A 284,597-nucleotide genomic window follows, 5' to 3' on the forward strand; every position below is an offset into this window, starting at 1 on the left:
GATCATCTGGTCTCCAAAAAACATGGGATAAAGAGGATTTCCAGAGCACTCTTCTAGATGAGAAGGGGGTGCAGGTAAGGAGTATTCTTATGGGTCTTTTATACTTTCTTTGAATCCTCTAAAGTTGCTAAAGAAACAAAGGGCTACAACTTCACCCCACAGTGAATTTCAGAATAAGTCATATAAAACCAAATAAAACAATTGTACTTACAATGAGTTAAATACTCAAATATTAATATTGTGCATGTTGTTTAAAAAAAACCCAAACTGATTTAAAGCACAGAGCTGCCACTGGTCAGAGATAGAGTGGCATCGCATTGTTCCCAGAAATATGAAATATAAAAACAATAATAATTCGCTGTTCTTTTTGAACAACATGCTAGACAGTAGGTTTTCAGGTTTTGGGATCCAGGTTCTAAAAAAGGTGATGAGGTTGTGATATAGATATGCTCCACGATGTTCCATTTAACATTACCAGTTATGAATATTGTGTAAAAGCTATCATCTAAAATGCACACTTACACATTTTAGAGGGATGTACTATTTGAGGTTCTGGTCTCCTGGTTTGCACATTTTTGCAATAAACCATAAATTACCCCATGGCTCTAAGTTTGATCTTGAAGTATGGATATGCCAATCTGCTCTTTTCTTCTTATCTATACCTAATCCACAAATGGGTCTGTTAAGGATGTGGCAACGAATTTCAGCTCTTTGCTTAGCAGAGGTTATGGATCCCAGGTGCTTTGCTGCATTTCTGTGAAGGTTCAGAATATGCTTCCTGCTCATACGCTGCAGGTGAATTAATGCTTGTTAGGTGGAAAGCCCAAGAGATAAAGAGAGAAGATAGCTAAATTCTTATAACAATTTTCTGGTTGAATTTCCAACAGGCAGCAAATAAGGTGCTAGACATAAGACAGGAATAAAAATAGTGGGGTTCTACAGCATTAGTAAAATATTCTATTCATCACAGCTGAAGGGCAAAATGGTAATAATGTCTCCAAACTGAGTAAAATTGGAGATTATAATAAGTGCATCAGGAGCCCACTTTGCTACTGTCTCATTAATGCAAGACAATGCTCTATGAAAACTGGGAGAGAAAGCTGCTTTCTTATGTTATTTTGGACCCACTATGAGGAATTACTCATTAACTGAGAGTGGTATTACAGAACAGAGGTATTTTGTGACACAAATTTATCTGTTTCGTAAGAGTAGGGATTTGATGAAAGCCTGTTGCCTTCCAAAGAAGTTATTCCATTTTGCATCACTTGAAGATTTATTCCCCCCTTTCTATGCTATTTTTTTTACAAGAGTTATTCGCTATTGTCCATTTGTGCAGCTGTTACTCGTCCCACCCTCCATGCAATTACCTTTGCACAGCTGTAATCTTCAGCTCAGGCAAAGGAAGAGCCAGGTTTCTCTTTTGCTAAGTCTGGATTCTGTGATGGTGACAGACCGAGTACCACATTGCCCCACAGACAGAACAATTGAAGCAGAAAATTGATTCTTTCAGGGGCAAAATCTTTCCTCTGTGCTTTGGCAATGTCTGTTCTTCCTTACATATCTGGTCTTGAATGGCAAGATGACACAGGAAGATAAAGAGATGTGTGCAAGTACAGAGCAGGCAGCCTTCTCACCTAGGTTGGAGTTAGGTGCACCACAGTGTGAAGTAGGGACAAGCCTTTCTTGTCAATATGTATATCAAACCTGGGAGGAAGGGCCTTTGTCTTTTGGTCACAGACATGTCCCAAATTGTATTAGAAAGCTTTGCCTTACAAAGCTTGCTGAAGCCCAGCTGACTCACCTAAAATATCGGGTGCTATATATTGGACTGTGACTGATAGTTGCAGAAAGTGAACTGGCACAAAATTAGGAGGATTAAGCATTCCTAAAACTGGCATTAACTCCGCTATGAACTCAACTTCTGTTTGAGTTGGCCTAATAATTTTGTGTTGTCTTTATCTTACTTGCCTTGGCTGCAGGAAAAGATTGTTCTGCAGATAAAACTGTACACATGGCTTTACTTTCGTATTATATACATAGGGTTGAAAAGTTGTGCACACATTTTTACATTGATGCTAATAGATGCTTCCTGCATATACTTTGAGAAGATGCATACTTCATGTGACAGAAGCAGTGAGAGGCTGAGGTCCAGGCACTGAGGCTGGCTTTAATCCAATAGAAATGTGTGAGGAGAATCCACTTTGTGTATTAGGAATAAGCAATGGAATGTTAACACCAGGCGTGGGAAGAAATAGGACTCATGCCAACTAAGCACATAAAAAGCTTTCTGCACTTAAGTGGAACTGGAGTTCCTGTTGTTGAGCAACATTTCTTTGACCCTTGAAATACCAAAACTAATATGCCCATTTCGAAATCAGCAATTTTCTGAAAGAACTACACTGACTTGCAGCTAATGATCAATTCTTCTGTCCAAATAAACATCAAATTCTTCCTTTTTCCTAATTTTCATCAAATTTTCTATCCTTTTTTTCCCACTTCATATCAGAATTGCTTTCTATGAGTCAGCCAGTTTATAACCATTATGAATATCCACAGCCTCCGTGATATATACAGAAAATTAGTCTTTTGCAAAGCAGAGGACAGCTCACAAAAGATTTTTTCTCAATAATGTACTTTAATATTCAGCCTCTAAACCACCTTTGGAGTTTGAAAGCTAGGAAATACTATATCTAAGAATTGTTCAGGGTCAAACTCTGCAGTCAGTCACTACAATGTAAAAAGTATATGCAGATGACCTCTCTTAGACTGACACAGTCCAGATCTCATCAGCTTCCTTATTGTCATAATATTTCATTCTCTCCCGAAGAACTGCTCTGCCATATAATGCACAATGCTTCCAGCTGGCTTGAATGAGCTGTATGTACAATGCCTGCTGCTGATTTGTTTCCACAGCCTTTTTCCTTTTTCCTTCATGGGCAATGAAGTCAAGGAATTTGCAGTGTCTTTCCTGAGCATTTTATAAAGACATAATACAGTGTCACAGGTACAGTAACCAAGAAAAAAAAATTGCGTGCATGCTTGTATTATATTGCCTACAACAGCTTACAGAATGATCAGTTCTCTCCATTTCCTCTCACTACCTCCTCCCCCATCTCTTCATTAAGTCAGTGAGCTTCTTGTGACCCTTCCCACCCTTTTGCTGTGAATAAATGGAAAACCTCTTCAAAAGCCTGGTACTGACAGATTCTGCTTTCTCAACCACTAATGTGCATGTAACCTGCTGGGCAATGTTTTGTAGAAATAACGATGAAATATTCATGGGAACATGATGGCAACAAATAAATGGAGCAAAGAGAGACTACAAAGCAAGACAAGAGGTCATTTATCACATTATTGTAAGCCAAAAAATAAAATAACAATGCAGTCTTCCAAACCCTGCTGGGTGAAGCATGAGCTTTCAGTTAGGCCTATCAATACCAGATTCCTTTCTATTGCCATAGCAAATCAATCTGCTGGCCTCTGCTTGCTCCTTAGTATGACAGCTACCACTGTAAAATCTCCTGGGTATACGAAAAATGGTACACTTTGAGCTATAGACAAGTCTCTGTCTAGGTAAGGCTGAATATGCAGAATGACTCATAGTTCAACACCAGCATGAATGACATATTGTTATGGAAATGACCCAGAAATCAGTGTAACCATCATGCATCTTTGGCAAGTTCTGAAAGGAGTAGAGGGGCTAGTTTCAGAAAGGCAATTAAAAGTTCATGTCCCCATAATTCTTTCAGTTTTAGGCAAGCAAAAAAATTGTCAATGGGTTATTTTTTTTCTGGAAATTGCTAAAACTTCACTGTTGCCAGAGAATAAAGTAGGACTCCAATTTTTAAGTAGTGATTTCTGCTCACACCAGGTAGATTCAAAGCACTAAGCAATCAAGATGGTAACACTTTTACAATGGCTTTGCAGAGGTGTAAATGAATCTAAGCAAAGACTGTGGCACCTGACGTGCAGACAGCAGTTAGCTGCAAGAACATGAGCGCAAGTTGCCCTTGTCTTCACTACTACAAAGTTGCAGTGTTTTGATCATGGATTTGATTCATCTCATTTCTTATCTAAAATGATAAAATGTCTTAGTAAAGCAAAGACTGAAAACTCCATTTACAGATTAACCAGACCTGTGCTTATCTGAAACCTTCACCTACACTTTAAAAAGCAATGGTCTATTGTTTCCTGTTTCACAGAATCATAGAGTCTTTCCCCAGAGCAGCAGCATGAGACAGGGGTGCCATGAGGCCACTCATACACCACTTGTATGGAGCAGGAGCTCAGCTCTGGGCTTGAAGCCTCCACGGGTGGAGACCCCAGGGTCCTCAGGGCAGTTCCTCCAGGGCTTGGCTGTTATTCTTAGAAAGCAAAAGGAGATTCTTATATACAGCCAGGCACTGCCGTAAAGACCTTGTCTGTGTACCCATCTCATTGATCCCCTTCCTAGGCACTGAGGTGCTGCTAGGTGCCCTGAAGCACTATCTGCTCTCAGTTGAACCAACCCCAGTTCCACAGCCTTGGTGTTACCTGCAAACCTGATCAGAGAGCCTTTCACTACCTCCTCAGTTCACCAATAGAGACAGTAATTAGGATAGCCCCTGAGCAGACCTTGCAGGACCCCACAGTGCACCAGCTTCCAGGCAGATATGGCCCAGTGGTCACCACCTCTGAGCTTGACCACCCAACCAGGTATTTACACATCTTGTGGAACACCCACTCAGACTCTAAAACCTAGCACGGATTTGAGGATGTTGTGGGAGACCATTGTAAGCCTCGCTGAAATCAAAGTAAATGATATCCACCGCTCTCCACTTGTCCACAAATCTGACCATTTTGTCGCACAAGGTAACCAGCTAGTTCAAGCATGAGCTAAGTTTGTGCATGTAATCCCTGACTCAATCTTCATCCACTTGCTGGTTGTTATCCTCCTCCTTGAATCATATCTCTAGGGAGTCCATCAGCAAAGACTGAGGCAGAGAGCATGGAGTACCTCGGTCTTATCTGTGCCTCTTTTCATGTAAACTGCCTGCCTTATTCAGCCCACTTTTTCCTCCTTTAGCCTTTCACTGCTGATGCAGTGGCATGGTTTAGAAAATTGAATTTTGATATTAATTTTGTACAAGACAGAGAAGAAATGACTGCTACAAAAATAAAGAATGACAATTTCATTGTTATTTTCCTACAATGACAGGTTTTGATTATAGTAAGAGTCCATCACACATTTACGTCATGCAATTACTATAGAAGTGTCCCTTCAAACTGTTATTTAATGAACAAAGAATCTCTTTTCCTATAGAGAAATTATTTCTGCAGATTTAAAGTTCATTTCATCGGAATCAGCTTTTCTATTTCCATTCTTTTCTCCTTATTTCCATTCCATCCAGCAGTTTTATCATATCATAGCTTTCTTTCAATTGAGATCCCTGGAGGTACTTTACCAGGAGATTGCCGTACTTAGACTTGATGTTCCTAGGAAAGCACATCAATGTAACATTTCTGAAAGGCCAAGTTGTTTCCCGTTGTCCCTTAGGAGACAATATCACTTCGTGCTATCGTTGTTTAAATGTACCAAGAGCTTTTTGGCACCGTGCCTGGACAGAGCTGTCAAGATTGTAAATTCAAGTTATAACCCAAGGAGCGTTCACAATTTTATCTTATCCTGAGCTGCCTAACATCAAAAGAAATACTGAGAATGCAACCAGTCTTCTGCATCCTTGAAATGTGCAGCTGTAGAATTCTCTAATTTAAAGCAGTCAAAAGTAGAGCAGTTGTTCTTGGGAAGGTTATAAATGAAATAGTTGTCCTTGCAGTTGCTGTTGTGAGCCAAGGTAAGTCTACATGGTAAGAATTTGTGTAAGAGGAGCTGCTCTAAGAGGCAGAAATGCAAGTGTGTGCGTAAAGGACATACTCTGACAAGGGACACTGCAGCACTCAGGTCCTGTCATTCCTTGTCTTCAAACATCAGTGGACTGAAGCCGTATGTACATATCAATGATATCTGTAGTCCATACTCATGGACATGGAACGGACATAGACATGTGGAAAACCGAGCCCAAAGCTCTTGAAACTTTAGCCATCCCTCCAAAGTTTCAGTCCATGATTTGATCTTTTTCATGGAAAGAAAACATGATTCACTTTTCTAGTGGCCATGTTTGGATGCTGCCACCTTGGACAGATGTTTTGGGGTGTATAATTTACTGTGCATTGTTCCTCATAAAAATCCATTCTTTTAATTGTAATTTTCACATCCCAAGAGCTTAAGTATACAGTAATTGAAAATCATCCCAAAAGTAAATAAAAGTGTGGAGTAGGACTGATCACTGAATAAAAATTCCATTCTGTGGCATACACAGTTTTGATAGGGGAATTTTGTTCACTGGTGGAAAGAGTCCATTCAGAATCTTCTTTATAAACACAGAAATCTGCTAAAATGCAGTATTTTTAAATCAGATTTTTGGCGGTTCCAATTCAAGCATATCTTTGGCTGGGATACGGGCCAAACTTGGAACAAGCCTTCATTTTTCATGTCAGATGGCTCAGAATGAGATAGACGAGGAATGTAAATACATTTCCCATATTTCATATTTGCACTCTTACTGCAATGCTGTTGAGAGGCAATATCTCCTGGTTTTTTTTTCCTTCCTTGTCTTAACATGAAATGGTGTTCATCAGTGAAATATAACTTGGTCATAAACATACTACCTAACTCTTCTACTCCCTGTGTATTATAACATGCAAAATATACATATTTATAGCTGGAACCAAAATAACATTTTGTGTATGTGGTTTTTGGAAATGTTTCTTGGCAAATGCACAGGCGTATAAGCTGAAACATTTCTCACAAGTTCCACCTTTTCAAAAGCTGTACATATATGTGCGCCAGTTGCTACAGTGCAGAGGTTATTTCAGATTTCCTCAAAGGCGTGATGTGAACAAAACCATTGACACCTCTCTCACCCCTCCAGTGAGCACAATGGGATTGATTCTCTGTAGGACATTTTAGAAGAACAGTCCCAGCACCAACATTCACTGGAGAAGATAAAGATGCATCAGAAGGTTTGCAGTGGCTTCAACTCCTGCATTAAACCCCACTGCTCACTGTTTTGCAACAAACTGGGAATTCATGGCTATGGAGTACAGCACCAAGAGTTCTACTTACCCTGCAGCCCCATAGAAGGCTAATACGTAGCTGTGCAGAGCTGATGTACGTCTGTTTTCCCCATCTGCAGTCTGTACAAGAGATTTCCTAAGGCTATAAGGTCTCCCCAGAGCCTTTTCTTCTCTAGGCTAAACAATCCCAACCCTCTCAGCCTGTCTTCATAGAAGAGGTCTCCTCTGGGTCCGCTCCAGGAGGTCCGTGTCTTTCCCGTCCTGAGGACTCCACTGCTGGATGCAGTAGCCCAAGTGGAGTTACCTGAGCAGAGTTGAGGGACAGCATTACCTTCTTCAGACTGCTGCCAATGCTTCTTTTCATGCATCCCAGGGTACAGTTGGCTTTCTCGACTGCAAGTGCAGTGTTGGCTCATGAGCAGTTTTGATGCTGACGTTTACTTCATACCGATTAGGCTTTAGAGTAAATCATGTACTATGACAAGTAAGGATAATTCATTCCTTTCAGAAAACCTGTTCAAGAAGCTGACTTTCAGTCTGTGATCTGCAAAACCTTTAAGGCCCACAGATTATACCTAATGTATCTGAAAAAAAATAATTAATAGAAGCAAGCTGTTGACTGTTGTCTTGAATTCGGTACACAGTTGTCTACATCTCAAATCTTCATGTATCTTAAGGGCCAACAAACTGAAGAAGAAGGAAAACCACTGCTTTTACAATCCTGACTATGTTCAGTAAAGAAGACTTCTGACTAAAGAAGCCACACTTGCCTTACACCACTTGAACTTCCCTTTAGTTGGAGGACCTTTCACACTGTGAGTACCTGTTTTGCTAACCTCAAGCAGAACACACATGATACTTTAGCCTCAAAAGACTGAAGAAAACTTCCTCCAAAGGGTACATGGACCTATCACAGCTGGACTGCCTTGTAAGAAACTGTAGTGGATCTGGACCCGGGAGAGACCTCAGCAGGACAACGACTATTTATGGCCTTAGCAACTTCTCTGTGACCCTATCTCACATTAGCCACTGGTGGACTGATGATAAGTTTCGTAGGATTGTAGAACGGTTTGGGTTGGAAGGGACCTTAAAGATCATTCAGTTGCAACCTCACTGCCAGGGTCAGGGACAACTTCCACTAGATGAGGTTGCTCAAAGCCTCACCCAACGTGCCTTCGAACACCTCCAGGGATTGGGCAACCACAACTTCTCTGGGCAACCTGTTCCAGTGCCTCACCACCCACACAGTAAAAAAATACTTCTCAATATCTAATCTAAATCTCACTCTGGCAGCTTAAAACCACTACCCCTCATGCTATTAGGACACTGCCTGATAAAAAAACCCTTCCCAGCTTTTCTGTACACCTCTTTTAAGTACTGGAAGGCCACTATAAGTTCTCCTCGGAGACTCCTCTCCTCAAGGCTAAACAAGACCAGCTCTTTCAGCCTGTCCTCTTACAGGAGATCCTTCAGTCCTCTGATGATTGTCATGGCCCTCCTCTGGACTCACTCTAACAGATCCAACAGATCTAACACATTCTTCCTGTGCTGACGTCAGAACTGAATGCAGTATTCCAGGTAGGGTGTCATGAGAGTAGAACAGGGATCGAATCACCTCCTTTGGCCTACTGGTCACATTTCTTTAGATGCAGTGCAGGATATAGTTGAATTTTGGGGCTGCAAGTGCACATTGGAGCCATATACTCTCATATCATAGCCCACCTTTGACATTTTCCCTCTCCTTGCACTGACTTTAGAGCAAATACACAGAGACTGAAGTCCTAATTTGGGTACCTCAACACCTTCCCCAGCGTTCCAAGTAATGGATCCAAGCAATGATCTGATCCATGCCCCAGAACTGCAGCTGTACTGACTAGCTCCTGCCCATGGCATAGGTACATGTTTTGAGGAAAGGGGAAATTACTAACTGACAAGGATCTGCATCATGTGTTGCACTTACTGTGCATGCACTTTCACTGTTCATGCTCTGCTGACACTGGAAATTCAGCATTGTTCATCTTACAGCCAGGCAGCTTACATGGGGGCTGACCAGAAAGCAAACCAAAGCCTTGCCCCTGTCTTCATCAGACTTTCCGCTGGGGTCTTTCACTGCTCTGTTTGTGCTCCTGAACCAAATTGTCATACAGCACCTTTCAGGCCAGAAAGAATGTTTTCTTGCAGTACCATATTCTCTGGAGGAACAAGATTTATAATGAAAGCACTGACACTGACCCTTAACTAAAACATTGCTTTAGATGCTGCTACTGCTCTGCTTTAACAAGTCTCCTATCAGCTTCACAGCAATAAAGAAGAAAAAGCCAAGTCTCATGGAGCTGTCAGGGAGCATTTCAGTTATATTCTGCACATATTATTTTTACTCAACCTATCTTTGCCAAATTTTAAAGGCTATTTCACATCCTCTCTGAATTTGTCTGCTGTTATCATGCCATTATAACTTCACTTGCTCCTTGTGCTACACAAGCCATTAGATTTATGTCATCATTAATTTGCCTCTGTGCATACAGATCAGAGGCTGACTTATAGCTTTAAAACAATTTCTGATCATCAGCACATGGGCCAATTTCATTAGAAAATCAAATCACAAAGAAGTTTAGCCTTTCCCTCTGTCCCAGGTAACTCCTCTTCACGCCTATATGTGTATTAACTTTGAACAGCTCTGAGAGGCCAGGCATTGAAATGGTCTCACCTTCCCCGCTTCTGCAGTGGGCTTTGCTATTTCATTAATCTGAAAAGGAAAGAACTGTGCAGATCTAGGCAAATTATCCCTGGTCAGGATCTCAAGGCTCAAGTCTATGATTCAACACACTGCCTGTGCCTGTCCATTATGCAGCACAAGTAAAGCATGATAGAGAAGGCAGACTTTGAAAGCTCTGAATGTTTCAAGTGTCTCCTGCCAGCCGGCCCTCATTGTTGATCCATCATTTCACAGATGAAGCACTGCAGAGAGCTGTCGGTATTGCTGTCACTATGATGAATGAGGCCACTAGCTACAACTTTCTCAAATAATATATTGAGCCCATCTATTGTCAGCATTTATAACACCTCTCTCCCAAGGCATTCTGGAGCAGCTACCACTTTACCAGTTGCTTCGTTTATTTGAACCTGCTGGAGGGGTTCTTAGAGTAAACACTTTATGATTAGAAATACAGGGAGCGGCTCATAGATAATAAAGTAGACATAACCATTTGCAGTCAGCTGGCTACGTAGAAAGACACTTAGAGTTCACATGCTCAGCCATTTTAGCCACTGCAAACTATATTTTAATTATTTTAACCAGTAAGCACATCTTTCATCATAAAACATATTAATCGTAAAATTATATGCATAGCCAGGTTTTCTAAATTCCCTCACCATTATAGAATCTGATTCTATGATTTGATAAATTATTGCCTTCACAGTAGGACAGACTTAAAGTCTTTGCACTAATGTATCACCCACTACTTCTCTACGTCATTTTTCTATGTCTATATCGAAGAATATTTAGTAAGGTGGAAGAGCTAACGATCCCATCTGAAAGCAAGGGAGTTCCTAAGCTGAAAAAAATTGCATGCCTGAAGTTTCATGTATGTTTACCCTGTTCCTATTTCCCACCACCACACCTGGATTTGTTCACTACTAAAGACAGAACACTGGCTTAGATACATCTTTGGTACAGTTTACCACAATCATTCTTACAGTTTTCACAGCAAAGAAATTTATCTGTGCCCTTGCACACTTAGAAACTATTTTGTGAGGTAAATGTGTACATATATACAGCTTTATAGTGTTATCAGCTGACACGCAGTGATGCACTGATTATCTCATGAGGATGGCTGAAATATTGAGGAGTTTTGAGTTTATGTGAACAGGTATTTTTTTGCAGTCAAAGCCTTATAAAATTAACTTCTGTATATGTTGATCCTTGAATCTTCATTGCAAAATATTTTATTCTGGTAATCACAGTAAGCACATATTTATTGCTCCTGTTTAAAAATAGCTAGCTTCAGAAAAAAAAAAAAAACTAAAATCATTTACTAATACAATTACAACTGCAGAATGAGATTTTGTTGCATAATCCTAGGAGATCAATGGCAGATCTCAGGTCCCTTGACTCTACTGTAATGATCTCCCACAGCTGCCTTCAAATGCAGCTGTTAATCACCAAGTACAAAATGTTAAGTGATGTATTTTGTCTTTACTGTGGCTAAATGGAGGCAGAAAAAGAGAAATCTGCTCAACAGAAGGCTTGATTTTCCAGTTCTGTGTATAATACGACAAAAATAGCAGTAGCCAGACTTCATTACTGCTTACATTTGCTTCTTGAAGGGAGATCCATAAATCTTCTTCTCCTCTGAATCACAGTGCCAAGTAACTTGTTGGAAAATTTTTGTGAGTCTGGAGAGGAGACAAGGGAGTGACTGTTATCTAACTCACCCCTCCTCGGGCAATTCTTTAAGCCACCACTTCCTGCTTTACTTCAGACTTCACCTGTGTCTTGGCCAAGGGGAATCAAATCATCCAGCTGGAAGCAGGAACATGTATGGAGCCATCCTTCATGTAGAAAGGAAAAGAAAAACAGAACAGTTTGATCTTCTGAAGGATATGAAAAGGACCTTTGACAAAATACAGCTGAAAATCTATAAATTTAGTGTGTCCATATATGAGGGCTGTTCTGTTCAGGCTTGGAGCATTGTCATTTTGTTTCAGTTTACTGTAATCCACCTGACCCTGGTAAGAAGGTGGAAGACACACTGCCTATCCTCCTACCTGTATAACTGCTGCTGACAACTGAGGGTCACATCATCTTAAGCAGCTCTAGCATGATCTACCAGAACTTCTCCAGAGGCATCTCTAGGACAATGAATTAAGCCTTTTCAAAATGCTGAGAAAAATCTTACAGTGCAGGCAAAGAAGCACTAATGATGAATACCTGCCATGCAGCTGAAACGAGGCCCCAGAATAAATGCCACGGAAGGTGCTCTAAGGAAATAACAAAAGCAAATTAGTGCTGCGTATGTTTTTTATGTTTTTTTGCAAATCTGCAGTACCTACAGTGCGTTACGCTGATACCTGAGCAGCAACAGCATCTGTCCTCGATAACTCCTTTTGAGGTAGGAAAGGAAACTTACCCAGTTTCAAGACTCGGACAGATTACAGCTGAGACTGATCTACTCAAATGACACTTTATAAATCCCTTAAGATCACCATGACACCATAATCAGGATCTCCTCACCATGCACAGACTTCACCATTTTGAGAAACCAACTTTTCCTAACCAGGGGAAAAAATATCCTTCTTTGGAAGCAGGCTGTTCTTCCTCTGACCCCATAGTCGATGTGTCTTTGTTCTGGAGCTCAATATGTGCACATCAGGTTCCTATGGCTAAATGGGATGAAAAAACAGAGGCTAGTCCAAAGTCACATATCCATACAGGATATCAGAGTAAAGAGCAGTTGTGCAGCATGAACACTGTTGTTCCCCCCCAACAAACATTCTGCCAGTGCTGCAAAATAAAACCTACAGCAGAGGGATGCAGTATCTCTCCCCACAGATAGAAGATTAACTTCTCTCCAAGAAACATTCAACTAATTTTCCAGGCACAGATGTTTTAAATACCACCATACCTTTTTAAATGCTCTGAGCCTCGCGATTACCCTACGTACCTCATCCAACTGTTGCATTTGTAAACATTTTTGCCTGCTCTTGGCAGACAGCTTGGGGTTTCCTTTTCAAGCTTATGGTGTCATCACCTCAATGCAGTTTGAAAAGTATTAGCACCACTATAGCCCTTGAATAAGACTAAGATTTTTTAGGATGCTGTTTCTTATATAGATCCCAAGGAAACAACATTTGCAGCCCTTCCTTGAGTCCATTCACATGAATGTCAGCATGTTCCCTGCCCCAGTGTTCTTTGGCAGGAGCAGTCTGGGTACTCTGTCCTCCTTCATCCCTTGACACATTGCCAATAGATCTGCTGGATATTCTGTGCTCTTTAAGGGAGCATTTTTTACTATTTTACTCCTCTTAAGATTACTCTTTACTTTTTCTCCCAACAGTTTGCCTGCCTTCCACGGGCACTTTCACAAGCTTGCACCGATTGCTCTGCTAGATGTGGAAACTCCTCCAGAGTTACTACAAGATCGCCATCATCTTGTATGGAAAGCTTTAAATGAAAACTCCAGGAGGAAACCTCTTTTGCATTTTGCTGATGGAACTTCAAAATAAAAGGTTGCTCTTCTGGTCCACTGAAAGCTCTGTGTAAGCGTCTCCAATTGTCATTCTCTGAGACTTTCCAGTCTTCAGTGGCACAGTGACTAACTTAAGTATATTAGACAAAAGTAATGACAAACCTATACACAACAATAATTTTTCCTCTCCCCTTTCTCATCAAAGAGGAGTTTCTTGGTTACTGCCTAAAGCAAGGAGAGCTGACACTTCCTTCAGCACTCCGCATATGCAGAGTTTCACTGAAGTTTATTTCTAGTTGATGTATTTCTTTTAATACTGCCATTCTTCAGTACATGCAACAAAAACTCTTGTAGAGAAAGCACCAGAAGACTGTAAAACAATCCTGCTTCAGGCACACACTCTTCTCACAAGAAGAAAAAGCCACATAAGTGTTGCTTTTCCTCAGCACGCTGCTAACTCCATCTGCCTGTTGCTACTTCCCACTGACTTATAAAATGACGTGATTGCACAGGGTAGCGTTCGCTAAGGCAGGTTGCATCACAAGTACATCTATCTCCCAACGCCTGCATCATATGCCTGGAATGTCTTATGCATCCCAGTTAATGACCCATCCCAGCCTCACAACTGCAATTATTGTGAAGCATTCAGGAGCAACAAATAAATATGTCTTTGACTGGTATCTATACCATACTTTATATTTGCTTTTGACTGTCTGCCTCTCAAAGGACTTGTGAAAGAGGTGAATAAGGATGCATAAAATATTGTTGCAAGAGTAGATTGTGCTTTGCATTTCAAGGAGTATGTCCACATAAGATCTATCTTCTTGTCACAGGGATTATGCAGTTTAAGAGCAGTTTCTGTCTTATAAGAGAAAGAATATCATGTGGATTCTTACAGAATGATCTAGACAGCAGGTCCTTTGTACCCATATCAGCCCTGTCCCCATCAAAATAACTCCTGTCATGTTGCTAATACTGTCATTTCTGCATAGGACTAGGTATCTGTTACTTCAGAGGAAATCAGTAAGGCCTAAAGACATGCAGTTACTGATGCTAATGTCAGCTTGAGAGAGTATAGGTACTACGATGCAATCCAGCCAAGTTGTTTTGCTCTGATGGAAGGTAATGCGCACTGTCTACTGCTTAGGTTCAGATTCAAATTCCAGTGAAAGGTGTTAAAGAGGGATCTAACACTAGAAAGCAGAAATCATCTTTTCTCTTTGTCGGGACAAGGACAAAACTAGCCAGAAGACGCAGGACTCTGAAGGAGCTTCTGAAACCAACAAAGCACCACCTTGCCCTCAGTAATGTCCTGCATTTCTGTACAAAGGGATCACTCACCTGACCTGAAGAAAGGATAGATGTGTAGCAACTACTTGCTTGATGCTTTAGATCACTTTGATCCTCCTTATACACAATTGAGCCAACCTGAAAGATCTTTAATTAGACAGTCTGCTGTAGTCATTTGCTTGAGCAAATGAAAGATTAGCCAACAGTCAGCAACAGTCTGAGTAGTCAACTGAATAAATATGTTAGTATATTTCCCTTGATGCTTTAGGCCTGGACAAAGGTCAGAGCGGTAATGAGAAGGAAAGGGTAGCTGGGATCTACAGAGCCAGATGCCATTGTGCTTTAACAAATGAAATGAAAATGCACAGGATCCAGGCTCTTTTGAGAGAAAAAAAGTACAAAATTTCCTGTTGCTGCCTGCATCAGAAACAATGGAATTTCTCCATACTGAAAGTGATCTACTACCAAAGTACTTACTTACACATTAGCAGTAGTGCGTTAGCGTGTGTACATGTGCCTATGCACGGCAGTATACATACATGCATCTGTATGGATATATGCTTATAGATCAGTCACACAACCAAGTATCTGTATTTCTCTGTGTGATGTTAACAGAAATGTGACAAACACTTGAATTGTGTCATGATAGAATTATTCCTACCCATTGTACAACCCATTGGACTGAGGCTGAATGAGAAGAAGGGAAGAGAACAGAGAAATGAAAAGAGGAAAAGAAAAACTGACATAACAATACTTCATCACAGTCCTGAAGCTACCAGAGGACAGAGACATCCCTTAGAAAGTATCTCATGAAGGATAAGGATAATGGAAAACTGGTACTCCTTACAACAGAGTGCAAGTCAGTGTCACCTAAAATGGTACAACGCATTCAGTGGTTCTACCTTCCCTCAGGCAAGAACAGCAAGGAGCTGGGCTTCAGGGACTGACTCTCAGAGTAGCATAAGACTGATGGCAGCTGAGAAGATCACCAAGAGCATAGAGAGTTAGAGGTGTACAGGTGGAAATGAGAAGGCAGGTTGCCAATCCTTGAAGAAGCATCCTGGCAAACAAGTCCCAGTCTGGTGTTAATGGTTCAGCTCCTGGGTGCATGAAAGTATGTGAGCAAGTCCTGAATAAGAAATGCCCTGTAGCAGGTAAGCATGATGGCAGCCGCTGCTGGACTAAGTGCATGTTTAGTTCACAGGCACAGTGGCTATTTAAGCTATTCCTCCCTCCTGTCCCACATCATCATTACAAATTAAATTCCTGGCCCTGAAACTGCAATACTAAAAGCCTCTGTTTTGCAATGTTATTCCGAAGAAGAAACAGAGAAATGGGTCATGACATCTTCAGCTGCAGAGCTAATCCATCACAATGCACCACAGTTCCTACAAATTACTGCCCCAGGCAGATAATGCCAGGCATTTCCAGTCATCCCCAGACGCCTATGTGTCAATGTTTTGTAACCTACACATGCTGGACCACCACAGCTGCTCCACTGAGTGATCTTGCAATATTGATGGATGCTGAGTTTTGACCCAGATCATTGAATGTGTTTAATAGAGAGGTATTGCCACTGAAATTATTCTCTTCTCTTCCTTTCCTCTAAATTCCCAATTCAAAGGTCAGAAGTAAAATCAAGCTCTACCTAAGCTGCCTGGTTTTCTCATTTTTGGGAGAGATAGCTGTACTTTTGCCTGACAGCACAGCTGAAATATTCTGTCCTGTGCCAATAGAAAGGGTGGTTCTGCACATTAGCAAGCAGAACACAAGTGAAATGACTCTCAAATCTTTCCCACGGAAGCCCATAAGTTCTGATAGGGTACACATCACCTCTTTCCGTCCCCAAACCTAGGATCTGGATTTTACCTGAAATATGAGGGTAGTATACTGTTCAGGTATTTTATTAAATAATTAATAATAAATATAAATTAGATAATAAATAAATAAATTAGTTAATAAATAAATAAATTATAAATTACAATAAATATATATTAGTATTAGTATAAATACTAATTCTTAATTTAGTCTTTAAGAAAGCCACAAATGCACAGAAAATAGCCAACCTATACTACCACACTTGGTACTGTGTTACACATTGTAATGTCTTTCATGGGCTGAAGATAACCATATTTTCAAGTTCTGCCAGATAACACTTTGGAGTTATTTAAAACAAAACAAGCTCATTCCAATTGCTTGTTGGAGGGGGGCATATACAGTTGATGTTGTATATACTTATGGTCACATATGAGCTATGGATAGTTTAAGAGCCCAGCCCATGGAGTTTCTAAATCTGCAGCAATCTTCCACCCAACTCCAGCACATGGAGTGGAAACTTCACTTTGTTGATGACTTTTCCCTCTTTAGAAGCCATGTAACTTACTACTACTGAATTTACCCCATCTTCTATGGTATTTTTTAGCCTCCCTTCCACATTACTTGCCCTTGGCATTGTTAACAATTCGTATTCTTACTGATATTTTGCTCACTCAATGATTTTAAGATTGAAAGGACTGTTAAATTGTCTGAGCCGATCTCCTACATGACCCAGCCTGTAAAATCTCACCCAGGTTCTTTTGCAACGGGCCCAGTGACACACATCTAGCTGAAGCATTGTCCAGCAAGCACCATGTCATAATCTGAGGAATTCACTACAGGTTTTTCTGACACTATCCTTTGGGTGCCAGTATTTTAGAACACAAAAGGAAGACTTGCTTCTGTTTAGCTCTTTCCTACCTCCACTTTCTGTCAGCATTTTCTGATTTTTCTCCATCATTTTTGCATATTTGTAGTTTACACTTAATCTTTCTTATATGCAACTATGTGTAGTTCAGTACAACAGAAAAACATAAGTATTTCTGCCTGTACTGAAAATTCAAGAAAGAGGACTCATTATGATGAAGACACGGCATTCTGTAGTACCCTGTAGTTAGACAGATCATTCTCATACACTCTACTGGGCAACAGGATATCAAAACATCAGTCCTTTTACAAAAAAAATATAAGAGGAGGGAATGAGAGTAAAGTTTGAGCCAAGCAGGCACTCACTCAACCCCATGAACAATATTGATGAGTATGGTTGAACAAGAATGACCAGATTTCCAAATCAAATCATTTATTTCCATTGACAAAGACAGCAGGATTTCCAGGTATTCTAATTCAACACAGTACTGTAACCTCCAGGAAAAAAAAATTTCACCTGCTAATTCCTGATGGCACATTGATGAAATCTATCCTCTCATTCCTTCCTCCTCAGGCATTTTTTTATTATTTTAAGGTGTTTAAAAAATACTTTTAACAAAGACATCTGAAATAGGATACATAGGCAGAAACCACCATCTGAAAAATATGGGGAAAGAACATACCATCCCTACAGGAATGAGGGTCAGGGTTACGGCGAATATATTGAGCAAGATTCCATGCACTTCTGTAGGAAAGCAAGCATCATATAAGTATTTAGAAACAGGGCTACAGTCAAGATAACATGCGAACGCACCCTTGTCCCCTGGCAGTCTGTGTCCAGTGTTGCATCACAAGATTTGAATAGATCAATTTGAAAAGACCCAGAGGATCAGTGAGATTAACCCTGTGAGGATGCGGAGAATGAACTGAGAGTAGTTTCACCTACAGGGGAGGGACTTACTGGTCTTACAGGGCAAAGAACAATTGCAGAATAAAAAGGAATAGTCTGTTTTACATTTCCAGAAAATAGAACAAAAAGTAACATTGTTAAGTTAAAGAAAGCAAGAGCCTGGTAATACATTAGTGTAAATGCTGCTGAGGATGAAGATGGAAAAGCATTGTCACAGATAGTCTGAGGAAGACACATATCTGCATCACTGGAGGTTTTTAATAGGCTAGACAAACAATTACCAGGAATGGCAAGGGTGCAGTTAGTCCTGGCTTGGGCAGAGGGATGGATTGATGACACCTTTAGTCTTTCTCAGCTCTCCTCTATGCATTATTGGAATCAAAAAAGCTCATAAGGAAGAGACATTCGGGTCAACTGCCCTTACTCAGCCCAGCGAGTTTCTGAAGAAGTTTGCTTGGATTTTCCAAGTCTGAAATACATTTTTTTTTGCATGTATAGCAAAAATCCTTTATACAGATATTTATAAAGATTTCACATCACAGCAAATTACTGCTATAAATGCAAAGACAAATATGTGGAGAAAGATTATAACATAGCCTCAAGGTATCATCTGGAATCCTATCTGCTTAGCTTGTTGACAAAATATGAGCTACTCTAAACTGTCAGTGAAATGTCTTAACATCTTACCTGCAAATTAAGCTATGTTCTTTCTATTTGGAATACCATTGCTATTTTTTTTTTTTGATAGTTCATTGGGCAAACCACTACAGCTGTCTTTCTGCTGTGTCACTATTCCTACAGAAAATTTAAAAAATTAGTGGAAAGTTGCAAGGATTTCTGAAAAGGAAGATGGACAGAAGACAAAAAACATGCAAAATTAGATATTATTACTTAGAAAACACACAAGGAGTGAGAACAAGCTCATTACAAGTGGCCAAGCTTGTTTCTTCCAAGACATAGACTGTGAAAATTTGTATAGCTCCACTGCAAGTTGCAGTGTTGACACACAGCATCTGAAAATCTATCCCCCTGGTTTTACCTGGAGTTATCAAAGAAATGCAATTAGCCTATTGTTGGTAAATAGAAGTCATTGTACCATGTCACATCTCAGATAGCCACTCCTAAAAATGTTTCATCAGTTTTAATTTTTGTCCACACATTGTCCTGAAAACAGTTAAGATAGCATTCATTTCTGTCCTCAATCCCAGACCATGTACTAGTCCCAGTTTCCAAACAAGTTGCTAGCAGTTTCATGGCTTCAAGTTGTGCCTTCGCTTGTTACTTGACATTCATTTGCATGAACATATACAAGATGACAGGAACATGCAAAATATGTCAAGATGCATATAATTCATTTAATGTTGAGCATACAGGCTAAACAAACATAGCTAAAGATGGATACATATCATCATCATTGAGCAGATGTAAGAAAGAAGCTCCTTCTCCAAAGACAACTATTACCTGCAAGAGCACTGACTGTTAAATTATCCCAGTATATACTCACAAGAAACAAATAACACAATATTAAAAAAAAAAAAAAATCATTCCTAATTAGCTATTCTTAAAGAAATGGAGACATTTCTAATACTCAAATTCTAAGTACCAGTGTTCACTTAAAGGAATTCTTGGAGGAAGGAAAACACTCCTCCTTTCTGATTTCTGGCAATGGCTTATAGCAGAAAGCTGCATATGAAAGGATTCGTGTTTTAATAGGGCATTTATTGTTCCCCAGAAGGGCTTAGGCATTGAATAGAAAATCAAATTAAACCCAGGTATGTTACCAAAGTAACCTAATTAACACAATTTATTTCACATGCCAGAAAACAAGTAAGATCTCAGGTGTTCCTGTTCTGCGATTAACAGTTTAATTTAACCTGCATATTTTTATATAAATCACCCATGTTAGAATACTCTAAAAGTAAAGATAGATGGAATTTGTATGCTCTGATCTCTTGTGGTTTTGTTAGAATCTCTAAATAGCTCGGTTTTCACACCCCATCTTCTATTACCAGTACATAAACCCATTTTCATTTTTATGGTAGATGTTAAAATGTTTCTAAACTGTATATTTGCTTGGACTTGTCATGCATGAAACAATAGTGCTCTCTTCTGGACTGAGGTAATGTTGCACTTACTGCAAAGTACCAACTGCTGAACAGAATTCTCATTAATGTTTACAGAGCTCTTAGATTTATGTCATAATTAAACAATCTTACAGTAACAAGAGAAGTCTTGAGGCCTTTCCACAAAGAAGTCATAAAGAAAGAGAGGTGAAGAAATCAATGTAATATTGGATTGTGGGTTTTTGCATTCGATTTCAGCTAAAGGCATTGATAGCAGCAATAGCTGTAAGTAAGGATCTGTTTCAATAGAGAAACACGAATTCTCTAGAATGCACTACCTCACAAACTCTCAGTGTTTAAAAAATTTTTTTACAAATCACTGAATTGAAAGGAGGAGTTAATTTTAAATAAGTGCTTAATTCAAGTTCTTGTGCTTTTGGACCTGAGTATGGATTACATAACCAACAACCAGCTACAGACTAGATTAGAAATAACCACCCACTGAGATAAGACCTGCTAGACAAGGAAGTAAGGCAGAAAAAATCCCAAGACTCCAAATTCACAAAACAAAATGGGTCATCAGAGACAACAGTCCTCACCTCCACTTTGAGCAAAGCATTAGGAAACAAATTTGTAAGGGAGAACAAGCATCTGAAAATAACTTTTGTTCCCTCCCATGTTCCAGAATTCTGCTTGCAAAAAGCAGCCCAGAGAGTAAAGTATACAGTATGGAAGAGCTGAAACATCTGAGGAACCTGCTGAAAATGAATGGCAACTACAGAGTAAATCTTCCAAACAGATGGTACTGAAATAACTTCTGGAGTAACACATGCATTGGATTTCACACAGCAAGCTTTGCAGATTCTTGCCTTGGCTGGCAAAGAGGTCTCCTTGTGCCCTGAGAAAAGCAAATGGTGAGGCATGAGAGGTGCTTCCTTGGCTGTCATGCAGCTTTGTATCAGCCTGCTTTTCTCTGAGGGGGCCACTCAGGGACAGGCTCTGTGGCAGGGGGCTGCCTGAGTGGACAAGCCAAGCAGCAAGACCCCAGGAGAGAGGCTGGCCAGAAGTCCATGGGTACTGGTTGGGGTGGCCCCTAAGGAGGAGAGACCTTTCCACCCACAGTGGGGCAGGGTCTCCAGTGGGGCCCAGGAGGTGAAGGGGCTTTACACCCTAAACAGCCCTTTGTCCCATAAGCAGTAGGCAGTCAGAGGGCTTCAGGGTTCACAAATCTGTAGGCTGGACTCATGAACTGTTCCATTTGATGCTGGGTCCCTCACCAGCACCAACAGCAAGCCAGCAACGAATTGTGGGACTTTGTCAAACACTGCTCCTCTGCCGATGGTCGATGGTCGTGCTGCCCTAGTGATGTCAGGAGCAGTGAAGAGCTGCTGCAGCAAGAGCAGCATCCCCTTCACCTGGATGGGGACCCCATGTATACCCACGCCATTCTTTCTCCATCTTCTTTTTCTCCTCCTTCTTTCCTTTCCCCTTCTATTTCTCATTGTCCTTTTTCCACACCGCAGCCCACCCTTGCCTGCTATTGAGGCAGGCATAACCTCCTGCCTGCTCTGACCTGGTGTCTTTGGTTTGAACAAGGTACATGGACTGTGCACCCCCAGAAAAACATCCTCGAACCTCCTCATGTGGCATGCAAGAGGGGTATGTAGCAGCTCAGAAAGCCTCTCTGGTGGCTCCAGCCAGCACATGTTACCCCTAAGGATGCTGCACAGCACTCTTTTCCTATGATAGGTTCAAGAGGAAGTGTCTGGCCTGGGGGACACAAGAGAGAGCAATGGGGTGCTGTCAGTGCCCAGCAGCAGTCCCTGTGCCCCATGCATGCAGCAGTGCCATTTACATAGCCTGGAGAGCCACCTTCCTCCTGTGCTGTGTGACCAGCTTCATTTCCTCGTAGTAGTGCCGTATAGCAGGGTGGATGCTAGGTGCTGTGCGAGAGTGCAGGGCTCGTGCCTCTCCCTGCTGGGGAGCAGCAGGGACAGAACCGTGCACTATCCTGCCTGTGGCTGTGAGGAGCTGCAGTCTGGCAGGGACCACGGTGGCTACAGCATCGCGCCATTCCATCCTGAATCTGGCAGTCATCTGCCAATCCCTTTCTGATTGCAGCTGGGATGCACAAGGGATGGGCACGAGACATGAGTCTGTGGGTACCAAGAAGGCACCATGTGGACTCCTCTGCTGACATTACTCAGGGTTTCTTGTGATCCCTCACGCTGCCCTGGTGTCTTTTGGAGGCTTCTGCCTCCAAACTAACATGCCGCTCCACACAGACAGCAAGCCGGTACACAACCACAACTCCTCCTTCTCCTCCTGATTTCATGGCCCTGCCCATGGTCACTCCTTACCCATGGCCCGGGGAGGCTGTGCCTCCTACCTGTTCCAGCCAGGTGCCTTTGGTTTGCACCAGGTAGGTGGACTGTGCACCCTACAGCATGATGCTCTCAAGCCTCAGATGCAGTAGGGGTAGTAGATGTCAGCCTCCCTGGCAGCTCCAGTCCATCACCTCTCACCTGCTCCGTGCCAAGCCTCACCTGTCTTTACAGTAAGCAAAGCCCACTTCTGTCTCAGTTCACCTGCCTTCTGCAGTACCTTGACAGTCAGTGCCTACCCTTGGCCCAGCACCGGAGTGTGGCACCCAGGCTGCACCATTCATGCCTCATCACACTCCCTCATCTCTACCTGGGGCCCCGGGCCTCAAGAGGCTCTGGGCAGGACATGATGGCTGTGTCCCTGCACTTCCCACGCATGTCCATGCAGAGGATAAGGGTCAGCTACTGCCGAGCTCACTGCAGGAAAGGGCCTGTATTTGGACTACTGCAAGCATTACACTCAACCAAAATATCTCTATACAGAGATTGCTCAAAGCAGCCCGCTAGGAGAGCATCTTCTCTTTGGAATAAATGTGCCCCATTGTAAGCAAAGAGTGAGACTCTGTGGAGGTTCACACAGACCCGAAGATGGCCAAAGCTGTAAATCGAGATCCTGCTCTACAGCCTATAATCTAGCAAATGAGACATGACAATATCAGAGAGTTTTACTTAAGACTTTGTGAACACCAAATGTTCACAGTGTACTGGAAATCTTGCCCAGAGCCCAGGCAGACCTGTCCTTCTAGCTAGGCAGGCAGAAAAGACAAATACACTTGTCTTCCGTTTTTCTGCATGCTCAATTGGTTTAATAATTGGCTAAATAAAAACAGAGTGAGCTTTACCAGGGAACTGAGCAGGAGCCAACCTTTTCTGCTCTCAGTTCTAAAAAGATACTGCTCCAAGAGATACATAGTCCCAAAATTAGTAACCCAATGCTTGTTGTTGGGATATGTGATAAAAAGCTCATCTCCACACACACAAAGGAGCCTAAGGCTACAATGCCCTGTGAGAAGAATACCTTCTGTAGCAACATGGTTACTTTTAGCTAGCTGAAGGAAGAGGGTTCAATAGTTGGGATGCTGCCCTGGCTCCTTTCTTCTCTTGAGTTAAAATGAATAGCCAAACACATATGCCGCAGATGGCTTCCAACAGGGAGAAAAGCAGATGTTTTAATTGAGTGTGTCTTTGTAAGTTCTTTGTATGCAAGGATGTTAGACACCTGTTCCATCACTGTTAAGATGAACCAGTCTAGATGCAATTATTTTGCTTCTTTCCAGTGAGCAGTGGAATTGAACCTCAGCTTTTATTCCTCTGGTATTGTTGGCACATCCACTGACTACATACGATTTTCATAACGGCTTTGCTTTGGGTTTTTTTGGGCCTGTCTTCCTCACTTCCAGAAACTCACAAAACTGTCCCTAGAATCACGACATCCCTCTGCCCACAAGGACCAAGGCAAACAGCACTGTCTGTGTGTAGGTATGAACTGCTATGATTCACTTCCACGGCCTTAAAGCCAACTAAATCCCTTTTCACTACTGTTCTCAGATGAAAGGCAGCATTCTCATCTGCTCCTTATTTTTTTCAGGGTGCTTGACTTCCTTCAAATGGAGCTCTGTAGTAGCTTGAGAAGGACTGCACTTCTGACTTCACCACCACCAAAAGCAAGTGTGAGCTTATGAGTAGCTGCGGAATCATAGAATCATACAATTTGGGTTGGAAGGGACGTTAAAGCCCATCCAGTTCCAACCCCCCTGTCATGGGCAGGGACAATTCCCACCACACCAGGCTGCCCAAGGCCACATCCAACCTGTCCCTGAACACCTTGAGGGATGGGGCAGCCACAGCTTCCCTGGGTGACCTATGCCAGTGCCTCACCGCCATCATCAGGAAGAAATTCTTCCTAATGCCTAGTCTAAATCTGCCATTTGTAGCCATTCCCACTCATCCTACCACTACCTGCCTCTATAAAAAAGTCCCTCCCCAGCTTTCTTGTACACCCACTTCAGGTACTGGAAGGCCATTAATTGTCTCCCCATCAAAGATTATGGCTACAGAAAATGCTGTAGGACACTTCAGATCAGAATGATCTCACTGCACAAGATTGACGGAGATCACTGCCTCGTGTTGCTTCCAGGATGCTTGCTTTGTAAAACTCAAAAATGAGTCTTAGAGAGTTTTAATTGCCAGCATTTATAGCATCAGCACTGAGGCTTTGTTCCAGTGGCCCCAGCAGCTGGCAGTTGCCCTGCTACCAGTGATGGATGCCTGCCAGCCCAGGGCCAACAAAAGTGACTTGTTGCTTCTCCCTACAGGGTGAGCAGCAAGAGTGCCAGCTTCATGCTCACTTCTACTCACAGCTCCTTGAGTACACTCTGAGCTGGAAATGAAATGGAACTATTGTGTAGGTTTGATTGAGGTTTATTTTCCACTTGGCAGATGGCCTTTATGAGAGAAAGCAGACAGGGATGGGTTGAAAAGCTAAGGAGCTAGAAGGACTTAGTTCATTGTAAATGTAAACCAAAACCATATTAGGAAAATCATAGCTCACTGCAGCTCCAGCTGTTCACTTTGAAAACCCTAAAAGCTGATAATGAAGAAGCCAGCTAGCAGAAGTGTACTGATAAGGGAGATTAGAATGCAAGCCGCAGCAAGAAAGCTGGCTGCATCTTGTTCAGTGGCTTGCAAATCAACCAGAATGGGACTGCACCTGCACGTAACTCAGGTTCAGGGACAGTTCACGAAGAAGATGAAGGTTTCTTCATCCCTAAGACCCCTACCCACGACCACCAGGAGGCACTGTGCAAGAGCAAGCTCAAAGAGATCCATTATAATATGAAGAGGGATAGGTGATGAATATGTATTAGACGATTACGTGTACCTCTATCTGTACACTGTAAGTAGCCACCTGTTGAACTATAGGGTGTGCAAGTTTGGGCAGAGTTATCTCCCTTGCACCCAGTGATGTTAATAAACATACCTGCTTTATAACTCATTTCTGGGTTATAGGGTTTGATTCTGCAGAACAGCCTGGACTACAGAGGATGAAGATGTGATGCATTGCAGGTCTAAATGCAGAACACTGCAGGGCTGTGTTTTGCTTTTTTTTTTTTTTTTTTTTTAATTTTTCTTTTGTGGTCCATCAGCTACAACTCCAGAACAGTTAAGGTGCTGAAAGCTATTTCTCTGCTTTCCACCCCAATCTGCCCGCTGCTGCCTTTTCCTAAGCTTTGCTCAGAACAGTGAGCCTCTGTCCACAAGTTACAAGACAGAGTGGTCAGGAGGTCACAGTGGTAGATCGCACAGCTGGTGCACAAAGTTCCCAGCACAGACTTTCTCCAGCAATTTTCACCTTTGGGGTTTTTTTTGTAACACTGGCCTGAAGTATGTTTTATCAAACAAAAGTTACATCCTGAATGCAGCCAGGAACTCTTCTATGCCCAAAGCTGTCCTTGATGAACAAAACCATAGAGTCTTAGGAGACTCAGAGGAGACAGTGATGCACTCATGAGGGTCAGGGAAGAATACAATGTTATAAAGAAAGCCGAACTTATCTCAATGGATAAATGACCAGGGGGTGGGTTTTGGTTTAGATTAATTGCCACATCAGTTGAGTGATCAGTAGGGTTGTGCAAGGTAATCAAAATGTGTGAATGTCTTCCTGAGCCAGCCAGATCAGCATGGGGCTCAGATCAACATAAAGTATGAAAACTGAGCAATCAACGAAACAAACTGAAGAAAGCTACAGGCTTGAACTGGCTTCTACCCATGCTTTTCTTCCCAGTGACTGGACATAAACAACACAATGATGATGAGCATATAACAGATAGAGACTGGTAATGAGAGACTTCACTTGTATTGTGATCCACCTAGAAGTAGCAGCTGTTATATTGTGCTTGTACTGTGATTGCTGCTTCACTCTGTTTAATGAAAATCCCATTTAACATCAAAAGGTCTTTTAGTTAGTAAATTTGGTAATAATACATTAAACCTTCCCAATGGGGAATATCTAAAACAGCCTGGTCAGAGTGTATTGCACAAAAGAAACACTAGGACTGTGAGCATGGTCAGGAAACACCTCATCACATAGTATGTTTCTCCAGGAGGGACTCGGTTTACTCAAGACAACATAGGCAGCAGTATAACACAGAACATTTTGAAATGGCCATCTCTTTGTAGCGTCAAGGGCAGAAGGGAAAGACAATAAGAAAACAGGCCCATGTGCATAAGACTGTGTACAACCTGCCTACTAATTAAGGCCACAACTTCACGCAAGTAAAAGAGACAGCAGGTGATACTCCATTCCAACCTTGATTCAATGTAATTTTTAATCGCTTCAACAATAACTACGAATGAACAACCTTGCATGTATCAAAAAGTAAACTCTAAATATATTTATTATTCAATTACATTTGCTTTTCATTGCACAAATTTGGTTTTTATCCCCATGTTTTACAGTTTTTTACAAAGCTTTTAGGAGTTTTAGAAACTATTACAATGATCACTTAAGTCTATGTAGGCACAGTTCATTAACATGTAACTCCATTTCCTCCACTTTTTTCCTCTGTGTGAGAGACTTATGGTTGTATTTAAGCTCCAAATTGAAATACATTTCACAGTCTATGCTTTTACGAGCATACTGTCTAAAAAAGAAGTTTTGATTAAATAGACTCGCCTTATCAAACATTGCCAGCAAAGCCTAATGAAAGCAACTTCTTTTCCAGAAGTGGAGAAATCAACAAAACCCTAAGATAAGAACCATGGTGGCCAATCATTTTCTATACTAGCCAGTCACAGGATAACAAACAGTCCTCAAGAGGATTTTAAAATCCCCTGGAAAAAATTACTTTAACATGGAAATAATTTAAATAATTTATTCTGTATTAAAAATAAGCAAAAAAAAAAAAGTCCTACAAATAAAACACATATGGTGACAAGGAAAGTGTCATATCCCCTGGATTGCTGAGGCTATGTGAAGTTCTCCCCCTTCAGAAAAATGGTAGCTTGAAAACCAGAGTGTCATATCTCTGGAGCCACCCACTATGAAAATGGCTTTAAAGTTTGAAGCTGTCAGGCCTGTTTGACATGGCAGAAAAAACATGAGCTTCTTGATTTCTTATGTAGCTCTTCTCTTTGGTGAGAAAGCCTGACCACTTCTGGTTGAAGACCCATGTATTTGGATTAAAGCTCTGTATCTGGGGTGAGCTGCTTTAGCATGTAACTGCATACTTCAGAGTGTTACCAGGGCAAAGGAAAGTCCATTCTAGAGCATCTGAAATGAGCTGAAGATTGTTTCAACAACTCTGTTATTAATATATTACTTTTTACATAGAGAGCAGTGTAAATAATAAGATTTAGATTAGACATTAGGAAGAAATTCTTCACGATGAGGGTGGTGAGGCACTGGAACAGGTTGCCCAGGGAAGTTGTGGATGCTCCTTCCCTGGAAGTGTTCAAGGCCAGGTTGGACGGGGCTTTGAGCAGCCTGATCTGGTGGGAAGTGATCTGCCCATGGCAGGGGGCTGGAATTGGATGGACTTTAGGGTCCCTTCCAACCCAAATCATTCCATGATTCTATGAAATAAGTGGCTGATGTTAAAGGACCTCTTGAAGGACATGACCAACTTCCCCTTCTCTGTAATGCTGTAGAAAGAAGTAACAATATTTGAATGAAATATTTTTGAAAGCTGGGTGAAGTCTTTGCAGTAGAGTAAAAGGGATGCCAAAGTCTGTGTGTGATTCTCATATAGGAGTATTTAGTGCCCACGAGTTTCCTGCTGGCTATTGCTTTGGGAGATAACCAGAGGGGCATCTCACTTGAGCACAGGCAGTACACAGCTTTTAGTCCCCTTGCTAAGGAGTCCTGTTTGCAGGAATTTCTGACTACACAGGCTTTTTTATTTCCCCCCCTCTATTTCTTTTAGACTTCAAGGAACTAGCAGGGCATAGTAGTCATTTCCACATGTGTCACAAGAGAGGTGCACAATTACATGTTAAATAGTGGCTACTTACTCTGCTTAGGTTTAAGATACATTTGGGGGAAAGAAGAATATTGCCCCCCCCAGTGTTGCTGCTATGCTCTGACCCCAGGGCAACTGACAACGGTGCTCTCTTGTCCCACACCACAGAAACAAAAGACAGGAGATCCCCAGGCACCAACAAGGCAGGCAGGTCTGTGCACTCCATCAGTGCTACCACTGGCCTGGCTCGGCACATTGAAGGCAGCCTGTGTAAAAGCTGGTCAGAGATGAAACCAAGAATGGGACCTGCATCCTGCTCAAGCCCTAAGCAAAGGGCTGGGGAAGGCAGTGAGCTAGAGAGCTGGTGCAGAAGGGCACAGATAAGTGTGGCTGCAGGGCCTCGGGAGGTGGGGCAGCCCTGAAGGATCCAGGGGACTTCCCACAGCTAGAAAGAGGGATTCCGCAGCTGTAGGTGGTTGCTGGCATGGGACAAGATACTGGCACCTGGGAACTAAGAAAGCAGCAGCTGTGGGCACAAGGACAAGCAATATTCCAGCAACCAGGGAGGGGCTGTTCATGACTGGCCATGGTCCTAATATCTTCCTGTGGTTGACACCACACTTCTAGCACTGCTGCTGGAAGGTCTGCAGTGGGTTGGGAGTCCAATGCCACTATTGTCTTTTTAATCCCTCTCAGCAAACACCCCGCTGTCAACACTGTGCAGCTTTAAATGTTGTCCTTGTTCATCTGATGAGCACCACAGGACCACGGCCCCCAGGTGACTGTGGCTGGTCTTTGGCAGAAGGAGAGAAAGAAGGCCACTGACTCAAAGGATCCAGAGACCTCTGCTGCACCTGTAGCTTCTCTGGTGGGAACCAGCCCACATCACTGCTCCTTTAAAGTAGGACGACAAAACACCAACTCTTCTTTACCCACCACAAAAGTGCTAGTCCTTGGCAGTCCCATTGTAGCCTCCCACTCAGAGAGAGACACAGCACCAGGTCACGGCAGCCACAGCTTTGCCTAGCCAATCCAGATGCAGGGCTAAGCCATGAGGCGAGAGTGGCGTGTGAGGATCACTTTGGAGCTAGAGGTGCCTCTGAAGCTCAGCTGCACACTGGTTTCCCAGCGCAGGAGGACAGCGGCCACAGGAACCACACTGCTTGGTCCAGGATGGGAAAAGAAGCTGTCAGCTGCCTTCACTCTCACATCCTAATGTCACATGGAGGGACAGCAAAACAGGTTGTTGCTAGAGGTTAACAGGTGGCTTCTCCAGGACCAAAAGAGCAAGATTTTTTTAAAAGTCTTTCACTAGCAATAATGCATGAGCTTCTGACCAGTGAGCAGGCAAGCAAGGGGAGCCTGAAGAAGTGCAGCAAGTCCATCAATAACTGTCTCGTGACGATTAGGGAAATGTGACCACCACAAACCAGGAAAGTCCATGCTGCCTGAAGCATCTTTTTTTTTTACCCAGCAAAACCCTAGTAGGAGTTATCCTCAGGAACTGGAGTCTGCTCCAGTGGCCAGGGGTGCAAAGAGCTTCAGGCCAACACCCTCAATAACAGCCTGTTTCCATGCAGGTGTTTCTGAGCTGTAGCTCCAGCTGTTTAATTTGGATATCTCTCTGGTTTACAATCTCACGTAGTCTACGGATTTCTTCCTGTTGCCGGTAAAACATCTGCAAAAGCTATAAGAAAAGTCATATTTTACTTCCTTTGCACTAAGAAAACACAGATTTAACCTGTCAAGTGCCAGCAGTCCTGTCACACTACTTCTGAAAGAGACAGTATCTAATAAGGCGGCCTTCAACCAGCAGACCAGACAGCAGCAGTGCTCCTGATGTCCACTAGCTTAGGCTATGAGTGCAGGTGTTTCTCAGCACCATTTAGTAATGCTGTATCTGTTTAATTCAATGGCAAAAATTAGAAAACATAACTTTCTTGCTTCTAGAACCTCAGGGCACCAGCTCAGAAACGGGTAGAAGAATACCCTTTTTCACACCACAGGTAAATTCAGCTGTGGGAATTTCTGCCCCACTAAGCTGCAGGTGCTAGAATCTTGCAGAGCCAAAAAGAGGACCTAAGTACAGCTATGGGAAGGAGATCTTTCCAAGGTTCCTAAAAGCAAAAAAACTGCACCCCTGAGCTGCCAGCGATGGGGGGCTTGAAAATCACCACAAGAAATCTACCATTGTACAAGCTTTGGTTACAGTAAAAGGAGGGCATTGGCCATGCCTGAATTCAGATCATGGAGCTGCCAGGACTTTTTCTGCGGCCATTCCCAGAAGCAGGCTGCAACCAACGGCCAGCCTCAATGGCACTGAACTACCACGTCATCCCCCAGCAGCGAGGTGCCGAGGCAGGGCAAATCTAGCTCCTTTCCCATGTCAAGGCCCACAAAATGGTTAGGCACTTAAGACTACATGGATGAGCCATGGACTTAGTGAGCACTCCTTCCTTCACCCACTCCTTCCACAGGCATTCGTGCTGTATCACCAGGCAAATCTTATAGAGGATCACCCTGCATAAACTCCTTGTCTTCTCCAGAACCTGGAAGTCACAAGGACCTCCTTGTCCCCAGCCAGCCACCAGGCAAGCCTTTGTCACAAGAATGCTTAAGCAGGAAAATCAAATGATCCCTCCTTTCCAGACCCCCTCAGCTGTGGTGCTACTGGGCCACATTTCCACTCTGAGTGTGTCAGCGAGGGCATGCAGAGCTTCTGCCTCCATAAGGAATGAAGAGCTCATCCTTTCCCACGTCTGCAAAATAAAGTCTCCCTGGATTCTGTCACCTTGCGAACAGCATTCTTTTGCCAGCTTACTCTGGGCTGACCCCCACAGACCTAACTCTTCACCCCAAACATTCACACCTCATTTTCAGTTTTTGGTGGTGGACACTCAAACACGTCAAAGCCATTGGAGAGGCGCACTTGCTCATTTTCTGGCATTTTCTCCTCCACTTTCAACTGTTTTCTGCTGTCTTCGATCTTGCTTGGCTTCTGCATGTCCTCTGGTGGCATCTTTCTTCCCTGACCTTGGTGCTGGCTCAGGTCGGCAGTTTTCATGAGTGGCTCTGGCTCAAAAAACTGTGGTAAGGAATTCTCAGCTCCAGAGCCTGGTCTCAAGGATACCAAGATAGGCCCTACGGAGGGAGGCAGGTCATGTGTTAGCACCCACAAACCACACTCAGGCATCAGCTGTAAGCAATTCATTCAAACAATCTGCAGGGATAAATATTGACTGGAGTGACTTCCAAAGCTCACAGCAATGAATATTTTAGCAACTAAATTATTTTAGCTCAGAGTAATATTTGTTATGTCTCTCCTTCATCGTTCCTCTTTCTCCAGCATTCAACAGGCCAGAGTGCCAAGCAGCTCACCCAAGCCTTGGGGAGCTGAAGGGCTCGGGAGCTACCCATGTGCTGACCTTTATTAACTCCTTTCAGCCACTCTAGTGCTGTCAGTGCTGGCTGGGTTCCTGTGGTCAAAGGGTAGATGTCTTCCTGGTATGACTCCGACTGCAAACAAACAAAAGCCCAGAGTCACTACGTGAGTGAAGGGACAACACTGGACTGTGATGGAAAAGAAGTTTGTTCCATCTCAGCACAGGGACTGTCACCAGCACTCACCAGCATGGACATACAATCTTGTCATCTGCCCTGAGCATCTCTCCACCTCACCCCAACTCATAAGAACTGCATCTGAAAGGCTACTTTAATTCCTGACAGTAAGGTCTTTACACATCCAGACAACAGAGTAGGTGAGGCTGGTGGCACAGGCTAGCCCAGCTCTCTCAAACTCAGTATTCCTGAGGACGAAGAAAGAAGTGGATACATAGGATTAACACAAGTCTTAAATCATCAGCTGATCATCAGCTGACAGAAATTGGCCAATTGGTCTACCTGATGCTGGAGGAACATGTCTGATTGCTAGCTGCAATGAGCATGAGCTCTGCTGTGTCTCTGAATTCAAGGCACTCATGAATTCAAATGGTCCCGGAATAACAAGGCACAGCGCTGACGTTTCCCACATACCTTTGGTCACATGGGAGCTACCTTGGTTAGCTACAGATTCATCACCTCAGCACTGCTGCTGGAAGGTCTGCAGTGGGTTGGGAGTCCAATGCCATTATTGTCTTTTTAATCCCTCTCAGCAAACACCCCGCTGTCAACACTGTGCAGCTTTAAATGTTGTCCTTGTTCATCTGATGAGCACCACAGGACCACGACCCCTGGTGACTACATCATTCTCTACCCACACCATCTCTGATCCTCACTTCTATATCACTCTCAGGGCAATGGGTCATGTCTTACATGCTGCAGAACAGCTGTCTGTAATACAACTGCACCTGCTAGGTAGTGATCTGGGAACCCATCATTCCCTCTTTCCCTGGGTAATGTTCCCTCCCTCCCTCCCTTCCTTCCTTCCTTCCTTCCCTTCCCCCCTTCCTCAAGGTTTTCATATCACCCAGTATCACCTCCAATCCCTCTCTCTCTTTCGTCATTATGTCAAACAGATGCCACTCATCAAGGAAATTTTATAGACACGTAGTTGAGCTGTCAGAGAGGCCTCTTGTTGCACCCAGGCAGAGCAGATCAGTGAGCATATCTTGGAAAGTTAGTCACTACACAGAGATCTGTCTCTGGAGTTGCCCAGCCAGGAGTTGTTGTCATGGATGCTGCACAACAGACCAGCTTTGTCTCTCAGACCAGGAGAGAGACAATCCTGTGTTCTACCTACACTCCTGACCCCAAACTGTTATTTGTTCCAGAAATGAAAATGATCTGAGGTTAACTTACTCGTCGAGGCACAATCATGGAGATGGGCTCAATCAGGCTTTTAGTTGGGATGAGTTTGTAGAAACGGAAAATCTCACAAGCTGACACTTCAAGGCCTCTCTTTGGCATCATTCCTGGTGGAACAGTATGAAATAAATAGGGTATAAGTCTCTCTGGGAAAGTTAATGTCATCCACCTCAGAAAAAGGGTCACCAAGTAAACAAAGGAAGTCATGGCATCAGCTTCACACTAGGGTGGTCTCAAATCTGCACCCATAACTAGCTCAATGGCACAAGTCACAAGACTAAATATTTTTTTTTTCTGTCAGAATACAGAGTTATACACAGGGTCTATGGTTTTCATGCTAAGCCTTCTGTTCTTATTCGTTCTGATGAGCTGCAAACACAATAACCACAACTGAGCAGAACTGCTGATGCCATGGGATTTGACTACCATGATCAAAAGAAAGGGATTTCAGGACACCTGAACACCACCAGAATGGTTATGAGTCAGGCTGAAAGCCCCTGCATCCCAGTATTCTCCCCACAACACTGTCCCAGAGCAGAATGGAGTATGAGAAAGGTGTGAACATCTACTCTGTCAGACAGCACCATCTGTGTTTCAGGAACTGGCTAAGTCACACAAGGTCTCTAAGTACCTGGCAATCTCAGCGGATTTCCCTCCCATAAGCTTGTGCAGTTCAAAGCCAATAACTACGTAAATTCCCTTCACCAAAAAGATTGCTCTCCCTGTAGACCTTACTTCATGGTGTCCTACAGGAGGTTTGGTTTCTACTAATATCAAATTACTTCATCAAACAGTAGGTTCTACGTGTAGGACTGTTGCTCTTTACATTATACATTCATCTAATTGTGAATCTAAACTCCACTCCTCTGCACTGTGTTTTGTTTTGGCAATACTGGAAAAGAAATTTTTGTGCAATGAAGTTAGTAGTATGTTTGATCAGCAGATCAGATCAGGTTAGGGAAGTAGACTTGATACACTCAGGCCTTAAAAGGCCACTTGTACACTTAAAAGGAACATGGAACAATTTTTAAATAGACTATGACAACATAAAATCAGGGTACTGTACTTTGGAAGGATTATAAAAGTTAAATAATGGAAAGATCTTCCAGCTGAATTTTAAATAATTTATTCCTTTCAATAACGGTTTTGTGAAGGAGACCTGCGGGCACAAAATCCAGTGCTGCTAAATAGATGTACCAAAGTCCTGGAAGAACAGGAGTGTCCACAGGCAGTGTGAAGGGGTGTGAAAGTGTGGAAGTATTAAAATGTGAAGCACCCCTTACCAGAGAAATCCCAAAGTGGAAACAACGTTAACAGAATTCAATGTCCAAAATCCTGGAGCAAATTCAGAGAGGGCAATGAACATTCTCCACCTTTACATCCACACTATCCTTCCTTCCACCTTGACCAGATGTGAGAAAGGATGCAGTAGTGACTGGGCTTCCCAGTCCATGTTCCGCTGGTCAGAAGAGACCCCTCCAAGCTGTAACCCTGTGATACCACCTGTGATATGCAGGTGAGATGGGCTAAATTGACTGCTGTGCATCTGTAAACCTGGGTAAAGACTGGACTCTGATCCACTCTCTTTTCTAAATGATACTTTGGATAGTTCTGGACTCTCACAGCCCCTAAAACAAAGCAGCCACTGTCCTTTTGTAATGGTAGACATACACTGCTACTCACCAACTCCCTTCTGTGGTAACTGAGAACGATATTCCATCAGGTAGTTTAGGTATGGTTTCTCAGGACTTATTTCATAGTACCGTATGTTTCCATCACCCTAAAGACAAAGAAAATGACCATAAGCCAGGCTCTGCTGTTCAGCATGAGGATCCCTAAAGAATGCCTGGCCTCAGAAGTCATGCAGTGTCAAGACTGAACCAAGTATTTACTCCCAAATTCCATGTGGGAAGGCTAGGGCTCTACAGTATTCCTCCTCACAGTAAATGCGGTGTGTCTGCAGTGGAAAGTGTGGCCAGATATTGCAGCACCCTCAGGCCCCAAACCTATCAGCCCATATTCTTAGGTTAATATGCTCTTGGGGCATCTCTGACTTCAGTCTGACAGGCTGGGACAAGAAACAGACAGGCCAGCATCTGGTGACATGGAAAACACTTACCTTTCCCACAACATAGAGCATATGGGTGTCTGAGTCGTAGAAGGGAAACAGGAGTCCTGAGGAGCCATCCAGATCCTCCTCCAGTAAAGGCACAGAAAGGTCATTCTGGACAGGACGTGGGAAAAACAGACAGCTGCAATCACCCATCAGCCACCTCAAGCCAGGGACTCCTAACCTGAACTCAGCCGGCAGCAGTACGTGAGGGCCATGCACAGACCTTTTCAAAGCTCTGTGGATGGAAAACAGGTACTGTATCCCTGGCCCTTGACTGAGTGCAGCACCTCAGGACATCAGTTCCTACTACTAGAACATCCAAGGTACCTGATGACATTTCAGGAGCAGGTAGGATAAGAAACACTGCCTCCCCTGGTGAGGTGGAGAGACCTTCAGGGCATGCCTGCATCCCACACTGAATTACTCCTGTTCCCTCACTACCCCTAGGCAAGGCAATACCTCCACAACAGTGCATCACCCACCAAATGAACAGTCTGCATCAGCCACGCAGTCTCCTTACTGCACAGTGGGAAGGTGTCCACTGCAAGGTCAAAAGCTCCCATTGGCATTTTGCAGGTAAGCAATGTAGGAGGACATTGTACACCATACGCAAAGCTGGCACGTCTTATACAAATCTATCCCTGCACTGATGAAGGGAGTAACGTCAGGAGGACCAACAGGGCAGAGTATGGCACCCCATAGCTACCATAGCGGCTATTGTTACATAAATATGTATTTAGCACAGAGTTAATACATAGCTTGTCCTGCAGAACTGTCCGGCTGCAGGCTCCAGAATGCCAGAGCTTGATTAGACGCAATGATGACCTGGGTGGATGCCGACCTCAGAAAGATGCCTGTTGGGCAGGTCCTGTGCCAAAGCCTGTGCCCAAGAGACTGCACATACCTCTCCCCACAGGCCTTCCCATCATGGTCCCAAACTAATGTGGCCAGATCCTTCAGCAGCTCCAAAGGCAGTGAAACCCTAATGTGAAATCCATGGTGTGTAAGAGCACTGCTCAGCTTTGTGGAAAGGTTTCAGAAAGCAGGATAGCACGTTTCAGAATGCAGGACAACCTCTCACATGTGCAAAGAAACCATGTCCAGACATAGCCAGATGGCAAATCATAGACTAAGTCTAGTGTCTTTGTCTGGTACAAAGGGTGATAAAACAAGAAAGAAGCAGAAGAATGGGCTGCAAGGTGGTTGACACAGAAGGACAAAGTGAGATGCTGACAAAGAAAAAGCATCTCACTGCATATGAAAGAGGTAGAGGAGAGCAGAGTTTGTAAGGCCAGCACCATCATGATAGGAGATCACGTCTTGGAAGTGACTAATAAGTGCTACCTCAACACTCTACTGTCAGGAATCATCAGAAGCGAAAAACATCCCACATCTTTTTTCTCCATTGAGGGCTTCACCTGAGTAGGCTGTGTCTAGAGATAATTTATCTTTCCATTACCAGTAACAATTCACTGGTAAGAGTAGCAAGAGCTGCTTTTAAGTCAGAGCTCTCGTGTCCATCCAAAGGGTTTCTGAATTATCTCTTCCTGTAGTAGGCACAGCATCCTCTGCATTGGCAGATTTCTGTGCCAAAAGCTTTGAGATCTTCTACAACGACTCACACTTAGTCAACAGTGTCATAGCCGTAAGACCTATTACTCATTAACAACTTGACAGATCACTTCTGAATTGCTGCTATAAACCAATTCTTGGGTATTTGGCAGATGAAAAGAAGTAAAAGTTACAGGGAAAGAGATAAAACTGAAGCTGGCGTGGTAAAGATTGCTGGTCAACTCACTTGATCCCACAATGCAATTTGCCTATTATTCCACCGAGATGTTCCAGTAGAGAACAGCTTTTTCATGTTTCCAAGGAACAAGACTTTATTGACTTTGTGAGACTTGTAGCTGGCTTCCTGTAGGAAAAGAAAGGACATTGCATGAATGAGAGACAGCACCTGTTGCATAGGTACATTTCATGTTACATGAGACCTTTGGTTCAGTCACATCTGAAAGATCTGCTCAGCCTGGCTGAACTACAGTGAGCTGGATGTAATACAGATCTGAGAAAGGTGACCCAAACACTCCAGGATCATTCCCAAAAGCCCAGTCAATCTCTCTAACCATTGATTCACATATTCGCAAGAGGGCAATCCCTATCAGTTGTAGGTAGGACTTTCTGTGTACACAAATGTGTGCAAATACTTACGAAATGCAGTCAGCTTCACCTGGCCAACAGATATTAAGCACAGGCAGCACTAACAAGCCTGGCAGTGGCATACATATACACTTGCATCCACCTCTCTGCCTTATGTCTACAAGCCCTCTTAAGGTATCCCACAAAGGACTGCAGGAGGGAGCTGTGAAAACAGTGCACTTCAAGAAGGGTTTCAGGGCACAAACAGTATAGTAGCAAGATGCAGAAACCCTTTTCAACAATGACAGAAAGCATTCCAAGAAAAGGAGGAGGCAACAGCGCTATCTGGTGTCTTGGGCAATGTGGGTCACAGATGCATCCTCTCTAATGGCAATGAGTGTACCCAGAAGAGGAAACACTCCAAGGGGTAAGATCAGCTGCACCACAAACCTCTGAACACAACCTACTTGCAGGACTGTTCCTGCACGAGGGTCTAGCAGACGTATCTTTCTGTCCCTGCAGGCTGTGGCAAGGAGACTGCCATCTGTGTTGAATGACATGGAGAGGACTACATCTTTATGAGCATCAAAGGTCTTCACCGGCTTTGAGATAACAGCATCCTTGATGTCAAGATTCCAGATCATTATCTGAGGTAAAAGAGGAAAAAAAAAAATCAGCCGTTTGCTTCTTGATCACTTGGGGAGTTTGTGTCCATATTCATTTCTTCCTCTTCTCTGCATGTATAGGTCTTACTATCATAAGCATTTGTTCTCCTGTATTTAAAATAATTCCTGGCACTTACAGCAATATATCAGCAACACAGTGTCTGCTCAGAATGTCCAATATTCTAATTTCCTTTGGAACCACATTTTATACACAAAAATGACCACCAGCATCAGTGCAGATATTTGCACTAGCACAAACAAGTGCATGGCTTTTCATATTGTATCCAATCCAGTAAAGGAGAAGGGCAGAGTAGACTGAAGTTCATTAGAAGACTGGAAAATCAGAAAGCCTTTTTGAAACTTGTAGCAATGTCTTTTTGCCTTGGAATTCACCAAGGAATTTGCCCCTGAAGACTTCTGCACTCTTTAGTATTGTATTATATTATAGCTTAAAATTAAAACACCTTGCAAAGAGGGTGTGTCTGCAGAAAAACTCCACTGAGAACAGACCCACCTTGTAGTCATAGCCCGAGCTGAAGAGGATGTTGTTAGCAGTGGGGTGCCATTCAATGAGGCCCACTCTTCGAGTATGCCCAAGAAGTTCCTTTGTCGGACTGGTAAGGTTTTTTGTCAGCAAGTGCTTGGGGATGTCCCATATTTTAACCTGAATGGCACAGGATGGGTCTTTATGAGATTCTTGAGTAAGGAGTTAATTTCAAACTTACCAATAGATATTATTCCTTCCATATTATTATTCCTTAGATAATGAATACGAATGCTTCTGGCTTTATTGTATGCCAATTTTTAAAATAGTACAATTACTTTTCTGTTGGCCTGAAGACTTCTCTTTGCCCTCTATCTCTAGCCATCTGTTCTATCACTTTGTTTTAACTTGGCAATCCAACCTTTATACCTGGCCAAGCTCTCAGCACAATTACAAAAAGTTATTCTCAAGGGGAAGAAGTAAACCACTGATGTTGCAGACCTTGCTTCCTAACAAACTTTGAGCAAGAACAGGCAAATATGAAATAAACTTCAGCAGACTCCCAGAAGGTGTTATAGCAGTGATTGATCCAAGCAGTCATCCACTCAACACCACTGGTAAAAGAACTGAGAACCACCTTGGTCAGCTGATGTACATTTGTCCTACAGAAAACTGCACCAGTGCTGAATGCTTTGCAAATGGCATAACCATTTGTCAAACCACATAGAATTCTACGAGGATGGCCACACAACAGATGCATTGATCAGACAGACTCGGCAGCACTGCACTGAAGTAACCAGACACCAGGAGCATATTGTCTCACAACAAGTCTACCTGTAGCCCCAGGTTCTTCCAGAAGGATGCTGCAAGGAAACAAAAATCCTTTGTCCTCCTAGGGTAGAAGAAGACAGTTGAGGAAACCTGCAAAAGGGGCTGAACCTATGCAGGTAAAATGAGAGAATCTTTCTCACACTAACCCTAGAAGCACAAGTATTTAGCATGCTAATAGATGATTAACCGTTTGTCTCAAAAAAATTACTATGCTTGTCATGTTTTTTCTCCTACTTAGCCTGAAGCAAAAGGGAAATACTCTTTGAAGCAAATAGTTTAAGGAAATTAGCCATAGCTGACTGAGTCTCCTACTGTTTGGCTGGTGAAGGTCATAAGCTGGGAAAAATCATAAGCACACTTCTCAATATTGTTTATGCCACTGGTATCAAGACCATCAGAAACAACTGTGGGGTCCAGTAACTTCTACAGTGGTGACAGAAAGCATCACACTCTACAGCTTCAACAGTGATCACTAAAGGTATGGAGCTGAGAGAACAGGAGAGGGAAAAATAGGTTGTGTTTGTGCTGAGAACTGCCTAGAATGAACCATTCACTCTCCATGCTATGAAATGGTTGGTAGTAAAAGCAGAGAATAGCCCCTAGATGGACTCTTAGGCTGCATTAAATGGCAGAAATTGACAGTACTTAGTGTACAAAAGAAGCAGGTCTTGGAGTCAGATCTGTCAGGCCAAGCAGGAACAATCCACGAGCTGTTTACCGTGCTGCATCTTGAAGAAAACTTGAACAAGCAAAGTAAAATGCATAGAGCTGCCCACGTAACCACAGGGGAGAAAATCTTCAGCAAGCTCAATTTATGCATGCCTGATGATCTGCCAAAAGAAACAGAACTGGCAAGAGTATTAGCCCTCTCCCTGTAGTGCTCAAACTCTCAGCCCTTGGACACTTGCATTGGCTTTAGTCCTAAGCCTGACTGGAGGAGCAGTGGGACTGGGATGGGCACAGGGTGTTCATAGGGACCATCCCCTCCCATGCACAGAAGTACATGCTTCAGATACACACCACCAAAAATAGCTGTGGTACCACTAAGGCAAGATCCAGAAAGGCTGGTAAATGGCCAAGAAACCTCTGAGGAAGGTGGGTCATGGGAAATTGCCACCATCTTCACAGACTCGTGGCCTTACTCAAAAGTTTCAGGGAGACCCAGCCCCGTAAAAGCAATCAGATGCATCCTTGCACACGAGTCAGAACAGTGGCTTATGCTAATACTGAGAAATGGCAGAGGACACCAGGCCTTTAACAGCAGACTGTAAGGAAGGCTTTGACTGCAATGTCCTGACCAGTGGAAGTGGTGGATATCTCTGGAACCCTAAAAACTTTCTCAGACTTCTCTCAGGACAGAGAAAGTGCTGCTGTGGAGACGCTCCAACAGTATGTCCAATATGGGCATTCCAGTACAGGCCAGGACAAGTAACATAGATGTTGACGCCAGGGACTGAGTGCAAGAGCAGCCACTGAAATGAGGAAGGGATGGGAGAACTGCCAGTCTGAGGAAGGGCCGAGGGCGCAGCAAATCTGAGGAGAGCTGGAAAGAAAATAATTTGTTCAGTCTGAAGGCAACAAGGCAAAGGTGAGCTCTTCTGGCTGCCCTTCAACTACACTGCAGGATAGCAGGGAGAAGATGGAGCCCAACTCACTGGAGGTGCACAAGGAGATCACCAAATGCAATGGACACAAATGGTAATATGGGCACTCCCTGGATATCAGAAGAGCCCTACAACCCCTGGAAGAAGGGCCCAGTAAGCCCACAGGATCTGTAGCCTTGGAGATCTTCCCAACTCATCTGGACAAGGCTTTGAGCAGGGCTTGGACTAAGTGACCTCCACAAGTCTAGCTAACAGGTACCAGGAAAGACAGTCACACTAAAAACCATAGTCTGCTGTCCTCACTGCTTAGTGGAGAGTGCAGAGGTGTCCCTACACTGTGTCACTGTGCGGGGGACCCCTGAGATCCCATTTCCTGGTGTCAGGATGATAAATGAAGGGTAGTACCAAAAAAGAAAGTTCAGCCACAAGCAGCAAGTCTTCTTAGGACAACTTCTGGTGCTCAGACCAGTGACAAGCTCAGTGTTTCCATTCTTCAGCCAGGAGAATAATCCAGTGCCAAGTTTCAGTAGGAAATTGGAAAAGAAAACTGACAGACAGCAGCCCTTTTGCATAGACTCTGGGGTCCTGGTGGACAATAGAATAAACACGACTCAGTAGCATGTCCTGGCAGGTGTGAAAGCTAGCAATATTCTGGTCTGGAACAACAGGAAGATAGCCACTCGATCAAACAAAGTTATTTTCCCCTCTAACCAGCAATCATTAAACAACAGCTGGAATACTGCATCCAGTTTTGCACCTCCCAGTGCAAGAAAGGTACTGAGAACTTCAGTGAGTCCAATGTGGGCCACCAGGGTGCTCAGGAGGCTGCAGCACTTGCCCTGTAAGCAAAGCTGAGGGAGATGGGATTGGTCAGCCTGGAAAAGAGACAGCTTCAGGGTGAACTCATAGAAACCTTCTATTCTTACAACACTACTGAGAAAACAGAGCCAGGCTCTGTCTTGAAGTACACAGTGGAAGGATGGATACAGCACTGGGGAGCACAGCAGTTAGTCAGATGTCCTCACGATGGCAGACCCAAACATCACACTTTTGACAGGACACAAAAAGCAACCTTTCAGTGGGTAGATATGTAATAAACTTGAATGAACCTAAAATGAATCTTTCAATCCTAATAACTAGTCTGCACCTACACTAAAGTAAAATATGTGACTGCATCGTAATTATACTAACTTCAGCCAAACCACTTGTTGCCTAAAACTCAAACCTGATGTGAGGCATTTGATATTTTTTTATAGGTTTGCATTTGCAAACCTGAGCCAGCAATGCGCGCTCACAGCCCAGAAGGCCAACCGCATCCTGGAGTGCATCAAAAGAAGCGTGGTCTGCAGGGCAAGGGAAGTGATTCTGCCCCTCTATTTCTCTCTTGTGACACCTCATCTGGAGTACTCTGTCCAGTTCTGGAATCCTCAATGTAAGAAGGATATGGAGCTGTTGGAACATGTCCAGAGGAGGGCTACAAAGATGATCAGAGGGCTGGAGCACCTTCCCTACGAGGACAGACTGAGAGAGTTGGACTTGTTCAGCCTAGAGAAGAGAAGGCTCAGAGGAGAACTTATAGTGACCTTCCAGTACCTGAGGGGGCCTACAGGAAAGCTGGAGAGGGGCTATTCAGAAAGGCCTGTGGGGATAGGACCAGGGGGAATGGGTATAAACTGGAGAAGGGCAGATTTAGACTAGACATTAGGAAGAATTTCTTCACTATGGGAGTGGTGAGGCACTGGCCCAAGTTGCGCAGAGAAGCTGTGGCTGCCCCATCCCTGGAGGTGTTCAAGGCCAGGTTGGATGGGGCCTTGGGCAGCCTGGTCTAGTGGGACGTCCCTGCCTATAGCAGGGGTGTTGGAACTGGGTGATCTTTAAGGTCCCTTCCAACCCTGACTATTTCACGATTCTATGAATCTATGATTCTATCTCCAGAGTCTTTCTGTGGTTTCAGTATGAAAATGCTCATTTCATTTTTGCTTTGTGCAGAATAATATGATGCAGATTCCTTAGCTACCCTATAACTGAATCAGCTTGACTTTACAGAGTAACTGAGTGCAGGAACAAGCTCAAACTTGCTCTTCAGGGAATTAATCTGAAATAGCTGTTCCAGATTACATTGTGTTGAAGCTTTTATTCTAAAGTAAATTAAGAGTTTCACCGTGATTAAACTTGAATAGTCATTCCATTTTAAATTCATATTCTGTCTTTCTCATGCAAACACCCCCAAAAAGATGCAAGCCCCCACAAAACTGATCTTCCTCCTCACACTGGTTTTGGTACACCATCTGGAAGGGATCACACAGGCCTAATCTCAAAAGAAAGATGGGAATCTTACTGCTACCTGACTTTTTTATAAGTATATATATGCTTTTACATCTCACCCATGGAACTTCTGGTTTCTTTTATTTCTTTACCCAAAAAGCGTACAATTCCAATAGTAAGAGTATAGGCTGGTAAACTTACTGTGGCATCTTCTGAACATGAAGCTATTACAAAGTCATTGAATGGGTTCCACTTGATGTCGAGAACATTCCCTTTGTGGCCACATATTTTGGGATGATTTGGGTTGAGTTTGCCTGTCTGGAAAAAACAAACATGATCAAACCTAAGAAATGGAACTACGGGACAACTTTAAAGAAGATCCAAGCCAGCTTCTGCAAGAAATCTCTTTCTGCTTGTTATGCTCCAAATGCCCTAGGTTCTCTCCATCTGTTGAGAATGGGGTTTTGCTGTCACTGCAAGGCGAGTCTTAATGATACTATCAAAAAGAAAAGAAAGAACTCCTTAGGCCTTCCTAGGTACACAGTGCTATCAAGAAATCTGATATACCTACAGCAATCAGGACCGCTGGATTTAGAAGACAGTATTTATTTCAGACATTAGAATATGGCAAATACTAATAATTAGTTGAACCTTCCACATTTTAAAAAGATCAGGGAGGCGAGGAGGGGAACAGAATCTCTTTCAGAAGACATTTGTAATAAGCAAGAAAAACATAGTTTACTGTTTAGCCTTACCAGCTAGCATTTCTTTTAATTTTTTAAATAAAAAGACATTTGTAACACAAATTATAAATGCAGTTTTTCTTTCAACAAGCCATCCGTTTCTCTCTGATGGCATTCAAATCTAGCCACTCATTGGATTCAGTCAGCATTCTGGACTCTCTGAAATGCCATATTTGGGCAGCATGTTCACTGATAAAAATCAAGCAAGTGCACCAAGTTGTATTGAGGGCTTTGCGCCACATGGGGGCCATGTTTCATCAAGATAAACCCCTACAGCAGGCACATCCTGTGCTGTGAAGCCAGTATATTTAATATGAGCTAGGAAGGATGCTGGGAATTTATTAATACTGGAGCAGTGCTTGCTTCTCTATGTCAAGAGCAGAAGGACAGGGAGCTCCAAGGAACCACTTTTCATGCCGTCTGGGACATCTGTTTAAAAGTAAAGGTCAATCCCCTATGGAGAGAGACATGGTGGCAAGCTCGTGATGCTCACTTACCTTTTTACTTTTATTCCAACCGGAATAATTGTAAATCTAATTGAATGCAAATGTGTGCTCTCCTGGAAAACAGACACTTCTGTTGGGGTAGTCCCTGCACGTTTCTAGAGACTGGCCTTAACAGTATGCAGCAGAGGGGAATTAGTTCTACCCCTAGCCTGGATGTGGCTAGAATGTAATTTTCCTGGCCTTTAAAACCTTTATAGTTCTGAATGCAGAACAGGACATAATGTCTAGCTTCACTGGAAAGTTTGTCACACAGACTGGGACTAACCTGCTTTAAACTCAACATCCAGAGCGCTTTGAAATGTAAAAGACTGTGCTTTTTTAGAGTACAGTCTAAAACAATTCCCTTTTATAACAGCAACAATACAAAGTGACTCGGAAGGCAGAAAAGAAATAAAAGGCCTTTAATAAGCAGCTTTCCCCCACCCACGGTGTCCTCTTGCAGGCTTCAGGACTTGGTTTCAAGCTAGCAACTCAATGGGCTGGGCAGCCAGCTCTACAGGGAACCCTTGACCCCTATGGGAACCCCATCCCTTCCCAGAGCTGGCTGCCTGCACCCCACTCCATTTGGGAGACTCCCAGGCTGCCCTGAGCCTGCTCTGCCTGCTCCATCCCGCAAGGCTCTCCTACCTCCATGTACCCAGCAGGCTCAAAGGGCCCTGGAAAAGCAGCTTTTGCCGTCCCGGACACCAGTCCAACCTGTCCCAATGTAACCCTACAGCCTTGGGACGGAGCAGGACTGTTGGTCCCAGACACACATCTGCATGTGGAAGTAAACCTCTTAAAGTCTGTGGGAAATTTCATTTCACGGATCAAATACTATTTTGGTATCTAGATGTGTTGTCATTCATGCAGAGGCACCAGACTTTTACAGTTATTTGCAGAGCCTGAAATTACTTTGCAGAGTAATTTTTCAACTATTTGCTTTCTATACTCACAATATTTTTTAAAAGACAAAGTAAGAGTTCCTCAACAAAAACCTCTTCTAGAGGGACAGCTGTTAAAACTCTCACAGCAGATTTGTACAGGGTAGATCAGTGTGAAATGGATCAACCCCACTTCTCAGGTGTTCTCCAAAGGGTAGTAACACACCTTGTCATCACATCAAGACATGGTGCTCACACACAGTATCGGTTAGGTAAGGCCTGAGGGGTCACCACAGGTTTCATTTTGAAGTTCTTGCCTTCCCAGAGAGAAGGGAACAGCATTTGTGTATAGGAGGTCTACATAACCTCAGATGGTCTCCCTTTTACATCTGGTAGTGTGACTGGAGACTACAAAGACTTGGACACAAATATCTCCCTGTCTCTCAGGACTTTGTTCTCATTTTGTTGTCTCTTTGCTTTACGCGGCAAAGTAAGAGACAGATGCAGTCTCAACCAAGTCTCGTCGTTGGAGAAGTAAAAAGGCAGGCCTTTGTCTTTCAAAGGAAGGCCGCAAAATAGCCCTCTGAGTCAAGATCCTTCCTTGGCATGAGGTGCATGCACTTCCCAACACATCTGTGTCAGACACCAACATACAACCAGTTCACATCGAGGAAAATCAGCTCATCTCCCAATTACAGTCACTGAGCCCATGTCTTCTCAGACTTCCAAGATCTACAAAGGCATTCAGCCTGTTCTAGGCACCAGGCAGCCCCGGTGGCCACAGCCACATCCCACCCTGGCAGGATGTGTTGCTGCTCTACCCAGCTGGCTTCAATGACACATCTTTATGAGAACCCAAGTGACACATACTACAACCATTCTCCAAGTGGTAGTAAACATTCAACTAATTCCTCTTCAGGTTGAATCAAAGGCAGGTCTTAAAGGAAGGCAAAGAGTATGTAGGGCAAAGAGCTCTTTGCCTAAATAACCCCTGCTGCTCCCAAGCCTTCCTCACCCCTAGGCTCTCAGAGAGGCAGAATGGTGCAGAAGACAAGAAGTGGTATTTATTCAAAGAGACATGAGAGAACCTGGTGTCTGTGACTCAGCAGGAGATGAACACAACAAACAAGCAAGGAGGCATGGTTAAACGGAGTGAGGTTGAGCCTGCATTCAAGCACATCCTGAAGTAAGCAGCCCGTCTAGTAGCACATGCACAATAAATTCAAAAAAGCGTTGGAGGACCAAGAGCAGCTGCCCAAGCAGGTTGGTCATCCTTTCCATAAAGTGCAGCCCTCCGTATCCTGGCTACCACCTCCTGCTTTGGCTAAAAATGACATCCTGGCTCTTGGGCTTTTCCTCCACACTATGGCATGCTTGGGATGTGACTGGTCCCTGTGAATCCAGTAAAAAGTAATCATGGATCAGCTGTCCATCATGAGAAGGCAATAGTGTCCTTAGCACATGTCTCCAGACCTGGCTGCCTTTGGTGCCCTGGCAGCTAGGGGGACAAGCCAATAGCCCAGTACGCTGTCCACCACGGGTCACCACCACAGGAGGAGGTGGCAGCCACAAATACCACCACCAGGAGGACAAGTGGAAAGCTGCTGCTCTTTACCAGGTGGAATCATTGAGCCGACAAGGTAGGGTGCCCTCCTGGACCTGCTGTTTGTGAACAGAGAAGGCCTTGTGGGGGATGCGACAATTGGAGGATGCCTGGGACAAAGCAATCATGAGATGATAGGGTTTTCAGTTCTAGGTGAGATGAAGAAGGGGATTAGCAAAACAGTCACGTTAAACTTCCAGAGGGCAGACTTTGGACTGTTCAGAAGGCTGGTTGGCAAAGTCCCATGGGAGACAGCCCTTAAGGGCAAGGGAGCCCACAAGGGCTGGGCGCTCTTGAAAAATGAAATCCTAGCAGCTCAGGAGCAAACCATCCCCATGTTCCGGAAAAGGAGCCGGTGGAGGAAAAAACCAGCTTGGTTGAGTAGAGAGATCTCGAGAGGCATCAAAAAGAAGAGGTATGTCTATGAGCTTCGGAAGAAGGGACAGGCGTGGACTACAGGAAGGAAGTGAGATCGTGCAGGGAAAAAATCACAAGGGCTAAGGCCCAACTAGAAATCAGACTGGCCAAGTCTGTGAAAGATAATAAAAAAATCTTTCTACAAATACATTAGCAAGAAAAGGAGGACTAGGAAGAATATTCAGTCCCTATTGGATGCAGAAGGAACAACAGTGACAAGGGATGAAGACAAGGTTGAGGTACTTAATGCCTTCTTTGCCTCAGTCTTTTATAGTAAGGGAAGTTGTTCCCCCTGTGTACAAACCCAGGAGTTAGAGGAGCAGAATGAGGCTCCCATGATCCAAGAGGAGGTGGTTAGAGACTTGCTTGCCCAGCTAGACAAGTCTATGGGGCCGGATGGGATCCACCCAAGAGTATTAAAGGAGCTGGCAGATGTCCCTTCCAAAGCCCTTTTCATCATCTTCCAGCGGTCCTGGCTGACTGGGGAAGTTCCACTGGACTGGAGGCTGGCTAATGTTGTGCCCGTCTACAAGGAGAGTTGCAGGGAGCATCCAGGGAACTACAGGCCTGTCAGCCTGACCTCAGTGTTGGGGAAAGTCATGGAACAGGTGAACTTGAGTGCTATCATGAAGCACATGCAAGAGAACCGGGTGATCAGGCCCAGTCAACACAGGTTCATGAAAGGCAGGTCTTGCCAATCTAACCTGATAGCCTTCTGTAGCAAAGTGACTCAACTACTGGATGAGGGATAGGCTGTAGATGTAGTCTTTTTGGACTTCAGTAAAGCCTTTGACACAGTTTCTCACAGCATTCTGCTTCAGAAACTGTCAGCCTCTGGCCTGGACAGGTGCACACTCTCCTGGGTTGAAAACTGGTTGGATGGCCGGGCCCAGAGAGTGGTGGTAAATGGAGTTAACTCCAGCTGGAGGCCAGTTACAAGTGGGGTTCCCCAGTGCTCAGTACTGGGTCCAGCTCTGTTCAATGCATTTATCAATGACCTGGATGAAGGCATTGAGTGCACCCTTAGCAAGTTTGCAGATGACACTCAGCTGGGTGGAAGCGTGGATCTGCTGGAGGGTAGAAAGGCTCTGCAAAGGGATCTGAACAGGCTGGACTGCTGGGCTGAGGCCAATGGCATGAGGTTTAACAAGGCCAAATGCCGGGTCCTGCATTTGGGGCATAACAACCCTATGCAGTGCTACAGACTAGAAGTCTAGCTAGAAAGCTGCCTGGAGGAGGGGGTGTTGGTTGACAGCCAACTGAACATAAGCCAATGGCATCTTGGCTTGTATCAGAAAAGGCGTGACCAGCAGGTCCAGGGAGGTTATTCTCGTTCTGTACTCAGCACTGGTGAGACCGCACCTTGAGTACTGAGTTCAGTTCTGGGCCCCTCACCACAAGAAGGATGTTGAGGCTCTGGGGTGTGTCCAGAGAAGAGCAACAAAACTGGTGAGGGGGCTGGAGAACAAATCTTATAAGGAGCAGCTGAGAGAGCTGGGGTTGTTTAGCCTGGAGAAGAGGAGGCTGAGGAGAGACCTTATTGCTCTCTACAACTACCTGAAAGGAGGTTGTGAAGAGGAGGGAGCTGGCCTCTTCTCCCAAGTGACAGGGGACAGGACAAGGGGGAATGGCCTCAAGCTCCGCCAGGGTAGGTTCAGGCTGGACACCAGGAAAAAGTTTTCACGGAAAGGGTCATTGGGCACTGGAATAGGCTGCCCAGGGAGGTGGTCAAGTCACCTTCCCTGGAGGTGTTTAAGGGATGGGTGGACAAGTTGCTGAGGGGCATGGTTTAGGGAGTGTTAGGAATGGTTGGACTCTGTGACCCTGTAGGTCCCTTCCAACCTGGTGATTCTATGATTCTATGATCAATTTGGAAATGTATAATGAAAAAAAGTAACTGGTAACACAGACCTCAAACTCAGGAAAGCCCTTCTGTGGGTGGCTGAGGCCACTCTTCCCCCTCCAGCACTGGAAGAAGTATTTGGAGAACAGCTGTAAGAAGACAGTACAGGACCTTTCCCTCATCGACCACCAAAGGCCAACCCTCAAGGCACCTCTGTCTGAAGAAATACACTTTGTAAACCAACTCCTCTCCAAAACCCCATCCTGTTTTGAACCCAGGCTCATTCTTCCAGGCTCGTCATCATCCAGTGTAGTAAGCTCCGCATCTGAACTTGAGAAGCATTCACATTGGCTGCCAACAGTCTGCTCCCTGGTCTCCAGGACCCCCTATAACATGCAAATCAAGAGGAATTACACCTTGCACTTCTTCCTCACCCTCTTCAGAGTTCTATGTATCTCACTCTTTTTGTCTTTTTTCCCAGACTGATTGAGGCCTACCCCACAAAGTCTTCCCCACATGAAAGCAATTTCATATTTTCATGGACATACTTTAATTATTCTTTTCAGTATCCTCTAGTTCCACCATGCCTTTAACTTCTGCAAGCAGCATTTCAGATCTGGGTGGAGTATCTGAGCAGGTGTTAAGAATGCAAGAATTGCTACTAAAGACTAGCCAGGCTGAGAAGAGGACAGAAGACAGGAAAATTAATAGTTAACAGTGCATGCACCTTCAGGTCATTTTGCCAACACTTTGAGAGCTGAGTCCCACACCATGTCCCACAGTTACCAGCTGCCTGCTTATAGATGCAGCTCTGTGATAAAGTTCTTCAGCCTCAACAGATCATAGCTGAGGAAGCAGAAGTGACTCAGTCAAGAAAAACATGGTAGTGGTTAATTTTAGAAGGACTGTCTCTGAACAGCACCAGGACTGAGGGAGCTGAGTAAAGAAAGTCTAGAAGGGGCAGGAACTGTGCTAGGTTCTTCAAGCACAGCACTTCACTTTCATCCTTAGCAAATATGTATCAAAAAGGTGGCATTGCAATAACACCATCAATTAACTTTTAATTAAAGACTGAACTGTTGCCTTTCATCTGTTCTGCCCTGATTCCAGAGAGCTCATAATCTTACATTGAAGTTAATCCACATTAGTGCATGCCTTATTTTTCTGAAGCAATAAACATCAGATAGACAGATTCTCTCTGTCATCAGATCCCTAAGTCATCAAAACCCATAAAACCATTTGCTGCTGAAAGGGAAGTTTTTCCAGCATCAGTGCTTGAAGCTTAAGAGCTTCATTGCCTGATGACCATGTCTCCATTCTTTCACAAAAGAGAAGGTAGAGTAGAACATACCATATTATCCTTTTGGTCACAGCTGAAGCCATACCACTAAAGCACCTTTCACTTTTTACCCTCTGTATCTATTAAGTGCTTTTTTATTTGCAGTTGTTCCCAGGAGATAAACATCTGAACAGCACAGTTCCTGCTGATTATACAAGAAAGGTAAATGAAATACGAAACAAAAGAAAGAAAAACCCACAAGCAGCAACACAAAACATATAAGGACACACACCACAGGAATCACCTGCCAGGACAGTTTCCATCATTTTGGAATTCTGGCCAACAGTATTAACTGAATATCCTCTGTGAGATCTAGCTCGCTAGAAAGCCCAGCTCTCCTCCAGCACCTTGACATGCTTGCAAAAGCCAGCTCACCTCGGCAGAGCTCACCTGGTTGATGGGAATGACGAGGAAGGTCCCCCCACCTGCACATTCAGTCACCACCGCAATGAAGTGGGGATTCACAGCGCAGAAATGGTTGTCATGGACATTGCGTGTAATGGGCACGCAGTCATAGCACTTCTCCTTGCTGGCAGCTTTGCCATACACATGGCGGAACTTGGAGCTACGGTACTGTGGTTGCCACGACATCTGCAAGGGGAGAAACACAATCCCTCATCACACAAGGACCAGCTATCCCAGCAAGGTTTGCAGACTCCCACTCCTCTCCTCACCATAGGCTCATCCTCCTCATTTGGTCTCCTTGCATTAACCCTCAGCCACCGAGCGGCAGGTGCATTTTCCTCTGCTGGTCTTTGCCCCTTTGACATGGCCTGTCTCTGCACTCATTGCATATCTCTGATGGAGAGAGGAAGGTGCAGAGGAGAAAAGAGAGCTCTCTATCACCAGCCAGCTGGGCAGTGCATGCACTAGCATCTCTATTGCTGAGGCAAGGCCACATGGCAGCAAGTTTAAGAGGAGTTGAATCCTAGTAGCACAGAGGTCAGGAAGCATGTGAAAGATACACCCGCAGTGAGGAAAGTCTGAATGATGTCAAGCAAACAAGCCAATCTGGATCCATGCTTCCTTTAGCCCTCACGTGGTATAGGACCAAAAACAAGTCTAAATTTTGCTCACATGAAAGGAGAATGAAAGAAGCTTTACAGATCATAGGAGTAGTTATAGTCACCTGTTGGGTTTTTTCCCACTGACAGTGGTGTCCTGCATATCTGGTTTATAACCGCACCACAGCCTTCTGACAGACAGTATTCTAAATGGTGTTTAAATTAGATACGTAAAGCGGGCTAAACACCAGAATCCCTTCCCACAGAGAGCAGTGAAACTTAATTGAACTGACACAACTGATTTCAAACAGAAAACTACCAGTGTTGCACAAAAAAGACAATTCAGACCATTAACTCCTGCTCTTTCCACTAAAACTAGGCAGTAAAAGGCACCTGGTGGGGATGGTGAGAAGATCCTCCTGTCCAAAGAAAAAGAAATGCAGATAGGCAACAAGGTTATAGGTGAAAGAGAGCCTCATACAGTCTGCTGAGTGTATGGGCAAAGACTAGGAGAGGACTTGGTTCTGCCCCATATCTATCTATTTAACATGCACTTGGTAAATGGTATTATCAGTGATGCTGGATCAACAATACTCCAGTTTGAGAGTGGAATCTACCCAAGCAGCTTTTGATTTATATCAAGACTTAGACCGCTCACTCATGTGGGAAAGCATTTGAAAGGAAGCATGTACTCAATGGCAGGAAGCCAAGTGCATCACCACCTGACAAGCAGGAGTCTAAGCAATTCTAAATCAAAATGTCCTTGTTGCTGGTACAGTATTGCATCCTTCTGGGATGACTATTAAATGCCAGGAACTTGTATTGCTTGATTCCTGGACAGTCAAACCGGAGCTTTACAAGCACCCATCAACACAAAGAGCCGCAAATCTCGCATCTCACATCACACTGTAAGATCTGGGCTGTGAATAGTTAAGACACAAGTCCTGTCCCACTCCTTTTCTCCTCCCAGTCTACTGGAACAGCTCAGAGTGTCTCCACCTTGGACAAATACACATGCTTGTAAATAGTCACTCGTGGCAGATTAATGATTGCTTTCAATCGTTTTCATTGCTCACTTTTTCCTTGGGATGTTCTACATAAATTAACCCTGTGTTTGTCCATATTCTTACATATTCTGTCCATAGGTGCAAAGAATCTCTCATACAGTAAGGGCTACCTGTCTCAAATACAATCAGAGAAATGCGAGCTACTTGAAAAAGAAAGGAGCAGCCCTAGGAAGCCAATCTTGGAAGAATGTTAACAGCAAATAAGGAATAAAGGAATAAATTTGCAAATAAGCAAATAAGGAATGAAATGGCTAAGGTTGGACCATGCTCAGGAAAGACAGCTCTCTCCCATTTCCATTTATAGGATTAAGGTTCAGCTGCCACCAGGATGGACTTCATAACACCTATAATTCAGACAGCAGGGCAAGGTGTGAGTGGGAATATCATAAAATTGTCAAAAACAATCTCAGAGGAACAGTGCCCCTCTTGACATGATTGCAGCCACAGCAGAAAGCTCATCATTAAAAGAAATAAATCCTGGATAAAGTATGGCAAAAAAAGCCTGAACAGGTGCAGCAGCAGCAGACTGCACCTGGTATAGTGGGAGATGCTGATCCCAAATAAAGCAGACTCACAAACATTAGGAAAAACTAGTTTGAAAGCAGTGTGAAGGAGTGTTCTGCATTAGAGATTGCTCAAGTGGCGGTAAGTTTCCATGGCTGGAAATGTTTTCATAACTTGATTAGATAAAGCCATATCTTCCTTGATTAATGTTCATAACAGTCCTGCTCTGAACAGGAGACTAAACTGGAGAAAACCAAAGACATGGTGCCACCAATTCATACCAAAACCTTATGATTTATGACTGAAAAACCTCACGTCCTTATTAAGTAAATAAGCCCCTGCGTATACAGCCTGTCTGCTACAAGCCATGGAGCAAACAAGATGTGATTCTTCAGCAAGAGACAGTTTCCAGATGGCTCTTAATGAGAACAGTAGGGCCAGAGCTTTGACAGATCTCAGCTGTTGAACAGTGCAAGCTATAGCATCTACAAGAAGATTCTTACAGAGGAAAGTTGTAACCATTCCTAGAAGTTCTCCATTAGAGCTCTCAACACACCAGATGCTGTGTCATGCATAAGTGCAGGCGCAACACCAAATGCATAGCTGGGTGTATAGGTACTAAAAGGACTACAGAGATACTTATTCCCTAGGCAGGTCCCCAGTGTGGTCTACCTTCATGCAGCTTGCCCAGATCTAAACTTCACTGCTGTCAGGACAATATAGGAACCAGCCACAGAACACTAGTAGCCCTTTTCCATTAGCAGTCTTGGCCCAGCCTCTTTGCTTAGCTGCTATGCTTGCCTGGTAGGGCAGAAGGGGCTTCAGCCTACAACTACAAGTGTCTTCCTACATTTTTTTTAGCAGCAGGTTTTCCGGTCACCACTTCACCTCCTCCATCTACCTTCCTGGAAAGAAGGGCTTGGTTTATTCATTTATTATCTGGTACTCCAACCATCTCAACCACCCTCTACTCCTTTTTCTGCTAGACACAATGGAGTATTTGTTCCTAGGAAGGACAATATGACTGCATGTCATGTCCAGTCTCAAGGGCTGAAGGTGGAGTAGGGAAACTGGCCAGAGGGAAGAGAGGTATCTCTACTCCTTCTTCTTAATAAGAAGAGTAGAAAGCACCACAGTGAAGAAAGGGCTCAGCAAAAAACGCTTGTGGCCAGGCAAGGAAAAGAAGCATGGTTTTTATAGCATCTCCCATACAGGGCTCAGAGAAACTATTCTGGTGCAGCTGGCAAAGAACTGGGTTTGCCTCCTTACACAGGTGTCGGAGAAGGCAGCTCCGCAAATGCTGTGTGGGAGACAAGGGTCTCCTCAACTTACAAGTGCAAGGAGGTGTCAGTTTCTGATATGTCTTCTGCTCCCAGAAGGAGCTGTGGTGTGGCCTGAAGTGCCAGGACAAGTCTGCAATGCAAAAGTGCCAGATGCCACTTCCAAGCACAGCTGCCATGAGACACATGGAGAGCTGAAAAGCAGCCCAGAGAAGCTGGAAAGAGCTGGGCTGGCCAATGCACTTCTCTGCAGGGGTGTAGTTGAGCAGCTCCAATCATGTTGTTTTGGAAGAACAATGTAGTGTTATCTGCTGCACTCACAGAACATAAACAGCTTCTTTTAGTAGTGATCAGAGATGATCACTTGGGCCATCAGTAGCATCTTCACCACTCACTCTTGGAGGCAAGCCCACCCTGAATCCTCTCCCATCTTGAGTGAGTTCTGCAGTGGAGCAGCCCCCACTTTATCCATAAGGGCCTTTATGCTCCCAGATGAGCCCCATGCTCCACTTCAGTTAATTTCATAGTATCATCATAGTATCATCATAGCATCCATAGATTGGAAGGGACCTTAAAGATTATCTAGTTCCAAACCCCCTGCCATGGACAGGGACATCCCAATAGATCAGGCTGCCCAAGGCCCCATCCAACCTTGCCTTGAACACTTCCAGGGGTGGGGCGTCTACAGCTTCCCTGGGCAACCAGTGCCAGTGCCTCACCACTCTCATAGTGACAAAATTCTTCCTAATGTCTAGTCTAAATCTCAGATCAAACTACTGCTAAGATGGTCCTTATGGCATTCAGGCCCCTAAGACATGTGGAAAGTCCAAGGCAAGAAAGACTTGAACGCAGTTTATCCCAACATTAGCAAGATTTTTCACGCAGTGTCCCATAGCAGCCTTATAGACAAATAAATAAAGTACAGAGTAGGTAAGCAGACACTAAGGTAGACTGTAAACTGGCTGAACTCCTGGGCCGAAAGTTTTGTGATTAGCAGAGCAAAGTCCAGCTGGAGGCCAGTCTCCAGTGATGTGCCTCAAAACTGGATTCTGGGGTCAAGGCTGCTTAACATTTTCACTAACGATCTGGATGATGAAGTAGAGTATACCCTCAGCAAGTTCACAGATTACACAAAACTGGGAGGAGTGACTGATACACTAGAGCATTGTGCTGCCAGAGGGACCTCAACAGCCTGGCCCACAGGAACCCCTGTCTGGAAAGCAGTTTTGCAGAAAGCAACCTGTGGGTTCAGGTAGACAACAAGCTGACCATGAACCACAGTGATATGCCCTTGAAGCAAAGAAAGTTAATGGCCTCCTGGGCTTCCTTTGGGAAGAGTGTTGCCAGCAGGTTGAGGGAAGTGATCTTTTCCCTCTAATTGGCACCGATGAGACACAACTGGAGTGCTGGGCTCCCCGGTACAAAAGAGACATCGATATACTGGTCCAGTCAAGTTGCATGAAGATAATAAAGGAACTGTGAATATCCCTTGTAGGAGAAGAAGTTGAGAGAGCTGGGACTGAATGTTCATTTGGAGAACGGTAGGCTCTAGAGGATCTTATCAATATGTAATAGCTTAGGAGGCAAAGTAAAGAAGACAGAGCCAGAGTCTTCTCAGTGGTGCCCAGTAACAAGACAAGGAGCAACGACCACAACATGAAATACAGAAAACTCCATTTAAAGACAAGGAAACACTTTTTTTTCCCCCATGAGACCAATCAAACACTACCAACACATGTTGCCAAAAATAGGTGGTGGAGTCTCCATCCTCAGAGATATTTAAAACCTGACCAGACAGGGTCCAGGGAAACCTGCTGTGGTTGACCCTGCTTCAAGCAGAAGGGTTGGACTACATGATCTCAAGGGATCACTTCCAACCTCAACTATTCTATGATTCTAGGGCCTCTAGATCTCAGCCATGTTCATCTTGCACTGCCCTAAAAATGCCACTGGCAACACACCAAAACGCACACCGATACGATGTTGACTTTAAACCAAATAAACCTGAAGTTTGTCTTTCAGGCTCAGCTCTCCCATCTGTTCCTCTGATGGGAAGTGATGACAGCACACCTCTTCCGCATTCCATGAAAACTGTTGTATGGAGGGGCAAACATTTTCAAAACTGTGCAAAAACAACTGGTGTAAGGCACAGGAACAAGAAAGTGAAGGGAAATACATCAATATTTTGTCAACAGGACAGGACTGCTTTTTCAGTGGAAAAACTTGCACCTCGAATACTGTGTTCGGTTCTGGGGCCCTCGCTACAAGAAGGATGTTGAGGCTCTGGAGCGTGTCCAACAAGATTTTGTTCTGAAGCTGCCAAGAGGTCCTGCAGTAGGATAGAAAGATCCCTGCAAGTACTCCTCAGATGTCTTCTTGCCAAGCTGCAGCAGGCAATCAGCAAAAGCTTTTTCAGACTGGACAGTGTTTCCTAGACAGCTTCTGCCCATCAAGATGTGCTGCCCTAGCACTGGGAGCACTATCATCTCTGAAAAGAATGCACAGTGCTCTATATGAAACAGAGTAAAATGCATCCATTCACTTCCTCATTCCTCACTGCTGGCACAAACAGCAGAAGCAGCTGCTCTGACTCTCTAAGCAGATCAACGCAACTGCAAGAGATATAGCAAGGACAAATAGTTTTAAATTATTCCCTGAATCCTCTCATAACAGGCATTTCTGTGTGATTGGCTTTGAGCTGGTAGGAGGAGGACACAGTGCAGACTGCCCTGAGAGACAGATCTGATCATGTGAACAGCCTCAAATACAGAGTAAAGGAACCTTCATACAAACTGGTCTCAGAATAAAAAGATTCTCATCTCTTGTCCAAGGTCCAGAATACAGCATGAGGTGGCAAAGAAAGTGAGATCATGGCTGAAATTTCTCTCACCTGCTAAGAACATGGGTCTTGCTAGAATCAAAGCTCTCTGACTGTGAAAACTGCCTATTCCAGGCCCTTGCAAGTCATAGGGATTCAGACAACTGGCCCAGCGTAATGGAGCTTTGAGGGTAAGCAGAGAAACCTCTGGAGATATACTTAATGTGCAGCGTATAGCACAGGCTTCATTGAAAAATGAACCTGCAACTAGCCCTACTTTTTCTGGGTGTGCACAAGTTAAGTCACAAATGCAGTGAACACAATCAGCGACGGCTTATGCAAAGAAGACCAGAAGGGCATTGACATAGAATTGATCTGTAAGTTCCCTGCTTGCAAGACCTTTTGTTCCACATTTCTAAGATACAGTCATATTGTCCTTGGCTCAGCAGCTAGGTCTGATATTATAAGATAAAACAGTAAAGCAGTAGCAGTTCTCAGCCCAGCACTCAGAATGGGTGGGACCCCTCCTCCTTGCACCTGAAAAGGTGCCCAGAAAACCACTGGGGTACTTTGATACCCTCAAGCACAGCCTACTCAGCTCTTCTGTACTTACCAGACACGACTGTGGAAATGCTTATGTGACCTCTAAAGAACAGACATTAAAAGATGGAGAATCCAGGTCTACTATCATGCAGCAGCACTAAAGGTACTTTGCTCTCCTTTAGTCGTGACTCTTTTAGGAGGTTGTTTATGAAAAGTAAGCTTTTCATGACTCTTCCATGAAACTAGACTGCATACTGTGATACCAGGTCAGCCTTAATAGTATAAAAGCTCAAGACACTGGCAGCAATTTATTCTGCCTTTTATCATCTTCAATATCCTTGGCATTGGCAGTGCTAGGAGCTGGAGGGTATATACACCGGGAAATTATTTTCCTTATACCCTGAAGAAGGCCTGAAGGAAGATTGATCGGCACCTACCTTGTCTCCTGGAAATACTAGCTCTTGGGTGTATCTCTACACACTGTTACAAGCTGATCTCTCCAGCACACACCCCTGTTATTTTTATGTTCTGGCTCTCTCAGTATCATCCATGAGCTGCTTCCTCTTACTCAAAGAGCAGAAAATTAACCACAGGGCAGGTGGATTAAAAATTAACAGAGAACAGAGAAATCACATAGTATTGTGATTTCACGTGCAGTAAGGCTGCTACGTCCAGAGTGTGGCAGGGCTACAGCTGCTCATACTGGCTGCACTAAGTCCCTCAGCAGGGCACCCAGTATCTCCATTTTAAGCAATTTTCATTTGCAGTACTCAATGTCAGAACCGAAATTCTTAATATCCAGGGCAAAACAGCTGAATCGGACATAGCTACTGCAGAATAATCTGTTTCATTACAGTACCAAGAGTTGTGCTGCAAGCAAAATTGTTTAACAATAGCCATTATTCCTGCCATTAACATGTTAGAGTACCTCCTTTTGAAGGTATCGCTGTTAAGGATCACTATTAAGAATGGTATAATGGTAATGGTTTATTTCATTTGTTTGATGAAGTATTTGAGTTGAGGGAGCTGGGGTTGTTTAGTCTGGAGAAAGGAGACTGATGGGAGACCTAATCGATTTCTATAACCACATAGAAAGAGGTTGTAGCAAGGTGGCGGTTGGTCTCTTCTTCCTGGTAGCTAGTGACAGGACAAGGGGAAATAGCCTCAAGATGTTCCAGAGGAGATTTAGGTTAGATATTAGGAGGAATTTATTTACTGAAAGGGTTGAGCATTGGAACAGGCTGCCCAGGGAGGTGGTTGAATCACCACCCCTGGAGGTCTTTAAAGGATGAGTAGATGTCGTACCTGGGGACATGGTCTAGTGGTAGACTTAGCAGGGCTGGACCGATGGTTTGACTCTATGATCTTAAAGGTCTTCTCCAACCAAAACCATTCTGTGACTTTGTCATACTGCCGTCATGAAAACAAGCAGGCCCTGTTTCCCTGGGATTACCCACAACTGTATGGGACTGCAAAAGGAAGAGACCATCCCATCCAGATAGAGAGCTGAAGAGAATGGTGAGCAAAAAGGCTGGGACCTTCAGAAGAAGGTATCATATGACCTCATGAAAAAGGAAGGAAACTGAAACACAAAAGCATTCAAAGTGGCACAAAACAGCACCTGAAGAACTCAAAAGAGTTGAACAAGAAACTTCTCTTGGCTAGGCCATCTGGAGCTTCTTCAGGGAAGATGTCTAAGGTCTCTAGCTACAGAAAGTTTTTCAACCTAATCAGGATGGAAAACAACTCCCTGTTTGCAGAGAGCTGGCTCTCCACGATAGAGCTACCCTCAAACCATCCCAGTGCCCATCTCCTGTGGTATCAGGCTCCAGACATGAACTAATCCCCTTGCTCTGTAGAAGAACAAAAATACTGAAGGTCGAAAGCTGCAGCTGGGAAGGAACTGAGGGAGGGAGTATGTGAAACAAAACTGAGCTGAAGATGTGAAAGAGAAATAGGATAAGCTAATCAGGAACTTGCAAGCAACAATCCTATTAAGATAACAATATGATTTAATTGTTATTGTTTCTTTTTACTTCAACTGTATATAAGAAAAGAGAAGTCAGGAGAAGGTGTGCTACTTTTGTCAAATTCCCAACTAGCACCCATCTCGGCACAAACATGAAATAAACAAATAACTGGACTCTGTGTGTGGATCAGCTCTTTGCACATCAGATGAAGAACCCAGGTTCGGGACAACATCTCCACCTTTGTGCACAGCCTATCCTGGGGGGCAGTACCCTGCATGAATCCACTTACCATGCATCCTTCAACACCCAAGTCCTTGTCCCCTTCCATCCCCACACCAACACATATCAACATTTCACTGACTCAAGGCTGTAGAGAGAGGAGGCTTACTGCTGACCTCAGTGATAGAAATGAGCGTCATACTCCGCCAGCTATAAGATCACCTTTTTCCAAAGTCTTTTTTACAAGTTTCATCCAAACTAATCCTGTACAAGCACAACATTGCTGCCTGTAAAACATCATATTAGACAAAGGCTCTCTCAAAAGACTGTATTACAATTCTTATATGAAAGCAGAGCACATAAAGGCTGCATGGATTACAGAAGCAGCACTCAACTCAGCCAGTACAGAACTTATAGGCTGAATAACAGTTTGTAAGCTCTAACAAAAAGCTCTCCAACTTTGCCTGCCTTCAGGTAAGCAAGACAAGAGCAGACTGCCCGTCTTTACCCCGATCTCAGGACTAATGCAGTGATCAAAGGAGAGCCAGCACCTCCTGAAGGGACAGACTTGCATTCTCTTCCTATCCAAACACACTCTGAGATGCTCACACTCCTCTGAATACCCCATATACCTGGCCTGAGAACCTTCCTGTTCATCATGCACAATGTGGATGGTACACACCCCTCACCAATCACTTTCTGTTTTCTTTTGCTGCTTACCTCTGAGTAGGGTACAAATACCTGCCAAACAATTAATAAAGGTTATGTTTAATTCACAATTCCCCAGTTTAATAGAAGAAGCCTCCCTTCTAAGTGAGGCCTGTGTTCTGCGTGGCCTGTATTGTAATCCTGCATGAAAGCGGCCCTGGCATCAGGAGGCACAGGCTGAAGTCCAGCCTTATCTCTGAAGACCTCACCCCAGTCCTGTGGAAAGCACATAACATGACAATCTTCCAAAATACTCTTAAGTACTGTTTTATCTTGTTCATAAGCAAATTTCCAAATTCTGCCTATACCTCATCTGCCACTCTGAAAAGCACTTTAGATGTTCAGGTGATCTAGCCTAGCAAGTTGGGCTGTCTTCCTCCCCTGTCCTTACAGGCAGGAATCAAGAGAATCTGCAGTTCTGAAGGACTTCACTGAGATCCCAGTCTCTGAAAGTTAGCAATAATTTGAAAAGCAGAGGAACCAGCAGAAAAAATAAATTTACCCTTCATTCCTTCTGTTGCATGCAAGGTCAAAAAGAGATAAAAAGGGATGAAAAGAAGGAATGTGAATGCTATTAAGGGAGATTTTAAAAGTTACAATGAACATTTCAATCTGAAATGCCATGAAAACTTTTAATTTTCCTTTTAATTTTCTCTTTTGGCGTGCTAAACTTGTATCGCATAACTAATACCTATTCCCTTTCAACCTCATCATTTTTAGGTGATGTTTCTATGGCCAAAAAACCCATAGGGCAGCCTTGCTAGTCTCTTGAGAGCACTGTTTGCAAGTATCCAAGGAAAGCACCACAAGAGATTCGAACTTCAAACTCCATGCAAATAAGCAGACTGAAACTGGCCCAAGGCTCTAAGGAAGACACACATACACTTGTCAGACCGTGAAATAAAATCTTTATGTGTACTCAGCTCCAAGTAATAAAACGAAACAAAAGCAAGAATTGCTGGTCTTCTGGAAATCTGCCTAGGTCCACGATTTTCTCCAGCCCCTTCTCTTCTACTGTCTTCAGCTCAGTGTCATTCATCTCCTCCTTCTCCTCGCCCACTAAATCCTCTCTCCTCCCCTCCCTGTCCTTATCTTCCACACAACTGATTCTCTCACAAGTCACCCCTTCCCATCCAAAAATGAATAATGTAACTTGCTGCCAAAAAGACAGGAAGAGTCACTCTGGAAGACTCGAAAAGACCTTTCAGCTATCTTGCCTCTGACAATGACAATTAGATAATGCTTAGAGAAAGATGACAAGTGCAAGATGTACATGAAGTCAGCTTAAATACTGTCCTACACTGAACACCAAGTTGCATGTGGGAAGTAGGAGAGAGATTCCCATTCCCACTACCTCAGGACTTGTAGAAAGGAAGCAGTTAAATGCATCGTTTTAAGTAAGGCAATTAATATATCATGAAATACTGCTGGTTTCCTGCCTGAAAGCTATCTACGTGCACTGCAGATTTCATTACATGACTCCATATGGGTCAGACTGTACAAGAGAGCTTCATAAAAAGTACTCCCCCCGTCCTCATTCTGCTGTGCCCACAATCAATTTATGTTGAAGCAGGAAGATACCTGCTGCCTGCTCCTAAACCAAGCTTGTGCAATCTTTACGGAGACAAATGGTCTTGACTTCTCCACTTTACAGAGACTGCTGACTCCTCTTCTGATCAGGGAGAGGCATGCTTCTTGCTGAATCTCAGCAGAGGAACAGCTGTGGAGCACCTTCTGCTCTTACCTAGCCAGCATGAGGGACCAGCTGGGGAGCAGTGCAGTACACACACTGGGTTAGCAAGGCAAATATTCTTTACACCTCTTGCAGAAGACATCTGGCTCCTGGATGCGGTACACCATTAAGAGTGACATTCAAGCACATTTCACTGGGAAGTGCCTGCCCTTGGCAGCTGACTAATGAACTAAGCCAAATAAGTCCCAAGTCCACCCAGCTAGACTGGGACTGTTTTGGCAAAGACAAGCACATCACATCATTATACTTACTCTGAATAATACTACCAATGACTCTCTCACAGGGCAAAGATCTCTACCCTTGAGACCCAGTACTGCAAGCCGTGGCTCCAGTACACCCTGCCACTGCAGTTAAACAAAAGCATTCAGAGTGAATTCGACACTTCCTGATGGCCTTAAAACTTCCAACGTCACACAGCTACACATGCATTTCTCACCCCTTCTTCTTGCCTTATGCAGAGAAAAGGCTGTTGGCTACAACCGTAACAGAAGCACAGTGATCACAAAACAAGCAAGTAACAAGAAAGGTATCTGCTTGTTGTGCTAGTCTGCAGGTGCTACTTTCTAGCTGTAAGCAACCTATGTTGGGTTTCAATTTCCAATCCCATGGGTTCTTGTTTGCCACCAGCTTTCATCGCAATGAACAGGGCTTCATTAGGAAAGAGCAGACTGGGCAAACATGTCCATTCTAAATCAAGCATTGCAATAAGATACAGTTTTCTGCAAGAAGCACACACTTATTCCAGGAGGGTTTTGGACGATGGGACAGATTGTCTTATTCTAACGTGGACTAAACTCAGGCATGAGCAGTCAGCCTGTTGGTGCACAGTCTGGTCAAGCCATCATTTGCTCCACCCCAAACAAATACTATTCCTGGGTGATTTCACCAGACAAGTCAGTTCTTCACACCTCACCCTGTTGTCACCCTCTTTCCTCTTTCATCAGAAACAGCAGTAAGGGAACATTTTATCACAGGTGTTAGTTAGCAATCTTCGTTCAGCATAAAGCCACTCCCAGCAACACATCGGTATGGCTGCAGCTTTCTCCAGTCGTGACTTGCAACACCTCAGGAGAGAGACCCCGGCCATCTCCAGGTGCCCTGAACAACCCCCTTTAGGTTGACCTAGCCCTGGAGACTTCTTACGGCTCTCCACAAATGGGCTGCAGAACCAGTAGAGTAGGGAGCACTTTCAGAGATACTCCCATCTCTTGCCCCTTGAGAGGGCTCACTAGCAGCTGGAGGTAAGTCTACTGGGTTGTGCTTGTGAGTCGATTAATAAAAGGGTCACTAATGATATAATAAACACTAATGATATCATAAAAACCAAATCCTATGTACCACCAGGCAGATGGAGAAGCAGTTACTGGTTTGTAGCCTGCAAAAAAACTAGAGGAGACCTTTCAAAACACCAAGGGAATTAATGCATTGGTCGACTGTTAAGAGCAGGTAGAGGCTTTGCCAAGACACTCCTTTGCTCCATTCATTTTGGAACCATCCTATCATATCCTATTAGCAGTTCTTTCTTCCCATGATAAAGTTCTCTGTCACAAAGGCAAACGTTCCTCTCTCCTGTTCTCTACTGCTCAGTGATACCTCATTTATACCAAGCTCTTCCCAGAAGACTGTACATCAATAAATTAAAGCCAAACCCCCATACAGTCAACCAAACCTTGTGCTGAGAGGGTCATGCTGTCCTTTCTCATTTTAAGCACTTCTTGTCTTGAGGTGTGAAAGGTTTTGGTAAGGCTGTATGTAATACACTACTGTCACTTTGGTAGTGCTAATAACTGATCACGGAGCTGACCATTTAACAGACGATTCTGTCCTCAGCAACCACCAAGAGCATTCAGAGGTACTGCCCAGGCCATCTTCTAGTCCTCTGGCAGGAGGCTGCTCATTGGTGCACCAGAAAGCAGCAGTTGTTGTAACAGAACTCTAGCATTTCAGCTCCTTTCTTAAAGGAAATATGAAGTTTTTCCTTTATCCAGAGAATGCAGAAAGCCCAAACATTAACTGCCACTCTGTTTTGGCTCAGGAAGTACCCACAAGCACAAATGAGGAAGGTTGTTGCCAAGGAGTGACAGAAGAATGAAGAAAACAGAAAGGCGGTCCTAAGTTTAGGCAGATGTAGTATAAAACAGTGCAACTAAGGGGATGAGGAACAATTTCTAAATGGTATAAAAGCTACTAAACTCTTTCTTAAACACAATCAGAGCAGGATTTTCAAGGTTCACCTCCCCCAAGTTCATAACAGTCCATCCCAAAATAGAAAAGACAAGCAAAGGCAGCATGAGATCAGCATGGATGAACATCCTCATAAAACTCAATAATAAAAAGGATACAGACAGGAGATGGAAGCAGGAACAAGTATCCTGGGAGGAATATAGATACATTGTCCAAAGATGCAGTGCTGATCCTAGGAAAGCTAAAGCCTACCTGGCATTCAATCTGGCAAGCAATGTACCAGTACATCAGCAGCAAAAGGATGGCTAGGGAAAATGCAGGCCTGCTGAGGAATGAGGACCTGGTGAGAAATGATATCAGAAAAGCTCAAGAATTGAATGCCTTCTTCACCTCAGTCTTTGCTGCTAAGACCAGATATCTGGTCTGCAGATATGTCTGCAGATATCATGGGCCCCTGAGATCTGTGGAAAGTCCATGGCAAGGAAGACTTACTCTTGGTGGAGGAGGATCAGGTCAGAGAATACTTAAACAGACCAGACATGCACAAGATCCTGATAGGATGCGCCCATAGGAGTTGAGGAAGCTCAGGGTAGTTCTTGGTGTTCTCTGAAAAGCCATGGCAATTGAGGAGTGTTCCTGACAACTGGAAGAAAGCAAATGTCACTCTTATCTTCAAAAAGGACATGAGGAACCACACTTCAGCCTGAGCTTGACCAGGCTGTTAAACATAAGAATAATTTCTTTTACTGTGAGGGTGATCAGACACTGGCACAGGTCACTGAGAGCGACTGTGGAGTCTCCATCCTTACAGATGCTCAGAACCCAACCAGACAACGTCCCCACTAACCTGCTGTAACCTGGTTGGACCTGACAGGTGGCCTAGCTCATGTCCAGAGGTGCCTCTACCCTCATATCCCTGTGAAATCTGCACAGTGATGTCTAGGAAGAGCATCCCAAGTAGAAACGGTGAAAGCCGCCCAGACACTTTCTGTGTGCATTCAGCATGCAGCAGATGGGAGAAGTTTCTGTTACGCAACACTGCCTGCCAGTGACTTGTCCATGCTCACGGGAAGGAAAAGAGGCAACAACTCTACCAGCTGACTTAAGCCAACAAAAATAGCTGGACTACAGTGTGCACTGTCTCATTTAAATCCAATCATATGAGGAAAGCAAGAAAGCACCGTTAGAAAGTTCTCAGGGAAGTCTGGGGAAAGGAAAATGACATCAAAGACGTAAAAAAGAGAACAAAGTTAGCAAACACACAGATAAAAGTTAGATAGTCAGCACAGGTACCCTTGCCAGGTCTTACAAGCCACAATGCATTAACAAAAGCCAAAACCTCTCTGACACCGTGTATTCAGTTTCCAGTACTAGTATGGTTCCTCACCGCAGTGATAAGGCAGTCTGAGGTTAGCAAGAAGGTCCTCAAATGGATGTGGGAAAAATGAGAAATATCTCCTTTTTGAATGCTGCAGGCTTAAATTTGAAATAGACTTTCACCACTCTACTTATATGCCTCCATGTATCCCAGGAGGATAAATTTGTGTAACACGAGCAGATCATCACAGGTCTTGGGAGTCCATCTTTTTCCTATTCTTCTTGTTCGTTTCTTTACATCAAGGATCTTTTTCTAAAATTCTCAAGTAAAGGACAGACAATCTCAGCACCCAGCTGCCTTTATGATTACAAAGCTCTTCCCTGCTTTCAAAATTAAATACCCTTTTGTGCAATACCTATCCCTTGCTTCTTATCTTATTTAGCCAGGACCCAAGAAAACGACCATTCCCTTCTTCCTGTGGCAAGATTTCCTCTGCACTTCACATATGGTTTTCCAGTATTCTCTGTTTTTTACCCTATTGTCTTTCTGTCAGCTATGTTCTCTCAACAGCTGATGAATTTGTCCTCCTCCATTCCACTGTCTTTGGTTGATCTGTATTTTTGAAAAGCAGTTGCACCTAAAACTCGCATACATTCCTTTTACTAATATGGATGAATACATCCATCCTTTACGATTTACCAGGTGCTCTCCTGTTCATAATTATCCTTTTCTTGCTACAGCATGTCATTTGATTGTACTCAGGCTGGAATGAACTGCAGCCCTGGACACTTCTACAGAACTGCACTTGGTCTGATGGTCCTGCATCATCTGAGTCACTCATTACTCAAGACCTGAATCACTCACTACTGAACCGGATCCCGATTTTCCCGTGCCATTTCTCCAGCTCATCAGTGCAAATTCAAACCAGAAACTAGTCCTTCCGCAGGCTTCCTGTTCCTCCATGTTTTCTGTTTCTTATTTATTCTTTTATCCTAATTAATAACAAAAATACCAAAGAGCATCAGATGGTAGGAAGAACCCTGCAAAACTCTTCTCAATAAATCCTGCAATTCTGATAATTAACTGTCACATAAGCTGTCCCATATAGTTCCCCCACCAGATTTACAGGTATCTTACCGTAGAAAGGTAGAAACATGTATCTAGTGTATAATACCTTATCTATAAGTCCTTGTGTGGGATAGCTCAGAACATTTTTCGGAAGTCAAAATAAATGACATCTTCTGTTTCTCTACATCCACCAGGCTCACCACCCTTTGAAAGAGGAAATTAGAATGTGTTGATCTGATTAGGTTTGCCACGTTCATTCTGCCTCTTTCACCCCATTATTTCTCCCATGTCTTCTGCTTTTTCTTTTTGTTCTGATATTTTCCTTATGAAGAGGCTCAAGCTTTCCTCTGACTGGAGCTCAGGAATCTCTTCTGCCCGCTGCAAAGTCCTCCAAGACAATCAGCTAATTGCTCAGAGTTAATTTCAGACAGTTCTGCATGTGTGCTGCAGCCCACACTGAATGGGGTCCCCACATATCTGCCAGGAGCACTGCCTAGCCCAAATTCATCCCTTCTTGCTGTTGAAGAGGAATTTAGCCAGGTTTGGGAAGGGATCTGCATTTGTCCCTCCAGTAAGCCAATATGGTTGGAAGCTGTGAGCCCTGCCAGCCACAACTGTGCTGCTGTGGTGATCACAGGGCATCCCAAGCCTGCTAGGTGGCAACTCACTGGGTAAGCAACCAGTACCCCAGCACCTACTGGAGTCCAGGGACTGGATTGCATGCAGGCCAGAAAACTGCTGTTATTCCAAACAGAGGAGCAGATTCTTTGGGATCTCCAAGCTTTTGTTCTCATGGGGCTTCATGGGGCTTCATGGGGCTTTTTTCCAAAATGCAAGAAAAACTTACACTCCAGGTCCAGCACACAAAATATCTGTGTCATCAGCAGGTCTCTCATGTAAAGTCTTATACACAGCAGGAAGATAGCTTCTGTCCCACATATGACTGGACATCTGGAGCAACACTCAAATTCAAAACCAATGACCCTGGACACCTCCTCTCACAGCACACCTCAGGTTGCATAAAATCTTACTGTGGAAATTCAGGTCCCCAGCGCTGTGTGTCCTGGCAGCTCTCTGAATGAAAGGCTCTCACCTCCCTCCCCGCACTGGGTTTTGCTGAGCACACCAATAAATGCCGCTGTGCAGACATGCTTATCTACAGGCAAGACAGAGATGAAGGGCATCTTCACCTTTTACCCTGTGAGAAGCACTCCTTTTGGATTAATTTCTACGTGTCAAGGTGGACCAGCAACACCGGTGTGATTTTGTTAATATAATTACAGGCCTTAGCTTACCACATCTGGTGGTATTGCCATACAAATAGGCCTGGAAAGCCCTGTGGTAGTAAAAAGACAAGTAAAGGTGTCTGTGCTTTGCAGTACATGGAAAGCAACAGCTCTAGAAATCCAGAAAGCAATAACAACTCACACCTTGCAGCTCAGCAAAGAACATTATCAATCCCATTTTCTTCTCTTCTTCTGTTTATTCTAGTTATAGCTCTTTAATTTCAAAACAGAAATTTTCTTTTCCTGCAAAGGAAAGGGGCAGGGTATAACTCCCAGAGAACACCTTCTTATGAAAAACTACACATTTCTGCCAATTTGATTGCTTTTGCAAGTCATCTATCATCCACCTTTTAGGTCTGGTGTATCTGACTGTTGCCCTTTGCAAGTCATTTCCCTGCACCCAGCAGCGCAGCCAGAGTATGGGCATATGCACATACAAGCAATGCCATATGGCCCTGCTGATTTGTGCTGGGCATTTCACTTGCCCCGGTGCATAGATTTGCCACAGCCCTGTTATAGGTTGGCATGCTGGCTCTAACCCTCACGTAGACAACATTTTTCACTGATTTGAGGTTCTCAAGTTTACATTTTTTAATTTGTAAACTTTTACATTGGAAAAGAAAAAAAACCCACCCACATGCTTCCGTCCTCAAAGTTTCAAAATACTAGATGAATGCGTCCTCAAAAAGGCAACCCTAAATGCAAACAGAAGAATATCAGTGTTATCTACAGTTCGCAAGACACACACATGTGAAACAGTCTCCTGCCTTTTACAGATGTTTTATCACGGTATGTCTTGAGCCACTGCTTCAAGATAAAACCAGACCCCTTGCAACTTGGTCACCTGCCATCAGTAAGCACAGATCATGCCATTTCTGGTCCAGCTTCTCTCAAACTTACCACACCAAATGGTTTGTGAGCCTTGGACTTTAAGCTGGGCTCCCCTCCAAGCCGTGGACTCTCTCTTAGGTACGTCTGCAAGAGAGTAGATCACACACCCCCATACACACCTTGCTGTCCAAATTCCACTTCTGCAGTGTAATAACACTAACAAGGAGAAATTATCAGTAACAAATTCCTTTGAATCCAAAGTCAACAAGACAACATGATTATGCAGCAAACCAGAGCTTTAAATACCATCTGTATGTGTCATCTCAAACAATACTACAAGCTCAGAGGCTACAGACTTATTGTTACGAGAATAATGAACAGTCCAGATAGAATGCAGTGCTTTTCACCTCTTGATAAACAGCTTATTTCCACTTAACACTGGGCAAACAGAGGCAGTTGCCTCTTCCACAACTCCAGGCTGAGCTTTAAGGATGTTGCCTTGGTGGTAAGGGTTGTCAGTTCAGAGGCCCCACACGCACAACCTGACCACTGGGTCATGGCCTTGACCATGTCACTTGGCAGCCAGTTGCTAAAAGACATTGAAGGGATCTACAGAGAGAGACTTGTTCCCAGGCTGGCTTTTTATGCATTTGGAACACAAATTACTGCAACTACAGGCAGTGGCCACAAATGGGCAACGAAGTTTGCCTTGCTGAATCCAGCAATGTCTTCTCCCCACTAGATGTGGTGCAAGCAAGAAAAAAAATTCCCATCTTTGACTCCAGGGCTTGCAGTATAATTTAAAGCTATTTCTGCAAGAAATACACATTGCCAGCCGCCAGCAGCTCAGAAGGTGATCTCTAAGGGCTTAGGCAGTCCAGGCACAAGTACGTATGATGCAATTGTGCCTCTTCCCACAAAAAGAGGGCTCCATATCTCAGAACACAGCATCCCAAACCCTACCTGATATCCTCCCACCATGGCCAGCACACAGAAACACAGGAACTTCCTGCAGCCCTGCTGCCGGTGGTGGATGCCCCAGCATCTACATTCAACATTAGGAAACTTCATGGGTAATACTACTGAATATGTATTAATGGAGAATCCAGTGTGGGGCAGTTATTGCATACGCTCAGTCAGTTTTCAGACCGCGTTGGCATGCATACCACACCTCAGACACTTGAGCCTCATCCGGGAAGCAGTTTAAGTTGGTGCCACAAGAAAAGTGAGTTACCAGTGAAGTCTCACAAACAGGACTAGTCCAGCAAGCAGTTTTGAATAATGCATTAAAAAAAAAAATGAATAATGCATTAAAAAAAAAAAAAAGCTGTGAATAGTTTGTAAACAAGAAAAGAGAACCATTAGCTGAGTGATCTAACACTCCTCGATTTGCTTTATCAATCTCAGTATTCAGGAAAAAGCTTAGGAGCAGTCCAGGCTCTCCAGTGAATCAACAAAACCACACAAAGGACTGTACCACTTCTCAAAGCCTTCAGGCTGTACATTAGCTTTTAGCTAAGGTATCTACCACATGAATAATGCAGCACGTCTTCCCAAGCATCTGTACTCCAATCAGTCCAAAGCAGCAAATAAAAACCTTTCAGCAGGCTTTTCTATCAGGCAGCAGGACCTTTTTAGAGCTGCTCAGGGGCACATCCATGGAAAAATAACCCTACCTGCTACTAGAGCTGGAAGCCTTTTACATCAGCTGTCTAAGAACGAGCCTTTTAAATCAGCCATCCTTCAATGGCATTTAATTTTATCAATTGTCTGCCTTTGTTTTTTATTCTTAAAGGATCCACATCCACCATTACACAGCACAGATTAAGAGAGCTCAGAGTAAGATTTCAGTCAACCTTCAGAAAAAGCACATGCTACCCTCTAAAAGCAGCATCTCACTTGCAGGCTGCTTCCCAAGAGGGTCAAGCTAACCCCACCAGCCCCACAGCACATAAGCCACATCTCTCTTCTCCGCTGTAAAGCAGCCTTATAGTCATACCACCCTTCTCCAGTGCTGGGGGCACAGGCAATAAGCCTTCACCAAACCAAGCCTCAGTCATAAGGCTCAAACCTCTCTATTTTCAGAGGCAAAATAGGTGATGGAAGTGGTGCTTTGTCCATGTCTCTAGCACCAGCTTGAGTATCAGTCCTCTACAGAAGCACAAAGGTCCTTTCTCCTTGGCAGCCCACCGGGAGCTGTGGGAATTGCTTCTGTCACCTCATTTCAGCATTATGGAGGGACAGGGCCTGTTCAACATGACTAAAACAATATAGGTGACCAATGGATGATTTGCATTGCATTGCTGTATGTACTGTTTAATCTGTAACTTCTCACATTGCTATTATCAGTAGAATAGTGTTGTGCTATTCCTAACACACAGAATGTGAGAAAATGTATCATGGTATTATCAGTAGAACTGGGCAGTGCCACCTTATTTGTAGCTTCTCTAGCATACACAGGATGAGAAAAAGACCATCAACACCCAGGCTGACCAATCAGCATGAGCATGAACACTGTGTGAAAGAAGAACTATGTAGGAATGCTACACCTCGACAAGCCCCTTAGTTCAAAGATAAGCGATATCCCGCTACCTTCTTATCTCCTTTCTTGAGCAGTGGCCAAAGTTCCAAGGGGGAGGGGAGGGGATGACAATGACTGGCTGAGACTATGGATTCTGTGGGTTTAGAATTATGTAAGTTGTCATTTTAACAATATAAAAGCTGGACCTTCTTGCAGTGACTTTAGAGACCTAACCTACAAGTGGGGGCACTGTGTTGGACCTTCCAATTGTCTGGGAAGGCTCTCCAAATCCTGGGTGCAAAATGGGCTCCCCAGTGACTGCGGATCTGTATGATAATAACAGGGCAACTGGTGATGTATCTTCTTAATTACTATATTTATTCTCTTGTAGCAATGATCAGACACATTGCCTTTAAAGTTGCTGATGTTATCTTGTTGTTAATCACTACTAATCATTTGCTACCTTTCTTGTTTTAATAAGTTAAGTAAAATTTGATCTCACATAGTATTCCAAAGTTTGGGCTTTTTATGTTGATTGCACTCTGTGCTTAGCACTCTGTGGTAAAAGCACAACCTCCAGGCTGCTGGCTACCTGAAGGAGGACTTGCTACTGGTGCAGATGGATTAGGATCTGCAGAGGTGGTGTGGGACAAAATGACAACAGCAAGCAAGATCTCAAAGAGGCAGTATTCTAGAGATGTATTATCAGGAAATCTGGCTCTAAATAACACTTCAAAATATTTGCAGATCTCCAGCATGGCAAAGATACTTAACTATAATGCTCTGGAAAGCTCGTTGTGAAAAAAACACCTCTGCCTCTAGTATAAACATTGCACAAACACAGAGGACACGAAGTAGGGGGTGAATGAGTCACTCAAGATGGAAATTAGTTGACTTCCTCATCTGCAAAATAGCAAGGCCCAAATCTTTCTCTGAGCAAGCACATAGGCATCATCTTGCTTGGACCACAAGCAGAAGGAGTTTCCAGAACTTTTGCCTCCCCCAAATATCCACTTCTGCCAGGGAAGTCATTGCATAGAGACCTGGCCTATAATGAACAGCAGAGCTCCAGCAGCCCACTGCAGCCCTACACCCCACAACTGTCATCACCAGCTGGTACCACATTGTCTCAGAGCAGGTTTCTAGTGTGAGATCCCAAAGCAGCCCACCAAGGACCAAGATGGGAGGAAATGTCAATCTGCTTGAGGGTAGAGAGGCTCTGTAAAGTAATCTGAACAGGCTGGATCATAGTATCATAGACGGGCTGAGACCAATGGGATGAGGTTTAACAAGGCCAAGTAGTGAGTCCTGCACTTGGGACAAAAACCCCATGTAGCGCTACAGCAGCTTGGCTGGAAAGCCGTCTGGCAGAAAAGGACCTGGGGGTGCTGGTTGACAGCCAAATGAACATGAGCCCGCAGTGTGCCCAGGTGGCCAAGAAGGCCAATAGCATCTTGGCTTGTATCAGAAACAGTGTGGTCAGCAGGACCAGGGAAGTGATTGTGGCCCTGTACTCAGCAGTAGTGAGGCTGCACCTCGAATCCTGTGTTCAGCTTTGAGGTCCTGGAGCATGTCCAGAGAAGGGCAACAAAGCTGGCGAAGGGGATGGAGAACAAGTCTTATGAGGAGTAGCTGAGGGAGCTGGGGTTGTTTAGCCTGGAGAAAAGGAGGCTGAGGGGAGACCTTTTCGCTCTCTACAAGTCTCTACAAGCAGGTTGTAGTGAGGTGGGTGTTGGTCTCTTCTCCCAAGTGACAAGCGATAGGACAAGAGGAAGTGGCCTCAAGTTGCACCAGGGGAGTCTCAGACTGGACATTAGGAAAAACTTCACTCAAAGGGTTATTGGGCACTGGAACAGCTGCCCAGGAAGGTATTTAGAAGACAGGTAGATGAAGTGCTTAGGGATATGATTTAGTAGTGGACAGGTACGGTTGGACTTGATGATCTCAAAGGTCTTTTCCACCTAGTGATTCTATGATTCTCATATACCAAAGCCCCAGACTTTGCAAAATGCACATTGTGCAAATTTTGTTCATGTTAGAAGACATACCAAGGTTGGTTGTGAACTTCAAAATAATTTTAAGCACCTATGTCCATGGGTAGGTTAGGGCTGTCAGGATTGAAACAAGAGCACTTTTCACAAAGCAAAGGTGAGACAGCAAAATTCCAGAGGTCATCCTGGATGAGCTTTCTGACTGCATTTGTGTTTAGTCAAAGGTGAAACCACAATGCACTCCCTGAGGCAGGCAGCAACACCCACCCAACAAAGTCCATCATAAAAACTCCCTAATAGTGACACTTGCTCATGATATTGTCATAACCCCACCACCTGGTATTACTCCACAGCTCTGCTTTTCAGTCACGCTGGCAGAGCAGGGAGATGGAGCATATCTGCCTCAAAAAATAGCTCAGCCAGGGTATTTTTAACTGAGTCATCCCAGGACAGCCAGTAGCAATGACCAAGAGCAAGGAAGAAAGCAAAGAGAAAAACAAGCACAGACCACTGCCTCAGGCAGCTCCCAAGAGGCTCAGATTCTCCTATCATCTGAGCTGACAAGGAGCCTAAGATCCTATTTTGGGTAGTATCTCCCAGAACATTGTAGGGAAGCTGCATTATGAAGTACCGGCTGAATTATCACCCATTCTTTATTTTATTACTGGAGTCGCTTCCAAGCTTGGTGCTGAATGTATACTTGAGCATCCTCTGGGAAATGTGGGAGAAGCAAAAAGAAATTACAAGAATAAAGGATACAGAATCACAGGAAAAAAATAAGCCAGAAAGCACTCCTGTATGTCCTGAGTCCTATCCTCAGACCCCAGCAATGCTTCCTACAAAAGCCGGCCATGTTGTTTGGACAGCTAAATTTGGAAGACTAACAAGGATGGAGATCCCATAGTCTCCTTGGGAAACCTGACTGCCTACAGTCTCGTAGAGAAGCCCAGTCTGCAAACGGCATGCAGGACTTGCAAAGTTATGCAGATGACTCCGGCCAAATTTCCTGGCCATCACGACCCTTGCAGCCCTCACTTAAGAGCTGTTGTCTTGTCATTTGGACCTAGACTGCACCACTGCAGGGAGCTGCTGCAAAACAGGGGCAGAAGTTGACATTTATCTTTACTGAAGTTCATGAAGGGCTGTTTTTCCCCTTGTGAGAGGTATAAAGCAGGCGACAAGCCTCCAGGTTGCTTAGGAAGACAATAGGCTGGGAAGTGCCCATGGAGGGTCTGTTGCCCAACCTTGGACTTCCCTGCAGTGCCTAGACAAGCATCGCTTTTCTTATGAGCAACTGAAGTTATTTACTCTGACACAAGAGAGCCTGATGCAGCTGTGGTACCATCACTGTCACCCAGCTACCAGTGGTGCCTGGAGCTCCACTTCCTGAAGTTTCACACCTCTCACTCAGACACAGGGAGTGAAACACCTCCTTGCTACACACGATTTCCCCTAGGCAGCAGAAGACGCTTCATGAATATTTTTAAGCCAACATCAACTAGAAATCAAGATGAAGAGCATGACCCACCCTCCAATGAGTCTGAAGAAACTTATGCTCTGTCAGTGTAAAGTCAGTTTGTGCATCCCAAGAGGGACAGAGGAATCCTCCGGGGACGATCCCACACTCGGTGGCCACACAATTGTGGCCACACAATTTTATGGTAGTTCTTCTTCCCCTTTTACCATGTGTCCTGTGTCTGCTTCATGTAGTACTCCTGCCCTACAAGCTCTGACAGAAAGGAAGATGCTGTGCTGAGGACATAAATAGCTTCAGTCAACAAGTCCTTTAAAAAACACAGTAGTGGGTCAGGGGAGTGTGAAAGGCTGGCAAAACCCAAAGTAAGTCCAAAACTCAACTCAGTTTCATTAGGCTTATTAGAGCTCCCAGGAGGGGTAGGAGGCAGTATGACTGTAACATGATGGGGCCACCCAAGCCTCTTGGAGGGCAAGCCCCTCCTTCCTCTGGTTCACCTCCAGCTTTCCAAGATAACCTGTGTACTCCAGCAGAAAGATAAACCCAACCTGCCTGCATTCTCCAGAGACAATACTCTCTTTCACTCTGCTAGTTACCTGGGCAGCAAAGAAAATATTATGGCTTATCAACTTCCTTGTGAGTACTAATGTGCTTTTGAATTCAATGAGAGGGCAAATTCCACCTTAGAGAGCTTTTCCACCCTGGCAAGATCCTGCTCTGTTACGAAAGTAAAGCAAATACAACAATCCCGGTTCAAAGAACAATAAAAAATTGGAAACCTCCCCTGCCACCTCCCCTTGCAAAAACTCATTATAAAAAAGAAGTGGTGAAATGCACAAACTTTAAGAGATGTTGCCACATTCTTTGTCAGAAAGGCAGCCTTGAAAAACTCATCATCTGACGCTCTGCCACTTAGCAGTTTCTCCTGAAACCAGAACACTGTGCTTTCACTCTCCTGTTTCACAGGCAGAAGCTTCCTGCTAGTCAAGGCAAGCTGGCTTCTGAGTTTCAGGAACAAAAGTTTATCTCCCCATTGAAAAGATGCAGCTGGGTGTTAGTAGCCTTCCATGTTGTTTGGGAAGACAGGGATGCTCGGTCCCACTGCTCTTCATCATGAGGTGTAAGCACACCTGCAGACATCTGGCAGATGCGGTACCTCTGCTAAAGGCTACCGTACAGAGGGCTTTCCTTGCAGCAAAGCTGAGCATCATTAGTTTGGGGGATCTGACCACCTTCAGAGAATCCCAAGACCTTGGTTAGTTGCCCACAGAAGCCCAAGTGGGGTCCTTTGGGCTAGCGAGCATTCTTACCGAACTACTTCTACCTAGCTGAGGAGTTGTGGCTGCCACCAGGACACAGATAGATAAGGAAACCTGAAGTGTCCAGCAGGACAGCGTGGTAGTGGAAATATGCCAACTGCAGTTGTTTCTCTTGAGTTCTGCGAAGGTTTGGAGGCTACAAACTTTGCTTGAATATCTGAAGATACAGCTCTTACCTCTAATGTGATCTAATGTAACCACATTCCCCATGACTGAAGGTTTGTGGTCTAACTAGCCCACAGGCTAGAATGCTTGCAGGATGTGATGAGATTCCGGCCAGCGAGACCAAGGCTGGCCTTAGAAACTCATCTCCAAATTTACCCAGGAAAAATGAGTCTGATCAACCAGGTGAAAGTGGAAACTGCTACAGAGCTAGGGTGCTAACCAGGCTCTGACTGTCTGAGCAGGAAAGCACAAGCACAGAAGCAAAGACGCAGGCAAGAGAACCTCACCATGGTGGTCTCCAGTTCAGCCTCATAGTGAACCTGTCCATAGCTCTAAATTGAGGGAGAATGTAGAGCCTTCAAAATCCGCAAGGATGAAGGCCTCCACCTGCATGGTTCCAGGGCTGCACTGCCCTCCTGGGGATGCAGTTTTCTCTTAACACCTGACCTACTTCCCTCCAGATGCAGCTTGCATCCTTTTCTCCTTGTTATACTATCTGTCACTGCCAAGAATCTGGCTCTGTGACTGCCCTTCCAAGAGCTGCATCCCACTGTTAGTAACTCTTTACAGCAGCAAAAGACACAGGTACCTACTACCATGGACTAGAAAAACACTGGCTGTGGGTTTCCCAGGGATGAGCCAGGAGCAAAGGGAGACAGTTCTTGTCCTTCTGGAAGAAACAACAGCAGGACTTTGTTTTTTGAAAGATGGAGGGCAGCATCAGAGGTCTTTGAAGCCCATAGCTGCAGAGGTCTTCCACCTCCCTTGAAGCATGCGAGAAACATTTAGGAGCCCACAGAGAAGAGAATTGTGGGGAACTCTCCCACACCTATACAGCACTTGCGGAATTGTTTTGTGATTCCAGTTGAGGCTTTTCTCTTTGAGTGGCTGATTAAATTAGAATTGGCATCTCTCTGTTCTTCAGAAAACTCCTAACACACTTTTGAACTTCCTAGCAGCAGGCCCCATTTATCTGATGCATGAAAAGCCAGCAAGGGAGTGTGGCAAATGCAGGTATTACAGACACACCAGCCAATGCTACTTTCTGCAGCATCACAAGTTTTAAAATTGATTCACTGTTTAGAGCAGACATAGCACGTTCAGTTTTTATATATTAGTCTATCTTTGACTAATGCGAACTAAGTGGGAGGACTACTCATGCCTTCCCTGCCAGGGAAATTAGACTCTGTGTCTGTTCATTCACCCGCCGGACTTCAGAAATGCACAATCTCTGGAAAACCATTGGAATCAATCTGAAGTAAATCCATCAGTGCAGGTGCAGAAGTAGCATTTGGTTCAAACTGGGAGCATGCTTTTGAAACAAATCTCCTGTTGCCACCATTTACTGCACTCCAGTTTGCATTCCAAAGCCATCCTGGAGCACGTAGACAGGATTCCCTCCAGATGAAACTAAAATCATTCCAGGATCAGAACCCAGGGCACTCCATCTGCTAATGGGACCAGCTACATCAAATTAAAACTTCCAAAACACCTGTGAATATGAAGTCCGAGTACCACCCATTTCACTCCACAGGTCTACTCCTCTTGCACTACGGATGTGGCTACAGTTAACAGAGAGATGAGTTCAATCGCTGAACAGACAGGTTTCCACAGACATTCCTCTCTGACCTTCAGCCTTGCCTGTCTTCAGACAGCCTATTTTATTTACCTCCTCTCCTTCAAGTATCTCTCTCTCATACCGGTTTTGGGTGTTCCTCCATCTCTGATCATTTCTTTTAGCATCATTGCTGTCCTCTGTTACCAGTCCGCCTCTTCACACCTCCCTATCTGTCACAAAGATCAGCCTCTCCTCCCATGTAGTAGTTTATTTTCTACATACTTCATTCCTGCCAGCATCTTTGCCAAGCTCCTCCAGTATGAGTTTTGATCATCTTCCAGCTCTGCCCCTCGGCATCACCCATCTCACCAACCCTTCCACCTGAGGACCACTTCCAGCAGAACCTCCATGTCCCAACTGAGCACCCCACTATGGGCTCCCTCTACCACCACTACTTTCCATGCCAGCCTCTTTCCTCAGCACAGCTGACATCCATGTTGACAAGCTGATCTTTACTCTGCCTTTGAATCAGCCGTGGGCATCTATGCCTCAGGAACTTCTTCAGGCAAAAAGCTTATCTGTCTGTTTAGACAGCCCTAATGGATTTTCCACCTGCCAATTCATCTAATGGCTTTTCTTGAACCACATCACCAACACCCTATGTCAATGAGTTCCACTGTTTATCTACATCCTGTAGTCTCTGGGCAGTGATAAACAGAAGAACATCACATCCTGTCTGAATTCTTCATCCCATCATTCTACCATATGTCGAAGGCCACCTATCATATCCCTTTTCAGGCACACCTTTTCCAAGATGAAATTTTCTGCCTCCTCTTCTGCACTACCAGGTCCTCCATGAGCAGAAAGCCAGCACTGCATGAAGAATTCAAGACACAGCTGCACTGTAAATGTATCCAGACAGTATTTGATCTTTTCACAGCATCAGTGGAAAGGAAAAAAAAAAAAAACTAAAAGGAAAGGAAAAAAATGAAAGGTAGTACAGCCCTTGAAGTCTGGCTGTGAATTAAAGTGGCATTTGGACATGTGACATAATGCTGGCTAAGCAGCCTGGAGACAAGATTTCCCTGCTTTAGGCAGCAAAAATAAAGACTATGTGTGTGAAGAAGAGTGAGAAGAAAAGCACTGAATGGGACACACTGGGACACACTGCACCTGACTGAATATGCAGTTTTCTGTGGATATTTTATATGCATTCATGAAATTTCATCTGCATCTAGGGCTTTTCAGTACCAGCAAAAGTCTTCAGGCTCCAGGAAACTTCTGCAGATTGCTCTGAGCCAGCGGAGTCAACATCATTCTCCCAGCTCTTGCTCAGCCAGAGATGACAGCACAGCAAGTGGCAACAGTCCCACAGACGGGTCCTCCAGCAGGCTTAAGGACAGCATGTGAGCACTACTGCTGCCCTACGTGACACCTTAGGTGCCCCACAATGCCAGCGAACCCTAGGGACAGGGAGGTCTCAAAATAAAGAAACTCAATGAAAGAATTCAAAACAAAGGTCTGAATTTCCTGGGGAAGACATACCTTTCTGTATGAATTCAACACACTCGCAGATTTCCAGACTTATAGACTAGGACACCATGCCATCATCTGCGTGTACTACTGGTGGACAGTGGTACCATTTGCAGCAGAACCCCACAGCAGCAAAAGATGTGTGAAACCCTTCTAGTGCCACATATGATGTCTGTGCCATTAATCTGCCAAACCGCTACAACTGAGGTTCACTGCAACACAGGTAGAAATAAGAGTATAAACACTGCTATATTTTTTGTGGGTATAAGGCACAAGCTGTCATGAAGCCACAGAAAAGTTCATGTAGCAAGTCATACTGTCAGGGAAGAAAGAATGGGTAAGACACTGGAAAGTTCTTCTGAAATACATACAAAACTGTACACTAGTTAATGACTGGTTTCACTGGTTTCTCAAAATTGAAAGAAAGAGACAGTAATTGTCACTTCAGTTTGCTCTTTATACATCAAACAGATCTATTCTCAATTAAGCTTATGAAGTCCTGTTCCACTAACAGCCCACAAAGGGCTGGGCACCAAAACCAAGGAGATTCCCCGATATAAAAGCAAGATGAGCCTTATTAAAATGTTTTTTGAAACCTCAAGGATGAAGACAATATACTTAAGGACAAATGTCAATATTTTGCCTCCATCCAGTAGATGGATCCATAAAGCAGACACGTGTGCTGCAGCAGAAAGTTAGGGATCCTCATCGCTCATCCAAGTTCATTATTCAACATGAGTGTTGGAAAAGAAGTATAGGAGATACAGACCTAGGCAGAATTTCCAAGTGGACTTGAGCTATGGGTTTCCTAGGTTTAACTTCTTAGTACTTTGGTTCCTAATACCACTATGAGGCTTTCATTTCTACTATCATCACAGATTAACAGTTAAATTTAGCCTGGAAGGGGCCTCTGAGGGTTGGTAGTGTGAACTCCTGGTCAAAGCAGGGTCAGCCCCTAAGTCAGACCAGGTTTCTCAAGGCCTTGCCCACACGAATTCTGAAAACCTCCAAAGCAGAGGTACAACAGACGAGCAAACCGTCCTGCTAAGTCCCTGTCTGGCTAATAACTGTGACCTCAGTCAGTCAATGCACACCAGCTGCAGAGGCAAATACCAGTCCTACACAGTGCTCTGTCTCTATGAGGACGTCACCTATCCTTCCCTCTCCAGATCTCCAGCCACCACAGTGTTTATCACCACTGACAGTCAGTGTCTAAAGCAGCTCAGAGAACTCCAGCCTTCAAATTGTCATCTCTCCAACAAACATAAAACAAAACTCAGATAATAAAGTTAGCTGTTGTGTTGGGAAATAAGAATACCACCTTGGGGCCCTAAAGACAAAGCCCAGCAGAAGATACTGAGAGCCTGCAGAGAGGCATGAATGCTCTCCGTCAAGGAGAGATGGGATACTTCAGGGGTGACAAGGTAGGGAAAGAAATCTCTGCAGGATGCCAGGTAGCTGTTGCTGTTAGGCTAATGGCAGGCTGAGAGATGTCACCTTCTTCCAGAGAGCACCACTGTCTGCACAGCATCACATTATTTAGAAGAATATCCTGTTCAAATGTCTAGCAATATATCATCTTCGGAAGCTCTTCTCAGGATTCCTCCTCTTTGCTGCTAAAAACACAACTGCCTTAGTTTTTTGCCAAATAATAACTCCTGCTTCCACCCACTAACTCGGGTTCTAGTTTCTCAGTCAGATTGAAGAATACTTTATCAGTAAGACACAAGAGGCTTCTGATCTTTTCAGCTCCACAGGAATCCACCATAACACAACCTGGACACCAAGAAAGACAAAAGTGTCAACTTCCCACTTGAGCTTTTACTCATAAAGTCTTAGGTGGTGGTTGGGTTTTTCTGCTCTATGACTTGGTTTGCCTGGCAAAGTGCATCACACCCAAGGCTATTGCACAGGGTTTAATGTATGGCAGGGGGGGCAAAAGCCTCAAATAGGTGCAAAGGGCCATAAAGTCAAGTCCTTAAATCACTATTAAGCCTTTAAATGAGTGTCATTATTTTTAAAATTGTGAGACACCAAACTCCTATTGATTTCTATGGAAGCTGTTGGATGCCAGGCTATCATTAGCAAAATCAATCTTTACAATTAAGACTTCAGGCATCAGTTACTGACATCAAGACCTTTGTAAATTCAAAGAGAAGCATGAGTCATAGGCAGGAGTGGTCAGAAGAGGAACTCTGATCCTCCCTGATTGCAAGGAAAAGAGCCTGTATCTGTAGGAGGACATGAATATCATGAGAGCAGGAACTTGGAGCAATGCTATTCTGATTTTATTTTTGTTCTTCTGTGTGTGTATTTTGGTATTCAAATTAAATTAGAGAAAATGGCAGGGAAAAATTATGTGAGCCAATTACATTTAAGTAGATGTTAGCAAGACAATCTTTGACTTCTTCTATTTGTCTGTTGCAATTAAAGAGTTGTCTGCCTTCTCTGTGCCTATTAGCCTGCAATTTTATTCCAGCACAGGCTTCTTTTAGGGGCCCGATAAAGTGAAAGAAACCAGAGGATGACAAGGAAGATTGGTCCTCTCTGGTAGTGTTCCCATTACTAGACAGTGTTCCCAGTAACATCAATGTGAGGATCCTTAGACAGGAGCACAGCTACTGTGACAGTGGTTCAGGCAAAATGGTAGCTACACTTTTCTAAGGTTTCATGCTTTCTAATTTTCAAGATTTGTATATTCTTGCTCAGAACAAACACTGTGAAACACTGTTTTAAATAACCATTTTTTAAAAACCTCACATGTGACCATGTGGAAGCTGGCTGAGAACTGAATGGCACTGGCAGAGCTGAACTTCCAACAGCCTCGAAAGCAAAACTCCACAGATACCTGATGCAAGAAGAACTACTGTGCTACAGAGGCTGAGGTTTTGAAGTTTTCATCAATTTCAGTAATGAAAAACCCATCACTGCATTCAAGGCAGACTGCCAATGTGACAATGATACTGGGTGGCATTCAGAGGCAGCACAACTTCAGGGGTCCTTTTGGCAGATAGGCAAATGTGCTACGTGTACACTTAGTGTTCTGGCTAAATGAGACCCAGGTGAGGATGAAATAGGACAGAGAGCTTTGGAAGATATTTGCCACTCCCAGTTCTGAGTTTTCACATGATCTCATTCACCCGCTGCATCAGTCCATAGCCCAGGCTAGGTGCAGGGCAATGTCTGAGAAAAAGGCACTGATCTGCTGAACACTACCCACGCACCTTGCCTGTGGTTCCCAGAAAACCTGGGGTGGGATCCAGAGCTTTCTAACTCTCTTAAGGAGGCTTTCAGAAGCACCCTGCAAGAAGAGTTTAAATAATGGTATCTCTAGAGTGAGGATTGCTTAATTTCCACCCTCAGGAGTAGGCCCAGTTCTTGCCTTGGCTCCTGCCTGCACCTGTTTTTCTGACTGTCCTGCTCTAGGTGCAAGCTGGAGCCACGAGGCTTTACTTTATTTGTATTTGCTTTACTCTTGTAACATTGACCTGGAGACCTTTTCCCAGACACCTTCCCCTGGAAGAAGCTCACCACCAGCATTGCCTCCCCTCCTGTTTAAGCGCAGCTCCAAGAACTGCAGGAGAAAAACAAGACAGGTTGGCTTCTCCTGCTTTCCTGGAAGCTATCTAATCAGTTTCCAAGGACTTTGTCTCAACCTCAGTGATAACAATATCACAAATGCTGGGAGTTTCTGCTGCTTTTATCTTTGTTATCATTTTCTTCATTGACTTTGTCCCACAGAGGGAGACAGGCAGTGCAGAGTAATCAGTGCAGAAGAACTTTCCGCAGGTAGGAATGTCCATGTTTCGTGACACAGAGATAAAAGAGCACGGAGACTCACCAGACTGGAAGGAAACCTTTGCAAAAGCTAGAGGCCAGAAGGATGCTCAGAAGACAGAGAGAGAGAAAGAGTAAATTTGGGGCACTGCTCTTGAAAATGTGAAACCATGTGAAATAGAGCAAAGAGCCAGGTCAACAGGGGAAGAGAGAACAGGGCTTGTAACTGCACACTACCATTGGTCCTGCCACGGGCAGTAGCATGTCTCCAAGCTTTAGAAAGGGCTCTGCTTGGCTGAAGGTCAGAACGTCCTATTTGTGAATTTGAAAATGTTTTGGAAATAGTAAGCATCAGCATTACCCTAATAGAGCCCTGCAGGGTGTATTTTCAAAACGGAAAATTGCTGGGAAGCCTGTAATACCACAGAGGGGAAATCCCTGGAAACACTAGGCCAGTCTGGCTTTTACTTGCAAGCCAGTACAACCCTGTGAGTGTTAAACTCTTCAGCCCATACAGGCTCCTGGATGATCTAAAGGTCTTTCCTGTTCCTCCTGCAGAGAGGCAGAAGGCATGTCAGTGTAATTGCTGTGTGCTGCAGGCTGCTTGCCTCAGTCAACTCTCTGCAGCCAGAGCAGCTTAACGTACACTTAAGGGAAGCCAGGCAATGACTACATGTAAAACACCTCATCGTACTATCACTCTAGTGTCTTTTTGCCATGGCAGCAAGATATCAGACCGTCTGCAGTCCTGTTGAGCATCAAGATGAGGCCAGCCCTGGCTGTTTCAGAGAGCAGCTTCTGTCCAGCCTCACCAGGGATGGGTTCATTGGTCCCTTTGGGTCTGAGCAGGAGGTTTACCAGCAAGTTCCTCAGCAGCCACCCCGACATCAGCCCACAGGCCAGCTGTAATATTGGCTACTATTTTATTGTCACAAAAGACCGCTATTTATTTCCCGCAGGTGGGAATACTCAGATAAGGTGATGGGGTACTTTTTTGCTGAAGCAAACATTCAAGCAAACTTTCTTAGAGAAGGTTTATTTTGTTTTTCCTAGGTCTATGGCAGATCTATGAAGATGACAGGATTTGACTTGTTGCTATGGCCTAGTGGTTTGAATTAATTTCAAATACCTTTCATGATGGAGCTATAGCTGTCTCAAATAATGCTAATTCACCAAACAACATCACCATCAGATGAAAACACTCGTCTTTGCATTGTCTCCGAGAAGCAACCAGCTCCCCCTTATCCCACCTCCGAAACCTTTGCTCTAGAGTTTCCTGAAATGTTCCCACCTGCATGAACTCCATCAGCCACTCCCTATCTCTAATCAAGCCAGGAGAGATCTGAGTTCTCCAAAGAGGGCATAGCCAGTGGGAGAACAAAGGGAACAGCAGGGCTACACAGGCTGCTCCTTTGTTAACCCACCGGGAAGCCTGCACTGGGAAGCTTAAAAGGCAACCAACACCCAACCTCCCTGCAAGAGTTCTCCAAATTCTCTGCAGAAATCACATCCCTTGAGCACGGGAGGCCAGAAGAGGTTAAGCCTATCCAAGCAAACTTCCTTTGCAGCAAATACTGTGCCTTCTTAAGAGGTGTAAGCGAACAGGGAGATCAGTAACAGCTAGGATGCTGCAGGGCTGTTTTTCCACACTCCAGAGCAAGGCAAGGAGGGCACCACTCCCTGCAGGGCGAACAATGGATGTTCCGCAAGACACTGCACAGAGCTGGCCTCCCCAGGCCACCAGGGACTTGTTTGCAAAGCGTTGTCATCATTACATATCCCTTTGCACAGCCTGCCTTTGCCCCTGCCAGAGCTGCAGCGTCAAAGCCAGACCCATGGGCGAAAGCCGTACCCCAAAGCGGCGCTGCCTGAAAGTGAGACCCCTGCAAGGGCAACCGGCACCAGAAAACCCCGCTGCCCGTGAGCGCGGCCCAGACAGATGTCGTTTTACACGGCTGTCATCGTGCTTTGTGCAAGATGGGACCTGCCCTGACAAGAAGCCCCCCAAACGCCCACAAGCCCAGCAGAAAGTGGCCAAACGTGACACACAGGGCCACAGATGCAGCTTTCCTTCCTCTGTACCATAAGCAAAGTTACACAAATGCCCACACCGTACCACCCGTTGCAGGAGGGGTTGGCAGGGAGAGGACTACCTTCCCCGAGCAGGTGGGATGATGCTGGCTCCCACCTGCTCCAAGTCGGGGAGGAGAGATGATGCTCCGCCACCGCATCCCCCGCCCCGGGCCGGCTCCCACGCTTCTCCCCGAGGTTCCCCCCTGCAGTCACCTGCAAGGAGCAGCCCTGGGCAGGGCGAGAACGCCGCCCCGGGCAGGCGCGACCACGCCGGGGGATGCTCGAGCGGCACCGAGCAGCCTCCGCATCCCGCGGTGCCTCCGCACAAAGCGGGGTGGGGCCGGCGGGAGCTGCGGCTGCACGGGTACGGCAGGACTCCCCCCTCCCCGCTGTACTGGGCTGCAGCAGGTGCCCCTGACCACCACACACCCCGATCCCCATCCCCGTACCTCTGCGGGAGCCGCGCACCGGAGCCGCGCCGAGCCGCGCCGGAGCCGCCCGCCCGCGGTCCCCGCCCCGGGGAGGTGCCGGCGGCGATCGGGGCTGCCACCGCCCCCGCTGCCGCAGCAGAGCCCGCACGGCTCCGGAGAGGCACCGCGGGCAGGGGCGGCGGGGGGCGTGGAGGGCGGAGAGGAGTGGGTGTTGGTGTCTTCTCCTAAGGGAGAGGCGGTAGAGTGAGAGGGGACGGCCTCGAGCTGCGTCAGGGGAAGATTAGATTGAACATTGGGAAAAAAATCTTCACCGAAAGAGTTATCGAGCACTGGAACAGCTGACTGCCCAGGGAGGTGGTGGAGTCGCCATCCCTGGAGGTGTTAAAAAGGCAGGTAGATGAGGTGGTTGGGGAAATGGTTGGGGGTGCTGGTCCAGTGACCTTTTCAGTGAAGAGTTTTTTCCTGTTGATTAATCTGAATCTCCCCTGGCACAACTTGAGGCCATTCCATCTTGTCCTATCACCTGTTACTTGGGAGAAGAGACCAACAGCCAGCTCACTACAACCTCCTTTCAGGTAGTTGTAGACATTGATTAGGTCTACCCTCAGCTTCCTCTTCTCTAGGCTAAACAACTCCACATTCCTCAGGCACTCGTCGTAAGACTTATTCTCCAGCCCTGTCACCAGTTTTGTTGCTCTTCTCTGGACACACTCCAGGACCTCAAAGTCTTTCTTGTAAAGAGGGGCCCAAAACTGAACACAGTATTTGAGATGCAGCCTCACCAATACTGAGTACACAGGCACAATCACTTCCCTGGTCTTGCTGGCCACAGTGTTTCTGATACAGGCCAAGATCCTATCAGCATCTTGCCCACCTGGACACAAATGGCCAGCCACCTGGGCACCTTATTTAGTAGCCTTTGGATGGCTCAGCAGTCCCTGGCAGATGAAGAGACACTGGCCCACATGGACCCAAATCTGCAGGGCCTTCACAGATGGCAAATGGCTCTAGAAAGCTTCTCATGCCAGCAAAGCTTAGACTTAGATGTTTAGCTTAGCTGGAACCTAATAGACATCCCTACCCAAGTGGATGCAATACTGGACCTGATGGTGACCAATGTAAGTGAGCTCATCAGTGACGTCAAGATCAGAGGCAGCCTTAAATCACACATTGGTGGAGTTCACAGTCCTGAGGGATATGGGATAGGTGAGGAATGTGGTCAGGACCCTAAATTTCAGGAAAGCAAACTTTCAGTTCTTTGAAGATTTAATCAGTAGGACCCCGCTGGGAAATTGTCCTCAGGAACACAGTAGCAGAGCAGAGATAGGAAATCTTTAATGATGCTTTCCGTAGGCCACAATAGTTCTCAGTCACCAGAAATCAGGCAGGGAAGAGAAGAGACCAATGTAGCTGAGTCAAGACCTCATGGTCAAACTAAAGAGCAAGACAGGACTGCAGAGGCCATGAAAGCAGGGATAGGAATCCTGGGAAGAGTATAGGGACGCTGACCAGTTGTACAGGGATAGGGTCAGGAAGACCAAGGCGCAGCTGAGGCTTCACTTGGCAAGGGATGCAAAGAATAACAAGGGCTTCTAGAGATATGTCAGCTAGAGAAGGAAAGCATACCCTCGTGATAAACAAGAATGGAGACCTCGTATCAACAGGCAAGAAAAAGGCTGAGGTAGTCAACAACTTTTTTGCCTCACTGCCTCACTTTTTTTGCCTTCACTGGCAACCACTCTCCTTATCCTTCCCGAGCCAATGGACAACAAGATGGGGACCAGGGGGTTAAAGTCCTTCCCACTGTAAGGGAAAATCAGGTTCGTGAGCACTGAAGGAACCTAAACATATGTTAAGTCTATGGGACCCGATGAGATGCATCCCAGAGTACTGATGAAATTACCCAATGCAGTTGTGAAGCCATTCCCCATGACGTTTGAAAAGTCATGGAAGTCAGGAGAAATCCCTGGTAACTGGAAGAAGGGCAACATTATGCCCATCTTTAAAAAACATAGAAAAAATGATCTTGGGAACTACGGACCTGTCAGCCTCACCTCTGTGCCTGGGAAAACCATAGAACAGGTCCTCCTAAAAGCTATGCTAAAGCCCGTGGAGGACAGGGAAGTGATTAGAGACGGTCAGCATGGCTTCAGCACCAGGGGCAAGTTCTGCCTGACCAACCTAGTGGCTTTCTATGATGGAGGGATCCCATCAGTGGACAAGGGAAAAGCAATAGATGTAATCTATCTGGACTTCTGTAAAGCATTTGACACAGTCTCCCACAACATCCTTCCCTCTACATTGGAGGGATATGGATTTGATGGGTGGACTATTTGATGGATAAGGAAATGATTGGATAGTTACATCCAGAGGGCTCAATGGCTCAATGTCCAAATGGAGATTGATGACAAGCAATGTCTCTCAGGTGTATGTACTGGGACCGGTACTATTTAATATTTTCATCAACAATATAGAGAGCTCGATCGAGTGCACCCTCGCTAAGTTTGCAGATGACGCCAAGCTGAGTGGTGCAGTTGAGACACCAGAAGTCTGAGGTATCATCCAGAGGGATTTGGACAAGCTGGAGAAGTGGGCCTGAGTGAACCTCATGAGGCTGAACAAGGCCAAGTGCAAAGTCCTACATCTGGGTTGGGGCAATCCTCAGTTTCAATACAGGTGGAGGGATAGTGTGACTGAGAGCAGCCCTGTGGAGAAGTACTTGGGGGTACTGATGGACAAAATGCAGGACATGAGCTGGCAACGTGTGCTTGCAGCCCAAAAGGCCAACTATATCCTGAATGCCATCAAAAGAAGCATGGCCAGTAGGTCAAGGGAGGTCATTCTGCCACTCTACTTAGCTCTAGTGGGACCTCACTTGGAGTACTGTGTCCAGCTCTGGGGCCCTCACCACAGGAAGAATGTGGAGCTGTTGGAGCAGGTCCAGAGGAGGGCCCCAAAGATGATCCAAGGGCTGGAGCCTCCTACAAGGACAGTCTAAGAGTTGGGGTTGTCCAGCCTGGAGAAGAGAAGGCTGCAGCCTTCCAGTACTTAAAGAAGGCCTGCAGGAAAGATGGGGAGGGCCTGTTTTAGCAAGGCCTTTTGTAACAGGACAAGGACTCATGGTTTTAAACTAAGGGAGGGTAGATTTAGACTGGATATAAGGAAGGAATTTTTTGCAATGAGGGTGGTGAAACACTGGAACAGGTTATCCATGGAGGTAGTGGAGGCCCCATCCCTGGATGGTTGGATGGGGCTCTGAACAGCCTGATCTAGTTAAAGATGTCCCTGCTGCCTAAGGAGTGTTGTACTAGATGGCCTGTAAAGGTCCCTTCCAACCCAAAACATTCTATGATTCTATAGCTTGGTAGCACCACAAGCCCACCTGGTACCCTGGATGAACGCTTCCTTTCACACACACTGTGCTCCAGCCCTGATTGAGCTGTGCAAGATTGAGTGTAGGACTAATGACAGAACAAAGATGCTTTGTTAGAGGTTATTGGTGGGAAACATTTCTCCTGCCTACAGCCCTGTCCACTGTAAGCATCTAGCTATGCTAGCTGTGCCCAAATGCTGTTCCTCACAGCTGTTTTAGGTGCTGACAAAGTGAATGGTTTTGCTATCCATTCCCCTTTGCAGTCTAAGACTGGGCGGCTGGGAGTGGTGTCTGTACTGGGGTGTCCTTGATGACCTGAAGGAACTCTGCTCTCTGTCTTCTTCCCTTGGACTTCTCAACTGTACATCCAACAGCAAGGGCCTGGCTAGGCAACTGCTGCTGGCAGCCTGTGCCCATGGAGACGACTTGTGGGAAAAAGGACTCACATACAGCACTTGTTCTGCTGTGTAAAGGTCCTCCAGCAGTCTCAAAGAAAACACTGTTGTTAGTGCTTTGTGTTGAGGTCCATCAGCAGAAGCTGGAGCAACATGCCCTGTAACTCTCTGCCATCCCATATCCTTAACTGCCAGAAATACAGCCAGAGGCAGGCTGATGTAACCCTTGGACATCTCTTCTCAGCCTGCGCGAATTAATGAAAAATGGAAAGCTACCATCACAGACAGTAGAATTCATTATGGAAGGCAGCCTGACAACAATGTAGTCAACTACTGCTGGCCCACTGCTAGCCACATGCAGCACATCAGCCTGTGGCAAGACGCTGGGAAGAGCAGAGCCAGCACCTGTTTTGGCTGCTCTGGGTTTCGGGAGCTACATCGATTCAGCTGCATTCATGGTGTCTGTGCAGCTACAGCATAAAGCACTTCTCACCTAGCAGGGGAAAGCTTCCAGGGAGCAGGGTCCTGCCTTGCAGGGAGCATCTGTGGAAGTGGATGAGATGAGGTAGAAGGAAAATAGCTTTCTGTTTTGTGATATACCTTGCAACCCTAGGAAAGGCATGACTGGTTTGCAGATACAATATCCTCCAGCAGATTTAGCTCAAGGCCATGTAATACCAGCACACAGCCCAGTGATCTATCTAGACTTCTGTAAAGCCTTTGACACGGTCCCCCACAACATCCTTCTCTCTAAGTTGGAGAGATGTGGATTTGATGGGTGGATGGAACTAGATGATCTTTAAGGTCCCTTCCAACCCTAACTATTTTATGATTCTATATCTGCACCAAAAAGGAGGTGTTGCAGCAAGAGCTGTTCCCTGCTTCATCACAGCGTGCTGAGGACAAGGGCCTGACATGGCCATGATAGGTCTGGATGAAGCCATACAGATGAAGCCATATGGAGGAAGTCGCTAATTAGTTATACCCAATTAGCCTGATATTTAACAAGAATTTCCCTTGTTCCCACCTCTCCTGCTGTAGCTATTTCCAGCCCTGCAAAGTTCAAGATCACTGACTGTGCCACATGTATGGGGGTAGGCAGGGTGGAAGCTGATTCCTGGCAATATCCACCAGCTTCAACGATGGATTTAAAACACCATGGCGATGGCAGTTTCAAAACTGAAAGTGTTTTCAGCGTCTGTGGCATCAGCAGTTCCCTTCAATATGCAAGAGATTTTATCATGCTGAAAATTGTTAAATTATCAGAAGATGAAGCAAAATATCCATTGGTTTTAATTTCCTTTTGGAACTTTTCCTCCTTGCAAAATGCTGCTATAAACAATACCTTTGTACTAACAGAATCACTTTATTAAAAAAATAAATAAAGGTATTATTTTCAGCAGGGGGCAGTGATATTGGGCTGAGTACATTTTTTTTCCCAAGAGACTTTGGAATTTAATTTTACTTACCTTAGATATTGCCTCAAGTCTCAAAACTTCCTAACAGTTTGACACCAGAATGTGCCAAAGCGGTTCTGTATTTAAACCAGAGCAGACACTGATCCACCATCTGGAATCTCAAAGCGATACTTTGCACCTGGCTGGAAGCCATCAGATAATAACAAGATGAGATGGGGACTTTGTCTCAATGGTAGCTCTGGGAGACGAACACAAGCAGAACACAGGAATGACCACAAAACCACAAATAAAATGAAAATAATAACTTTACTTCCATTTCCTCACGATCCAAGGCACTCAAGAACAGCACCCTAACAGAGGAAATGCAAGCAGGAACGATGGAGCTTTGTCCTTTCCAAAAAGTATGAACCCCAAAACTACTGCTTTGCCTGTATTTTATCAGGGAAGAGATTTTCCCACCATATTTTGATCTTTCCCACAGCAAGGCAATAATCTCAAGCCTGTTTTCTGGGACAGCCTAGAATTTATCAGAGGTCTCTGTTACCTAAATACAAAAGGTTCTACTTGTCAAGCACACAGGACCAGGCAATGATTAGCACGACTAAGGTGTTTTTCTACATCCCAACTCAAGGTCACTTGAGTGTGTTTTACAATTTCTCCTTGCCAATCTTCCGTTATATTCTCACAGTAGCGGACCGTGTTCCTAAAGCAAGGATCTAGCAGCAGCAGGACGGGAAACTGTCACCCCAAATGTGTTTACCATGGTTAGTGATCTCTCCTCTTCCACTAACTAACCTAGTGTGGTGTTTTCCTCTCTGGAGAGTTCCCGAGGCTAAGCAGGAATTGCACAGAGGTATTTTCACGATTTAGCAACTCAGTGCAGCCTGCACCCTCTCACTGAGCTCCGGGAAAGGAGTTAAATAACCTCCTGCAGTGACAGGACCTGATCAACAGGCCTGAAAATATATGTGTGACCCGTGGATGATTCATATTGCTTGTCTATGTGCACTGTTCCATCTGCAACTTTCCATATCACTATCATCAATAGAGTTGTACTGTGCTATTTCTAATATACGAGTGTGAGAAAGTGTTTAATTATCAGTAGAATTGTGCTGTGTGAAAGAGAGGAGCTGGGTAGGAATGTTGTGTTTCTACAGTCCCTTAGCTTAAAGGTAAGAAATATCCAGCTGCTTCCTCTCCTCCCTTCCCCTCCCTTCCCCTCCTCTCCTCCACATTCTAGAAGGAGGGAGCGGCAGTAAGCAGCTGGGGACAGTCTCTGCTTTTTGGGGTAATGTGATTTGTTTGTTACATGGTATAAAGGCTAAGCCCCTTGCAGGGAGGGTGGGGAGACATCAGTCATGGGTGGACGCACCACATGATTTCCCAATTGCCTTTCTCCAAATCCTCATTGCAAAAAAAGAAAGCCCTCAGGCCCCCAGTAACTGCAGATCTGGATGATGTTAAGGCAATTGGTGACGTATTTCTCTTATGGTAATGATTAGGCACATTGCCTTTACAAGCTGTTACTGTTAACTTGTGATCAATCACTACTAATCATTTGTCGTCTTTTCTCATTGCAATAAATTGAGTAAAAACTTTATTTCAGCGAGTTTGGGCCTTTATGGTGGTATTTTTTCTAAGGATTCCTCAGTATTACAGCATTTGGGACTCTTATGATGATATATGTTTCTAAGAGTTCATGATTTCACAGAGTATTTGAGAGTTTGGGGGCTTTTATGATGATTTTGCTAAAAGCCCCCTCTATGGCAAAACACATCTGAGGGCGTTAAATTATGCCAGCTCCACTGCTTTGGCCCTGGCCTGGGGAAGTGGTTTGTCTTCTTGTACCTGGCAGAGCTAATGTTCTGTAAAGGAGTTCTTAGCACTGAGAGAAGCCCCAGCTTTGGCTCAGGCCACTGAAGGGGAGCTCTTAAATGGGAAGAGGGACAGCCCCAGGTCTTCTGTATGTGACATGGCAGGACGTTGTCCAGCCTGCAAGCTGGAAGAGAAACTCAGCACTGTAGCTCCTGCTACACGGTGTTATTGCTTCCTTCTCACAGGCAGTGCCTTGTCTTTTAGAGCTCTCTTTCACCCTGGATGAGAAGCTTAAGCTTGGGATAAACATTAACCTAATATATGAGTAGAAACAACCTCCCCAGGAGTGCCTCTTTCCGGGGCAGCGTGCCAAGATACAGAAACAGATCAAGTGTCTTTGCTGTGCACTAGCACTTTCGCATGCAAAGCCATAGCTGCAACATGTAGAGTTAATTGTGGTTCAGATCAAAGACCCTTCCATCTGTACACACAGAGTCAAAAAGGGGCAAAGAAGGGAAGCCTCCTGGCCTCCATGTGTTTGAAGCTTAGAGACTTACTGAGCCAGAAGTGGCTTTTTGTGTGTTTGGCCACCCTCACCAATTTGTCCTCTCAAAACCATATAAACACTTGGTGGTCACAAAGTTCTGCAACAAAGTGATCTACAGATTAATTGCACATTCATCAAGGAGCAGTATGAGATCCTTTTTAGGGTTGTAGCTGGTATACTGAGGCTTAGTTTAATGCAGAAACAAAAGGCTTAATTTAACAAGTAATGTGATGCATGCAGCAAAGCTCAGCAAAGATTGACTCCGGGTGGAAAGACATCTGTTTTATCCACAGGTGCCAGCACAGGCAGAGGGAGCTACTGGGCTGCGCAACCAGGCCACATTGTTTTCCAATCAGTTGACGATGGCAGCACAAATTATCCTCATGAACTTCATGCAGCAGTAACCTCTGTTCAAAAGATCCTCAGCACTGACTGATACTCACTGCAGGTCTTGCAGAGGCCCACAGGACTTACATATGGCTAAGCTAACCTCTGTGCCAAGCTGGCATCTTCTGACATGAGTACAGTGCTGTTCAGTTGTCCTAAAGTCTGTGGAGCAGAAGGAGAATAGAGTCGGCCCCATGAGAATATGCTAGCTTGGCTCCAAGGCACAGGTCTGCACGGACCTTGCAGATATTTCTGCATCCACCGCATTTTAGTAGAGAATGGCCACAACTGACTGGTTGGCGGTATGACCAGAGGTAATGGCCCTTACACACATAGAAAAATATTAAGAGCTGGTGAAGACACAACAGAAGAGAAACTTCTAACAACTCTGAGATGTCCTTCCCTTCTGAGTTCAATTAAAAATTATTCTCAGAATTTCTCATCAGGGACAACAGCTCAGTCCTTACGTCTTCTTCAGAAAAGTTTATTTTTTAATGGGTCATTATAAACTGCATAGACCAATGTTTATTTACATACTGTAGACGTACATGGTTTTGTCTAGTAATGCAAGTTTCAATTCCCTTTTTTAAAAAAATAAGGGCAGGATGGAAGAAAAGATTTTTAAGTTGTTGCAAAAGGCTCTAAAAAATACAATTGTAAGTATACCTCTAATTTCCATAGTCTTGATTTAGAAGATAAGGGCTTCTGAAATTCTGTAACAGTAGCAAAAATCTGTATTTGTGTGCACCCATTCACAAAATATTATGAGTAAATTATATTAGCAATATCATCTGCAAAGAAAAAGTTGCCTTTTGGGCTTCTCTAGACAAGTGGTATAATTTTAAAACCAGTGCATTTTTTTGAGATATTGCAGTAACATTGCAGTAACATTTTCCTCTCATCCCACACTTGCAATGTGTGCAACTGTCAGTGACATTCAGTGCATCTACCTCACTCTTGCCCATCGATCTACTCTTACCAAAACCTCATTTCCACTTTGATTACTTCCATACTGGGCGGCTGTGTGCAGCTCTCTCCAAACTCAGACTTCTGTAATTCTTTGAAACTGGCTGTTTTGTCCAGTTGTGCTTGACACGGACAACATGTCTCAGGTGAACAGAGGCTGCTGCTGTTCCCACTAGAGTCTCTCATCTTGGCTATGGCTCACCTGCCTGAGGACAGTATGGGATACAAATGCTTCTTTTCCCTTCCTCTGCAAGTGCTGACAGCTTTATACCACCAGAGGCTTAAAGGAGGCATCATCCACTGAATGGGCTTGGGCTCAAGGTCAGTTTAAAAATGTTGAGCAGAGCTTCCATTTCAGCAGGGTCTGCTGCATGCTGTTAGCGCCAGCACTGCAGGCACACCTGCAATAAAGCACCAGCCAACAGGAAAGTGGGGTAGCAGGGTCTGGCACCATGTTAGGCAAAATAAGCTGTATGACTACTCCTTGGTTTGTGGAAGACTGAGCTGCACAGACAGGGCATTCAGCCCAGGGGATGAGCAAGCCTGGGAGGCAGCGGAGAAGGCTATCAAACTCCATTCTCAGAGGCAGGGCTTCTCCTTGGTTCAGGGGAAATCAATTTTTTTCTAAAGAATGTCAAGCTCCAGTGTGCCATATTCCATGAATAAAACACCTTCAATGTTGGACACTCCTACAGAAAAGACCTTCTCCCTCCCATTATGAATGGGAGTCACAGACAGGGATATCAACATTGAAATTCAGCACAGGGGGTAGCATAACTGTGAGGCAGAGAGAGATGACCACACACTTATCCTGGCCACCTTGTGCTCCTATGAACTTCCACAGGTACAAAAATAAACTGTAGAGGCAACTCTGCTCTCCCACAACCCCTTTCACTTGTCCCAGTCCAAGTCCCTGGGAAAGTGTCCTCCAGCTCCCATGACTTCTTCAGGCCCAACACTCATCTGAAGACAGCAACGTTAAAACAGGAACTGCAACGTTAACAACATTCTTTCCTGGCAGGCTAGCCACCAAAGGCACTGTGCATTCAAAGACCAAGTTTCCTTCCTGACCAGTTCAGAAGCCTTAGGTACCAATGAGGGGGTGTCTCAGTTCATTATTTTCAGTGATGTATGTAAAAATCTCTTTCAAGCTATCAGAAAAAGTAGAAAACATCTGCCATGGTACCACAACTGATTATTTCATAAGGACCTTCACCTGTAGACCTGAACTGCACAGGACAGGGCAGTGGCTGAATTGGAAGAAGTACAGAAGAGGATAGAACACGTTGGACACCTTCCAACCCATTACAAAGTCTAGCTTGGTCCCTAAATGGTCCTATACCTACAGCCTTGCTTCCTGGGGTAGATGACGTCGTGCTGTGACCACTTTTCCCACTCTACTCCATCTCCTCCTGACAAGCCTTCTGCAAGGTGGGAAGGAAGCGATGAAGAATTCTGGTTTTGTTAAATCTCTTCTTCCTCTTCACTAACAGCCTCCTTCAGGTCCTGAGGCCCCTGCTCTGCTCTTTCCTTAACATAGGCTGCCTTGATCCGTTCCAGCTCGTGCAGCTCTCTCTCCAGTTCTTCCCTGTGCATTGATCGCCGGTTCCTTAGCAGTTTCAGGGGGAAGGGGTTTAAGTCATTGAAGGCAATGGTCATCAGCTTCCTATGATGAAAATACAGATATAGTGAACTGATTCGCTGGCTGTTAACAAATACACCAAGTGCATTCTGGGGCAGGCAAAGTGCAGGACCTTAGACTTCAGCTCAGAAGCCATCAAGCAGCAGAGTCTTAAAGGAATCACAGACAAGTCCCAGCTGCTGCAAAAAAGGAGTCTGGCCTAGACTTTGTGGCTTGCTCTGCTGTAGCATGACTTTGCTTGAGCCCAAAAGACTTTAAATAACATTATGAAGGGAAAGTCAGAGACAAACTGACCCATGTCCCATAGACCTGCCAATGTGCAAGCATCTCTCAAAAGACTGGCCATAACTCTTTTTAGGCTGACCTAACAGGCAAGCAAGTACAAACCCATGATAGAAGGTTGTCTGCACCCTACAGTCCTACCTGCCATCCATGATCATTCTTGTGAAAAAGCGTAGGTACTGGTAGATCTCCACACCATCATGAATTCTTAGAATTTCCTCCTCATTGTATTTAAAAATTGCAAGAGCATAGCGGAAAATCACCTGAAGGATTGAAAGGCATTTGAGTTGACAGAGTCTTTTGCAGCTGAGGGACAAGACCCTCCTTGCATAAAGCAGGTGAGGCACACAGCACTGCAGTACAGGCTGGACACTGGGCTTCTCCTACTCTTAATAGGCTGCATTAGGACACGTTTAAAGAAACACAGAATTAATCCCAATAGAATGACACTCTGTAATCTAATTTGCAAGTCCAGAGCACACCAGGTCCTCCAAAAGGACCCCACAGGGATTTGGCAAAGATTCTCCAGTTCTCCCTATCACAGGGGCAATAAAAGACTGATGTTTTTGGATACTAACTCTCTGCTGCTCTTCTGCTCCCTGAGCCTCTCACACTCTCGGCTGTGACTGGGTCATAGAGCAGAAGGCACCATGGCCTGTCAGATTGCTGTTTCATAGCAGGGATACCTGCTGTAAAGTGCCAGGGATACTGTGTACTGTACCAGGGACTAAGTCTGCCTACCAGCAGCGAGTACCCAGACAACACAAAGGCTGGGACGCATCAAGGCACCCCACTAAACAGGCAGGATAGGGTTCAGCCTGCATCTTTTTGACACATGGGTATGTCCATCATGTCACAGAGGCAGTACAGATGGAAGGAAGGGCTGAGCTGAGAGTTGCACCTTAGTTCCCTCGTACAAGAAGGCATCCCAAACTCGCAGAAGAATGTCGCTGACCAGGCTGTCCACAAAGGCCACCAGAAACCAATTGAAGGTGATGAGTGAGACATCAATCCTATACTGCTCAAAATGAGCCATGAGGCGAGGCAGCTTCTCTGACAGGAAATCTTTGAAGACTCTCTGATCTACCTAAAGTTGACAAAAAAGAATACAATGAAGTCCTAGTCAAGAGCAGTCCTGGTGTTGGAAAGGAACAGTGCAACAGCACAGTGCTGTAGTAATCACTGCTGCTGCCTTCTAGCCTAACCATACACTAATAAGAGCAGAGCACCCTTTGTCTCCCAGTCCTTCAAGATTACTGATTAGTGTAGTTGCATGCTAGACCCAGTGCAAGGTGAGGAGTTGAATGAGTGCCAAGATACAAACAGAGATACATAGCCCTCCCACTCAGAGGATGGTGTTTTTTCCCAGCCCCAAAGTCAAGAGGAAAAATCGTGCCACATCATTCCGTATCAGTCCTCCTGGGATTTTCTGTGATGTCATTATCATCCAATTTAATGACAGGGACTAAAACCTGCCCAAGTCTGAATGACTGCACATGGTCCAAGACAATAAACACCTAGAATCCCTCTGACTTCACAAGCAGGACCTGATATTCTTACTTAACTTCTCCATGTTGTCTGAGTACTATCTGTGCTCTGTTTCTGGTTGCTTGCGCTGAGATAGAAATGCAGCTGCCGAGATCTTTGACCCAGGTTTATAAACCTTCATATAGGAGGCTTCATCTCAGGGAAGCCATGGTTTTGTGAGGGGAAGCAATGAGGAACGAGATCATGGTTAGGTCTTCCCCTGTGCCATATCATACTACTCCCATAGAGTCAGCTTACTTAGCTGTGGCACTGTGTTACAAACCAGATGACATGATATGCTTGGTCTTAAAAATCTTCAAGACATAAACCTTAAGTTCTCCAGTGAACTCAGACCTTTCACTTTATCAAACCAACCCACATGGCATCACCTTAGACTGTCCTCTTTATGTGGGTCTTGGCTAGACTTTCAAAGACCAAACACGAGGTCAGGAAGTCTTTCTAAAAAAGGTTCCCTCGGGTGAGAGTCTTTCCTCACCAAATGCAGGGGAGCCTCTGTATCTTCAGCCTGCCATGTCTTCCCTGTCAATCACTATTTGTCAAGTATTGAGCACTGCTTATTAAATCTCACAGCAAATACTACCTGCTCCAGACAGACATTTTGCTATCTGCACAGCAATTTGGCTGCTTCCCCAGTCTGTGGGTTAGCCTCTCCACCAGCATATCACTGTCCCAGCAAACATCAGTAAACCTATTCAGTGGCACAATCAGTCACTCTTAGCTACTGATGCTTTTAGCCTCATCTATCATGGGCCCACAGATAAAAACCTCTTCTCTCTGAAAAGACCACACACGATAAAGGCCTCAAGTTCACTGCCAGCTTACCAGACTGGACACTGCTGGATGAAGGTGGTATGGGCACACAATTACTATTCCACTGAACTATGTGGAATTTTTCTTGGCTCTGTGTCTGCTGGGGAGGATGTAGTATATCTGACACAAGAAAATGCATCTTGAAAACCTTGAAATCCAGTGACTTCGAACTAGGGCAATAAGTTATTCACAGAACATTTTGCATGAAATGGCCAGGGGGATCTTATCTGCCAGAAACCATAAAGCCAGAACTAACACTATTTGATCATGAACAGAGGCAAATACAGAGAATGTCAGTATTTTCATCTATCTGCACATGGTACTCCAAAGGTAGGATGCATTTTTCAAAGGAACAACTGAAGGGCTGCAGAATGGTACCTTCTTTATACCTAGGTCTACACATCGGAGCTTGCTGCTTCACCTCTCCTAGGCCTCCTTAAAATAAATAACTGTGCAATCAATAAGCACTTTCCTTCCAACTGATCTGACCTTCAAGTTATCACCCAGGTGTGCTGCACAGTTTCCTAGTGCTGTGGATCAATTCTGCTGCTCCTGTGTGTGTAGCAACTTCATACTCTCAAGCCTACAACACCCCTGCAATGGAACGGATTGCAAGGTGGTACCACTGTCCTGAGAGAAATCAAACACAGTGCAAGCTGACTGCATGATTTTAAATCTTTACAGTAAATCACTGTTCAAGCAGATATGTTCTAGCAGATATAATGGTGCCCAGCTCACCTGTGATGTTATCAATGTGTCACTGTAGTACTCTGCTGGCATTAGGTTCTCCACAATATGGACTAAGCACCAGAAAGCACTTTCCTCATCTTCCAGGACGAGGAGGGCAACAGCTGCCAATCTGTGATAGACAAGACATGGTGAGGCATGGAGGGGAGACATACACCTGTGGAGGACCTAAAAAATCCAAGGTTCCTCTTGGCATCTTTCTAGGATCATGAGCGTCCAGAGAGGAAAATATCTTTCTAAAGACCATCCAAAGAACAAGAATAGCTTACACAGTCTTTCCTCATGTGAAAAGTCTAACCAGAAATTCTCTTCTTGCAGCTAGCACCCAGTGCCTCTCTGATTTGGTAGCATACTTCTAAGAAGTCTGGTTTTATCTTTCCTATAGCCTTCTTTGGAAAGTGAAAGAAGCTTTTAGGGGTCTTGAACCTTCCCTTCTCCAGAGAGAATAAACCCAGTTTACTCAGCCTTTCCTCATGTCACCTGTTACAACTCCCTCACATCTAACACTACCCAACATTTCCTCCAACCCTTCTCAGCAAAAAGGGGAATCACCACAGTGAGCACATTAAAACTTAGAAATTCAGCCCAAGCCTCGTGCTGTTATTCTGGGATTGCCTCGCTCTACGTCCTATAGTTGCTCCTTCCTCTTCTGTAACTATGGTGATGCCAAACTAGCTCATCCTGCTGCTTGCTTGATCTCAGCAACAACACTGGGTGAAAAAAGACAACACATGCAGAATTCTGCAGGAAAACACGTAGAGCCAAGACAGAACTCTAAGTGGCAAGAGCCTGGGGTTGCTTGAATCCGCGCCTAGACTATGTGTTTACATCTTCTCAGCAGTAGCATACCAGGCTCCTCACCTGTTCAGTCCCTGGCAGTAACCAATGGCTGGGTTATGCCAGGAGAATGCTAGCAGCACCCTCCGGAGCTTGGGAATGAGCTGGGAGGTTGGAGAGGAAAAATATTTGTTGTTGGTCAGTGTGCGGGGCAGGTCGAGCTCTATCTGCCGGCAGGCAGGATGCTCAGTGCTCTTGCTCTGCCGTAAAAGCCACTGGTAGTGGTCAGGCACATGGCTGCAGTGTCGGCTGACAATCCACCTCCAGACCCGTTGCCGATGCTCCACTGGAATGCCATTTCGGATCAGGCTCTTCAGCTCTGCAGAAGGGCTCAGCTCTCCAATGCTGTTCCACCTGTCACGGAGGGGTTTCTCCACTACTTCCTGGCTCCGCAGGTTGTTGGACTTTATTTCCAGGGCTTGAATTTTAGCCAGAAGTTTCCAGTCTTCAACTTCATAGTCAGGTACGGTCATAAATCCATACTCATCATACTCACTGAAGGGACACAAGGCAGAGGTTAGTTCAAAGGACAGTGGTGGTACTTGTGTCAAGGGCCATTCACTGCTTGGGGCAATGCCAGCTACAGCCTGTTGCCAGATTCCTGTCATCCGTGCCAAAGCACAGGTACCCCTCCCTTACTTCTCTGGCAGCTGCATGTGAAGGCCTGCCATGCTCACTGTGTCAGAGTCTTGAAGACAAATGAGAGCCTGCAGCAATGCCATACACACACAAACTCAGCTGCAACTTGGCTCTGAGCTACAGACCAACCTCATCAGAAATCTCTCATCTTGTCCCCTGCCCAAAGGAAGCATATTAGCTCAATCTGTATACCTTGTCCCTACCATGTCCTAGTGCAGAGACAGTTCTCTAGGAAGGGACTGCAAAGCCTTTGGGGCACCAGACCAACAAAGAGAGATCCACTGTGCCTTCTGATGTCTACCTGTACAAAGTGCAAATCACCTACTGATCAGAAAACACTAGGAGTGCTGACAGTACAGCTCACTGAGGGTATGTGTATCATCGGTCTACAGGCTGGGATACTTGTAAGGTATCATTACATTCTTGACAGACAGTCCAGGCCTCACTTTGGGGTCTTATCTCCAAGCCCACCTGCAGAACCTGCAACTCTGACGAACGAGAAGAAATGGAAACTGTGACAGAATTGGAGCATTAACAGGGCAAGAAGGCATAAACGCAGACACAAGGACCCTAGCAGCACAGGTGGCAAGGCTCTCTGGATGTCTCTATTCCAGCTTCCTCTTCACTGCAGGATTGTCCTCAGCACTAGAACAGGCCAATAGTGATTTTTTATGGCCGGGACTAGAAAACAGCAAAAGGTAGAGATCCTCCACCTCCCAGGTGCCCCCATGTCCTACAGGAGTTTATCCTGACGTCCAATGTTTATCTCCCAGGCATACAATGGCTGTTACCACGTGCCGTACTGTTTGCCACTGCCAAGAAAGATTTCTGCATCATCTTTAATTTCCCCTTTCTACAATGATATGCTGCTATCCGATACTTGCGGCCTCCACACCACCAAATTAAACCAGCCTCCTCAGCCTCTGCTCCTAGGTCACAGCTCCAAGTCCCAGATACAGAAACCACTCAGGATCTTTCTTGCCTGCACATTCTTCTCCACTGCCAGACTCCTACAAGCGTGTAAATATCCCCATGCTCTTGACTCTTACCTTACAGGGTTCAGGTTAAAACTTTCTTCTACTTCTTCCTTCACATCCCACTGAAGTGCTTCCTGGATGAGGCTCCTCACCAACTCTACATGGGAGCTGGGCAGGCCAGGCACAGTCTCCTGCAGCTTCCGCAAGACTGTCAGGTATTTGCTCTCCATCTGGCAGTTTCGTGCTTGCAGGCAGGCACACTGATGGGGAAACAAGGGGAATGAGCTGGCTGTTTGATAGTTCTTCTTACATTGCCACTGCTCCTACTGGCCTGGTCTGCACATAAAGTGAAGATTCCTAAACAGAGCCCCAGAAAAGAAATCCAGCAGTTTTCTACAGTCAGTGGAATTGCAGCCATGAATGAATCAACATGGGCTATGAACAAGCACAAGCTGCACTACCTAGCATGCAACAGAAGTTACTTATTGAGCGGTACTCCTACTACAGTATCACTTGCTTTAGCTACTGCATTGCATGAGTGGATGGCCATAACCTAGCCAGCTTGGCTCAGGGCAAAACCTAAGACCTGCTACCACAGCTGAGCATTCTGCAGGCTTTTTCCCCGTGCCTCAAACAAGTTATCTACCCCACGTTGAGCTGTGTCTTGACAAAATACACCGCTCCTGGGACTGAGCTATGACCGTACCAGTAGCACCACAGACAAGGTGACCACACACCACCCAGCAAACCAAGTCCCATAGCACTGGTACACAACATTTCTCAAGAACAGGAATCCCAACTGAGTTCAAACAGCACAATAGTCCTTACCACCACCATAAACTTGGGCAAAGGAGAAAAAAGGAATGAGGACTGTTATCCACATTCCACAAGTGGGGAACTGAGGCCACACAGGTTACAAGGCTCAGCCAGTGTCTCACAAGAAGCTCAATGAAGGCTCCTGCTCAGTGAGAAGCAGCAGTCAAAAACAAAACCAACACAGAAACCACAGAGAGAATTAGGCTGCACATAGAGGGGACGGAAAGGAGTGTGGGATGCTGTTGTACTACTACTCTAAGCAGCATTTTGCCTCGTATTGAGCATGTTGGGCTCGTTACTTCCTTTCTGAAGGTTACAGCAGTTTCAGGATCAGAGAAGGGCAGTAAGTTAGGAGACAGGCAAGGTTCCGAAGGGCTAGAAAGCAAACAGATGTAAGAATAACAGTAACACTTAAGAATCCACTTTTTGCCCTGTTCCGGAATACAAGACTGTGGAGATGTACCTTAGAACGCAGGGAAATAAAACGCAGGGAAAAGCCACAGAATAAATGCCAGCACACGCCACCAGTGCATGCTTACAGGGATAGAAATATCCCTACAGGGATAGAGCTTAAGAAAACATAAGAACTCTGATTTAGCTGCAGGACCCAAGAGTACTGCCACCTGGCAGTGCCAAGCCTGGTAGTGAAATCAAGACTAGATGCAGCCAGCTCTCAGGAAATTTTTTTTATTCCCTACACACAGTATTGCTTTTTATTTACATCCAAACCCATAGCTGAAATGTGGAAATGTAGGTTAAGTTTCAGCATTGTTAAGACTGAGATTTGCAGGTATTTTACTTTTATTGAAGAATAGAAATTATCCTATATAATTTGGGAACAGCACAAAGCAGAAAAAAAAGATCACACTAAAAATACACATTGAGAAGAAAGCTTATTCCTGGTGTGTTTTGGACCAAAATCTATTCCAGTACAGAGTTTGGAAACAAGTTAGTAACAATCCTCACCAATGAAAAAAAAAAGTAATTTTGCTTTACCTTCATTAGAAGGGCTTTTTCATTCTCAGCAACACTTGTCCAAAGTCGAGTAACCTGGTGGATCTCTGAGTTGAGAAACTGATTCTGGGTTTTGTATGCATCAATATCATCCTGCCAAGAAGCAAAACAGTCACACAAGGAGAGTTCCTGGGAATCCCTTCCCACCTCAGGGACCTCAGATTTGGATTGTGTTAAGGACAAGAAAACGTGTCAACAATTTTGTGTTCTGGGAAGAACACAATGTGGACAAATATTTCACACAAAGGAAGTCAAGGCGCAACATTAAGCAGGAGTGTCATGCATAGACAAGACACTTGAAAATGTTAAGCACACCACATGTACATGCTTAAAAAACACAGAAACATCTGGGTGATGTAAAGCTACAGAAGTACCTAAATAAGATGAAGAATGTTTTGTTCTATTTTATTAAAAAACTGAAATAAACCTCAGCCCCATAGCTGACAAACAAAAAAACTCTCACACAAGGCAGTAAGTAGTAAGTGACTCTTTCAGACATTCCCACCCTGCACTAACTGGTCACTATAACTGTGCATATAGCAGCATTCAGCAGGCTGGATTTGAAAGAACCGGAACGTATTCAGAAACTTTTTGTTAGTGGGGAGCAGAGGAACAAAGCTATGAAGGCAGGAAGTCAGACTGCAGACAACAGAAAAGTGAAGAGGCAAGCACTGAACAGTGATGCAAAGTCAAACAGAGCAGGATCCAGGTTGAAGCTATAACTGACTCAGATGGTTTTGAGCACCCTGTTGTTATCAGGCAAGCTCCTTTCAGCTTGCCTCTGCTTTGGAGACAGACAGAGCAACTAGCAAAAGCATATTCTGTGCTCCCCACAAAGAACATCCTTTCATTGAAACAGAGGGCACAGAAATGGGATCTCCCAAATGACCTGTGTCTCACACACCTTCAGGTGCTCAATCTCCTCCTGCTGCTTATACAATGTCTCTGCAGTGATAGTGTTGGCTTCTTGCGGGGGGTCAGAGAGCTCTCGGGCCATCTGCTCTGTCAAGGCCATGATGACTTGCTGTTTGGCGTGATTCTTCTCCATCAGAAGCTGCACATGCTCCTTGAGTTCCTGGATGTGACCGTCTCTCAGAGTTAGCATCTGCTCCAGTTCCTTCTTTTCTTGCTCAAGAGCTTCCAGTCGACCAGTGAGATCTGCAATTTGTCTCACTTTGTGGCGCACCAGCTCCAGCCTGTCCTTATCTTCTGCTGCAGTGAGATACATGCTAGATACTCGCTTCTCCTGCTGAGCTGCCTCCAGAGCTTTGTGGAGAAGTTTAACCAGCTCCTGGAAACAGAATGAAAAGCCATTACATGACAGTGCTGCCCAGGACACTGGCAGTACGGACAGCACAGACTTGACCAGCAATGAGTAAATAGTGAAAAGTCCTCAGGATCTTAAAATTTACTCCTTTCAGATGCAAAATTGACTGCAGGAATCTTGACATTAGTACTTCCCCAGCAGAGGAGCTCTGCCTTCAGAGCTTAGCCTGAAAGGTCTCAGCAGCAGGCAACAGATGACTTGACTTTAAATGGACTGCTAACAGAGAAGCTCCTGCTCACACTGTTTGAATTCTGGCTTTCTACAGTTATCCTTTTTGGGAGTTCCAGCAGAGACCAGAGAAGCTGGAGACTTGGTCAACAGTGTGGTAAAATAGGAGAGAGGCAAATAATGCAGTCTGCATCTGTCTGTGCTACTACAGAAACTGCTGTATCCTTTTTAACCTTCCAACTGTCAGAGTCCTCCTTCCATCCCACATGAAGGCATAAAAGCATGCCCCAGCAACATGCTGTTGACTCAGGCTCTGCTATCTAAGCCATTTAAGGAGGTAAATCAAGGATGCAACTGATTGCCCACCATAGGACCCAGCTCTCCTGCCACTTCTGCTAGAAGAGCTACCAGCTGAACCTGGCATTTCTCTATGCTTTTGAAGTATTAACAACTCCATTCAGGATAGACAGTCCTTGAAGTGAACCATGCACTTACTTCTGCAGTCAAATCATCTCTTAATGGTGTATCACTGTTCAAAAAGAATGACCTGCTGTTAACAACGTGACTCAGCCTGGTGGTTCCTGCCATGGGACTTGCTCAGGACTGTCCTTCACACATTTACAGAGCAATACAGATATGCCAGCAGGAGCACGCCTGGATTTGTTTTATCTCCCTTTTCCAGTTCATCTGCTAGCTGCACTTCCTAGCAATGGCTGAAGGTCTGCCCATTCTTCATTGTAGCTGGGCACAGTCAGGCACATACGAAGTGGTAACACAAGGAGCTTCAAGTGGTCCCCAGTGAGTGCCTGGTGAGCATTTTTCAGCCTAACACCAAGGTATAAAGGAGTCTCTGTGACCAGTCTCAGGACCCTGCCTTTAGAAGCAGTGCACGCTTCACCACACTCACCTTCTGTGACTTGACTTCCTCTGTGAGTGTCAGGACCTGTTCCTGTAGGACACTCACTTTATCCATTGGGTTCCTCTCCCTGGACAGTTCGTCAAGCAAGCCTGGGAAGCCACTGTTCTTCCACCTGGCTTTCCTAACCCAGTTCAGCCTGGTCTCCATCCTTCCATTCTCTGGGATCCCCTCCTTAACTGAAGGGAAACAAGGTTATTTTACACAGAACTGGGTTGCTACTATGGATTCCTGAGTCTTGCTATGGGGGACACACAACAGCTCAGCAGAGAAAACTGACACACAAGACAAGAAAAATTGGCCTGCTGGGACCCACACGGTTGAAGCACAGTCAGGATCATTCACAGGAACCTTGAGAATACACAAAGCTGCGATACTCTTACATAGCAAAACGCAAGTTGCCATCATCAAGAGGTGACTTCACAAGCATGCAGTGGAGCTGCTGAGCTTAGCCTGTGACATGCAGCAATTTAACTTCTACCTCAAAGAAATACCAGTATGGGCTGGCACCATGGATGGTATTTCTGCCTTTGCAGATGGCTCCAGAGGTGGGAGATGGACAGATGCAGCCTGAAGCAGAGCCAAAAGAGTCAGTTGACATATCCCTTCCCCTCTTGAAGCTGCTGAAGAGGGCTGCTGCTTTTTCTGAGTCGTGGAGTGGAGAGGGGCCAGACAGAGGTCTGGTGGCCAGTCCACATCAGCATCCTTATCAAAGCCCACCTGTGCAGCAAGGATGAGTCGGGGAGAATGAGCCATTATGTGTCTGCCACTCGTTTGCCTATCAGGATGACTAAACTGGCGCCTGGTCATCCCCTCCCTTATCTGATTTACATCATAGATTTCAGAACAAAGACTCAGAGGTGAGCCTCAAAAAAAAAAAAAAGAAGTATTAATAAGATTTGTGAAACGAGATCTACATATGTTGTACTTGGGTGATTTAGAGTATTAGTTTTTGTGATGGAAACATCCTTATCTATGACCCTGGATTTTCTGGATTCCTACACGGTTGGTCGGGATTAAGCAATCCACTGTGTCCCATACCATCAGGCGCCATTGACCAAAGTAAAGGTTATGGGCCGACTGGCACCCGAGATATTATCACTCCAGAATGTTCTACAAGAGAATGAGAGGAGCAATCCTTAATCGGAGCCCCTCTCAGCTGGTCTGAAATCCCCCACTGACGTCAACAATCTACGAACACCGAACACCAGAGCGTTTGCAGAACATCTAAAGACTTTATCATTGAACTCTGTACAGGTCGTATGGTCCCTCATAAATCCTTATAGGATGCTAATATTGGTTAGACTTAAGCTTAATATTCTTGACTTAGAATTGTAACATTATAGGTAATAAACTAAATGTTTAAATACAGTTCTGGGTCCTACTCTGTCTCCCTCAGGGTGTGACATCAGTCTTAGGACAACAACCAGGAAGGGACTTGAAACAATGTGCCAGTTTTCATATCCCATGAAGACTTGCCACCCTTTCCCTCCCTTTTGCACTGTCTGACACCCTGCTAGAAGGCATCATACTCAGATCAGCTCACACAGTTCAGTAACAAGCACCTGCACACCCTGCCTCCATTTCTGCCTCTTGCTCCTCCTCTGGGATGTCAGGATGTTCCTGGAATTCACTGAAGCTAAAGATGTTCCCACCGTCCCCGCAGAGCTGCTTGGAGCCACAGATGTTGTAGACAGTGTTTCTGAAACAAGAAGAGATCAAGACAGCTCAGTGAACAGGAGAAGTCATGTTCACTACAGTCAGTGCATATTCAAACTATACAACACCTTACTCCTCATCATATCCCAGCCCTCCTCCCAGAACATACCTCCTCACACGCTGATAAAATTGTCCACTGCACCAGTGTATCTGAGGGGAGCAAGGCTGGTGTAAACCAGAAAGATGGCACAAAATCAGTAGCAGCACAGCAATGTAAATCAGCCAGAGAACTTCAACCATGTGCTTGAGCTACATACATAAACAACAAGCTGGACAGAGAGATCAAAGGTAACAACAGACCAACTGCATCCCTCCCTTTCCTCTCTCCCTTCCTCTGCTCCTCCCTCTTCCTTCCCTCTCTGTCCCTCCCTTTCCTTAGCTCACTGCAGAAATCCCTAGGTGCCAATAACAGCTCAGCTATCTACAGCACAGCCAAAACTGCCACAATGATCACACCTGAAGCAGCCACAGGGCCTGTGCTCTGAACCGTGTTTAATAACCTTGGCACAACAAACTCAATAGACTTTGCTGCAGTAAAGATATTCAGGAATAAAATTGCAATCAGAACCATTTTGTTACAGCTGCTGCTATAAGATATGGCCAGAAACACTACGAGATGATTTTACAGCATCATGCAGAACCACAAATGCACAAGTATTTTCTGTAAAACCTATACAGGAAAGTGAGACAGTTGCCTATCTCTATGCAGCTCTTTTCCCTTCCTCTCTTATGCTGTCCATTAGCTGAAAGAAAACAAGTCCCTTGCATTGAGGCCTACAAAAGACTCAGTGTCAGCTACTTCCTAGCTATAAATGAAGTTGGCATCTAAATATTGTTCTCCTTTTGCCTTATTACTGTAAGGCTCCTCAGCAGAAGACTGACATTTCTGACCTCAGGGAACATGTTGCAACATAAGATCAGCAGAATTCCACTCCCTACAGTCTGCAGGTGGCACTCATCCCATGCATCTTTCCTACTTTTCTCTGCCTCATGCTCTACTTTGTTTTCCCTCTGAGAGAGCAGCAGCTCGAGGGTCTGATGGACTTAGCTGAAATCAGCCACATTACACTCATGAAGACCCAGCGTGATAACGACAGCACCTGAAGAAACATTCACAGAAACAGGGGAACAAAACAATTTGAAGACTTAAAGAGGCAGTTGTTACTCAAGCTAACAAAAGCAGGGCTGGAGAAGGAAAAGGAGATACGATCAAATTATTTTTAATTAAAGTGAGAATTAATAGCTGGCAAAATAGTTAGCTGACTCTGAGCCTCTTTGGTCCCATGGGGGATCTTTCTTCCTATTGGCATTAGATTCTAGCCAACAGCAGCAGGGGTAAAAAACTGTAGACAACATCCCCACCGAAAACATCTGGCAGGTGGCCAGCTACCTACCACACACCTGTGGCCACTCCTATTTTTGGTTATATGTAAATCAGTGATTAGGGCAGACTTCAGGAGATATTGAAGGGTGTTCTCTTCATGCTACTGTATCTGCCCAAGACTTGTAACCCATAGCCCTGACAGAGCTACACATTGCAGCTGAAAGTAGCAGGACCACTGCAGTGGGAAAATTCACATACTTGAAACTCAGTAAGGAGTAGCAAGCTGTGCAGCATCAGGCCACAGTATAGGCTCAAGCATCTTTCAATTGGGAGTTCCTGCTTTAGAGAAAACACTACATTCGAGGTCCTCTGAACCCCTGGAAAGTGCTAATGAGCTTCTATCACTAGCCTACAGGGTACAGATCAACTTCCCTGTCTGCCCTTCCAAAAGTGATGTGCAGATGCATTGTAGCAGCCAAGCAAACCACTACCTACACTGAAGAAACCTTAAGGAAGCCCTAGGTTTGCCACTAGGATCTTTGCTAAGAGAGCTAGATGCTAGGAAACGAACAGGGGGATGTGAAGGCACCTCTGGCAGGAAGCTTTCTTTTGCCTGAAATATCCTTCAAAAAACTGCGTTATGGTTCTTCCACCTAGGCAAGAGTCCCACTTCCCCAGAACAAGTGACAGGTAAGGAAGGAACAAAGTGACGGGCCAGTACACCAATCGCACTGCAGCTCTCCTCTCACACTTACTGTATCTCTGTCCAAGGGTGCTTAAGGGAGATATTCTGCAAAGCAGTAGATGTTTGGGGTGCAGGCAAGGATGCTGCCTTTAAGCCCACTGCTTCTGTTGGTGTTTTCACCGGTGGCAGGAAGTCTTCATCGTCAATAACATCTATATAAAAACAAACCAGGACACAGAAACAAGCAAAGCAAAATAGAATTCCATTGGACTTTGGCTCCTTCATATAACTTGAAAGCCACATTTTATTACAGGCATATATTTCATGTTCAACTGTCCAGGTAGAACAAAGACAGCAGAGAAAGTTTCATTAGGTTTAGGTCAAATTACAGAAGGCTCCATGTGCAAATAGTCATCTATTCAAGGACAATCAAGTGACTTAAACAATTTCTATATGAGAATGACTAGCCCTAAACAATCAAACTTTAACTACCTAAAGGAATAAGGAAGGGAGCTGTTGCTGTTCTTTTTCCCCTATCTCAAGCAGTGTTTGATAGTTTTAATGTGCACATACCAGTCCACAAACACAGCTTGTTACCAAATTATTGCCTGCTGTAGTAAAATGCCAAGGTACCCAGAACCTATCACAGCTGACACTTACTAGGGATGGGTTTACCTGTTTCAAACAAAATGTGCATCCAGTCACAATCAGGCGGACACCCTGCTTGTGCCCTCCCCTGACCCATTGGCCTATGCACACCCACTGCCAGGAATTCACATCTTTCTTCCCACCACTGCTGAAAAAAATCCTTGTTTGCTCTAAATTTCTCAGGCCTTGCAAGAGGAAGGGGTATACCAAATGCGCACACTTTACACTTGTGAGAAAAATCAAGAGTGAATTCATGATCATAGGATACCTGAGTATCTCTAACCACATGCTGTGGATTAGGAGGCAGCCCATTCACATTCATCCATAACCAAACACCAACCAAGCATTGATAGTTGGCACTTGCCTTTAAAAACCTGGCCAAAATCTCTGCCCATTTATAGGTGAGAAGCACCATTCATCACTGGGAGGCTGAAAGCAGAAGAAAGTCTGACACGCGCAACACCTACTTGTTTTGCCAGCCAGAGGTTCATTCACAAGCTGGGAGCTGCCCACAGGAAATCTGCTTTGAGTGTTGCAAAATTCCCAACGTCTTATTTGTAACTGCTGCAGCCAGTACATCATTGCCTGTTTGCTGATTGCCTAACATAACACAAAACAGGAAGGGGGACGAAAATAATCTCATCAACACGAGTCACATCCTGAAGGGCTGACCACCAGTTCGCTGCCCAAGTCAGCAGAAATAAAGGCCATCTGTGTTAAGCCACCTTACAGGAAATGGAGGCACAGTTTGCAAGGACAATAAAAGCAGTTTATGTCCAAATGACAAGAGTCTAGGCTGGGAGGACTAAAGTGAAAGTCAAGCTAAGAGGTATCTTAGTAGACATGTGTCTGTCCTGATTGGGAATGTTTCATAACAGCCCCCAGAAGATACTGCCCCTTACCTTCAGAGTAAAAACTCTGCTTGGTGTTCTGATTTCAAAAACCCCTTCCCCATTTTCCACCTTGCAGTCAAAGCTGGCACTAGAGAGGTCTATAGACCCCAACGGGTTGACATCCTGTGCAGTTCTGTAGTAGAGCAAATGACATTTGTTTTCATCGTAAAAGAACCAGCGAGACTTCCAGGTCTTGATTGGCCCCTTGATACCCAGTTTATTTAAATATCCACAGAGTTTTTTTCTGGATGTTTCTCTGCTGGGTTTCAGCTGTGTGTTTTCTGGTTCTCCAGAAGAGGAAAGCATGTCTTTCTCTTTTGCTGAGGCTCCATTGCTGCTGTTATTGCCTGCATTTGGTTCCACCAAATTGCCTGGAGTGGCAACAGAACAAGCTCCACTTTCTGGTCCTTTTTTCATTTCTTTCAGGAAATATATTAGAATCTGATTGAAGGAAATTCTCTAGGTAAATAGGTAGCAGCAGTTCCCAACTAGATCATCATTGTTTTAGAACCTGCAGCAAATGAAAAAAAAAGAGGAATAAGCTCAGGTCTCACACGTGACAGAAAAAACAATCTCTAGCCCTCAAACTGCCCAACTAACATCTTCAACTACTAGTTTTGGTCATTGGTCCCTGCCTCCCTTGGGTCAGATGATCTGTATGTATCTGCTTTCTTCCTTTTCCATTCCTAAATGTGCCTCAACTAGCAGACAAGTAGTACCACAATCTCAAGTGAAAACTAAGTACATTCTGGGGGCATACCAAACCAACAGCAACGCTGAGGGGGGTTGAAGCCAGAGGCAACAATGTTAAGTAACAGCTGCAGAAAACATGGCAAGATAACAAAATGGGGTGTGGTGAGGGGGGAAAATACTTGAGCCAAGAGATTCCAGGTAAGTGTATCCTAGCATTTCCACTGAACGTTCAGCTAATATTTTAAACCATAGTGTCTCAATAAAAATCCAGCTTTATGCAGCATCCTTATAAACAATCTGTGTCAGCTGCGTATTGCTGTTAAAAAGCCTGTATGCCATGTGTTATGTCTCCACCCAGTAAGCCTCACGTGATGGATGATGCACCAGAGAAAGTAATTCTGTGATCCTTGCAAAAGAGACGTTGTCGCAGTGGCCAAAGTAACATACTGGTTTTCCAAGAGGAATGCAATGTGCAAGAGAAAAAACAGAAAAATAAGGCTGGAAGGGATCTGCAGAGAACGCTAGTACAACTTCCCTCTCAGAGAAGAAGCCAACCTCTAAGCTGTAGCCAGTCCACATCCAGACAAATTTTGATCGTATGCAAAGATGGCAATTCTGCCACTCTTTCGGGAATGTTTTCAAATACCTAACCATATGGCAGGTGTGACTTTTTGCTCAGAGTGGCAGACACCCATGGCCCTTGCACAAAGAAAGCTCACAGCACTCCAGAAAAACACCTATAAATAATTTCTTGCATTTTTTTCTTAAGTAAAAACATGGTTTAAAGATCAATAAATGAAAAAAGTACCAGAGACTTCAGTTCAGACAGTAACATATGCAGAGCAACTATCTAAGCAAAGAAATCATTGCAGTGTTAAGTTAGTGTGAATCCAACTGCAGGTGTGAAACTAGTGAACATGACAGCCAGCTGTGTGACAAGTGGTGAATGGAGATTAATCAGTGGAGCACACAGAGATGTCGCCCGAGCTCACACTCTTAGGAATGACTTATCCTCATTACCGAAAGAACTCTTACCTATCCTAGCACTGGCTAAGCCCCATCATGTTTATTACTGCCCTCTCTTGTTCTCACATTAGAAAACATGTCTAAAAAAGACAACTATAATGTTCACTCTCGGAAAACTACTGAACTTCTTTTAGTTCACTCCCAGCACCATGGATCCTGCTGCTGAACACATTCACTAATGCCAGGAAGAAGGAACCTTCATGAGGTGCTGCCTCAGTTAAGCTTCCGAAATATGCTAAAGCTTCACTTCTAAGCTAATATTGCCTGGTACGAAGGAACAATCACAGAAGGAAGAAGCAGCCTCAGTTCTTCCCAATAGACATTGGGTCTTTTATGGTAGTACCAGCATAAGGACCTCCCGTACCTTACTTCTGCCTCTTGCCAGCACGATGGTCAAAGGTTTCACGTTTTTTATAGAATCAAGTAAGCATTTTGGGCTAGAGCACCAAGTTATAAGGAGTCACATCAGATCTCTATCACAAACCATTCTAGAGGAGAAGAACTCACCTCCTTAAGAGAAGCAGAGAGATGCCCCTGGAAGTCACAGTCTGCTGACTTAGAGCTACTGTCGCAGGCACAGCCAGGGAGGTAACCACAGCCTGCAAAACAAACCCAACAGCAACAGAAGAGGAGATTCTGCCTCGAGTTTCCTTTAGCTGCAAGCAGCTCTGACAGTGACTCATGGATGAAAAGAGAAGATCGGGGTGCATCCCGCACAGACCTTCGCTGTGAGCAGCAAAGCAGCCTCCCCCAGCCCAGCTGCACCCCCCCAGGGCACAATCGAAGCCTGCCGGCGCCTGGCACGGGGGTGAGAGGCGGGGATGGACCCTGGCAGCGCTCGCAGCGGGGCGGGGGGGCCCGGCTCCTCGTGCCGGGGATGGGGAGGTGCGGGACTGCCGCTTCCTGCCCGTCCGGGGCGGGGACGGGGCAGCGGCAGCGGGACTGACAGCAAGAGGTCGTTTACAGCCGGGTATCGGGGAAAAAGCGACTCACCGGGGTGACGCGGCAAGCAGCAAGCGAGGGGACCGGGTCATGTGCAGGAGGGGCGAGCTCCGAGCCCGCAAACCGCGGGGTGCAGCCCCGCACTGCGAGGCAGGGCACCGCACCCCGGCGGTGAAGAAATCTCACAGGGCGAGAACGGTGTGACTTGGTGCCACACCGGAGGGGAGGCGGGTAGGGTCGAGCTGAGCCAAAGGCTCTCTAATGACATCTAAAGGAGCCTCAAAAATAAGTACTGCAGAGAAGCAGGGTGTCAGAGACTGCCCTAACCCAGCAGGAAATCGGGGTGTCAGAGACTGCCCTAACCTAGCAGGGAAATGGGCTGTCAGTGGCTGCCCTAACCCAGCAGAAAACTGGGGGGTCAGCGACTGCCCTACCCCAGTAGCAGGGAATCGGGGTGTCAGACTGCCCTAACCCAGCAGGGAAACAGAGTGTCAGAGGCTGCCCTAAGCCAGCAGGAAATCAGGGTGTCAGAGACTGCCCTAAACCAGTGGGGAACTGGGGTGTCAGAGACTGCCCTAACCCAGCAGCAGGGAAACAGGGTGTCAGAGACTACCCTAACCTAGCAGGGAACCTGGGTGGGGTCAGTAACTGCCCTAACCCAGCAGCAGAGAACCTGGTTGTCAAAGACCACCCTAACCCAGCAATGTCAGTCCTTGGGGACAGGGCACACTGCATAGCCAGGCTCACGTGGTCTCTGGCAGCTGCCTTTCCTCCTGTCAGACCTTGCTGGATTTGGAAGGTGCTGGTCCGGCCTGGGAAGATACTTCTCGCATCCCTGTCCTCAGGATAAGGAGTCTGTATGGCTGTGACTTTCTCTGCATGCAGCAATATCTGAGCCTTTATGGTATGGCTTATTTCTGTTGATTCAAGAAACCTCTCTCTGACTCAGTCACCTTTACAGTTCTGCAACTGGCTTTAACCAAGTTTAGTGCCTGAGCAGCAAGAAGCAGAACCATCAGATGCCCAGTGGCCTATCCTTCCACTGGAGGTAAGCTCCCAAACTGCTGCACCCATAAAGCTGATTACAGCATTCTAAGTATTTCCATAGCCCGAGCCCCTTTGCCCCAAATTCAGCTTACATTGTGCCTGCCCATTAGACTGGATCAGCACTGACTGCGTCTTGCCCCCACTAAGGAAAAGGGGGAAAAGTGTGGAGGTCATACCTCTGGTTGAATGAAGTCCTCCGCTCTGAAACCTGAGCTGCTTTCTCCTCCCACATCAGACCCAGCTTGGAGGGAGAGGCCCAAGTGTGGTAAAAAGGGTGGAATTGGGGCAGCAGGAGCCTCTCTATGTGTAGGCTGCCCTGGAATCACATTGAAAGCCTCATCCGGAGACTTTGCATAGCTGCAAAATAACCAGCCTGCTGCCTGTGTTACCTTAAAGCCCAGTACAAGCACATACAACCACACTAGGAAATGAGGTGGTGAAAAGCCAAAGCCCTGCTCTTGTTGCCCAAACCACCACTGCACGTGGTTCCCTGATCCCAAAGAGGCACAGGAGAGTCACCATGGACTCTGCTGCTCCACGAGGGGGACAGCCCTGCACCACAGTGGGCCAGAAGAGAGGTTTGGTAAGAGCTCAGTGAAAGCCCCAGACAACATGGCACTACCTGTACCAAGCACGAGCATCCTTGACAGCTTGGCCACGGGCCACAGCATTCTGCACCCATAGGCCCCCCCAGCCCATGCTAGGAAGGTTCTAGTGCCTCCAGGAGCCCTTGGGTATGGATTGCTGAGAGGTCATGGTGTGGAAAGGGAGGTGGTGGCAGCCAGACCCCAGGGGCTGAGGTCGTGCTCCTGTGTGACAAGTGCAGCACACCTGCTCCCCGTGCCCCTTGTGCCCTCTGCGCCCCCTGCATCCCTTGTTCCCCTGCAGTGCCACACCTGTGCACTCTGTGCCCCCTGCTCCCTCTGCAACCCCTGCACCTCCTGCTCCCTTTGTGCCCCTTGTCCCCTTTGCTCCCTCTGCCCACCTTGTGCCCCTTACCCCCCCCACTCCCTCTGCCCCCCCGCCCCTCCTGCTCCCTCTTTACCCCCTGCACCCTCTGCTCCTCCGGCCCGTTCCCTCTGCACTCCCTGCGCCTCCTACTCCCTTTGCGACTCCTGCTCCCCCTGCACCCTGTACTCCCTCTGCGCCCCGTCCCCTCTGCTTCCCGTTCCCTCTGCACCCCTTGCTTGCTTGCTTGCTCCCTCCCTCCCTCTCTCTGCTCGTCCTGCTCTCCCTGCCCCCTCTACTCCCCCTATCCCCTGTTTTCCCCCTTCTCCCTCTGTGCCCACTGCCCCATGCACTCCCCCCCGTCCCCTCTGCCTCACCTGCGCCTGCGCCGCGCAGCGCGCGTCCCCGTCCCCCCCTCCCCCCACCACGCTCCCGCCGCCCCCCGCTGAGCAGCGCGCGTGCGCCGCGGGAAGATGGCGGCGCGGTGAAGGAGAGCCATGAGGAACTTGCGGCTGCTGCGCACTGGCGGGCGCCGCTCCGCCGGCTCCCCGGGCACCCCGCAGTGTTTGTGCCTCGGTGCCGAGCCCGGCAAAGTCCTCGCGGCCTCCGAGCGCGGGCTGGTGGAGCTGAGCCCCGGCGGGGACTCGGTGAGAGCGGCCGGGGCGGGGAGCGTTCGGGCTTCGGGAGCGCGTGTGCCGGCTCTGGGGCCTCACGCTGCCCTACCAGGAGCAGCTGCTCTGGTACAAAGCGGGGTTTCTCTGTTTACGCTGAAGTAGAGTGAAGTTCTCATCCGGGTAACTGTGGTTTTGAAAGTTAGAATGTTTCTCCGATAGCACTGGAGTTTCCGTGGCAGGTTTTCTTTCAAAGTGTTTTCCCAGGCAGTGTTCATCCCTTGGAGACGGTACCTTTTGTGCTCAGTGCGGTCTGTGCTGAGCAGGTGTGTCTGCTGGAACCTCCTCTGTTCGCAGCCTTTCCCCATCTCAAAGGCAAGGTCAGCCAGAGCTGGAGCCAGCGCCGAATCGGCAAGGGATTTGACTGTTGTGAAGCTCATAATGACATTGAAATCAGTCCTTGGAAAGGAGTAGAATGGGCATAAGATTTCTGGGTAAATTCATACATCTGCATGTAAGTGGGAAATACACGCTATCCCCAGCTGTTGTCTCGCTGCACAGGATCGACGGAGATCGCTGCCTCATGTTGCCCAGCCCTGATAAAGCGTGCTTGCTTTCTGAAACTCCAAGACCGTCTTAGAATTTATTTGCTGACATTTTTAGTATCAGCTGCTCCCTGTCACCACTTGCTGCTGTCGCATGGTGCCTAGAAGGCTGGCTTTGAGGCTGCAGGGTGATCTTTGTGGCTGGAGTGGTTTGCTGCCCTTTTAGAATACCAAGCCTGCTTCTGAGAGGCTAATTGTGTTTGATGGGTCATTCCTTTGGTTTAATTTTAAATGTAGAACCACCGAATGGTTTGGGTTGGAAGGAGTCTTAAAGGTCATCCAGTTTCAACACCCCTGCCATGGGCAGGGACACCTCCCAGTCATTCCAGTTACTCAAAGCCTCATCCAGCCTGGCCTTGAACACCTACAGGGATGGGGCATCCATGACTTCTCTGGGAAGCCTGTTTGAGTGCTTCACTGCCCTCACAGTAAAACATTTTGTCCTAATATATAATCTAAATCTTCCCTCTTTCTTCTTGAAACCATTACTCCTTATCCTGTCGCTGCATTCCCTGATAAAGCATCATCCAGTGAACAGCTACATCACGGACACAACTCCTGTAACAGAAGGAAGTAGCCTAATGTATTGTGAAGAGTACATGAGAATGCTTTTGAAATCATGCTCTAGGGGAAAAAACCCACAAACATATTGCTAAAGACAAAAAATGTTATTAAGCCATGCATTCCTGTTAGAGCTAGGTTGCAGTGAGACCCACAGTGCACTTCTCTGGAGACCCACAGTGCAACTGTGAGGCATCTAATTCCTTTATTATGTTCTGTTCTGAAGTTAGCTGACAGAAGAGATCTTGGGCTTACCTGGGGTATCATTTTTAAAGAAAAGTATTTTCTGAAAATCTCCATTGTGGTCTGTTTGTGAAGGCTATCAACTAAATTTTAGAATCAAAATAATTTTTTGAAGCCTCTCTGAAGATGCTAGATCTGTCAGCTTCCTTTTCTGTTTTTTGTTGGGTTTTTTGGGGGGAGGAGGGACTGTTTCACGTCTTCAGTTTTGTGTGGTTTTTTGCCTGATGACTGGATCTGTAGTAAAACATTCATGCAATTAAACTAGAGAGAACTATTTTAGGTAAAACTTCCTTGTTTTGCTGTAGTTGAATGTACATCCGAATGGATTTTCTTAGAAATTTTTTTATGCTGCATCATTAAAGTCTGACTGACCCCTTAAAAGCACTGGGATACTTTAGGCAGCTACCCATTCACCTCTTAATGTTGACTCTATATGGAGAAGTTTGAAAAGGGGGTTGAGGGATGATTAGCAAGAGAAATGGAAAGTTGTAGTATTGCCATTTATAATTTTCTTCCTTATGTGAGTTTTCTCATTGTCAGTCTGGCACTCTTAACATAAAAAGTGTCTTCAGTTTCCTGTGGATAAGTGAAGATACTTGCACATTAGCTGTGTTCTGCTGCCCTTCACATACTCTCTTCTGCTGTGTAATACCTTGTGTATTAGCAGCAGAATGAAATATGCCTATGGATGTTAATCTGTCATTTCTGCAAAAATTCCAGTGAGGTGATGTGTAATTAATGACCTCTATGTCCAGGTGAGAAGAGAAGTTTCCTTGACTGCGGAGGGTTTCATGCCTGAAGATGGAAGTGGCTGCATCGTGGGTATTGAAGATCTTCTGGAGCAGGAGTGTGTGTGTGTTGCTACAGCAGCTGGAGACATCCTACTGTGCAATCTCAACACAGAGCAGGTAACGTGGCAGGAAAGACACAACAGTACTTAGAGATTTCAAAGGAAAGGATAGCACTATTTTAGTTTCTTCAGAGGGCAAGTGTGTGTTTATTACATACTGAGCTGTGGTTAATCTCCCATTTCTAGGCAGATGAGCTGGTTTTTGTGGGAGCCTTGAGCAGCATTAAGAGACAGGGTGTGCAATCCATAAAAGAAGAGAAATTGACACAGTGGCTTGCCTCTCTGCAGCCCTAGTCCTGTATGTTTGCACAGAGGACTGTTACACACCCAGCAGCATGGGATCCACTGTAACAGCCTTCCAGAAATAGGATGTTGCTGAGACTAGGTATGGAATAAAATAATCCGTTCATAGTTCACTGTGTAGCTACCTTCTATTATTATCAGTCAGTACAAAACATCCTGCTGACATGACTTAACTGAAGAGAGGAGAAAGGGGTGTGTGTTGTGATTTGAAGAACATTTGGGATAAAAAAGCCCCTAGAAAACACTAAAGCCAAAATATCTTAGCTGAGTAGGTATGGCAAGAACTGAGATACTGGCTTTCTGTTCCAACCTCAATGTCAAATTTGTACAATCTTCACTTAAACACCACAGCAGCACCCTCTGAAATCTGCATGAGCTCCCACAATACCAGCCCAACAGGGCAGGTCTAAGTAGGCATGCGATGACAGTAGTCTGTCTGGGTTAGCTGCCAGATTGGGGTTATCTGCAGCTGTTTTGGTTGTTTGGATTTGATTTGCAGATACCACTTAAATCAACTATCTGAAAAATGTGTCATGTAGTGTGACTTAAGACATCATAAGGGAACAAAGATTAACAAAAGATGTGATATGTGACTTTTCTTGCACTGATATATGGGTTAGAATTGAGAGTTTACTTCAGATCTTTTGTTTCAAGGTGCTTTGGCTTACTTTCTCAGTTTTAAAGTTGTGTTCTTTTGATGCGGTCTGGGAACCAAGAAAAAAGTCTTGAAGGTTGCTATGCTCGTTCTGAAACCTTTTGCATGTGGATGATGGTTACTCTGCCCACAGTTACCCAGTCCCACTTCGTTTACCTGAAAAGATTTTGATACCCAGGCTTAATTCCTTGAGTGGCATCATCCTGCTTCTTATCACAATTGTTCTGTTCCATGCCTCTTGCAAATCAGGGTAATAGCACATGACAGAAGTTCTCTGCCTGCTGCTATCACTTATATACTCATGATGGCCTAGTGAAACTGGACAAGTTTTTCATAAACTTTGAAGTTAGTGCATCTATATACAACTGTCAAGTTCAGTGTGCACAAACTGATAGGAGTTTTAATGGATATCATGTCCCTTAACTGCTTGTTGGAATTCTCTTTGTAAGAGCCATTACATCTGTGTTTCCTGACTTCAGAAGGTTTACCAAGGTAACCACATACGTGATTAGGCAATATTAATATTAACACTATACTTGCTGACATAAGACTGACATGTGCAGAATAAAGCTTTTATTAAAACTGTGTATGGTAGGAAATGCTGATTTCTAGATTATCTGGGCTGTCATACATAAGCATTCTGGAACCATCTTTGGTTATAAAGATTTCTTTTGTTGCATTGAGCACAAAGGGTATAGTCAGGCTTATGACCTTTCTAAGTGGGAGAGGATTTTGCTGTCTTGGTTTCAAGCTGGGATGGTGCTGCACTGGTGTTTCTGCATTCTGTGATCCTGTTTTTGTCTTGCAGGTGGAATGTGTTGGAAGTGTGGACAGTGGACTGAGTACCATGAGCTGGAGTCCAGACCAAGAGCTCGTTTTGCTTGCAACAGGTATCAACAACAGCCTGTAAGCTTTCTTCTGTAGGAGTGAAACTCACTATGGACAAAATAAAAAACACCGTTAAGTTTAAGATAAAGGAAGGAAAGTACAAAGTTATTTAATTGGACATAAAACTTAAAGAGAGAAAAATCTCACTAGATCCTGTATATGAAATTTCATTTCACGATCTTTAGTGATCCAGTCAGAAGCTTTTTAGGCCCAAAATGCTGAGTTTTATAGAACAGTAATTAGTCTTTCACATCTTCCAAGGAATTATATTTGATCTTGCCACTGAAACATAAAGACTGCTACTTTATATCCCATGTGATTTCGTAGTAAAAAGTCTGCTTCTTGTCCTTTGGTAGAAAGTGTGTGAGTCATAGGCTCAACTTAGCTATAGATGTTTAGCACTTAAAAAAAGAAGTCAACCTCTAGCTAAACAGAATCACAGAATTCTTGAGACTGAAACAGAGCTCTGGAGATCACCTGTTCCAACACCCTTGCTCAGAACAAGTTACCTGGAGAAAGTTGCTGGGAACCATGCCCAGTCAGGTGTTTAGCTACCTCTGAGGACAGAGACTTTACACCCTCTATACACCCTGTTCCTGTTTGTGACCACTTTTGTAAAAAATAATTTTCCTATGTTTTAATAGAATTTGCTGTATTTTAATTTGTGGTCGTTGCCTCCTGTGCTGTCACTTGGACCCACTAACAGTCTGACTCTGTCTTCTTTATTGTACCCTACCTCCCACATAAGATATTTATACACGGATGAGATTCCCCCAGAGCCTTGTCTCCAGAGCAGTCTGACTGCTCTCAGCGTCCCCCATGTGACAGATTCTCCAAGCCCTTAATCATCTGTGTGACCCTTTGCAGGACTTGTTCCAATATGTCCTTGTGTGTCTTGTTACTGGGGACCCTAAAACTGGAGCTAGCATTGCACGTGTCTGAGCAGCACTGAGTAAGGGAGAAGGATCACCTCTCTGAGCCTGGTGGCAACGTTCCTAATGCAGCCCAGGATGCTGTTGGCTGCCTATACAGCAGGGACATATTATTGGTTCATGTTGAGCTTGGTGTCCCATAGGAAACACAGGTCACTTTTCTGCCAGCCCGCTCTCCAGCCGCTTAGCTCCCAGGCTGTCCTAGTACCTGAGATTATTATTTTCCAGGTGCAGGATGTGGCTTTTTCCCCTGTTGAGCTTTGTTAGGTTCTTGACAGCCCATCTTGCCTACATGCCAAGGTCCCTGTGCATAGCAGCACAACCTTCTGTTGTCCAGATTTGTGGCATCTGCACTCTTGATGAGGGTGCCATCCTCCAGATCGCTAATGAAGGTATTAAACTTTGGCCCTAGTGTCCAAGGATACACCACTGCTGATGCACCTCAAGCTGGACCTTTTGCCACTGATAGCAAGTTTTTGAGCTTGGCAGTTTGGCTGGCTTTCAGTCCGCTTTGTTGTCCTTTTATCTATTCCATCTTTAATGAGTGTGTGTGTGATGATGCTGTGGGAGACAGTGTCAAATACCTTATTAGAGTAAAGATAAATGACATCCACTTGTCATGGTATCCAAATGATATCCAAAAGTTAGTTGTCATTGTAGAAGGCTATCAGAGAGGTCGGGTATGATTTCCCTTTCATAAATCCATGTCAACTGCTTCCAATTAGCTTGTCCTTCATATCTCAAGAGAAAATGTTTAAGGATGCCACAAACTTTGAAGGTTAAAAGAACTTTTTAAGGTTAGGACAGAAAGCATGTTTTTAGAGAGAGAGGCTTGAAAGTGTTCTGTTCCAGCTTGAGATTTTCTGCTTTGAAGGATGTATTCGCTTTAGCATCATATTACCGTTAGAAATATTTCTGTGTTCAAGCCCATGACAAAACAACAGGACAATGCAGGAGAACATTGAGGTTTTTATTTGCTTGAGATACCATTACCGATACTGTATTTGGTGTCTGCCTTGCAGGTCAGCAAACACTCATCATGATGACAAGGGATTTTGAACCAATTACTGAGAAGCAAATCCACCAAGATGAGTTTGGTGAAGGTGAGAGGTGCCCTGAAATTAATTTGTTCAAACTGATGCCGTTGGTGTGTTGTAAGCATGTAGAAACTATGGAAATGGAGCTAAACACTTACTGGGCCCCAGGAGACATATTATACTGTAGTGCTGCTGGGTAGCTGAAGGGGTATGGAGATTTTTTACTTGTCAGCGTAAATTCAAGTAAGTTCTCTGTGCTAGAGGACCTTCTGGGCTATGTAAATTTCCTGCAGGTTTTTAGAATTAACTTGGATAGAAAGTGTGAGTGGCTTGGACCTGTGGTTGTGTTTAACACACTATGCAGAACAGAGCTATAAATCTTCCGCTACAATGATTATTTCTTCTTCAGGAAAGTTTGTTGCTCTTGGCTGGGGTAAAAAGGAGACACAGTTCCATGGATCAGAGGGAAAACAGGCAGCGCATCACAAACAGACGGTATTATACTGGTTCTCTGACTAAATGCTATCTAGATAGCCCGTGCTATCTCTCGGAAGACGTATATGGAGAGTTTCTGTTGTTCCTGTGGTGCCAGTTTCCCACTGCCTTTCTGTTAGTTGTCTTCATATGGCTCTTCTGTTTGTTTCTGTTTTTATATGAAATCCAGCACTTTTATCCTCCTCCTAATTCAAGACAGCAGCTGGATGTATTTAGGACTGTTCATGCAGAGCTCAAAACAAGATTTGCAAGCACTAGTGCTTGCAGTGATAACACCACCCTTAAATCAGCATGACAGATTTTGCTGAATGTATGCTGTATACTAAAGTGCTTATATGACAAAGACAAGTAGTGTGCAGTTTGGGTGAGAGGCACAGAAACAACAGTAGTTTGAGCTCCCAGAAGGCAAGAGTAGAAGGGTTTGGGCTACTTGGCAGCACCAGTTGTATGAGGCAACTCTATGTGCCTGCACGTTTTAGCTCTTTGCTCCTTTAGCACTTCCTTGTTTTGAGTCTGGTTTTCTCTACTTTTTATTCAGTAAAAGGTCACACAGCTAAAAACACTCCACTGCTGGATTTTTCTTCTTGTGTTTAAGTTTCAAAACTAAAACTGTCCTACTGAAACCTGGCAGGCTGTTGTGCAGAGAGGTGAAATGTGGCCTGTTCCAGCTTCACTGTTAGGAGGGGCAGGATGAGGCTTGGCTGTATCTGAGAAAAATATGCCTAGCCTGACAAAGTTAAACCTTTGAACAGCTGACTCCTCATTCGTATTCTGTTGAGACTATTTTTTTCCCATGTTGTTCTGCAAAGAAGCTGTTTGTCTCAAAGAACGCTGCTTCTCATCTCAGCTTCTGTCTGGCATACGGGCTGCCTGGATGGCATGCCTTTCTCCTTCCAGGGGTTTGTGCCTCCAGGCACCAGTCATGAGCAAACCCTGGCTCACCCCTGTGTCTAGCTTATGCACAGCTGGTCTATAAGCAGAGACAATGGTGGGCAGGGAGGATGGTGTGTGATCATGTGAATAGACAATCATATGCACGTGCAGAAGGAGCAGAATCTACAGACAGCTTTAATTCTACTATTTAGTAGGATAACATTCTGAGTAATAAATTCTTAACTTTGCAGACTTAAGGTATCTTAATAGATTGATTTCATTCCAAGGCTTTTCAAAGATCTGGCTTAGCAATGCAGTCTGTTTGGACAAAGATAGCAGTTGCCTTTGCAAGGTTTGATGCAACTTTCTTTTGTGTGACTTCAGGAAGTGTCACCTACTTCAGCCTGGGATGACGGCAGGCCTCGGGTGACCTGGAGAGGAGATGGGCAGTTTGTTGCAGTGAGTGCTGTCTGTCCAGAGACAGGTATGGGACCAAAATTCTGTGAAATAACCAACATGTGTAAGAGGCTTCTTGAGCAGAAACTAGGCAAGGCAAGAACTGCCTGGTGTTTGTGTTATCTTTGACACTTAGAGCAAGGGTGAACTGAGGTAGATAATTGCTCTTTTCTCTGTTTTGATGTTCTCTGAGGCATTTTATATCCATAATCTTTTGAACCCCTTCTTTACAGTTTGGTTTTCAGTCCAGTGAGAAGCCAGGTGAGGTTGTTACTGAGTAGTTACTATCTGAACTTCTTTTGTCAGTGTTAAATCACCACCCAAGCTCTAAGCAACCTCCCATGGGCTCCCAGTGCCAAAGGGATGAATCTGTTTAGGTCACCATAGCCACTGACCCTCCTCATATTAGCATTTTGGCCTTGCACACTTTTCCGTAGGTTTTGTCTGGAAGCCGAGGAGGTGATGAGCACATAGATTTCTTGTAAGAAATGTCTTCCGGTAAATATTACTGAGCAGTTTAGTTGTGTTGGTCAACATATTGAACTGCTCCAAACTGCACTGTTCTTCCACTAGTTTGGGTTTTGACCTTCAGTATTTCAGATTAGAGAGGATCTTGTATTTATAGGAAGATTTTAACATTTCTGTGGCAAAAGTTGGAGAGGGAAATGACTATGACTGAGCTAGATCAGACTGAAATTCCTACTCATTTACTTTAGAATCACTCAGTCACTATGGGAGAACTGCCTGAGTCAGAATAAGTTCTTATCCCTTAAGGTGTACAAGAGAAATATCTTTTTTATTCATGTTCATCAAAATTTGCTCTCCTACCTTCATAAAATTAGAAAAGTCTCTTCCCAGTGCTTTCTTACGCTTTTGTCTTGTTTCTGTCTCCACCTGTAGGTGCTCGGAAGGTCCGAGTATGGGACAGAGAGCTTGTGCTGCAGTCAACGAGTGAGCCTATCTCAGGATTAGAACAAGCACTGTCCTGGAAGTGAGTAGCAAAGCAGTCTTCATGCTGGCAGCTGTCTGTGGTTTGTTACTGCCTGGTCACAGTCTTTGATCAGCATCAATTCAGTTTCTCTTCTTGTTTGTTTATTTTTCCCCAAACTTGAAGAAAGCTTGCTTCTGATCTAACATGAGCAAGTGTAGCCCTTTAAACCCTGAAAAGCCTAATACTTTCTTCACATATAGAAAGAAGGGATAGTTTCTCTACAGTCTCAATATCGAGTGTTTTTGGACGTCACTGTATAAGTAGGAATATTATCAGTTCCTTTGCCAATGCTGACATTACTTACATGAGGATGTCATGAGCCCTGGAAAATGTATGTGATGCACCTATGGCTATGTCTGGACAGTGGTGAGGAAAACATATCCTCTGCTGCCATTTTCTTCCTGTCTTTGGAGAAAATGCAAGATGATTGGTATTAAAATAACAGGTAGTGTTTATGTAAGCAACTACTCTTCATTTGGCTCTTTCTTAAGGCCATCTGGAAACCTGATAGCTTCCACACAAGAAAAACCCAACAGACATGATGTGGTTTTCTTGGAGAAGAATGGACTACTTCATGGGGAATTCACACTCCCATTCCAGAAAGGGCAAGTCAAAGTAAGTGCTATGTCCAGGCTTCTTTGATTAGAGTGCAATGGAGAGGAGGACTACATCTTTTCTAAATTCTAGGAGAAGATGCAATGCCCTCTGGAGACCCAGAGTACAGAAACCAAGTACAAGGGGATTGTAGCCCAGTGGTGCTTCTGCCCTCTGTATGCTTTCTAGCAGGCAAATGCTTAAAAAATGCTGCTCAGTATGGCCGTTGTTGCAAGAGTGAGGCGAAATACTTGTGTTATCCCAAATAAGAGAATTGAGAAGCTACTGCAAGAGTGTTACTTCAACTGCTGCCTCTGGATGCTTAGAAGTCTTTTGGCAGATGCTTCTTTAGTCCAAGGAAAGCAAAAAACAATGCTGTCATGTTACTGTCTATATTGTCTCTTCAGCTGTCGGGATCTTTGCCATACATGAGGCCTATGTTAGTGTCATAACCCATGCACTTTACATGGTTGAAAATAAGGAGCAACTCATGGTCTTGCATGCCAGTTTGGAGCATACCTAACTGACGCAGAAGCAACAATATCAGTATGAGCCATTTTTGTTTCTGCAGGTTAATGAACTGCTTTGGAATGTGGATTCTACGATCCTAGCTATATGGCTGGAAGACTTGAAGGTGGAAAGCTCCAACCCAAACAGTTATGGTGAGAGGACTGTGTGAAGTGCTGACTCTTAGTCTTGCCTGCAAATGTGATTAGCAGTGGGTATTCTTCTGCAAGTCAGGAGACACTGGGGAAATTTACCTTAAGCTTTGAGAACCCTGCGCCCTGTGAAGAACTGGTAGTTCAGCGTAAGTTCAAAGCGTCTTCCAGGTTGCTGTAACTGGAAGTGGTGTTAATGGAGGACTAATGGTGTGAGCCCTTCCTATAATATGGGTGTCTTCTCACAAGAGGACCTCAGAGAGTTTTGGGATTGACTCTTTTGCATGCAGTCTGCTGTTTTCTTGTGCTGGATGTTGTTAAGCCCGTGGGCTGAAGACTAGAACTGTTATTTTCATTGCACTTAACCCACCCCTAGAAGAGGTGGTGAGGAGGGTTTGAGATGGGTCTCAAGTAGTAGTCTCTAGTAACCATTTGTTTTTCTATAGTTCAGCTGTGGACCACAGGGAATTATCACTGGTACCTGAAGCAAAGTCTACATTTTGGTAGCTTGAAGGAAAATCAGTTGGTGTCGCTCCTGTGGGACCGAGAGAACCCATATAGACTGCATGTACTCTGCAAGGGTTGGCATTACCTTTCCTATGACTGGCATTGGACAACAGACCATGGAATGGGGGAGAATAGCAAGCATATGGCAAATGTGGCTGTCATAGATGGAGGTAAGCAGTGGGACTGCTTTGCAACTTCAGTGTCAGAAGAGGTGGAGTAGTCTTTTGGGTGGGGGCTGGATTGGATCACCCTAATTCTTCTGTTAGATGCTGTTTTAATAAAGCTGTTAATGAGAGGGACGTGAAATTGATGGACATTTCAGAGGTGTTTTGTTTCATTTAGCTGGTATGGGCTCAGGAACTTTATTTTCCTGCAACGTTGTTCCAACTTTTAGCAGAGAACCTACCTAACAAGATCCTCACTACGGTTTAGACTGAGTTACAGCTTATTTCTTTTTTCTCTTCTGTTCTCTTCCACAGATAAAGTGCTTGTCACAGCGTTTCAGCATGCTGTGGTGCCTCCACCCATGTGTACCTATGAGCTCCAGCTGAAACACCCAGTTAATCAGGTTGCATTTCACACAGATCCCAAACATAGTGGAGACATGGCCATCCTAGACTCTGATTACAAGATCTCTGTTTACAGATATGGTGAGAGACTGTTGCACTGTCTTGTTAAAGGAAACTCTTTGTCCCTTGAGAGCAATACTCTAGTGGACTAGTATGGTGATCGTCTTTCAAGAAGGCTTTAGTAGTCAAGAGTGAGATGTATCTGGTTCAACTGCAGGTTCAAGCTCAATTCTCTTATCTCCAGTGGTCTGGGTGGCACAGGAGCATTTTGGTGGTGCATTGGTTTTGTGAGAAGGCAGTATTCAGCACTTGGCTATGTGCTTATGCAAGTAAATATTCCCCGGCATACCATTGGCTTGAGTAGAGTGCAGCTAGTGGTATCTTGTGTAATTTGTTCTGTTGGCATGTTACTGACTGGCACTGGAAATGCTTCAGAATAACTGCCTAGGGTCTTCTGAGGCACCTAGCATTTCTCAAAGCAGTCCTATATAGGGCGTAATATTTAGTGTGCTGTGAGACAAGAGGCTGTTTCTTTTGTACTGTGGTATTACGAGGTAGCTGTGTTCCTCAGAGTAAGTGTTAACGAGGATTAGGTGTTGACTGTACCTGCAAGGATGGTGTTTTCAGTCTTTTATAATAGTTTCCTGTAGCATTTACTTTTGGGTAAAAATGGAAGATGGAAGAGGCTCTGTTGGCAGGATCTCTAAACTTGCTTTGTTCCGTGTTTGATAGGACAGAGCACGATGATTGACCCCACTGTCAGATTTGGAGCTGTGGGTGGAAGTGGATTTAAAGCAGCTGTGGAAACACCATTCCTGGATAAAACGTACAGGTAATATAAAACTATTACAAGTGTAGTAGGGTGAATAGGATGGTTCTTGGGTGGATGTTTATTAGAGGTTACTCCTGGCTACTTGTCTCAAGATTTTTAAGAAGCTGTCAGGTAACATGGTTCCATTGTGCTGGCACCATGACTGCAACTAGTGCTAAGGATTGAGCAACACAGTGGGCACTTTATCCTGAGAAGTGCCTTTGACTGAGGTCTTGATTCCAATAGGTGCAGTGACTGTCAGTGACAACACTGCGATAGCCTTTCCTGTGCCTGGTGCTTTTGGCATTGTGGATCTGCACTTTGTGCTCCTTCTCCCAGAACAAAAGGAGTGGCTGCACGATGCCTGAGCCCATGAACATGGCACACCGAGCAACAGAGCTGTTTATATGTCGGGGACAATGGTGAAAGGACACAGTTGGCGTGGGAGCAGTACTGCCTTGAGAATACAAATGGGGCTCCCTGGGTCTCGTCCCTCATCTCCAGCACAGCCGGCAGGATTCATGCTTTGGTTGATTGTGTGTTTGTGCACTGAAGCCCTCCTCTCCATGCTGTGTGTCCGAACAGGCAGGGTGTGCCTAGAAAAGACCTTTGCCTCTTCAGTGAAGTGGCCTACTGAAATGAGGTTCTATTTGCTTCCCAATTTCTCTTATTTTGTGACAGAGTTGATGTGGGCAGTGACAGCAATGAAGCGGTGAATCCTCTGGGGCTCCGATTTCTCACCTGGCTGCCAGATGACAGCTTCCTAGTGGTTGGTCAGGGTCAGCATGCTGCTCAGTCTGTCCTTCACCATCTGACTGCAGGCCCTCACGTGACTGGAGCTGAAGAAGAGTGCTTGAATATACGGTACTAGACATCTGTCAGTTGTGGGTGAAGTCTAAGAGCACTCTGGGACAGCACCAAGAAGGAATTAAGTTTCTCAGTAGACATAAAGCCTGGAGGCTATGGTTTGGGAAATTTGGCTCTCTTCATGCAGGAGAACCAAACAGCTCGTGAAACTACCTGCTGCTCAGGGCTTGTGTGTAGTCCTAATGCCCACAACCAGCCTGACAAGGGGGCATGTGTTAGCATGCCTGTGTCAGTACAAGACAGCTCTGTACTTTTGTCTGAATTCCACGCTCTTGGAGGGACTAAATTCCTCCATTCTACCTTTTGCCCGCCATTATCAAGATACAGAGGGGACTGGTAACAGTTAGTAGTCCTGTCCTCCTCCTCTTCACATGCTGGACTTCGTGGGTTGTGTTGAACCAAGACCAGATCACAAAAGGAGGCCTGCTGTGATACAGAAATCTGCTTCCCAGAGGGTTCCTGAGAATTGTGTTCTGCAGCAGTCACAGCAAAGACAGGCTGATTTGCATATGAACTGCAGATTAGAACAAAGGAAGTATGGGCTCTGCAGAGTGCTGTAATGCATGCAGACACTAGTACAGTTAGGCAAATGCCTTTTGGCTGGTTTTGCTGGTGCTCTGTGGTGCCGCTGTCAGCTGACACAGGCGTGAAAAGACTGCAGAAGGTCATTACATGAAAAAGGCATCTGTCCATGGTTGGAGATGCGCATCCTTCTGTCTGTCCACAAGAAATGCAGGGCATAGGTCTTACATGCGTCTCCTATGACTGATGTTCTGTGTCTTTCTCCAGGTTGTCTGTGCCTGTAGAAGGAGAAATTATCAGCCTGTGCTGCAGCCCTGTGACCAGAACTGTAGCTCTGCAGCTGGCTGATAGACAGATCCTGAAATATTTCTGGGGTAAGCTGGGCCCTGTTGAAGTACAGGGTCAGAGGTGTAGTTACTAGAGATTTCTTAAAAGCTTTAATGAGGTAATTTGACTTCCAGGAACATGGGTGACTTGCTGGTAGTTGGTCCTGTCTTTTGTGCCCACTTTGCTCCCAGAATGGGCCAAAAGTAGTGATTTGTTTCAGAAAGTGATTAATGTCGTTGAGAATGACAGTTGACACTTTATGATTTGAAAAGTAATTGACTTTTTTAGTGATTTCAGAAGTACTCACTGACTGGCACCTTCTTAGTACTTTTCTCTTGTTCCACAGTGAAATAAAGGTGCTGCTAAGCCCCTAGAAGTTACAGCTTTCTTGTCTGCTGTGTCCTGGACTTTTGTGTCAGCGTTCCTTCTCTCTATCAGATAGTGTAGCTTATTCCCAGCTCTAATTTTCTTGAGATATGTGTCATTTGGTTATAATGTCTAAATCTTTAATTGGCTGGAAAACAGTTTGATCTTCTTTTGCTCTTTAGAGGCTTCTACTCCAGTCCTTAAGCCCTGGCGGACTAGCACTGGCTCTGCTGTTCAGTTCCCCTACCCTTGCGTGCAGACTTCTGTTACAAGGATCAGTGGTGAAGTAAGTACAAGTAAGACTATGAGCAGGTTGAGCTCCCTACTCAGTTGTTCTGTGTGTCAGATGTGCACTATGATCTTCTGCCCAGTGTCCAATGATACTTCTTAACAGCTTTCTTCATAAGGTCCTATGCAGAGCTGACAGTGTATCTTTTGTTGTCTTTTAGAGCATTTCTGTTGGCTTGCAGTTAAGAGCCAATTTTACAATGAACTGAAGAGTGAGAAATTTCAGATTTAAAATTTCCAGCAGTCACTGCCCTGCTCTGTTTGAAAACAGCATTTTACTTTGTTTTATCTGAACTTGTCCTGTTAGTAACTATGACTACATTGAGTTACAGCAAATCTCTTACCATGGATGTTTCCCATTTGTGATGGTTTCTTGGTAGTTTCAACAGCTTAAGGAACAACCAGCTATTTTGCTGGTAATTTCAGGGATTCTTTCCCTTATTGTGCATCCAGGTGAATGATGTACAGAGTTGCTTTGTTTTGCTCTGTACTAGTACTTTTCCTCTGGTATTTTGGTTCAAAACCTGCTGAATAAAAGAACTCAATTATGTGGTGTGGTTTCTGCTTCTGTTTTGTTACTGTGATTTCTGTTACAACATATACCAATCTGGGTTTTCAGCCAGAAGTATTTAAAGACTCTTAATTCTGTACTTCCTGGCATAGAGGTTGCAAGACTTCCTGCCAGATTCTCTAAGTAATTCGCATGAGTACTTGCTACCTAACTGTAAGGTATTTCAATCCAGTGCTAGCCACTATTGTGAAACACTGGAGACTGTGACACTGTTAGTTTATACATGTCATTGTTTTTATTTACAGGAGGTGATCTTGGGCCTCACAGATCGATGCCGGTTTTTTGCTGACAGTACTGAGGTACCAAAGTTTTTGCCCCTCACTGCATCCCTTCTTCCTCTGCCAAAGACAGCTTTCCAGTTCTACTCTATGCAGCAATAAATTTCATTTTTCTGCAGGTCGCTTCCAACATCACCTCGTTTGCAATATGCAATGAGTTTTTATTGGTGACAACCAACTCCCATACCTGTCAGTGCTTTTGCTTGAAAAACATATCAGTGAAAAGTAAGTGCCAGTTCATGGCTGTTGTCTTGTAGTTACAGGGTATCTCCATTTTTCAGATCCAAACCTGCCATATTTGGGTCACTCAGAGCAACAACTTAAGAGACAGAGAAAGAGAGCTGCTTTCAAAAATCTGTCAAAGAGTGAGGGGCATAGGGAACTGACTTTATATCAGTTCAGAATATCCTTCAGAATATCCTATCAGTATATCCTTCAGAACTGAAGGAGCTTTCATGCTCCTTCCAGGTAGCAGGATTTGTCCTGTAGTTGTTTGTCCTTTCACTGTTTGCAGGCGGTTTTAGTCCTGCATTCTCTTCATCCCCTCCACATTAAAAAAAAAGTAAGGGTTGTGTGCTGTTTGAGGGTGTGTGGTAGAGAAGGGGAAAAAGTGTCTGATGGTATCTGACTGTGCAAGGTGTGAGGACTGTGGGAAAGACAGGATGACAACTTACTGGTTTTGTACATCTTTCAGTGCTCCTCATCTGGTCTGTTGAGCTTTGTGACCCTCTTGTATAGAGGACATGTACAGCAGTGCTTAGTACTAAGGGGTCCTTTTCCTGTCTGGAACCACTGAAGATCACTAGTGTATTGTTGACTCAGTTGGTCCAGTATGACCTTGCAGGGCCACACAGGAAAGCCTGACTGGAGCACTGCTGCAGTGTGCTATGTGTGCCGATAAATCTGCTGTCTTCAGCCCTTCAGGCTTGCCTGAGCAGTGCTGCTGCACCCAACAGTGAGAGTCTGCGCAAGGTGGAGCGAGGTTCACGTATCGTCACCGTGGTGCCCCAGGACACAAAGGTTGTGCTGCAGGTCAGTACTCTGCCTGTGTCTGCTGAGGTCTGCTATTGGAGGGCATAGAGGGGCCCTTTTGGCGGGCAGCCAGCAGAGTGTGCAGTGCTACATAGTGACAGCACAGGGCCTCACAAGTCTTTAGCTGCCTGTATGGATGCAGAGGAACTTTGAGCATGCCTGTGAGAGTTAGGTACAGCACAGGCATCCAAGTATGTACGGAAGCGGGAAGGGCTATTGAAATTTCTAATGGCTGAGGTAGTGTAGTGGTACATGTAGTGGCCTCTCACTGTGATTCTGAGACTTGGTACTTGCTGTATTTGCTAACAGCACTCCATTAGCCTTGGCAGTGAATTTGTGTGAAGAGTTCACTCTTCAGAAGCAACAGACATTCACAGAATGAAGAATGTCATTTGAAAGGCATCTCTGGAGATGTGTAGGCCGACATCCTCTTCAGAGCAGGGCTAACTTGAAAGCTTGGTGAGGTTACCCTGGAACTTGCCTGGCTGAGTGGAGTCCAGCTTCCTGAGGGAGGAATGTTTGTGATCTGAGAGAATATTCAGAGAATTTTCCCTAGTCATTGAAATTGCATGTCCTTTGAAGTGAATAAACAGGCCCATGCACCTGCAAGTAGCAGGGAGGCCTAGAAAGCTGTCCAGTCCTCACTTTACCTTCAATGTAGGCAGAGTAACTACAAATAAATAATGATGTGGGTCTTATGTTACAGATGCCAAGAGGAAATCTGGAGACTGTTCACCACCGAGCTCTGGTTCTTGCCCAGATTCGGAAGTGGCTAGACAGGTAAATGTTGCAGGTGTATTCTGGTCTTCCCTCACTGAGTCTGAGCTGTTAGAGGCTGGCTGGTCTGGTTTTGGTTGTGCTGGAAAAGGGGGGAAGGCTAAACTCAAAGGAATTGATTTTGTTGTTGGCAATAAAATTTTATAGGACTACCAGCTAGCAGTTGAGCTTCCAGCAGTCCCAGGTGCCTCTCACTTCACCACTGAAAGGCTTATATGATCCCAAGACTCTCTGGGTGGCAGAAATTTTCATCTGCTCTATTCTTCAGAGTGGAGAATCAAATCCTTCGTGATGAAGCTTGCTTCTTTTCATGTTTTATTTGTTTAATTGATTGACATTGAGGCTTTCTGGAACAGAAGTTGATCCATTAGATTAAAATGTAGCTCTCTGTTTTGACGGAGGTAAAAATATTGCTTTGTCAACCCAGTGTGCTGATCTGTCCCACTGCAGAAGCTGGCAATGAACATTTTTTCTGGGAGGCTGTCTACAGAGGTTATTGCATAGACCATTTCCTTCCCATGGGTGTGTGCTTACCTCTGGTGGTCGCCTTTGTCTGCAGATATTGCACCTATCCACTATGTAAACTATCCTACTTGACTCATTCCTCCAGGCTTATGTTCAGGGAAGCATTTCAGTGTATGAGGAAGCTGCGAATCAACCTCAATCTCCTCTATGACCACAATCCTAAGGTAAATATGCCCAGTTCTCTTGTGCTGTTTTCCATGTCCATCTAGCCTGGAATCCATTGACATTGAGCAGTGGGCTCGTAAGAGTAGGCAGTGCTGAACGTCAGTTCTGCTTTTAGCAGAGATGGCTGCACTGTGCTGTGGCATTCTTATGCAGAAGATTAGCATTTTGTTCATCATGTACATTCAGAGAACGTCATTGACTTTGATCTTTTATTTAATGTACTTATTCAGAAAAACAGTAGTTATACTTTTATTCATTTCAGATATTTCTGGAAAATGCAGAAGCCTTTATCAGGCAAATAGATTCCGTGAACTATATCAACTTGTTTTTCACAGAACTGAAGTGAGTATAATTCAGCAAATAGAAACATTCATGTAATCAGTGCTAGTATATTATTTTGTCAAAATATTGATGGCTCTTCAATGTAGATGCAAGGAGTTAGCCAGAAATCTGGCATATTGGGTCATAAAGGCTTGAGTAAGCTCAATAGTTTCAGGGACAGTCAGCGTGTCTTGTTGGGAATTCCAGCTCACAGGCAGCCATTAGATTTTTCCAGCAAGGGACATAATTTGATTGCTTTGATTTGTCTTCTGGTTTCTGTACAGAGGTAAATGCAAACAGAGAAAGTTTTGTTCCCTAATGAACAGGAGCAAGACAACACTACTTATCTGAAGCCTGGGGCCAAGATACTTGCTTAGATTCTCTAATCAGGCCCCCTGGCTTCTTTCGCAAAGTTTGAGTGTCAAGAAGCCTTTAGGGCATTTGTAGCTTCAGGATTTCTTAAGCTTGCTGAAGTAAATAATTTTTCAGGAGCTGGAGCCATCACTTAGCAGTTCAATTTTCGATTTGGACCTAACCTTAAATCTTTGTCTAGAAATAAAAGCAAATGTCTTAATTTTCAGAAGTGTTCTGTGCTCAGCATCTTCATAATGGATTTAGTAGAAGATAGCTGTATCTTGAAAGTCTTGCCTTCTGTTTTTTTTGTGCAACTAGAGTAGTTGTTCTGATCAGTTTATTTTCAGTGCCTTTCTGTCTTGCCTTCTATTCAATGCTGAGAATCTGTTGGAACAGATGAGGGGTATTGGAGAGGTTTCTGGTAGTGTTGCAGGTTGTGTGTCAGTACTGAATGACATATGAGCTGTTTTGTTGAGTAGTTATTTTCTGCATGCATTTGTGTTTCTTAACATTACTGTCTTTGTGCTGGGCTTTGTGAAGGACTGTACTGGTGTTCATAGTGTCTGTTTTTATTTAGAGAAGAAGATTTCACAAAGACTATGTACCCGTTTCTGAATGGTAGCAGTAATGCTCAACCACGCCAGCATCCTCATCAGAAAAAAGTAAACCTCATATGTGATGTGATGAGAGCTGCTATGGAACACATTGACCCTCAAAAGTGAGCATCTTCTTATTGTAGGTGAAGGACTCTTCAGAGAGGGTTCTAATAAGTCATTTGCAGAAAGTTAAGCAGTTCTAAACATCAATTATTTCGCTTCAGACCCTCTGAGGTGAGCCTATGCTCCACGAAACTTCTGTAACCATACATTCCAATTGCAGAGGGTGCTGTCCTGAAAACCACAATCGTAGAATCATAGAATTGTTTGCCTCACTACCTTCATCATGAAGAATTTCCTCCTTATGTCTAGTCTAAATCTACCCCGCTCTAGTTTATACCCATTGCCCCTTATTGTGTCACTACATGCCTTCGTAAAATGTCCCTCTCCAGCTTTCTTGTAGCCCCTTCAGGTACTGGAGGTTTGCTATAAGGTCTCTTTGGAGCCTCCTCTTCTGCAGGCTGAAGAACCCCAACTCTCTCTTAGCCTGTCCTCGTATGGGAGGTGCTCCAGCCCTCTGATCATCTATGTAGCCCTCCTCTGGACCTGTTCCAACAGTTCCATACCCCTCTTATGTTGAGGATTCCAGAACTGAACACAGGACTCCAGGTGAGGTCTCACAAGAGAGAAATTGAGGGGCAGAATCACCTCCTTGGCCCTGCTGGCCACGCTTGTTTTGATGTAGCCCAGGATGCGGTTGGCCTTCTGGGCTATGAGCACACATTGCCGGCTCATGTCAAGCTTCCTATCAATCGTCAATCACCCCCAAGGCTTCTCTGCAGGGCTGCTCTCAAATCGCATCATCCCCATCCTGTATCCATCCTGTGTAGGACCTTGTACTTGGCCTTGTTGAACCTCATGAGATTCACACAAGGCCCACTTCTCCAGCCTGCCAGGTCCCTCTGGATGACATCCCATCCTTCCGGTGTGGCAACAGCACCACTCAGCTTGGTGTCATCTGCAAACTTGCTGAGGGTGCAGAATCTAATAATTCTACGGATGGCAAACCAACTTTTTTACTGCAGGAATTAAAGTAATAGATGCAGGGTGTTTATAGGTGTTTAAGAAATGTACTCAATTTAGGAACAATCTGTGTGGCTTAGAGAACAAGAGACATGAGCAAGATTGTCATTTCAGGGAGATGCTGGTTTATTGGAGGAGGTGGCCTTTTGGAAAGATCTTAAGTGTTCTATTTGAAATTGAATCAGTTTTGTAAGCCTTCAACTGCATATTTTTGAATTATTACCTTTTTGCTAATCACCCTGCTTAGGTGAATCGACACCAGACAAGGATAAAGGATGGGAAAATAGGATAACAACAGTGGTTAGTGAAGCCAGTGTTTAATTATTGGCAGCTTATATGAGAAACAGTAGCTAGAGGAGCAACAGACTCTGTAGGTTTCTGCTGAACCCTGAAAATTCAGGCGCTTCTTAGCAAGCAGTTGCAGAAAACAAAGCATTCCCTTAGCTGGGAAAGCTATTTTGAAATAGTATGTATGAAATGTATGCAAGTGGAAATGAGCTTTTAGAAAGCTTTCCTTTTATAAAAAAATACCATTTTCATGCCAAATTTGATTTGGAAAACTCTGTCCAGCTATTTCAGAGAGAGAGATGTTCTCTGTCCATTAAGCTGGCTGGCCGTTGTAAGGAAGCTTATTGTACTCAAAACACACTTTCAGTCTTGTGATATATTTGGGGACATGTGAGTAGACAGATCTTCCTGGTATATTATGCTCTCTTCCTGGTTTTCCTGCCTTCCTTTAAAAAGATAGGAATACCTGAGATTTTTTTTTTCTAATATGTGAACTAGAACTTGCACAAACTATGCTAAAATAGGAATAAGCAATGTTTGTGTCTTCCTGCCTTTTCATTTGCTGTTTCTGTTTTCTCCAGGTACTGCTTATCAATATTGACAGCACATGTAAAGAAAAATCCTCCAGAACTGGAAATTGCTCTCCAGAAGGTTCATGATCTTCGAGGTTTTGTATCAGGAACTCAAAAGTTTTAAAAGCGGGTGGTTTGCATGAGCTTGTTTTGTTAGCATGGTTCACCCTGAAAATTATTTTAAGGTGGCTGTTCATGGAGTCAGAAAACAAAAACATACTTGAAAGTTGCTGTGTGTTAATGGAACATGTTGCAGCTTATCAGCTAGGATGCTCTGCTGTACGTGCCCTCAGCTCATCCTTTTATCTAGGTATGTCAGCGCGTAGCCCAGAGGTGGAGCTGTTTTCCCTTTCCAGGCAGAACTATGATTCTCCCCACATGGAACAGTTCCTTTTCTGGGGTCCTGATATCTCGAACTGGCAAACGTTGGTTTTATTCAGTTTTATTTTGCTGCTGTTGCACACCTAACAAGTTACTATGTTTGGGCTGGTCCTTGAAGTTCCCTAAAAGGGGCAATGTAATTGTACCTTCAAGACAGAATGAGCTGTTAGTTTGATGGTCCATATAGGGTGTTAAGAATGTGCTCAATAATGCATCCCTCTCTTAGAGCAGGGTTTCACTGCTGACAGTGTAACTGATTGTAGGTTTCTTTATCTTATTACAGAAAGTGTTACTGCAGATGTCAAAGCTGTGAGTGCAGAAGAAGCACTGAAGTACCTTCTTTTCCTTGTGGATGTCAATGAATTGTATGATTATTCCTTGGGGACGTATGACTTTGATTTAGTCATCATGGTGGCAGAAAAGTCTCAGAAGGTCTGGGCTTACAGTTACAGCCAAGGAACTGTTTGTCTGCTTTCCCAAAAGTTCTTTGTAGTCTGCAGATCAGCCTGCATTTTTCATTAGTCATAGCTTCCAGTTCAAGATTCCAGTTGCTTAGAAATCTTGTGTGTGCTTGAGATGATGGTGGGAAGATGGTGAGTCTCTGTATCCCTGAGTACTTCCATGAGCACAGCTTTGGAAACTTGCTTGTGCTTAATGTGAGATGGAGCAGTACAGCAAAATAGCTTTGGGGAAGAAAGGCACTGTGGTCTGAAGTGTTGTGACTGCATGCCTTATATTCCCAGCTCTGTATTTTTATGTTTCTTTCTTATTTGGTGGTGGCCACGATAGTAGTGTGTATATTCTAGCAGGTTTAATTTGAAATCTCTGGGTGGTAATGCCCATCAGGATCTTCACAGTTTCCTAATGTTGCAGCACAGTCTGCTGTCTGTCACTTAAACACCCCACTCAGGTTAACAGTTTTTCTGACCTCTGGTGTTGGGGAAATGGATCAGCTTTACAGCTGCAAGTTTGTACATGATAGTAGCTAATGGAAAACAATGTTTGATACAATACATAGCCTTGAATTTAAAATGTCACCAGCCTTTAGATACTATTGTAGTCCATGTAGGAGTCTGGCGATTTTAATTAGTAATTCCTGGCCAGAGTACATATGCAGAACTGATTCTTTAAGATGGCTTAATGTTTTTTTTAAAAAAAAATGCCTTTTCAGTGTATTGCCATACCATTTCAAATATGAAACTGTCTGTTGGTGAAGATGGGGGCAACTAAGGATCTTTCCAGCTTATCTGCCATTTTTGTTATTCTCTGCAGGATCCAAAAGAATACTTGCCCTTCTTAAATACTCTCCGGAAAATGGAAACCAATTATCAGCGATATACAATAGACAGACACTTGAAGAGATACACAAAAGCTCTTGGGCACCTCAGCAAATGTGGTAGGTCTGCTCATGCAGTGTCTCTAACAAGAAATTCTGCAGTGGAACATTTCCATTTGGAGAGCTTTCCGGGGGATTAGCTGAAGAAAGAGAAGGATTGCACAGTGTCATCTTCCCTCCTGGTAGTGCCGGGTTAACTTACTTCTGGTACATGGTTTTTGTAGCTTAGCTTGGCACAGGGAGAAAGGGGTGAGAATGTATACTGCTCTGTCATCATGAAGCATAAGTCTTGTTTTATTCCTGTTGTGACTTGTCCCCTCATTAATTTTGCTGGCAAAAGTGGAGCAAACCTCAAGGAAGTGAATACCTTGATTTTGCACTAGTAGAATTAGTACTCTCTGCTCGTCCACCCAGGCACCTCTGGTTGCTTCTTAATGCAACGAACCCAGACTGGGTTGGAGCTGGGAGAGCCATATCCCTTCTCTCTTTTTTGCTGTGAAAAATTAATTGTTTCTGCAGGTCCTGAACACTTCTCTGAATTTCTGAACTTGGTGAAGGATCAGAACCTGTATTGCGAAGCCTTTAAGTTGTACCCCTTAGGCACTCAGGAGTATAAGGTATGTAAGCACATGGCACTGCAGCATGATGAATTTATTTTCTCTCTCACGCATGTGTTTGGGCATAGTTGGCACCTTGAGTGAGGGCAGGAATGGGACAGCAGCTGCTTGCATTCAAGTTCTGCAGATCATTGCAATTCTTGTGTTGTCCAAGACCCTCCTTGGGGATAATAGCTGGAATGACTCTCAGCACTGACCCTGCAAGGTCTGGTCATTGAAGTAGTGGCTGCTATTGTGTTGATCTCCTGCCCAGGTCAGCACCTGAGTATCTGGTTTCTGCTGCATTATCTTGTGGTGTGCTGGAGAACTCCCTTTATCACAAAAAACCTTTTCTTCCTGTCTTGATTCTGTGATACCAGCTTTTTGTCTGTTGCTTTCAGGTTGTTTAGAGATACTTTTTTATCCTTAAACTATTCTGAAGAGAACTGAGAGCCTGGGGCCCTTGTAGGTGTGCTCTTTCCTAGCATAATATTGTCCCTTTTTTGTTTAGTATTACTGAAGAACTTTGGCTTGCCCAAGGCTGATGTAAAATGTAAATGAATGCATTTAATAAAACTTAGATATTGTAAAAACACAACATACAAACGTTGGTCAAAGAAGTAGGTGAAGAAGAGTAGAAATAGAAACTATGTCTGTTTGCAACATGGTGAAAGCAGAAAGGGCTCCTCTGATGATGGAGGTCTGTTCCTGGCTCTGTCTCATTGGGAGTCTTCATTCCTTCTATACAGTTACAGTCAAACCCACCTGCCCCTTCTTGATGGAGATAGTGAGTCTTGAATAGCATGATGAAGCTCAGGATATTGATTCACAGCAGCCTGTGCCTATGGAGTTGCAGGGCTTGCATCCTCTCTTGTGCCAGAATTTGACTCTTGGAGTAAGTTGATTCAGGGATTCTAACAAAAAATATTCGTGTGAGTGGGGAGCAGGGGCTATTTTCCTGCAGTGTGTAGTTTACCCAGCCTTTGCCTTGGAGAGTTAAGTGCCTCCTGTGTCTCTTGCTCTAGTTCTGTGAATTGTATCCATGTGCTAATCATCAGCCCTTGGTTTGATATAAAGTTCGAAATGTGGTAAGAGCATTGTGCCTGGAGGTTCCTTGAGGGAGGACGAGTAGGCTTTTGTTGATGGGCATGTAATTTTTACTAGTGGAGAACTGCTACTGATTACAGCTGATTTCTTATTTCTCTTTTGTCCCTTTCTTGCAGGATATCAGTGATGCATATGGGGAGTACTTGGTTCAGAAGCAGCTATATGAACAGGCTGCATTAATATTTGCTCGCGCTAGCATCTTTGCAAAGGCTCTTGATGCTTTTCAGAACAGTGGCAGCTGGCAACAAGCCCTGTGCATGGCATCACAGCTTGGTTACACAAAGGATAAGCTGTCCAGCCTGGCACAGAGCATGGCAGGTAGGTGTTGAGGAGATGGAAGTGCGCAGAGCAAAACTGCCTTTTGTTATTTTTGGTTCACTTTGATTTTTCCTAAAGTTCAGTGAAAAACTCAGTCCTCAGCAGCATTTTTCTTAAAGGTAGACGAAGATCCCTTGTTTCCCAAATGTTTGTGTGATGACACATCACCTTTGTTTCTTAAAGGAACCAATAGAGGTTGGAGCTGAGCTGGTCGGCACCCAGGAGTTGCCAAGCTAGCTATGGCCTGGGCTGCCTCATGCTGATTGCTTCTTGCGCGTCTTCCTTGCAACCTGTTGCTGAACCACTGTTCCAAATTGCCTCCCTTGTTAACCTCATGGAATGGAGATTCCTTGAAGTATCTGACATGACTGAGGCCTCTATACAGTGGGAATACAGCTCCTGGGAGCATAATCTTCCGGAGTCTGATATTCCAGTATCTTCTTTTTCTGTTTTGTGTTTTGGATCCTTCATGCCTCACCTTTTATACTTTTTCTCCTGCCGCTCTGAAATCGGAATAGTAATTTACCAAACTAAGGAGATACAAGTTGTCTAGTTGGCTTGGATGAGATTGCTTATCTTGGGCAATGTTAATTTTTTTTTTTTCAGTGTTTTTTTGTATCACTTGCTCACTTACATTGTATCCTAGCATAGTAGCCGGTGCCAAAACTGGTTCTGACTTTCAGGGGACTAGAAGCCCTGAATCCCACAAGTTTGATGGTTGCTGTCATACGACAGAGAACAGGCAGCAAAGTGCTTCTTGCAGACAGAAAGGTTGCTATGCACTGAAGCTTTCAGAATAGATTTCCTTTTTACGTTCTGGCCACCTCCACTTAAGAATCTCTTCAACATTTTTGTCTCGGGTAGAGGAGAAAAAGTTCTCCATCTGGCCTTGAGGGACATGCACATGCAGTTTCACAAGCAATTGGCTAATGATGTTGCAAGTTAATGAATTCTTGGCATCAGGCAGCCCTCCTTTTTACTGAGCAGGTTAAGTAAGTGCATGAACAGACAGAAGGTGCCTCAGTGAATGGGATTTTCCTCTTACCTTACACTTTTGTGGCATAAAATCTAGCTGCTTCTGAAAAACTAAACTCCACCTTCTCTTGCAGGAAAACTAGTTGAACAGAGAAAGCATGCAGAGGCAGCCATACTCCTGGAGCAGTACAGTCAGGTAATGTAATCACCCTCGTGTCTGTACTCCAGTAATACCGTGTCAGAGAGACACCATGTTTGTGTTCTTCATTCTCTTGGTCACGTGTGACTCCATGCAAGCTGACGGCAAAACAGCCTGTGTTGTTAGCTGAGTTGGGAAGGGCAGAGCAGGTCCAGGTGATGCAGTGAGCAGGGTGGGGATGAATGCTGTGTCCCTGAATTTTTCCACTCATGAGACTGCTTCTGTTTGGTATGAAAAGCTTCTGTCTTGGAGAGCAGAAGCGTGAGGGCTGGAGTAAGGAAGACAGTGGAGTTGCAGAGGGATTTTCCGTCAGCATGGGAGAAGTAACATAATTTGAGGGTGTTTTTTATGTTGGCACTTCAAAGTACCTGGCACAGCAGTGTTCTCCTGTCCTGTCTGTGATAGTGTTGCATAGAAATGTGCATTAAAATAGGTACTAACTGAATGTATATTAGTAGCATCAGTAGCAGTATGTGATTGCTCTTTCTTTCTAGAATTATGAAGAGGCTGTTCTCCTGCTCTTAGAAGGGGCTCTCTGGGAAGAGGCTTTAAGACTGGTAAGATGTTTCAGAACACAAGAACCAGAGTGGGATATTTCTTTAGAGGGCAAGAAGAGAGAGATGGGATCTCAGATGGACCCTTCAATTATACCTTGTTTCCTTTCCCTGATCCAGATTCACAAGTATGGTAGACTGGATATCTTGGAGACAAACTTCAAACCTGCTATTCTGGAAGGTGAATCCATGCAAGAATCAGATACTTCTCTATGCTGTAGAGGCTGAAGAAGGTCTTTACTGAGTCTGTGGGAAGGCATAGCACTCCAGCACTGGAAGCTGTATGGAAGGATGCTTTGATTCCGCATAACTGATGTTGTTATTTAAGCTGCATTCAGCTCTCCTCAATGCAGCCTAAAGCTCTGCAGTGTCATGGGCACGTTTTGCTTAAGTCAAGCTCCTTTAGAGCTTTTCCAGACCTCACAGTCAGAAACGGTAAAGGGATCTGTGTCTGCATGTCCATGAACAAGCAGGACAGTTCTTGTTCCAAAGCACATGTGGCAGTGGATTTGTGGACTAAGAAAATGGCTGGCTGTCTTATCAGCTTTTATGTGTTTCTGAAAACTATAGTTTGGCTATATTCTCCCTTCTGTCCAGGAAGAATGGTTGATTACTATTGGATGTTTTTCCTTTTCATGCTATGTGCATCAAGCTTTATGAGTTGTGGGATTTTTTTCTGTAATTCAAGCCTGATTAATGTGAAGAGGTTTCACCATAGGGCTTTCTGCTCCTCTTGTGTCAGAAACAGACGCTTCTAGAAAATGCTTGTCTGGCAAGTTAATTCACTCTGCATGCAGGTGCATCTTATTTGGTGGGCTTCTGTATTATAAGCTTTGAATGTCCTTCTACTTTAATCCTTTTGTGTGACTTCTGAGCCTGTTGAAGGACTGTGCTTCTTCAGACTAATGGTGTAACAAATGCTTTTCTGGTTCTCTTGCACAAATGTTCATGTTCTGATTTTCTTATTGAGCAGCTCAGAAAAGTCAGCTGATGTTCCTAGATTCTCAGAAAACAGATTTTGTTCGCCATAAGAATCGCCTGCAAGTGGTCCGAGAGCTAAAGGAGAAGGCTTTTGAGAGCATGCAGGGTTGGTATTGAAGCACATAATGACTTTCTCCTGCATAAATAACTGTGATCCTCTTTTTCTTTGTGATTTCCATTTGCCCTGGTGGAGCTATGCTGTCTTCTAGCTCCAGTGTTATCTATGACAATAGAACAGCATTCTTCTCACCCTCTCCTCACACTATACTTGGGCTGTGATTGTTTGACCTTGCTTGTTCTGTAAAGACAGATGTATTGTCAGTGCTATCTGTGTCACAGCTTTCATGGGATCAGAATACACCTGAAAGCTCTTGAAAACAACACAGCGTTCTCTCCTCAGTGCCAGCTTTGCCTGGTCAGGTAGTGCTTGGCATGTTCTTTGTGCCGAATACCTATTAGGCACATTCACATTTACCTGCCAACTCGTACAGGCTCAAGGAAGTTTTCTGAAAGCAGAATGCTTTGTCCTCTTCCAGATTTGCTGCACTGAGATTGTAATCCCTTTGTGCTCACAATCACAAAATCAATTCTCACTAGAGCAGAGAGGCAGTGGTGGTCTCACAGTTGCTGTTTCTTCTTGTGTGCTGGCTGTGCGGAGTTGAGAGCTGTAATGCTCTGCAATGCTGTCAGGTAGAATGAACCTGCTGAAGCTGCTTCTCTAACAGGTTACATAGATTACCCAGAGGGGTAGCTGGAATAACTGTGACCTTTTCCCATACAGTGACAGTTGTTAACATGTTTTGCAGATTGTGAAATGCCACATTGCCCAGAATTGGATCTTTTCTCTGAAACCAGTAGTGTTGTGACGGCCAGTGACACGAACAGCAAATATTCACACAGCAATTCAAGAATATCAGCGTAGGTATCTGCCTCCAAATTAGGTAGTGGCTGGCCTGGCATTGGCATATGGGAGGGTGGCTTGGTCATGCTTGGCATGCTCCTCCTCACAGCTGTGCGTGCCTTGAAGCTGCTTTAATTACAGGCATTTCATGGTTATTTTAACTCTTACTGTGAGGGAAGGAAAGAGCAGAAAATGCCAGAAGCTACTAGGTCAACAGGAACTGAATGCCCAGCAGAGGAGCCATGAACACAAACTCTGGGCCAGAGCTTGCTCTGTGAGTGTTGGGCACGTTGCCAGAGTAGCTGGCTGTAAGAAGCTTGACGCAGAATATGGGCAGAGCTCTTCAAACATTAACAGCTTGCACACATGGCTTGTGCTCTTTGTTCTAGATTTTGCACTTGATGGGTGGGGATTGCTACTGAATCTTGTACCAGTATCTTCCCACAGTGAGCATCTGTGTTGCTTTTACTGCTCTTAAGAATGTGAGCTGCAGAGTGGGGTGGAGTATGTTAGAGGCCACTGTAGTCTGTGGGACTGCTTCTGAATTCCCTAGCTGAAAGGTGGAAAAACACAGTTGTAGGAAAAGTGTGGACTTCTGGGGTCACTCTGTGGCCTAGATGAGAAAAGAATGCAACCTTAGTGTTCAGGATACCTGTGACAGAGTATGTGGATCATTCGGGGATGCTACGTAACTACTTCTGGCCTATGATTCAAAGGGGCTTTCCTGTGGTAATGGGCCGGAACTAATTAGTGCACAGTTTGTGGAGATCAGGGGACTGGAGTATTTCTTACAAGGAGAGGCTGAGTGAGCTTGGTCTTTTTAGCCTGGAGAAGACCAAGAGGGGATCTCGTCTATGCTTACAAATACTCAAAAGGTGAGGTGTCAGGAGGATGAGAGGGACTACACTCTTCTCAGTGGTGCCCAGCAACAGGACAAGGGGCAACAGACACAAACTAGAACATAGGAAGTTCTCCCTCAACATAGGAAGTTTCACCTCAACATTCCTTACTTTGTGGATGATGGAGCACTGAAACAGGCAGCCCAGAGGGGTTGTGGTAGGTCTACTTCTCTGGAGATATTCCAAACCCACTTGGACATGTTCCAGTGCAACCTGCTGTAAGGTGAACCTGATTTAGCAGGGGGCTTGGACTGGATGATCTCCAGAGCTCCCTTCTAACCCAAACCATTCTGTTCTGTGATTCTGTGAGACAGCACAGATCAAAAGCACAGAGTCTGGCACCAAGTTGTTCTAAGCAGAGCTCAGTTTTGCCTAATAGCAACTACTGGCAAACAGTTTACTCTCCTTTGTGCTTAAAGTAATGCTTTAACCTTGCTGGAGCATAGAGCAGTCCTTATTGTGGTAGTGAAACAACCCAACTACTGACTTGTGTTTCAGACCACAAAAGATATTTATTGAGTAGCATCGAAAACATTGACACAAAGATACATAAGGTTACCTGTAGTCCCCTCTCACTGGAGAGAGTAACACGTTTCATGCACACCGTTTGTGTTCCTTCAGACTTGCCCTGTTAAAGCTAATCCTGTTATGTGCACTATAATTAAGCTTCCTCCTTTTCAGGCGATCTTCAAAGAACCGGCGCAAGGCTGAACGCAAGAGATACAGCTTGAAGGAGGGGAGTCCTTTTGAAGATACAGCCCTTCTGGAAGCTCTGGGAGAAAATGTTCATGCTGTTGAGGCTGTGAAGGGTAGGAGACTTGATCCTAATTCACCCTGCAGATTGTGAGGACCCCTGCAGGCAATGTGTCCCTTCTTGTTCTTGATGAGTATGCTAGGGAAAGAAGCTGCCTGGTCAGTAAGACCATCTGACTTGGACCTTGATTTAGTTCATCTGCCTGTGCACCTGGAAGAACACGTAATGGTGTGAGCTCTCCACATTTGAACTTGGAGAGCAGAGAATTAAGGCATTGTCAGTGCTGTGGACAAATTGGTCTCATGTTTATACTTGAATATTGTAGAGGCTGGATAGGGACAGATCCAGTTCTGATTTGCTACTTCTTATGCCCTTATACCAGAGAAATACAGCTATTTATTTAGCATACTAATGTTAATTGCTATTGCTTGTGCTTCTGTTTCCTCCTGCAGGAGACATACACATCCTTCTGAAGCAGCTTGTGCTGTTTGGTTATGATGAACAAGCTGGGGCATTGCAGCGAGTCCTGGAGGAGGTTTTGCAGTTGATGGAGACCTCGATCCCAGAAATCTGGACTCCAGTCCTGCAGCAGAGCTCTATCAACCCGGTCTGTGCATCTGCAATACCCATCACACCTGCTGTACAATACCAAGTATTTACCAGTACTTTGAATTCTCCAGTGAAGAGTCAGAATCCTTCCCTGGCTTTCCAGATGTGCTTTTTTTCTGTAGAAGCCAAATAGATACTCTGTGCAATACCTGCCAAGTCAGTACACTCTAGATGTGTACAACAGCTGTAGCTTGCTGTGTTGTTTGCATGGAATGCCACATTGGGCATGATGAGGTCTTATAAGGCTTGTGTTACCTTGTCCTAGGAGTGATTTCTTTTCATAACCTCTTTCTTAGGGAATTTGTAGAACATAAGAACACTGTTTTCTTTTCTAGGCCTGACGGCTGAAGTGTTAGCATACCTTTTGTGTATGGTGCAGTGGTCGTCCAACCTGGTGGTGTGAAGTGGAAAGCTACCATATCGGATAGTATAGTCTGAACCAGTATATCATAAGGAGTATACTGTAAAAACAAGGGTGGATTGTTTAAGGCTGTTAAGACACAGCATATGCAGAATAAGGAAATCGTTAGGATTGCACTTAGTTCCCTTCCAAAGTAAAAGTCTGTATTTCTAATAAGTAGTTTCTGAACATTCATGGTGATCACATGATATTCCCCAGTATCTTATCACTACCTACCAGTTAGCAAGATTCATAAGGGCAGTTTAAAACTTCTGTGTGCCAAGGAGCTGAGACTCTCAAATGAACTTTAAATATTGCTGGCACTGTAATGAAAGTAGTCACAGCAAGTCATGACATTACAGTGCTGTGAAGAGGTAGGTGCTGTGATAAGGCTTCTCTGTCCTAAGAAGCTGTCTGAAAGCAGTTCTCTTTCTACCCCTCTGTTAACTTTTCTGAAACTCAGCTTTGATGGCATATACCTGGTCACTTTGTACTGTGAGGTCTCCTGCAGGCTTCTGCTTTTGGAGACTTAACAGCAAAGTTTTCTTTGTAGGTATCTCTGCTCTTTACCTTGCTTTGTGCAGGTTGGAACATATGTATTGCTTCTCCATACAGGTCCTGGGACCAAATTCAACTGCAAACAGCATTATGGCTGCCTATCAGCAGAAGAGGATGGTGTCTGCTGTTGTACAAGGTTAGTTCAGGCTCTGGGTTGGGTGTACATGTCAGATGTTGGTGAGGTCAGTGGCCTTTGAGGATCTCTAGGCACTGTTTCTTGCCAACAGGCGTAACATTTCTTCAGCTGTAGGAGTTTCTTGGGGGTTTTTTATGGTGTACCTTCCCAACCTGTGGCAAGTGAGCAGACTTATTACTAAGGTTTTACTTGCTCTGAAGTCCTGTGCTAAAACTATTCTCCAAACTGTGTACCAGGCTTTCTGTATGCGTAGTGTCTGTCTTTTGTGAGGGAACAGGAAGTCTGTTTCCTATGGGGAAGTGCCAGATAATTCTGCTTGTAACATCTGCTGAATTTTTGTCTGGCTTTGGCAGCCAGGCAGGGCTCTTGACCAGGCCAGGCTACAGTCTGGTCTTTTGCCATCTTCAAGTTGTCGCAGCTAATGCAAACTTAGGGCTGAGAGACCTGGCAAGGGCTGGTCCCACTTCCCCTCTGTCTATCCTCTTGCCCACTAGTCCTGGAATTGCCTGGAGAAGTCGTCTAATAAGCCTCTAGATGCAGCCTGACTGTTGTGTATGATGTCCCAGTTACTGGTGTATGAACGGTGTTCTGCTTTCTGCCATGGATTGTTGCCTCATTCTGAAAGATAACACTTAATGGAGAGGGGACTTGATTTGCCCCAGGGATTTACTTCTGTAACCAGTTCTACTGGGGGCATTCACTGTGCAGGCTGGTGATCAGTTATTAAAGGGAAATGCTGTGTGTCACAGAATTCTCTGTGTACTTTGATGTAAAGAAAAGTAAAAAGTAGTTGACAACTTCTGAGGAAACCATATTGCTGTTACACTCTGTTCTGACACTTGTCCTGTTTGCCTTTCAGATCCCGAATTGCTTATTCCACCAAAACTCAATAAAAATCTACAATGGAAACTGCATCTTCTCCAATAACTTAAAGCCAAGGAATTCTGGTGGCCTCTGAACTGTAACTTTACATGTTATTTCATTACAGCTTTACAAAAACTGCAGCTGTCCTGGTGTTTCTGATGCATTGTTCTTAGGTCTGTGCAAGTGAGAGGTCCCTCCACCTGATGAAACCGTGCTGTGACCTGTATGGTCTCACACTGATGGAGACGGCAAGACGCATCCACTGCAGAGGTGGTTTGTGAGGCTGTTGAGTATTCCGGTGTGTGGGTCTGAATGCTGCTGGTTGAATCCAACATCTCCCACCATGGTTCCCTCCCTCTGGATGAAGCAACCCCACCAGTGCTGGATAGGCTGTTTTGTTGGCCATCGCTCCCTCCCGTGGATGGTACCTGCCATGATGACAGATATATTTTAAGCTGTTCAGCCTGCCTTTGAGATTTCACTAGTGTGTCTGTACCAATAACAAATTGTGGTTGCTAAACAAATGAGTTGTGTTTTCTCTGTTGAAGCTGGGTGTTGCCAATACCAGATTTTCATCAGAATCACTTTATTACATCAGAGTGCACCTCGCAGAACCAACAGCTGTTACTGTCCTGGAAGTGTGCCCATTTGCACCTGGGAGATCTTGGGTAGAGGACAACATGAATAAAAAAGGGGGAGGGCTGGGGTGGGACGTGTCAGTAGGATGCGCTGCTGAGTAGTTCTACCCTAATTATCTGAGTTTGAGGAAGATCAGATAACGCTACTGTATGGCATACAACATATCAGCAGCTGTACCCTGATTATGCAGTGTGCTATTGCAGCACTGTTTCAGCTGATGATCTAAGCTTATACCTGAAAATTTTACCTTATATTTCCATGATCTCACTGGACAATAACAACAGCAGTCCTATGAGCAGAGGAAGCTCTGCAGGTGACACTGGAAACACTTCAGGGGTGGCAGCGCCCTTCTCCCTCAGTTAATTTTGGCCTGGTAGCTGCTGTGTTCAATGCAAACCATTTCAGTTAGGTGCTATGGAAAAATGCCAGCACAAACAAGGCACTTCCTGTCTGTTGGAGGAGGCATGGAATGACACAGCAGTAGGCTATGTTCTTACGGCACAGCACTAGCATGTGTCTAGCGCTACAGATCACTGGTTTTGTGATGCAACAACTCCATTGTATCTGGGATCGCTGTGCAGGCATCCACTGTGTTGGCTTGCATGGTTGGGAGTGGTAAAACAGTCATTTGTCAGTGTTGCATGAAGCATTGGAGTCTTACTTTCAACTGTTCTATGTAGCCTATTCTGGGCCGTGCAGGGAGGAAGTAAGCCTGTTGTCAGGTACTGTAACTACACTGGAAAGAGATTCTCCCAAGAGTAAAGCCATGAGATGGCAAAACACATGATAGGCTGCACAGGCTGGGAGTATTTTCCTGGGTCGGAGTCTTCAAAATGGTGGCAGAACATAGTCCAAGATGAAATACAGAAGCCATCTTTCAGATCTGCTTTTGTAATTGGTTGGTTTTCTGGTTTTTTTTCTAAGTTTTGCTTTCTAAATTGGGGCATAATATTAGTAATGTTAGCAAAAACCTGAGTGTGACTGGTGTTTGAAATTAGACCATAGCCAACCCCTCACCCTCACTGTCCCTCATTCCACTACAGGAATGTCCTTGTTCTTTTCCAGCAGCAACAGATCACTGTTTGCTCCATCAGAATGTGTGTAATAACATGCTGCTGCACAATGGCATGAAAGAAGAGGACACCCTCTGCCCACCGAATACGTTATCAAGAGTTACACACAGCATTTTCCTTGCATAATAAAACCTCTATCTGCTCTTTTACAAAAAGCAATTTCACCCAGAGGGCATCTTCTTAAGTCAAAGATGGGCTCAGAATGAAACTGAACCCTACAAACCAATGATAAAACAATCGAATGATAGAGGCTTACCAAAACCTTGATGTGGAGAAACGGCAGCATTAAATCACCTCAATGCATGCACCCAAGCAACAGCAAGCCATGATAATGTATTACTCTGGAGAGCAGTAAAGCTGCTCATTGTGTCTTATACATGTATTTTTATATACAAATTATTAAATTCGTCCTTGTATATGAAAGGGAGAGAATGCCCCTCTTGGAGCCTCAGCAGTGACTACTGTGGCATCCTGGTGAGGAGCAATACCTGCTCCAAAGCTAAGGGGAAGTTAGGGAGCATTGAAACCTTCAAGCCATGCTCTGTCAGAAATTGGGAAACTGGAGCTGATGTTCCTCCCCATAAGCTCTTGTATGCTCCTTTGACATTTTTGCTGTCAGCCACATCAGCCTCTGCAACATTATCACTTTAGAGAAACTTCAGTGACAGGCAGAAGACATCAAGAGAAAGACCTCTAAACCACCGTTTCTTCCCTTTCTCGGCAGAAACCTAGATCTGGGCTCAACGCCTCAGCTTCTGAATTAAAATAAATCTTTTCAACCAAATACAACACTTCTCCCAGACTTCAGTTCACACACAGATTAGTGTGACAGTACCCAACAAAGCTGCAAATACACCTTCAATTTCAGAAGTCACTTAGTTTTTATGGTTGGCGGTTTTTTCTAAGCTATGACATAGTATGCTGTTGTTCCTAGGTAGCATGTATCCCATTTGTCCCATATCACAGTTGTCATTGCAGTTAACAAAAAAGGATGTATGTCCACTAATATTTTGAGGTCTATGTTTTAACCTGAAAGCTGAAGACTGTTTGTAAGCGGATTTTTTGCAGTCATTTTGGCCAGTGTTTCCGGAGATGTTCCTTTAACTGTGGGATAGTGGACAGCTGTTGCTTGCAACGATGGCATCTGAGGGGCAATTTGAGAAGTTCAGAGACATTATCTTTCACAATCACTTTTCCCTTACTTTTCACCATCTCTATCACATCTGAAAAAAAGAAAAGACCAGAGGTATTCGGACCATGTAGCATCACAAAACACACGATACTGCGCTGCTCTGCACATACTGCAAGTCATCACTGCATTCTAATTCAAACTAGTCACAACTTCCACTTCACTTTTAGTTAGTTCTATTCCCCAATATCTGAATTTACATAAAACTCTTCACTTATTACAACAGAATTTATGGCTTACACGTTTGTTTGGCAAAAAAGCCTAAAGCCAGAACCCACAAGATGGATTACATGTTGTGAAATTGCTTTTCTAATCATTACCTTGAGAGTTTAAGAAGTAGTCTGTAGTAAAAGAGTTCCAGTGCTTTTTGGTTTTCAGAGCTGGAGAATCAAACTCCTGGCTGATTACATGCAAATGTAGTTGACTGAAAAAAATGTATTATGCAAATAGCAGAAAGATGTTAATGTTCAGGTTTTTTGCAGTACTATCGGTTGCAAACATGACTCAGCAATTAGACTGCCAGCCTTACAGGTCAGTCTTACTCTTTTTGATCCAAGGGCCTGTGACAGAAGAAACCCACTCTGCTCTGGAAGCACTGCCTCAGGCCAAGCGTTTTACTTTATGCAGACTGGTGACCCTGGCTGCTTTATTGCTGGCCCCTAATAACAGCCCGTATTCCTGCTAGATTACAGAAAGACAGCCAATAGTTTTAATAAACCAAAGGTCTAAACGGAAAGTACCCGAATGGGACTTGATCAGTGACTCAAAGCTTTATTCAACAACTGGAGAGCAACTTACAAACACTAACTGCAAAACCCACAGGTGTCTGGACACTGCAACATCTGGACCTATTGATACACAAGATTTGAATCCTGGCTTGATAAGGCTCAAGTTACTCCCTGATCCCAGGTGGGTGCTGTGGAAGGGGGATGCCCTAGCACTTGGCCATCAGCAGTGCTGCCTCTTCCGCTGGGACCATACCAAAGCCGCATCACAGCCCCAGCTACAGACATCTGCTAGGAGGGGTGAGCAAGCACCTCCCATCGGGCCTAAGACACTTGCAGAGCCCACTGGCATGCACACAGCTGCACCCACAGGACCTGGACACCAAACTGCTGGTAGTGTTAAGGAGGATTAGTTTTCCTTAGCAACATCAGATCATGCTACAGATTGAGCCCTAGATCTGTATAACCAGGAGAACAGTCTCCACTTGATGACTGATCTAGGCCTTACCTCATACTGGGGATAGCATGGTAACCCAGTCTGAACTCCAGACTTTCTCTGTCAGGGCACTGTCTGATCATGTTTTGCCCAACTGTATGCATGTGTTCCAGGAGCTCAAGATGGTCCCTTGTGACCGACTTCAGGCTTGAAATGGGGTCCCATGGTAAGATAAGCCAGTGGTAACGTGCTTTGGGATATTTATCCTGGATGACTACTGTCTTTTCATCTTTGTAAACCTTGCAAAACAAATAAGTAGTAGATTATTTACTGCTTGAAAGTTAAATGTCCTATTCCTATAAGTGCTATATTTGGTGGATTTTGAGATGTTACAAATCTATGCATCCTGTTGTGGTTGCATAAGTCCCTCAGCATTCTTACTTGTTGCTATGGCAACTGGGACTGACAGGAAAAAAGCCAGGAAGATTACTAAATGGGGAAATATAACAAACAACAGAGCATTCCACTTTGAGGAGGATTTTTCCTGGAACTAAGTAGGTCCAGGATATGCACCCTCTTCCATACCACGCACCAGGCAGCTACAGAGATGTTCCAGCATCCCTCTGATCTACTTTAAAAGAAAAAACTTTCTATTCTAATGCAGCAGTAAGTTAAACCATTGCTAAAGGTGGAAAATCTTGAAAATCACCTGCACTCAGACACCAGTGAGGTTTAGAAAACATCAAGCTACATACAAGCTTGCACTCACTGAAACAAAAATCACGGCACTGTGCTCAGTATAGAGCACATAGGAATGCACCGGACTGCCTCATCCTTCACAGATTTCTGGAGCGAAACACAAGCCTCAGAGGTGCTACAAACAGTGTGCTCAGTGCTGCAGACCTCCACCAGCTTTACAAAAACAAAATGAATATTCAAGTCCGAGCTATTTCAGCTCATGCTACCCAACATGGAATTGTACAATCATAGAATTGCTAGGTTGGAAAAGATCTTTGAGACTGAATCTAACCGTACTTGTCCACTAATAAACACCTATTCCTAAGCACTTAATCTACCCATCTTTCAAACACCTCCGGGGATGGTGACTCAACCACCTCCCTTGGCAGCTGTTCCAGTGCCTGATAACCTTTTCAGTGAAGAATTTTTTCCTGTTGTTTAATGTGAACCTCCCCTGGTGCAACTTGAGGCCATACTCTCTCATTCTATCACCTGTCACTTGGGAGAAAGAGACCAATAGCCACCTCGCTACAATCTCCTTTCAGGCAGTAAAGTCTCCCCTCAGCTTTCTTTTCTCTAGGCTAAACAACCCCAGCTCCCTCAGCCGCTCCTCCAGACTCCTCACCAGCTTTGCTGCTCTTCTCTGGACACACCCCAGGACCTCAATGTCTTTGTTGTAATGAGGGGTCCAAAACTGAACACAGTATTTGAGGTGTGGCCTCACCAATGTGGAGCACAGGGGCAGAATCACTTCCTTGGTCCTGCTGATCACAGTGTTCCTGCTACAAGCCAAAATGCCATTGGCCTTCTTGGTCGCCTGGGCACACTGCTGACTCATATTCAGCCATCTGTCGACCAACATGCCCAGATCTGCCACGCAGCTTTCCAGCCACTCTTCCCCAAGCCTGTGGTGCTGCACGGGGTTGTTGTGTCCCAAGTGCAGGACTCGCCATTTGGCCTTGTTAAACATCTACCCACTGGCCTCATCCCATCGATCCAGCCTGTTCAGATTCCTCTGCAGAGCCTCCCAACCCTCCAGCAGATAAACACTTCCTCCCAGTTTAGGGTCATCCTTGAACTTACTAAGGGTACGTTCAGTCCCTTCATACAGATCATTGATAAAGATATTGAACAGAACTGGACCCAGCACTGAGCCCTGGGGACACCACTCGTGATCCACCTCCAGCTGGATGTAGCTCCATGTACCACAACTCTTTGGGCCCAGCCACCATGAAAACTTTTAACCCAGCAGAGGGTGCACCTGTCCAGGCCAGTGACAGCCAGTCTCTTGGGGAGAATACTGTGAGAAATTGCATCAAAGGCTTCACTAAAGTCCAGGTACACTATATCCACAGCCTTTCCCTTATCCATCAAGCAGGTCATCTTGTCATAAAAGGAGATCAAGTTAGTTTGGCAGGATCTGCCTTTCATAAACCCATGCTGACTGGGCCTGATCACCCGGTTCTCTTGCATGTGCTGTGTGACCGCACTCAAGATGACCTGCTCCATGACCTCTCCCAGCACTGAGGTCAGACTGACAGGCCAGTAGTTCCCTGCTTCCTCCCTTTAACCCTTGTTGTAAATGGGCATCACATTTGCCAAACTCCAGTCAAGTGGAACTTCCCCAGTCAGCCAGGACTGCTGGTAGATCATGGAAAGGGGTTTTGCGAACTTCTCCGCCAGCTCCCTTAACAGCCTTGAGTGGATCTCATCCGGCCCCATAGACTCATCAATGTCTAGTTGGCCCAGCAGGCCTCTAACCATTTCCTCATGCATCATGGGAGCTTTGTTCTGCTCTCCCTTCCTGTCTTCTGGCTCAGGCGGCTCAGTACTCAGAGAACTTAGCTTATTATTAAAGACTGAGGCAAAGAAGGCACTAAGTACCTCAGCCTTATCCTCATCCTTTGTCACTATTGTCCTACCTGTATCCAGTAAAGGATGGAGATTCTCCTTGGCCCTTCTTCTGTTAATACATGTTCCTTTGTAAGATCATTCACAAAAAGAACAGATTCGTGTCTATCATGCTGTTCTTCCCCATTTTCACTTTGGCTTGCCTTCTGCAACAATTTGATGCAGATGATCAAGCAAAAGCACATAGAGAACAGGAGGGACAACCTGGCCCTGGGGATAAAAATCTCTGAAATTCTGAAGCAGAGACTGTGCTGTGTCTCTGATCTCTTCATTGTGCATCTATCGATGAGAGGTGCATGATAACTTTGTCATCTTCGCTAATTATTCTCACATGTTTATATACAGAGCTAATCGGTCTTGCTCTTCAGGAAGGAAGATTAAAATTTTATCAGCGCACAAATCATAGAACTAATTCTTTCAGCAGCAAGACTGGTTGATGCAGTCATATTTTTATATTCTCACGTAAAAGTCTGCATACGCAGCCAGTGGGAATGGAATGATAATCAAGTGTTTTCAGAAGAAAGACGTATTGCCATTTATTTAATATTTTATTAAAAAGTGAAGATACGAGTTCCACTATTTGCATATTTAGTTCAAAATCACAATAATAAAGCTAACACTACTTCACAAATAGGTATTTGTGTACTAACATACAAAGTACAGTTTCAAAACCAACTTTTTTTTTGGGTCAATCACATGGCTCCCCTGCTCTCTCAATAACTCTTTGGAAAATTGTTGGCTAGATCTGGTAGAATAGAGAGCTCAAAGAAAATTAAGATAATACCCTGCAAAATCGGTATAGTAGAGACTCCCAAATCAATGCTGCTACAGAGAGAGATGCAAGTACAATTTGGCCCTTACATGGTACTCCACTGGTTAATCAGCTGATTAAAGTAAACTGCTGAATGAAGAAAGATAGGTCACTTGACTTAGCTTTGTCAGACAGAAACTACTGTGAAGAACAAGTGTAAAGCTCTCACTATGAAAAACAAGTGTACAGCTCTCACCTGCATTTTTGGATCTTGCATGGAGCTCTTTAGACCCTGACTCCAGTGTCCTAAATATTCCTAAAGCACAGCAGAAAAAAAATATTTTCAGAAAATTAAGAAACTAATTACATGTTTTAAGGCATTCAGTTCTTCCATTAGTATACAACAACAAAATACAAGCTGAATGACAGCTGAATCATTTCCTTTCTGATGCACCTACTTCAACTGGCCCCACAAAGCTACTTTTGTAAACATTTAACAAGACACTCCTAAGATTCAAAGTCAAATATTTCAAATGTTGGAAATTTAGCAACAGGGAGCTCTAGTTCTGTTTGAATGTAATAATTTGCTCACACACGTTATGGCACAGCCCTTAATTACTATTGATGACATATTATTTTACTAAAAGACCCTCTGCTTCATGTGTCACAAGGGCTGAGGGAAGCGTAAGGACAAAACATCAACTGTCCTATCACACGCTGCTCTGCACAGAACGAAGAAGTGGTTGTGATGTGTGGCCCTACTCTTAGATGTACTTATATATTTACTGATTGATATTGTGCAAGTAGTGGCTTATACAGAAAACAAGAAAAGCACAGAAAAAATCAAGGCAACACTAGCAGATATCATCTTAACTTGGCTACTGAATGCTTAATAGAAGGTACCTCAAGTGCCCTTTTCTCAAAACAGATTATCACCTTACAGGCAAAACTAATTATGATCTCCATCATATTCTTACAGGAGATGTTGTTCAAATATTACTCTAGTGCTGGCAGAGAAATAGTGTGAACTGCCTCTCTCCCTGCTCATACCACCACAAATCCGGCCCTAATATAACTACCTCGCATTCACAAATTAAACAAGTGGTCAATTTCCTTCAAGCATGGGACTGAAATTTTGTCCTGAGGGGTTTCATTTCTGTGCCTTCGCTTCTAGCAACTGCACTGTTACAGTTCCAGGTGCACTAAGCAGTCTCTCTATTTTGTCTATGTTAGAAGGGCTAAAACCTCCCTTTCAAAAGATTTTAGCTGGTAATATCCATTCATGTAAACACAGGAATGTAAACCATAAGGAATGACCAAAGCAGGAGGGGGCAGAGAAAAGAGGAGAATAAATTTAAAAAAAAAAAAAAAAAAGCATCAAGTTTTTTCATTCTCTGTGCATAAGCTTTTAGACAACCACTGTTCTATTTGTAACACAGCAATTTTCATCTCAAGAGCCAGCTCAGTATCCTTGCGCGACTCCAGTTTAACCTGAGCTCATGCAGGCTGTCTTTCCAGCAGACTGCAGCAGTCACCAGAGATCACATCCTCACTCACTACAAGCAAGACCCTTCACAGACATACCCCCCCTCTTCTGGTGAGAATGGGTCCCAGGTTAGTTTCTCGGGAGCTGGGTGATGTCGGGGACAGATCCTTTGCCTCAGCACATGCTTTGAATACTCAGAGTATCCGTGTTCAGCTGAGACTTCCCCACCAGTAGCACCCACAAAAGCAGAAGACCAAAGCCCTGATAGAGCAGACAACCTCAGGAGAAATGACACAAGTTCTAATGCTGATACACTTGCCTTTTTGCTTGAAGTCCCTTCAGGTGGAGATACATCAGTATTGCTTAGCTTGGGATTTGAAAAACTACCTCGTGTATCCTCCATCTTCATTGTTTTTCTGGGAACAAGCTCTACATCATCATCCTCGCTGGAGTCTTCACATAGCACTTTATCAGTCTCTATTTTCTCTTTTGCTTCTCCAACAGTTTTCCCTGGCTCTTCAGCGAATTGCACTGTGTAGGGGTAAAGTTTATTTACAATATGCAGAACTTGGCCTGGCTTCATTTTCACCTCTTCATCCTTTCCAATATTCACAAGATCAACACTTGCTGGGTTGACTCCTATCTTTGGTAGGAAGACAAAGGAAAAAAGAATAGCACACGATATTGTAACTAGAATTGCTAACTACCGCTCTGTTGCCCTGGAATATCACTGTCCTCAAAAGCAAATGCATTCTGGATTTACTATCCCTCTTCCCCAAGCTGAACAGCCCTCGTGGATCAGAGAAGTCCAACGCTGGAGACACCTCTCTATGCTTGCACATGCAGCTGCCAGTGGACAACCTTCAGGGGCACAGTGTCACAAGGACCCCACAGCCCTGCAGCAGCTGGCTGAAGAGTTACAGCAGAAACTACCCTGCACCTAGCTCCAAAACATCAACAATGTATTTAACGGCTGAAGTAACAACTGTAACTGAAGAATAATAGGAGTTTTAAGAAATTATCTCACTCCAGCCCCCAAGAAAGTTTCCTGTTCTCAAACTATTTTACTTTCTTCTCCTTTCTACTGCATTTTGTTTTCTGCTTCTGCCAAATGCTGTCCCATCAACAACACATTTGCCTTCAAATACACAAGCACACTTCTCACTCCTTTAAAGAGAGAAAGGAGTTCAAGCTCACAACCACTGGTTCAACAAGCACCGCCCACTGCTAAAACATGCAACACACTCCCTCTTGGGTAGGCAAAAAAAACCCCAAAAATCAGGAACAAAAGTCTCCTCGGCTCACAGAAGTGTCCACCACACAGGGATTGTCTCCTTATTAGTCTTTTTCCTTTCCTAAGCCAAATATGACAATCCTTTTCTAAGCCACAGAAGACTGTTCAAACACAGTAATGCCACTTGCCTGTTCCTTCAAGAGAGGCTAAACTTCAGTCAACTTCTCAGATTGTGCAACGTATGCACCAGCCTCTCTGTATTTTAATGTCTTTATTATCAATTTGCATCTTACACTTTCACAAAACCAATTCTGTTAACTATTTATTCCGTTCTAGCAGAAAATGAGGGCAGGAAGGTCAAATTTTTAACTGCCTTGCCTTACTGCATCAGTTTGCAGCTCTATGCAACTCTAAAACAATTTTCACCCCAAAACAGTGTCTTAAAGACTCAGAAGTTGCCTGAAGTTTCCTCAAAATTTTAAAACAATAGACTTTCCTCTGTGTCAGGTATAACTGATAACACAAATTCCAGCTAGGATCTCTTTAGTCTACAATTCCACAGTTTCACCCAAGTCAAGTACAATTCCCATCCCCCGTGCCAATACACTATCAAACAACTGATCACTGGAACCCTGTGCCACACAGAAACCACTTATGAAGCAACTCTAGAACAAGCAGTGAAAATATACCAGCACTCACCACCAGAAAGTATTATCAGTCCTGAGATTCCAGTAACGCAGTATTGAAATTGTGGCTAAGGCTGACTTCTGTGTAAAATTGTCTGAGAGAGCTTTGCTGGATTCACCGGATACAAGTGGGGTCCCTGTGCTTACTGAGCTTTGGAGACATTTTGATGGCAGAAGTTACTTCTCAGGAAGCAGAACACATCGATATCGTGTACACACACAGTGATGCTGCAGGCACATATGCATGCCCCAGGCCCTGAAGCCAGTGAATTTTCCCTTCCTGTTATATCAGGGGTACATAAGTATGACAGAGTACACCTACTCCATCCAGTTAGTAACACAATGCCTTCAGCGCTGTCTCACATCCCATCCCTTCCCAGAGTTGATCACAGCTTTGGCTGCACCAGCCATCAAATCAAAAGTCTTCCACAACTGCCCAGAACCATTAGCACAAGAACCAATTTCACCTTAAAGGACGAGTGTCTCAGTTTCAGAAGTTTAAGTCTCAGGAGGCAGAACCGCAAGTTTAGGGGCAAAACTCCAAAATCTCCCAAATGTCACACCTGGAAAAATTCACAACAGTGTTCCCTCATGCTGCAAGTCTGGCTGTCCAAGATTGAGCATATCTGGAAGCAATGCTGCCCTTCCATTGAGGCACACACACAAAAGAAAACACATCCCTTTCCAGGACCACTCGTGCTCTTCTTGGTCACAAAACAGCTTAAAGGCCTTCAGACTCACTGATCAGAATCATCATTTACAGCATTTGTGGAGTTAAGTACAACAACAAACCCAGTAACTATCAGAAATATTGTACACACATCTAAAAACATACCTGCTTCACTGTGACATAGCCCTTGTTACAGTCTGCTTTTAACTGAACTGGAAAGAAAAAACAGTGTATCACAAAACAGCATAAACAAAACTCCAAAACTCAGCAGAAAACATTCCCCTATTTTGAGATCTCCCACCCTCTGAATGTGTGCAAAAAATACTTCTGCCTCATCCTCTGTCTCCAGGACTACAGGTAAAACAGAACCAGCCCATATAACTGAGTCACACTACGTATTTCACCTCACGGATCTGCAAAATTACTTCAGAATAAAGGTGAATTCCATGGAAGTCTTCTACCCATTATTGCTGTTATCACCAGCTGACTGTGATAACGTGGCATGGATTAGGACTGTGACCAGAGAGAAGAAAGATAAGGTAAGGAATATGCAAAAGGGAATATTTTATAGGTAACAGACATTTTTATATATTCTCCTAGCACATCCATAAGATAACAAATCATACTAAAATTCACTTGGTAGAAGATGAGGAAGATTAAGTGCTACTCTCAATGCAAGAGTGCAAGCAGTGGAACAGGAGGGCAGGCCTGTGGACTCTACGCTTTAGTTTACAAAGATGAACTTAATGTTTTTAGGTGTCTGCTGTGATTTTTTAGGACCCAGAAATCTCCATAAGTGCTTATAAAATAAGCTTGATGGCTTCAAGAATCAGGCAACACTATGGACCATGCAGAGATAGGAGACCATAAGCTGGCGACTGCAGAAGCAAGCCTAAGGAAAGCCTGCTTAGATTTCAAGGAAAGACCATGATTTCCCATTCAGACCCTGCTCAAAGCAGGTTTATGAATTAGGCCAAAACCTTGGCCCTTCACTGTAATTCAGCCAAACAGAAGAACTATGTTTATTGACATACAGGAGTGCTGCACTCGTCCCTCAAACCCTTCACAAGTCTGTTTGATGCTGCATGTAAAAAGTAAGATTTCAGCCAAACCTTACCTTGCTTCCGTGAACACTTCTTATCTGTTATCCCAGTCTCTGGGCCACGCCCAATCACCACTGCTTCCAAGTGTGGCAGCTTCATCCGCTGGCTGCATTTCTCTTTCCCCACAAGCCAGCACGCACGCATCCCTGTGCTACAGAGCAAAACAAGCCAAACATTACTAACATACAGCCTTCCCATGGGTCACATTCCCGTGGAACAGGGTCTGGAAGATTCCGCTGCCACTCATTCACTAGCCGAGTCACCTCTGATAACAGGGGGCCACGTTTTTCAAACTCAAGGCAAAGAATATATGCACCAGTGTAGCCTAAGAGCAAGTCACGTAAAGGGCAATCCTATTTTCCTCCTCTCTACCTCACCACACGTTCTCACCTACGGGTCACATCAAAGGGGGCAGCAGTTCCATGTGACTGAAGAACGGACCCACAAAGCCAGTGACATTTCCCACTGAGTTGGCGTCGACCCAGGAGGTGGATTTACCCACCGAAACTAAGAAAGCAGCAGTGGACAGAGGGGCAAGAGGGCAGGGGGGGCAAGAGGAGCCGGGGGGGCAAGGGGACAAGAGGCGAGGGCAGCGGGGCAGGAGGGAAAGAGGACGGGGGGCTGAGGGTGGGGCAGGAAGGAGAGGGGCGAGGGCAGGAGGCAGGGGAGCAAGAGGGTACGGGGGCAAGAGGGCAGGAGGGAAAGAGGCGCGGGGAGCTGGGAGGGAAAGAGGCGGGGGGGGGCACAGCCGCCGGCAGCCACTACAAAACCGGACCTTGGAGTCCCACCCGTCTGGCCGCGGAGGGCAAAGCCCCCGCACAGCTGCTCGTCGCCGCGGCTCCCGCTGCCCGCTCTGCGCTCACCCCACGAGAACCACCCCCACGCTGCTTCTGCCTCCGCGGACACTCACGTGGCCGCTTCGGGCGAGCGCTGATTGGGCACCCCGTGAGCTCCTCCCGCTTCCATTGGCCAGCATCGCTCAGAGCCCGCCCGCATAGGCCGCCCTCTTCTTCTATTGGTCACACGCCCCTCAGAGCCCGCCCCATCGGCCTCCCGCCTCTTCTATTGGTCACCTGCCCTCTCCATCGCTTCCTATTGGTCTGCCGCCGGCCGCCCCCGCTCTGATTGGCTGGCGCCCCGCCTGACGCCAACGGGGTGGGACTTCCGGGGCGGGGCGGTGCCAGCTCAAAAGCGCCCGGATGCGGGACAGACGGGGAACTTTCCAGAAGAGTCCGGATCGGCGCTGGGCAAGGAACCGCCGCGGGGAGCGGGACTGCCCGGCGCCGCCATGGTGAAGGAGACCACCTACTATGATGTGCTGGGCGTTAAGCCCAGTGCGTCGGCCGAGGAGCTGAAGAAGGCGTACCGAAAGCTGGCGCTCAAGTTCCACCCGGACAAGAACCCGAACGAGGGCGAGAGGGTGGGCGATGGGGGGAGCGGAGGGCCCGGGAGGGTTTGAGGCACCGGGGTCCTGTAGCACCGAGGTCCCGGTGCCTGAGGGGAGCGGGGCTTCAGGGTCTCGGGGCACCTAGTGTACTGGTGCCCGGCAGGATTTGGGCGCTTGCATGCCGGCGCCCGAAGGGGAGCAGAGCACCGAGGTTCTGAGACACCGAAGTCCTGGTGCCCCAGAGGAAGCGAGGCACCAAAGTCCCGGTGCCTGGGGGATTGGGGCTTTATGGTCTCGGGGTACCGAGGTCCCGGTTCCTTGGGACAGTTTGGGCACTAAGGTCCCAGTGCCCGAGGGGAAGCCGGATACCGAGGTTCCAGGGCACCGAAGTCACGGTGCCTGGGAGGGTTTGGGCACCAGGGTCCCGGGGCATCGACGGAGAGCGAGGCACCGAGGTTGCGGGATTCAAGATCCTGGTGCCCGAAGGGGAGCACGGCACCGAGGTCCTGGGCACCAAGGTTCCGGTGCCCCTGGAGGAGCAGGGCTTCATGGTCTTAGCGCACCGAGATCCTAGTGCCCCGGGGAGAAGCAGGGCTCAAGGGTGAGTGGGACACTAAGGTCCTGGTGGCTGGGAGGGCTTAGGCACCAGGGTCCAGGTGCCCAAGGAACCCCCCCATGTGCCACTGCCCTGGTGTCTGAAAGAGTTTGGGGGGCAATCAAATTATAATGCCTGGATGTCTAACCACAGTGCCTCTCTCTCACAGTTTAAGCAGATTTCTCAAGCCTATGAAGTACTGTCAGACCCAAAGAAGAGGGACCTCTATGATAAAGGCGGTGAGCAGGCCATCAAAGAGGGTGGCTCTGGAGGGGGATTCGGGTCACCCATGGACATCTTCGATATGTTCTTTGGTGGCGGCGGAAGGATGCAGAGGGAGAGACGAGGTAACATGCCATCTAACACTTTTTTAGACTTTGCAGCACGGTTACTGTAGTAGGTGGGATCAGAATCTGAGGAGAATCACAGAAATTTAAGATTTAAATAGTGTTAAGTTACAGGCTTCAGCTCAATCGGACAAAATATTATATCAAGCTCATAACAACTGAAATTAGCTGAGGAGGTCATTAGGTTCATCCAGTGGTAGTTTGGTCTCTCGAGCATTGTTTCCTGTTAATAGCTAACCACGTTCTGTGTTTGGAAAGCCTGTAGCTGAGTGTAAGCGCAGCTGCTAATAGGCTGACATGGAAATGGAATAGTAACTTATCTTAAAACTATTTTATTACTGTATGGGTAGTATCTAATGTGAATTTGGTCTTTAATTGCTGGTTACTGTGTCTGAATAAGGTAGTCAAATCAAACTTAGTGTGTGAAGCCTTTTTGTTTTCCTGTGCTGTTCAGTAGAATTGAGTTGAAGCAGCAGTAAAGTGCTGCTCAGAAAGTGAAGTCTAGATTAATTGCACTTGGAAAGACTTAGTGTAAGTTAAACTGGTTAAGAGAAGTGCTGACCACATCACTTCTTGGTATAGATCTGATGGTAAATGGAAGAAAAAACACTTTGTATCAAAATGGTAATGTTGTATGGAAGTATTCCTAGTAAAGTAAAACTTTGTATTCTTCACAAAATTAAACACGCAGTAGCTAAACCTTTAGTTAGTTCTTGAGTGTAAAATAACTGCTCCATTCTATTTCTGGGAAGTCTCCTAGTGAGAGGACGGTATTCTGCTGACTTTAAGCGGTGTGTCCTGCTTCCTTGTAGGAGGACACATTCAAGTCACTTTGTGAAATCTGAAAGTTGTGCATTATTGACCTTGAATATCTACGGTTCTACGTATTTTGTTTTTGTGCTTTCACAGAAAATTTTCTGACTAGTTCTAGCAGAGAAAGGTTACAAAAATGTTAGAATTGATACTTGATTTGATACCAGAATGAAAGTAGCTATTGACTAATACCAGCAAAATAAGATCAAGTGATATTAAAAAAGGATGTTAAAGCTTATAGACTTGGTTTGTTTGGACTTAAGCATAGTGACATAGGAAATTTACTATTACTCAAGAGACCAAGCTACTCAAATTTACATAAATACCCATTTTCTTTTTTACAGGCAAAAATGTGGTCCACCCATTGTCAGTAAGTTTAGAAGATCTGTACAATGGTGCAACGAGGAAACTTGCATTGCAGAAGAATGTTATCTGTGACAAATGTGAAGGTAACTGTGAAGTGGAAAATAAACAGAAATAGCTTGTAAAGCTTTCAGATATTTTTTTCTGGTGGTGTGTAACCATCTGTCTCCAATTTTCATTCTCCTCAGGTCGTGGTGGTAAGAAAGGTGCGGTAGAATGCTGTCCTAATTGTAGAGGAACAGGCATGCAGATCAGAATTCACCAAATTGGACCAGGAATGGTGCAACAAATCCAGTCTGTGTGTATGGAGTGTCAAGGGCATGGGGAACGTATCAGTCCCAAGGACCGGTGTAAGAGCTGCACTGGCAGAAAAATTGTCAGGGAGAAGAAGATACTAGAAGTTCACATTGACAAAGGTAAGGTATCTTACTGAGATGAAATATTGAACTTGGTTGTACTGACTGATTTTGCAGCACTAAAACTAGCGAATGCATGGTGTCAGTTTGAGTAACACTGTTGAGTACATCTACAGTAAAGTTGCTGCCTTTAAAAAGTAGGAGGGTTATTTTTAGGGAAGTTTGATTACTTCTGTGTTTCTGTCTAACAACTGTGCACATAACTAAGAATGGATTCTGAAATGTCACAGTGCTGTAAGCGGTGAATTATTTTTGAGCAACCATATAAGTCCAGCTCTTGATCAGGTACTTGGACCATGTACAGTAGAACTCGCCATTTGTTGGCTTAGCTTTCCTGCCTGTAGGGAAACCTTGCAGACTCCGATCACTTCTACTGTGTTTCAGTGTGAAGGGGAACCAGGTCTGCTACAGGAATAGGGTGCAGAGAGAGTGCTAAGCCTCTCATGCTTAGAACTCTGTTCGCTACGCAACCCTGACAGTGCTGCACAGCGCAGGTAGTCTGTGCCTCACAAAATACAACTTCTTGTGCAAACCATCACAGTGGTGGGAGAACCCAACAATGTGGAGTGACAAATGTTTCTTTCTTGAGAAGGCAGCTCAGAAGCTGATGGGAGGAGTCTGGGGTAGTGCAGCTTGTGAGATAATGCGGGCTGACAAGCACATGGCATCTGCACATGGCATCTACACACTTGTGCCTGATTTTCACCTGTAACTGTTGTATGTGTAATCACGCCTTGTGGAAAGCATGGATTTGTTATTAACAGGGAAAATCCCACAGTAACATTAAATACGACAGTTAGTAGGGACTGATTACTGACACTTCAAATGGGGAAATCATTGTGAAGAGTTTCTCTTCTGTCACAGACTGAGCTGGCATGAGGCTGCTAGAATTTATGATAGAGGCTTTTGTGTCGGTGAAATGGGTGCCTTGCATGACAGTTACAGTGGTAGGGAAGGTGCTGCTTTTGCACTCAGCAGGCTCTGAGAGCATGTTTCATAAGTAGCTCTGCCACATAAACTTATAAAACTGAAGGAGCTGGTCACTGGCTGAAAGTTTATTTTGTACACAGTGTTTCTGGAGAATTTTTTTTGTGTGTATAATAAAAGCTGTTTTGATAACTTTTCTGTTAAGGACTTTATTTTGGTAGGTAGCTGGTTTAGGCATAACGATCTTGAGACATAGTTCAGGTTGGCATCTCTAGAATCGGTTAGATATGTGGGTAGATTTTAAAAAAAAGGATCCATGTTTCAAGGGAAGGTTCTAATTTGAAGATCCAGAGACCTCCTGTTACCAGCTTGTGCCTATAAAAACATTACTGCTTTTCACTTAAAGAGATGGAAAATTTTGTTTATTTTCTGCAATAGGAATGAAGGATGGTCAGAAAATAACATTCCACGGTGAAGGGGACCAAGAGCCAGGACTAGAACCAGGGGATATTATTATAGTCTTGGATCAAAAAGACCACTCGGTATTTACCAGGTAAAAACTCTGGAAATACTTTCTGCTAACTCCCATGATGCCTGTCCACAGCCTTCCTTGGTTACCACTCACCTTTTGTCTTCTGGAAATATCAGTAAGTAGGACTGTGTGGCTAGAACTAACCTGCAAGTTTGTTTGAGTGGCCAGGGGAGCACTCATGTTGGTACAACTGGTCACAGCCCCTGTATTGCAGTAGCATGAGGTTATTTTGTGAGCTTTGGCAGTGGAAGGGGATGGAAAGCGAACAAAACCAGGTATGGTTACCAAGAGTTTATAGCTCTTGAGCATTTTATTTTTTTTTAAGAACCCTTAAGTATTGAGATTCTGTTTAACAGATGTAAATAACTTGTGAGTATTACCTTGCTCTTTCTAGGATAGCATTTCATCAACTACTTCAGAAAATTACCATTTAGTGTAGGCAGCCATTCATTAGCCACTTGGCTTCAAGGCACAGAAAACTTCTAGTGTGCCCACTTTTGTTCAGGGAACTTGTGACAAGCTTAGTGAACATAGCATGCGCCCTTCTGACCAGTGGTGGTTTCCCACACTTAATTTCCTGCCTGAGTGCCCCGGGCAGGGTAATCGATCCTGTATGTTCTTGCAAAAGTGGAAGTGACTCAGACAGCATTGACCATGTCTCAAGTATTTTGTGTTACCAGATATACTTCTTCATGTTGCAAGCTTCCTTGTTTCAAGTTGCTGTTGATGGAAGGAGTCTGCCTACTATATTTTGGTCCAATCAAAAGCAGCACTGGTCATCTTGTAGAAATGCTTTTCACTTTGTCTCGCTTCTTCTGTTTGAAGCAGTGACAAGGGAAGCAGGGGATTCAGAAAAAAGCATCTGTCTTGACGCCAACCACTGACATTTTAAGTTAGCAGGGTGAGTCAGAGGCCCTTGAGGAAACCTTCAGTTCATCTGCCCAAATGCCCTATGTGGTGCTGAGCTCTGGAAGCTGGTGCTAGAACTCTCTGCCAAACAGCACTGAGTTCACAGGTTAAGAATCAGTTCTGTTTGCTCTGGATAAGCTTACTCAGCTGATTTTTCGTAACTTCTAGTGAAACTAGATACTGAATCAGCTATGCCAGGGGGACAGTCTGGGCCAAGCAGTGTGGTTACCTGGGACTTGCAGTCAAACTCTGCTGGCTTATTTTTGTCCATCTTTCTGCCCATTGCCTTCAGATCTAGTGTCCTTACATAACCCTTGGTATTAAAGCTCTTGTGGGGTTATGCTGAGGTTGTGCTGCTCTGGGACAAGTGGAATGTTTTCCCTCTCCTGTCAAAATCTAAACTTAACTTTTCAGAAAAGTCCCTTCCAGAGACATTTAAAACAGGAGGAGTAAAATTCTTTGTTCTTTGAATAGATTGGAGGATTTTGTGGTTCTTCAACATGTAGTGCATGCAGATGTCACTAGCACTACTGTGCTGAAGTCAACAGGCAGTTAAAACAACTAAGCGTCCAGAAAAGGTAGTGTCTTGGTGCTTTCTGGAAGGTACTTTTTATTATAACTTGGAGAAGCCATCACCTATTCAAACTTCAGTAGAACCAGATCTTCAGAAAGCAAGTGTAACAGAATAATGTACAGCTAGCTGATGCACTTAAGTATTAATCCACATAAATGAAAGGCATTTATTGTCCCAGTTGCACTGTTTAGGAGGCTGGGAGAGAAGTTTGTGCTGGAATTGGAAAAGAGCAGTGCAATGAAACTGAATCCATTGAACCTTGCTGTATTTATTTTCAAATAGGCAATTCTGTGCTTTGGATAGCTACACTTAACAAGTAGTGGCTCTTGGTCTGGGTGTCATTGCTGTAATTCTATAATTGCTTTTTTGAGGTGCTACATCAATATTCAGTATTCTTTTTTAAATTGCCTGGGCTTCTATTAGAATTACAGCTTTATTGTCCTTGCCAAGTTAAACATGGACATTGAGTATAATTCTATTACTACTATTCTGTCTCTAACTGGTTTTGATTGTTTCTACTGTAGAAGAGATGAAGACCTTCTTATGTCTATGGATATTCAGCTGGTTGAAGCACTATGTGGCTTTCAAAAGCCTATCACCACACTGGATAACAGAACCATTATCATTACCTCCCATCCTGGTGAGTGTTGGTTTGCTTTCTGCTAGAAGTCCAAGCATACAGTGAATCTCAGCTGGAGGTTAAAAGGAACAGAACATCCCTGCTTGTACAAGGGATGGGTACTGGTATCAAGCTTTATTTCCTAGTTTTTGCAGTACAAATCTTTAAACAAAAAAAAGGGGGATTTTGGATAGCAGTCAGCAGTAACTTTCTCTTTGCGTGATGTAGTAACAGACCTTACCTCATGGACATACTTGTATCCTGAGGATACCTCATGAGAATTGAAGGCCGTGGGTCTCTGAAAACCACTATTTCAACCTTGGAACTGATGGAGCACTTAATAAATTTGTAAGTATGCTTCCTTTGGGAAGCATAAACAAGGTTACAAGAATGTAATGTAGATGTCAGCCTGCTTTCCTACTTGGAAGTTACCGAGCAGTAATCCGTGTGAGACTACTACATGTTGGTGTAGCTGTCAAACCACCACGTAGAAGGCTATGTAAATATTAAAGGGAGTTAAAACTAAAGCTGTTTCTGTTTCCTGTGTGGATTTCTTCCCTTTTTATGTTTCTTTTTTCTTTAGGCCAGGTTGTCAAGCATGGAGCTATTAAGTGTGTGTTGAATGAAGGCATGCCAATTTATCGCAGACCATATGAAAAAGGACGACTGATCATAGAGTTCAGGGTAAGTGAATCACCTAACTTTCCTGACACAATTCAGCACTGAATATCTGTCCAGAATTTAACCTTCAAGCATTAACTCAATCAAGAAGAGATACCAGTTATCAAATATCATGGTTCAGTATTTATTATTGACAGCAGTGAGAACAGGTAGTGCATCAAAGAGAATTACAGTTTAAAACAAAGGAATAACTTCAGGAACACTGTGCTGAAAGTCTGTTAAGTATCAAATTTTTTTTTTTTGATGGCTTGTGAATTCCTATTTGCTTGGCAAATCAGTTTCTATCACCCTGAAGGATGGATTAGCAGCTTCACCTGTGCTGGAGCAAAGAAGTAGGTGGAAAAATGCTGATTTCTTCTCTGGACAGAAGATAGTGCTGGGAGCTGTGGCAGCAGGCTCTGCTGTAGTTTTAGAGGAGGCTGAACCCCATCTCTAATGTTGGTCTATTCTATACTTTGCTTCTAGGGCAATTCTGGAGCTGGTTGGATAAAACTTGGTGAAGTTGCCGGAACTTGAAGCTCACTTTTTGGAGGCAATAAAAAAATAGTCTGGTGCATAGGGATTTTTTTTTTTTTTTAAGCAGGAGGTTTAAGTAATATGTGATGGTAAAGCTGACTTCGGCAGATAGTTGAGCTGTTGTGGGATGGAAAAAGGCCAAGTCAATCAGACTTGAGTAACCCCAGTTCTTGATGATTTCAGGTGAACTTCCCAGAGAGTGGCTTCCTCTCCTCGGATAAGCTTTCTCTACTCGAAAAACTGCTGCCTGCAAGGCAGGAAATAGAAGAAACTGAGGAAATGGAACAAGTGGATCTAGTGGACTTTGATCCCTCTCAGAAAAGAAGACACCACTATAATGGAGAAGTCTATGAAGATGATGAGCATCACCCTAGAGGCGGGGTTCAATGTCAGACATCATAAATGGGCCAATAAATAACTTGTGATGCTTATTTTGTATGCATTAGTGGATGAGTGAAGGACTATGATCGGTGTACCCTCACTTCCTGCTATCTGTTGTTCTATACAGCCATAGTTGTTTCTAAAAGCATAAAGAAATAAACTAAGTAATTAAACTGACTTTGCAATTTGTATAAAGCTCCAGGATGCAAGTTCAGATGAAGGTGATTGCACTTCTCCCCGGCCTTTTGGTTAAGAAAATTACTTTACCTGCTTGTCTTTCATTCCAAGCCTTGTAATTCTTGTATGTGTGCAGTTGCCCAGGCTTAGAGTAAGATTCTGTGGTGGTCTTTGTAGGAAATCTAGATCTTATACTCTGTTAATAAAAGTATGCACAAGTACTTTTAACTTTATGTTAACATGAATTGTGTTTTGTACCAGTTAGAATAACATGTTAATGTTATGGGCTTGTACCGGTGTTTAAGTAGGGACTGGCTCTAATACAACTGCATAATAACATGAAGCTGACAAGGATGTGGTCAATCTTCACAGGCCCATTAAAGTCAAGAGATCCACAAGCTCCTTGGAGCTGCTGTTCTTAAGGTCATATAGTCCTTTCCTTGCCAGCTTTGGTCCTGTCCCTGGAGCAAAATGTGAAGCTTGCTTTGGTTCATCACTCACTGATCTTTGGCTGCTGCCCTGCACCATACTGCATAAAGAGCCATCGGTTGCTCAGCTGATGCAGGAGCTTACTTTGACACCATGCATGAGTGAAAACCACTAGACTTATCAGCACACATGCAGTTTGGAATCTGTCAGCCTGCTGGTATGTGAAGCTTGACTTCCACCTTGATAACTGGAATCCGGTACTCCTTAGAGGTGTGTCACAGAAAGCAGTACCAGCCCTGTTGGTGGGCATGGTGACCCTGCAGGGGAGAGAAACTTGCTGTCAGCGAGTACAACCAACTGGTGCATTTAGGGTGTCCTGAAATTAATGTATTGTGTGCATTATTTTAAGCTGACTCTTGAAAAAAAGTTCTGTATGAATGTTCTAATTATTGTAGATGAAGCATTTCCAATATAATTACAAAATTGTTCATTGCCTCTTTTCTTAGACCAGATGTTGGTTTAAAGACATCACCCCCTTCTTTTTAGACAGCTATTCACAGAAAAATCTTAGCAAAAAACCCCATCTTTCAGAAAATATGCTGAAAAGACAAGTCCAGATTTAACGTCTAGTGGGGTAGTTCTACCAGATGGCTTGGGACAGCTTATGCTTTTCATATTGCTCTGAAGCAGAAGTGTCATGAAGAGAGCTTGGGTTTTGTTCCTGGAAATAGCTGCTACATGGCAGTATGCCTGTTGTAACTTGAATATCTAGAAATTATTAATCTTGGAAAACATCTCTAGCCCAAATGAAGTTCCAGTTTGGGCACTTAGAGAATAGTTGCCCCCCTGTGTGTTTCACCTAGCTTTTTCTTCCTGCCTTCTCTGCCTCAACAGGAATAAAATGCTGGAGGCAAAGTGTCTTTCCAAATTCTCCTCAAATGAGCTCATCGGTGAGCTGTACAAATGTGAGCAGCAGGAGCCTTTGCTCTATCAGTAGGACAGCCTGGCTGAATTGGGGAGGAATGAAGTAATCCTACCTCTGGCTAGGGCTGAGGCTGCTGCCCAGCTGTCCTCAGGCTTCACAGCAGTAAAATACACTACTGGTTTTCAGTTCTGTAAGCACTTCTTTTTTTTTTTTTTCCTTAACCTTTGGATCAAACCAGCTAGGGAAAACCAAGCTCAGTGCAGTGCCTTGAGGGCGGCCACAAGACCTTTTTTTCTTCACATGACTATATTACACACAAAAAACCCCAAAAAGCAGCCTTTTTTTTCCCCAGGGAGACTAGTTTTCCTCTCACCACACCCACAGCTGCATCAACACATTTGAGGGCATGTTTCTGTTCTTGACTTGCCATCTCATTACAGATGGCAGCGGCCAGTTCTATTCCATGGCTCGTCAGCACAGAGGACAGGCCTAGCTTCTGGGAGAGTGTCTGACCAGAAGCCTTGGCAGAGCAGCCCAGGGAAAGATGCTACTCTCGATGCAGAAAAGGCAGCAGAAACACCACCGGTTAATAAGCCTTCTGCTTTGAAATGAACTAGTGACTGATGTGAAAGCTACAGCCCAAATAAATACTGGTAGCAGTAGAGTAAGCTTTCAGCAAAACACATTAGGAAATGAAGGCAAGAGACCCAGCCCATAGACCCTTCAAGTGCGATGCTGAGTACAGTGTATGGCCTCTTCCAAACTTCTTCATTTTGCTATGATGGTCTGGGTATCCTATGGCTACAGCAAGCAGTAGAACATGTTCTGCGCCTCTGAAAAATAAGACATTTTTTTCTGACTTCTGGTTGCTCTGTGTGGGATAGTTTCCCATTTTGGGGAATGAACTGAATGGACAGCTATAGAAATCGAGGATGCAAGTAGCACAAAATTGCTGCTTCTGTAACTACCAGTGTAGTAATCTGATCATAACCTGAGCACTCACTGCCAGAGTTTCGGTTTCAACAACACCAAATTCATACCATCAAGCTTATAGTCCAGTCCACTAGAATGATTCTTTCCCCTGTGTGCAAAGCATGTCGGATGTTCCCCCCTCCCCCCACAGATACCTAGCAGCTCCACTATTCCACAGGTTTGCTGTGAAACTGAGAACACCCACTGCAGACTCACTTAAAAGCTTGTTCTCATTTTTGCTTCTGCTTGTAAGAATTCATTGCCTTAACTGTCCTCACCTCCCTGTGCTTTTTTTTTTCTACCTGCTACCCAGCAGCAGTGAAAGAAGTTTGCTCAGCACAGTGGAGTAAACTCGATGATCCCAAATCTGCTTTGGACTTGCAGTGTGACACAAAGACAAGCCAGCAAGCAACTAGCCCTATGACTTTTTCATTAGCAGCTTCACCAGGGAAGACCTGCTCCTGCATCCATTTGTGAATGGTTGGTGCACTGATCATTAATGAGGCACACTGAGTGAAGCAAGGTTTGATTTAAGCCATCCTTTTCCAAACCCACAGATAAGGAAATGTCAGGTTCTATGTTTATTCCTGTTTTTTGGGAGGCAAGATGAGCATTATTATAATACTTAAAGAATGGGGAACTTCAACCATTGTGATATCTGCTGGCAGGACAAAACCACAGGACGTAACCAATCTAAGAGTGTCCTGGAGTGCATCAATGAGAAGTTCCTGATCCAACTGACAGAGAAGCCAATGAGGAGAGGTGCTCTGCTGGACCTCATACCCCCATACCCATCCACAAGGGACTTGTTGAGACTGTGAAGGTCAAAGGTAGCCTTGGCTACTGTGACCATGAGATGGTGGGAGTTCAGGATCCTAAGAGAAAGGAGGAGGTTAAAAAGCTCCCAGCCATGCACTTAAAGAGAGCAGACTGGTCTCTTCAAAGGTCTTCTTGGAAGCATAGCATGGAATGTTGCCTTGGAGGAAGTAGGGGCCCAAGAATACTGGTTAATATTCAACGATCACAGCCTCCAGGCTCAAGAACAGTCCACTCCACTGAATAGGATGTCAGGCAAAAACGCCAGGAGGTGAACAAAGAACTTCTCGCCAGACTCAACTGCTGTTTGAAAAGAAGGCTAATGGTATCCTGGTTGCCAGGAAGTTGAGGGAGATAATCCTTCCCCTCTACTCAGCGCTGAGGCCACACCTGGAGTATTGTCTGATTGTGGACAAGGAGGACATTGACATACTGGAGAGAGTCCAACAGAGGGCCACAAATGTGCCTGAAGGGTTTGGAGCACCTCTGCTATGAAGAAAGGCTGAGAGAGCTGGGACTGTTACGCCTGGAGAAGCCCAAAGGAGAATTGCATCAATGTGCATAAATACCTGAAGGGAGGGTGCAAAGAGACAGAACCAGGCTCTTTCCAATGATGTCCAGTGACAGGATAAGAGGGAGTTGGCGCAAGTTGAAATACAGGAGGTTCCCACTGAACCTCAGGGAACACTTTTTACAGGGAGAGTAACTGAATACCCGCACAGGCTGTCCAAGGAGGTGGTCATCTTAAACCTCAGACATCCTGTCATTCTGTGACTAAAACCTGAAAGATCACTTATTACTTGATTTGGCTTACAAAGCTTCAGGAAAGGGAGCATGTGCCTGGCTCCCATTTCCTGCCCAACACAGAAGAGGCAGTATCAGAACTTACTACACAGGGGGCAGTTATATAGGTTAAGGGACACAAGGAAACTGAAGAGGGCTTCGTTAACCCCCTTCATAATGCAAGCAGCACCTGTTAAAGGTAAAATTGCTAGGCTCCCTTCATTTCAACAGCATCTATCTCCATGTACCTTACTCCATGAGGTGCCAAAGAACTCCCACATGCAGTTCCTACTGAAATAAAGCCCCTGAAATAAAGCGTGCAAGCCACCTTTTTCCTCAGGATTCACCTAAAGTCTGTGTTTTTCCCTGCTGACATTCAGATCAAAGTTGGTTCAGCCTGTGTCTCACGAACTGCCATGATCCAGGTTGTAAGGTTTATTTACAGCTCTCCAATGAACACACAGAGACATGCAGGAACTGGAGATGCAGTAAGCCAGCTTAAGGATTCCTGGAACACCTGCAGACACTAGGCAGAAAGTGAAGAGAAGCCATATTTTCAAGGCCATTTATAATTGACCTTTAGCACCACATTTCCTGTAGATCTCTGCTACCTATTTTCTCTTATCTCAAACTGAAACTGGTGATATCAAGCTGCCTGGAATCAGAGGCAGGCCCTCTCTCCCAAGCTCATGGTTCAAAATCCTCAGCAACGTGCACAATCACGGATTCACAGGGGCTGCCAGGCACCCACAGGATTGTCTAGTTTCTCAGACCTCATAAGAATTCGGCTGCCCTATAAGATATTCATAAACAATCTTCTCTTTTCAAGATCAGGTCTTCAGATTTCATCTGGTCTCACTAAATCTTACTAGCAATTCAAGGGAGAGTTTAATATTATTTTGCAGGGGCAAGCTGTTGGCGGTATCACAGCAGGATCACACCTGCATCTACAGCCCCACATTACTTGGATAATTTTTTTTTTCTTTAATATTATTGGGGTAATATGCTACACCTACCACTTGCAGAACCGTGCAGGAACCTAAGCTTGCTTATTTTTTTCTGAGATAGCAGTAGCTCTTCTGCATACATTCTGCAAGCACACACAGAGAGGGAGCAGATTCCACCCAAGCAAGGGTGAAATCCATTGATCCAGAAAGAGGACGATAAACTGACCTATAAGACCTTCATCACACAGTGCTCCTCTTGCAAAGAATTTTGTTCTCCTCGATGCACAACGGAACTTGCCATCTCCAAGTAAAATAATTCAAGCATAAAACAAGGCCCATGGCTGAACAATGCTTTCTTTAATAATAGTTAAAGCACTAGATGTTGCCTTGTTCAAGTCTTACATACAGGTAAGTGGCACAACACCTGGCTGATTCTTCAGAGAGAAAATGTCTTCCTAGATTACATTAAAAAAAAGTAACAGTTACATTAAAAAAAATTACATTTTGATTCTAAAAAAAATCAACATTTTCAAGATAATCATTGTACTTCTGTGCCAGCCACCAGCTACTTTACACATTACAGCTGCAGCCCAGGAGGTGAATTTTACCATTATCCTTCCAGAAGTACTAGTACATTTTGCTTTTTTGTCTTGAATACTTGCATCAATAAAATCTGAAACTCTTAAATAAAAAGGATAAGAAATACCAGACTTTCTCACATTAAGCTAGAGAATCTATTTCAATCATTAAACATTCAGGATTCTGAGTTTTATTTGCTACAACTACTTTTCTTTTAAAGAACAATGTAAGATATAGTTTACCTTGAGGATTAGCAGTTCTGTGTTATCTGAAGGCAAAATTAACCACGTGCTAGATAATATTAAAAATACTTTGTCAAGATCTTCTCCTGTATCAAAAGTACTAACTGCCAATGGAGCTTGTCACATGTATTACTGTCAGATGTTTCTGACACACCACTGATTTCAGGCAGGAAAAATAATCACTTTTTGCTATGTAAAATTGATTTTATTGCTGTTATGTAAGAAGTAAAAAAAAAAAAACCACTTAGGAACTAAAACACTACAGCAAAATATAGAACCAAACACTACAGTGGTAGCAAAGAAGCAATGCTACATGAGAAGTTAAGCTGAAATTTTTCTGCATCCCCTTAGAACAACATGAAGAGACCAGTCCAGTGCTGAAGGAGGTCAGTCACCAGCTGACAACCCACACCTGCATTAGGATCAAGCCCTTCAGCTGAAAAAAATCATGAGGTTATTTAAACTGGAACTAATTTATTAAGTCAAAGAGAAGTTATGATCATCTGAAAGATGACGGTAGCAGGAAAGCATACTACGAGAGATCAGGACAGGAAACAGTGCAGCAGATTCTAATCTACGTGCAATTGCCTCATCACTATAGACAAAAATCTTATTTTTTGCTGCATCCTTGAAAAACTGTGGTCAGACTGCTGGATATTCTAGTCTATATTCACAACAACGTGCATCAGTTGGGATCGCAAATGGAATCGTCACCTGCACTAAACTGAAGAACCCCAAACTTTCTTTGTCATAGTGTGGGACTTAAACATCACTTTTAACTAGGTCCATGGGTATACGAATATTTTTTAAAAAAATCTTAAAATAATTACTTAAAGCTTAAGTATGCCATGCCCTTTCAATGAAACAGGAAGCTAAATTGAGTAAACTGGAAAACAAGACAACTGTAGCACATGCAGCATCACATTACAAACTTGGCTGATGTGAAACAGCTGTTGCATGTTGATCCCAAGGCCTGCTTCAGTTAACGCTGGTCTGAAGACACTATGCACTTAATATAGGAAGAGGGCCCAGGTAATAATTCCTTTTAGCTTGGAAGCAAAGTAAAACAAAGAAAGAAAAGAAAAGAAAAAAAAAAAAGGGAAAACCATCCCACTTCAACACCCCCCAAAAAAAACCCCACACATAAACAAACAAAAAAACAAAACCCCAACTGTATCTCAATGCCACATTAGGCAATTTTATAGCAGGAAGTGCTGGGAGATGGGGAAGAATAGTTTTGTTCCAAGGAAGCTGTGTGACACTACTTAACACATGTAACTGGAAAAATTATAGTAAAAATTTAACACAGCAAAACCCACTGGACTAGAAAAGCCTCTGCCTTCAAGCTCAGGACAGAGTAACCTCGCCTGCATTCCATGAAAACCATGCTTTGTTTCAGCAGTGGAGAAGAGACAGCTTTCCCATTTCTCAGAATCCACTCAAATATAAAAAGCATTTTACTGTATTCTATGAAGCCAGCAACCACTCTTAGGTGTATATAGTTCCTAGCTTGTTCAACTTTTATAAACACTGTAGGAAGAGTACAGACTTCAGAGACAGAAAAAAAACTCTCGCTGAGGTTGCTTTTTATCAGCTACTCTGGTAAAAATAAAAGTATTTGAAATTAACTGATGCTGTATTTAAGCATCAGCTATGTTTACCTAACTTTAGACCAAGAAAGAAGAATATCATTCCCTGGAAACCCGAACTGAAAATTGAGCAAGTATCACACTCTGTGCATTTAGACCTCATCAAAGCACAAACACCAATAACCTGCAACTAGCAGGCATGCTTCACAGCTCATTGTAAAACCAAGTTACGGCTTCCACAGCTTGAGGAGGCCATCTTCGCTGTAAGTGGCAATCAGGTTCTGGTGGGGGTGATGAGCAATGCCAATGACATCTTTTTCATGAACCTAGAAAATAAGCAGAAGGATGCATCAGGAGACTCTTCCACTAGGGTGAAATAACCTGCTTCAAACATGGACTAGAGGGAAGCTGGACCAAAGTTTAACATACTTTGTGCATACAGCAATTTAATCCAACGCAAATTTAAACCTGGCAGCTTTAAATCTGACATCTTGGTCAGACTCTCCATCAGCCGAAGCCCAGGTCAGAACATGCTCTAGTTCAAGTAAGTTTGAAACAATCACCCCTGACACGGTGGGTAAACATTTTCATAACTTTTAAAACTAAAGTGACTCCAAAAAAGTTTAACGACATTTTACAGCAAGTGCTCTGGAATGCATTTTTTATCAATCATTTCTGCAAGAAGTGAAAGATTCCTTGGGAAAGACTTCTCCTTATGTACTTCATAAATAACGAACATTAGAGTGGCCTTTTGTTTAGGACTCTGCAAAAGATCAAAGCTAAGAACTTACTGTCAGAGTTCTCTCCAGTTTGCCGGTCACTGTGCTAAAGCAATATAGCACAAAATCTTCACCAACACAGTAGATCCATTCACCACGAGGTGAAAGCGCACAGCAAACGAAGTCACCACCTTCTCTTTTACCAGAGCTAAAACTTCTTACAATCTGTAAAGATACCCCCCCAAAAAATATTTCTCAGGGTTAAACTACAGCACATGATTTCTACATTCAAGGCAAAAGCATTTAGGCAGTACTAGGTCTGTTTAGAACGCAGAATCTCTTCACATCTGCAACTGCTTTCTGCAAGTCAAGCTGTTCTATAAACCTGTGTACAGGTCAGTTTGTCATGAAAGCAAAGTGGAGGAATCAGGCTTAATCCAAGGCTAGGTCATTAACTGGTTTTCTGGCATTCTTAAAAGGGCTGAGAGAGAGGCATTTGGAAAGACACCAGTAAAATTACGTACTTGTCCTTGCATATTCATAATGACGACTGTATTTGATCTGTTGCAAACAACGAAGTGTTCAGGGTTTTTAGGCAGCAGAATGACACTGTTCACAGTGATGTCTGTTCCAGCAGTGCTGCCAAGAGATTTGAAGGTGTTTGAGCACTCTGTTGTCTTCACATTCCAAACCTATTATGAAAAATAAATGTAAAACCAAATGGCTTTAACGAATTAAAAAAAAGCAGATATTCAGGTTTTTTAAGGCTCCTGAAGGGAATTATGACATCCGAAAATTATACCTTAAAGCAGACTTCAAAACATTACCACTTTTATTTTGAAGCATGGACACCATGAACAATTCCACTGCAAATGAACTGAAAGTGAATTTTTATTATCCAAATTCAGCCTGGCTCCATTTCATTATGCATATTCCCTGAGAAGTGAGTCCAGTCTTGCTTTCTGGTTTTAGCTGGTAACTGAATACACGTGCAGCCTTTGCACATGCAATTTTACTTACACAAGACAGGCAGGAAAAATCACTGAAAAAGCAAAGCCTCACTGATATTGATGAGAGAGACATCCCAGCTTAGAGCTACTTCAGGCTAAACACAAGGCTGTTCTAGCTGTTTAGAAACAGGAAAAGGAACTGCTCATTGAATATTTAATATAAAATGTAACTCACCACCTGTGGAGTATTTTTGCTGTTTAATACTAGGAATCAAAATTAAGGATACCAACTTCTTATGCTATTTTCATGACCAGGGTAATCTAGTGAAGAGTAGAAGTTTGAAGTAACACCCCACTGATTGGAGGCAAATCTATCACACTCTCCTAGGCCACATCTACAAACTGCACCTGCATACTCACTTCCACACGCACTGCATCAATGCCCTACTATGGTTGTTTCTGTATTCATTCATTTATTCATTATTAGTCAGTAATGTCCTGAATGTCCTGTACACAACAATGCTTTGGTGCTCTCAACTACTACACATTGAGTAGTTCCACTTTTTGCTGTGGAAAAGAAGCCATGCCTATCACTCCTACCACCAGATTTTATTACCACTAGATTACCTAGCTTACAAGGAAAGGGACTCCAAAGCACCAAAAGAAAAATACTCAGGGGTCCAGTAAGCAAGAAAATGCCATTATTACAGGCACGGGAATTCCCACATTCTAGCACAAGAGATGCCACAGTCAACTCTTTTTCAAGAATAAAGTCATAACAGGCAGGTAAGTGCTGATGAGCTCCTTTCACCCATACAGCAGAAACAGTCTCTGCAGCAGTATGCAAGCAGAATGTGAAACTTCATCAGTTCTCATTTACAGCAATCTACAGCAAGGGTCACAAGCAGAAAGACTTAGCACTGCAGATAACCCCAAGTCTTTCCCTACTGATTGCAGCACTGTATCAGCTACAACACACAGAGTCCGAGCGTGTTAATTATAAAGGGAAAATGCTATCTTACCTTCACTGTGCCATCAGAGGATGCACTGATAATATAGTGGCCATCCTGGGTAAAAGTAGCTTCATTGACGAATGAAGAATGACCACGGAATTCTTTTAAAGTTTTCCCAGACTTTAAACCATGAATCCTGTCACATAAGAGAGATGACAACTGAGTGAGCAACTAAGGCAGTCTTAATCACCCCCTGGGTTCACTGCAAGTTAAATCTGAGGCACATTTGATGGCAACAATAAAAGTGTTAAAAACACAGAAGTGGTAGGTCTTTATCAGGTGCTCTTTTTGTTGAAAATATTATATGTTCCTGTGAAAAGCTTAGGGAAATACTATCAAGCTTCAGCCTCAAGGTCCTGTATGTAATATACATTGTACATACGAGAAGACAGGACTACAAAAGGAGAAACTATGAAGCTGACAAAACAAAAAATACAAAATTATGCTTGAAAGTCACCAGTCCAACAGACTCTTCAAAATTAAGCAAGGTGAGCTTCCCCACAGCCTTGACCAAGGACTTGTCCAGTTAAGAAAAATTCTTTTCTTACATTCAGCCAAAATTTTTGTCCTTTGCAAGCTGTTGCCATTGCCTCTTACTATGCAACTCTGTAAAGAGTTAGCTCCACATCTAAAAGGAAATTATACCGCTAATCTGTATAAGCCTTAAATTGTAGTACCTACCGGCTACAGAAATGTGTTTATCAAGCAGAATTCTGAAGCTCTAAGAATAAAATTTCTCCTTCCATTTGAAGCTTGCTGTCCATGTTTCATCCAACCTTACATAATTTCAATTCAAATACTCATGCTACAGCTCATATACATATCAGGATTTAAACAGATAACATGTCTCATAAAGATGCTTTGTAATGTCTGTTCGCTGCACAGTGGCCTCCACATCCACACATTTCTTTGTTTCCATCTAAAGTAGTTTCATTTGTACCACTCGGTTTTATGGTACAGGCAACAGCCTAAAGCTATTATACGTTACTACACAATTAAACAGAGAGCCAATACAGACACCACACACTGGACCAATCTGATTCACAAACACATAAAATGCTTTGACTTGGAAGTTGCCTTAAAGATTATCCAGTTCCAACACCTCTGCCATGAACAAGGACACCTCCCACTACACCAGGCTGTTCAAAGCCCCATCCAACCCAGCCTTGGACACCTCCAGGGACGGGGCATCCACCACTTCTCTAGCCAACCTGTTCTAGTGCCTCACCACCCTTATCATAAAAAGTTTCTTCATAATACCTGATCTAAACCTTCCCTCTTTGAGCTTGAAAACCCCTCATCCTATCACTTCACTGCCTGATAAAACATCCCTCCTCAGCTTTCCTGTAGGCCCCCTTTAAGTACTGGAAGGCTGCTATAAAGTCTTCCTGGAGCCTTCTGTTCTCCAGCCTAAACAAGCCCAACTCTCAGCCCCTCCTGGAGGACAGATTCTCCAAACCTCTGATAATCTTTGTGGCCTTCTCTGGACTCAATCTAACAGATGTGTGTCGTTCCTGTGCTGATGACTTCTGAACTGAATGCAGGTCTTCAGGTGAAGCCTCACCAGCACAGAGAAGAGGAGAATCACCTCCTTCAACCTGCTGGTCACACGATGCAGCCCATGATACAGTTGCCTTCTAGGCTGCAAGCACACATTGCCAGCTCACGTTGAGCATCTCATCCAACAGCACAACCAACTCCTTCTCTTCAGGGCTACTCTCAATCCATTCTCCACCTACCCTGTAACTGTACTTGGGATTATCCTGACCCAGATGCAGGACCTTGCACTTGGCCTTGTTGAACTTCATGAGGTTCGCACATACCTACCTTTAAGTTCCATATCCTGCAACTCAGTTTTGAAAGAGACAGATGAGGTAGTTGGAAACTTGACAAACCAGACAGAGAAATGTCATAATGTTGAGAGCAGATTGTTGCAGAGCCACCTTGGGCACCAGAATCAACTCGCTGCTCACAGGCCACAGAGGAGGTCTGCAGGCCTTAGGGAGAACAATGTGAAAGCCAGCAGCACACTGTGGTGCTGAGGAAACCCAGACACACCAGATTCATTAGGAGAGGCGGAGTCTACAGATCAAGGCTCCCCTCTACTTGGCAGAGGTGCAGCCACCTCTGAAAGACTGTGTCCAGTTTTGGGTGCCCATTAAGGGGCCAGGAAGATGGCCAGAGGGCTGGACCAAACGATGCATGAGGAGAAGCTGAGAGGGCTGGGTGTGTTCAGCCCAAAGTTCAGGAGCACCTAATGGCTGTCTTCCTTGGAGACAAAAAACTTACATACATTTTTATTAAGTCAGAATAACCAGAAAGAAGAAAACTAGCTGCAAACACACTGATTTTTCCCAGCACTAAGTGAATTCCGCTCAGTAACAAGACATCAAATAGGCGCAGGATTGGAATTAGTGCATGACACAAATGTTAAAATTAACACTTTGCAGACACCAGGAGCTGCCTGCAGGAACAGGGGTGTTTAATGAGTTTGCTGCCCATCTGTTAACTCACATTAGAACAGTTTGAGTATTTCTGTGACTATCTGCATGTATTAAAAGTTAAAAACTTTCATTTTTGTTTTTATCCACCCTGCAATGATCCTTTTAAAAAAGAAAAAAAAAAAGAAAAGGATATCCAAGTCCTTACTAAACACCTGAATTGTAACTAGTTGGTCAACATAACCACCTAACAAGCTTTTACAATAAATGGAATCAGAATATTCTGACAGGTGTACAGCTAAAGGAGAAGAGGCAACGGGCACAAGTTACAAAACAAAACATCTTTCCTCACGTCCAAACAGAATTTTCTCCAAGAGGATTGTACAGCACTAGGACAGATGCCAAGAGAAGCAGTGGGGTCTCTACCCATGAAGGGTCTGAGAACTCAGCTGGACAAGGCCCTGAGCAAGCTGTGCTAAACTAAAAGGCTGGTTGTGCTTTAAGAAGCACGTAGGACTAGAGACCTCTAGGGGTACCTTTTAACGCAAACTATTTCATAATTCATGCCTAGTCTGCCCTACACAGACTGCAGATGTTTGGGCTTTTTCTATCCACCCTCATACCTTCCAAGTCATTCATGGTTTTGTTAAATTTAAACTTTTAAAGACTTCAAGCGTTGAGGTCTCCCTCCCAACCCTGACCTAATTCTCTTGGCACTGTCCAAGCACTGCTTCCTTCTCAAGGGAAAATAATAAATTTTTCCTTATATACAGTCAGACTTACAGCTCCTGGAGGTTGTCCCTGAATGTGTAGGGATGCATCTTACATCTTCTCCCCCACAAGGACCCTTATTCAAGCCCATGGGAGAGCCATGACTATTGCTAGTTGAGATTCCCAAGCACTTCTGGACTTTTGGAAATTTTACTCTATTCAGCAACTATCAAGAGGAAGCAGAGAAGATGCACCAAAATACTTAATGCTGCTCTCAGAGGATTTCTTTAAATAGCAGAAAAAGCAGAGCCCACGATGCTGCTTCACAAGGAAAATAACCCGGATGGAACCAACTACTGTCATCTCATCATTAGTGAGAATCATTAGGCCCTTTTGGCCATTTCAAAAAAACATCATCATTTTGATATCCCCAGATCTTTTTTTTACTCCTTTTGTCCTCTTTTTACCATGTCACTTATTATAAAAAAATGTTAACTTCTTAAGGTTGATACAATTGTTCCTTAACCTAGGAGTCTCCCAGAAAGAAAACGTGCAAGGTCAATGTAAATGATAACAGAACAAAAGATGTACTTGGCTCTTACCCTGCAGTAACGCAAGTTAAGCAAGGTGAAAGGTTTAAACTTTCAAACTGTCCCCTTCTCCAACCTTCAGCTGTCATGCTCCCCTATCAGTATTAAAAATCAATGCAAAAGGATTTAATCTCAGGTCAAATGAACCTATACTCAAAAGTTTAAAAATTCTTTTCTTCTACACCGTAGCTCACACACTCTCACTCTATTTACCTTATTGTCTGATCAAAAGAAGCACTAAGAATTTGGCTGCTGTCTTTAGAGAAACTGAGGCATGTAACACCTTTACTATGTGCTCGTTCAAATCTTCTCAGACACTGACCACTCTGGATTTTCCACACCTAGAAACAGCAAATGAAACAAAGGCGGTTACTCCATTACAAAATCACAGGTGCTCACACATCAGAGACAATCTGTATCTGTTTTTGAGCCACACTAGACTTAATTTGTCTTTACACTGAATTGCAACATAACTGCAAATTGCAAGTGAATCTTTCTGGTCAACACCTCCACACAACATACCACACAAAAGGATTTTTACCTTGATCTTTCCATCTTGTGCTCCAGTTGCTAGCATTTCTGTATCTCTACTGAAGCACATGCACAGCACTGCATCATCCATCATCATAAAATTATCTTGTGCCTGGTACTTCAGATCCTAAATGAAAGCAGAAGATCCACCAGTCAAAACAGTGTATTATATACAACATATTTAAAGGCAAAGTGCAAAACTCGATGATCCAGTGGGTCCTTTCCAACCTGGTGATTCTATGATTCTATGAAAAGTACTATGAGCTTTAACATCAGTTATCATTTATAACTTATAATCAGACAGATGTCACAGCCTTATAGTAACAGTGATATGCTACTGTCACCATTTTAGAGGCAACAACAGTGACCTAGAACAGTAGGACAAATCATAGAATCATAGAATCATAGAATCACTAGGTTGGAAAGGATCCATTGGATCATCGAGTCCAACCATTCCTAACACTCCCTAAACCATGCCACTCAGCACCTCATCCACCTATCCCCTAAACACCTCCAGGGAAGGTGACTCAACCACCTCCCTGGGCAGCCTGTTCCAGTGCCCAGTGACCCCTTCTGTGAAGAATTTTTTCCTGATGTCCAGCCTGAACCTCCCCTGGCAGAGCTTGAGGCCATTCCCTCTTGTCCTGTCCCCTATCACTTGGGAGAAGAGGCCAGCTCCCTCCTCTACATCTCTCCTCCCCAAATGTTACGGCACAGGGAATTCTATGAGAAACCAGACAATTAAACCCATCCTGACCAATATTTGAATCACTCAAGTGGACATCCTTTTCAGATTCACAGTCCCTAAGAAATTAAAACAAACCAAGTATAATATCAAAGAATAAAATTAGATGTTCTGGCCAATGAATTATCCGTGTGACGTAAGGCTCAACTTACCTTCCTGATCTTTCCAGTAGTGAAGTTCCATACTTCAATGAAACCATCAACAGAGCCTGTAACCAGATACTGCCCATCTGGGGAAAACCGAGCACACTCCACATGTGACTTCTGCCCAAACTGTTATATAAGAGAAAATAAATTAAGCTTAAATAAGCAATTTTAAAGCAGCAACTCATTAAACCAAATCTGTAATCTCACTTTGGTGGAAAAAAACCAGTATTTTCTAGAGGTATGCATCCATAAATTTAATCTTAAGGTACAAACCACCTATCAATACCTACATACTAGCACTTAAAAATAACAAACTAAAAAAAAACCCTCCTTTCGAACTGGTAATATCTGTGAAACTTACATCAAACGGTCCACGTTTACAGCAGCAGTTTGGTTGGTTGGCCTTATATTTTTGATATTTGCAGAGAGTTGTGTATGCTAATCACTGGTACCCAACATATTTCCCTAGCAGGCTTCAGAAATTTCTGAAGTAGTACAAGTTGCTTCACTCTGAATGATGTTCCTTTAGTGAAATTTTCACAGTGAATGTTTGGCATTTTTCATATACAATTTTTAACTTTTAAGTACAAATGACCATGACAACCGAGCGTGGAAAATCCGAAGTTTTCCCTAATTGACACAAACCCCCAAGATTACTAGTGGTAAATTAAAAAAAAGAAAGAATTATAATAAAGCATTTTTACCAAGCTGCTGTTCAACACAACAAAGTGATTTCCTAAACTCCAACTCATGACTTCCAAAAAACCATTATCTTCCATTCATTGTGAGAGCTGGTAAAGCTCCCACAGCTTAGTAGCTTCTCACTGTACAGACTGCTTGGAGTCTTTACAAGAGGAAACTACCTATTCCGCTATGAGTGCTACAGGACAACTATGTCAGAACAGCAGAATTTTCTTTCTTTTTTGAAATCAATACGATAAAATCATTCAAAATGAGATACTGATCATATTGGTAGACTTGGCAGTAGTTAACGACCAAAACCTAAGTGGTTCACAGAAGCTAATATGCATGCAGAGAAGTTCAAGACATGACTATTCCCTTGCAGAAATAAAGAATGGGACTGAGCAAACCACTCCTGATCACTGAATGATTCTGAACTGTGAAGTGAAAGAAATAATTAACACATCTAGGGAGAATATTCAGTCCCTATTGGATGCAGAAGGAAAAACAGTGACAAGGGATGAAGACAAGGCTGAGGTACTTAATGCCTCCTTTGCCTCAGTCTTTAATAATAAGGGAAGCTGTTCTCCCTGTGTACAAACCCAGGAGTTAGAGGAGCAGAATGAGGCTCCCATGATCCAAGAGGAGGTGGTTAGAGACTTGCTTGCCCAGTTAGACACCCACAAGTCTATGGGGCCAGATGGGATCCACCCAAGAGTATTGAAGGAGCTGGCAGATGTCCTTTCCAAACCCCTTTCCATCATCTTCCAGCGATCCTGGCTGATGGGGGAAGTTCCACTGGACTGGAGGCTGGCTGATGTTGTGCCCATCTACAAGAAGGGTTGCAGGGAGGATCCGGGGAACTACAGGCCTGTCAGTCTGACCTCAGTGCCGGGGAAAGTCATGGAACAGGTGATCTTGAGTGCTATCATGAAGCACATGCAAGAGAACCGGGTGATCAGGCCCAGTCAACATGGGTTTATGAAAGGCAGGTCTTGCCAAACTAACCTGATCGCCTTCTATGACAAAGTGACTCAACTACTGGATGGGGGAAAGGCTGTGGATGTAGTCTTCTTGGACTTCAGTAAAGCCTTTGACACAGTTTCTCACACCATTCTGCTGCAGAAACTGTCAGCCTCCGGACAGGCACACACTCTCCTGAGTTGAAAACTGGTTGGATGGCCGGGCCCAGAGAGTGGTGGTAAATGGAGTTAACTCCAGCTGGAGGCCAGTCACAAGTGGAGTTCCTCAGGGCTCAGTACTGGGTCCAGCTCTGTTCAATGTCTTTATCAATGACCTGGATGAAGGCACTGAGTGCACCCTTAGCAAGTTTGCAGATGACACTCAGCTGGGTAGAAGCGTGGATCTGCTGGAGGGTAGGGAGGCTCTGCAAAGGGATCTGAACAGGCTGGACTGCTGGGCTGAGACCAATGGCATAAGGTTTAACAAGGCCAGATGCCAGGTCCTGCACTTGGGGCATAACAACCCTATGCAATGCTACGGACTAGGAGAAGTCTGGCTAGAAAGCTGCCTAGAGGAGAAGGACCTGGGGATGTTCGTTGACAGCCGACTGAACATGAGCCAGCAGTGTGCCCAGGTGGCCAAGAAGGCCAATGGCATCTTGGTTTGTATCAGAAACGGTGTGACCAGCAGGTCCAGAGAGGTTATTCTCGTTCTGTACTCGGCACTGGTGAGACCGCACCTCAAATACTGTGTTCAGTTCTGGGCCCCTCACCACAAGAAGGATGTTGAGGCTCTGGAGCATGTCCAGAGAAGAGCAACAAAGCTGGTGAGGGGGCTGGAGAACAAGTCTTATGAGGAGCGGCTGAGAGAGCTGGGGTTGTTCAGCCTGGAGAAGAGGAGGCTGAGGAGAGACCTTATTGCTCTCTACAACTACTTGAAAGGAGGTTGTGGAGAGGAGGGAGTTGGCCTTTTCTCCCAAGTGACAGGGATAGGACAAGAGGGAATGGCCTCAAGCTCCGCCAGGGGAGTTTCAGGCTGGACATCAGGAAAAAATTTTTCACAGAAAGGGTCACTGGGCGCTGGCAGAGGCTGCCCAGGGAGGTGGTTGAGTCACCTTCCCTGGAGGTGTTTAGGGGATGGGTGGATGAGGTGCTGAGGGGCATGGTTTAGGGCATGGCTGGACTTGATGACCCAGTGCGTCCCTTCCTACCTAGTGATTCTATGATTCTATGATCTATTGTATTCACAAATACCAGAAGTATCAAATCTTATTAAGAGATCTAATTTTAGAATCTCACGAAAACCCTCCTGATAAGATAAAGCATGGAGAAGTTAAAATAAACAGAGTGAGGGAAATTACTTAAAAAAAACCCCAAGAACAATTCAGAAGGTTTACTCTTCTCTCACAACACAAAGCACAAGAAGGAATAAGCAGCAATAGCACATATAAAACCAAGCACACCACCTTAATATGTCTGCTCAGTTGTGTGGGGAATTTTTCTTCTTCTACGTCTTTCACAGCTGCTTTGCCTCTGAACAAGTCAATTGTCATACCAGGAGGAAGCAGGCCCTGATGCTGCTGCCATTTAAGCGCCTGTGGAGAAGATGAAAGTCCTACAGTCAGGTACCAGTTAACACATATCTACTCATCAAAACTTGCTTCTAATTAATATAATACAATACAATACAGTAATGATTTCTTGTACCCCTACAAGTTGTACACCTGTTCAGTTTGAGACAAGAATGCTGCAAGCAATTACTTGAAACATGACTTATCAGATTATGCTTGCTAACTCATGACCACAAATTGAAAAGAATGTTATTCCCAAATGACTTTTGGAAGTGAGAATGACACAGCCCACCCCCACCTTGTTCTAGCTTCAGGACACAGTATACAGAAATGTAAACAATGTAATTTCAATCTTGATTTAATTTAAATTAGTCAATTTGCTGTCTACATGTCTAAAACTGCATTCATTTGAATTCAAAGTGACATGAAATTTCTTGGAAGGCACAAGTGAACTTCACTCAAAAGACAGAATGTTATATGAACTCTTCAGCAGAGAGCTGCCTGCAATCACAGGACAGACCTATTATGCTGAGAGAATTTATTCGGCATACCTACATGCTCAGTAAGCGAGATATAAGACATAAGCCAGCAGAATACGTAAAACATTGTCTGCATAGAGTATCATTGACTACATTCTAAGAATCAAAAAGAAGTTCCAAGTACAATGGAAACCGTGTGTGTTACTACATACTTTGAAAATAATCCTCTCTGTGTCTTGAGTACTTGTTGTATAGGAAGAAACTTACTGCCAGAGCGCTGACTTCTCTTACAGCCACTAAATCCTTGCCATACAGAGAAAACATCATTTTTAACTATGCTGTGTATAAATGTACAATATTCAAACTTTAATTTTATAGAGCTGGAGAACCAACTACATCATAATTTTATACAGCAAAGACAAACAGAAACTGACACAGCTATTAAAATGTTTTTCGACTATTACCTGCCCCAGCAATGCCATAAGACGAGATGGAGGTACCACGCTGACTTCTCCAGCTAAAGCTTGTGCAATAGCAGCTCTCCGCTTTTCTTTGCTACTTCCATCTGGGTATGCCTAAAAAGAAGAAATTTTTATGAAGTGATTCTTCTAAACAGTTTTCCATAAAAATATTGATTATTTTAAACTGAAGCCCCTTCCAGATTAATTTTCTGTTGGGCCTTCAAAACAGCCTTTCTCCATAACACCAACTCTTGAAATCTTTGAGATATGCTTTAGATAAAAATGTCAGGCTGACACAATAGGTCAGATATAATACCTTGCTATTACTGTCATTATACAAGAACTTTATTTGCAAGATCTACATTTTCTTCTGCATCTGTAAAGCAAGAAAAACAAGGTACTGATATCATCCTGTGCCAGGATGCAGGTTTAAGTCCCCAAACTCCCACCTGCAGCATACTTCAAAATCACTGCTCTGCCATCCTGTGATCCAGAGCTACACATCATCTCCCAAACACTTAATAAAACGTGTAAAATCATCAAATAAGAAAGCTGCACCTTCTAGCTCCCAGAATGGAAAAGACATGATGCCGCTAGCCATTACAACTTGGACCGATGCGAGGGGTGATGCAAAACAGCATCATGAGCCTTGCAGGAAGAACATAACATACCTCACGAGGATCAAAGTAAGATCTGGCCAGAAGGTTTTCAAGGTGAATATACCGCTCTGGCTGAGTTTGTTTCAGCATGATCATGGGATCTGTTTGTCTCAGGAGAGACCTGGCAGCACCTAGTTCCCGGAGCTCAATCAGCTCCAGTACAACCTGCGCCAAGAGACAAAAACCAAGCAAAGGGTAAGTGCACCACTCCAGAGCAGGGCTCCCACTCAGAAAAGCTGCCCATATGCAACCTGCACTCACTCACCTGCTCATAGAGATCGATGAGAGTCTTGTCAGGCAGCTTCAGAGACTGTATGGCTTGCAGCACTGTGTCCCAATGCCCACTGTTTATGTCAGCCACGAAGCTCTCAATACTGTCCACAGTATTGAGAGACACAGTAGTCTCCTCCTGGAGGGTGGCAAGGGCTCGGTGCAGGCTGTTCTCCTTCAGGTACTGCATGATCAGCCGGATCACACTGCCAGGGAACAGCGCAGTCACAAACCAGCCCTCCCTGTCCCGCATGGGTGCCCAAACATGGCAGAGGGGGCAACCCCACCACCTACTCCCGCTCCCCATCACCTTAGTGGCTCCCCCGACACCCCCTCTGGTCTCTCAACACCTCAGAGGCTCCCCCAACATGCCTTCCCACCCACCACCACCTCAGGGGCTTCCCTGACACCACCTCCCACCTCCCATCACCTCAGGGGCTCCCTACCAGCCCCTCCTGCCCCGCATCACCTCAGGAGCTGCCCAGCCACGCCCTCCCATCCCTGACCGCCTCAGGGGATCCCTCAATACCCCCTCCCGTCCCCCATGACCTCAGGGGCTTCCCAACACCCCCTCTCGTCCCTGACCCCCTCAGGGGCTTCCCAACCACCTCCTCCCATCCCCAACCACCTCAGAGGCTCCCCCGACACCCCCTCCGGTCCCTAGCCATCTCAGGGACTCCCCCACCGCCCCCTCTCGCCCCCCATCACCTCAGGACTGCTCTTCCATCCCTTCCCCTCCCCCATCATCTCTGGGACTCCCCTGCCACCCCGTCCCCTCCCCGAACACCTCAGGATCGGCCCTTCCCCCACTGCCTGGCCCGGCTTCACGGAACTCTCCGTCACCGGCCAAACCCGCCACCCCTCCCCGCCGCTACCACACGCACTCGGAGGACTCGATTTCGATCGACATCTTGAGCCGCTGCCGCCACCGCCTCCCACGATCACAACAGGCCACGCACCGCCCCCTCCGCAGCCGCCACTTCCGGCCCCTGAGCCTCGTCCACTTCCGGTGCGCGGGTCGCGCGCGGGGCCGCCCCTCCACCCGCGGGGCGGGGCCGCGGCCGGCAGCCCTTGCGCCCCCTGGCGGCGGCGGTCATAGCGGGGGGCGGTGCCAGTGCCGCGCGCCCCCTGGCGGCGGCGGGCGGTCATAGCGGGGGGCCGTGCTGAGGTATGAGTGAGGATGAACGTTTCCCTGACCCTTCGCACATGCGAGCACGTGGGGAACCAGTATTTTCCCAGGATGAAGGGCTCCCGTTCCTTCCTGTGCCTCACACAGCAGCCCCTGACACAGAACAGTGTCACAGCAGGGTGAGAGCGCTTCTGCAAGACAGTCGGGAAGGCTGGCTCTGCACTGGTGTCTTAGACATATGGTCTGCGCCTTCGGCATGAGTCTTGTCCGAGTGCTTTGCAGTTCGAATACAGAATTCAGGTTTTCCAGTAGGTTTCTGAAGGAAGGAATAAATCATGAAGAATAATAAGAATCAAATCCTGCACAGCTTGCAGTAAGTAGGAACCCGATTGTAACAGGAGTTTAGCTTGTTTGCTAGTTGAAACAAGGACAGTCCCCCAGCAAGAACAAAGGACAGACCTGAGCTCACCAAGAGAACACAACAGGAGATGAGATACAGAGCATCAGAGGATTCTGAAGACACAAAGGAACTGTGAGGTACATTCCAGAGTGGGTGATAAGATACGATAATAAGTTCTATGTATGTTTAACCAATATTTCCAGAATATGTAACCAGTATTTCCTGGAATCTATATGAATATGTGTGTCTGACCAGTATGAAAGTGCTGTAACTAGCCTCAATGGACACACATAAGGTGAAATAACTCCCTGTGTGTCCAGCGTTGTTATTTATTAAAGCAATACCTGCTTAATAATCAAATTGGCATTGGCTGCTTGCCACCCACAGTCCTTCACACATGAGGATTTCAAAGAATGCCCTTGGGATGACACAGAAGTGTCTGACTGTAGGTCGGGCACTGCACGATGTGGAATGGCTCCTCAGCCACCGGTAGCTTTGCCTGTACAGGTGTGCAGTTGCAAACCGGGGTTTCTACTAGCTGTTGGCAAGCCTTAAGCAGGTGTGAGCTCTGGTGAGGTCGTGTGCTAAAGAGCGACACTGCAAAAAGTAATATCTCCTTAGTAGGGAAATCAATAGTGTATCTTGTCTGCTTTAATGAGAGGGTAAGAACTGGAAAAATGCTGCTGTACAAAGTAGAGCCCTCCAGTGCAAGAGGGGGCACAAGAGACAACTCTCCTTCAAACATATAAAGAGTGGCTGTGGCAGTCCATCTATGCTGCTTCAACTCTGACCAGGCCAGAAGTCTTGAAGATCCAGTTAATGCTAGAAAGCGAGTAATTCTGACTGTCCATCCTGGCTGCGTGTAGGCTTAGGTGGCTTGCTGGGAAGGGAGCTCCTCGCTCCCTGGGTGGCACCAAAGCTGTGGTTGCTCGTGTCTCAACAGCATGGGGCACTTCCCAGTAAGTGGCCGATACTGGTGCTAGACTGCCAGCACATGGGGATGTGAAATCTGCCAGGCTCTGCCCCTCTTGGATAGACTTGTTCCTTGCTGTTTTTTTAGGCTTAGTGTACAATTTGCTGGATGAGCCATGGAAAATAGAGCTGTGTGTGAGAAACCGCCTGCCTTTGCCAACGAAAGCTGTTCTTCGCAGTCTCTGTCCCCAGAGTGCTTAAGAAAGTAATCCAATAGCATAAAGTTGAAAAAATAGCAAGTGAGGCACACGGCTAACATTTTGCATGCTGTTGTTTCCTCTCCATGATCCCAACTCTTTTTTAACTGCTATTACAAATGTGCAGGGATTACTACTGGGAAGTATCAGTTAACCATTCTGGGCATATTTGTTTTCAATTACAGGTGTGTTTATGTCTATTGAAAGTTGTTTTGAAACAAGTCTGATCCAGACTGTAACAAAGAAAACCCATAAAATGCAAAGATGGCAGCTATTTTTGTGTGGACAGCATGTAGGAATCTGGCTCAATCTGTCAGTAAATTCAGCTGGTGCCTTCCTGCTTGCCATCGCTCCCATATTCCTGACTTATAGCAGGAAAAGCCAAACAGGCAGATTGTCTGCTCATGAACCATCGCAGTCTTCAGGGTGGCGTATTTCTAAAAGGTGACTCTGGCACAGGGATGTGCTGACAGACTGGACAGATGCTGGTGGGATATACCCCATTGGTCCTTCATTCACTGATAGCTGCAGAGGGAAGTGGGTGCCCCGGCTATATCTCCCTGTGCTGTGAGTCAGAACTCACCATGAATTTCATCCAAGAAAAGGGTCCTGACGCACCAAGTGCTGTGCAAGCACATGTGGAACAGACTTTGGCTTTCTAGCCAGACACAGCTGCAGCCAACCTGATCTCGTGCTGGCAGCAGTCCTGCGTCTGGAGACCTCCGAAGGTCCTTCCAGCCAACACTTGGAGGATGCCAACTCTAGCAGAGCTTTACATAAGGGAAGAGAAGGTTTCCATTTTATATTTTGACTCCACTGGGAAATGGATGCAAAGGGAGATAGACAGCCTTGCTGAAGTTATGCAGCATGGATGATCTGCAGTAAAACCAGGGGTTGAATCCTGTCTTATTGGTCCCTATCCCGCTCTTTAAGTGAGAGCTGAGCGAATGCCTTGGAATCAGTTTCTAAGGGAAGAATTTTACCTTGTTTTCTTGGCACAAAATTTAATCTGCCAATTTTCAAATCCCTCACAATTCAAAAGCAGACAGTTTTCTGCACTCCCCTCCTGCATTCCTTCTGCTGTCTCACTTCGCCTGGAGAGCTGCTTCAGCATCGGATCAAGAGTGAGCTGTGCCTCATGCTGACCAGGTCACCCCATGAGCAGTGGCTGGGGGAAGGGATCCAGGCACCAGCTGGGGCGCAGAATCACAGCCCACCACTTAGGGTAGCTGTACACCGTGAGGCCCTCACTTTCCCTGCCAGATAGCCATCTGGGTCCATGCAATTGGCCACTGTGTCACAAGCCATGAGACTTATTTTCCTGTGCTGCAGAGCTGTGCTGTGGCCCCAGGAGGCCACGTAAGCTTAAGGTGACAATCATGTCCTTTCCCTGCTCTCCAAATTACAGTATAGTGACTTGCAGGAGAGTTTTGCTTTTCTCAGCTTTCAGACCACAGGGCCGGAAATGAGTCTTTTTGTCGAAGGACGTTTGCTGTACCCTCAAAATAAGATGCACTCCAAGGACAGCATCTTGAGAGACTGTGAAGGGGAAACAACCAGTGTCATTTCTGTCTCTCTGTTCTTGAGAATGCTTTTTATGGGTCCTGAAAAAAAACCCCACCCTAAGACCCAGAGTCATGTGACTTTAAATACAGAGATTCTGAAATCCAGGTTCCCGGAAGTCCTTAAACCTCTATGAAACCAAGCTTTGTTTCTCATTGTTGGTGAGGCAAACCACATGCCAGACCATGTGAGAAGATGCAGATCGAGGGATGTTATTATCCACTCTTCTGGGCACCCATCGGGAAGGGATTCAGAGAACCTGGAGTGGGGCCAGTGAAAAGCCGCAAGACAGAAAGGGGCATGAGACACGTGGCCTGGACTTGGCTTGCCTGGCTGAAGGGAGTCAGGACATGGGTTTAACATCAGCATAAAAATACTGGAAGGGCAGTTGCAAATGTCTAAAGACTCTTGGGTAGCTTCTGCTGATGCAACTAGGGGCAACAACCACACGGTACCCGTGGGGTTTAGTTGGTGCAGGTCCTTCACCAGCAGCCGTGGGACAAGGCACCAAGGAGGTGGTGGTGATCCCTGTCCTGGGGATGAGGTTTTTAGCTGTGGCCACACAAAGCCTGGGGGGCTGGGAGAACCTCTACACCGGCTGGGTGTTTCACTGAGACACTCCCTAGAGCCGTCCTGCTGCTGGGGCCTTGCATACTGTGGGCCACGTTCTGGCTTTATCCGACCCTTGGCAGCACAGCAGGGAGGATTGATAATTTAGGCCTGTCTCTGAGAGATATCCAATGAAAAGTATCTTAGACTAATTAGGCTTTAGGGCTCAGGAACTCGGTTCCAGTTGCCTGGCCTCTGTTTTGACCCCTCTTTTCTTTGAAGTGCATAGAGAAGAGGGGAAAGGAAATGACAGAAGAGGCCCTGCTTTTCCTGTAAAATGCTTCATTCCTTATAAAATTGTTTGGCAGAAATCTCTTTCAGCTGGACAAGCTGAATACTTTTATACATGCCTGCAGTCATTTTCCTCCCATCTCATTCCTCTGGCTGTTCAGTCTCTGCTCTACATTGGTAAAATCTTGAATGCACAGACAAAAATAACTCTCAAAGAGGTAGTAAGAATATCTCCAGAAGTGTTTTAAGGGTCTCTGCGTGGCAGTAGCTGTGTTATTTCCTGGGCTGGCTGGAAGTGCACTGCACTGAGCAGTACAGTGGTGCCAGCTCCAGCTCAGCTCTGGGTTTTCAGACCTTTCTTCCAGGCAAGCCTGCTGGGACACACAGCTTCCAGCCTTTGCCGGGCCATGAAGAAAACACACCACATCCTTTGTCTGGCCTTAACATTGCATGAGAAGGAAAGCAGCCCAGGCATGGTGAGGGAGAGGCATGCAGTGTCTCAGATCTGTCCGGGGAACTACAGACATTTCAGAGCAGGGGATAGGTAGCCAGAAGCCCCAAAGGAAGGCAGCTATATTCCCTCCCACCATAACACATGTGGTCTTGTTAGGAAGGCATCACTGGAGATCTGTAGTCCAATTCACCAGTCCAAAGCTAGATCAGGTTGTGTTGGGCCTTGTCAAGTTGAGTTCTGCACCCCTCCAAGGATCAGAGGTCTCGTCTCTGAGATGCACCACCCTCTCATGTAATTTTCTCATGCCAAGTTAGAATGTCCCATCCGGTAGCAGGTATCCATTGGCCATGTCCTGTCTTGGTCTGCCTCTGAGAAGAGTCTGGCTCCTTTTCTTTTCCATAACCACTGAGGCAGTGGACGACCCCTCTGAGGATCCTCTAGCTGTCACTTCTAGTGGTCGAGGAAGCCCAGTTCCCTCAACATCTCTTCATAAGCCGTGTGCTGCAGCCTCAACAACACCTTGGTGGTTACTGCTGGACTCCCTAAAGTTTGTTATTGTGTTTCTTGTATGTGATAATGCTGAACTGAATGTAGTACAGAGATGAGTCCTCAGCAGCACTAACTGCTGGGGAAGGATCACCTCTCCTGTGCTCAATTTCACAAAGTTGCTTCTGGCCTGTTGGGGTCACACCAGATAGCAGGCTTTCCGCACAAAACATAGCAACTGCTCCCACAGTTGACATTAGCTATGGGCTTTTTCTCATCTTTTCTTGGAACGTGTTGAAACCGACCAGACAATGTGTGCAGTGGGCCAGCAAGGGTCCTGAGGGCTGCCCAGGGTTTCCTTCTTTCTCAGCTGTGCATCCAAGGTGAGCTGTGAGAACTGCTGTTTCTCTGGAAGGTGGCCTTGCTGCAAAAAGCAACTCACATGGAGTGTGGTTAGAGCTGGGACCACTCTTACTTCTCCTTTTGATCGGTGAAAGGGTGGCCTGAGTGTGGTCAGAGGGTTTTCTGCACCAACATTCAGCAATGGGCCACCTGCAGTCCTTAAGCTAGAGTTTTCACATCCTCTTTCAGACCAAGCCTACCCCAGTTCTGTGGGGACAAGGACCAAATCTGACCACAGCAGAGGCTGGTCAAAACTCTGGTTTGGATGAACAGCTGTTGATGAGTCTCCAGCTTCCCTCATGCTTGTGGCATGTTCCTGGATGTCCAAAGAGGTATCTGCAGTAGTGCGTAAAGGGGCCATTCTCATTCTGTCCACCGACTTCCTCTCAGCCCTCTGACTTCTGGCTTGGGGTCTTGAAAGCACTGTCACCTTCCCTGGACTGCAAGAAGTGGCTAGACTAAGGCTGGTTAGGGAAGAAGAATGCCGGAAAGAGGCCAGGAAATGTGATGCTAGCACCGGATTTTGGAGTTTTCTGCTGCTTGCATTGAGGAGCAGCAACTGAGGAGCATGGAGCAATCCAGGACAACCTGCAGATGGCTGGGCAGTTGCAGGAGTTCCCACAGAGGACAGCTTTCAGGTGTTTCTGCATGCAGTTGGGAGAGAGCATCTGCAGAAGCCACACGTGCAGCTATGCACCGGTGTCAGTGCACAGACGTGCGTTAAACCAATAGAGCCACAGCCTCATGCAGGTACCCGCTATGCTTTGTATCTGTGTGGGTTTTGAAGTCCTAAACAATTTGTGGTGTGAGGACAGCCAGGCATTTATTTGGGTGCATGCAAAGTGGAGGAGGCCTCCTGAAAGCAAAAGGTGACATGGTGTATTTAGGCAGTATCACCTTGGAGAGCGGGATCATGTTACAGATTTATTTCTGAAGCTGGATCTTGCAGCCCATTGAAGGGATCTTTAATGTATGACTCATGAAAAAACTGCTTCAGAGTTAGAAGTCAAATTAGAAATCAGGCTGAAAGGACTGGTTTTGGCAGGCAAAATTTGATTTGAGACATTTACCTTTCATTTTTAAGGACTGCAAGCAGGGAAGAAGTGTGAAAAAAATAATTTCCGTGTAACTGGGGGCTAACCATGAATAATGACACTCCCTGGTGACATTAAATAGGACTGATTATATTTAACTTGCAGGTTGTGTTATATTTCCAAGTCGTAATCTTGGGCTGGGCTCCTAAATGCTTTTACAAATAAGGCGAGGTGTGATAACATGAGCAGTAGGAGTAAGGAAGGGACAGGGAATGGTGTTTACCTTGGCAGGTGGCAGCCTTTCTTCAGGGTAGGCCCCAGTCCTGGTCCCTGCCTGGGGATGTTCAGCACCAGCCGGACACTCCATCTGTGCTCTCAGGAGCTGTAGTCTCACTGCTCTGTCACCAGTGTGAAATGCCTTTGCCTGTAACTGAAGCTTGGTTCTGGAGCGAAGCAAACCATCTGACAGCATGGCAAGGCTCATCTGCACCTGGGCTGCAGGGTTCTAGGGCTGGGGTTTGATGTTATGCACCGGCCACCACACTTTCCCACACTTTCCTATGTAGCATGGCAGGAAAGCATTCAGATGGCTGGCATGTCAGGCACGAGCAGCATGGGCAAGAGCTCTCTTGGCTATTACTCTCTGACACATTGAACAAAAGCAGTTGAAGTGCCTCAAAATGTCCATGTCTCCACCTGTGGGTTTCCCTTGGGGGTGTAGTGCAGGGGACCAGCTGCTGTCACTGTAAAAAAGCACAGTCTCACTGGAGAAGGGTGCTTTTGCCCAGGTTAAGTAAGTGCAGGGTGACCACAAATCCTCTCACACATCTATGCGGATGCCTGAGCAGAGGCAAAACTCAACAGTGTTTTTTCCCAGCTGGTAAGGAAGGGCTAGAATAATGGGATGAACTGCCACCAGGATGGAGAGATACTACTGCCAGGCTCGTGGGAGCAAGCGACTGGAGTCCTCTTGCTGCTTTGCATGCTGACTGGCCATAAGGAACATCGGTGGACAAGGCACACTTTGGAGGCAAGGAGAATCCTCCAACTGAAGGTATTGTGGCTTTTTTTCAGTTTGGTTGGTTCATTGGTTTCTTTAATTAACATCCACAGTCTCAGCATGCAGCAGGGTAGCTGGATGAGATTCCCAGGAATCCTGTCCCTGTCACTTAGGAAAACACACCTCACGGGGGCTGAAGTCAAAGTTTGAGTCTTGGAAATATCTGCTGGGACCCTCTCCTTCCTGTTTTAATAACCAGGACCCTAAGCTGAGTGAACGAAAACCCGGCTTCTCCAGGCAAAGGGAGGAGAAGCACCTACCTGACATTCAGAAAAAGCAAAGCTGTCTCTGAGTTGTCTTATTTGCCTGCAGAATACTCTCTAATGCACAACAGGAATGCCACAGCTCCAAGGTGGTTCAGTTTGCACCCGTATCTCATAACAGACAGATTTAGCAGGTATTTGCACCTAAGCAATATTTTCTTTTATTTGTGGCAACATGAGAATCTGTAGTCATTGCTTAGTGATTTAGTTTCATTTGTGTACCACAGACCATGTTTTGCACTTCAATGAGTAACTTAGTGAAGCACCTTCAGCCACTGTTCTTTATGATTGATCAACTTGCCTCACCAGAGTGGTTTTGGATTCCCAGCAGTGCTGATGGTGGAGCCTCTGGGGGTCTCCAGATCATTTGCCCCTTTCAGACCATGGCTGAGCCCTTGATGCTGTCTTTGTTATCAGCAGGTGTTTGGAGCTGAAGCAACTCAGCTCAGAGGCGGCAGGCGCTCTTCGCCCTAGGGTAGTGAAGGTGAACACACAGGGCAGCCCCCAGTGCACCTCAGGTAGTGTGTGCACACACAGGCTTTCAGCTATCCATGCACAGAATAGCTGGGGGACAGGGCTGAGCCCAGGGTGATGTGCAGGGTTGCACAGGACCGTACAGCACAGGAGCTGGCAAGGCCTTCTGAAGGTATCCAACTCCAGCACACAGCAGGTCTCTACCCAGCATGAGGACAGGACAGCTGTGGCTTCCTGTAGCCATGTCTAGGAATGTGTTCCGCCAAGGATGGAGATCTCCTCTCTACCTGGTACCCTGTCTCCACCCCTCCAAACTGTGGTGGCTTGGGTGGGAGATTGCTGTGCTTGTAACAGTGCCACTAAACAAACCCGCAATACTTGCCTATGCTGAGGGTATCTGTGGAGACACACCATACAAAGAGTGCCTGATGTTGGCACTAAAAGGAAGGGAGACCTACTGGAGGCCTTTGAGATCTCTCAGCCTGGTGGTACAAGCCCTTGATGCTGTCTTTGTTATGAGCGGGTGTTTGGAGCTGGACAATCTAGAAGTCACTCCCAATCTGAACTTTCCTGAGATCCTGCTGTAATTGCAGGTTTGCTTGGCTTTTGTACTCATTCCTCAAGACAAGAATTTGTGGAGAACAAATTTCCCATAGCTCAAGCTGTGATACAGTGAGAACGCTGTACAAAGCCTGCTTTCTTTAACTGCCTTCTCAGAAGAGCTTTCTCCTGGCTCATACCAAAAAGGTCAAGTTGGCACCCGTTGTCAGGTGCTTGACCACCCTAGGTCTTTTGGACTACTTGCCAGGTCATAGCACTACACCAACACACAGAGGCCATGAACTAAACAGAGGATCCACAGATGGTCCCGGAGACTCGTTGCTGGCATTTACTGAAGAGTTTTCTATCTCTGAGGTGATACATGTGTGAAAGGGAGCTTCTCCTGTTTCCCAGCCTCACATGTCCATGAGAAGTTGGAGAGTTGGACTTGGACCATTTCCATTCTGACATTCCTCTCATGAATAGTACCATGATGGAGCACTCTAAGTTCCAAAACTATGCTCCAAGATTTGGGAAGGCCTCTCCACCACTGAGATGCATGACTGTTTTCTGAAGGCATTCACATGCCTCAACCAAGAAAAATGTTACAACAAACACCTGTGATGGCTGTGCTTTCCTGTGAAAGGAATATGACTTCTTTCAAGCCACGTTTCTGCCTCAGGCATATGTTCACTGCACTTTTACTGAAGCCTTCATGAGTGTAATAAAAAGGCCTGGATGACAAACCATTGCTTGTTTGGAGAAACTCTGTGGACACCTTTGTGAGGTCAAAAACAGAACCAAACCCATCCAGTGATTGACTTTGTTCAGTTACAAGCTAGCTTCAGGGTGGATGATAGCAAATGTTGGAAGAAGTGTTATAGTAACCATTTCACAAATAATTAACCTTGTTGTGTTTCAATTGCTTACATAAATAGCTAACAACATCATGTCTCAGCACAAACTCTGCTAATCAAAGTTTGAGTAGTCAGGGAAATTATTATGACCATCACAAGAGGTCTACAGGTAAGACCCTGAAGAAAAATCTCACTTCTGTTGTTTTCCCCTTTTGTAGATTGGCTAGTTCTTTATTTACTGCTTTAAATAAAAGTCTTCCTTTGCCAGGAAACTTCAAAAACAGTGGTGCATCTGTCCATTACTGCAGACAAAAGATTAAGTTCTAGAAAACAAGAATTTTGTATGTGTGTGTATATATATACACGTACGTATTTATGTACATGTATGCATACATACTTTTTTTTTTTTTTTTAAATAGTGTTGTCAATAATCATTATCAAGGATTGGCTGACACTGTGAAAAGCATAGCCTTAGTCAAGAAGGACCTCTCTAAATGGGAGGACTGGACCACCAGGATGCTCACACAGACCAGCAAGCAGAAGTGTCAGTGATGCCTTGTGCACAGAGGCAAGGGAGGGATAGTCCTGAGTGTCAGTCTGGGCTGGGAAGTGGCTGGTGAAGCTGCTGGATAGGTCTCAGAGGTAACTGTCACCATGAGCTTTAACAAGGGCCAAAAGTAATTCTCATTGTGAATAATGCAAACTGCTTACTGGGCTGTACAAGTACCATGGCTAGCCCAGTGGAGGGCTGTTGGGCATTCATGTTCCTGTGTGCCCAAAAAGCTCTTCAAGGCGATGGAATATAGTAAAGAGAAATGGATGATGACACTGGTGAAGTGCAAGAAAGATTCTTTCATATACCTCCATGGACCTGTGGAGGTTGCAGGTTGTCAGACTGGTGGAAACTCATGTGCTTCGATGAGGAGACCAAAGCAGGTGCAGTATGCTGGCAGAAGATGTCAGGCAAGGTGTTTTGCTTTGCATTAGGCACTACAGCGTACATCATATAATTTGATGACATGGACTAAATAACTCATGGTCTGGATGAGATAGCTGTGAGAACTGCACCAGGATGCAGGGTGCCAGCAGCACTGTCCTTTGTGCTTCCTCATGGGGCCACTGCTCCCAGTGTGCCAGAAAGGCAGAGATCAGAGTGGATCTTGCAACATAGCCCATTCGTTTACTCAGTCGAAGTGGGAGTATTTTGGCACCACACCGTCTGCTCTCCTTCAGCTTATTCTTATGTTTTGATTCTGCTAGGCCTTGTTTGCTCTAGAGGCTAGGGATCCTTGGCTACATCATGTTTCCAGTGTTCCTCTTGCTGATACCACAGTGGTTTCTGCTGGGTGGGTTTCTGACTATTGAACCGTCCCGTGTTAGTAGAGCAGGGATTGTCGAAATGCATGAGCAGTCTCCACCCTGAGCTGTTACTGCAACAGCAGCCCACGGAGTTAAGCATTAGCAGAAGTTACTTATTTTACCCTAAAGGAATATCTTTACAGTTCTGCCCTTACTTCGTATTGTAGTCCCAGCAATACTGTAACTCTGACAGCAGGGGTTGGAGATTTGATTTGTTAAGACATTGCAATGTCATTATGTCTGCTGCTTTTTCAGAGTTTCCTGGACGTTACTTGAAACAGGATAATCACTTACTCATGTTCAACCAACAACCACATGGAAGCTGCTCACAAAAGAAGCCACAGCCTTTGCTAACAAAGGAACTCCTTTCTGTTTTGTTTTACTAACGAAAATTCCCCAAACAAAGTAATTCAGTTTCTCGCTTTGTTCTGGCTTTTGTGTTTGCTTTCAGTTACAAGCAACTCCAGTGCAGGGGTGGGAGACAGGGAACTTTGATCTTAGAATAAGGACCCTGATATGAAGTTTTTCCTGTATGTAATTATTTCTAGTCCAGAAATGTGAGAATGGGGAAGACTTTTCTTCTTTGGACCCATATGCCTAGTGCATTCGCATTACCATATATGGAATAATTTGGAGAAGATATAAGAGAAAGATTTCAGCCTAATCCGGTCCAGGCACAAATTTTGGACCAACCGCTAATACAACAGAACATCAGCAGCATCTGTCTCCTCTCTGCACTCAGATCCAAGAGGACTCAAGAACTATCCGTGCATTTTTTATGACAGAAAGATTTGCGTATTCCAGAACTGTCTCCCTTTTCTTCTCTTCAGTTTTCCTGTTGTGCACCCAAATACAAATCAGTAACCTTTATTAACAGCAGGTCAGAAAAACATTTCTATGGGCGTTTGTTTTGGGGGATGTCAGTCAACCAGGAATGCATTATCAACATGAGTAGTGAATAACACCCAGGCCCTCCATCTGCTCTGACATCCCTGGGAGCCCAGAGCTGGACTGGGTCAGGGTTCTTGGACCGAGAGCCCAAAGCAGGGGCAGATCAGGATGAACAGCTTCCTCATGGGTAATGAAGCTCTGGTGAGTTGGGGTAGAGTGGCTGGCACATGGGAACAGCTGGAGCATAGCAGGTGTGGCAGGAAGAAATGCTGATGCAGGGAGACATTGCACGGTGGCAGAGCTGTCCCGGAGTGTGGGTGGAGGGGCTGGGCTGTGTTTCTGACCCCAAGGCAGGTCTGGTGTATGAGTGGGCCCATGGTGGAGTAGAGGGGCTGAGGGTGCTGCATGCAGATGGCCCAGCCTGGGACGCAACAAGAAGAGCCACCCTGGCGTGGAGGGCAAGACCCAGCTGGGGCCAGACCACTTTCCATACACCATGGTTCTGGAAATGGGACAGAGCAAAGCAGATAAGGCCTCATTTCAGGCAGGATATAGCTCCCCCAGAAAGGAATGGGGGCTTAGTCTGCCCTGAGGCTGTATCTGAGATAAATTGTCTATGGGAGGTGCCCAGGTTACCATTTCACAGCCTCAGCCCCAAGAATGCTGTTTTGTGGCCTTCTGTCTATCCTTACACCCTCACCTTTGCAGGTCATTCATGGGCCCTTGCCAGAGATGGCCAAGACAATATTGATGCGGTGTTAATGGTCTAACTCAGGTCCCAAAGCTGTGGGACCATGCAGGCTGGGCTTTTGCAGCCGCTGTGGGCCACTTCCCTTTCCTGGCCACATCCTCATATGGTGACATGTTAAGTCATCTGCCATCAGCTGTTGTCTCTCATTCTCTCTCTGTGGAAGGCCACCAGGCTAGATCATGACCCCTCAAGAGGCCCTCTCTCCTTGCAGGTTTGCTATGACTGGCACTTTCAGCAGCGATCAGAGAACAGTCACTTGGTGTGATGTGTCCTGCATCTTTGCAGTAGTGAAGTGGCGCAAGTGACTCATGCAACATTTAGTCACCACTGTGGGAGGGACAACTCAGCTGGGTGTTGTGCAATCCTGAACACAGGTAACAGGGTATCTTCCACAGGATGTGTCCTTCAGAGGTCCTGCGAGACTTAGACACCCAGCTGGCTGATACTAGAAGGAAATCAGAGGAACACTTAAATCAGAGGGGAGCTCTGGAGTGCTCACATCCCCTGTTCAAATCAAGCAAACCCCAAAGTCAAGTCTGGTTGTTTTAAACTTTATCAAATTGGGTTTGGAGTATTTCCAAGACCAGAAACTCTACCAGCCCTCTGGTCCCCAGCTGCACCCCTCCTGCAGGGGAGCACATTTCCCTTGCGTCCAGGCAGCTTTTCCAGTGTGGCAACCCTTGGCCAGACAATGGCAATGTAAGCATGTACTTCCACCTTCCTGTGCACGTCCTCCTGGTTGGACACACAGGACAGCAGTGAGACATGAAGCCACGAAGCACTATGTGCCCATTAGGAGAGTGTCTTTGGGGTAGGGAGGTAGCTGCATGCTGACTCACGGCATGGGGAAACAGAAAGGAAACACAGTCCCTGTTTCTGTGGTGGATACCAGAGCTGAGACAGAAAAAAAAAAAAAAAAAGCTTCCTGAATCTCAGGCCTGCCTTATTTTCCCTCAAGATGTGCCTAGCTGCTGTGGGTTAGCAGGAGTGACAGCAGCAGGCTCTCACTGACTTGCAGAAGCAGCAGTGCCAGGGTGAGCTTTTGCCTGCGGTCTCAGCTGCTGGCAGTGGGTTGGAGCTGCGTTTCCCAGGCGGAGGTTTGGCCCGCAGCTGATTTTTTCCAGGGCTGGTAGAGGTCGGCTTGCAGGAGAAAGTATGACGGCATTTCAGAGGTGATGACTGCAGTTTCCATGGTAACCTGCAGGCATGAGTCAGCATCGCCTTGATGCAGTGTCTGGGAGCACATAAAGCTGCCTGTCCTCAGCTTCACTCTGGGCATGGCACGTGAAAAGGCAATGCTGAGGTAGAGGAGGGGAGGGTGTGTGAGGGCTGAGCTACTCTGAAAGCAGAAATATGTCAAAGAAGATCAAATTAGTTTTGCTGACAGCTTGATGTAGAGATTCCTTTTGCAGAATGGGGATTGTCCACACCCACTTGAAGGATGCGTGCTGTGCTTAGTGTGAAGCTCTTAGTTTCTACCAGGCATAGGTGCTTGCTATGTGCTGGCTGGGGCTGTTCACGTGTGCAAAATGCTGTCTCCAGATACATACTGGCTCAGACCTGTAGGCAAGAGCAACAGGAGATCTGAAGCATCATTCTTCCCTCGGCACAGAGATGAATGTCTTGATTTTTGCAGCTGCAACTCAAGAGCAGGAGCCACAAGTGTGAAGAGTAGGAGGCACTACTGTGTGCTCTGTGTGAGACCCACTGCAGCACAGAGCAGGGAGCCACAGATTACCATTAGCAGCAGTGATGCAAACTTTATGCAAACTTCTGTGTCTGTGAGAATCAGAGGACATAAAAGCTCCCAGACAGTTCACCATGCAGCCCTGGCCTGTGAGCATCTGCTTATAATGAGGGACTAGCAGCATCAGGAGAAAGTATGTCTGGAAAGACAGGAGTTCACTGAGCACACACCTGCTCATGATGGGCCTTCCTGCCCAAGCTGTGCACCCAGCCAGTATCATCTGTAGTCACTGTGCGGGATTTGGGTGCCAGAAGAGATTTGGTGTCAATGCTCAAGATGTCCAAGGAGCCAATGTCAAGCCAGTAAAAAATGGAGACTCTATTCCCCCTCCCTGGGGCCAGGAAAAGGCATAACACTGCTAGTCATGTGAGCACTGTCAACATTTCTGGCATTGAAGGTAGTCTTCAGTGTTAGATATGTAGCAAAATATGTTTTCTTCCGATGGCAGGGCTGAAGTATTCCATCCCCCACAGATTACATGAACAGATTCGCATCACCAAGTCATTGTCCCACCTGGATGGCGGGTCTGGGTGACGAATGGCACTGTGAGGATGTAGGGAAGTCCTTCAGTATTTCTTTAAGTGCTCTGCTTTGAGACCAGTAAGTGCTGTGTAAATACTGGTGTGCCACGAGAAAGCTGTGCTTGAAACATGAAACTCCTCCAAGAAATGTTGTGTGCTTCTTCCGTGTGCATTGTAGGATTGCCAGCAGGAATCAGCCCAAATGATGCATAAGGTGGAAGAACCTGTCTGACATCCATTCCCCAAGGCATTGCTACCCCTTCGCACCCAGCTGCCCTTCTTGTCTGGGTGGTCGCTGTTCCTCTGCTACAAACGTGTTTACATCTCGCTTTTAAAGGACCATTGCCCCCAACCTGCTGGTTTCACACTTCCCTGTGTCCAAAGCTGTGACCAAACTGCTATGAACTCCTATAACCTGCAAGCAGTCCCCTGCCACAGAGGACATCTGCCCAAAATAACAGCACAGCCTACCCTTGGAACCAGAACAGCCTGAGCTCCTCTCCTCAGCACAGCCGCAGCTCCCGGGACTCATCAGCTGTCTCGGGATAGATTGGTAAATCTCTGTGTTTGCAAGTGAAGTGAGGCTAATTTATTTCTTGGAGATTGCCCAAAAATGTTGCAACTCAGGCTTTCTCTGCCATAGGGTTTTGGTGTTGTTCAGGATGTTGTTTCTCTTCTACGTGTTGACCCACAGGACTGATCCTCCTTTGTTGGGGTTTGACCCTTTACAGCTACTCAGATTTGCCCAGAGATATGAAAATGGCAGCTACCTACCCCAGCAGCCTTATTCTCTGTCATGTCATCCAGTGCATCTCTGTCATGTCTCTGCTGCATTTTTATGTACTAAGATCTTGCAGAAACCCATACGTGAACAGAGACATACATGATCCTCATGACGATGTTTTGCCAGGCACAGTAGATCCAGGGTAAGGTATATACAGACATTGCTCCAGACACAGTATGGACCCAGAGCACCATGGAATATTTGGGCAAATGAGAGTGGGGGTATGACCAAGGATTTTCAGCCTCTGTTCCATCCCCATGCTGCTCACCTTTCTAGGCATCCTGCATGCTGTTTCTCTTCTCTTACTCAATTGACTGTGTCAATCTGCAGTTTAAAGAAATAACTTATCATCTTACTTTAAGGAACTTCCTGGTATATGAAATCCCTTTGTGGCTGAAGAAAAAGCCCACACCCTGCTGGGAGCAGCACAGCTTTGTAGATTTTTGGGGTCCCAGCAGCAGTGGCTCCTGGCTGTCTGACATACAGACATCTGCACGGTCCCTGCCAGCAAGAGGTGTGCATTCATTTCATGCACATAATGACAAACATGGATGTCCTTCCTTCAGCCTGAGTAGGATTTCAGAGGTGAGGAAGTGTTTTGTGTATGCTGTGCCATGGCTCTGTCCTGTGTATAAGCACATTTGAGTGTTTTCTGTTCCCCAGAAATGTGGCAAATGAGTTCCTGATCTGTGATACTGATATGGTCTCTAGTCAGGCAAGCTACTGCTGGCATCAGGCTGAGGTTTAGAGCACAGCTGCTCAGTTCAGTGCCAACAACCCTTTCCTCCATTCAGTCAGTCCTTTTTGGGTCACAGTGTTCTCTATGTACTTCATTTGCCACTGTCCTTTGAGGCGACTAGCACACCAAGCAGCTGGCCAGGAGTGAAAAGTGTACTACCATGCCACAGTCCCTTTCCCTCCCTTAATTCTTGGCTTGCCATTAAACGGTTTTCAGCTAGAGGACTAGGCGCCCTCTCAGCATGCTCAAATACAGGCCAGGAACCCCTTCATCACCAGCTGTCCTCTAAATCACGCATGCTCACAGACTCGTCAGTGATTGCATGGCTTCCCTCAACCAGCACAGCTACAAATGTTTTGTTGGGCACTAATAGAAATAGAGCATGGAGGCAATCAGAAAGAGCAAAATATGCCAAAGGTCTTGATAGCACTGCTCCCAGATCCCTTCTGCTGAGCTGCAGTCCTTCTGCCATAGGAAGCACGTTCTCCTTCAGTTTGCACAGTCCTGAATCTAGGGCAGAGGCTGGAATTTGGGGCAGCAGGAGTGGAGGGAGTGGGCTGTTCTGCTGTGCCACCACTGCTGTGCAGCAAAGTGCTGAAGCACAGAGGGACCATAAGTGATGGGACAACATAAATCACACACTTAGCAGCTGTGGGACTGGGGCATTGCTTCCCCCTAGCTACCCTGGTGGGTGTAACACAAGTAAACATGGATTGCCTGTCACACAGGACCAGGGCAAGTGCAACCTCTGTCCCCATCCTACTCTGCTCTGTATCCTCCTAGATTTCCAGCCTGGAACTGTTCAGAGAGGAATTTCCAAAACAAGTGTTGCTATTTGAGGAATGCAGCAGGGGGGAGGAAATAATCAGAATAGAGATAAGGACAAGTCGGTCGAATTGACAACTGCACCAAACCAGCCCCTCTGGCTCTGGCTGGTTTCTAATGGGACTCTGCAGCCAGACTTCCCCTGCCCCAGGTGGCTGGTGCTGCATTAACATCAGCTCTGCTGCTGAGGGCTGGAAAGGGGTTTCTGGGGTGCATACAGGGAAAGAAGAAATGACCAGAGGGGATGGGGCAGTAGGGCAGCATATATCCCCACTCCCCTCTGTGTATGAGCCACGCCAGCTCCTGTCCTCAGTGGCTGTCCAGTGGGCTTCCCTCTGGCTTTGCAGTCATAAGTCTGTTTCACAAAGAACACACGAAGGTTTTAGGAATCTCCTTGGAGAGCCATAGAGCTGTCTTGCCCTGTCTTCCCAGTAGGATTTTTGGGAGCTTATCTGCTTTCCTCCCTGTCCTGTGCTTTGTTGCACTCAGCTGCCAAGATTCCCAATCCTTGCTACTGCTTCCCTCAGGGATCAGCTCTGTTTAACATCTCTCTGGCCACATGGCACTCCTCTGGCAGATTGCTGAAGGCCTTGTATAAATGTTCTGCTGGGAAATATCCAGGGTCCAGGGTCTAGTCACCTCCTCCCAGAGACGGAGAAAAAGCTGCATTGCTCTTGGCTTGTGGTTCAGGAAGAACTGGATTGCTTAAACCAGGTCCCCGGACTGGAGCTTTTGCACCTGATACTTGTGGAGAGGCTGTTCTCTCACTGACAGGTCATAAGGGATTTGTCAGGGCTGAGGTCACTCTCCCAGGACTGTGCACATCTGTGCACAGCAAATAAATGATGACAGAAAATAGTTCCCCTGGCAGAAGGAAAGATGGATGGACAGTGCTTGGGCAGGTGGATGCACAGTGTTCATCTGGCTGTTCCTGACATACTCATGTCATGAGGTTTATGCTGTGCACCCAGAAACAGAAGGGATGCCCTGAGTGTTGAGATCTGACCTGTGCAGACAAGATTAGGAATTAAAAGTTTCAGCTCTTCTAGATGAAATCATCCATCCAGAGGAATGGCCTCAGATGTGCAGGTCTATCCCACCTCAGAGGTGTGCTGAACTTAGCTTGTCCATCCTGTGCCGTTTGAGCATCCTGCACACAGTAGTCATTTTAACATGCTCCTGTGCCAAAGTTGCTCAGTGATTTCATCTCAGATAAAACAGTTATGAGGGTTTAGAACAGAAAATGCAGCTGGCCAGCAAAGGGGATATTCTTCCTGACCCCTGCATGTAATCAGCTCTGCAGCCTGAGCCCTGTTTTATAGTCTCTGTCAGAATGCAGAGCTGCAGAAATTACCTGCAAAGTTGTCGATGCTTCCTCCCCAGAGACATACTCAGTGTCAGGGAAAAAAAAAAAAAGAGCAAAGCAGAGACCTTATTGATGGAAAGACTGAAGGCAAGAGAAGACTATCAGAGCCTTCCCTTTTGCTGCACTGTACCTCTGAGCAGGGCTCAGAGACACTCTCCTTTTAAGATGTGCAGCACATGGTAACCTTCCTGCTGTACTCCTCCTTGCTAATTTCTGCAGCGTCTTTGAATATACATGGTTCGTTGTTACTCTGGAAATATTATGCAAACAGCGACTGAGCACTTTTCCTACCAGGGCTGTACACAGAAGCAAGATCCCTCTGCTTATGACGTTGCTATCCACTTGCTTAACAGCTGGAGGTTGCATTATCCCTATTAACTACAGCACAAAGAGCTCATGGTGTTACCCACAGATACACTTCAATCTCTCTGCAACACAGCTTTCCAAGGCAGGTCTCACTCCTGGCATTATTGGCCTCCAGTTGCACTTCTGTCATTTATTTATTAAAGTTAATTTCACCAGACTATAGAGATTTATTCAGATCAGAGCCTCCTGTAACAGAGAGCCATTATTTGCTGTGCCACCATGTTCATGCCATCTGCAAACTTTATAAAGCTTTTGTAGCAGCTACTTTTTGAAAGGTCACAGAAACACTTTTTAAGCTCTGTTTCTTTCACATGAGGCATGGGTCTTACCAAAGCATCAAGTGATATTAAGTCAAATGCTTTGAGGAAATCTGATTATGTAACAGAAACAGCATTCCCTTTATTGAATTGAAGCAATAATCCTGTGCTGGTTTGTTTGGTTGGTTTTTTTTTAGGAAGAAAAATAGGAGAAAACAAGTGTACCTGACAATACCGTGCCTCACAGCTGACTTCAATAGCAGTTTTCAGCCTCTTTGTTGATCCTCAGTTCCAAACTGATGTTTGGATAAATGGCCAACTGTTCCCTTGCCCTCAATTCTTTTATTGTCACACTTGAAATACTGTGCTGATTTTCTTTTTCTGCAAGAGACTGCAATGAAAACATTGCCTGGTGTGTGTGGAGAGTGCATGGTTACGGGAACACCTGCAAGAACAAGTAGAAGGAGTAGCCACACAGCAGGCAGCTGTGGACCATTACAATGGTTCTACTACTTTCCAGACCACCCCAAAACCAGGTATAGTCTGAAACACGTGGCAGCCTAAAGGAGGTCATACTGAAGCCATCGAAAATGGTGATGAGAAGACAGGGAACAGAGTAGGAGACAGAAAGCATCCTAATAAGGAACGAAGGGCGGTGAGTAGATCTTAATGGTTCCCAGAAGAGGAGCAGAATGAAGAGACGGAAACCACGTTCAGCATCAGCTGGTAATGAGCACAAAACGTCAAGACTCAAAAGCAGCACACAGTTGCTGAAGCAACAACTGAGAAGCCAAGGTAAAACCTCAGTAGCAAGTATTCTTTTTACTCTGCATTGCCGTTAAATGTCCCTGAACAGGCTGCTTGCATTGTAGTGCTTGCATCCTCAACAGACCAGTCCCATGCTCACATCTTGGATATTCTTGTGAGTAAGGGGGTGGAGGGGAGTGACAGTGAGTAAACTGGCTTAGTTTCAGAATAAATAACCCCCATTCTTGTATCCTTTGCAGTGAGCGTTGCTGCATTGTTGCAAGATGAGATTTTGTCATCAAGCATTTTCACGGTGCTTTGAGACTTCAGATTTTCTTTTCCTTTCCTATCTGCTGCTGCTGCTGTCTCTTGGGGCTCTACCAGGAAGGACATTGCCATAGCTCATAACAGCCCCAGTCCTTACACTAAAACAATGGATGCTCACCGGACCAGGACCCTGATTGTTGTACTTGTTGCCAGCTTGTCATGAGTGCCTGGTGGTACCAGGCATCTCTTGTTATTAATGTATGATGTAAGTGCGATAGCAGTATAGGCCTTGAAAGTTTTGGAACAAGTCAAAAGTACAGGCTCTAGGACTACAAATAACTAGCCGGCAGTTGGTTAATTGTGCACCCTCAAAAGCTGGGAAAAGCCTGCATTAAGTGTACCAAAGAAAAGCAGCAGCAGCTGAGCAATGAGAAACAAATCTGAGCAAAAGGGTCAAGCACCTGCTGTGGTGTTGGAAAGCAACACTGGCACAGGGAAGGGGGTGAAGTATGAGGGCTACGAGATGTCTGGAAGCTCAGACACCTTGAAGAAGTGCCAGGATGCTGAATGTGTTGTGTTTCTGGGGGATTTCCATCCCTAGAATGAGTACTTCAGGATGACTGTGGGGTTGTGAGTGTCCTTGCTCCACACAGCCCTGCTGTCCTGGAGGCCACATGCAGCCACAGAGCAGTGGAGGTTAGAAGGAATCTCTGCAGGTCATCCAGCGTATGCAAGATTAAAAATTGTGTCTAACTGCAGTTTTGGGCAGCATTATAATCCTGCATCCTTCGGACAGTCTACTCCTTAGTAAAATGCTCCAAAGACAGGCCGGTGACCTGCTCTGGTCATACTGCAGTCAGGGAAGTAAAGAACTTAGACCTGCAACAGAAAAATAATCTTTTTTTCTCTTCAAAGCTGATTTTCTCCAGTGCTGGTCTTTTCTCTGGCATGTCACACTCTTCATTGGGCCAACGTGTCTCTAAGACCATTTCTGAAAATGGAGGGGACAATAGGTATGTTGCAAAGACATCTTCTTCCAGGCTGCATGAGCACATCCTGCCACTGGAGTGGTGGTCTGATCCAGACCTCCTTCATCAGCGCTGCTTTGTCCTGGGAGGACTCGCCAGTATATGTCACTTAGAGTGGCCACTTAATCCCATGGGAAAGAGATATGGTGATGATAATTTCTCCCTTTTTATATTTTTAAATTTGTTTTAAGTAAGATTTTTTTTTTTTACCAGATTGTGGTTTGGAAAAAGAAAACTGGGGCATTTGATATGTGGGGTGCTGCTAGAGGCAAGACTTTTTAGCCTGTCTGTTTCACATAGGATTTTGACAATATTTTACATTTTTGACCAAGCTGTTTCGCTCCCTCTCAAAAGAAAGTTGGAGGACCTAAAAAACCCTGTCAGCTATCTTGTATTGCAACCTCCTACATGCCAGCAGTCAGCACCTCCACAGAAGCTTGGAATATATGTTCCCAGATATGGGCTCAGCATCGCTTTACCAGCTCCGGATGAGTTGGACCCAAGCATGGAAATCTTCACAGCTCTTCTGTTTCTTTTTTGTGGCTGGGCAGATGCTCGACAGTGATAAATACCATGCTGAGTTTTGGCTTTTGAAACACAGTGCAAAGTAGGTTTGGAAAGCACTGACAACTGTTTGGCTCCATGCTTTTTTCCCTGGCAGTGTCCTGTAGGCTTCTCCAAGCTTGCTGGCGTCATGCACAGTCCTGGTTCCTGGCCACCAAAGCAGCAGTATTGTTTTGCACAGGGACTGCACTTGCCTGTTGCTTCATTGGCTCTGGCTTTCTGCTCCCAAGGGAGCAGAAAGTTTGTTGCTATATTGGTCACACATATGGGGAACCACTGACACCCTCTTGAACCTTGAACCCTCTCAGGGATGGAGACCAACGACCACCTCAGTACACCATCCCAAAGCTGCTCTTCCTTCCTGGGGAAGGGTAGACAGAAAAAGAATGTGGTAAACGCTGCTTACTTGGGTGTATAGAGGTGGTATCAGACAGGTCCAAGACCACCTACATCAAGAGCAGTACAACGGGTCATCATAGGTGTGCTAGAATTTGGGGAAAACGCATGTCTACTGACAGATGGAGGAAGCTGTGTGGTGCCAGACAATATGGAAAAGACTTTAATCATCAATGGATTTTTGTATCATTATCATAGGTAAAGCCTGCTCCCAGATCTCTGCATTCACCAGTACGGTTTGGGAAGAAGACGGGAGGGGCAAATCATAGAATCATAGAATCACCAGGTTGGAAAGGACCCACTGGATCATCGAGTCCAACCATTCCTAACACTCCCTTAAACCATGTCCCTAAGAACTTCATCCACCCGTTCCTTAAACACCTCCTGGGAAGGTGACTCGACCACCTCCCTGGGCAGGCTGTTCCAGTGCCCAATGACTCTTTCTGTGAAGAATTTTTTCCTGATGTTCAGCCTGAAGCTCCCCTGGCAGAGCTTCAGGCCATTCCTCCTTGTCCTGTCCTCAGTCACTTGGGAGAAGAGCCCAGCTCCCTCCTCTCCACAACCTCCTTTCAAGTAGTTGTAGAGAGCAATAAGGTCTTGCCTCAGCCTCCTCTTCTCCAGGCTAAACAACCCCAGCTCTCTCAGCCGCTCCTCGTAAGACTTGTTCTCCGGCCCCTTCACCAGCTTCGTTGCTCTTCTCTGGACAAGCTCCAGAGCCTCAACATCCTTCTTGTGGTGAGGGGCCCAGAACCGAACACAGTACTCAAGGTGCGGTCTCACCAGTGCCGAGTACAGAGGGAGAATAACCTCCCTGGACCTGCTGGTCACACCGTTTCTGATACAAGCCAAGATGCCGTTGGCCTTCTTGGCCACCTGGGCACACTGCTGGCTCATGTTCAGTCGGCTGTCAACGAACATCCCCAGGTCCTTCTCCTCCGTACAGCTCTCCAGCCACTCTTCCCCCAGTCTGTAGCATTGCATAGGGTTGTTATGCCCCAAGTGCAGGACTCGGCATTTGGCCTTGTTAAACCTCATGCCATTGGTCTCAGCCCAGCAGTCCAGCCTGTTCAGATCCCTTTGCAGAGCCTCCCTACCCTCCAGCACATCCACGCTTCTACCCAGCTGAGTGTCATCTGCAAACTTGCTAAGGGTGCACTCAATGCCTTCATCCAGGTCATTGATAAAGACATTGAACAGAGCTGGACCCAGTACTGAGCCCTGAGGAACCCCACTTGTGACTGGCCTCCAGCTGGAGTTAACTCCATTGACCACCACTCTCTGGGCCCGGCCATCCAACCAGTTTTCAACCCAGGAGAGTGTGCGCCTGTCCAGGCCAGAGGCTGACAGTTTCTGAAGCAGAATGGTGTGAGAAACTGTGTCAAAGGCTTTACTGAAGTCCAAGAAGACTACATCCACAGCCTTTCCCCCATCCAGTAGTCGAGTGATTTTGTCATAGAAGGTGATCAGGTTAGTTTGGCAAGACCTGCCTTTCATAAACCCATGTTGACTGGGCCTGATCACCCGGTTCTCTTGCATGTGCTTCATGACAGCACTCAAGATTATCTGTTCCATGACTTTCCCCGGCACTGAGGTCAGACTGACAGGCCTGTAGTTCCCCAGATCCTCCATGCAACCCTTCTTGTAGATGGGCACAACATCAGCCAGCCTCCAGTCCAGTGGAACTTCCCCAGTCAGCCAGGATTGCTGGAAGATGATGGAAAGGGGTTTGGAAAGGACATCTGCCAGCTCCTTCAATACTCTTGGGTGGATCCCATCTGACCCCATAGACTTGTGGGTGTCTAACTGGGCAAGCAAGTCTCTAACCACCTCCTCTTGGATCATGGGAGCCTCATTCTGCTCCTCTAACTCCTGGGTTTGTACACAGGGAGAACAGCTTCCCTTATTATTAAAGACTGAGGCAAAGAAGGCATTAAGTACCTCAGCCTTGTCTTCATCCCTTGTCACTGTTGTTCCTTCTGCATCCAATAGGGACTGAATATTCTCCGTAGTCCTCCTTTTCTTGTTGATGTATCTGTAGAAAGATTTTTTATTATCTTTTTTTATTATTTTTTAATTTATATTTTTATTTTTATGTAGAAATATTTTTATTATTTTTATTTATAAATGTGGGGTTTGAGATTGCTTAGAGAAGCTGGACATACTCACAGCCACTGGAATGGATGGCAGTCACTGATTGGAGCTAACAGAGGCTGTTGATGGGAGCAAAGCTGCTGTCAGTCATGGTGGAATATCATGGCAAGAGGGAAAGGGCTGACTGAGAAGACTAATATTATCCTTAAGATAATAAGGATATTATACTATCCTTAAGACAGACAATTAGAAGAATATGTGAAAATGACAGCCTGTAAGCAGTACTCCATCCATGGAAAAAACATGGAGAAAGTCTTCTTGGAGATAATTTTCAAGTACGTGAAGGGCAGGAAGGTAACCAGGAAGAGTCCACACGTCTAGGCTTTGGACTTGACACTAGTCCCCTGTTCTCCCGGCTTAGCTCTCCACTGTGAGATCTAGTAAAGGCTTGAGAAGTCAGCCACCTCAGACGCTGCAGAGATCTTATCTCTGTGCACCGACAACTGTGTTGCTGGTAGTAACATGGAGAACAGTGGATGGAAAATGAAAATATGCTCCAGGAGCAGGGTTGCTGCCTTGAGTAGAGAGAAAACAGAGGTCATGTACGGGTGCATTGTCCTCCAGTGCACAGACATCCTGCAAACAGTACATAGGCAAATAATAATGAATCCAGCGTCAGCACTGCTACCCTAAGACACAGAACAAGAGCAAAGGGCAATCACACCCACCTCAGAATCCTTCCAAGGGGGTGAAAAGCATCAGCAAACTGCAGCTTAATCCTTTTCTTCCCTTTAACAGCAGCCTCCTTTTTGTTGTCTTTTGTTTCGTTTTGTTTTTTTCATCCCATGGGCTGGAGAACAGGAAGGTGTAGGAGGGTAAACATGTGGGATAAATATCAGAGACCTTCTCTCACCCATCCTGGGCTTTGGTGGGCAGGTGGAGCCGGAGGTGGGGAAGGAAGCTATGCTAGAGCAAATATGTTCCCACAGCAAAAGAGTCAAGGGATAAGCCACATGCTGATACAGGGAAACCTTGGTAACCAGTGGGGTGAAGGGTGAAAACCTACTGACTCTTCTGAGCTGCTTCTTTCAGCAAGGGACAAAATTTTCACACAGGGATTCTTCCAGCCACTGGGCTGTGTGACTCCAGCCTGTTCCTCACCCATGCAGCCAGAAGAGGGGAGGAACAGTTGAATACTCTGGGGCAGAAGTAGGAGAAAGTGGAAGATTCTCAGACTATTTTTCTACTCATAGGTATCAAACTCTGCACCATGAGAAGAAAATGGCCATGATTCCTGTGCAATGCATCTCAGGGTCCGAAAGCCAATGAAAAATGGTGCAGGGACCACTTACTCTCCCCAGCTACATCCCAGTCCAAGCCTTCTGCTGCACCCTGGTCTGCCAACAACTCCCATATGATGATAGTCCTGCACTGTCCTCAGTGCCCCTGTAGCCAGTCCTGGAGGAATGAAACAGGCAGAGGCTAGTGCCCTCTTCCAGAACCCTCTGTCATTATGGTCTTTAAAGCAGGCCTCCAAGCCATTGTAGGGGCTTGGGGATGTCCTGCCCATTGTGCCAGCGTGGGCCCCAGAGGCTTGTAGCTGTTGCCAGCTGGGAACAGACCCACTTCTCCCTGGACAGCATTGGAGACCTCACGCCAGCTGCCTAGCCTTAGCCACAGTCTTGCAGCCAGAAAGATCTCTTCCATGGAAACTGTTTTAATGAGAAAGTGCCGAGGAACACAGGGAAACATCTGCATCAGTTTTCCAGAAATCATTTCTCCATTTCCACATTCTAGTCAAACACACAAGCACACACAGGGAGCAAGCAGTGACCTGATTCCCCCAAAGAGCCAACAGTTTGGATGAGGGCTGGCATCTCCTGCCTAGTTTCAAGAGGGTTTTTCATGTCATCCCCCTCCCCACAAGTAAACAAACCATCCTAAGGCTTTCTGGTGTCATCTAGGGTCTTCTGGATGTGCTTCTCTAAGGCTGGTAAAAGTTTTGCAGTGCAGAGAGAAATTCATCCAGGGGAGCAGCCGGAATGAGGAATGTGCCCCTATATTTGGCATTTGCCCCTATATCCAGTGCTGGTGAGACCAGACCTTGAATACTGTGTTCAGTTTGGGGCCCCTCACTACAAGGAAGACATAGAGACACTAGAGTGTCCAGAGGAGTGTGACGGAGCTGGTGAAGGGTCTGGAGAACAAGTGTTATGGGCAAAGCAACTGGGATTGTTTAGCCAGAAGAAAAGGATGTGAGGGGTGACCTTATTGCTATCTACAGATCCTAGAAAGGAGGTTGTGCAAGGTGGGTGTTGCTCTCTTCAACCAAGTAACAAGTGGCAGGACAAGAGGAAATGGCCTCAAGTTGTGCCAGGGGAGGTTTAGATTGGATAGTAAGAAAAGTTCTTTATTGAAAGAGTGGTCAAGCATTGGAAAAGGCTGCCCAGGGAAGAGGTGGAGTCACCATCCCTGGATGTGTTCAAAAAGCATTTAGACGTGGTGCTTCAGGATACGGTTTAGTAGGCATGGTGGCATTGTGTTAATGATTGGACTTGATCTTAGAGGTCTTTTTCAACCTTAACAACTCTATGATTCTAAAAGCAGGAGAAAGTTAATGCAAGGAGGCTACAGCACGGCTCAGTCCACCCCATCAGCTAGAAACCAACACAGTTAAAGACGCAATTCAGAGTAATGTTGCCAGACGTTGTAACTGAAAATACTTTATTTGACATCAACAGTAAAGTAGGAACATTGGATTATGCATCCATTGATATATAAATGATAAAAATGCAGAAGCAAAACCATTTACAGGAAACCCATAAGCAGTCCAATACACAAGTAACATTGCAGAGAAAAGCTGCATGCCAGGACCCTCCCTCATGGTAACAAACAGTAGTCACAAAGAAAGCAAACATTAGCATTTCCTTTGCAGCTATTTGTTTTGGGTTTCAACTGTTACACATAGTATCACTTTGAATGTTGCTACCAGAACCAGAGAGGAAAAAACCGCCACCCCCCACAGGTCATGCCCAGAATTCACTTCTGTGTAACATGAACGTTTGTAGAAAACGCCCCCAAAAATCCCAGGGAAATTTCATGACAAGGTTGAGTCAAGACTGTTCTGTGAGTTTGACCAATACAGTTTACACAGAGACAGTAAGATCTGGAAGTCATGGGTCAGCACCAAAGGGCGAAACATGCAATGAAAGGCAGCTTCGGCTTTTACATGGCTTGTGGCTTTAGCAGTAGAAAGAGAAGCTAAGTGAAAGTTTCTTGCATGGCTTGTGTCTCTCTGCTGAAAATGGTTACCAGGGTTCCTGGTTTTCCAGTTTCCATTTCTCTCCTCATTCAAGGCACATGTGTAGAAACCTTTGATTGCAATAGTCAGAAACAAGTGCTCAGACCACCTCCATAATACTCAGTGATTTCAGCATACAGAGAAACAAGAAGTTGTTACACTTATCTTTTTTTTCTAATCTTAAGAGAATCCTAAGGCAACTAACCCCCTCCCCCCCAAATCAATGACTCAATTACAACAGGTAGCCCCTTTGCATAGCCTGTTAGCAGACAGACACCACTTCAACTGAAGGTTCCAACTCTCCAAACTACAAAAGGCTCAGCACAAAATTGAGGTGCTCTCTGCTGAGACCTGGGATTTTCAGGGGAGCCTTGATGAGTTTCAGTGCTTATCTGCAACACGTGTGAGTGGGGCCCTGCTTCTAAGGCACCTTTGAAAAAGTAAAATATGAAGTCTTTGCCTGTGTTCCCATTTCAGGCGCAGACAACAGCTGAACTGACGTTTTACAGGTAGACATTTGACCTAACTTCTGTAACACATCCACCTTATTGTACCCTTTGTACCTGCAAGGGCTGGAGCCTGACCTGCCACAAGGAGTCCTTTTCTTAATGCAACGGGGAGCCCAAGAGAGTAGCTCTTAAACAGAACCCTGCTTCCTTACGCTTCACTCCTGCTCCATGCAAGCCCATCTTTGCTCAGCTGCCAGCACAACTGGAGCAAGTCTGGCCAGCAACAGCTTTTAAGCAAACAGGGTGAACGATTTTTCAAAGTCAGACTGAAAAAGAAGCTGGGAGTCCCCTATTTAATTAGAGTCTCCGAACATACTTGGAGCCACTGCTGGCCCAAGAAGAAACGCACTGTTCCCCGGCCCCTGCAGGATCCCACCCCTGCAGCGCAAGGGTTCAGCAAAACCTTCAGGTCTCAACAAAACAAAACAAAACAACAAAAAAAGGCAGTGCTGAAGGTGATCCCCAATAGGATGAGCGTGTCCCTGATTTCAACAGCCTTCAGCACAGGCCAAGGAAGTGCAAATTGCTGTGGTCAGAGCTGGTGGGAAAGTACTCGGCCAGGAGGAACTCAGTTCTGGCTGAGAGCTTTAAATCAATTAAACCAGCTCCAAGGGTGTCAGCACTTGAGGCTTTCACACGGTCATGGAAAGGAAAAGCACGATGCCTGTACAGGTGGTGCCCTGGTGCACTGACAAAAAGTAGTACTCCAAAACACGCATGTCCCTCCAAGCCTGAGAAAATCAGAAAGGAGTTTCCCGATAGAGGACACACATTGCAACAGGCCTTAGGCAAAGAAAAATCGATTGGATGTCAGCCCTGCTGTGAACATCTCAGCACCGCAGGAGATTTCATGGACAAATACACAGAGCAAATATAATACATGGCTTACATGTAATGATGCACATAAAAAGCCTACTAGTCTGAAGATAAAGGAGGCCTTGAATCATATCCTATTATGCTGCACCCTAGTTTAATCTGGTATTAAATACACTGCTTATGATATACAAATTACTTTAAGAAGTTATTAAAATGTTACAACAACTACAAAAGTAATATGTGAATTCAAGTTTTATGCAAGATCTTGCAAGAAAAATTTTAGTTTTAGGAGCTTCGGACAATGTTTAAATAGTGTGGTAACTTTCTACCACTGTTAACAAGAGTCAGCAAATTTTAAGGCCATCTTTTCATCGCACAATTAAATTCAATCATCTTTATTTCATGAAAAAAACCCCACAAAACCAACCACCTCCATCTCACCTCCTAAAAAAATGTGGTGGTGTGCTGAGGCAAAAAGTCACTACCACATCCAGAAGTAAGGTTATCTGAAGCCGGTGGCTTTTGCAGATACCATTTCTGTGGTTCCCACCCTATGTAGAGGGTTCACTGGCAAATTCTGACAAACTTGCTCCACTCACTCAAAGCCTCCTTTGATATTAAAAGAAACAATGACATTCATTTAATCCAGGCTTGATTGTTCAACACTTGCTCTGCACACAGAGATGTTTGTTTTGGTAACTATGAGAAAAAAAAAAAACATGGTATTGTCTCCATTTAAAAAAATCTAATACAAAGCATAAACTTACAATTTTAGCAGCATTTTACAGTCCTTCATAAAGTAAAACCAGCAATGAATTAAAAGGAATGTTTTCATCCACCTCATTTAAAATATCAAAACATCATGGGCAGTAACTGCTGATGCATCACAGTTGTATCAGTAAAATTTGGGTCCAGCAATTAACTCATCTTGGGGAGCACTGCAGCAAATAGATCAGATTCAGCATTTTCTGGCAAAGTAAATATTTACAACTCTTATGTACAGCTTCTGGTCTTACAAAATAATGGAGAGCTAGAAAGTTGTGTAAAGTCAAGTCTGGAATTAAAAAAAAACAAAACAAAAGAAGTACTTGTCCAACCGATTTGGAAATGCTTTGGCATGCCAAAAGAGGTCTTTTTTTTGTTGATTGCAACTGTTATAAAACCAGCAGATATAAAGCATCAGTGAGGCCAGATGTCCTAGAAAACACAGGCAAAGTCTCTCTTGTGTCTGTGATGTTAGCTTTTCGGCGAGCCAATATCCACTGTGATCTTTGTATACAGAGGGTACTTTTCAGTTCTTAACACCTTGTAGGACAGTGAATTTAAGCCGTCAGAGCTCATTGTCTCCCTTGTGTGAGCAATTCGGTCAAACCTGTGGAAGAAGGGGAAAAAATTAAAAAAAAACAACAAAGGATGAGGGCAAGGGGAAATGCCACAAAACAAAGAAGGAAAACAAACCAAAGAAAGGGGGAAAATAGTTAGATACCCAAACTTCACATGACTTTTTTATAGACTCTTAGGCAGTATCTCCGGTGTTTTAGGAGCAAGAGTGTCAGGACATGTTCCATAAACTCCCAGATTTGGCCGCCCCGAGCAGCGGGCAAAGGCATCTCAATGGGGTCAAATTTTAGCCAGGAGAAATAAACCAAGCTTTTAACTCGCACACGTCCTTTTCCAGCTCTGTAGCTGAGCACAGGTTTTATATGCCAAAGACAAGCTGGAAGGAATTGCTTAGTTTGACTTGCTGCGTTTAAGGAAAAAAAAAAAGGCAAGAAGTGTCTGTGCCATAGTGAAACCCTGGGGAGAAGATCTTTAACGTGGTAATAAACTGGCGAGCGGAAGGGGTCAGCTTACGCAAGGAACAGAGAGGACAGCAAGGGATCGGGGAGACGCACCTCTCAGGGTTGGGTTCGTTCTTCCTGTCCCGGGAATGTCGAATCATTCTGCACTTCCCAATGACGGCATCCGGACGCGATATGCCCATGCCTTTAAACACCAGTCTGTGAAATGCAATTACATTTAACACCCCTGATAGCTGAAGGATGTGGGATGATCTGCCACACCTTCCACAAATTACCATTGGTTTGGGGGGGGTTGCATTTTTTCAATAAGGATGTCGCTAATGCGATTCCGGGCTTGCTAACAATGGAAGGGGGGAAAGCCAGTCTATTTCCACACAGCCACGTTAGCTGTCCCGGGTCAACGCCAAGGATCTGCTAATTCACCACACCCTCACTTGCACCACCAGCTCCTCCAACGCCCACATTAACATTGCTCTAGGCTGCAGACTGGAATTTGAATGGCAGGCATCTAGTTTTCAACCCACCTGGAAAGGAGCCAGAAGAGCATTCATTTTTTTGGGGCATGTGAAAACTGCAGTGCTGGTAGAAACTGAAGTGAATGGTGGTGAGGCAGCATGAGGAGGGGGACACATGGTTAGGGCAATAGCAGTCCCAGCTGGGACCTGCCTCTCTTTCTTTGCATGGTCTCTGCAAGGCACCTGCAGTTCATGGACAATAACGCCGAAAAAGTACCTGGTTTCTTCCCCTTTGTATCTCCCTTGTCATTTCCATATAGCAACTTCTGCTTCTCATAACCTGAGTACCCTAAAAAGAGAGGACTGACACCTTGCTCTGAATTCCCTTCCCCACTGGAAGGTTGTCCCTTATTTGGTTCCTGAAGATGTGAAGAGCACAGAAAGCCGAGAGAAAAGACTGTTCAGAGTGGTTTTGCCATTGAGAAACACAAAGAGGTCTTCCTAAATCTGAGCTCACCATGATGATTTCTCAAAACAACTGCCCTGGGGATGCGAAGCTGTAAGGTGGCATAACCCCATCTCCACCCTCTGTCCCAGTCTTCAGGCTGAGGAGGTCCCAGGCCACCCTATGCAAACACCCTCCTCTTCTGCAGTTCTCAGCCTTGTTTGGCTCCTTCTGAGCATGAAGCAATGGCTCACAATGTTATTTGGAGATGCTTACAGCCTGACAAATGAAGCTCTCCTGGGAATAAAGGAATCTACTATCAAGCTGCAGACCTAGGAAACTCTGGGGCTGTGCTGGGCTAAGTGGGTCAAGGTCTTCTCCACCAAGCAACGGCCCAAATTCCCTTCCTTTGGCCAGTGCTGGGAGACCCAGAGGTGTGCTGCTCCAACCCATGCACTGGCATACATGCTTGCATGGTTGCACAGCAAACAACCCATGTGTGTGAGGGCAGGCCAAACCCACTCCCCAGCACACCTTAGGAGCTGCAAAATGTGATGCCAGCACCCAGTAGCAACACTCGGAGTTGAGGCTCCTGCCATCTAGGTGAAAAGACACCCTGCACCCTTCCACACCTGGGTGAGAGCAGCAGGTCTGGGCTCAAACCCACCCTAAAGGCACCCTGGGCATCAAGGCAAGTATTTATTTACCTGTTATAAATGTCATCATCTTCACCACCCCAGCCCCAGTAATTGTTTGGGAACCCGTTGATCTTTGTGAACTGCTCTTTGCTCAAGGCAGACACACCTCCAAAATACTGATTGTAAGGCAACCTGGAAGCAGAGAGAAAAGGCTATTAGAGAAGAAGAGGTGCTAGCCAAGGAGCAGCCTCCCCAGCCAAAAACGGGTAGCTGCTGCCCTTAACTCCAGCCCACCCAGCACCCACTGCAAGGTGCATCCCTGCATCAGGGAGCAGCACATGTTCTGGAGCTCTGGACCTGCTTTGCCAAGGTAAAGGGAGCTGGTGGACTCGGTCTCAATTACAACTGGGAAGTATCTTGCAACTGGCAATGGCTGCAGCCTTTTACTAAGAAGCACACTGTCTTCAAAGTACAGGCTGGTGAGATGCATGTCATCTCACCACAGGACAAATTGGTGACATGCATGCCCCAGCAGCAGCAAGTATTCAGCGTGGCATTGAAGGTGATGCAGAGCCATCAAACCCAGCGTCCCAAAGGAAAGTTGCAGCCCTAAACTGAGCCAGTAGTGTGACCTTGCACACACAAAGCCAAGCAGCTACTGCTTGAAATGGGGGATGACTCACTGGGGGATCAGGGAATGATGAAATTCAGACGCTCAGCGCCAGGAAAGGGAACATGCAGGGATGAGCAGGACCTAGCCCAGACCTTGTCTCTTCTTCAACAAGCAGAAGAAACCCCTGCGGCTGCATTTCTGTTCTAAGCTGCACCAGCTGCAAGGAAAAAAATGCAGCTTCTGTGGTGACAGTGACAGTCTTGCTCCAAGCAGAGCTTGGTCTGGAGTGGAGACGTACATGGGTGCTGACAACAACACCACTGCTGCATCTTTAGCACCACTGGGCACCATAGGGTCATGACCAGTTTTCACTTTATAGATGAGTTTTTAAACACTGCCTTGGGGATGTGGGATAGGGGGAAAAAAAAAAAAAAACCAGAAAGAAAAAGCAAGACACATTTTTCTTTGCAGCAGCTCACTGAATCTAAATGTATGCTGAATGGCATTTCATGTCGTACTGCTCTTGGATGCCAGGGTAGGTCCCTCAGTGGCTCGAAACTGAACAGCCAAAAATATTTCATTTTGCTCTTAAAATAGTGTCTGATGCAGTCTTTTTAAAGCTGCACATAATTCTCACTGTGTGAGAGTGTCTCACTTTTCAGACTGGGTGGAAACACTAGCTGTCTTCCAGCTTCCAGTCTGAAACACAAGAAGGGATACACAGGCATCTGCAAAACGATGGGCTCTTAGTTTTTCCTCACCCGCTTCACTTTCCAGATGCTGTGAATTTTAATAAACTGCTCAGTTGCGCTTCTCCCCCTTCCTCCCCTTCAGCTGATCCTGCTTGCAGCCACTCGCTCCCTGCAGGGACCCACACGCCAAGACAGGCTTCTGCCAGAGACATTTTCCCATGCTTTCAATGGTGGGTGGGGATATGTAACACTGTGCCTGGCCTGCTAGGCTCATGATGATATTAGGAACAAAATGCCTCCAAAAGGTGCCTCACCGAAATCCAAATTTATCCATGGATACAGAGAGGTGCCGTGGCTGGCTGTAACATTTGTAGGTGTTCCTGTCATCCATTGGGATCAGGTCTACATCACTGAACACAAAGCAATCATAGTCATACTCTTTCAAAGCCTCTGTGAATCCTATATTCAGCAGCTTAGCACGGTTAAATTCTTCTTCTCCATCCTAGTTAAAAAAAAAATAAGAACAGTTAAGTGACTTAAATTTAAGAGTTGCCATCAGCAGCTTCTTACCTGTCACTGGACAACACTGTCATTGCACTCGGTTGATGTGCCTGTGATGGACTGAGCTTGATCCCAAGCACCCTCCCCACAGCACCCACAGGACATCCACAGTGAGCACCCCCCCAAACACCACCTGTGGGATGATTGCATCTGAGCCAGGTGCTAAACATAGGGACAGCTGAAACTGCTGAGGAGAGCCTGGACCTGGCTCAGCTCCCCTCTCTTGGTTGTAGGCTCCTAGAGGACAGGTTTGGTGCTGAGTGGTCCCCCCATCGCACCCCATGCACAGACACTTCAGCACTGGATTTTGTGATAAAGTTTACAGTCCACCAGGGAAAGCAGCTGAGGCTTCCCAAAACAGCAGAGAAAAGCAAAGAGAGACAAGTTCCTCCAGAAGAAAGGACCCTTGCTACTTAGACAAACCCTGGCAGTGCTTTAGCTTACAGCCAGGAAAAGGACCATGGACCAAAACCTTTCTATGGCCTGTATTCTGGCACTCTCTTCCTAAGCTCTGCCACAAGACAGCTGTGGAACCATGGTGCGGCCTCTGCTCAGTAGCAGACATGACCTCGCACCAGACCCAATTTGCCAAGCAGGGAGTGGCACCAGGAGCTAAGGTCTGATGCTTTAATGCTCACTCCTGCTCCCACGCCAAGCCCTAGGCAGTCGTGCACGCACAGGAGCAGGACATTCCAAGGGCCCTGGATAGGGAACTGGTGTTTCGGCATGTGGCTGTGACATACAGCCTTATGCACCGGATGCCAGTCTGGTGAGAGCTGCTTCCTGCAAGGGCTATGGCTAGCATGCTGCCTGCCAACACCTGCGGTGGTGCACAGACCCTTCTTTGCTGCTCCTCTGCCAGCTGGCACACCACATGACCCACCATCCATACTGGGGCCTCTCCAGGAAATGAAACCAGGAGGGCTGTCACCATGAAAAGAGCTGGCACCACAGCAGGGCACATTTATCCCACGGCTGGCACAGTTAACGAAGGGACCTGCAGAGAGTGGGGCAGGAAACTCTCCACTCTCCTCTCCAAGCAACAAGGCACCCGAGGAGAAATCAGTTTGGCTTCTCTCAGGCAGAAACATTTCAAAAACACATGTGGCTTTGAGCACAAGTACAGGCTCGCAAATTGCCAAAGTACTTTTGTAAAACAGGATCACAGCCGCTAACCCAAGAATAACTGGTTTAAGAGCAAGGGTTTCCAATCCAGGACCCAACTTTGCATCAGCAGCTTCAAACCCAAACCCTGTGCAGGGGAACAGAGCAGGTGGAAGGGAACTAACAGGGTATTGCTGAAAGAGGCTGAAGTTTTTTTGCCAGCCTGAAAACCATGACTACCAAATCCTTTCTCTTCTACCATGCCCTACATCTTCCCCTCCACCATCTCTGAGCAGTGTTGAGCCAAAGGACTCTCCCACTGTACAAGCCAGCCCCCCACCCTGTGGTACCCACATCCGGTGTGGGACACAAACCAAGGACAGATAAAATACTGTGCCTGAGGAGCCACAGCTTAAAATATCACCTCATCCCAAATGGCTTTGCCTGGTTAATAAATAGGCAGTTTGGAAACTGTTTAATCCAGACTAGTTAATGAACCTGTGGTGGGAGAGCCAACAGGCTCTTGAAACAGCCACAAATATCTTTCAAATGAAGGTTTTAACATGCAAGTGTCAAACCAAGGTTTTCCAAAGCATTCATCACCTGCCTCAGGCGTAAATGACTTCACAGGGAGGAGTGAGCTTTGTGGAGGAGGATCTGAGCAAATTCTCAGCATCCTCACCCGAAACAAAAGGGTTCACGCAATAACTAAGGTGGTGGGAAGATGATCACCATCATGCATAACCAAAAACAGTGAAAACTTAAGGGCAGAAAATGAAGGCAAGCCGATCAAAGAGGCTGGGGAGAGGGAGCGTCTGAGGCTGTGAGATCAGAGGGTTTTCTTCCCCCAGCCCCAGGGGCTGCCCAGACCCAGCTGCCGAGTGCTCCTCAGGTCCCACAGCACCAAATCCGGGCTCGGCTCCATAGTCCCAAGGGGGACTTTTTCCCCCGTGCTGGTACAAAGCGCAGTCTGCTCACACCTCAAAGCACCTGCTGGGTCCAGTCTAGGAGAGTATTTCACACCCTTTGGCGGCTCTTTTCATAGTGAAATTTTAAAGCGAAGGGCACTTCACACAGATCTTGTTACTAGCAGAAACTCAGACACAATTAACCCACACCTTCAGGTAGCTTCTAACTCCTCTGAGTGACACCTGGGGATTAATAATGCTACAAGAAGATGCATTTTTAAATCTCTCCCTGAAAAACCCCAAAGCACAGCGTGACCAAGAGCATGAAGGACTCCTCCTGCCGCCTCACCCACCAGACCCTGGCATAGTCCACACCAGACACACAGCAAACACTGTGAAAATAACAATGTGAAAATATCACAATCAAAAAAGAAAACAAAACCCACTTTCCAAGCTGTTTTTAGTAACTTTTCAGCAAGCAGGTAGTTCATGCATCAAACCTTGTAATGCTGTTATCAATGGCGGCTTCTTTGAGAGCAGTTCATTGGTTTTCTGACCTGGTAGGTAGACAGGGCTTTACAGTATGTATCACAGCAAAAAAAAAAAGGACTGAGAAGAGGGTTTGTTTTCTGTAGAATGCTCTGCTTCTTTACATAAGGCAAAGTGGAACTACTGGCATACTGCAAGCAGGTATTTAGGATTCAGATCTCTCAAAACTCAGAAATGTGCTGCAGACTTCCACCTTTGACTAATCCCCAACTTTTTCAAGGAAAAAAAATAAAAGCAGAGTTGGGAAATCTCCTTTATGTGCTGCTGTCCCTTCCAGGTGACCGCAGGGCACAGTACCACAGGCAACCCTCAAAGGAACAGATAAAGCAGAAATGAAGAAGCCTCCAGCTCTCCCCCGTGCTTGACAGCTCTTCAGCCTCATAGAGGCTCCTTGTTATCAGCCACAAGGAAATGGATCTGTTTGGACTTGCTTGGACAGAACAGCATCATCCTGAAAAGCTAGGCAGCACAAGGGGGCTGCTGCTTTGACAATGTTGCCAATCTCCTGAGGCAGCCTCCACGTTTATTTCCTAGGGTTTCAACTACAGAAGATGTACTGCAAGCACATTTTTGCTGTTTATTTTCCCTGATAGCTGACTCCTTCTAAGTCCTGGAGATGATCAGCTCAAGCAAAAAAAATCCAGGTTTTTAACTTCCCATTCCTTACTTTTGCTAAATCTAGTTTGCTCAGCCAGGCCTCCTAAAGGATGCTACCTTTTTCTAGTGCCAGACAAATAAAACAGAGGCTTTTGGAACTGTCACCTAGTCTAAAGGGTTGACCAACCAGAAAGAAGCCATCTGTCCGAGTTTTGTCTTGCCTCTTCCATATAGGAGGTGGCTCTGTAGTTCTTCTGCAGACAGCACAGCAATGCAGAGGACCCCTGGCTGCTTCTCTCTCACTTGGACCTTAAACTTGCCAGGTCTCAGGGACATGATTATCAGGATTCATGTTTCTGGTTGGCTAGGAGAGAGCCATCACGTCCAGCAGGAGGCTGCTAGCTAACTCAGGGACCCCCCAAAACAGCCTGAACCACACGCACCATGTCCAAGTGAAAGTTCATGTGCTAGTGGACTTGAGTAGGTATTAACAAATTTCCAAGGCCACACAGAGACAAAAGAGGACACTGCTGTTTATCTGTCAGAGGCTATTTTGAGGCCCCAGCACCATTACAACAGCAGAGAACAGCCACAAGGGAAATTTGCCTCCCCCACCACAAAGAGAGTAAGCAGGAGCCAAGCACAACTCCCTCCTTCGCCCACATAACTGGGGAGTCCTGTTACCCCCTGCAAAATAACATGAATAAGTGTGAAGCCCAAACCACTCCATAATCATATGCACGCATGCACACTCTGGAAAACTGATGTTGAGGACACTGCAGGTAACGTCAGGGGCCAGTGGAAAACTGCTGAATAACTGCACAGAATTCAGGGAATTTGCTGAGTCTCCTCTTTTCCTGTACTTCAGTTTCACCGTATGGGCATTTGCACAGGCTGAACTGCAACAAGAAAACTCATTTCTAGACCTGAGCACCCAGGTGGCAATGGCTTGAAGGCACTGGAGAGCACGCCGGTGACAGCAGGAGTGAGCAGGACTGAGGGAGACGCCACAAATTCATCACTGCCTTCCCATCTGATGAAATCAAGCTTGCATAGCATCAAATCAGTGCTACAAAAAGCATGCCCAGCTTGTGTGTCCTCATCTCAGATCCATCTAAAAAATCCTACAACTGCTACACCATGTGTGGAGTCTGGGGTTTGCTGTGGGTGGGGTGCAGAGGGCGAAGAACAACTTATATTTTCCACTGGCTCCTGTTACACACTGGACATTTTGCAAACGTCATCTCCTTGACTTCAGCCAAGTCCTACTCTGAGGCATTCAGGCACGCAAGAACAGCATGGTGGAGACACAGTGGACTCGTGACGGAAACACATTGCGCTGAAAGGAAGAAGTTTGACATTACCAGTGCAGCAGTAGCAGGGCTCAGCGCTCCTCTTTCTTTCTATGAGATGCAGAGCACAGAAGAGCACGTAGGCAGCGTGTAAGAACCAGATCACACAGTAATTCTCCTTGCTTCAGTGATTGCTTTGCTATAGACAGGATTAACAAGTAAAGGTAATATTTCCCCACTAGAAGGAAAAAGAAAATAAAAAAAAAGGAGGGCAGATGCAAAGGGAAGGAAAGACAAGAAAAAGAGAAAAGCAATTGTCAAGACAGCAGAGAAATACAGACCTTTTTCCTACTGTACTTCTGGCAGAATTAATACATTTTCTGCAACTCTTTCTATTCAATGTTCCCACGCACCCTCAAGAGATGCATCTAGTGGGTTCACTACCATTAACCACTTTGCCTTTTCCAGACATCGCTTGTTAGAGGCATGCAGAAGGAGCATGTTTATTTTACAAACTAAGCAGTATTACTTGCTAATCTACATCTGACTGCGGGATGTGTACTGGACGCCACTCCCACTCCAGCTTTGCTCAAGGGATGTGTCTGAAACAAACACTTGCTGAAATAATTTTTGTGAGAGTTAACTTTAGAGCACACAGACAGCCCCACAGCCCTAGCACTAGAGGACAGGACCAGAGTAGAGGAGGAGCCAGTAACGCAGAGCAATGCAAGCCAGCATGCACCATTGCAGCAGCAGGAGGAACTCAAACCAGGCTTTGGACACTGTGAGCTTTTACAGGTGCCAGCACAGCTCTACATGATAGGGCCCCTCACTTTCCTTACCCTTGAACACCACTGACAGGGAAATATCACCCCTAGCTGCACCACTAGGTCTTTGTGCTGGAGATGTCCACTCATCCACAAGCAGTGCCCCTGGATCATGGGTGGGCAGCTCTTCGTTCCTCCACAGAGCTAGCCACTGAGCTACATCTGGCCAGGAAAGCAGCAGGCCACCACAGAATCACTGCTGGAACCCGTACTGCATCCTTGTTTCCGAGTCACGCTCGGAAAATGAAGGCATGCTGCTCTGCCAACTTCACCCACCTGCACCCCAGTGATCTGTGGGGACTGTGGCTCAAGCAAGCTTATGGCACAAGGAACTTGCACAGACACTGCACGTGCAAGGACAGGCAGCTTAAAGGACAAAGGGCTGGGGCTGTGCCCACACTGCTGGACTGCAGTGGCACCAGCTGCTCTTTGCATTACATAGGAAGGTTTTCCTTACAGGGCTTAATTTCAGGGCACAGCATGCCTGTCTGCATTCTGCAGAAAGAGTGTCCTCAGTGACCTGGCCGCCAGGCCACAAGCACAGTTGGCTGCAGAGACCAGAGCATCTTGGCTGCTATGCTTGGGAGCTACCACTAATCGCTTTTGCCCAGGTCACTGGCACCCTAGAAATGTGCAAAGTAAGAGAAATAGTAGTAACAGAGTATTGTTTTTCTCTCTAGAAAAAGGTCTCACTCTACTTTCAATTCTGAGAGGAAATTTATCGCTTGGGTGACAATGTTAAATATTCATGGTGTTCAATATCCCAAGCACATCAGCTGACTCACAAATTTAAGAAGCTGCATTTAAAGAAGCATGTTCCTTCACCTCAGTTTTTACAGATCTGAGAAAACAGAATATAAATACATATCCAAGAGAGAAACTGTGCTGTGAGATTGTCTCTGGTCAGTCTCTGCTGCGGTCTCTCAGAACTGCATCCACCCTTTCACGCTGTAGCCCATGCAAATGTCTACACATTTTAAGCTTTTCCAAGTGTGAAAAACACCCACTTATTTAACCACCATTACAGTATAAATTAAGACAGCTTGTTTGGAGTGAAACATGCCTCTTTTTTTTTTTTCAAAGACAAGTCATCAGATATCGAGGAAAAAAAAACAACATCCCCCCATCACTACTTGTTTCTCTTTGCCTGAAGACAGTCACTCACCTGCTCCACTGCCACAGCTGTGCTTTCTCCATCCTGACACTTTATGCAATATTACCAACATGAACAGAAGTTGGTCAAGAAAGTAAGCGAAATCCTATGGCTTGTGGGACATCCAATGCCAAATTAGGCATTAATGCTACCTTGTCACCTTAAAGATCTCTGTATGCAATTCCTGTGGTGTTTGGGAAAAAGGAACACTTGGAAAGAGAAATTAAAATTGTTTGTGCTATCAGGGATTTTTTTCCCCTTCTCAGAAAGTGGTTTCTCTAGTCACGTTCATTTCCACTTATTTTTTTTTGTGGTGCTTAATTTTTTTTTTAAAGCCACTTTATCCCTGCCTGTCAGCCCACTGTAGTTCAGGATAAAGCAACCACTCCTCTGCTCGAGGGGACACGGGCACTCTTACAAGATTGTTATAAAGCCCTGTCTCTTCAGCATCTTACCTGGTTGATAACATATACTCCATAATCTAGCTGCTGCCTCTGGAGAATTGGGTGCAGATAATAGAGCCAGTACTTCAGATGTTCCTCTCGGTTCCTGAATGGTATGATTATTGCTACTTTCTGAAGTGCTACACAATCCTTTGGAGCAAAACGACCTCCTGCTTTAACCTCTGGGTTTATTCTTGCCACTTCTTCTAGGTTCACAGGCTGGGAAAACTCCACACGTAGTGCACCAACTGGAAGAAAGGCATAGCGGAAAGCAAGTTAGCACACATAATCTGTTTCTGTGAGCACACATCCTTTACACACATGGTTTTTCCATTTTGTTTTGTTATTTTTAAAATCAGAGGTTTGGATCCAAACAAAATCCCAGCAGCGCATGGAGCTTTTGAAGCTTGGACCAACTGTACCCAAAGCAACCACACAACACTGTACCCAAAGCAACCACACAACACCATTCACAGCAAACCCACAAACGCTGTAGCCTCTTGGAACCAGACCCCTACCAAGTCGCTGATGACAAATGAGTCTTGAAAGTCCTCCTATCTGCATGGCAAACCAACAGCTGCACTCCCTCTGGCATGTGTACCACAAAACAAGTCTAGAGAAAAATATCACCCTCTGTGCTCTCAGTCACCTCACACAGCGTGAGAGTCCAGCACTTCAAAACTAGCCCTGCTCTCCTACCAATGAAATTACTTATGCGATTGCTAGCCACATGCATGCAAAATTAACAAAATCCCCTTTCTTGTTTTGTTTTTTTTTTTCCCCCCTTATAGATACTTTCAGTGTTCTGTAGGCATGCCCATTATTTAATAAAAGTCCTGTATCAGAGCTGCTAAAAAAAACCATATCCAGATTTGCATGTAGGTTGGCAATTTCTGTGCACAGTTTCAATAGCAGCAGATTTTGAAACTGCCAAAATAATCTGTGCCAAAACTGGTGTGTAAAACTGAGAAGCCCCCCTGGCACGACAGAGGGAATGGCAGCCTCTGAGCTGCTCAAGGCTGAGCTCAGGGAGAGAGAGCAGTGATCGCCTGGAGCACTGATACAACCAATGAGTCCTACCTTGCAAGACTTCAGCTAACACTGTGCAACTTGATTGCCAGGGCTTCTCTCCTCTGCCACACCGGCTCTGAATCAATCCCTCCTGTATGCCTCATCCATGGGTCTGGGGCTAAACAGCATTGCTGACTACAGCCTTTTTGTGGATGCCTTCTCTTAACATCCAGGCTGGCCTATCAGGGCTACTGCAGCCCTGATGAAGAGACTTGCTGAAAACTCCTGATGAGCATGGGAGCTGCCCGCAGAAGGACCTCTCTTGCTGCAGCTCAGCCCAGCTCCGCAGAAAAACTCTGCAGCGGGTGGGGATGCTGAGGCCCTTGTGCTTAAAGCAGAAAGTTGTCAACATAAACACAAGGAGTGAGGATCATTCCTTAAAGATTTGGCTGCTGTACCCTGCCCTGCCATCTGGGTGCGAACACACGCACGTGTGTGTATGCATGCACTCCCACAAGTTCTCTAGGGCTACCACCTCCTCTTTGCATTTGCTGATGAGATCCCCAGGCCACTGGCATGCGCACACAGAAGTGCGAGTAGGCTGCACTTATGCAGGCTCTTGAGAAGGGGACGAGAGCGATTTCTAGAGCTCTAAAAGACTGAAAGCTCTAAAAGACTGTGGCAGTCACAATCAACCTTGTGCATACTCCAACATGTGACTACTGAACAGGAGAAATAATGCTCCAGGCTCATGATGCATTCCCTGATCATATATCTAGAAGAAGCTACTTGAGTTCAGTTGTGCCGCTCCACAAACCTGTGCTCAGTCAGGCGGGAAATGGCAAGGAGACTGGCCAAGCAGGCAGAGGCACCTCCACAGGGAGCTTTGCTGCCTGATTCACTGCCTGCACAGCACAAGCTTGCTGACACCAGTGTCATGGGCAGGATGCATAGGGATCTCCTGACCACTGCATTTTGCACAGGTTAAACGGGCACGTTTGCACATTTCCCCCTCACACAAGGAGAAGGCAGCGATTTCTCAGAGCCTAGGCAGTGGGATCTGCCTGCTGATGCTCTCAGCACTCCCAAGGTTCCCAGCTGCACCCCAATATGCCCAGTTGCCCCACCGCGCAAGCTGGGTCCTGGGGATGCCTGCCCTGCAGCTGCATGTCTGGAGCCACAGCCTCCCTGGCTGAAAAGCAGCTTGCAGGGAGAGCTGGAAGGGTGCTCTGCAGCGGAAGAGGCAAGAATGGGAGGAACTGGGGCAGGAAGGAACATGCAGCAGCATGACTGGGACAAGAACTCAGTGGTGGCAGGATTAGGCCAGGCACGGCCATCCCCATGCCGGTGGGTCAGGCAGGGCAGAGGCGTCAGAGCAGCAACGCCAGCAGGGGCGGGAGGGGGAGAGTGCACCATTTCCTCTGAATTTGGTTATCGCTTCCCTGCCACGGTGGCGAGGGCTCTCCCAGAATGACTCTAGCTTCAATCCACCTCCACGCCTGCTTCCCCTCACCCAACCCTCTGCCCTGCAGTGTCACTCCACTAGATCAGCACTCGAAGTTAGGACGATGCACTTTTGTGCATCTAAACCAGCAGAAGGTATTGCGCTGGCCATGGCCAGGAAACGGCATTACACTGGGCATCCATGCCCAGGTATGTTATTTCACTGCCTTGCTCACATACCCTGCCACCAGCAGTGGGACTAGCCCGGTGGGACACTACGGGAGGCATTGGTGAAGAAGCAGCACATGCCTTCATGACGCCATGCCAACCCAGCCTGCTTCCCATCCCATCAAGCACCAGGCTGGGCTGTGCTCCTGGCTCCCAGTTGCTGCTCTCATGAAACAACTGTGATCCCCATCAGCCCGGGGGATGTGCACTCACGTGCAGCATAAGGGGGAAGAAAAGGAAAATGTCCCATTTAGGTGAATTTACAGGGGAAACCTCTGCTGGAGGCTTGTGAGTTCCAGCTGGGCAAGGACAACCACAAGCTTCTGGACACTGCAAGCATGGCTTTTTGCAGGCTGACACTCACCGGCCTCTGGGGCCAAACACAGACCTCTCATCTCACCAGTGCTTCCTCTTGTTTACCTTCAGGAGGCTGGAACCTCAACAACGAAAAAAATGGAGAGGAAAATGCATTCATGTTAAACAACAGCTACAGAAGACAGAAATTTAACAGTTTCAGAGTCTTGAAGGACACTGGTGAGAAATTATCTGTACTGCTCCCACTCTTCAGAGAATCAAATCAGTTTTAAAGGCAGCACATCTTGCAAGCACTGCCCCCAGGGACACAGCCAACATGCAGGTCAGTAAGGATACCCCAGGCGCTGGTGCCGGCACATGTACAGCAAGGCAGCCGCCTCCAAGTCTGGCTTGACGTCAATCACCTGCTTAATACATTCACTGGCATCAGTAAGAATACAAAAACGTAAAAAAACTTGAATAGGCTGTTTTCATACACAGAACAGCTAAAACAAACTAAACTTCATAAAGCCATGAGCTGACAAAAGAAAAGCTAAACACCACCAGCTGCAAAACGATGCTTTCAGTTCACTTCTAAGGCAGGACAAGGATAAAGACAAATCTGCAAACACAGGATTTCCAACTGGTGAGCAGACACGGTTCCAGTTGCTAATTTTAAATAATTTTGACCAAAATTTGACCACCTGGAGAGCAAGCAGCCCCAAGGTAGCCCCAGTCTCCCACAGACACTGACTCAGGACATGATCTGCTGATACCAAGGAAATGTGTGAAGTTTGCTCTGAGTGCTGTCCCATCAGCCAAAACTGTATCCCTGTCCATGTTTACTAGCTAAACTTTCCAGCCCGATTCACCCCATCTCAATCTTTTCCACTTCTGTTCAAGGTGACTGCCTGACAGAAGAGCTGTACATTGAGTCCCTGCTAAAAACAGACAGGCATGACAGAGCTCCGTGGACTTGAAGCTCCAGTCACCCGTCCAGCCCAGGATTTGTAGGCAGACACCTCTTGAGTTCAGAGTTACAAAGCTTCAACAGAGCTGCTTCAAAAGCCTTCACCATACACTGTACATTTTTAGCAAAATAAAACCTCGAAAACATGAATAACCAACTGTCAGAAGCTTGCAAAAGCACAGCATCACATTGAAACACTTCAGAGATTGTAAGAGGAGGGTTAAGGTGGCAGTGGTAGGGTAAGAGAGAGCTACATGAAAAAAAAGCCAACACCTTCCCAGCCTTCCATCTCTGACACCCAGAAACATTTCTGCTGATAGGGAAGGTGCACAGGAAAAGTGTTGTGCAGGCACAAAACCCGGTAGCTGTGCACACAAACAGGAAGCAGCTTCTCACATGAAGCAAAAGGCGAGGCTTGCAAAAAGCCAGAGGCAGTGGAGCACTGGAACCTCAGAAACCTGGCTCACACCACCAGTGATTTTCTCATCCCCCACTACCCAACAGCCATGCATGCTTGCCACAACACCTAAACCTCTTGCTGGGCAAGGCTGCCAGCACATGACCTCTCCAGTGCTCATCCTGCTGACCCAAATGAGGGGACCCTCATGCTGAAAGTCCAGAATTCACTCAACCTTATGCTATAATGAATCTAGAGGCTGCTCCAGCCTCCCTGGACCACAGCTTCTGGAGGTGTTAGGAAAACTCAAGCAACAATGCCCTGCAGAGCCAGAATTGTACTCTTATGTCCCCAGAAGAGCTGTGGACAGGATGCTGCCACATACCATCCAAGAAGCTGATAGTAGGTGATACAACATGGTGCATCAGCCACAACGGGCAGCCCTGGGGGGTTCAGGTGGAATGGGTTGAGGGGAAAAACCCTTACCCAGGAACGGAGTGCAGCCCTAGAAGAGGAAGATACAAAGGAGAGCAGCTGAGTTCATGGGCAGGTTTGAAAAGGTGATCTAGCAGACTGAATTGCCCTCCCACACACATCACTGGAAAAAAAGGGCAAGATCCACCTGCATTCCTTAAGCTGGGCACAAATCTCAGATATTTAATTTAATGAGAATGAAAGCAAGTGTAGCACAGAGGGTGGAAAAATCTTTCCCCAAACAGAGCAGAAAAGAACATTTCCATTGCCATGGCCAAGAGCTGGGCACTGCTCTCTAGCCATCAAAACACGTGCACACCCACACTGCCATGCTCAGACAAACCTTATGCAAAAGGAAAGCTGGAAGAGAAAAGCAGAAATCACAGAATGGGGGAAAAAAAAGCGCTCTCTCTTTGCAAGGCCCCAGCAGAAAAGGGAAGTCCCCCAGCTGGGAAAAAAAACCAACAGCTCCACTCCAAAAAACAAGGGGGCAAGTCTCCCCAACCCCAGGCTGTGAAGCAGGGGTCTCCTCAGCCCCCAGGCCTACGTGGCAGCTCCATGGCAGGCAGGTATCTGCATTTCCCAGCTCAGCAAAGCAAGCATTTCCTTTTAAAATGAGCTAAACTCCAGAGCTGTGCCAGCACCTATGCAAGCGGTGCCAGCCAAGTTCGAACTGGGGTTTAGCCCTGTGGTGGGGAGACAGGACCCATGGAAGGGACAGCCCTAGCACACCATCTCGTTCAGCTCTGTCCTCCAAGCAGTCTTCTGTCCTGGCATGCGAACCACCAGCCAAAACAACAACGGCGAAATTCTGTTTCCTTGCAAACTGGCTGGCAGCTGCTGCCTGCAGCTCTTGCTCTCTCAAGAACATTAAGAAAAAAATAAAATCCTTGTGTCTAGCTAGAAATATCTCAGTAAGGGAAAAAAAGCCTTTCCAAGGAGTGGGATATGTTTTCTTTGGCTGGTCGATGCTTGCCAAGTTTCATTGTCTTACAGATACCTGCTATGCTCATGCAAGGGTCTAGGGTGGGCTCACACACCGTCTGGCATCTGCAACATGGACCCAAAAGAAAAACAGGCTGAAAAACATGAGGACACATCACATGCACTGGCAACACTGGATCTGCAAAATGGCAGGTTTGCATGATTAACTGAGCAACTACAGCCGCAGAACAGGATTTCTTAGTGCAACCCCAAACGCTGCCTATTCCAACACAAGGTATCATGCTAGCATATGATGTCTTTGAAAAAAGACTAAGAAAGACTGTCGTTTTCACAAGAAGGTACTTTTGGGAGAGAAGCAAAAGCCCCTATCCATGGCTCAAATCCAGCACATGCTCACTGAAGTGGGTTTGAACCAGTCTCCCTTTGAGCCGGGCAATCTGCATGCGATTAGCCCTGCTCTCTGCCGCTGTGAAATTAAATTCCAGGCCCTCAAACAGCAAACTCAAAACAAATAAACAGAGAGGCCCAGATCAGAAAAAGCCTGAGCCCCCACCAAGAACCCCTCAACCTACCTCAGGGTAGGATGGGTAGCTCTCCTGGGCTGAGTGGCATCTCAGGGATGTGGCTTTCCCAGGGCAGCTCCAAGTCAAAAGGCAGCCCCCTGCCCAATCCCATCCCACTGGGGGTGGCTGCACCTAGATCCAGTGCTGCCCTGGGGCTGGGGAGCGTTCCCCAAATAGGGCAAGCGAGCACCAGGTGCCAGGTGAGGCAGAGGTGTATCTGTCTGTCTGAAACTCAGCCAGGGCTTGTGCACCCCCGAAAGCACAGGGTGCTGACAGCAATGGGGAGGTTGGGAAGCGAGGAGGACAAGAGCAGGGCATTGCATGCCAGGGGAAATGGCTGCTGAAACACTGCTGCTCCCAAGTGCATGGGTATGCAGAAAGCCATCCAGTGAAGTCTTTACAAGGATGTTTCCAGCATCAGCAAGACATGTTTCCAGGTAAATGTCCTTAAAGCAAGTCCAGTGTCACCCCACCCCGGGGAGCTTGGGTAGAAGAGGTCATAAAAGCAGCACTCTTTCAGACAGACATCTGCAGGGGCTTGGGGACTGCCCCAAGCTCCTGCAAGTCAGCTGCAGCCAGAAGGCAGCTGGGAAGGCTGTTTGCTGTGCTCCAGGATTACCATTGGCCATGGCCACTGCCTGACCATGTCTGAAGACGCTAATCCACACGTCTAGAGAGTTAATCCACGTGTGGCTCACCAAGCACATCTTCTCGCAGGCAGGAGCTCTAGGCACTGATTTGCACAAAGGCGAATGCTGTCCTGGTGAGGACACCTGCAGAGACAGGGGCAAGCTGGACACTGACAGCTCCATCCACATCCCAGAAAAACTCAGATCTTTGGCCCTACCACTGCAGCACTGCTGTGAATGGGATAGCTCTGTCCCAAACACCTCTGCAACCAAAATCACTCCTGCCCTACAGAGAAGGGTGCGCAGGAGGGAGGGAGAGGAGCTGTAGATGCAGGATGATGGCTGGAGAGGAAGGTCCACTGGTGAGAAGAGAAGGTGAGTGCTAGAGCCCAGCAGCCCAACCCAGCACCTTGGGCTCACTCACGAGGCCACGAGACTCAGAGCACCTCCCTCCAACCTCAGCCCACTATCCTTCGGGGTGGGGAGGTCTTCATTACAGCAGCAATGTCCTTCATATGTTAAGTGAAGTCAGACTAAGCAGCTCCACACCACAAAAGGAAAGTTGCAAGCTTAACTGAATTCTGCATCCAAGCGCAGTCCAGGAAACTGTAAGCGTCTGTCTCTCTCTGAAAAACACAAACTTGGCCCAGTTTCCACAGAAATTAGCTGTTGCCTCAGATCAACACTGGCAGAAAAACAAAACACTAGATGCACCACATGGAAAACTTTCCTTTTATCCCCAGCACATCCAGTCTGTTGTGCTGTGACCCTGAAACAGCTGCTTTCCAGGAAGCCACAGTACCTTTCTAGAGTTTGCAAGCCCAATTAACAATCCTTGACCTTCACTTTGACCAGAGAAGAGGATGCTAAGGATGCTTTCACTAGACACGCTGCTCCCTGCCTGCTGAGAAAGCCTGCACTTCAGAGGTATGACGTGCTCCCAGCTACACGGGTAGCGGCAGAGCTGCCAGGATCGTGCATCTACTCCCTGCCAAACATCTTAAACATATTCTTTGGAAAAGTTTAACACTGTTTCTCAACCTCTCTTTTGAGGCCAAAGAAGACTAACTTTGAGCAAACTGATCCACGTGTTAGCTCCCCCTCCCCCAGCTCTCTCCATGCTCTCTCTTGAGTTTCTGTTTTACTTTTTCAAAACAAGGCAGAGGAGGGACACAGCACAACCCCAGCTCGTGGCCAGGAGCAAAGTAATGCCTGTAGCACCCTAGCCGGGAGGGAGGCAGGGGAGCAGAGATAGCGGCTGCATTGACAGGTTCAATAAAACAAAAAATAAAACAAAGCAGGGAAGAGTAAGTTCATAAGAGAGGAGGGGGATATACCGTGTGTAAGCAAATGCTTTCTCCACTGCCTGGTATCGTTAAGTGACCCACAGATTCAGAGGCCCCTGCGTTCTGAAGCAGAAAGTCCCCACAGCAAGACAAGAGCCCATGAATGCAGGTGAGCAATGTGACAGACACCAGATCCCAGGCATGCCAAACCTACCAAACCACCCCACGCCCCGTCATGGTCACCACCAGAAGTTGTCTTAAAAAACTGCTTTCAGCACCTCTTAGGTTTTCCCCTCTCTTGCCCCAAATCACGGCAGGATTCTGCCAGTACTAAAACATCCTTTACCCCTGACCATGCAACGTTCACAGACACAGGGGCCTCAAACTGGATTACTTGTAAAGTCACTGACCTCTCGGGCAGCACATAACCTCTAAAAACTTCTGTAATACAGGCACTAAGCGTCACCATTGATTTGACCGTCTACCTCTATCTCCTCTGAACAAACCTGAAAGCATCAGAATACCCTCAGCACTTATCTTCAGCCTCTACAGTTTAGAGTGACCGCTTGCACTGACTACACAGGCATCCAAAGTCATGCATCGAAGAGAAAGCCCATGCCATAAGTCCTCCCCACTCCAACTGGGCAAAGCAGCTTCTTTCTCTCGATGCCTGGATTTTTAAACATGCCTTACTACCAGTGAGAAGCATCAATTTCTACATGGGACTCCATCATCTCAAAGAAAGAGTTGTTTTTCTTGCAAGCCCAAGATCTCCCAGCAAACAGCCATTTGGAAACTGTATTCCTTTTTAAACATTACTGAAAAATAGTGACTCTCTAGTGGTCTGTGCTTTGGACAGTTCACTGGTTCGTATATTAAGCTAGGGTTTTTTCTTTGGTTTTGTCAATATCCCTTAATTATTAGCGTTTGGAGTTGTCAGTTTTCTAAAGTTAAACCTCAGGGGTGAAAAGCTATTGAGCCAGACACCTGACTGCCATATGTTTAGCACAGTTGAGCCATCTTTGCCATGAAAGAGTAAAAACATATCTCTTCAGTCTGCCATCCCTTAATAGCTGCACCCAGCATCTAAGCAAAGGTAAAAAATGGTGACGGAGACAGCTGTATTCTAAAATAACCTCCATAAACAACATGTGTTTTCGATCAGGCAGGACTTCAAAATGATATCCCTGAAATACAGATAAGCCTGTCCAGGAGATTCTACATGGTAGGTTTCTGGCACTAAAAGATAAGCTCTGCTTTAAGAGGAGTTCTTTTGGAGAGGCATCTTCATACCAAAACCTGCCCACTTCTCCACTCTTTCCTGAAAACAGCAGGCACATACCAAGCCCACCACCAAAACACTAAGACCTTATGGAAAAGGTAGAAGGAAAGGACTTTACTGTTTTAAAAGCTCTTATGCCAACATATATACGACTTCTATAGGGCAACTTCTTAAGCTTTTCATTAAAAAATAAAAGGAATAAACTATTTTTTTTCTAGCTTCTAAAGAATATAAGTTTGGGGAATGGACACAAGCAGGATCTATCTGGATTTACTTGCTTTTGGTCTTCTCAAAGGTTGAAATTTCATAGCAGCAAGCAGGCTCCGCTTCTCAATACCCCATTTAAGAACTCTTTGGCATACTGCTGTAAACTGGAGCAAAAATTCAAAATGCTTATAATACCTTGTATTAGAGAAGTTTGTAGCTCTGAACGACTTCTAATTCGAAGTTGAATTATGATATTATTTCCTCAGCCCTGATTTATGCTTTTAAATTATAAATAAAGGCAAGTGAACCATAAAAGCATTTTAAAGTTGGCAGCTTCTTCTAGAGATTAAACCTCATTCAGCTAATGTATTTGCTGCAGAGCCAGACAGCAGTGATTGTAAACTACTCTCTCTAAATATCGCTAGAAAGAAAACTCGGGGCCTCTGAAATGAGTACCTGGCTATTTAACCGTTCAAAAAGCCTGAGCAGCTCAGTCACACATGTCCTGCGTGATTTATCACGTGCTTCCCAGCAACAAGGAGGAGGACGGGGGCAGAAAATTAAATTAAAAAAAAAAGGTGAGGTACATTTCAATGCATTTCAATTTATGTTCATTCAGAGGGAATAGGGCAGTTGGAGCTACCTGTTCCCATAAGGAACTTCTCCATGGCTTTGGGAAGGTAGGACTCACAGGAGGGTGCTTGCTGGTTCCTGCTTGTTACGTTCATACTGATAAGGAGCTTTGTGCACAAAAAGAAGAGGTTTTTTTAATTGTGGGCAGGTGAATTACGTGTCGGAAATGCCTGTGGAGTGTACACCTCTCCACCCCTCACCACTGGCCTTAGAGATACACGAGATGTTGATCACGGCAGACTCAGATCTGACCAACATCTGAGGCACAGCAGGATTGTTTTACAAATGCTGTTTGCTACCAAACCCTGGAAAGATCAGGAAAAAAATGAAATAGCCATCAGGTTTCACATGTACATGGTGGCTACAGACTTGGAAGCCATGACGGTGCCAGCCTGCATCTGACTGCATCACCCCACAGGTACTGCAGGTCACACAGCTAGAAACTAGTTGCTTACTACACTGTTAAAAGCCACTTTCTACTTGGCGCTGTAGCTCTCTAAGCCCCACAACCACTTTCAACAGTCTCATTTGGCCATTGGCAGATTCCACAAATTGCACTGAAGATGTTACAAAGATGGTATAAAATATTTTAATTGATCTTTCAGCGACAACTAACTCTGATAACGCTTTGAATCTTTGGGACACTAAGATCATTTCTCTAAACTCCAGGCATTTCAAAAGCACATGACTCACTCCTGAGAGGATCGGGATAAGTGGAGACCATTTAAAGCAAAGCCATATGCATAAAGGGCTCCCACATCCACTCCAAGAGGACAGGCCTTCACGGCCACTTTCAACTTAAAGCGATTTAAGGGGAAAAAAAGTGAAAGATATGAATCAAAAACAATAACAACAAAGAAACTCCATAGCACAGTTCCTTTTAGTGACCTCAAAACCGCCTTCCTAAAATAACAAACAAGTCATTTGTAATTTACATGCATTGATCCATAAACAGCTGACCAGCCAGCAAAGAGAGAAACTCTGAATCTCTGTGTCAGTTTCATAAACTGAAAACCACAGGTAGCTTCTCGAAAGCCTCTTTTCTCATAGTGTCCACTAATAAAGGTGTCCGTGCTAACACGGCATGAGATGATCCCCAGTATGCAGACCCCCAAACAGCTCGTGTCCAGGTCACTGTCAACTAGGACGTCAGCAGGTCCTGGTAACGAATTCCACCCACACCACAGGAGGGTCCGTTTAGGGAGCAGCAGCTACCAACAGCAAGGTGTGTGACAGCCTTGGGAAAGAGCTGAAATTTCACTTCGCCCCCACCTCCGCCTTGTGACGGAGCCAGCGGATCGAGCAGCTACAGGTGACCCATGCAAAAACTGAGAGTGGCAGCAGGCTGCCAACCCGACACAGCCCGCCTGCCTCCCAGCATCCTGGGCAGTGCTGGGAAAGGCCTGCGGGAAGCACAGCTCAGATAAAACAGACACCAGGCTGCCACGTATCAGGATACTGTATCACAGGGCCAAAAACACGTGGGAAGCGCCGCCGGGATGCGTTACAACCGCACTCATGACCCTGCCTCGCAGCGCGTTTCAGCGCACACAAAAGGCTGCGAGAGCGCAAACCAGCCCCTCCGATCCTTCCCGCGGGGGTTGCGCAAGAGCAGTATTTCGGGTAGAGCTCTCAGAGGAAATTACTCAACCTCAACCTGAAAGAAACCTACTCCGGGACCCGGAGCCCGGGGCTCGCATCCCCTCGAGATTCTCCCACAATGCCCCTGCGTGGGCACCGCGCCGCTGTCACACCGCGGGGACAGACCCTGCCGAGGCACAGCGGGGCCGGGGGGAGCCGTCCCGGCGGGGACAGACCCTGCCGAGGCACGGCGGGGTGCCGGGGAGCCGTCCCGGCGGGGACAGACCCTGCCGGACCGCACCGGGACCGGAGCGCCGCCGCCCGCCCGCTCTCTCCCGGTCCCCGCGTAGCGGATGCCGGGCAAGGAGCGCAGCCCCCCGCCGCCCTCCTCTCCGCCCCCAACCCCCCGAGCCCCGCTCACCGAGCAGCGGGGAGGTGTCGGGGCACGGCGCGGTGCCGGACGGTGCCCGCGGCCGGGCGGCGGGCGGCGGGCGGGAGGGCGGCAGCGAGAGGTTGGCGGGCGGCGGGCGGCGCGGCGGTGGCTCGGGACTGCCCGGCGGCCCCAGGGCGCTGCCCGCCAGGTAGTAGAGCAGAGTGGCGGAGAGGTGGAGGGCGCAGAAAGCGACGAGGAGGCGGCAGGCCCGCTGCAGCGAGGTGCCGGGCAGCGACGGCTCCTTCATTCCGCTGCGCTGGCGGGGAGCGCCGCCCGCCCCGCACCGCGCCGCGCCGGGGGACTGGGACGGGCCGGGGGCGGGGGAGACTCCGCCCGCAGGGGGCGGCCCCGGGGCTGGGACCCGCCCGCCGCCGCGGGGGGCACGGCCAGGACCACCCGCACCGGCACCCCGCACGGTGCCCCCGCCCCCGGCATCACGCCCCAGCATCCCTCCCCGGCATTCTCCTCCTCCCTGGCTTCCTTTCCTCGGCATCGCGCCCCAGCATCCCTCCCCCGCCATCTCTCCCCCGGCATTCTCCTCCCCGGCATCCCGTCCCAGCATCTCCCCTTGGCATCCCGCCTGGTCATCCCGCCCCAGCATCCGTCCTCCTACCACTCTGTCCCTGCATCCCACCCCAGGATCTCGGCATCCCGCCCCAGCATCCCTCCCCCTGCACCACTCCCCCGGCACCCCGACCCCGGCATCCTGTCCCAGCATCCCTCCTCGTCATTCCTCCTCAGCATCCCTCCCCCAGTATCCCTTCCCCGGCATCTCTTCCCCGCCATCCCTCCCCCTTCATCTCGCCCCAGCATCCCACCCCCTGCATCCCTCAGCGGCATCCCTTCTGGGCGCCTCGCCCCGGCATCCCGTCCCGGTATCCCGCCCCCGACATTCCGCCCCGGCATCCTCCTCCTCCCCGGCTTCCACTTCTCGTCATCCCGTCGCAGCATCCCTCCTTGGCAACCCGCCTGGTCATCCCGCCCCAGCATCCCTCCCCCTGCACCCAGTTACAGCATCCCTCCTCCGCCATCTCTCCCTCGGCTTCCCGCCCCCAGCATCCTCCCTCGTCATCGCACCCCTGAATCCCTCCCCAGCATCCCGCCTTAGCATCCCTCCTCGTTATCCCTCCTTGTCGTCCTGCCCCGGCATCCGTCCCCCTGCATCTCTCCCCAGCATCTCTCCCCCTGCATCCCGCCCCAGCATCCCTCCCCCGCCTCCGTCCCTCCTCTCCCCTAGACACGCACCCCTCTTCTCTAGCTGGCTTTCTGGCCGGACACCCGGTAACACCGTGTATAACCCTGGCTGCAGGTTCATGCGAGTCGCTGCTGCGTGGTGCAAAAACGCTCGGCTTTAGCAGAGGGCATAAGAAGCAGCTGCGAGCACAGGCTGTGTTTGTGTTCATGCCCCTTGCTGTGTTGCACATGGTCTTCAGTTGGCATGACTAAGCATAAACTGTAGGTTTCTCTTACCTCAGTGGAGCTCGTTTCAACACATTTTCTATCAAGCAAAAAAACCCAGGACCACCTTTTTGTTGGACAAATCACAGGACCCCAGCAGTGGCAGGTCCTTCTGCAGGAGGTCTCCAGCCAAATATCCTGCTTGGAGCAAGACTATTGCCAGCAGTAAGTGAAGTCAGCTCTGGTTTTGTTCCCCTGAGCCCTGCAAGCTGCATGGGGGTCTCCACCTCTCTGGTGCCCTGACCCAGAGATGTCCCACATTCCTGAAGAAGGAGTTTCCTCATGTCCATCATTAAGCAAGTAGAAGTGCCTGGCCAAGCAGGTCTGGGCATCATCCAACATCCCTGAAAGTGATTCCAGGAGCCTGGAAAGAAACCTTGGAAATGCCCTGTAACCCTGTCTCAGCCAGCAGCAGTGATGGTAGGAAGGTTTATTGCTGTCCTTCAGTGAGAGTAGCAACAGTCAGGTAGCCAGTGCTAATCTTGCTGTTCCTCCGCATACTGCAGGCACCTTGCTCACAGATGACTGGAGAGAGGTCAGTGGGCACCAGTGACTCCTAGGGTAAGCAAGACTGACAGCTGACCAGGCAAAATCCTGCTGGTGGTCTGGCAGACTTGCATGTATCTGGTTAGCCCTGTGAGCCTCAAGTGCTCCGGGGACACCGGGTGACACTCAAGTGGTTTTCAAGTGCAATAAGTAACTTCTGTCAGTAGTCCTTAATGCCGCTCTTTAATGTTACTGTTTATTTTGTCTCGTGAAAACAAAGTCACTGCAAGGAGAAGTGGAATCTTCTCATTGGTTAGAACTACTTCCCAGCACACACAGGCACCACTCCCATTTCCCTCAGCCCTCGTGGTCTGCTGAGTTCAGCGGTCTCCAGCACTGCTTGGTGGGCCGCCAAAGTGCTGGTTTGTGGAGCTGGGCTCTTGTCCAACATCTTTGGATGCTCCTTCGATGTTCATACAGGTACTCTTCCAGATTAATATGCTGTCTGCGGTCTTTGAAGAAGTGTACCCTGTCTTATCCTTTGGCCTCCAACAACACCTCTGTTTCTTAGACTCAAGGCTGGCACTCTTCTGTGAGATCAAATGCTGCATATAGCTGTTTCTCTTAGTTTGTGTTGAGGTTTGGACCAGATCGACTTCTCCAGATCAGTGCTTTGTCATCTGGTCTGATGTACTGCTGTTCACTGTTACACAAAAGCAAGCACACATGCTTTTTTATCACTGGCTGTAGTGAAAACTAGCAGGGCATGGTTTCAGTTGGCAATGGTGTGCTGAGTCAGCAAAATGAGGAAGAGAATGATCAGGAAGTACGGCTGTTGTCATCAGTGGGAGAGTCTGTGCTCATCTTTAAAAATTGAAATGGTCAATGATCTCTGGTCTTAAATCTGGACAAACCTACCTTGCTCTGGGGCAAAACAGTACCCTTTTTCTGGCAGGACAAGGAGTTGACTTCAGGTCTCAGCAACTCTTTGTGCTTTCTAAGTGGTTTCCACTAGCCACCTGAAATCTCCTTTGGAAGATGGACATTGCTTTCACCATGAGGAAGCTCGTTATCCTGCAGTCAAGGTGCATGACCAGAGACATCTGCTTCCTCTTTTCTGTTCAATTACGTATTTCTCAGTTCTTCCTGATGCCTTTCACAAGTCAATCCAATAATCCCTGCGTGCCCTGGATAAACCAAATGCTGTGAGGGTTACAACGATAATGCTGTTGTCTGTAGCACTAATGCCATCACCGCTACTATTATCAGTCAACATTCAACTAAGGACTAGCTCACAAATTGCCTTCTCCAATGAGAAAACCCAGCCAACAGTTGTCTTTTATGGATCAGTTAGCAAGAGGCAGCACAGCAATGTGACTCTTAGGAGACAATTCATTCTTCAGAACTTGCAGGTCGGTCCAGAGTTTCCATGTTTCACAGCCATCAGCAAACACTTGGACTTGTGCTAGTAAAATTTCTTTCATTTCACTTGGCTTTGAACTGGTCACTTGTAGAGAAAGTTCCCTGTAGTGCATTGAGAGTCAGACATCAGTAGTGACTCAAGATAGAATCCGTTTGATTTGCTGTGATGCTATTATGTATGTTACATCTTAAATTTCACAAACAATAGCAAAAGAAGTTTGTGTTCAGCACAGTGTTCAGTGAAAATATCAGAGGGTTAGGAAGTGTCTAACATGTTTTTTTCCACAAATCTGTTGTAGCACCCTACTGTGAATGCCTTCTATGTTTTGTATGAGTGGTGTAAAAATATTGCCATTTTTTCCGTGGCACCACTGTCTTGCTTGCACTCAATACAGCTCTGGAAGTAGAGCAGGGTTTTGTGATGAAAGAAGCCTCTGTTGCAGCCAGAGATTGTTTGCATTCTGCACACAAGAAAATGTGCAATCATTTGCGTGAAGGTAAACATAGGTATATAAATCTCAGTATGCAATGGCACACCTATTTTTGGTGTAGAGGTAGGATGTCTCATTGAAACCATGAATGAGGAAGTAGAAACATAAGCCTTAAAGGAAAAATGCATACGTGTATGTCCTAAGGCAGGTCTTGGCTGTGAATGCTGCATGTCAGCCCTCTCCACCTTTTCACCATTGCCATCTCCACAGCAGCCCAACCTGTGAAAAGGCCTTAGATATGTCGCTTTACCAGTTATACCTGAATCAACTTATAGCTTTCTGGCTTCATTGTGGTAGTGATGTTCTCTTTTGCTGAAGCTGTTTTGTAACCTTTTTCTTCCTACAAAAAGCTGCTGTGTTTCTACACTGCTTTGCTGCACATGAATACATCTGTCCATCCACCATACCTAATTGCTTGGAAGTCTGATATTAATCAAACTTGGCAACTGGAATAGATCATAAACATCCAAAATACTTGCTGAAACAAGCCATCATGGTGTAACAGAGCGAAAGTTCACTGGTAACACGGTGAGACTTTGTAGTCAGACATCAAAGTATGAGAGGGAAAAGGGAGGCTATAAAGCCTGTACTCTAAGAAGAAAAACAAAGTTCTAAAGAAGCATGGCAGAATGCAGGAAAAGATGTATATATAAGCCAAATGGAGCAGTTTGAATCCTACAGCTCATGGAAGGATTTGTTTCAGTGTGATCTTTCCAGGTCCACTGAGGTCAGTATTTTAGCCACAGCTGTAGCACCAACTGCTGCTGCAGTGCAACTGCTCCTTGCCTGAGGAGTATGTGTGGTCATCACCAGCAGTGCAGGGCTGCATTCACACAGAAATGCCCTGTCCACTGTTTTACAGAAAAACATGGTCCCTCTGAGTTGGTGGCTTTGTGGATGAAGGTGACTGGGACAATAAGGGTACAGGAGCTGCTCTAGCTTTTCCGAGTACTTCTCTGTCAAGCCTCACAAGTCCTTTTCTGGCCAGGGAGGGCAGAAAAAAAGCACAGCTCCCACAGTAGTTCTCCTACCAGCTTACCCCAAGCTCAGCATGTGTCATGTTGTTGGCTTCTCCAAGGAGAGGGAGAGTTTGACCCCGCTGTTCAGTATGGCATCCCTGAGCATTTCTGAGGAAAACAGGCCCTGCACGTGTGAGCAACTTCAGATTGCATTGGGGTGAAACCTACAGTCCCTGCTTGCTCACAGGAGGAAGAAAAACATGCAGCGCAACTTCCCAGGGCATATTTGGAATGAGCCCGGTTTGGGCCAGGAGCAGACAAGATAGGAGGTAGAAAAGTAAGGTCGGGATCTGTGGAAGGGACAGGTGAAGAGGGATAGAGGATGCTGGTGGGTGCACCCTGTGCTGTGTGGGTGTCCATGGGTGAGGCTCCCCTTTTCACAAGTGCCCTCTGCTCACACCCTTGACAGAAACGCTGCTTCCCGGAATGCCAGCAGGACAGATGTATGCTCCCTCTCAGCAGCATGAGATGGAGGGGACACCTCCACCTCTCTTTGAGGTCCTTGCTTTCTTCAAGTCACTCAAAACCTAAGTGTCTTGCCTCTTTGGACCCCAGTTCTCCCTCACTCCCAGGCATGCTGAGCGGGTAAGCAACACTGGTGTACAGCACCACACCAAACAAGCACCTTTCTCTATTTTTTTCCAGGGTGGCAGTGTGGAGCTGCACATTTACACAGGGCAAGGGCCAGAGGCAAAGTCACGGCCCTGTGCTGCCTGGAGGTCGCCCTGCTGCACTGCCACAAGTCTCAGTGTCATGGCTCTCAGGATCCTGCTGCATGAGGCCACCTCTTGCTATTGAGGGGGGCTGCAGAGCATTTCTGCCAAGGTGCTGGTTTAGGATGAGTGTTGGGAAGAGCTAGCTTCAGCTGGATGGATAGGTAGCTGGCAAAGCAGGCAAACAGCAGAAGTGAAGATAGGCAAAAAGCTCTGGAGATCCAATAGCAACAACGAGCTGCCCTTTGCTGAAAGCCCGAAAGAATCAAATCAGGGACAGCAGCACTGTCTTTGTGGGAAGAAGACTCATGAGACACTAAACAACAAGCTTTGTCTGTAATTTGTAATGCTCATTACTTGAAATAAAGGCTTGAAATTGGTCCAGTTTGGCATAGTGTGAAAAGCACATTTGACATTGTGTTACAAACCTAGAAGTGTTTTTCTATTGTTCCTCTTTAATTTCTGCTGCTGAGTGACTCAGTTTTGTGGGATGGTTTTGCACAGTGCAGCAATTTGGAAAGGGTGCTGAGCAGCCCTAAAATAGCAGTTGATGACACAGACCAGCTCCTGCTAACTTTCTTGCATCCTGAATGGTGCTGTCAGGTCCTGCTGCAGATTTAGGGCATCCCATACTTGTGACAGGATAGGTGCAGGGGCCTGTGGGGCCCTGTGGGGCTGATTCTTCTTTCATTTCAATTGTAGCTAATCCTGTGACAAATGCACACATGCTTTTTTTTTTTTTTTTTTTAACTGGATAGTGCTAAGCCGTGTCGCATGTCTTGGGTCTCATTTTATGTGCTCACCTTGCCAGAGAGGTGAGGTTAATCCTCTGCAAGAGGCACACAGTCAAGCCTGTCAGAGCACAGGGAGGAGCCTTTAAAGCTTCAGTTACGTGTGGGCTGTGGAGTGCAAGAGTAAAAAATAACTTCATCTGCAGAGAAATTCATAATCAGGCAAGAAGCTGTATTCTACCTGCAGTTACATTCATCTAAGTGATGAGACATTTCCACCATTTCTTAGTTACAGTCTTCGGCACTCTTACCCTGGATGGTTCCTCTATCTCTTCTGGATTTTTTCTTTTCTGGATGTCTATAGCTAGACTTTGTCTCCTGGAAAAGATAGCAGCATGAATAGCATCTGTCCAGAGGTACCAGGTCCTGGCTGGGCCCTTGAATATCATATTTTCCAGAGCAGAATCTACAATGAAATTTACACACAAGGATGTGGTTTGGTGCCACTGTTGAGCTCGTTTTGCTGACAGGTTCACAGAGGAGAAACTCTGCATCATCATCTGGCTACTCAAAAATAAGCTACTTGCAAGGCTTATATTTCTGCTCTGATCCACCAGGACAGATGTAGATGGCCATAGTGTGAGAGTAAAAAATAAAACAAAAATGTGAATTAACTGAGCATATTGCTATCTCAACACAAATGAACACCTCCGAGAGAACTTTGCTCTGCAAACCACAGTTCACTCTGCAACTTTTAAGAGAAATAGAAATCAAAAAACTGCAGCAAAGTGCTGGAAGAAATAGGACCAGCTTCATTGAGGTGATCATGCCCTTCTGTTCGATGATACTTCTTGTGGCCTGGTGTTAATTTACACATACCCAAGCAGTTAATAGATAATTTGGGAAAAAATGATACCTGCATAGTAGGTAGGCTGTCAAGTCAGAAGTAGCAGGCAACCTCAAGGACACACAGTTCTGCTTTTAGCAGTTCTGTGGTAGACCTGCTTTTCCGTTCTCTGGCAATTTAGTGAAAGGGAAAGTGCTGAGCAGTGTTCGTGACTGCCCATTCCTTGTATAAACAGCAAACTGCAGAGTGATTCATTCCTTGAATTTTCTTCAGATGGATGCTGCATCTCCAGATGTGCAGAAGAAAGCGGAGACAAGTCTGAATGCTACTAGTGGCAATGTGGAAAGTTGACTGGGCATGAGTGTGCGACACTGATGTCAAAGGCCTGTGCGTCACTGAACAATGTGCCCTCAATGCACAGAGAAACAAAAAGACTTTCCAGGTTCTCTTACACTGCACCCCTCTTTACATTAATTCCTCCTGAGGTGACTTAGGGGGCTTTAGCAACTGGCAGGCTGGGAAGAGACCAGGACTTTCCTATAAAAGCCAAGGTACCTCCTCCACAAATACTTGCCAAGAGCATCTGTCACTTTGAGGGGCAGAGATGGCATACGTGCTACCCATTTTCCTTCAGCATGGCGGTAAATTCAGATGATTACAGCTTTCAGTCTTGCACAAGATGTAATCAGTGACACTGAGAAAAAAAAGAGGGTGAAAAGACAGAGGTTTGTTCATCCAGAAACAAACTGCAGGAGGGAACGCACTTTGAAATCTGATTTTGTTGTAAATTACAGTGGGTGCAAGTTCCCGGATAGACAGGAGTTAACCCCGGTATCCTTGCAATAGCCAATACACCTGCTCCTTGATGAGCGCATCCAGGCTCACTGTTTCAGCTCACAGCAAGACAACACAGTCCCACGGTAGTCTCAGCCTGGCTAGCTCAGAGCTCTGCCCATCCAGACCAGGCACACAGCCTCATCCTCTCCCTTGCACCGGCACAGTAGCTTGGTTTACCCCATAATGATCATCTATGGGGAAAAAGTAAATCCATGGTATTTTGCTCTTTTATCTGCTGCTACTGAGGAATTGGACAACTGTCCTCATGTAGGAACACATGGGAAAAGGAAGGTCAACACTGTCCTTAAGCTGCCAAGGAAGTGCAGGGCACCTGCAGACTGCGGGTGCATTCAGAAGCTGTCTTACAGTCTAGGGGCTGGAACTGGCAGCGGCAAACTCAAGGGAGAGGAGAAGCAGCAACTTCTGCTCAGCTACAGTGACTCCTGCTGGTAGTTGAAGCAGAGGAAAAGGGTGTGCAATGGGTGATCCCCTCGTCTGCTGCACCTCCAAGGTCTAGCACAAAGCCTGGCTTAGTGGGAAGCTCTGATCTTCTCCAGACCAATGCCACCTTCGCACTGTCCCTTTTGCTGGTAGGAGTGTCAGCGGGCAGGAGGGCTTGTCTGTGTAGTCATTCTCGCAGCCGAAGGTGTCACTGGGACATTTTTGAATTATCAGAGAAATAATGAGAGTTACTCACTGCCTGCCACGTGGGAGTATTTACTCATAGTATTAAAGCGAGGAGGGAGGCAGCCAAAGGTGTGGTCTGGATCCAGAAAGTCTGGCGAAATTGCCAGGAAGCGGTGATGGCTGATCCCTGCCCCAGTTACGCAAGGACACCTCCCTAAATGTGAGGGTTTGGTTTCCCTGTATATCCTAAGAAAAAACCCTGGTCATCTGCATCTCCACTCTTTTTGCATGCAAAGGAGAAGAACAAATGGATCCTTCTTCCCACTCCTGGAGACATCTCAGAGTGAGCAGAGAGGCAGAATGAGACTGTTATCATCTCTGTAAAACCGATCTGGAGGCAGGAAGGGAGCTAAGGATGCAAATGAGTGTGGTAATTGCCTTCCTTTTGATTTGTCCCCTCGTGGAACAGGAGGAGAGACTGCGGGCTCTAGGCTTGGGCTTCATGAGCAAGGCAGAGCTCTGTTCCCAGGGTATTGCAGTGTTTGTGGGTCCCTGGCATTTGCTAGTAAGCAAAAGCCCTGGGAGAAGCAGCAGAACAGGAGTTAAAATATCAGTGCAAGTGCAGCAAGTCAGGGAACTGAGAACAGCCTTGGAATCCAGGAAAGGCAACAGATAACAGCAAGGAACGGGCAGGTGCTGGGTGAAGCAGTGACAACACCAAGGCCACACCACAGATAAGGCCACCCGGCAGACATGGAGCAAGAGCGATGTGAAGCAATCCAGCTTGGCTTCCTGCCACCAGTGCCCAGCCAGATGGAAACAGCATCATGGTCACCCAGGAGGCAAAAGTGTGATAAAGGCTCACAATGCCATGAGTGAGCCCTGGCATGTGGCATAGACACGGGCAGGTGTGCGCTGTTGAGCGTATGGGAATGAGAGCAAAGGCAAGAGCAATGCTGCAAGAGAACAAGCACACAATTGATCTTGGAAAGAGAATTCTTCCTTGTCACTGCCATCTCCAGCAGAGTTTCTCCGCTTTGCTGACAGCAAGACTTAGTCTCTGGCTCCTCAAGCATGTCTGGGACATTCATGCCTGCCCCTCCTGCCCTTTTTGCAGGGCTTCGGCTGGCAAGGGTGTGGGGAGCAGGCAGCAGAGCCAGGACACTTGCCCCTGCCCCAGGAGAAGCTGGAGAGCAGTCCAAGGGCAGCCCAAGACTGAGAGGATGGGGAGCAGCTCCTCTATGTGCTGCCATACTGCTGGGAGCCCGGGACATGCTGGGGAAAGCAGAAGGGTGCCTATGGTATCTGCAACGCAGAGGAGGAAGGCCTAGGCTCAAATGCGTGACTGTCTCAGACATAGCTGGAGTTGTGTGGTCAACATGAGGGCGAGAAGCAAACAGAAAACATTCTGTCCCACACAAGGAAGAATTTCCTCACCTCTTCTTCAAGAGGGACAGTAGACTTTCATCAGGAGCTGCAAGCCTGTGCATGAGAGAGAAGGAGGAAAAGACAAAACCAGTTTGCAAGAGGTGACTTCCCCTTCGTCATCTCTTACCACATCATTTTAATTTGCTCTGTGAAGGCAGCAGCATTTGAATAACATCGAGGAACCAGGTGGAGGAAGATTGGCCAGCAGCTTTTCCCCAACACCAAACAACCTGCTGCCTCTAGTACAGAGAGGATGCAAATGTTTCCTGCCACTTTCTATTTTAGGAGATTATCTAGGGTACACAGTATGTCCCAGCTGCACAGCCCCAAGTTGTCACTCCTGCACTGTTGCCACTGGAGGCACCGTGATCAGAATTTGAGTGGGTTTTGGGGTAGTAAAAAACCTTGAAGAAGACCAAAAAGGCCCATGATAGTCCTCTTCTAAGGCTGTGATGAGTGTTAGCATGGAAGCAGCTTACAGGATGTGGCCCCATGATGCACACATAGTTGAGCGTTGGCTTTGACCATATTTGCAAGGTGGGTGCGCAAGGAGGCAGAGAGTGAAAAATGCTGTGTCCTTAGGACACAGAGTGCTGGTGGCAGGGCCCTCCAGGGCTTGCCCTCCAAACCTGGTGCAGAGCAAGAGTTGGTCAGGGCATCCATGGTACATGCCCCACTGAGAACGGAGATCTCCCCTCTCCCTGCTGGTTTGCCTTGCTCAACCTCTGGGGTAAGTTTTCTTTCCTAACTATTGACCTAACCATCTCAGGACTGCATTTTGAGCCTGTGGCTTTTTGTTCCATCATTTGGCACTAGCAAGAAGAGGTTGGCTCCATCAACTGTCTTTCCAGCAGTGGTAGACTGTTATTAGATCCCCAATGTCTTCCCCTGAGCTAGACTAAACAAGCCCAACAGGTTCTCTTGTGCCTCAGAAACAACTGCTAATGCAGTTCAACATTTACTTTAGTATGTGCAGGGCCCATACTCCTGCAGCCATGGTAGATGCTCACCAAGTTGTTCCCTCTTGTCTCAGCCAGCTGGGGCTAGCATGTATCTTCCTAAGCCTCAGGTAAGGCTGTGGGGAAGAAATGTCTGAGCACAGACATGGTCATCTCCTCAGCAAGTACAAATGTGCAGTTGTCTTGGAGCTCTCCCAGCCTGCTGGTGGTTTCTGAAGGACACCAACGTCCTTGGCTGCCCCTTGCAGACACAACACCTACTATCTGCCCCACAGTGGAAGCGGTCTTTGGCCATTTCTGGCCTAGACTTCATCTCAGCAAGTCTGTCCCAAAGGAGTTTTTTGTCAATGCTGGTCTACCGCTACAACATCAACTTTCCATCCAGTGGTCCTCTTTTCCATCCTTCCATCTTCCCAGCTGATTTTGATCCACTAGAGGAAGGTAGGGACAGAGGGAAAATTCAGCTTCTCAGAAAGAGGTGGTGAGGATGGTTACATGAAAAGACCAATGTTGAACACCCAGTCTTGTAGGCAATTTAGCTGGCATCTTCTGGGGTGGTCATGCTTGCTGAGAAGTATCTCACCGAAGAGTTGGTGTCTCTTACCAATGAGGATCCTCTTCAGCCTCTCTGTCCTCTGCCTGCTGTATTTGCCACCTCTGTGTATTTAAACTGGGTATCCATGCACACAGTCATAGAATCATAGAATAGTTTGGGTTGGAAGGGAACCTTAATGACCATTTATTCCAACCCTCCTGCCGTGGGCAAGGACACCTCCTACCAGATCAGGCTTCCCAAGGCCCTTTCTGGCCTTGAAAACCTCCAGGAATGGGGCATCCACAACTTTCCTGGGCAACCTGTTCCAGTGCCTCACCACCCTCATCATCAAGAGGTTCCTCCTTATGCCTAGTCTAAATCTGCCCCTCTCCAGTTTATATCCATTGCCCCTCGTCCATTGCCCCCCGTCCTATCACTACAAGCCTTTGTAAAAAGTCCCTCCCAGCTTTCCTGTAGGCCCCTTCAGGAACTGGAAGGCCACTACAAGGTCTCATTGGAGCCTCCTTTTCTCCAGACTGAACAACCCTAACTTTCTCACCCTGTCCTTATAGGGAAGGTCCTCCAGCCCTCTGATCATCTTTGTAGCCCTCCTCTGGACCCATTCCAACAGCTCCATATCCTTCTTACATGGAGGATTCCAGAACTGGACACAGTATTCCAGATGAAGTCTCACAAGAGAGGAATAGCGGGGCAGAATCACCTCCCTTGACCCACTGGCCATGCTTCTTTTGATGCAGCCCAGGTTATGGTTGGCCTTCTGGGTTGTGAGTGCCCATTGCCGGCTCATGTTGAGCTTCCCATCAGCCAGCACCCCCAAGTCCTCCACAGGGCAGCTCCCAGTCACATTATCTCCCATCCTGTATTGAAATCAGAGATTGCCCCAACACCAGTGTAGGACCTTGCACTTGGCCTGGTTGAACCTCATGAAGTTTGCACAGGCCCAATTCTCCAGCTTGTTCAGGTCCCTCTGGATGATATCCCATCCTTCTGGTGTGATAACTGCACCACTCAGCTTGGTGTCATATGCAGGCTTGCTGAGGGTGCACTCAATCTCGCTGTCTATATCATTGATGAAGATATTAAACAGCACTCATCCCAGTACAGACTCTTGAGGGACACCACTTCTCATGAATCTCCATCTGGACATCAAGCTGTTGACCACGACTCTCTGAATACCCCCATCCAACCAGTTCCTTATCCATCAACCAGTCCACCCACCAAATCCATATGTCTCCAATTAAGAGAGAAGGATGTTGTTGGGGACCGTGACAAATGCTTTACAGAAGTCCAGATCGAGCACATCCATCAGTTTAGCCATGTCCACTGCTGTGGTTACCCCATCACAGAAAGCCACCAAGCTGGTCAGACAGGACTTGCCCCTGGTGAAGCCATGCTGGCTGCCACTAATCACCTCCCATTACTCCATGTGCTTTAGCATAGCTTCTAGGAGGATCTGTTCCATGATCTTCCCAGGCACAGAGGTGAGGCTGACAGGTCGATAGTTCCCAGGGTCATCTTTTCTAGCATTTTTAAAAATGGGGACAATGTTACCCTTCTTCCAGTCACCAGGGACTTCTCCTGATTCACATAATTTTTCAAATATCATGGAGAGTGGCTTGGCAACCGTCAGCCCATTCTCTCAGGGCTCTGGAATGCATCTCATCTGGTCCCATAGACTTATATATGTTCAGGTTCCTCAGCTGGTCCCCTTTCATCGTGCTGAATCTTACAATAAAGATTGTTTTGCTTTGTCGATCTCAGCTGCAGCCATTAATGCAACCAAGCTGGTAAGCAGAGCAAGGTATGAAACCTCTCATGACAATGGCTAGGGAAGCACTGGCAGTGGCGCCCGGCTGCCACGCAGCTGAATTTCAATCTGTCCAGCCCCTCTGCAACCCCAGCCTGTCCCCTTCCACTCAGTGATGGAGTGTGCTTGCCACAGCATGATGGTGGGCCTTCTGTGTGTTTGAGATCCCCCCACTGGGCTCCTGCCCACTGCATCAAGCAGCTGAATATCTGCGCAGCCAGGTCTCATGGGATAACACTCAAGCCACAGCACAGCCACCCAAATCATCCTGAAGTTCCTGGCTTTTTCATATGAAGCCTCCCAATCCAAATGTAGTTACCTGCCATGCAAAGCTAGATGGCTGGTTTGGGTGAGACGCACCCAGAGCAAAGAGATTGTACAGGTGCTGCCAGTGCCAGCACCTGGAGATGGCAGGTGGCACTGGGGTGGCTTATCAGTTGCATGAAAATACCCAAGTAATCCTTCTGGGTGCACAGTCCAACGATTCCCAGTGTAGATCAAACACAGCTCAAAATGCTGATTTTCCCACTGCCACAGAGATAAGCTGGTGCCTTCCCTTACTTATAAAGGCAGCCATGGGTGGAACGAGGTGCATAAGCATTTGTACCTGAACCAGGCATGCCTGCAAGGGAGCTGGTGGTGGTGGTGGTGGCGGCACTGGTGACTCTCTTCGCTGCTGGTGGTAAGTCTGCTCTGATGCTGGCTCTTCAGTGATGTGCTTTGAACCATGGAAGGACTGAAAATGAGTGGGAAGGCAGAAAGACCCAGAAACTCTGGTTTGGAGAGTAGGTGAGGAAGGCAAGCAAACACAGCAGCAGCATGATGGGGAAGAAGGACACATGGGAGAGGAATGGAATAAGGAACAGCCTGTGATGTGAATGAGGACTAGAATCTGAGAGGAAAGCACATACACCAGGGTTGCAGGCTACTGTTTTCCTGCCTCCATGAACATTTGCAAGCCTTTGCAAGAGGATTACAGGCTCAGCATACTGAGGTGGGAAGCAGCTGTTTGTAGCCTCTGGAAAACCGGAGCTATGTAGGTGCACATACTGGTGGTCCTGTAGCAGCTTATGTGGAAGCCCTCACACTCCCAGGACAATCATGCCCCACACAGGTGGATTGTGAACTGTTACTACTGATCTGCCTGACTGCAGAAAAGGAACCAACGGGATGCAGCTTTCCCTGGAGATGACTGTTGTGAGCTCTGCAGCATCACCCAGCCTCAGCGTTCTGCATATACCCCATGCACCCATGCACTACTGCAAGGGTTCATAGGATGTGTTGGATGCCCTGTGGAGCACCTGGTCCAGAGAATGGGAGAGAGGGCTGTCAGGAGAGGGATTACCGGGTAAGAACAGGCATCCCTCGCTTTGTCTCAGACGGCTTAGCTGTGGATGAAGGCTGTGCACTGTGCTGCTACGCGGATGGGAGATGGCATGCAGCAAACTGATCCAGGTCCTGCACAACCCTGCCTTCCCTTTGATTTGGACATGACCCTCTGTTGACACCTCATGTCTTGCCACCGGTCACAGGTGTTCCACCCTGATGGGTCTCTGCTTTGTTTCAGGGGCAGAGCAGAATGAAGAACATGGCCTGAGAAAGGTATGGGGTTTCTCATTTACTTTATTTGTGGCTTGAAATGGCATTTAGAGCCTGGTGTCCATGAGAGAAGGGTTTACGGTTATTGGTGCACTAGCATCAAACCTGCATCAAAGCCCAGGCTGTGAGACCCACTGAGGAATGCAGTGCCCTCTTCTCCCTGCTTTCCTGTTCTGCGTGCGTGCCCTGCCCTGCCTGGGACAGAAGGAACCAAATCACCAGTAGCCTTTATTCCTGTTTGCGTGCTGTGGGAGGTAGAGATGATTGCTGCTGGCACTGAAATATGTGCTATGGTTTCTTCCTTTACAGCCAGTGTGTGGAGACATGGTCGAGTTGCAAGCCTGTCCCCTCCTGCTCTTGCCTGTCTGTGGGACTGACGGTAACACCTACGCCAATGAATGCCAACTCTGTGTGCAGAAAATGTAAGCTCGCACCCTTGGCAAAGACCTCCAGGGGTCTAGTTTTGGCTGTCTGAAACTGGGAACATGTCAAATATGTCATCCAGGCTCCCTCATTTCTGGGGAAAGCTAAGCGAGATGGGAAGCATACATGTTCCTGCTAGCAAAGTGGAAGAGGATTTTTCCTGTCAGCTGAGCCAAGTGTTGGGCTGTGAAGCCAGGGAGCTTCACTCTCCTGCACTGGCAGTGCTCACAGATAGGTGCAGGCATGCCCCCAGCCCTTGCCTGCAGGTTCCTGCCCCATACTTGGCACCACATTTAGTGACTACTGTGCAGCTGCAGGCCAAGAAATTTAGCTCATTGTGTTGGCAGGGGACTAATCCCCTGGATAGTTATCCATTAGATCAGCTTGCTAAATCAGACCGCCCTGTGGCTGCATGATCAGCAGATTCAAAAGGTGAGGAGCACATGGCAGGGACTCTCTAACACGAGTATCTGCAAGCTGGCAACAAACCAGATACTTCATAGAGGATGGGAGAAGGTCCAACCATCTGTGCTGCCTGCAATTGGAGAAGGGAGAGTTAAACTTAGATGGGCAAAAAGGTCAACTAGGCATGCAGTCTGAACAGTCAAATAGCACCACTAAGTCCTTAAAAGGGATGTCTGTGAGTGCAGAAGTCCTCTTATACGCCTCATGGCTTTTTTTGGCAGAACTTCAAACCAAAGGTAGCACCATGGACTTGAGGACAAGGGAGACAGGGACCTCTTGAGAAACACAAATGTTGCTTTAGAGCAGTGATTTTATCCAGGTTGAGAGGTTACTGCCTGAGCAGGACCTCCTGCTAGAAAGGCATTGAGGGTGACGATCAGGTTGAACACAGATCAGCAGTACACTTGCATGGAAAATAACACCAACTGTGTGCTGGGCTGCAGGAGGAGAGAGATGACTGATTTGTCATGGGGAGCTGCAAGGAGGTGCACATGAGCTCTGTCCAGCCAGTGTGGGGAAGGGAAGGCTTGGGCAGATCTAGCAGTGGCCTGTGGTTGCAAATGGGATTGAGCCACACTCTTCTTGGTGCAGGGGATGCAAAGACAGCAACCACAAAGAGCAGCCTCAGAGGGGACAGGCTGGGCACTTCCCCATGAAGGTGGTGCACCAGGGACGTAGGAGGGGTATCCATCCATAAGGGCAGTGGTTAGGGCTCAGACAGACCCATGGCCACTGTAACCTCTGTGGGCCAGGACGACTTGCAGTCACCTCAGATTCTTAGACAGGAAAATGAGCGAGCCCATTTTGTAGTAGTCAGTTCCACTTCACAGGTTGGATGGGAGCCAAAGTATGACTCCAGGAATATTTTTTTTGAGCTCTTACTCCTTTTTCCGATGTTATTCTAGGAAAACCAGGCAAGACATCCGGATTATGAAAGACGGGGAGTGTCAAGATATCTGAGCTTTCTAGAGGCTTTTGTGAGCCTAGAAATGGATGATTAATTGATCCTATGTACTCTGTGCTGATTGCACATTCAAGTTAGCAATGACGAATAATAAAATCACATGCACAGTGTTATTTCAACAGCACTTTTTATTATGAGGATGAAGGAAAACGGCACAAGCCATTTCCCACAAAGGGCTACTAGAAGCATACAGTTATACTAATTTCAAATCCACATCATATACCAGCACTCTGCACTGTGAGTTTTATCTCATCCACATTCCTGTGAGAAAAGCCATGTGGGAGTAGCAAGAAACAAATAGATCTCGGTGAAGGAGGTGCTGAACAAGTGCAGTTTTCTCTGTAGGAGGCAATTCAGTGAAGGGAAAGTAAAGTTTCTTCAATGTGGGAGAAAACAACTCCCTGGCTCCCTATAAACACCACCACTTCCAGAGCTGATGCTAATTGAAAATAATAGCATTGGCACTTCTCATTTTAGATGTTATTCAGCTTTTCATCCAAGAGCCTTTCATAATAGGAATCAACACACATAACACATGGGAGCATGGAAAGGGCCCAGGTAGAGGCTTCTAACACAAGGGACCCTGGGTCTTTGCTTCAGCACTTGAGAGCAACCTCCAATCTGAACTACTTACCTAGAAATGTTTTCCAGGAACTGCAGGTTCCCACCCGGTTACCAGATGTCAGGTCTAGGTTTCTCCTGGTGTCAGGGTCATCTTTGGGGCTGTGGCAGGATGCAGTCCAGGCAAAGTAACAGTGTAAGTGTGTATTCAGCAGTCCTTGTGGTTCCCTCTGCTCCTGTCATCTTCCACTTCTACTGAATGGAAAGCAAGTCACCTTTTATTGAATACCTGTAAAGCTATACAACTTGGGTATGCAAGGAGCTCCCTTTGCTTGCAGTAGCAGAAATCAGAGGGAATAGACTAATCCAGGACTTGTCTCCTGAATTCAGTTCAGTCCTACACCAGATGTTGTATTTCTACAGAATAACTGATTGAGGTTTCTGATTAGCTTTAACAAAGCACTGCCTACTTGGAAAAGTACTTCAGTATGAATTGAAACCCTCAAGGGACAGTCCTGTCCTCACCCACGGGTGATCACACCACGCTGACTTGCTTCTGTACTCATATGGCTCACTTGAGGCATCTGGGGAAAGGTCTAGGGTGCATCACACAGTCAAGCGAGCTCCATGAAGTCAGTGACCACACTGTGAGTCTGGGAGCTGTGTCAGCATCACGGCTACTGTGCTTGGCCAATTGGTCATATAATCCACCCCCACACTCACCTCCTAGTTCTGCACCTTCTTGGAATCACCCGATGAGACATTGCAGCACCGCAACGCACAACAAAAAAAGCCACTGTTGGAAATAGTATTGAGGAGCATAAAACAGCTATGCTTGGTCAGATAGGAGATCCACCCAAAACAGCATCCACTGTTTTTTGGCCCAGAGGCAGTTGCTGTCATTAAAAGCCTTTCCCTCCTCAAAAGCCCTTTCCCAGGCTGAGAACACCTGGTTAGTTTCTTGGAGTTTTTCAGAGCTTCCTGGTTTCCTTCCCTGGAGCCTTTCGTGTTCTGCAGAGGGAGAATATAACTTGTCCACCTGTCCATGGCTGCTGCTATTACCCCAAATGCTTCCACAATTAACAACACAAATGTATTGCTCATTTCATCCCCTGGGGTTTGCTGCTGCTGCTGCTGCCAAGACAGCCACAGGTAGCATGTATTTGTCAGCTCTGACCTAGCTCTCTTTCAGGGCTGAAGAGAAGGTTACACCCAGCATAGCAAGTTGCATAATTGGGACCCGTTTTTCCCTTGAATGGGAGTACCAGCATCTCAGTCCCACACAGTGACTTGAGGCACACAGGCAGAGTGGCCTCAGCCCATAACTGCATATCCCTCGAGAACCACGTCTATTTATTTGCAGAGGTTAGGAAAAAACAACACAGACAGTTCAGGGGCTCTTCTGAAGAGGGAAACCACATGCCTCCAGCACAAGACGGAGTGTTTATTCAGAAACTGCAGAGCTAAAGCAGACACTTGTGGGCCAGATCTACAAGGTCAAAGCACGGGCAGGCTCAAGACAGGGTCAGTGTTGACTCTACATACAGCGAATTCAGAGATACCCATCCTCCCCAGGGACTAGTGGATTTGCCTGTTTGTTTCACACTGCTTAAGAACATACAGCAGCCCAAGGAGAGGCAGAGGGAACAATTTAACACTACCACAGACTTCAGAGGCCAGTGTGGGACAGCTGGGTCCAGCCTGGTGCAGAGAATTTGACGCTGAAGCCTGGCAGATATGTGTCTAGCAAGGCCAGGTGAGAATCAAGATGGCAAGACACGTTGGTGGCAAGGGGTATGCACATGGATTTACACTTTTGCATACAGTTTTGCTTATTGAATTTATCTGCTTTGCACCTTTTTATGCTTCAGTCAAGGCAGGGGCAAGACAGGATTATCTGCTCTCACAGGCATCATAGTTCACCACATGGCGCTGCCAGTAGAGAAGCATGTTGCAACCAGGCAAGTTGCCCCCAAATCTGCCTCAAGTTGGAGAGTGAAGGACAAGCCTGAAAATTGCTTCTCTGTCATTGTCATGCAAGAGGAAACTAGAAAAAGTGCTCTGACACCCTGCTAGAAAGATAGCAGCGCAGGTCCCCCAGCTGCCCATGTTGATCCCCCAGATAACCTTGGGTTCAGGGCTGCATCCATGACAGCTGGGAGGGATAGGCAGGTCTCTGGATATTGCCTTGCAGTAACAATGCCAGACAGGGATAAACAGAGACACCATTGAGGCTTGTAAAAACCTTTGACCAAAGCCTGGTGTTACTCCGTCTATGGTGACAGCAGCCCCAGTGGTACTGGGATACAGGCCCAGTACAGGATCCAGCCCTAGATCCAGGTGTCCCTTGCACAAAGCATTCCCAGATCTTTCAGGTAGTGCAAGCCATATGGGGGACTGCCACAGCGACAGGTATCCAAGGTTGGGGGTGTCCCCCTACTGAGCATCCCCAGTGACACTTGAGGAGTCCGTGACACTGGTGCTCCTCAGGTTGCTGAACACTTGGTTGAGCTGCTCCAGGTCCTCACCTAGGAAACCCGATGCACCACTGGAAGTGGTCCAGGGCTAGCTGAACAGAAATGTGGAAAGAAAGAAGAGGGAAGCAGTACCTGACGCACTGTAAAGTGTCCAGCTGCAACAGTTCATGCAACTGAGACTGTCCAGAAAGTTCAACCTACTTTGACAAAATCATCCACAACAAAGTGGATGCAGCTTTGGTCACATCTGCTGCAGAGCCCCGGTAAAGAGAAATCTGCTATGTTGCTGGTGCTGGTGGGGGGCAGAGAGGTAACGCTGGGCTCTAAAATGAACCCAGAGTCCCTGGCATTGTGGGCAAGTGTCTGCCTATCAGTCCCTCCACTTCAGAGCAGAGACAAGTTGAAACCAGCTAGTGGAGCCTGTACTTTCCACACTGTTAGCCATCACCAAAGCTTTCCTGTGGGATAATGAAAATTACTTCTTTGTGATTTAAAGTAATTCACACAGAGTCAAATCTCTACAGGGATTTCAGTCCTGAGCAATGCAAGTGCAGGCTGTTTAAGATTTTAAGAACCATTTATTCTATTAAGCATGTCTAAAGACTTTGAGGGCATGTTCCTTACAAATTTATTGGTTTCTACTCAGCTAGAAGATGTCTGGAATGGAGAAACATTCACAATGCCAGCTCTGCAGTATCATATGGTAATGTTTTGCTGAGTCAAGAGTGATTTATCAGACCTCACCAGGCTTTGGAGTGACTGAGTAGATGATGGGGCTGAGAAGCTGAGTAAGTCACAGCCTGCGTACGCACCCAGCTCCCATGGAGCACTGAAACACCAAGGGATTACCACCTTTTCTTCCATGTTTCATATCACCTGCAAGCAGCCCAGAATATGTCAAGCTCTTTGAAAAAGTGCTCCAGATACGATGTCTCTCTATACCCAGGCATATAGGATCATAGAACACAATAATTTAGAAAATTAATGGAAAAGACCCTTAAGATGATCAAATTGAATGATTAACCTAGCACTATCAAGCCCATTACTAAGCCATGTCCCTAAGCACCATGTCTACAAGTCTTTTAATTAACTCTGGGGTTGGTGACTCAACCACTTCCCTGGGCAGCCTGTTCCAATGCTTGATAACCATTTCAGTAAAGAAATATTCACTAATATCCGGTCTACACCTCCCCTGGTGCAATTTGAGGCCAATTCCTTACATCCTATTGCATGTAACTAAGGAAAAGGGACCAGCACCCACCTCACTACAACCTCCTTTCAGGTAGTTGTAGAGAGCAATAAGGTCTCCCCTCAGCCTCCTCTTGCAGACTAAACAGCCCAAGCTCCCTCAGTTGCCTCTCAGAAGACCTGTGCTCCAGATCTTTCACCAACTTTGTTGCTCTTCTTTGGACACGCTTCAGCAACTCAACATCTTTTTTGTAGTGAACACAGTATGTGAAGTGTGATTAGTCTTCCTCCTCTCCAAGCACTGTCTTTGCATGGTAGAGCATCCTGCAAGATCCAGTTTTCAGGATGTCTGCATGAGGCAGGGTGATCCAAGGGCCATTACAGCATCACATAGTGCTGCAACATGGGCACCCTCACTAGCATGGGGCACCGTGCTTTCACTTGTGACTGAGCTACAAGAAACTCCCCTTTGAAGGACTTGGAAGCCTCACATCTCTTTATGCCATCCACGCTCCTGGCTCACTCCTCTGTATAACACTCTTTCCTTATCTGCTTTGCTGCTACGACCCTGCTGCTTCTTTTGGGGCGGTTAAGCCGGCCCCGCCTCTCTGGAGGTACCATCTAATCTGCAATGGACACAGGGGAGGAGCCCTAGAATGAAGTGGTAACTCAAGGGATAAGCAGAAAGGCAGCAGAGATGACCATGGACCTCCCAGGTCTTAGGAAACTCATATCATGATATTTCAAATGCTGTAGCTTTCGAGGACCTAGTGAGAGAACCTGAAGAGAGCAAAAACTGTACATTAAAAAGAAAAAAAAACAGCTGGCAGAGACTGGAGACAGGCCATATCTTCTCACCCTGAGGAGCTGCTCTGTTCCAGGGCAACTCTTGGGGCTACACAAGGAGGTGGAATCATCTGTACCACAGAAGGCAGGCAACTCCTAGAGGACCTCAGGATAGCCACATTGTAAGGTTCTTCTACCAACCTTGGAACCACTTTTAATTCATTGGTAGGGCAAGGGAAGTGTGGTTGGGGGCATAGCACCTCACAAAAGCAGTTGAGTATTTCATGGAGAAAAGTCCTGGTAGAAGCCAAATCCTAAATATTCCAGTGTTAGAAACTGGCCAAAGTGGCAACATGACCCTGGTTGACAGGGATTGTTAAGCACGGGTATAATCTTAAGCTTTTCTGTGCTATTCTGGCAGAAGAAACTCTAAAGGCAGTTTGCAGAGGAGGTCAGGATTCCTACCTGCATACTGCATGTGTCTAGGGCTGTAATGGGCAACAGGGAGCTAGGAGCAACCACCAAAAGATATCCTCCTATAGAAGCAAGGAACCAGCTGGGTCTTCCCACTAGTTTTGCTGGGGATGCTCCTTGCCATCTTGCTTCATGACACAAGTGCTTTGCTCATGGCCTTGATCCACCAGGTACTAGACCAATGAGTCACTTGGAAGTCCTCAACATGCACAGACCCTTAGCTGGAGTTCTGGTATCATTATTCTCTCTGTATTTCTCAGGAAGGTGGTGCAGACCTTGGAGAGGCCACATGATTTTGGTAGTCTCCAGCCTGGGGTTTTCCAAAGCATGTAATGCCACAGCCATCCTGACCTCATGCAGCAGACAGTCTTGCTATGACGATGACTGGAGTAGAGATTTAGGTCCCATTCTACTAGTACTCCTAGGGTCCTATGCAAACACCTTTCAGACAGCATATCTCCTGTTTCAGACTTTGCAAAGGGTGCTGAAGAACTAACACCACCTCCCTGCATCTCACTCTGGAAACCAGCAGTGAGCCAATGCTGCGTCCTGCCTTCCCATGCAGCTTCTCTTTACTATAATGGAGGGCATTTGAGCCATGGTTTAGCAGCAGAGTGTAAATTTCCTATCTGAAGTGGAATTATTTGCTGTACAAAAGCACTAACGTGTTTTGTAATCCACACAGTAGCTTCTCACACACCTTTGAACTCTGATAAGGAGAATATTATTACTCTACTACTGTCCTGGCCAGATAAGATGTTTGGGGCGGGCAGTCTGCATTTTTTTCAAGCTCTCATTATGCTGCACCAGTATCTCCAGATGCTGTTCCCAGGGAACTAAGCTGCTTTCTACATAAAACTGCAAAAAGCGATGGAGAGCTCAAGCAAAGACCATGGTTATTCGGATGCTTCCAAGCCATGCTCTGCAGCCCATGAAGAGAATGCTGTGCCAGGTAATGAGACGACTGCTAACTTGAGTTTTCGGGCAGAGGAGAGAGTGATCTTTGACACCAGTGGTTTCCAAAAAGGAGTTAATAATTACCAGTCTGTGCTTGGGGGATGGAGGATGCACATTTAACTGCAGACATATGTGGCTTTTTGCATGTTGTGTTTCAGATTACAAAGGCAGAAGTACCTATAAAGGCTTTTCAACTATGACAAAGTCCCTCAGGCAGCATCAGTATATGTTTGCAGACTGGCAATACTGTCTCATTGTTCTCTTAGCTTGATAGATATTTTTCTATTTTAATTTCAACTCTGTATTCTTGTGTCCTCTCCTGAATAATCTTTCATTGGGATGCAGATGTTTTACTGTAACCTCCCCTGTTTAATGCTAGCAGGTGATAGAAAATTTTGGAGCAGCTGCATGAGTGCTCTCTTGGACCAGTTAGGAGAGAACAAGGGGTGTTTGCTACCTGTGCAAAGCAATTTGCTTAGGGTAGGTTGGAAAGGAGACTGATCACAAGCAGCTAAAAATAATTTCACAGCTCAGACAATGTTTTGAAAAGGAATAAAAATTACCTTGGCCGCAAAGGGATATGCAAGAGTATATGTACTTCAGCAATTAAACTGAAGCCCTATGCAGATCCTGCTGTTGTAACTTGTAACCTCGTCTTTGAGTGCAGCTTCCTGTCTTTTCCTATGTGGATGGCAAAGTCATCTCCGGCTGGCTGTGCCGTGCTGCCTCTGATACCGCTTCATGTTGGGGAATGTCTACCCAGGCTGTGCATTGTGCAGTCCAAGTGCAATGTTTTTCACCTCAGAGGCTGACACCACTACTGCTCATGCCATGACTGAGAAACTCTAGCACTGGCATTGCATGTAGCCTTCACACCTGTATTGCACCCTGCTGTGCCCCTTCTCCTTAGTCTGGTTAGGCTTGAATTTTTTTAGGAGAGGAGCTGTCTTCTCCTATATGGCTCTCTTTGCTCTCAGAGCAAAGGGGGATCCTGGAACTACTGTATATAATACGGCAATAAAAGAACAAAGAAACTAAAAGGCACCAACAGAAAGTAGCATTATTTTTTATTTTGTAGTTGTGATGTTGGCTGTTTTTATTGTTAGACAGCAGTTGGAATGTCATGCCCGAATTTGGGCAACTCAGCACAAGGAAGACAAAAGCATACTGGGATGAGTCCAGTGTAGGTCTACCAAGACTGCTGAAGACTGGAGCAGGTCACATATGAAGAAAGGTAGAGGAAACCAGGTCTGTTCAGCCAGGAAAAGAAAAGGCTGAGAGGGAGATCTCATTTCAGTCATCCTCTGCCTAACAAGGATCACAGAGAGGGGAGAGACAGACTCTTTTCAGGAGTGCATAAGGAAAGGGGTCACCATGTCCACCAGGTCCACAACAGGGCTGGATAAAAAGGAAAATTAACAGTGAGAGTCGTGTGGAGACCAGAGAGATGGGCGTTGAGGTGTTCCCAGCTTCTCTGAACAAAGTCCTGGAAAGCCTCATGGAATTTAAAAGTTGGTCTGGCTTTGATGAGGACACGAACAGAGACCAAAAGAGATCTTTTCCAAGATAAATTTTTGCAAGATTATTATAACTATCACAAGTGTTTTATGTAAAGATCTACTTTAGGTAGAGGTTGGCTCCTGCTGTCTGTTTTGCTTTCTTTTGTCCAGTATTTCTTGCATTTAACAGACATATGGGATACACGAGCTGCAGTTCCAGCTCTGGCATGGAAATCCTTCTCACCTTGCCAGTTCTCTCAACTGGACAAGGGAATGACGAAACGACCATTCATCACTGATTTGACCTAACGCTTCAGTGTGAGCTGAGGCTCTTTGTGCAAAGAGATGGATCTGACTACATCTGGAAGGAATAGGTTGTAGCTTTGCTTTTTCATTGTGTGCATTTTGTTGAAACTATGAATATCAGCACTTTCGTGACCACTTCAGTGTATGCATGGGAAGACTCCCTTCTCCCTCCAGGCCCCAGGAAGGAGGTGTTGCTCCTGAACAGCCTGAGCCAGGTCTTTATTATCACAGGCTGGAGTCTAAGCTAGAAAATTCAGGGCTGACTGGATCAGAAACCACAAGATCTGTTGCCACATCATCAGGGCTGTTGTCAAGTGAAAACACAAAGACATGGGAGGAGGGAGAGTTCCGTGTTGACTTCAGTGAAGTTCAGGAATTAATTTGCCAAGGTGTAGATAGCTGAGATGCCTTTACCTCAGGAAGCCATTTGGAGCCTTTTGCAGACAGTGAAATGAGCTCAACTTACTTTAGCATAAGAAGCCATTATGTGGGATGACTGGGACATGGGGAGAGGGTGGACCTTTCTCCTGGTGGCTGTAGGTAACTGGCACAATTTGCCCAGACAGTAAAGTCAGCACTGGAGTGTTCTCTTGAGTCAGTCTGTCTTCAGCCCTGCCATGGTCTTCTTCATAGCTGCAGATCAGCTTGGGCCTGCTTGTGTGGTGTTTGGGACCAGCCTCCTCACCCCCAGCAGCATGCACTAGCCCTGTTCTGGTCTCTGTTTGGGTTACCATCCCTTATAGAATCTCAGACTAATAAACATGAGCATTTGTGTAGAGAAAAGCCTGTGTCCACTGGCTCAATCCCTTGCCTCATAGTTCTGTTCCTGAGTTGTAGGGTTGGCTGCTCTGCAGGGCTAAGTTTTCTCCTCAGTTAGTTAGACGAGCATCTTAATCGCAGTGATGTCTAATTGAACCTGTCTGGGGAATGGGGTAACAGCAGAGCAAACACTAAGAACTATCTTGCAGCCTGTAGTGACATCTGGCCAAGGGATTTTGTGGTGTCCTGATGGCAAGAGAAGGCTACCCCATGCTTCCATCAGGCCCAGGCTCACTACTGTGGTAAGTAGGTTGGTCAAAGGTCACCTCAAAGATGCAACAGTAGGAAGAAAAATGCAGACAGAAATTTAGACTACCTATCAGCGCAGGAGACTGGGAGCTTTAGGTGGTGCATCATTGGATCCTGCTCCCTGAGGTTGAGCTAGTAGTACAGCACACAAGCAGTTTCATATCAAGACCTGCTTCAAGAGAAAAAGAGCACGGCCCCTTGCATTGGTGCTCTGTTACCAGTCAAGGAGGTGTTGAATTGTCCCTTGGCCAGGATGTCATGTTAGCACTCAGTTTGTCCTCATAGAAGTCGTCATCACCCGCCGCTTGAGAGACCGGGAGCTGCTCCGGAAAAGAAAAGCAGAAGCCCAGGAGAAAGACTCAGCTCAGTGGATTCTGAGGTAAATCTTGCTTATGTTGTGGAGTGATTTTCATGGTGTGCTTAACCTGAGCCCAGACAAGGCAGCCCAGCCCCTGCATCTTCACAGAAAGATAGAGCCACACTGGCGTCCACCGGTCTCCAGCGGGGGAAAGGCGGTCTGCAGCTGGTAGCTGCTGAAGGTCTAGGCAGTTGTTGGAGGGCAGAGATGGAGAGGGTGTGGATTATGTAGATGGTAGGGTTGGGTGGCAAGTAATCCTTAACCACAGCGTAGGGCCAGGGAAAAATTTAGTGCCCAAGCTCTGCATCAGTGGTGCAACCACAGGAGGCTGCCAGGCAGGGCTGGAGGGGAAAGCTGCAGAGGTGCAGCTTCTGCTGGGATGCACACGGTTATGATTACAGCTGGGCCCAGCAAAGTGGCCTCAGGGCAGGAGGGAAACTTCTCTGTCCCACATCCAACTCTTCATTCCTGGCAGGGAGCAGAAGAACAAACGACAAAGGAGAGGCAGAGGAGGCAGGCAAAGGCAGGGCCGCCAGCCAGCAGTGAAGCCCAGCCAAGATCCAGATCCAGAACCCATGGTGAAGCCCAGCCCAGAGCCTGAACCAGTGCTGGACCCCCAGCCTGATTCCCAGAAGAATACTGAGCCAGCACCTTCTAAGCTGGTACTGCCAGTGCTGTCCATCCCCAGCCTGGCCAGTGGGATACAACTAGGAGAAGTGGAAGGCAAGCTGGCAGCCAAAAGCCAGGATCCTACAGGTGAGCTTCTGGAGAGCTACTGGCTCTGTTGGGGCTGGGGAGCCAGTGCAGTGCTGCCTCTTGAGAACTGCCAGGCAAGGCTGCCCACCTTACCAACAACCAGCCCATGGCATCACTAAGGCATGGCTCCCTACTCCACCAAACATGACTTGGGTAGCTGTGAAAGGCAGGCTGTTGGGGCTGTGGGGCAGGTACTGCTATCCAAGTCATGGGGAGTGAGGAAAAGCCCACTGCCATCAGCAGAGTCAATGGCGTGGAGTCTGTGATCCTTGCTTCTAAGTAGCTCCTTGTCCTAAGGACTCCTCTGTGGCTCTGCTAAAAGCCAGGTTTGGGCAGAGGTCCTGTGGAAAGAAGATGCAGTCTCTTGAGGCCAGAGCTGGTCAAGGAGAGCCAAAGCTTGGACATACTCTGTCCACAGTCCACGCAGTTTTGGGGCTGATATTGGAGCATCACTAGGACAAGGAGTGAGTATCTGCAAAGGACTAACCCTCCAGGACCTACCAGGGCCGAGGCAGGAAGGGCATTAAGCTGACCTTAATGGTAGATTGCTGTCTGGGCTCAGGAAATCAATTTACAGCTAACACAGCTTGGTCCAGCAGGAGTTGCTCCCAGATTTGGCTTGTAAAGAGGAGAGTACATTTAGGTTAGGTTAGGTTAGTGACCCAATCATGCAGGTTGCTTCAAAACCAGGAGGACCTAGGATCTGCTTCAGAGGAAATGAATGTCCTCTGGCCCACAATTACTGCATCTCCAGCAATGTCTGTGCCCAGCGTGAAGAAGAGGCCTCTCAGTGCAAGGTGTGCAATACCCTTATGCCATGGAAAACAACCATTCTGCATCCTGGGGACTGGGACTAACTGTCCGGCTAACTAACCGTTCCATCTCGAAGCCCTGACACTTTAAAATGGGCAAGCATCAGGGCTGTGTTTATTTGTCTCTTGGCTTTAAGCACACTGGGGCTTTACTGTCTCCAGCTCCCCTTCACTGCCATTTAGGAGCTACCTAACATCACAGGCAACAGCAGCAGCCTGGCAATGGGGATTTGAGTATTGTACAGAGGGGTATCACAAAGAGCCCCCCAATGCAAAATTATCTGTTTCTTATGTGACTTATAGGTGAAGAGGAGGTGCTGAAACCCACAGAAGCAGGAATACCAGAAGCTTTGAATATTCCTCTGGAAATTGACCACCAGGATTATTAATACAGCACAGATCTTCTATTTCAAATTTGTTTGGGGATTTCTAAAATGTGTTTACTCTTGCCTGACAAACTCTAATAAGCACTGCAGAATGACTTTAACTAGTTCCTTCCTTGCAAGCAATAAAGCACATAGTCAGCACATCCCTTCACTTTCTATGCTTTTAGGTTACAATGAGAGGGAATGCGGTTGCTTGCACATAGACAGCCCTTTGGGAGCTCCCTGCTCTCCGTGGCTCTGCCTTTGCCCTCTCTGCCAGCAGACTGTTTCCTCTGGGTGGTGGTGCCATGGAGAGCTGCATCATGCCCCGCCACCTTGCAGTTTAAGCATATAAACAAGTATTTATCTGTATTTCTGGAAGGGATTTCTGATTTGCAGAAATGCGAGTGATATTGCAAAGCTGAAACCCACTGCGATTTTTAGCTGTCCAGAGCTGCCTGGCTTGGGCTTTTTCCTGCACCCAATAAACCACACAGCACTTTGTGTTATCATCTCCAGTCTGAGTGTCTTTCTCTTGGTCTGTTTCCCTCCCTGCAAAACAGCTTGCCTTCCTGGAGCCTGGGAAGTGTTTTGTTTTCATTCTGACCTTGCTGAGCCACCACATCAGGTAAATAAAAGATGGCAATAGGCTGAAACTTGGTTGAAACTTTTGACAGAGAAATGCCATTTTGGGCAAAGACAGAAGCCACTCTACACAGCTGCTGTGTCCCTGGATCCCCAGCCACATACCCTGGATTCTTCCAGAAGCAAGGAAGGAATGGGGCCCCGGTCTCTCTTTCCCTCCATTTTGGATCTTGTGGTCTTCTCTCCCATGCATGGTGGGGGAGGCTCTCTTACATTCCTGTAATATCCTAACACAGAGGGTCTTTCACCTGTCGGGGTGGGTTGAAGGTCTCCGTTGTCATTATCTGACTCACCAAGGGCCTGTCTCCTAGAACACAGGGCTGGCCATATGCTGAGGTCACCCTCAATTTGAGGGATTTATGGATTTTTCATGTCTCCAGAGATCCTGCCCCCACTGTCCCAGGCTCTGCATCTCAGCAGATGTGACACCTCATCAGTAACATCAGTAACTAGTAGCACCATCTCTCCAATGACAGGATGGACATCACTGACTCCCACCCCTGCTTCACTCCCAGGGATGTCAGATGAGGGGCAGACACTCACAAGCACTTAGCACAGCCTCTCTATCCCAGAATCTTGGGATGACTTCTGTAATTACACCTGAAGCTCTGAAGCACCTGGTGGGTGTCAATGCATAAAGCCTCCAGCAGCCTCACAACAAAGCAAATACAGCCCACTCTGTATGGGCAGCTCCTGGAGGGACAGGTCTCTCCGTGCAGGTGTCTTGGCACTGTTTTGGTCTCCATAGACATCTCAGCTAACTTAAGGTTGTACTGTGCCCTTGAGTGAGTGACACTGGTGGGAGCAGAGCAAGATCTCTCACTTTCTACTATGAACTATCCAAACCTTGTTCATGACACCATATACTTCAGGTAGAGCTGGAGCTCCTCTTGGAAGTCCTGCAGCATGTAGGGAGCTGTGGCCAGAGTAGAGGCTGACCCCAGACCAAGGCACTGGGTGAAGACAGCTGAGGCTGCACTGGCCTGAAGAGGAGACAGAATCACAGAATCACAGAATCACCAGGTTGGAAAGGACCCACTGGGTCATCGAGTCCAACCATTCCTAACACTCCCTAAACCATGTTCCTCAGCACTTCATCCACCCGTTCCTTAAACACTTCCAGGGAAGGCGACCCGACCACCTCCCTGGGCAGGCTGTTCCAGTGCCCAATGACTCTTTCTGTGAAGAATTTTTTCCTGATATCCAACCTGAACCTCCCCTGGTGGAGCTTCAGGCCATTCCTCCTTGTCCTGTCCCCTGTCACTTGGGAGAAGAGCCCAGCTCCCTCCTCTCCACAACCTCCTTTTAGGTAGTTATAGAGAGTAATAAGGTCTCCCCTCAGCCTCCTCTTCTCCAGGCTAGACAACCCCAGCTCTCTCAGCCGCTCATCGTAAGACTTGTTCTCCAGCCCCTTCACCAGCTTCGTTGCTCTTCTCTGGACACACTCCAGAGCCTCAAAATCCTTCTTGTGGTGAGGGGTCCAGAACTGAACACAGTATTCAAGGTGCGGTCTCACCAGTGCGGAGTACAGAGGGAGAATAACCTCTCTGGACCTGCTGGTGACCCCATTTCTGATACAAGCCAAGATGCCGTTGGCCTTCTTGGCCACCTGGGCACACTGCTGGCTCATGTTCAGTCGGCTGTCAACCAGCACCCCCAGGTCCTTCTCTTCCGTGCAGCTCTCCAGCCACACTTCCCCCAGTCTGTAGCACTGCATAGGGTTGTTGTGCCCCAAGTGCAGGACCCGGCATTTGGCCTTGTTAAACCTCATGCCATTGGTCTCGGCCCAGGGGTCCAGCCTGTTCAGATCCCTTTGCAGAGCCTCCCTACCCTCCAGCAGATCCACACTTCCTCCCAGCTTAGTGTCATCTGCAAACTTGCTAAGGGTGCACTCAATGCCTTCATCCAGGTCATTGATAAAGACATTGAACAGAGCTGGACCCAGTACTGAGCCCTGAGGAACTCCACTTGTGACTGGCCTCCAGCTGGAGTTAATTCCATTTACCACCACTCTCTGGGCCCGGCCATCCAACCAGTTTTCAACCCAGGAGAGTGTGCGCCTGTCCAGGCCAGAGGCTGACAGTTTCTGAAGCAGAAGGCAATGTTATGGTTGAGCACCATCACAGAAGTTGTGCCAGGGTCCTCCTGCAAGTGTGATGCCCACATCACATTGCAAGGAGGTTGTGCTGTAGGGTCTGCTGCTGCCAGGCAGGCCAGGGGACCCTTGTGGCTAACAGAGCCCCACACATGCCATGGTGGAGGCCAGCAAGAACTGGTGACTCTTTCCAGCTCTCCAACACTCTGCAGTGCTCACAAGAAGAAGGAATCAGCCTCACTGCCCACCTCCACATCTGCACACATTTAGGCTCAAGCGGTTCCAGAACTTTTTAGACTTTGGGGTGAAGATAATTCTGGGAGGCCCAAGACTCATCTCACATCTCCCATCAGTCAAGGAGGGCACAAAACAACAAAGCTCCTCCTTCTTCGGTGCTGTAGTGGAGCTGTAGGGGGTGGCAAAGGCCTGACAGTCCCTGTGAACACGGGGCAATCAATGCTCATTGCTGAAATACATGTGGGCAGCAGTACTAATCCCACAGGTGAAGGCCCATGGGAACCAGAGAAAGACGCTCTGTCCATGTCTGCAGAGATGCCATTGATGGCCAGGAGGTCCTGGAGTCACTCCGGGTACCATGTGCTCTGTCTCAGAGCTGATCACACTCTAACTGGCTTCTTTGGCAGCCAGTAAGAAAGGTGTGCCTGAAAGCAATAAATCTTATCGCAAAATAACCATGGGAAAGATAAAGCCCTTCTTATCAGCACTTTCACTCACAACACACATTTTATTTCTCTGACAAGAGGACAAATTACCGAGCTCTTGCTTACATGGATGGGGTTTAGGTGCAAAGCTGGAATCATGTGGGTCCCCGTGCATCCCTGAGGTTAAGTCCTGCTGTCTGAATGAAGCTGGGGCTGGGCTGGCAAGGGCAGCTGTATCACGGAGAGGGAGGCTGCTGTTTTTCAGATACCTTCACTCCTGATACATTCGCTCCTTCCTGAGCCCCAGAGAGGTATCTTTACCCAGGGCCACTAACAGTGTGTCCAATAAAGGAAACTTTCACCCTCTTGAATGACAAGTAGCATATGGGTCTGAATTGAAGGGGAAGGCTGGAGGAGGTCAGAGACCTTTAACTGATTGTAGTCTTTTGGCTGATGAAGAGTGGGCGATGGGTGCACGGGTTCTGAGCTATGGTACCAGGGAGCTGGGTCAGTGGTCAATACAATGCTCTGCTCCTTGCTGCGCTATACAGGTGACAGGGCTATGTGTGGCTCTTACAGGACAGTCTGACCTGCTGCCTGACCCATGCTGACAAAGGCAAGCATGCCATGATATGCAGTGCGTATGACCACTACAATTGTCTCCTCACTCATGGAGTTCAGCTTAGTGTTTGTTAATGTTAACTGGGTTGGGCTGACCATGCTGCTGTGAGCTGATCCCAGGGCCACAGGTCCTGTCCCTGTGTCCTGCAGATCATGGGGAGCCATCTTGAGCTCTGACAGCTGTGACAGGACAGCTAAGGAAAGGGAAGCTGACATCATATCTAGGAGAACCAACATTGCCCTTTTGTTTGCTGCCAATTACCTTTCAGTAGACTTCCAGGAAACATGCTTCCAGTTCTGTGGGAGAAGAAAGGGTATTTGGTTTGTGCATCCTGCCTTCTTGCTTCTCAAACTGCTCTTGTTAAATGGAGTCCTCCACATCTGCAGAAAGTTAGGGGTGATTTGTGGCAGGCTATTGCTCATGGGTGATGTTTTGAGCCAAGAGGGTTTTCTGGTTCTCAGCAGAACTACAGTCATTGCTAAATCTGAGCAGAAAGAAGAGGACCAGCAACTTAGACTCGGGGCCACCAAATGTCAATGAAAAGCCATTCTACTCCACAATGGCCTGGTCTTACACAGGTAAGAAAACTTTCTGGCTGATCTACCAATATTGACTTTAAGCAGTAAATCCTGGTGACAGCAAATACTCACTCCCTCTCTGACCACGATTTCCTGCTCAGAGCATGTTAGCTCTGATCCTTCCCATTTTGTGTTTGCCATTTAAATAAATGCTTCTCTAGTACTGCCAGGGCTGCCACAGAACTGCAGCTCTGTACCCGGCTGGGCTCAGCAGTGCTACACCAGCCAGCCTGGCTCTTCCGTTCTTCCAGGAAACCATATAACTGTAGAAAAAGTGAAGTGGGAAGGGATCTCTGGAGATCTTTAATCCAGTCCTCACTCAAAGTATGACAACTCTGACCACACTATTTAGGGTTTTCTCCAACCAAGTGTTGACCATCTCCAAGACTGGAGATCCCCATCACTCTCCCCCCAGTCCCCACCCCAGGGCTGCCCCACTCTCACAAGGTTTTTCTCCTATCCAACCAGACTTTCGTTTGTCAAAGCTTTTGCTCCTTGTCTCTTGCCCCATCATGGTGCACTTCAAAAGACCCCAGTTCCATCTTCTCTGTAACACTCTTTAGGACTACAGGTTAGACTCCATGCTCCCTTCTCTTCTCCAGGTGAACAAAACCAATTCCCTCAGCTTCTCCTACGTTCCAGCTCTCCATCTCGACAGCATCAGCTGGGCTTGACTGTAACAATGTCTTCCTCATGCTGGTTTACCCTTAGTAGATCCGGTATTCTAAGCATGGATTCATCCACATTAAGCAGAAGGAATGGCCACTTGCTTCAGCCTGCTGCCTGAAGCTCAGTCCAACCGGATGGACTAGGGGCTTTAAGCATGATTGTACCTTTATCACCCCAAGTCCGCCTGAGGCTTCCACCGAGGAAACACAGAAAACACAGGGCAAAGAAACCAAGTCACGGCTTGTGCAGTAAACTGCAGTCTGAGCTTGGAAGCCTTCATAATGATTCTTTTTTCACCTGTTTTCCATACACACCAACCTCCAAGCTACTTGTAGAAGCACACAAGCATGGTTTGAGAACAGAATGACACGGCCCTGGAAATTCCTGCATGGAATCATAGAATCATAGAACCACCAGGTTGGAAAAGACCTCTTGGACCACTGAGTCCAAGCATTCCTATCTACCACTAAACCCTATCCCTGAGCATCTCGTTTACTCCTCTTTTAAACACCTCCAGTGATGATGACTCCACCACCTCCTTGGGCAGCCTCTGCCAGTGTCCCATGACTCCTTCTGTCATATCCAGTCTCAACCTCCCCTGGCGCAGATTGAGGCCATTCCCCCTTGTTCTGTCCCCTGTCACTTGGGAGAAAACGCCAGCTCCCTCCTCTCTACAACCTCCTTTCAGGTAGTCATAGACAGCAATAAGGTCTCCCCTCAGCCTCCTCTTCTCCAGGCTAAACAACCCCGGCTCTCTCAGCCGCTCCTCATAAGACTTGTTCTCCAGCCCCCTCACCAGCTTTGTTGCTCTTCTCTGGACACGCTCCAGAGCCTCAACATCCTTCTTGTGGTGAGGGGCCCAGAACTGAACACAGTATTCGAGGTGCGGTCTCACCAGTGCCGAGTACAGAGGGAGAATAACCTCCCTGGACCTGCTGGCCACGCTGTTTCTGATACAAGCCAAGATGCCATTGGCTTTCTTGGACTGTGGAAATATTTAACCACAGAGCGAAGCGGCAGCTCTGGTGCCGTGTTTCCATAGCACAGGGCGAGCATTGCCCGCCCGATTTCAGCTACCCAGCTTTTCATTCCCACTGCATAACGCTTTAAGCGATGAATCAGAGGCTTGCCATCTGACTCCAAGCGCTGCGCATGCAGCCAGCTCTGGATAAAATCAACTCCGGATAAAACCAGCGCTGAATAAACCCAACTCCGGATAAAGCCAACGCTGCAGTGAACAGAGCTCCCTCGGGCTCGGAAAGCGCTGGAACCTCACGGCGCCCGCGCGTACCTCGCCCGGCGGCGCAGGCCTTGTCCGACAGGGCCCTCTGGCGGCAGAACCGGGCACTGCAGGGAGCGGCGCGGCTCGCCGCCAGGGGACGAGGAGCGTCGGGGCGGTGTCCTCCTTCCCCCGCGGAGCATGGTCGGCAGGCGCTGCGTTTCTACACCGGAATAACTGTCAAGCACTGGAAGAAACTGCCCAGGGGGGTGGTGGAGTCACCATCCCTGGAGGGGGTTTAAAAGAGGCTGTGGTGCTTAGGGACGTGGTTCAGTGGTTGAGTTGGCTGCGTTAATTTTACATTTGGACTTGATTATTTTGAAGTTCTTTCCCAACCAGAACGAATCTGTGATTCCAAGTGGCAAGTGATAGAAGGAGAGGAAATGGCCTGGAGCTGCACCAGGGGAGGTTCAGATCGGACATGAGGAAACATTTCTCCACCACAAGGGTTATCAAGCACTGAAGGTGGTCGAGTCACCATCCCTGGAGGAGTTTAAAAGGTGTATAGAGCAAACCAGATGCTCAGAGATATGGTTTTGTAGTAGACAGGTACAATTGGGCTCAATGATCTCAAAGATCTTTTCCAGCGAAAGGATTTTGATTCCTTTTCTGCCACAGGGCTGTTTGCAGAAATGAAGTGACATCCTGGCCCCACAGAACTGACTGCAGCAAGGTGAATGTCTGACTTCCTGGCTGCAAAAGAATCCTGTGCGTGATTCAGGCCATGGTATCTCTCTCAGTTTGTCAACAGTAGGGAATTGAATTGGTGGCTGTTAAAAATGAGGAAAACCCCATTTTTATTAAGGTCCTGCTTTGTTGGAGACCTAAGGTGAAGATTTTGTTTGCAACAGTGTTAATTGTTGCACTGCTGCAAGTGTTGCTCTACTTAAGTCTAGTTCCTATTCTGGCAGAGAGGTAATATGCCTTACATACACTTAACTGTATAGTGTTTGTTATGAACGCTTAAGGTTTGTGGTGATAGGATGAGGGGGAACGGGTATAAACTGGAGAGGGGCAGATTTAGACTAGACATTAGGAATAATTTCTTCACCATGAGGGTGGTGAGGCACTGGCACAGGTTGCCCAGAGAAGCTGTGTCTGCCCTATCCCTGGAGGTGTTCAAGGGTAGGTTGGATGGGGCCTTGGGCAGCCTGGTCTAGTGGGAGGTGTCCTTGCCCATGGCAGGGGGGTTGGAGCTGGATGATCTTTAAGGTCCCTTCCAACCCTAACTATTCCATGATTCTAAGTGGGTAGGCTCAAACCCATTTTTCCTGGTTGCTTCAGGTGGTCCTTTCTTTTGCCTTTTCTATGCAAGGGAAGAGGAGGAGAAAACCTCCATGAAGACAAAATACAACAGAGATTACCAATGAAGGAAAATTGTTCTTCACGACATGGCTTTTTTTTTAAAGAAATGTTCCCTGCATAAAGATCCAAGCCCTGAATCATCCTCTGCTTCCTCCGTGAACCATCCTTTACTTCCTTCCAGTACTTAAAAGGGGGCCTACAGGAAAGCTGGAGAGGGGCTCTTTATCAGGGAGTGTAGTGATTTGATGAGGGGTGATGGTTTTAAGCTGCAAGAGGGGAGATGTTAGACATCAGGCTGAAATTTTTTAGTATGGGGATGGTGATGCATTTGCACAGGTTACCCAGAGAAGTCATGGATGCTCCATCTCTGGAGGTGTTCAAGGACAAGGTGGATGAGACCGTAAGCAGCCTTGTCTAGTGGAAGGTGCCCCTGCTCACGGCAAGGGAGTTGGAACTAGATGATTTTTAAAGTCCCTTCCATTCCAAACCATTAAATGATTCTATGTATGATTCTATGAATAAACCCACTAGTATTAACAATAATACTCCAGGAACACAGCCTCTCACACGGTGGCAGAGTGGGACCACTTACTAGGCATATGTGGTAACTCAGTCATTTCCACCTTTGCCTAGAGAATGGAGCCATGGCGTGCAGTCAGCCTTCATGCAAAGTCATGTAGGACATCTGAAGAACATGGAACTTTTGTGTGACCACCAGTGCACTTTCCTTTTGTCCAGCCAAACTCCATCTACTACAGCCTTCCAGAGCTCCCTGAGGTGTTACAAGCATGGCAGAGGGCTAGGGCTTGGAGCACTTTCTGCCGCATTTTTCTTGGGTTTAAGGTAATTATCCCAGTCAATCTGGAGTGCATTTGCAAAAAAAGCTCTTTTTGCTCAAGTGCACAACCCAGACTGTCCTGCACCATTGACTGCGCTCCAGTATATAAGTTACGTTAGCTGTAGTTCACTTAGAGAAAGGTCCCCCTGTTCTCTAATTTAACCTTGGCAATCACATGCTCAGGCAAGTCTTCCAGGACAATTTTGTATGCCTCCTGCTTGCTTTCTCACAGAGCTGGTGTTCAGGGCTGTCAGGATCCCACACTGGTGGCAGCTTTCACATATGGGGCTGCATTCAGATTTCTCCCATCCAGGTTTTCTTTGGTTGGACAAAGTCACGCGTAGCTGACTGCTGGTCAGTAGAAAATCTACTGTGAGAGATGAGCTGCTGAGATTTCCACTCCCTCTCCATGTTTCTCCTGCCTCTAGCCCTGGTCCAGACTCCATCCCACAGCAGGGACTATGGATTGGTGCCAGTGGACACAATCCCAGCAGAGGAACCCCATCCCTGGGCTACGTCTACCTCTCACACTCCCAGGACCTGCCCTCTGGTAGCACAAGAAGAACAGGCCACAGCAGATGCAGAGCCCTCAGACTCAATGGAAAGAAGAACAAACATTGCACACCTCAGGGGACAGTCCTCTCCCAGCCCGCTGGCGTGGGATCTCTTCGTTGTGATGGTAGACAGGATATGGTCTTAAATGCAGCTTGCAAATATGTTATTATTCAGGGGTCACAGCTTTTTGTTTACTTCACAGTGCAGAGGATTGGGACTCGGCCGGTCTTGTCTTTGCCTGAGCTGATTTTAGCTTGCTTGGCTGTGAAAGCTGTCCATGGTCAGATAACCAACGCTTACTTTTGTTTTCATTATACTGATAACAATTATTTATTCTGTGTAGTTTGAACTGTCTGTGGCTCCAGGGCAACATCATGAGTACCAGCCCATAGCAGTGGTCAGTTACTCGCTGCAGCAATAGTGTAAACCTGTGATGTTCAAGTAAAGACAATTATAGAGGAAACAAGGAGAACAGAAT

General features: G+C 45.8%; 9 protein-coding genes across 18 annotated transcripts; 4 read left to right on the forward strand and 5 right to left on the reverse strand.

The window, feature by feature from the left end:
* Positions 1-26,152: 26,152 nt before the first annotated feature.
* On the reverse strand, positions 26,153-86,362 carry CORO2A (coronin 2A). Of its 4 annotated transcripts, none has more exons than XM_054055009.1 (12): positions 86,222-86,338; positions 51,199-51,399; positions 43,696-43,812; positions 38,825-38,974; positions 38,113-38,292; positions 37,308-37,424; positions 35,516-35,620; positions 35,080-35,176; positions 33,391-33,503; positions 32,019-32,109; positions 31,523-31,734; positions 26,153-30,280 (listed from the first exon to the last, which is right to left on the reverse strand). In XM_054055009.1, exons 2-12 carry the CDS (start codon positions 51,397-51,399, stop codon positions 30,149-30,151), a joined length of 1,515 nt encoding a protein of 504 aa, XP_053910984.1. In that variant the 5' UTR covers positions 86,222-86,338; the 3' UTR covers positions 26,153-30,148. The 4 variants fall into 4 exon arrangements, with proteins under 4 accessions (XP_053910984.1, XP_053910983.1, XP_053910982.1 ...); XM_054055008.1 differs by lacking the exon at positions 86,222-86,338 and adding an exon at positions 67,351-67,368 and having other exon boundaries at positions 26,155-30,280; positions 31,463-31,734; XM_054055007.1 differs by lacking the exon at positions 86,222-86,338 and adding an exon at positions 58,462-58,598 and having other exon boundaries at positions 26,155-30,280; positions 31,463-31,734.
* A 5,326-nt stretch (positions 86,363-91,688) lies between these two features.
* On the reverse strand, positions 91,689-116,723 carry TBC1D2 (TBC1 domain family member 2). Of its 5 annotated transcripts, none has more exons than XM_054054487.1 (15): positions 115,981-116,723; positions 114,323-114,414; positions 112,106-112,607; positions 111,671-111,803; positions 110,626-110,767; positions 108,393-108,529; positions 106,819-107,006; positions 105,321-105,707; positions 104,399-104,509; positions 102,659-102,846; positions 100,995-101,465; positions 100,125-100,245; positions 97,930-98,115; positions 97,170-97,291; positions 91,696-96,770 (listed from the first exon to the last, which is right to left on the reverse strand). In XM_054054487.1, the coding sequence occupies exons 3-15, from the start codon at positions 112,511-112,513 to the stop codon at positions 96,569-96,571; spliced, it is 2,796 nt and encodes a 931-aa protein (XP_053910462.1). In that variant the 5' UTR covers positions 112,514-112,607; positions 114,323-114,414; positions 115,981-116,723; the 3' UTR covers positions 91,696-96,568. The 5 variants fall into 5 exon arrangements, with proteins under 5 accessions (XP_053910465.1, XP_053910464.1, XP_053910462.1 ...); XM_054054488.1 differs by lacking the exon at positions 115,981-116,723 and adding an exon at positions 114,809-115,780; XM_054054486.1 differs by lacking the exon at positions 115,981-116,723 and having other exon boundaries at positions 114,323-114,766.
* A 471-nt stretch (positions 116,724-117,194) lies between these two features.
* ELP1 (elongator acetyltransferase complex subunit 1) lies at positions 117,195-150,377 on the forward strand. 2 transcript variants are annotated; one of them, XM_054054484.1, is made up of 36 exons: positions 117,195-117,399; positions 119,528-119,680; positions 121,389-121,470; positions 123,423-123,503; positions 123,847-123,932; positions 125,190-125,289; positions 126,162-126,252; positions 126,744-126,867; positions 127,418-127,508; positions 127,952-128,182; positions 128,492-128,662; positions 129,314-129,413; positions 130,074-130,256; positions 131,049-131,155; positions 131,657-131,760; positions 132,579-132,632; positions 132,731-132,836; positions 133,528-133,643; positions 134,350-134,423; positions 134,980-135,109; positions 135,373-135,452; positions 136,363-136,503; positions 138,334-138,419; positions 138,989-139,137; positions 139,978-140,101; positions 140,561-140,658; positions 141,861-142,062; positions 143,172-143,233; positions 143,731-143,793; positions 143,911-143,971; positions 144,764-144,877; positions 145,578-145,689; positions 147,253-147,380; positions 147,778-147,932; positions 148,950-149,028; positions 149,888-150,377. In XM_054054484.1, exons 1-36 carry the CDS (start codon positions 117,250-117,252, stop codon positions 149,953-149,955), a joined length of 4,056 nt encoding a protein of 1,351 aa, XP_053910459.1. In that variant the 5' UTR covers positions 117,195-117,249; the 3' UTR covers positions 149,956-150,377. The 2 variants fall into 2 exon arrangements, with proteins under 2 accessions (XP_053910459.1, XP_053910460.1); XM_054054485.1 differs by having other exon boundaries at positions 135,031-135,109; positions 149,888-150,376.
* Positions 150,378-150,592: 215 nt separating this feature from the next.
* APTX (aprataxin) lies at positions 150,593-163,436 on the reverse strand. Its single transcript, XM_054054492.1, has 8 exons — positions 163,309-163,436; positions 162,548-162,684; positions 161,596-161,642; positions 159,160-159,483; positions 157,611-157,670; positions 154,027-154,253; positions 153,114-153,217; positions 150,593-152,827 (listed from the first exon to the last, which is right to left on the reverse strand). The coding sequence occupies exons 2-8, from the start codon at positions 162,675-162,677 to the stop codon at positions 152,673-152,675; spliced, it is 1,047 nt and encodes a 348-aa protein (XP_053910467.1). The 5' UTR covers positions 162,678-162,684; positions 163,309-163,436; the 3' UTR covers positions 150,593-152,672.
* Positions 163,437-163,716: 280 nt separating this feature from the next.
* Positions 163,717-172,685, forward strand: DNAJA1 (DnaJ heat shock protein family (Hsp40) member A1). Its single transcript, XM_009561175.2, has 8 exons — positions 163,717-163,953; positions 164,685-164,862; positions 166,020-166,124; positions 166,227-166,454; positions 167,820-167,934; positions 169,921-170,036; positions 170,599-170,699; positions 171,396-172,685. The coding sequence occupies exons 1-8, from the start codon at positions 163,822-163,824 to the stop codon at positions 171,612-171,614; spliced, it is 1,194 nt and encodes a 397-aa protein (XP_009559470.1). The 5' UTR covers positions 163,717-163,821; the 3' UTR covers positions 171,615-172,685.
* Positions 172,686-174,906: 2,221 nt separating this feature from the next.
* Positions 174,907-193,016, reverse strand: SMU1 (SMU1 DNA replication regulator and spliceosomal factor). Its single transcript, XM_054053852.1, has 12 exons — positions 192,866-193,016; positions 191,977-192,187; positions 191,724-191,876; positions 191,056-191,166; positions 190,008-190,136; positions 186,905-187,024; positions 186,018-186,134; positions 185,690-185,817; positions 181,744-181,870; positions 180,296-180,463; positions 179,844-179,996; positions 174,907-179,378 (listed from the first exon to the last, which is right to left on the reverse strand). The coding sequence occupies exons 1-12, from the start codon at positions 192,889-192,891 to the stop codon at positions 179,280-179,282; spliced, it is 1,542 nt and encodes a 513-aa protein (XP_053909827.1). The 5' UTR covers positions 192,892-193,016; the 3' UTR covers positions 174,907-179,279.
* Positions 193,017-222,361: 29,345 nt separating this feature from the next.
* On the reverse strand, positions 222,362-247,762 carry B4GALT1 (beta-1,4-galactosyltransferase 1). Of its 2 annotated transcripts, none has more exons than XM_054054606.1 (6): positions 247,678-247,762; positions 234,069-234,304; positions 226,937-227,124; positions 225,387-225,509; positions 223,873-223,977; positions 222,362-223,349 (listed from the first exon to the last, which is right to left on the reverse strand). In XM_054054606.1, exons 1-6 carry the CDS (start codon positions 247,745-247,747, stop codon positions 223,214-223,216), a joined length of 858 nt encoding a protein of 285 aa, XP_053910581.1. In that variant the 5' UTR covers positions 247,748-247,762; the 3' UTR covers positions 222,362-223,213. The 2 variants fall into 2 exon arrangements, with proteins under 2 accessions (XP_053910581.1, XP_053910580.1); XM_054054605.1 differs by lacking the exon at positions 247,678-247,762 and adding an exon at positions 246,421-246,722.
* A 12,663-nt stretch (positions 247,763-260,425) lies between these two features.
* SPINK4 (serine peptidase inhibitor Kazal type 4) lies at positions 260,426-263,358 on the forward strand. The gene is made up of 4 exons (XM_054055094.1): positions 260,426-260,495; positions 261,381-261,415; positions 261,722-261,834; positions 263,206-263,358. The coding sequence occupies exons 1-4, from the start codon at positions 260,432-260,434 to the stop codon at positions 263,258-263,260; spliced, it is 267 nt and encodes an 88-aa protein (XP_053911069.1). The 5' UTR covers positions 260,426-260,431; the 3' UTR covers positions 263,261-263,358.
* Positions 263,359-269,491: 6,133 nt separating this feature from the next.
* HEMGN (hemogen) lies at positions 269,492-275,383 on the forward strand. Its single transcript, XM_054054381.1, has 4 exons — positions 269,492-269,702; positions 272,866-272,959; positions 273,414-273,694; positions 274,810-275,383. Exons 1-4 carry the CDS (start codon positions 269,621-269,623, stop codon positions 274,893-274,895), a joined length of 543 nt encoding a protein of 180 aa, XP_053910356.1. The 5' UTR covers positions 269,492-269,620; the 3' UTR covers positions 274,896-275,383.
* The last annotated feature ends 9,214 nt before the right edge of the window (positions 275,384-284,597 follow it).

The sequence above is a fragment of the Cuculus canorus genome, chromosome Z, assembly GCF_017976375.1.
Source record: "Cuculus canorus isolate bCucCan1 chromosome Z, bCucCan1.pri, whole genome shotgun sequence".
Lineage (NCBI taxonomy): Eukaryota > Metazoa > Chordata > Aves > Cuculiformes > Cuculidae > Cuculus > Cuculus canorus.

Bases quoted from the DNA above. Each gene is read 5' to 3' on its own strand.
- HEMGN (XM_054054381.1), top strand. From the start codon at position 269,621: ATGGAGAGCTCAAGCAAAGACCATGGTTATTCGGATGCTTCCAAGCCA. The intron at 269,703-272,865 runs GTAATGAGACGA...TTGTCCTCATAG, and splicing joins TGAAGAGAATGCTGTGCCAG to AAGTCGTCATCACCCGCCGC. The intron at 273,695-274,809 runs GTGAGCTTCTGG...TGTGACTTATAG, and splicing joins CAAAAGCCAGGATCCTACAG to GTGAAGAGGAGGTGCTGAAA.
- APTX (XM_054054492.1), bottom strand. From the start codon at position 162,677: ATGCGTGCGTGCTGGCTTGTGGGGAAAGAGAAATGCAGCCAGCGGATG. The intron at 157,671-159,159 runs GCAAGTGTATCA...GCTGTGCTTTAG, and splicing joins AAGGGACTTCAAGCAAAAAG to GAATATTTAGGACACTGGAG. The intron at 154,254-157,610 runs GTGAGAGCTGTA...TTGTTTTGCAAG, and splicing joins TGCAAGATCCAAAAATGCAG to GTTTACAAAGATGAAAAGAC.
- DNAJA1 (XM_009561175.2), top strand. From the start codon at position 163,822: ATGGTGAAGGAGACCACCTACTATGATGTGCTGGGCGTTAAGCCCAGT. The intron at 163,954-164,684 runs GTGGGCGATGGG...TCTCTCTCACAG, and splicing joins ACCCGAACGAGGGCGAGAGG to TTTAAGCAGATTTCTCAAGC. The intron at 167,935-169,920 runs GTAAAAACTCTG...TTTCTACTGTAG, and splicing joins GACCACTCGGTATTTACCAG to AAGAGATGAAGACCTTCTTA.
- B4GALT1 (XM_054054605.1), bottom strand. From the start codon at position 246,679: ATGAAGGAGCCGTCGCTGCCCGGCACCTCGCTGCAGCGGGCCTGCCGC. The intron at 223,978-225,386 runs GTAAATAAATAC...TGCATTTCACAG, and splicing joins GATGATGACATTTATAACAG to ACTGGTGTTTAAAGGCATGG. The intron at 223,350-223,872 runs GTGCGTCTCCCC...CTTCTTCCACAG, and splicing joins AACGAACCCAACCCTGAGAG to GTTTGACCGAATTGCTCACA.
- ELP1 (XM_054054484.1), top strand. From the start codon at position 117,250: ATGAGGAACTTGCGGCTGCTGCGCACTGGCGGGCGCCGCTCCGCCGGC. The intron at 123,504-123,846 runs GTGAGAGGTGCC...TTTCTTCTTCAG, and splicing joins CCAAGATGAGTTTGGTGAAG to GAAAGTTTGTTGCTCTTGGC. The intron at 147,933-148,949 runs GTCTGTGCATCT...TTCTCCATACAG, and splicing joins AGCAGAGCTCTATCAACCCG to GTCCTGGGACCAAATTCAAC.
- SMU1 (XM_054053852.1), bottom strand. From the start codon at position 192,891: ATGTCGATCGAAATCGAGTCCTCCGA. The intron at 185,818-186,017 runs GTAAAAATCCTT...TGCTGTTTCTAG, and splicing joins CACAAGATGGAAAGATCAAG to GTGTGGAAAATCCAGAGTGG. The intron at 181,871-185,689 runs GTAAATAGAGTG...CTTATGTGACAG, and splicing joins TCTTTTGATCAGACAATAAG to GATTCATGGTTTAAAGTCTG.
- TBC1D2 (XM_054054487.1), bottom strand. From the start codon at position 112,513: ATGAAAAAAGGACCAGAAAGTGGAGCTTGTTCTGTTGCCACTCCAGGC. The intron at 111,804-112,105 runs GTAAGGGGCAGT...GTGTTATGTTAG, and splicing joins GCAGAGTTTTTACTCTGAAG to GCAATCAGCAAACAGGCAAT. The intron at 96,771-97,169 runs GTAGGACTGTAG...TTTTCATCATAG, and splicing joins AGAATGATCATGGATGGCAG to GAAGCTGATGACCATTGCCT.
- CORO2A (XM_054055008.1), bottom strand. From the start codon at position 51,399: ATGTCGTGGCAACCACAGTACCGTAGCTCCAAGTTCCGCCATGTGTAT. The intron at 43,813-51,198 runs GTGAGCTCTGCC...TGTTTTTTCCAG, and splicing joins TCGTCATTCCCATCAACCAG to ACAGGCAAACTCAACCCAAA. The intron at 32,110-33,390 runs GTAAGTTAACCT...GTTTGTTTGCAG, and splicing joins CCATGATTGTGCCTCGACGA to TCGGAGTCATACCAGGAAGA.
- SPINK4 (XM_054055094.1), top strand. From the start codon at position 260,432: ATGCCTGCAAGGGAGCTGGTGGTGGTGGTGGTGGCGGCACTGGTGACT. The intron at 260,496-261,380 runs GTAAGTCTGCTC...GCTTTGTTTCAG, and splicing joins GACTCTCTTCGCTGCTGGTG to GGGCAGAGCAGAATGAAGAA. The intron at 261,416-261,721 runs GTATGGGGTTTC...CTTCCTTTACAG, and splicing joins AAGAACATGGCCTGAGAAAG to CCAGTGTGTGGAGACATGGT.